This window comes from Eublepharis macularius, chromosome 10, assembly GCF_028583425.1.
Source record: "Eublepharis macularius isolate TG4126 chromosome 10, MPM_Emac_v1.0, whole genome shotgun sequence".
Taxonomy (NCBI): Eukaryota; Metazoa; Chordata; class Lepidosauria; order Squamata; family Eublepharidae; genus Eublepharis; species Eublepharis macularius.
Genome location: NC_072799.1, coordinates 18,379,892 through 18,623,684, shown reverse-complemented (window position 1 = coordinate 18,623,684; position 243,793 = coordinate 18,379,892). Strand labels below are relative to the sequence as shown.

The window sequence follows — 243,793 nt, the reverse complement described above, 5'->3', positions numbered from 1 at the left end:
GCGCGCCACGGACTGCGTGATGACGTCATTGCAGACGTCATCACGCGCCGCAGGGGGGCTGGGCGGCGTGTGGAGGACCGCCGAGCGCAGAAGCTGCGAGCTGCTGCTGGAGCGGCGCGCGGAGGCTGCTCCGTGCGCCGCCCCAGCAGCAGCTCACGGCTTCTACGCCCAGCTGGGGCGGAGGAGTGCACAGCAGAGCTGGGGTGGCGGGCTGCAGCAGTAGCTGCAGCCAGCCAGCCAGCCCCGTGCTGCCGCCGCCACATGCCCCAGCCGAGCGCAAAAGCTGCGAGCCGGGGCTGGGGCGGCGCACGGAGGCTGCTCCGTTCGCCACCCCAGCAGCAGCTCATGGCTTCTGTGCCCGGCTGGGGCGGAGGAGCACGCAGCGGAGCTAGCCAGCCCCGTGCTTCCACCGCCGCCGCCCCCACACGCCCCAGCCGGGAGCAGAAGCTGCGAGCCGCTGCTGGGGCGGTGCGTGGAGGCTGCGCCCGGCTGGGAAGTGTGGCGGTGGCAGCGGGGCTCGAGTGGCGCACAGAGGCTGCGCCCGGCTGGGGTGTGTGGCAGCGGTGGTGGCAGCAAGGGGCTGGCTGACTGGCTGCAGCAGTAGCTGCAGCCAAGTCATGCCAGCTTCGCTGCGCGCGTCTCCACCCCCCAACACCCCTTCCAGCGCCCCTCCAGTGCCCGCGTGCCCGAGGCCACCGCCTACCTGGCCTCCATGCGCGCGCCGGCCCTGATTGGGACCACAAAGCGTAGCATCCAGACAAGAATAAAAGAACATGAAAGACACTGCAGACTTGGACAACCTGAAAAATCAGCAGTGGCTGAACATAGCCTAACTCAAACAGGGCTCAGTATCTTATTCCAGGACACCAAAATACTGGACAACACTTCCAACTACTTTGTCAGACTGCACAGGGAAGCCATTGAAATTCACAAGCATAAGCAAAACTTCAACAGGAAAGAAGAAACCTTAAGAATGAACAGAGCATGGTTTCCAGTTCTGAAAAACACCAGGCTAACAAAACATTCTATCCCCGACAATAGCCCTGCAGAGAAGATTAGCACATCAAGCACCAATCCATATGCAAAAGAACCTCCTCAGGATTCAGTGAAGCCTCCCGCCATTAGCATTCCACACCCTGGGAAACTCTTACAGGATGACTCAGCTCAACCCCACCCCTCCTGAGTAGATACAAATAACCTACATCTTTTCCACACCGTGACACTGAGAGATCTCTGTCTTTTGGTGCTACACCTCTGAAGATGCCAGCCACAGCTGCTGGCGAAACGTCAGGAACTACAATGCCAACACCACGGCAATACAGTCCGGAAAACCCACAACAGCCATCGTTCTCCGGCCGTGAAAGCCTTCGACAATACAATAAAAACAATGAACGGTCAATAACAACACTGCAATTGCATCTATGATCTGTGCCATCCACCATAAATTAAATGCTATTTTACCACTCCCCTACCCTGCAAAAAAAGAGTAACAAAGATGGGTCTGTAAAGTAACTGGTTTTAATTCTGAGGAAGGAGAAAGATGCCCAAACAAAAGAGGCAACATAACAGGATAGGGCATTAGACAACATATTCCCAGACTTATTGGAGGAAAGTTTTGTCTTTTGTATGAGGTACAAGTTTCCCTGTGTGTGTGTGTCTCGGGAGGACCTAGAAGCTGACCTTTAAGATGGCCCAGAAGTTGTGAGGTCGAAAAATACCGTATAGATGGTTCTCATTCCTCATTCAATCTTTCAGTAGCAGATTTTACATAAAAAATGCAAAACGAGATCACCGGTGAAAAACTTGCTTGGGGTGAATCGATGCATTTATTGTAACAGTGGGATGCCAAGGGGTCTCCACTTGGAGTTCTTCTCTCTTATGTTTTGGGTACCCCCCTGCCACTACCATCACTCTAACCTCATGAGCTAGATTATGCTTTTTTAAAAAATGCATAATTTCCCATGATTGCGCATTTTGTGGTTGCATGGAATTAATCCTGGAAAAAAATAAACTGCTATAACTGTTATAAAACATAAAATCTCCTAAGCGCATCTCACATACCCACATCTTCCAATGATCACTCCCGAACTGCATTACCTAGTCCTGCAATGAAGATTGCTGGAGTAACCAATAGCAACAGGCATTCCATTCCATTATGCAAGCTTGTGTTGAGTTAGCGATTAAGGAATTCTAGTGGAGGTAACCTGGTGGGATAGACTGGTGTCATTCCTGACATTCTCAGTGCCAGAGCAGGCTTGAGGAGGCAGATGGGAGCATCTTAGAAAGAGGATGGCCAACAACTCCAGCAGTTCCTTGGATTTTCCAAAGGAACAAACAACTGGTGGCGGCAACCAGAAGAAAGCCACATTTATGAACAAGTTTTGTCCGTGATCTTGACGTTTATGATGGATGTGCCAATGCTTTACTTGGGTTGCACCATTGAGAAGCTGTGGGACAACATTAAGAGACCTTGGGGGATAGCTGTGGGGACGATATGCCAATTTGGGATCATGCCTTTGATGGCTTATATCTTGGCCATTAAGCTTGCCACAACCACAGCAGAAGGTATCAGCATCCTTATCCTTTGTTGTTCTCCTGGTGGAATATTTTTCGATATTATCACTTACTGGATTGATGGAGATGTAAATCTCAGGTAGGACATCCACAACATCTTATTAAACTAGCAGTGTATGTTGTAGTCCATATAAACATTTTAAAAATGAGCATGCGGCAATTTTGGTCAGGCTTGTGGCACTATATAACCCCTTCCTGTTATACACACACACTAAAAAGGTAAAGGTAGTCCCCTGTGCAAGCTCTGAGTCATTACTGACCCATGTTGGGGGGGGGGGGGGGCGTTGCTTTGGGAGCTAGGGAGATCACTGTCCAGAGGGTTTGTTAATTTCCTTTTTTGCCTCCAGAAGGCTCGCAGTCAGTTTCATCTCCCCTTCTAAGAGGCTAAGAGGAAATAAACTTTCTGAGCAGCAATCTCTCTGGCTCTGTAGAGAGGGGAAATTGACAAAGCCTTCCAATCGCTTTTAAAACTCAGCTTCCTGGCTAACATTGTGACTCCCTTCACGTGCTTCTCCTCATGTAATTCATCTCTTGTAGCTTAGCTCTGAGGGTATTCCAAGTACCTGACAAGTCTCATTACAGAGGCTGTGGGCTGTGCTTGTCTTGGTGGGTCACAGGCCTGCTTTAGATATCGATAGTTTGCTAATTCAAGTGTCTGTAGCATAAGAAATGAGGGACCCTCCTGACCTGGTATGTGCTTGTGTTGTATGCCCAGTGTATCAGATTTACAAGAAATATTTGGAGAAAAGAGAAGAAAAGAACCTGAACCCCAAGATAGCATGTTAGACATTTTGGGCAGCAAGATCAACATGAGTTTTGAAAAGGAATGGCCCTGGGCATTCCCAGATGAGAGGAATGGCCCTGGACATTCCAGGATGAAAAACCATTCCCAAGCCGGCCAGTTTCAACAGGCAGCTGTGCATGACCGGACTCATGCCCAAGGTGGAAAAGATTTAATAAACAAGAGATAGGTTGTCACTGTTATAGTCTAGCCTTCTGTGTATACTTCCAAGGATGCCACAATGGCCTTCTCTGTCTCATGGCAAGGATAACTGTGTGTTAAGGACATAGCCCAAGTTCCAGACAATCTGGATAAGCAAACCTCAAAAAAGGCCATGCATTCTGGTCGTGTATTGAGGCGCCTACAGGAAACAATACATTTCTGAACGGACTTAAACTAACAATGTCAATCACAACATTTGCTACTGATAGCCATTTTTGTCGGCACCTGATGTTCGGTTGCCTCTGTATTTGCCTATCTGGATGTGCCTAATTTTGCATTGAATACATTCACAGTTTGAATTCATGACCCACTTTACCAAGAAACAAAATGACAGAGATTCTGAAGAGGAAGCTCCTTTCCTGACTCCCATCTCCACTTTTTATGAATCACAGAAGAAACAGGAGCTCCTGTCCACAGCAGGGATGGGGGCGCCATTTCTAACATTTATGACGACCAGATGTAAAAATGGAAGCATGTGATTCCACTGCAACATCTGAGTTACGACAGAACCCAGATACAGCTGGAAACAGCTGGAGTGGTAGAAGGCAAAGCAAAAGGTCCCCAATATCAGGAACAAAACAGAATATATCAAATGGACAGAAAAACGATTCCTTTGTATTTTAAAAGTGTACTTTTATTTACACTGTGGAGGCGTCTCAGTAGTTATATGCTCAGACACCTGATAATTCAACTTTTTTTTGTAAAAGTATATAAATATATACACATCTCTATAAAGTAAACAATATAACAAGTGATACTTACAGGTCATGTTTGCTACTTCGCCCTATGCTAATATGATGTTCTGTAAAGCTTAAATACTGATTTCAAGTATTTTCTATAAAAAGCTCTACTGTATTAAAAATGGTGGGAAAAGACAGCTCTGCTATAAACAAAAATTTAAAAATAGACTAATACGAATGTCCCTGTAAGAAAGTCCACCAAGATAAAATACTGTTTGCATTTCTCCCTCTGCCCTCCCCACCCCCAGCATTGGAATATATTATAAAATAGCTGGGGAGGAAAAAAAAACCCTGTAGGAGACATTAATACTTCTTGTAAAAACAGAAAGCTGTTTTAAAATGTCAATTGTTTATCATAGTATCACACAACTGCAAAGAATGCAGCCTGTTCCAATGGAATGCAAGACACTGGACCATTCAGATAGCAAGTGGAAGTACGAGGGTACTTGATGTTTGCCAGAGACTGGGACCGTATTGGCAGAGAATACTCAAGGTACACCTGCACTACAGATTAGACATGGGCACGAATCGAAATACGAAACAATTATCATGACAAAACTAGCCCTCTTGCACTTCAAGAAACGTGTTTTGTGGGGGGCTGAGGTTTCACGAAATCCACGATCTTTTGGGCCGTTTCATGTGTTTCGTGATCGATTCATAATGCCAGACAGGCTGGCGCCAATCTATTGATTCCCTAGGCAACGGAGGACAGGAAAGTCTGCAGATCTTTCATTGCCCAATCTTAGCCCTCAAAACCCTGATAGGCAGCTATCTCTGCCAACTGGAGAGAGCTCCCATTTTGCCCTATACAGCAAGGGGCAGGGGATGGCTACTGAGGAGATCGGCCTTCTGTAGCCATGGGAACACTAATCTCTTCCCTCCAAACCCTGATGGGCAGGTCTGTCTGCCAACAAGAGGGCTGCTGTTCTGCTCTATGTGAGCATTTCTTATTTAAGGCACAGCTCTGCCTCGTGCTTTCAGTTTCAGCACAGATAGAGGAGAGGGGTGATCTGTTGTTGCTGGAATTTGGGAGTGAGGGAGTGGAATTAGGAGCTTCTGGAAAGAGAGAGTGGATATCTTTTGGGAAGCATTTGGGAGCTTTTTGGAAAGAGAGTAGATTTGGGACCTTGCTGGGAAGGTCTTTTGGGTGAGGGTGCCTTTTTCCCTCCACCTCTCCTTTCTCAGACCTTTGTCTGGCTCTGGGGCCTAGCTTGACTCTGAGGCCTCTGGCAGTACTTCCCTTCCCACTCTTCCCACTGACCTTCCCAATCAACGTATTGCAAACTGGGAGGCTGAGTGAAGGAAAGCCTGCTGAATCTCTCTGCGAGTTTGGCATCTCTGGGTATAAAGGGGGCTGCTGAAATGCCCTGTGTCCTGATGAATCATGAAACTAACGAAGTGTTTTGGCAAATGTGTCGATTTCGTGAAGTTTCGTAAATCACAATTTATGGATTGCATCAAAACACGAAACTCGCGTTTGGTTTTTTTCTCTTTCGTGTCCATGTCTACTACAGATGCATATTAGCTTTATACCAGGTTAGCTGTCATGGTTCCCCAAAGGATTCCTGGGAACTGTGGTTTGCTGAGAATTCTGTATTAGAAATCCCTTGCAGGAGACAGAATGAATGTTAAATCAGTTTGATTCTGTAGTGCAGAATGCCTGAATTATCCAGGATCCTCCTTTTTCTGTCCTACTCCGCACCCCTTTTAAAAGCACATTTGGCTTTCAAATTTAGTTGTTTCTCTGCTGTTCTTCTACTTGAAGACGTTTTAGAACATAGAGGATAACTTGATAGCAGAAAATATACTGGTCCTGAGAACAAAGGAAAGCATTCATAAGATTGCAGGTGCAAAAATTCGTAACAAAACATAAAGGCTGGGATGGAGAAATTTCAACTCAACAGTTGCCATTTAAGACATGACAAAATTGCACTGGTGCAACTCCTCCCGCCCCACTGCCTTCTGCACTCTGCTGGTTCGAATCCCACTACTGCCACGAGCTCAGTAGGTGGCCTTGGGTAAGCCACTCCTCTCAGCCCCAGCTCCCCAGCTGTATTGTGGGGATAATAATTACACTAACTTGTTCACTGCTCTGGGTAAGGCACTAATCTGTCTAGAAGAGTAGTATATAAGCGCTGTTGTTGTTGTTGTTGTCATCTGTTCCCGTAAACTCCAAGGAATGCCTGCATGGCAGTAATGGAGAGGGGCGAATGTGAATTCAGCATTCATCCAGCTCTATGGTCCGTAGGGGCTTGCAAATTCATCCCATCAGGCCTCTTCCCCTGCGCCACTGTCAAGGGGCTGACCTCAAGATCAATATGGGATGTGTACTCTGCAGGATTTATGCCTTTGGACAGAGTTGGGGAGAGGTGAACACTGGTCTTGTTTAGGTAGCCCACTGCGAGCTTTGTGCTAATGTGTTAAACCAACAGTGAATGCATGGGAAATGCTTTATGCAGAGTCAGGCCACTGGTTCCTTTAGCTGAGAGCAGCTTATTCTGACTGGCACCAGCTCTCCCTATTCTTGGGCGAGGGTTCTTCCCAGCCCTGCTATCCAAGATCCTTTGGGAGAACCCCAGGATTACGCCAGAGGCCTCGAGTGCAGTCTCCCTCTCCCATCTCTACCTCACCCCCTCATCCCAAAGTAGGGCTTGAATGGTTCAGATCAGACACTGTCCATGTGTGTCCATGTGCAGACTGTATACCACGCAGCATACAGGTTTCTTGGTTTAAAAATTTGCTCATCCTTCGGCATTTACTATTTGATTTCACTTCAGCAAACAGAAATTAAGGGTGCTGGAAGACTCCTGTTCCTAGCTTAGCTGATGGGACGTGCTGAATTCATTTATTTCATTTACACCCTGCTTTTCTCCCCAATGAGTCCTCAAAGTGGCTTACCATCATTCTCCTCTTCTCTGTCTTATCCTCACAACAACCCTGCGAGGCTGTGTGTCACTAGATCAAAGTTACCCAGCAAGCTTCTATGAGTAGGGATCTCTGAACTTGTCCAACACTAGCCACTACAACACACTGGCTCTCTCAGAAAATGAAGAAAAGCAATTCTTAAATCAGAGTTGAACTGCATGCTCCAGCGGTCTGAATACACATACCTCCGTTTGCACCATTCCATGCCTCTGCAGGCGCATGGTGCGCACTATGTCTGAGATGTCAAACTAGGAGGGGGAAAAGCACACAGAGAACATCAGTGTTAGATGCACCTGCTGAAGTATTATTGAAAAACAGAGCATTGCTCTGGTGCAGAAAGCATCAGCTTTGGCAGGCTGGAACTATGCAATTGACAACAGACTTAGGTTTTTGCCAAACAAGCAGGGCTCATTTTGGGGGAGGAACGCACAGGAACACAGTTCCGGTAGTTCCCCAAAGAAGTCACATGTCAGGTGGCCCCACCCACCTGACTCTCGGCCATTTTGGGCCCATTTCGGCCTGGATTGAGGCCAAAACGGCCCGGATCAGGCCTCTGACGGGTGGTGGATCACTCTCCCGCTCAGCAGCGGCCCGATCCTGACCATTTTGGGGCCCTTTTTGGCCATTTTCAGCCTCTTTTTGCCATTTTGGGCCCAATTTGGGCCCTGAATGGCCAGGATTGGGTCCAAAACAGCCAGGATAGGTGATGCCAGGGGGTGTGGCATATGCAAATCAGTTATGCTAATGATGACACATTTTCAGTGATGTCAAGGGGTGTGGCATATGCTAATGAGTTATGCGACCCCTGCAAACAAGCATGATGACAAGACCATTTGGACGGGTAAGAAGCGGGGTGCTTAGCCCTTTCTCATCTGCCTCTTTTCCTCTGTAAACATGCCCTACTTTTCCCCATGACACTGCAATCATGGAGGAAAAGCCATCGAGGGGAGGCTCTAGAAGAGAAAGGTAGAGGATGGGGGAGAGGTCGAGCCCCCCTCTGCTGCACAGGTCGTCAAAATCACCCCTTCATCCTGCCGCTTTCATGCTGTTCAGTGGAGTTTCTGGCCTTGGAGTCTGCTTCCCCATGTGTAGGTCTGGGCTCAAAGAAAGACTGCCTGAGAAATATTGCTAGATTACATGCAGATGTCGCTGTGTTGGACTCAGTGGATTAAAAGGAGAAAAAGAAAATAGGCTAGGCACAGGGCTTTTTTTCAGGGGGAACGCGGGGGAATGGAGTTCCGGAACCTCTTGAAAATGGTCACAGGGCTGGTGGCTCCGCCCCCTGATCTCCAGACAGAGGGGAGTTTGGATTGCCCTCTACGCCGCCACACGGAGGGCAATCTAAACTCCCCTCTGTCTGGAGATCAGGGAGCGGGGCCACCAGCCATGTGACCATTTTCTCTGAGGGCAACCCACTGAGTTCCACCACCTCTTTTCCCAGAAAAAAAAGCCCTGGCTAGGCATATATTCTCTCATAAAGGAGGGAGATGGTGGTGGCTGGGCCTGTTTCTAGATCTGGCAGACAAGAATCCCCGTCCTTTAAGAACTTGGAGGCAGAGCCAAAAATACGTTGCATAATACCCTGATTAATCTTGTCTTGTGCCTCACGAGGGAAGGGATGCTGCCTCCTTTGGTACCTTTTAGAAGTTTTTATTTATTTAGGGTATTTGTATCCCACCTCTGTAAACCCAGTCAGGATCCAAGGCAGGTAACAATAAATACAAGGCAAAAATAATAGTCATTAAAAGATATAATTAAACAAGCCAGAGCTTACAGCCATCAAGCCGTCCCATTTTACAGCCTCACAATAATATTCTGACGGTGGGTGACTGCCTCACCTATTCCCAGAAGATGGTCTATGGCAAAAAAGGCCTAGCTCATATCTACCGTAAGTATATATAAAAAAAATCTGAATAAAACAGAAACAAACATGGAGTCACACACAAGAAAGCCAACACAAATGCCCTTAAACAGAACCACCCCAGAAGTTCCTCCGTCTGATCTCACCTCGAGATCTTGACCGATGAGTCCCAAGACCACGTCGATGCAAATGAGCGTCCCCGATCGTCCAATGCCTGCGCTGCAATGAGTGATGATTGGTCCTGATTTGTGGATGTGCCTCATGTAGGATATAAAAGTGAGCAAATCGTCTGGGTGGGAGGGCGTGTCGTGATCGGGCCAGGCAGTAAAGTTCAAATGGGACACGTGCCGGAGCTCACCTGTCTAAGGTTTTAAACAGAGACACAGGAAGAGTCAGCATCAGGTCTGTTGAGAAGAGAAACAACTTCCTCAGCAGATGCAAAATGTGTCCTCTGGCACCAAGATGGACCGTACCTTTACATCCTGCTTCCCCTCTCCCACCTCCTGGCAGGGATATCAAGGCTCAGGGGTCTACACTCCTCCCTATATCTGACGAAGGGAACTTTGACCCTCGAAAGCTTCTACCCTGAAAAATCTTGTTGGTCTCTACGGCACCACTGGACTCAAATCCTGAAGCTCACTTACGTGAATGTCCTCTAGCTCCACGACTCTGACAACAAAGCCTTTGAGCTGCTGCAGCCTCACAAGGGCCAGCCGGAGTCTGTCGCTGACCATTATGGTTTTGCCAAGTTCATCAGGCCAATACCGCTGGCATTTGATCTTCTCTCCTTCTACTTCCTGGGTCATCATGGCTATGACAGTGCAGTTTTGTTCCCAGGCCATTTGCCAGAAGTCGGCTACCGTAGTAGGGAGGGGTCCTTGGCACGCAATGTAAACGTATTCTTTACTTCCCACCGGCATCCGGATGAAACTAGCATTGATGTAGCCGCCTTCGGCTCCCAGAGGCACTCTAGTGGCATCATCTGCAATCCCAAACACAGAATAGGGTTGTATTGTCGAAGGCTTTCACGGCCGGAGAACGATGGTTGTTGTGGGTTTTCCGGGCTGTATTGCCGTGGTCTTGGCATTGTAGTTCCTGACGTTTCGGCAGCAGCTGTGGCTGGCATCTTCAGAGGTGTAGCACTGGTGACACTGAGAGATCTCTGTCTTTTGGTGCTACACCTCTGGAGATGCCAGCCACAGCTGCTGGCGAAACGTCAGGAACTACAATGCCAAGACCACGGCAATACAGCCCGGAAAACCCACAACAACCACAGAATAGGGTTCTTCGATTTGTAAACTTGTGTACAAAATGGCTTCGAAGAGCTTTGTACGGAACACCAGAGCTATGCAATCAGATATGCAAGGCAGACGCATCTCCCCAACGGTGTAATGCAAAGAGAGCTCATAAATGTTGACATTGGGGCTTGGCTGAGGTGCAGGCTCTGTCTTAGGACGTTACAACAGAACCTTGACAATGAGAGTCTCTCTACACGAGACATCTGACACATGAAGAACCCGTGTCGGGAGATGCAATGTTAGCTGGGAAGGTTATTTTAAAAAGACAGAGCTGTGTGGTATACGCTGGAGCTGTGTGAAGGGGTTGGGAAATGCCAGAAGGGAAATTTCAACCCATTATAACCTCTCCAGGTCCAAGCCCGGCTCTGGATGGCAGCTCCAGCTCCTTGCTGCACTCTGGTTGCGATCCCACACAGTTTTAGACTGGAGAGGTGAAATTGACAGAGCCTTTGGAGAGGCATTTCACAGCCCCTTCCTTCGCACAGCTCCAATATATAGCAAAGCCTTTGCCCTGCTGCCGGCTCTATCTTTTTAAACTACCCTTTCCAGCTAACTAACAAAGACATAGCATTATCAGGAATCCAATACAATATAGTGGTGAACAGCGGTGTAGCGTGGGTTGGCAGCACCTGGGGCAACTCCCAGTAGGTGATGCCCCTGTTACTACATGGCTAGCATTGCATCTCCTGACATGTATTCTTCGTATGTCAGATGTCTCATCTAGAGAGACTCATGAGTTTTCTTTCTAGGGAAAGGGAGGGGGGTCTGGTTGGAGCAAAGGTTAGTACCTGTTTACTGAGCAACTAACATTCATGCCAAAAACCCTGGAAGCAGAATGCTAATCAGGGTAGGGTGCTAAACTGCTCATGCGGATCATTACGGAAGATGTGTCACAGCCTGATGCTTTCATGGGGTCTGTTTTAATATTAAAGGCCTCGTGTGGACTTTACTGAGTGGGCTAGCATGTGACCGCTCTTAGGAAATGAGTTCCACCCCACCGAAACTTAAAAAGGCTGAGCAAAGAGGTTCAGTCACGCTATGCTTCAACTGGCACTTCTGGTATCTGCTTGAATGCAATCACCATCCAAAACCAACACCAGGCAACTAATGCTTGTACCAGAGGACCAAATGGGATGTTATTCACATGGCTGCTCCTGTTGTATCTAGTTTGGGCCTCCGGAAACATGCAGTGTTAGAGCAGCTCCCCTTCTCATGGTCTTACCTCTCATGTCCATCTTAGACTTCACCACCAGTGGCGTAGCACAGGGGAGGAGCAGAGGGGAGGTCACCTCGGGTGCATAATTTTTGGGGGGCACCACGCCAAGTGGTAGAGCCTGAGCTGTGTCTGCGGGAGGCCACCTGCACCCCTTGGCTGCCTGCTGCATCAATGGGGTGGCTGGTTCGCTGGGCACTGAGTTGGCCCTCCTGCAGCGGCTGCTGGCCAAGGAGCACACCGAGCTGGTGGCAGTGGTGCAGGCGGCTGCACTGGAGGGCTGCCAGGTAAGGGGTGGGGAGGAGAGTGGGCCTGAATTGCGGGAGCGCTCCCATGGGGCAGCCGTGCCTTGAGCGATGACGTCACTTCCCGGAAATGACATCATCACACGTACCTGGAAATGCGCGTGCGCAAAGCACACACACACGTGTAGTAACAGGGGCATCACCTACTGGGAGTTACCCTGGGTGCTGCCAACCCACACTACACCGCTGTTCACCACTATGTTGTATTGGATTCCTGATAATGCTATGTCTTTGTGAACTGGTATCTATTTACCCTACTGGCATTGTTTATGGAAATGTTCTGGATATTGACTGTACTAAACTCACACTGTGTAATCCACCTTGTGTCTCAGTGAGAAAGGTAGACTATAAATGACATAAATAAATAAATGTCTTGCCTTGAAAACCCCATAAATAAATCTGATACTACACTTTTAGGATAGTGTGCTACAGACAATGCAATCCTTTTAATGGTTCGCTAGCCTTAGACCACCTCAATGGCTCGACAACACAAATGATCCAAAATGCAGCTTATACAGACAGAACTGTGGATCAAGCCTGAGAAATCAGTAGCCCCCTAAACTGAGCACAGCCTACCAGACATGGGTTACAGCTGGCTGGGCGATCGAACAACTATTCTGCTTTTCTGTCCCAAGTAACAGAAACAAACATGGGTTTATTGAACCTGTGGTAAACCAACATATGTGGCTGATAAAAAGGGATCTCCCGCTGTTCTTTCAAATCTCATCCTGAGCCCTTCCAACTGCATCGATACAGTTATCTCCTGGCACAACTGATTCAGATGACAGCAATGATAAAACAAAATTATACAAGATCCTCTGGACGGTGGGACTTACAAGGTAGTATATTCTTATATCTGTTCTTCTTTCTGTTTTCTTTTGTTTGGCCCACCAAACATTGATCCAAAGGTTTTAAGTCTTGAAGATTCTGTAAACAGGCACACAAATTACATAAAGTTTGGTGGAAGGGATAACTGGTAAACCAGCAAGACCCGGGTTCGAATCTCCACTCTGACATTATGCTCACTGGGAGACCTCTGTTAAGTCACTATCTCTAAGCCTAACCTAATTCTCTGGATAAAAATTAAATAAACAACAACAAAACCAATAAACAACACAAGAAATTTCAATTTTTGCTATGCCTCTACCAAACTTAGCACACAAAGAGAACAAGAGAATCTAAAGAGTTCTTTAACGCATTGATCATTTATATTTGAATTGATTAATTAAACTAAAATGAACGTGTGTATCACAAAATCCACATCACAGGTGCCTTTTCTGGAGATATACGAAAACGTCCATCTCTACTGTTTATAATTTGCCTTCAACTGACCGCCGCTGATTAACCCACTAAATTCTAGTTGATAAATTCACCCAGCAAAGCTCAAAGCCCTCCTTCATTTCACAAGCAATGAATTGCTGGCAACGTTCATGAAGCAAACCAGTAAGCACTTTGCTTCTCCCTACAAAATGATCCACATTTGTCTAAAATGAGAGGCAAGGGCCTCAAAAGCCAGGCTGAATATCTTGAGAGGAAGCTCTAGTTAACTGCTTCTGCCAAGAACTGGCCAGGGGTGGGTGGGGGTACAAATCTGTGCTGTAGAATGAGCTTTGGATCAGGCCGGGGGACTCCTGTGTTCACATTCTAAAGATCACTTTAAACGTTACTTCTTTTACAAGTTTGCCACGGAGACAATCCATGCTCCATGCAGTCACACAGCAGCTCTGGGGAATGGCTTCTATAAAAAAAGGAGAGTGCAAATGGGCTTGGAAAGATTTTGCCAGGGAAGGGAGAGCTCCCCAATGCAGTGGGGAGAGTTTTCCCATTTCTGCTGCTCCATGTGGAGGTACTGTGTGCACAAGTGGCAGCAGAAATGGGAGCCCCACCCTGGCACTGTTTTTGCACGGGTGGAAAAAAGCTTGAGAGAAGGGCAGGAGCTCTCCCTCCCCCTGCGGCAGCTTTCCAAGCCCAATTTGCACTCTCCTTTTTAAAAATAGAAGCCATTCCCCAGAGCTGCTGCGGGATGGCTTGGAGCACGGGTCAGCTCCACGGCAAACTTGGAAAAGAAGTAACGTGTAGAATGACCCTCGCTCAGCCATGAAGAACATTAGGAAGGCTTGAGCAAGTCTCTTTTTCTATCAGACCAGGGCTCATTTTGAGGGGGAACGCAGTTCTGGCAGTTCCCCAAAGAGGTCACATGTCAGGTGGCCCCACCCACCTGACTCTCGGCCATTTTGGGCCTGTTTCGGCCTGGATTGGGGCCAAAAGGGCCTGGATCGGGCCTCTGACGGATGGTGGATCACTCTCCCGCTCATCAGTGGCCTGATCCTGACCATTTTGGGCCCCTTTCGGCCATTTTCAGCCCCTTTTTGCCATTTTGGGCCCAATTTCGGCCCTGAATGGCTAGGATTGGGTCCAAAACAGCCGGAATAGGTGATGTCAGAGGTGTGGCATATGCTAATGAGTTATGCTAATGAGTTCCTCCAGCTCTTTTTCTACGAAATGACCCCTGTATCAGACCATCTTCTAGTAAGGATTAAGTGAGATCCCCTCTGGGCTCACTGAAGGAAGGGCTGGATACCGATAGGTAGTCCTTCCCGTTCTGGTGATGAACCGAATCCTCAGGAAGAAGAATGCTTGCTTACCTCAACCTCCTGAGAAGGGACTCCCTGTTCCAACAGGCCTTGCAGCATCTGCACCGTTGATTTCAACTTGGACCCCGTATATTTGCCAGAAGGCAGCACTTGAACCACAGGAAGGGCTGCGAGCTCTTCATTTGTTATCAACGGGCAATCTGGCACAGGAAGAAAATGGATTTATTGGCGCCTATAAAAATCCAAAGAGGGAAGACTCTTCTACTGCTCAGCCCCAAGAAACAGGGCTGAAGATCCATGCACTGCAGCATTTGGTGTTTTCAGGCTGTCAAAGGCTAATCAAAACATACGAGGGCTATAGCTTTTATAAGAGCACTTCATAAATAATCTCAAGGGTAAACCATTCCCCCTCTCCCTGTGGCCACTTCTCTATAGAGTCATATCTGCCACCTGCAGTACTTTTTTCAGGCTTTCGCAAACGTCAGTTAATAAACTAATAAATATCTACATGTATCATTAATTCTGCTGCAAGGTTTTTATGCAAAGTGGAGGAAGTGAGTCATGTTGAGTTGGAAAAGGCAGGCTGGATGGGAAAGTGAAAGGACTGAATTGTGCTTGCCAAAAAATGCTGGGCCGGAGAAAACTTATATCCCATGGAAATCAAACAGAAGTGCGAGTTGAGCTGCTAATTGCTGTATTAAAGCACGCATAACCATTTGGAGAAAATGTGCCTTTGAGGTGCCCTCAGCATTGACCTCATTTACTGTACCTTCATGTCTTATGCTATCACCACCGCCCTCAAACTGTTTAGGAATCCTGATTTTCTATTAACTATTATACTTCTTTTACAGTGGCCCAGCGTGTAAGATGGGAAGTCCTCGAGTCCAATTTGTGAAGGAAGCTGGTATAGAAACATTAATCAATGAAGCAACAATATCCTGGACCGGTTCAAATCACAATCCGGTCACCAATCCACCGAGTGGTCTTAGGCAAACCAATCTCTCCTCTGCAACCCCTCCAATGACAATATGTGGCTAATGACCTAGCTTATAAGGTTTTTGTAAAGGATACACGATAATGTCAGTGAAGTGCTTTCAATGCTCTAAATCAGTGGCCTTCAATCTTTCCAGATAAGGGCAATACATGAGCACACATGAAGCTGCTTTATACTGAATCAGACCATCAAGGTCAGTATTGTCTACTCAGACTGGAAGCAGTTCTCCAGGGTCTCAGATAGAGGTCTTTCACATCATTTACTCCGCGGTCTTTTCAACTGGACATGCCAGGGCTTGAAGATGGGACCTTTGGTATGAAAAGGAGATGCTCTACCACTCAGCCACAGCCCCTCCCCACACTGAGCTGCAAGCACGTGACATCAGAATCAAGTGTCAAGAAGAGGAGGGGCCAGAGTTATGACATCACTGACATCAAGGCCACAACTGAGAGGGCTGAACACCAGGAGGTGTACTGTAGTGAGGAGGAAGCCAAGAGACACAGAGGACTCCTCTTCTCTGCTCAGCGGCCTCATCCTCCTGCCCTCCTGCTCCTCTCAGTGTGTGCACAAAGAGGAACTGGAGTTACGGCAGCCGTGCTTTCTACGTGTGTGCACGAGCTGCAGGCCCTTCCAAAAGGCAGCAAAAAAACGGAGACAGGCTCATGCCCCAGCAGATGGGGCTTCATGGCTCTCTTGAGGATCTCAACCCACAGGTCGAAGACCACTGCTCTGAAGTGCCACATAACTACTGGCAGCCACGCATGCTCCTCTCTGCACAGCCAGCGGTGCAGGGAAGAGGGGCTGGCAAGCTGCCCCAGAGTCCCATAAGACGGAAGGTTGATAGAGTCTAAGGTTAGTGGACAAAATTGTTTGCAGCAATCTGACTTCTGAACTTCAGGGCAGTCGCATACAGAATCAAACAGGAAGCCCGATTGCTCTATTTTGTCAACTGACAGTCACGGTTCTTAAAAACGTTTATTATTATTATTATTATTATTATTATTATATATTGAACTATGTAATATATTCATTATGTCAATATTCTAATATGTGGTATCTACTGACAGCATTTGGGGGGGGGGTGCAGGAGAGGCCTGCTGAATGTCGAGTCAAGGCCCTGAGTTATTGCTCTGCAGACTAAGAGCCAAGCTACAAGTGACGCCTGACACAGGATGGACACTTGTCAGCTTCCCTCAAGTTTTGATGGGAAATGTAGGCATCCTGGTCTTGCAGCTGTAATGGAGAGCCAAGCTGTAAAACCAGGACGCCTACATTTCCCATCAAAACTTGAGGGAAGCTGACAAGTGTCCAACCTGTGTAAGGCATCACTTGTAGCTTGGCTCTTAGAGATACAGCAGCACCTCTTAGTCACACCATAGAATATGACAAGAATGTTGGTCACTATGGATTAGTCAACTGGCTGCTTACCTTCAACCGGCTGCCTCTGGTTGATTGATTCAATTGGGAGTTCCTCACTTCCCCACGTAATCTCATCATCATCTCCTGGGCCTGCCGAAGGTTGCTGAGATAATCTTTAAAGAGACAGAAACTTCCTTAGACACGATCGGACACAAAAATGTTTAAAAAGACAAGCATTTCAAACAAGGTGGTAGTTAAAAAGCAAATAGGACATAGCTTTCTGAAAAGGATAATAATAAGACTAAGGTCTTAACTAGATTTCTACATAGTAGTAGTTAGCAGTAATAACATTTACTGAATATGGCCAAAAGCTGTTACTATCTAAAGGTAAATTTTTAAAAAGTACCAGAGTTAACAAGGGAAAAACAGAATAGATAAAACTTAAAAAGGAGCAAAAAAACAGCCTTGCTCCAAAACACAAACCAGACCCCAAGCATGACTTTGGCTGAAATTTTCACCACCCAGAGCCCCTGAGGATGGGCGGTTTATAAATTGAAATAATAAATAAATAAATAAATAAATAAATAAATAAATAAATAAATAAGCAAATGATGCACCCAATGAAACCGTGTGATTGATATGTGGGTCTACGTGAGCTAGAAGACAAATTTCCTTCACTGCTGGACCGAGGTCAAGGCTTGCTAAGGCTGCTGCAAGAAATTTACATCTGGACTCCTGAGATAGCGGGCAGGACAAAACGCAGTAGGGAAGGTCCTCTCCTTCTGGGGCTCCACAGGAACACAGGCACTGGGCAACAGGTTTTCAGGCCTAACAAGCCACTAACATGGCATAATTTGGAAGATGAGGGCTGTGAAAGCCATATTTATGAAAAGCAGTATTACAAAGGCAAGAAGTCTTTTTGATCAATCTAAACCAGGGGGAAATTTGGAGCTGGTGGATATGGGATGCCTGCTGAACGCAGCGTCAAGTCTGAAAACCCAGTTATGACATGGGGTTACATCCCGGGAATCAGCTAGTAAAGAATAACAATGAAGAATTTGACTGTGGACAGCAACCCAGGCAGGCTCTCTCTCTGCAGCAGGGTAACGTATTGCCATGGCAGTTGGCCAGCTGAAATATTCCTCTGCTTATGCCAACAGTTAATCAAGGCAACACGTATGACGGCCCTGACTGAGGAGAGACCAAGTTAAGCCCACGGCAGAGCCATGGGAGGGTCTAGAGCCAGAGCCCGTACTCTCCTTAAAAAGAGATTTTGGATATTCTCCATGGTATTAAGAATTCCTACATGGCAGACGGTTGCTATTCATACTTTGATGGTCAGATTATTTCAGAGCATGCAAAAAAAAAATTTACAGCTCACAGATGGCAAATTAAACCAGATATCTACGGCACAGTGCATCAAACCAAGTGTCACAAAGCCATTACATCTGCTGTCAGTTCAACAAATGAAAGCAATAAATAACACATTTGCTTTCCAAGAATCCAAACACAGAAACTCCCCCTCATAAAAGTCAAACATAAAACCAGGGTTTTCTACAGACATAATGTCCCAATCTAACATAGGGTTAGGCCAGCTTCAGTGCTCTTAAGCACACCTAACTATAGGGTGGATTGCAACTATTAGGCAAAAACTGGAGAACTGGGGCACACTGAGAGAATCACTTGCAGTGCTGACGGTGCAAAGAGGTTCTGCAAAGTAAGTTGACCGGATGAGGAGGTGACTGGGCATGGCTGATGGAACGTGAAGAAGTTCTCCCTGCGAGTCCCTCCACTGGCTGGAAGTTGCGGCTGAACCAGCTTTGGAGAAGCCTCATTCTCAGCCTAGTGAATGACACCATTCCAATGGAGGCCTGCTATGAGGCCACGCGGCCTCTGAGTTTGCCTGGCTGTCTGCTGAAGACGGCAGAGACAGGTGCCTAGAAGGCAGGCAAGAGGATTTTCAAGTCTGAATGTTAGCTCTAGCCAGGGGTCATTTAATAGAAAAAGAGCTGGAGGAACTCATTAGCACAACTCATTAGCATATGCCCCCCGCCCCGACATCACCTATCCTGGCTGTTTTGGACCCAATCCTGGCCATTCAGGGCCGAAATTGGTACCAAAATGTCAAATAGGGGATGAAAATGGCCGAAAAGGGGCCCAAAATGGTCAGGATTGGGCCACTGCTGAGCGGGAGAGTGATCCACCACCCGTCAGAGGCCCGATCTGGGCTGTTTCGGCCCCAATCCAGGCTGAAACGGGCCCAAATGGCTGAGAGTCAGGTGGGCGGGGCCGCCTGACATGTGACCTCCGGCACGTTCCCCCTCAAAATGAGCCCTGGCTCTAGCAATTTTCAAACTGAAGCTCTGCACAGCTGCAAAGCCCACAGAGACTGTATTTAACTCTTGTACAACAGAGAGTTCTAGGGATGGGTCTGGGGCCTAACAATTCACATAGATTGGCTAGATTTCAGCACCCCTGTAAATGAACAGAGAGAATCCCTAGAATACACTGAACGTTTCCCTGCCCCCCAAAGTCGCAAAGTTTCTCTTTGCACACACACTGAGTGGAGCAGCATGGGTAGGCACTCAGCCACATTGGTTCCCCCGCAAGATCCATACAGGGATGGGACACAGCTCATAGATTTAGTATGCAGAAGGTGCAGACTTCAGTCCCAATCATCTCTAGTTAGAAGATCTCAGGTTTTGGGAAAGAACATTCTCTTGCTTTGGAGAGACAATGCTAGAGTTAACGGAAACAATGCTGAACTAAGCGGTACAATGGTCTGACTCCGTATAAGGCAGCGTCACATGTTCGAACGATCCAAGAGTAACTTGCTTACAATTTGATCACACTTTTGCATTTTATGTTATTGAAAAACTGGTCTGGTCTTGGGTGAAATCTGTGTCCTTTTCATCCCTTATGAAAGCTATAAACTCTCCCATGACACGTCTTACTTACATAAGGATAAAAGGAACATCGTTTTTAAGATATACATGCATTACAAGCAGGCTTCTGTACTCTATTTTCCTCCTTTCTTGCTGCTAGAAGGACAGGGGGTCGAGCACATCTTTGTGAAAAAGTCTCACCTTTCAGACATCCCTCTGTCATTGCAATGCTCTTCGCAGCCATTTATTTGTGGTGGCTAAAGAAGAAGAAAAACGAGTTAACATAGTTTTCTATGAATGATAAAAATGACGGGAGGGCGGAGCTTTAATGTAAGATCTAAGTTTCCCCATCTTCTTCGGTAGATTAGTTTTATCACAGAGCGGCATCTCAACAACAGTAGCTTTGGAAGACTCATTCCAACACGATTAGCCTTCTTCGGGTCTATTTACACAATCAGGGATATTCAAGGTTTATTTTGGATAACAGTGTCCACACACCCCTAATTAACAACAGTCCTGCAGCGGAACATCCTATAATTTGGTAGCAGCAGACTTTGGGGTAAGGGTAGAAATGCATTGCCATGCCATTCTTTCCCTTTAAAATAAAACCAGACAGAAAGGGCCAAAGCATAAAGCCTCCGATGAAATGCGTGGATTATATGCCACAGCATGGAACATTTCAGAAATTTGATACTAAATCTGTTGAATTTCTTTTTTAAAAGAAATTGCTTCCATCAGCATCGCATTTACTTTACCTCTGGAAAATCTTCAGGTAAAGATGACCCATCGCAGTCTGTGTCTTCTGATTTCTCCTCTGCAAGTTTCCTGTTTGCCTCTACAGGGAGAGAAATGCAATGGAAGAAAAGGGGGAAAGCAGCAAAATCACCAGGCCTGGCTCTCTGGCCAAGCTACCCAAATGACTACTTGGGTGGAACAACATGGATGGCGTTGGTGTACTGGAAGGGCTCAGCTCACAGCCGGATATCAGTAGCCTGGGAAAGGATGGGCATCGCCTCCTGGCATCACACCACTGCTGGCTTGGACCTGGCTGGCAGTGGTGTGGGCCCAAGCAGGGTTTTTTTTCTGGGAAAAGAGATGGCGGAACTCTCAAGAGGAAAATGAGGAAGAAACGCATGGGATTCTTTGAAATCATATTATTTTCAAGCACTATTGCCGAGTGTTTTCAAGAGGTGCCGGAACTCCGTTCCCCCGCATTCCCCCTGAAAAAAAGCCCTGGGCCCAAGAAGTGATGGGTGCAGCTTGCTTGGAGCAACAGATACCTTGAACAGGCACCACCAATCATCACCCCCAAAGGAATGGATTGTCTTTAATTTACCCACTCATGTAAGCTTTTAGCACTGCTTTAAACAAAGACAATGATAAACCTCATGAACAGAGTAGACTGATAATATCCTACCACATATATTGAAATAAATGTTACTCTTTAAGGTGTCACTGGACTTTTGTTTTACTCTACTAGGACAAACACAGCCAACCCTCTGCAGTCAAAAAGGAAAACATGAGGAGAAAAACTATTCAGCAGGCATGGGTGGTGTCCTGCCCAGAATGGTAGCAGAGAGCATCAAATGGTGTTGTGATGGCAGGAATATAGAAGGAAGGAAATGTAGGGGAAAAACAGTCCTCCTATCAGATTCCAGTGGGGAAGCTCTGCTGTGACCGTATAAGAAGAAAAGTATTGGGGCAATTTAAAGGCTATCAGGCTTATCATAGAAGAAGCTTTGGTGATCCAGAAGCCTGAAGGGTTACCTTCCATTGGAAAATCGAAAAGAGTCCAGCAGCACCTTTAAGACTAACCAACTTTACTGTAGCATAAGCTTTCGAGAATCACAGATCTCTTCGTCAGATGCGAGGCGATGCCCATCCATTGACGCATCTGACAAAGAGAACTGTGATTCCCGAAAGCTTGTGCTACAGTAAAGTTGGTTAGTCTTAAAGATGCTACTGGACTCTTTTCGATTTTACTACTATAGACTAACATGGCTAACTCCTCTGGATCTTCAATTGGAAAAGAGATTTAAGGCCAAAATATGCTTTGCATATTTTGCTTTGCAGCTGCAGAGCAGCTACGGTGAACAGCATTTTACAGGTTTGCAGGGGCCTTATTCAGTTTGTGATTGCAGCAAGTGGGGAGGAGGGGCTCTTGCCTCCCCCCCCCCCCGCCACAGCCCTGAGTCAAATTAGGCCCCAGTGGACTATTAAAATACTGATACCCGCAGCTGCTGTGTGGCTGTGGGGAAAGTGAGTGCCCTGGATCCAATACATTACGAAACACAGTTTTAAACAGAAGAAGATGGGTGGTATTACAAAGAGAAAACAGAAGGACCAACTTCCCAGGACGTGCCATGTCATATTATGTCACGGAGAAGGAGCGAAAACAAGATCAGGTCAAATTTTGTCATTTTGTACTATGTTTTATGTGTTTCGAACACTTCTGTGGAAAAATAGTTTAAAATAGTTTGTATAAATAGTTAAAATTACCCGTGTGCTTTAAAAAGCTTTTTCTACCATACTTTCGCTATGGTAATAAAAGCATTTCCTGTTGAATAGCTGCTTGTCAAAGAGCTAATAAAGGCACAAATGCCCTGCCAGAAAAAAAGGAGATATCCCTAACTACGGCAGTGACACAAAGCATTTGAAAATTTATGTCCTCATAAGCTTTCCTTGACAAGAACATCAGATGGTTCAAGGTTCAATAGGTAAAGCAACAGCTGCCAGCAGTAAAAATCTAAGCGCTAAAGAAAAAAAATAATAACAAAAGAAAATGGCCTGTTTCTTTAGTAAATCATACACTTGATGGCGAGACATTTGCACCCGATTTCTTAGCACCTAAGCTTTCAAAAATTAGCTCATAAAAATTCCAACGCCGGCCTGCATGTCCCATCAGCTGAAAAGCAGCTGCAGCTGTGAAGGATACTCAGGGCACATTTGATTCTCATCTAGACACCAGCTGTTAGCACTGGATGCCCTTAAATGACTTCTTCCTTTCTCAGCCAAGCCAGAAGCCAGCTGGCACCAGACTGCAGCCTGAAATGGCCCAGTGGGGCTATTAATTTGCCCCACTGAGGATGCTTACAGGACTGATGTTGGTACCCATAAGCCTGCATAGCATATCCTCAAGTTCAAAATAGAGGGGGAAGAGACAGGGAAAGAAGAGGCCTAACGCTTGCCTCGTGCCACAGTCTCAAGCCAAGCTGGGCTTGCACATGTCTATTATTAAAAAGGGGGGAGGAGGGGAGCCTGCTGGGAGCTCCGTTCATGGAATTCTCAGCGCCACATTTGGTTTTGTCCACCCTCAGTTGTCAAATTCATGATGTTTCTGGTTGGACTTTACTGAAACAGAAACTCAGCCATGCCGCCTGCAAGCCCTAAAAGATGAACAACTGTTCCTTCTAAGAACAGTGGATACATTTTAAGGGAAGAAAAATCCACCCTGAATCAAATATATCTGCATCTGCTATAAACAGTTTAAACCATACAACACACCAGCGCCCAGTGTTCAAGATATTATTAAATGGACTCTCTTGTTTGGGATCAGCAGCTATACAATTTGATAGGTACTGCTTCTGCCTGAAAGGTGGGTGCTGCCAGGAATATTATGGACTTTGGCATGCTCACTATAACGTCTTCCTTGCAGAGGGACTCATCCTGCTTTCCTCTCCAGCACTCTGTAGAGATCTGACCACTGCCACTGCTATTATAGCAACATTGAGTCCAGTACACCTTTAAAACTAACCAACTTTATTGCAGCATAAGCTTTCGAGAACCACAGCTCTCTTCGTCAGATGCATGCCTGCAAATGATGAAGAGAGCTGTGGTTCTTGAAAGCTTATGCTACAATAAAGTTGGTTAGTCTTAAAGGTGCTACTGGACTCTTTTCGATTTTGCTACTACAGACTAACATGGCTAACTCCTGCTACTGCCATTGGGCTGCAAGTCTTATGATGGTCTCCTCATAAGGAATGTACTGCAGCCCTCAAAATATATATCCTATTATATAAAAGGGTAACCACGTTCTCGACGACTCACATTTGGCACAGGCACACCCTCCCCAACTGGTCAGCTGGGAAAGGGTGGGACTGCCAAGCACACGTCTGCCCTCTCCCACTGACCAGCTGATCTGCTGGGGATGGGGCAGGAAGAACAAGCAGCCCTCGCCAGCCCACCCACCTGCCAGCCCTCCCCGGCCTGCCTTCCTGCCAGCCCTCCCCAGCCCCAATCCTGTGTGGCTAGGGGCTTGCCTGGCCCGCCTCCCAGCCCTTCCCAGCCCCAGCTTTCTAGAGCCCGTTGTATTTTTCCCCACAACGGGCTTTGTTGCTAGTATCTATATATTTTGCAAAAAAATTGTATCAATTCTGGTACAGTTTGTACTAGCTTGTTATGGGACTTCCCTGACCCGTGTGTCAGATTTTCTAATGTTAGCAGTACCTGGCAGATGATTCCCAGATGTGGCATTGCTCCGGTTTAGCAAGTTCTGAGCTTCTTCATCTACAACGTCCAAAAGGTACTGAATGACTTCGTTGTGATCATCCTCGTCGTAAGAATCATCGTCTTGATCTTCTGCTATAAAATAATTACAAAGTCCCATTATTGTTTTGAAAAAAAGAAAATACAACATTACAGCTCTCAAAACTACAGATCTAGAGGAGTTAGCTGTGTTAGTCTGTAGTAGCAAAATAGTAGAGTCCAGCAGCACCTTTAAGACTAACCAACTTTATTGTACCATAAGTTTTCGAGAGCCACAGCTCTCTTCATTAGATGCATCTGACAAAGAGAGCTGTGGCTCTTGAAAGCTGGTTAGTCAAAACAGCAGAGTTTCAAAAACCACTTTCCCAAATGATATTTCTTGATTTGGGGTTTTCTCCTTTCTTTCTTACTGCTAGGCAGTCCTTTAAAAAACCAAGCTAAACAAGATCCATTTCTCCCTTTCCTAAAAAAATAAGGAAATGATGACAATGTGAAATACACACATCGTGGGATGTTATATCTAATTTGAAATCAGCTGTGGATTGTGACTGTTTACTTGACACTCATCTAGATTCCCATCAACTCTCCTTCACCCTTTTCTCTGCTGTCATTCATAATTCATAAAATAATAGATTGCAAACTCCTCAAGCAATGGACCTATGCTATTTGTATATGTGTATGTGTGAGTGAGAGAGACAGAGGGAGACAGACAGACAGAATCGGAGGTGGGTACCCCCACTAGACCTCTGATACACTAAAGGAGGGAGCAGCCCATCAGCTAAAGGAGGCACCTGTGTCTTATTGGTGCTTGACCCTGGGGAAGGGGGAGTTTCCTGGTATTTTTACCTCTCTCCCCCAGCAAGAAGCAGCAACTTTAGAAAGATTGTAAGTACAGACCTACTTGCGCGTGTGGTCTGATTCATTAATAAGGAGCATGTGATGTGGTGAAACAAAAAATGTATGTATGGTAGTTTAACAGACAGAAAGAGAGGAAGAGGCTTCTTGAATTAGTTTCAAAACAAACCTGGAGACAGGAAAGTAAAGTAAAGTAAAGTAAAGTAAAGTAAATCTCCTCCTACTAACCGGAATGGGCCAGAATGAAGGCCCCACTGGAGCAAGGGGGCTGAGAGACACCCTCCCCACTACACATTATGTTCCTCAGTTAAGCAGCATGTACATTGCTGATGCCATATAAGAGTCATAATAATAAAACAACAGCTTAAAACAGATTAGATGGTGGAAATAATAATGGCCACAGCCGTGTTCAGTTTAACTGGTTGCCTGCTATTGTTCCCAGGCACTCAATAAAAGCTTTTGAAAGAGAGTGTATGAATTGCTAGCCTTACCAGAATTGTTATTATAGCTGGAAAATCCCAAGGCCGGGCTAGGAGCATCGCATGGAGATGTCTCTTTTGATACGGTGACATTTCGTGTACCTTTTTTCTGGTGACTGTTGTTCAGCTCACCGTTAACCTAAGTAAACCAAGAAGTCTGAATTGTCTTTCTGTTTAAGTATGTTTTGCTATGTGGATTTCGCTGTTCTGATGCTAGGCTACAAGCGACACACAAGCAAGCCCAAGAGTTTGGACAGATATTACCAAACACGCAATTGGCAAAGAATTTTTTCCCAACTTTTCAAAACCTAAACTACAACTACCAAAAGACCCCCGGACAGTATTACCTGTCCAACATCTGTCTTGGACGCTTAGATGTTGCAATATCTATCAATCAGTCCAATGAATCAAGACTTCCAAGTAACCACATAAGACTTGCAGGCCCACAACATTTTTACCAGCTATCCTACCCACACGTAGAGCGGAACTACAAGTGACAAAAGGCACAGGTTGGACACTAGTCAGCTTCCCTCAAGTTTTGATGGGAAATGTAGGCGTCCTCGTCTTGCAGCTTGGCTCTCCGACTGCTGTCTAATGGACTTTTCAACTGTCACTTGTCCAACATTCTGCCAAGCTGCCTACATTTCCCATCAAAACTTGAGGGAAGCTGACAAGTGTCCAACCTGTGCCTTTTGTCACTTGTAGTTCCGCTTGTAGTTATCTCATTTTTATATTACCTTTTCTCCAAGGAGCTCAGGACATCTTACGTTCTCCTTATTAGGAATATTTGTACGCTGCCTTTTCATTTACAATGGCCAGGGCTTTTTTTCAGTGGGAATGTGGTGGAACGGAGTTCCGGCACCTTTTGAAAATAGTCACATGGCCGGTGGCCCCACCCCCTGATCTCCAGACAGAGGGGAGTTTAGATTTCCCTCTGTGCTGCCAAGCAGCGCGGAGGGCAATCTAAACTCCCCTCTGTCTGGAGATCAGGGGACAGGGCAACTGGCCATGTGACCGTTTTCGCCGAGGGTGATTTAAAAAACTCCCCCCTTGTTCCAGCTGATCCAAAGTGATGTCATTGTGCGGTCCTGAGTCCCACCACCTCTTTCCCCAGAAAAAAAGCCCTGACAATGGCTCGTTTTCTCTTCCTGCATTTAATCCTTACAACCCTGTAAGATTTACCAGGTGTGGGCCTGGAAAGTGCCCGGATGGGAAACTTCCCTAGGTCATCCAGTGAGCCTCATGGTGGAATAGAGATTTGAACTCAGGCTTTCCCAGTCCAAGCCTGACACTCTACCCACTGTATCACACTGTCTTTGCTAGTGAGTTGCAACACACTGACTCCATGAGGAACAAAAACAGCTCTTTTCCCATTAGCAAAAGCTTCTCTGGTCATCTAGAAGTAACATTGAATCACTGGACAAATTGGTTTGGGCTCTTCAGTGCTTCAGGTTCCTTCACATTACCTACAGCCTGGTCCTTTTTAACTGGAGATGCCAGGGATTGAACTGGGACCTTCTGCTTGCCACTGAGGTGCAGCCCCCTCCCCTTTAGGCTGCTGCCTCATATCTTCGGACTCTTTAACATAAGGCACAAAGTCTCTCTTGTATTAAAGTGGCAGGCAAAATACTGTTGGCACATTTGCTTGGCAGTGACAACTACCCTGGGCCAAATGATCCATCTTGTTCACATTGTGTCCTACGCCTGACTTGCATCCATCATGCAGTGGGTGCAGGATCACAATGAGTGAATGATGAGAGCGCACACAAGCAAACTGGTTCTGAGCCAAATTATCCTTTAAAAAAAAAAAAACAGGCACATTTCAGTGTGGCGCAAGGCCTCCTACTGTGGCTGCAAGTGCAGACACAGCCTGGTTTTCCCTGGTCAGTTACCTTGGGCGCATGAGCATCCACTCCTGTTTCTGCTTTGCCGTAGGGCTCACTGAAGAGATGACCTTAAGGAAAGAGCAGGGAAAAGGACAGGTTGTTTGCTATTGCATTAATATGTATCAAATAACTCCTATTAATTTTGCATCTTCTAAGATAAAAAATGGCCCGAATGCACACTATAGTACTGGAGGGCTCAAAAAACCCGTGCGTGACAGATGGCTTGGGCAAGCAAAATCCACTTACAACTCAACACTCATTGACTTAACAGGAATTTCCAAGAAATTGCACCTCACTGGCCTGTTAAACACACTTCCTAGAGTTTAATTCCTATTGAACTCAGTATGACATACTTTTGAGAAAAATACAAGTAGCATTTGGATGTTAAATTGCTGTTTCTTGTTCTTAAGCATTAACAGTTATCTCTCACGTGTAATAAAATTACAATTCTTACCATTAGGTTTGATTGACTTTGGACTTGAGTTAGCTATGCCTTTATTCTTCAAAAACACTGGATGTCCATCCCTGAAATGAGAAAAAACTACATTTAGTTCATTCCAAAACTGGATACAGAAATATATCCACCAGTTTGGTGCAGTGGTTAAGCGTGCGGGACTCTAATCTGGAGAACCGGGTTTGATTCCCCACTCCTCCCCTTGAATCCAGCTGGGTGACCTTGGGTCAGTCACAGCTCTCTCAGAGCTCTCTCAGCCCCACCCACCTCACAGGGTGTTTTATTGTGAGGATAATAATAACATACTTTGAAAACTGCTCTGAATGGGTGTTAAGTCATCCTGAAGGGCGGTATATAAATCGAAAGTTGTTGTTATGTTGTTGTTATTATATAATTATTGCCAACAAGAACAACATGGGGGGCAGGAAGAGGGGAAAGAGAAAGACACACGATTTGAAAGTTTTTGCCACTTTCTTACTCAACTCACCCATTTTCTAGAATTCAATAAGCCCTCGGGGGGGGGACACTGATTTTCCCATCTCCCCCCCTGGATCCCTCCCCCCCCGTCCCAAGTCTCTCAACTGTTCTCTATGTTCTGTTGTCTGCTAGAGCTTGTTGAGGCCACATAAAGGTGCTTTTGGATTGCTGATGTCTAAGGGAAGCTTAGGGAGCAATCCTGAACAGGTCTGTTAGGAAATAAGTCCTATTTTATCCAATGGGGCTTGCTACCAGAAAAGCGTTCTTGGGGCTTGTATCTTTAGATGTTACTAAACAACAGAACTGCGCAGGAAGATTCATTTCAAATATTTCTGTGCCATGATTTCTGATTTTTTTAAAAAAATTATTACCAACTCCACATAATAAATACAAAATTCAAAACCAGAAAACTAATCAAATTAAAATTATAACCCCAGAAGGTAGGTTCTACTATGATTTCAGAAGGCAGGAAAGGGAATCTGTATTTGAAACCAGAGGACTAGTGATCACATTTGCCCACTGCCAGAAAGTACCTTGTTGCCTTTAGTACCACCCCTGGGAGTGACATCTCCAGCGTCCTCTTTGCTTCTTTCAAAGTCATTCCCTGAGTGCTGACCCCATTAATGTAATGGATGATATCTAACGTGCGAAGAGTTCCTTCCATGGCTGCAGCGGACTTTGGACTGATATCACTAATATAGACCACCTGATAAAGGCTATCATGACCCCCTGCAAGAGAGATACCTGGAGGGAGAAATGAAACAGAAAGAGCGGCATACATTTCCATCATTCTGTTCGTTTATGTACCGAGTATTGATTCTGCAACAACTGCCAGGCTGAAAATGGGGTTTGCCTCAAGGATTTAACAGATTATTTATCCATATATCCAAACGTTGAACAGATTATTCATCCATTTGAACAACTCTTATATGTACAATTGTGGGGAAAAGACAATTGTGTGCATCCAATCCCATGGTGCTATCTCACAGCTGCCACCTCCCTGCCAATGGGAGAAAGTTCGACATGAAATCCGAGTTTTGCCCAAATGCTAGAGCATCCCTGGTGAAAGGCTAATGTCACTTTGGGCACACCGGGAGTAATGTCAGTGCGTTGCTGGTGACATCATGATGTCCTGGGCGAGCCTCCCCTCACTAGCAATCCTAATCTTGGTACTTGTTGCAACTCACTGTTCCTGGCACACACAGCCTGTGTTGATAACTAAAAAGAACGGCAGCTGAACTGTCTCAATTGGAGATAAATTTGTGCAAAGGGGAGATCTGTGCTTGAAAAATTGGTCACTTTAATGACTTGACAGGTGGTGGTAGAGTGTCATCAAGTCATAGCTGACTTACAGCGACCCCTGCTGGGGTTTTCAAGGCAAATGACTAACAGAGGTGGTTTGCCATTGCCTGCCTTTGCAACCCTGGTCTTCGTTGGAGGTCTCCCATCCAATTACTAACCAAGCCCAACCCTGTTTAGCTTCTGAGATCTGACAAAAAACTGGGCTCCCCTGGGCTATCCAGGTCAGGGCAATGACTTGACTATGACCCTGGAAGATGTGCCGTTTTAGCCAATGACTGAGAAGGCCAGGTTCACTGACTGTACAGGTGCAGAAGCGGCTGCAAAACACAACGCAGAAGTAATTGAAAGCTATCTACAAAGGCAGAAAAATCCATGACCCTGTAGCCTCAGTGGTTACTGCGCAGCTGCAAAGGTGTCCGGCACTTGAGCTGAGCAAGGCTATCCAGTGAGGGGGCCTGACGCACAGGCAGGCAAGGAATTTGATCAGCGTCTGGCTTTGGGTGGTAAAAGCATCCGAGTTCCAAGGTTCCTTGTTTTGCATGCAAAGAAAGATGGTAATGAAATTTTAGCTTACCCAGTTCTTCTTTATGGCACGTCAAGCTAATGTCAGGCAGCAAATGTGGCAACACGGGCATCTTGGGTAGCTCCAGAACACGCCCAAGTACCAGCCTGACGGTCTTTGGGGCTGATCGAAGAAAACTGACGGCATCTGTGTGGCTCATGTTCGTCACATCTGTGTCATTAACCTGTCAAATCGAGAGAGGCTGTGAGCAAGAGATCTTAGATGAGGCTCCGATTCAGACAAGCAAACAAATGTTTCCAGACAGGAAAATAGTTACTGATCAGAAAAATGCCTAATGCTGGGATCGAAGGGAGGGGAGCAGTGCTTAGAGACGGTGGGCCTCTGTGGAACCCAGAATCCTCTGCTCCTAAGAATTAAATGCCAATTCCCAAAGAGCCAATCAGCTGATACTGCTGGGTCCAAAGCTTGCAGCTCTGCTGTACTCCCTCAGTCTTGCCACTCATGACTAGAGAACCTGGTTCTGCCTCTATGCTGGCTGATTATCCGAGCTGACTACCCTCCACCTCACTGACTGCTTCAGCTATTTGCCAGCCTTGCACTTAAGCAGCAGGAATTGCTGGGACCCCCAAATACACACACCCCTGTGTGAGCATATGGGTGTGAATATACACATGCATCTATTTAAGATATATTTATTTCTTATTTAAAACGTTTTAATGATGCCTTTCCGCCCAACTCAGGGGAGGGGGTCCCCAAGGCACTAAACAATCAAGACCATTTAAAACAAGCGTTAAAAAATAAACAGGTCCAGTAAAGGATCGCTAAACAAGACAGGTAAGTCTTCACCTGCAGGCAGAAGACAATGGTTGAGAGGAACGGGAAAATCTCCCTGGGGAGGGAATTCTATAATTGCAAACGCAAAAATATATATACACGTGTTTTAATGTGTGTATGTGAATGCAAAACAACCCTGTGCACTCTGTGTACAGAGATGCTGGCATGTCTGACAGTAGATACTACGTCATTAAGTGTTGGTTGGTGTCCAGGTTTTATCCCCACCCTGTAATATGTCCCCAGGTAAGTGTGACATTTTAAGTTAATGTTTATTGTCTTTCTCTCCAATGGGGACTCCAAGTGGCTTACATTGTTCTCATTTCTCTGTCTTATCCTAACAACCCTGTGAGGTAGGCGAGGCTGAGAGTGTGTGACTAGCCCAAGGTCACCCAGCAAGCTTCCATGGCAGAGTGTGGATTCTGAACCCAGGTCTCCAAGATTGTAGTCTGGCAATTTAACCACTAGACCATACTGACTCTCTTAAGTTCTCAAAGAGAAGCGAATGGTAACCATTCTCTTATATCCATTCACTTATATGGGATAAAGCAAAGTTGTGTGTTCTAGGACAAGTCCAATAAAACAGAAGCATCAAATTATAATGAGCCAGGAGTCTCCTGGGGATTTATCTGGGAGAGCCAGCCTGGTGTAGTGGTTAAGAGTGGCAGGACTCTAATCTGGAGAGCCAGGTTTGATTCCCCACTCCTCCACTTATAGCTAGTGGGGTGACCTTGGGCTAGTCACAGTTCTCTGGAGCTCTCTCAGCCCCACCCACCTCACAGGGCGTTTTGTTGTGGGGATAATAATGACATACTTTGTAAACCACTCTGAGTGGGCATTAAGTTGTCCTGAAGGGCGGTATATAAATCGAATGTTGTTGTTGTTGTTGTTGTTGTTATTATTATCTTGGTGGGGTTGTGTGTGTGTGTGTGCCAACTTTATGTTGATGACAGCAGAAAAACTAGATGGGTCTGTGGCACCTATGTTTGTGCACATATCTATGTTTTCATGCTCAGAGCAAGGGTAGGCCTGTCGAACTTTAACATCAAAATGGGTATGTGAGTGAGGGAAGCTGTACTGTCCCTTCTGCCTTGCCTTTCTGAGATCCATAGCCCAAGCCCCTTTTCTCTTAGTCTGGCTCACTTCCAAGAGCAGAACTAGGGAAAAACTGGGGGGAAAAAAGAGTTCAGGTGACGGACTGCAAAGAGCTAAGATGGAAAAGAGGCTTTTATACCTCTCACGTATTCTTCACTTTTAATGCTGAAAATGAGACATGCGCTTTATACACAAACGGGGACAACGTGGGACGAACATACATGGGCATCTGCTCACATGTCAGCTTTAGCCCAAATGGTTCCATAAGTGAATTCTGCCGCACCTTGATAAGGCGATCTCCAGGTCGTAATCTCCCGTCGCTTTTGGCAGGGTCCTGAAGGACGTCGTGGATGTAGCAGCCGACACTGTCGTGGCCTTTGGTCACTGTGAAACCAAGGCTGCCCTTTTCTGATTTTGTCAGGACCACTTGTAGCTCCACCTCCTGGAAGAAGAAATGGACATTTCAGTATAAAATACTTCAGGAACCGGCAAAGCACAGTCCAAGCTACCATTACACAAGGATGAAGAGTTTTGAGTCCCCCCTGCTCCAGCTGCTTTTCATGTGATTTGCACATGAATTCACACAAGCAATTCGCACAGGAATAGGCCCTGTATTAATTGGCAGCTATACCTTGCCTTTTCTCCACAATGGGGGGACCCAAAGCGGCTTACATCATTTTCCTTTCCTTCATTTTATCCTCAGAATAACCCTGCGAGATACATTAGGCTGAGAGTGTGTGACTGAAAGTCACCCGGTAAGCTTTCGCGGCACAGTGGAGATTTGAACCTGGATCTCCCAAATCCTAGTCTGGCACTCAAACCGCTACACTTATGCAGTCTATGGCTATCCACTCCCACACTTTTTAGCACAACAAAAGAAAAACATATACAAGAAAGAATTGGAATAATTACCGGTTCATATTCGTCGGCATTTTTCTCCAGTTGGTTGAACAGCGATGCCAGCCCTCCTTGTAGCTCTGTGAATTCTGAGACGGAACAAGCGTTGTTTTCATCTGCTGAGCCAGGTGTGACAGTTCTGCAGTTTGATACCAGTGGCAAATCCAGCAGCAGAGGAGATGGAGGGCAGCTAAATGGGACAATGGGAAGCAAAATGAGGTGGCATTCTGGTGTCCAACTTCTTATCAACCACAGCAGCAGGAACAAGAGATGTACTCTTCGGTATGTTCTTAAGAAACAGGGCCACCATGGCTAACCCAAACAGTAGCTCCATTCATCTTCACAAGCATTTTTATCTGCTTCCAACGAGAAACTCGTAAAAAATTGCCACTGCCCAGGTTGGAATTTCTCCATTTCTCTGTATTGCAGTTCAGCCTTTTGGAGGTGGTCAGAAAGATGTTTACCGTCTTAAGATTAAAAAAGCACTAGGAGAGGGCATGAACCGAAATACGAACCAAAGCTCGTCACGAACCGGGCCTTTTTTGGTTCGCGAACCAGTGGTTTGTCGGAGGGGATTTCTGACGAACTGCAACAATTTTTAGGGTGGTTCATTTGGTTCGTTTTTTGGTTCGTCACTGAAGACAGCCTGGCACTGATCAATCAGTTTTCTAGGCAACAGGAGGTGATGGGCTTTCTGCAGACCTTCTACTGCCCTGGAAGTGACGTGTTCATGAACCAAACGAACTGGTTCACGAACCAGGGAATTTCATTCCGGTTTGTGGTTCGTGAAACTACGAACTGCAACGAACCTCCATTTTTCTAGTTTGAGCCCATCTCTGAAAAGCACTGTTAGACTGAGGGCCAAAGTGAGACATGTACTAAGGGTTTTGCAGCTCCCAGCCATATTTAAGCTCAGTTCTCAGGTGCATGGGGGGCACCATTCCAATGTGGACTGCAGTATGAAGGATGAGAGAATTCAAGTCTCCCCCCACCATGCTGTTTTCCTAGCCTGAAACAGTCCTGAAACAGACACTGAAGCCTGAAACAGACACTGAGAGATTTCTGTCTTTTGGTGTTACACCTCTGAAGATGCCAGCCACAGCTGCTGGCGAAACGTCAGGAACTACAATGCCAAGACCACGGCAATACAGCCCGGAAAACCCACAACAACCATCGTTCTCCGGCCGTGAAAGCCTTTGACAATACATAGTCCTATTTCTGGTCACAAAACATCAGGAGGGAGGCATGAATTCGTCCTTGCTCCATGGTGTCAATCCAAGCAGGGCGCACTTGAGAACTGAATTTTTAAAAAATGCAGGTAGCTCTAGACTTAGAACTCCTAACAGACATCTGGTTTGAGCCTGAGCTCTTTAAGCATATTTGAGGATACTGATGTGATTGCTGGACAGCTCTTTTCTCTATGGCTGTTCTCGATTCCTATAGTTTTAACACAGTTTTTCGGAATGGTTGTTTTTAGCTCTTTTGTAATCTTGTTGAGTCCTGTTTTAGGATACAGGCAGAATAGATGTATATTAAATAAATGAAGGAGGCACACCCCAACAAAATATCCTATTTCTCAGACCAGCCTAGACGTTCCATGGACAGACATATCCACTTATCTGTCCTGTTCACATATGAAGCGGATGTGAGTCTAATGTTTACCTCCAAAGTGGTAGGTAGTTGAAGAGAGGTGAACCCTTTCCCTCCATAACTTCTCTGTGCTCTGAGGCTCCACAAACACAGCTGCCCTGTTGCGTTAAATCTGGCCTGAAGTCACACACTATGTTTGCTAATTAGAGTCACAAAATTAAATTAATCAAAGCAATCAATTCAAAGAGCTAATAAAATCCATCCCGCTGGCATAAACAAGCCATCCTCAACATTCTAAAAATCTTAGTCCATTGATAAAAAGGCCTTCAGAAGACAAACGATATTTGCAGCCTTCTGAAAAGTTCCTGGGTATCTGGACCTTGCAAGACGTATCTGTAGGGATTATGCTTCACATTCTTTCCCAAGGGCAATAAACCTAAAAAGTATGTCAACGCAGGTGAGATTATTATTACCCATGCATGCACAGGAAACCTACCCTTCCTCAGCTTCTAGTTTCCTGGACAACTCATGAGAGGAGTAATATATGGTGCGAATTGCCTCCTCTTTACTACAGGGAGTCTCGTAAGGGCTATGTGCCCGAGCTGCTGATTTGCTTGGCGTCTGGTAACGGGCAGAGCTCCACCTTGGGCTTGCAATCCGGGCTGCGTTTGCCACAAGCTCTTCTCCTCCACTCCCACTGCTATCGCTGTAGCTATCTCTCCTAGATGGGGACTTGATTCGCTTCTTGCCTTGGTCGGTGGCTTCATTTTCATCTGAACTGTCTTCGTGCCCTCCATTCAAGAGCTGGGAGTTACCTTTACCAATGTCTGGGAAAATCTGGGGAGGGGAATGGATTGGTGTCTGTACCAAACAAAAAAGATTCAGAGGAACAAATTATACTGAAGGTAATTTTAGGAAGCAAAGTACATCTATCTGTTCTGTTTTTATCCCATCCTTCCTCTAAGGGGCTCAGAGCAATTAAAACAGTTTTCCTCTCCTCCATTTTATCTTCAAACAACCCTGTGAAGCAGATTAGGCAGAGAGAGAGAGAGTGATTGGTCCAACCTCACCAAGCTTCACGGCTGAACTAGACTATGCACTTGGGTCTTGTCAGTCCTAGGACAATACTCTGTCTGCTATCCCCATTACTGCCTTGCTTTTGAGTCTTACACTAAAGCCGGCAGATGGCATTGATTGTTTGCAGCTGTGCCCAATTCACATCCAGCTCATGGCTATGAAGTACACAAAGCTTCCCACAGACATTCCTATAAAAAAAGGTACCTGTTGTAAACCAGCTCAAGATCTGCATAGGGATATGCAAACACCTGCTAGTTCAGCTCACATTCATCAGCTGTGAACAGGGAGCTGCTTTTCTAATGATCGGTTTGATTTGCCACCCCATTTGTATCTGTTCAGCAAGTTGCTTCACTGTATTCCCTCTTCCTAACCATGCAGTACAGCACAATTGGCTTTTTTGCGCATGTGCATCCTCACACACCCAGCCTGATTTCTACTAGTGCGTAAGTCCTCCACTCGGCGGGCAATTGTTTAAACAAACAAATTATTCACAAATCATATAAACCACAGGAAATGAAAACAATTGCTGGGCTTGGATTTGGATTGGAAGGAGGAATGATCCTTAATTTAATGACTTTAAAATGTCCAAGAAAAGAAATCCTATGAGCAAGCCCTCTACTTATAACAGTTTGGAAATGAAGATGTTTCTTAAGTCTTCCTAAACACGTACCGTTTCATTAAAGGCCTTACCAATAAAGAAGGATCAATTTCTGGTAGTATTCCAGGGAGAGGCCTACAGAGGAGAAGGGTAACTTCAGGAGATGTTCCCCTGAGGGCTGAGATGACTTCCTGCAGGCAGAAGGTAATTAAAACAAAGCACAGAGTTTATGTGCATGAATTCATCAGGGCAACTTATTCTAACACACACGTATGAAGCCAGACACAATAAGAGGTCCTACCCAAGGCCACTGCCCCCAAACCCTCCTCTCTTACCATTCTCCCTACCTATTGTGTGTTATGTGCTGCCAAGTCGCCTCTGACCTATGGCGAGCCTATGAATGAGAGACCTCCAAAATGTCCTGTCATTAACAGACCTACTCACATCCTGCAAACTGGAGGCCGTGGCTTCCTTTATTGAATCAAGCCATCTCATTTTGGGTCTTCCTCTTTTCTTACTGCCTTCCGCTTTTCCTAGCATTATTGACTTTTCCAGAGAACCTTGTCTTCTCATGATGTGACCAAAGTACAATAGTTTTAGTTTTGTCATTTTAGCTTCTAAGGAGAATTCAGGCCTGATTTGATCTAGTACCCACTTATTTGTCTTTTTGGCTGTCCATGGTATCCACAAAACTCTCCTCCAGTACCACATTTCAAATGAATCCATTTTCTTTCTGTCAGCTTTCTGCACTGTCCAACTTTCACATCCGTACATAGTAATGGGGAATGCCATAGTTTGGATTTTCTTGATCTTGGTTCCCTACCTAGGAGCCAGAGTATTTAATGTTTCACTCCCTCTGTTGTCCCAGCATGTCTCAATAACAGTGGGGCAAGCTGTGCCTGCCGAATAAATCTTCCTGAATTCTTGCATCTCGCAAGAGCTCCAGAAACTCTATTGAGCATATGTGTCTTGCTTTGCTATCTTTAAAGATGTGTGGTCCTACCCAAGGCCACTGCCCCCAAACAGGGTTACCAGCCTCCAGGTAGTGGCTGGAGATCTCCTGGAATTACAACTGGTCTCCAGGCCACAGAGATCAGTTCACCTGGAGAAAATGGCTACTTTTGGGGGAAGACTCTATGGCATTATGCCATGCCAAGGTCCTTTCCCTCCCCAAACCCCACTTTCTCCAGGTTTCACCCCCCAGATCTCCAGGAATTTGCCAACTTGGAGCTGGCAACCCTACCCCAAACCTTCCTCTCTTACCATTCTCCCTACCTATTGTGTGTTATGTGCCTCTCCTGGCAATGCTCCCTGGAGGCTGCTGCCCTTCCTAAAATTGCCAACAAAGGCCAATGCTTCATCACACCTCACTGCAGAGGTGGACCTGCAGAGGCGCACTAACCTGTTGGGACAGTCCTTTCAACGAAGCACCATTCACTTTGAGGATGACATCCCCGACCTCAATCTGCCCACTTTCTGCTGCAGGTTGCCCAGGAAAGAGTTTTTTAACCCTGACTATGCTGGAACCCGGCTGTTCCGGTGAAACACTGTCTTCGCGGCAAAAACTGAAGCCCAGGCCTGAACTGTTTTTCATTAGCTGCACCTCAAACGTGTTGTCTGCAAAAGAAATATCAGAGAATTACAAATCACACACACACACACACACACACACACACACACACACTGCTAGGGTATCAAAAGGGCTGGCACTTCCACAACAAGCCAAGACATTCTGATTACCGCCTGTCTGAAAATGGGTGTCATGATACTAGGTCTGTAGTATCTAGGTTTGGCAGCCGGGCCTACTGCAAAAAAATTCACTCTAAGGCCTCAGGCTTCAGAGTGAATTTTCCAGTAGGCCTGGATGCCAATTCTGGCAGCCTATATTTTCAGAGATCCTTATCAGTTTTAGGATTTGACTAAGAGACATTGGAGGCAAATGGAAGCCCCAGGGCTTTTTTTCAGCTGGAACGCGGTGGAACGGAGTTCTGGAACCTCTTGAAAATGGTCACATGGCTGGTGGCTCCGCCCCCTGATCTCCAGACAGAGGGGAGTTGAGATTGCCCTCCATATGGCGGTGTGGAGGGCAATCTAAACTCCCCTCTGTCTGGAGATCAGGGGGCGGGGCCACCAGCCATGTGACCACTGAGTTCCACCACCTCTTTCCCCAGAAAAAAAGCCCTGGGAAGCCCTATCGGTACCAAGAAGGCTGGGTCACGGGAGAACCAACAGAAGGGATAAAGGACCCTGAAGGGAAATATCAATAGTAGACAAGCCTCACATGACCCCTGTTACCTGCGACAATGGGATATTCTTAAGATTCTCACGAAAAACTGAGAAGTGTTCCACCTGAGAATAGCAGTCAGAATTCCAGGAAATAAGCCTTACTTGGGCAGTGAAATGTGGAAGTTGCGCAATCACACAAATAAGGTGTTGGATCCTATGGGTCTGTGCTGCCAACAGGAGTGCCTTTCCCTCGCTCTTCAAGGAGGATCCTCGTGCATCAGGGAAGGCACCAATGTTAGCTTAAAAGATCTGCAGGATCCAATGCAAAATATTCAAATGTCCAGCCAGCTTTGGATAATACGTAACATTCTTAGTGTTCAAACCACTTCATGTATGTGGGGTTGGACCCAACCAGTTTTTCCACTGGTGAAACAGGGAGGACCACCAAAAAGTCTGTGCTGGAGATGGTAAGACCTACATGGACAAAACTCACATGGAACAGCGGATGTAGTAAGGAGGAAAACTGTGAGCAAAAATACTGGAATGTATTAGATGGCATCACTGGGCATGAACACGAACTAATTATTTGTTTTAAAAGACCCCCTGATGTTAAGGACCAACTGGTACACAGTGACATTTCTGTACCTATCCGTATTCAACAAACCTTACCAGGTATGAATCCACCTATGGGCCATTTTAAATGTGGAAACTATTCATACTGTAAATTGAGAATTAATATTATTTATAAATCTTGTTGATAGAAAACAGTGTGAACTAAGAAATTTTACAACCTCTAACTCCAAGGGATTGATATATGCCATTAGGTGCCCATGTCAAAAGTTATATATAGGGGGGGTGAAATCAAAATATTTAAAATTTTGTATTTCAGAATGTAAGAGCAATATTTCCCATAGAAGAATGGAAGCATCTTTTGGTTTCTCATTTCCTTGAGTATCATTAGACTTCCACAGATATTGTCTTTTGGGCCATTCAGAAACGTCAGGTCATAATGTTAAGGTATTATTGAAAAAGTCGGTGGAGTGGATTCTGAGGTTGAGATTGTTGGCCCCTCATGTGTTAAATGGAAGTTGGACTGCCTACATCTGACCTGACTATAAATTATACCAAGCTCTAGACAATTTTTCCATTTGCTCAAGGTGAGAGTTGGAAATGTTTCTGGTTAAGGTATGATACTAGCTACGCCTCCTCATTAGGGACTTTTCCTAAATCTGTGTTCCTCTTTACTTTGTATACAAAGATCTAGTATGCATACCCAAATACTTTGCTTTTACGAACTGTTCTTGTGTTCTATATTTAATAACAACTTTCTATCACAGACTAAATCTATGGTTCCCTATACCATGCTCATGATGTTATTTGGAAGGATTTTTAATGACTTTCTAATTTGATTTTAAATATTTTTTGAATGTCATTGTTTAATTGTTTTTAATTTTATTCTATTAGATCCCCTGGTGAAGCCGTTTGTAAAACGCATTAAGCTCTAAAAAGATCAATAAACTCTTCTCCTATTTCACCTTGCTCTTCTCTTTTCTCTTACTGGATCTTACTGGTGGGGCTTTCTTTTTCTTGGCTTCCGATCAGGGAAGGGGGAGAAAGAAGTGATGAAAAAACAGAATAGTCAAGCAAGAAAGGCAGGCATTAAAAACCACAGATGGACAGCCAGTACGTTGCAGTGCTTAGTGTTGGACTAGGATCAAGGATTCCAAGGTGACATTGTGCCAGCCATTCTCTCTTAGCCTAACCTACCTCACAGGGTTGTTGTAAGAATTAGACAGACAAGAAGAAAGAACAAGGTATGCTACCCTGACTTCCTTACAGGAAGTGTGGGACAGAACTATGACAGTAAGAACGGATTCCATTCAAGGGGTCTGATATAGCACTAGAACATTATTGACCCAAAATGCTTGGCAGTCTAGAGATGAAACATGAGCATTCTTTGAAATCTTTGGAAGTTCAAGCCCACTTTGTAATTCAACCAAAAACTCACCCTCAGTAACAAAGTTATAGTCTCTGGCACTTAAAGTCTTCTTTACTGGTCTCTCCGGAGTGACACTTTGACCGGGCTGGCCTGGAGGTGTGCACTGTGATGTTGCTGGGGCATGGACTTTGGCGGCTGCTAGCTGCCCCTTTTCTAACACAAGGTGAACCTTCTGCAGAAACAAACACAGTTAGAATTAAAATCATAGGCCAATTACACCACCTAGACACAAAAATAAAAGTTTAACTCATGTGGCTTATTCAAACAGTTCTCCCTTAATGGATGAATTTTTGAGCCTGTTCTGGAAAGCCACGTAACAACAACGACGACGACAACGATGACAACAAGTGTACTGTCCCTTCTAGATAGATTATTGCCCCACTCAGAACAGTGAACCAAGTCAGTGTTATTATTATCCCCATGATACAACTGGGGAGCCGGGGCTGGGAGGACTGGCTCACCCAAGGCCACCTGCTGAGCTCAGGGCAGCAATAGGATTCGAACCAGCAGAGTGCTGATTCACAATCCAACCACTTAACCACTATGCTACAGCAGCCTCCTATCCTACCAATGGCAGCTCAAAAGCAGCTTATAAGAAGACCTTGCAGGACACTTTTGGAAGAAGAAATGTCACACACTTCCCTCTCCTCATCCGTGGCAAACAGCAACAGCACTTGCCGTCTACTTCAAAGACCCTGTGACTATAAGCCAACTTATATAAAAGGAGGCAGGACCCACTTGGGACCAAGAACAGCAGTCTTCCCTTCACCTACATGCACTCCTCTCAATGTCAGCATAGTGCATACGTATATTCAAACGGTGTGCTGTTTGCATAAACATGTGCAGTTTTTATACACAGCGTGCTCTGTGTACTTGAGGTAAACATGTGTCGTGGGAGGTGGGACCAATGCACCTGATCATGAGAAGGGCTTGGTTCTCTTTCTGCTCTACGCATGCCAACCCTGAACATACCGATATCACGTATGCTGACCGGGACAGTGTCTTGCTTACTAGGGCAGTGTTTGCCTTTGCAACTGCTGCGGGAGAAACCAAGGCTCTTCTGCCCCCGTTGAGGTTGATGAATGATGGGGGTTGAGGGTTCCTGGGACAAAAAGTGGCCACAAAGAAAGAAGGAGCAGCAGCCGTCGCCTCCTACCTGGCCAGTATTCCTTAGGATTTCCACGGCTTGTTTATGGGTAGCTCCTTCCAAAGTAACACCATTGACAGAGAGAACTCGGTCGCCTACAAGTCAACAATAGAAGATTAAGAAGGAAACGGGGATATCTATTACAGCTATATGCAGATGACCGATCAATTTCTCCTGTACAAGTTTCGTTAAGCAGCCATTCACCTCAGTACAGTTTGTGCAGAAGAAACTTTCAAGCGGGATGAGGAGACACAGACACAAATCACACTGTATCACTCCAAGGGTACCAACAGTGACCAGCCAAATGCTCCCGTAAAGCTCACAAGTCAGGCTTGATGGTTACAGCATCCCTGTTGTTTCTTGCCAGTATCTGACATGAAGATATACTGCTTCTGAATATGGAGGTTCCTTTCCCCTTCAGCATTTTATTCGTGTAAATCACCCCCCTTAGTGCATAAGAACGTTAAGTGGAGCCCTGCTGGATCAGACCAGTGGCCCATCTAGTCCGGCATCCCTTTTTCATACAGTGGCCAGCCAGTTACTCTGCAGGGCCAACAACAGGGCAATAGAGGCCAAGGCCTTCCCCCATGTTGCCTCCTGGCACTAGTATTGAGAGGTTTACTCTCTGCGAACGTGGAGCTTCCCTTTGGTCACCACGGCTAGTAGCCACTTATAGACCTATCTTCCATGAATCTATTTAATCCCCTTTTAAAACTGTCTCTTCTGCCTGTGGCCATCACTACATCCTCTGGCAGCGAATTCCATATTTTAATCACTCGTTGTGCAAAGTGGTATTTCCTTTTGTCTATCCTGAATCTACTGCCCATCGGCTTCTTTTGAGTTCCAGTATTTTGGAAGAGGGAGAAGAAGTTCTTTCTGTACCACTCTCTCCAGGGCTTTTTTTCTGGGAAAAGAGGTGGTGGAACTCAGTGGGTTGCCCTCGGAGAAAATGGTCACATGGCTGGTGGCCCCGCCCCCTGATCTCCAGACAGAGGGGAGTTGAGATTGCCCTCCACGCCGCTCGGCTGTGCGGAGGGCAATCTCAACTCCCCTCTGTCTGGAGATCAGGGGGCGGGGCCTCCAGCCATGTGACCATTTTCAAGAGGTTCCGGAACTCCGTTCCACCACGTTCCCGCTGAAAAAAAAGCCCTGACTCTCTCTATCCTGTGCATCTGACACTATTTGCCTTGGGAAAGGAACAGGTAGGTGGGCATATGGCAGCTCCAAAAGGATGGGTAGCGGTAGATTTAGACAGGACAAAAATGCTGAGGGAAGAAGCTTCTCCACCCCAACTGCTTCGAAGCGTGAAACAAAAAAGTGGGGTGATCCTGCTCAGGGATACCCCAGATCACCCCTAGATTTGACCCTAACTACATAAAACTGGTATCGCACAAAATCTCACCAAACTCTACTGTGAAAAGAAGAAGGACACATGCCTTTTTGAATCCGGCCATCAGCTTCAGCTGCTCCCTTAGGAATAACAGCTTTCACATACAGGCCCCCATGTCTCACATTGGTGTTGACACCACCCTGTGGATAAATGAATTTAGAACACAGATATAAGACAGAAACCAGACATTTACATTCAGAATACTAGCCAAGCTATATAGAACCCCTCCCCCCCCCAACCAAATATTCAAAGCAGGCCATCAGCGAATAAGAGCAGAAGCCAAAAGCAAAACCATCCAAGAACATTCTGAAAGCTGCATTCCAGAAACCCATGCAAAGAGCAGCCAATGCAGAGATGAGATCTCAGACTTCTGGGGACGGAGTGCAGATCCTCCCAGTTCCAGTTGTGAGGACAGCACTGGGAGTGTTAATGCCTACTCTTGTTGGGGACATCATGCACCTTCACCATAGAGAAAACAGAAGGCAAGAAATTAAAAGTCTTCTTATCCTCTTGGCTAGATGATGCTTTCTTTCAGGGCTTTTTTTCTGGGGAAAGAGGTGGTGGAACTCAGTGGGTTGCCCTCAGAGAAAATGGTCACATGGCTGGTGGCCCCGCCCCCTGATCTCCAGACAGAGGGGAGTTTAGATTGCCCTCTGCGCAGCCGAGCGGCACGGAGGGCAATCTCAACTCCCCTCTGTATGGAGATCAGGGGGCGGGGCTACCTGCCATGTGACCATTTTCAAGAGGTGCCGGAACTCCGTTCCACCACGTTCCCGTTGAAAAAAAGCCCTGCTTTCTTTTAACATTTGAAGCCCTGTTGACACTGCCATTTTATTTTCCTGGCAAGGTTCTGATGCCTATTAACAGTTGTGCAACAGGCAAAAATTAAGCAGGCCAATTTCCCCCCTCTAACTCAATGAGAGAAGTTCAGTTGTTGAATTTTTTTCCTGCACTGCAGCTCATAAAGGCAGAGGATCGCTGGCAGAAAAAAACCTGGTCAGTTTTGGCATGAAGTGGCTACTGGACAGGAACTTCATGCCAAAGCTAGGAGGGGTCAGGCAGGAGGCTGTGGGCTCTTAAACCAGCAGCCCGCCTGCCATCTTGAACTGTGGAAACTGAGAGTTGGAAACTGCTACTGCTGCTGTTGGTAAGAAATATATTGATTTGTTTTGCTTTCCACTTCAAATCAGAAATCGTACGTAAAGCATGCAAATCACACTAAAACTATAGCATGTGTCACCAGGAAACAGTGAAAGCATTTTCTAAATTCTCACGTTCATGATTCATTTGAAAAAGAATGAAATTCTAAATACAGTGGGGGATACAACGGCGCTGCCTTTGACAAGCCACCTTTTCTAGCTGCCAGCATTTGTACTGCCCGATGGATCAGCTTTTCAGAATTGTGAAATGTATTATATAACCTTTGGATTGCAAACCCAAAAATGCCCTTCCAGAAAATTCTGACATCCACGCAAAGAGCAATAAACACAAAGGACACTGCGTCATATATCCATGTTTGGAATTTGTCTTTAAAGTGACACTGCCAAGTAGCTCCAGCCCAGGAATACAAGTGTTCTTATTTATAAAGCCAGGTTGTATTTTCCTACAATTTAAGACACTTACAAAAACCAAAATGGACTCTCAGTTGCTGGGCTGTAACCTAGAAATCCTACATTTCACTTTAAATGAGCTGAGGATCTGGGAGCCAAAACAGACATAGCTTTCCCCCCTCCATTTGTGCTCCAAGCTCCTTTGTCTGCCCTTCTGCCTAGCTGAATGTGGAGGGAAACTAAAACAATGCTTGCAATAGCAGGCAGGGCAAGAGGAAAACTGAGGAAATAGGGCAAGAAGAGATACAGCTATTCTGTTTCCTATCTCTGCGGCACTTTAAATATGTAAAGTGCCTTTGAACTGATGTCTGGAAATCTTAAATGTTTGCTGCTCTGGGGACTTTATCTGGGTGGAAAGGTGGCTCAGAAATGTTTTAAATAAATAGATCCAGAGGAGTTAGCCGTGTTAGTCTGTAGTTGCAAAATAGTAGAATCCAGTAGCACTTTAAGACTAACCAACTTTATTATAGCATAAGCTTTTGAGAACCACAGCAAAATCTGTCGAGAACCACAGCATCTGATGAAGAGAGCTGTGATTCTTGAACGCTTATGCTACAATAAAGTTGGTTAGTCTTAAAAGGTGCTACTGGACTCTTTAAAGAAATAGATAACATACAAATAAATACTTGATGGCATTCTGCTTTGAAACCAGCAGAGGGAGCTCACATGATTAGGGAGAAAAGAAATCTAAACTGATGCTTGCCTCTTTTAGGAATTCCTCCTAAAGACATGGATTACCATATTTATCACAGAGTACAAGCAGTACAGATATGTTATGGTATAGGGGCTCAGCATCCCATTAAAATTACTGCATAGCTCCTTAGGAAACAGATTTCTCAGAGGCATACATGGCTCTTCCTTTAGAAAGTCTTTATGTTGGGCAGTCACTTGAGAAACAATTCATGCCATTGGGATTTGGGTTCTAATATCTTACTTTCAACAGATGCTGTTTTTGGGCAGACTCAATGATATTTTCCACATGGGGATGGGCTTGTGTAGTTTCCCTGTTGCTACTGCACCAGTAAATACAGTGCAGTGGTAACCGGGATTCCCCATCGCAGGTTTCCCCGGTATTTTTTAATCTGTGATTTAATAGTATCATATTTACATACTATATTATATTTACATTACTATTGCACTAAATCGTGCATCAAGTTCTCTGAGTTCCCAGCTTTCATTAAAACGATAAGTCTCTAGCCTGTTTTGTAGCAGGGATATGCTTTTCCTCATATATCTCTATAACAAAAAGGGCAACAGTCTTTTTTTTTTTAAGAAAGCTGTGAATTCGGAGAACCTGATGCATATTTTGGTATAAGGCTATTAAATCACCAATTTAAAAAGAAAAGAAAAACCCTCTGCAGAAGGGATAGGAAATGGATACTATGAGAAAAAAGTCTGCTGTGTGGATGGGCGGGACTGGGAAAATCCAAATTTTCCACCCACATGGCAGCCACCCAGGCTTTGCTGCCATTTTTCCCAAAAGCAAAGCAGGTTGGAGAAAGATTTTTTAAAAAGCCAGGGAAACCCTGGGAGGTACATGAATGCACCGCAATGCTGTGAGGAAGCAGGAAAAAAAACCACTTCCTAACAGCGTGGGGCAAATAAACCATGTGAAACTATCGAATCTGAACACACAGTTTAATTAAACTAAGGACAGTGTAAGTATGTAAACAGGGGCTGCTGTACTAATTATAGCTGCTGGTGGTGGCAGACAGTGCCCTCAAGTCATAGTTGATTTACAGTGACCTCAGTGGGGTTTTCATGGCAAGAGACTAACAGAGGTGGTTTGCCATTGCCTGCCTCTGCAACCCTGGTCTTCGCTAGAGGTCGCCCATCCAATTACTAACCAAGGCTGACCCCGCTTAGCTTCTGAGACCTGATGAGATCAGGCTAGCCAAGTCAGGGCAATTATAGCTAGTAAGTGACCGTAAAACCAGGATATAAAGCTAGTTTATTACATGTACAAACATGGACATTCTGGCTTGTTTCCAGGTGGTCTCCTTATGTGTTCCCTAACTACAGACTCATCTGACCACAGTGAAGGTGATGAAACCAGCATTTGTTGAGGAAGATCAGTATGTAAGTAATCATCTGCAACTGGATCTTGTTTTCACAAGCTAACCATTCTTAAAATAAACCAAAGTTTTTGTGTTAGGTGCGAATTAAGCCAGCAATGACCTCAATTCACTGATTTCGGAGGCCCTACCACAGGGAGGAGCCATCCAGTAAGATTCTAAATACAAACAGGGAAAAGCATCTTCTAACATTTTTAATGCAGTTATCAATGTGGGCTGCGATCCAATGCTAATTTATCTGTGATTTAGAGTGACTTTCAATTCACATTGTAACCCCCACCCCCAAAATCTGGTGATTCCTCTGGCAATCACATGGAAGTGTGTGTGTTATGTGCCGTCAAGTTGTTTCCGACCTATGGCGACCCTATGTGCCGTCAATTGTCCGATAGTTACTGCACTCCTTGGCGTCCCCTTTTTTGGGGATTGGAATGTAGACAGAGCATTTCCAGCTGGTGGGCCATTGTTTTGTTTTCCATATTTGTTGACATATTCTTGTTAAGATTCTGATGGACTCCACTTCTGTGGCTTGAAATAGCTCTATTGGTATTCCATCTCCTCCAGGTGCTTTGGAAGTATGGCTATCAAATTTATGTTTGAAGACCCAATTAATTTTACCAGATGCATGTACACAGGGGTCGAAAGCCAGGAAACACCCAGCAATTGTAATATGAGAGCTGCCCTGAGTTACACACAGATTTATGGAGGGCTTTTGGAAAGGCTGAAAGATTAACTGCAAAAGTAACTTGACAGTGTCTCTTTAAGGTCCACTGCTACCCTGTAAAGCAGACATTTTAACAGGTCATCTGGAGTGGAGAAGAAGAGAAAACAGCTAAAAACCTTGTCAAACAGTACCGTGACACTTATTCCCAAGCCGTTCTCATTTTTGACTAGTTCGACCTCAAAGATATCCCCTGGTTTAAGAGGCAGCGCAGGAAATTTTTTAGAATTCATCAAGCTGGCCGAATTCATGGAAGAAGGCTCCTTGATACGAAAAAGAAACACACAAGATAAAAAAGGAGGGAAGAAAAAAGAACAATACCCAGTTAGAGCCATAACCAGTGATTAGGATCATATTGCATATTTATGGGGATAGCCAAAGGTTTGAAAAAGACTATGAATACAGGGACACATTTTTGAAAGAGGAAGGCAGAAACCTGTATCAAAACATAAAGCAAATTTATCCCACTGCAAATAGCATTTAGAACAATGTTAACAGTGTCTTAAAATAAATCCTGGAGCCCACGTGAGTCAACATATAGGCACCAACTGCTTCCTAGAATGAAGGTATCAATATGCTAATAATTCCATGCAACAGAATGTTTGCTGCAATATCTCAGTGAGATGCAGAAGCCATGTGGGTTGATGGCCTATGGGAATCTCACATGACCCAGGCAAAATATGTGGGCATGGTCAGGATGTGGTTGGAGATGGGAATGGATATGATTTTTTTTTTAAGCAAGAGGGAGAAACTCCAGTTCTGGCTGCTAAAGTTAAAATCCACTAATGTTAAACTTGATAAAATCCTACAGATTTCAATTGGAGAGTTAAGCGTATGCTTACATCACTCCCAGTGGGTGTGAGTGTGTGTGTGTGGGGGAAATGGAACTTAAACTGTGTTTTAACTTTGGCTTGATGGTACTCAAATGCAGAACTGTTACAGTTGGGTCGATCCAGCCAACTTTTTTGCTCCACCTCTCTGAATTATCCTCTTTCCTACATCCCTGTCCCGGAATAGCTTTTGTCCATGCTGGTTCTATGATTGACAAGACAGACTTTGCAGGTGGTGAAAGGAGACCTCTGCACCTATTTTCACCAGCAGAAAAGCTGGTTGGCTCCAACCCATAATCACATTCCCCGATATTCTGATGATTTGTATCAGGCAAAGTGAACTGTTCACTTTCCTCTACATATCTGCACACAAAGGTTGATAGGTTAGATTGATTGCAACAGCTTCCTTTTTTCCTTCTCACTAGCAGCCCCTGAACTGTAGTGAACAGGCCCCTCAATGGTACAAGCAGAATCCACCATTTTGTAAATTCAGAGAGATTTTTAAAAATGCCTCGGAGACTGAAACAGGGACAATTAAGGCTACTTAATTGTATAAACAATTCTGGTGCTTGAGAACCAAATTCCTCACAAGATATAACAAGAGCATTGTCACTTCCAAGAAGGGAAAGTGATTTGTTAAGATGTTTAGCATGCTGTGCAAAACTCCTATTAGAATAATCCACATCCATGCTGAGAAAACGTGACATGAAGTGACTTGTTCAGGCAGGTGGAAAAATCTCAGACTAGTCATTAAGCAAGCTTAAATGAGTTCTCAGAAGCAAAACCTGGGCACCTGACCAGTTCTTTCCTTGGTCATATACTGATACGCTTGTAAGGAGTTTCACTCGGGGAAAATCAGGACCCAAAATGTTAGGACAAAATTGCATAAAGCAATTATGAAAACAAAAGCACCCCTGGTCTGACCCCATCCTATCCATTATCCTCCACTGTCTTAATTTCTAAACGAATAAAAACGAATGAATAAATGGCATATTTCAGAATAAAAATGCAACATAGAAATGGACTGTGCCTTTCTAGCTGGCATCTGCTCCTGGCTGCTGGAGTAAGTTGCTTCATCCATGTCAGAATCCCCTCGGTCAGAAAACTCAGCGGTCTCCGCCATCCCAGCCTGTTTTGTTTTTGCCTGGTTAGTCTCAGAGGAGGGCCTGTTTTTTTCATTGCAACTGGAAAAGACAAGCTGGGAGTCGTGGCAGTGTTGCAGCTCCTGCTGTACCCTGTTGTTGACATGGTTGCCAAAAACACCATTGGACTGACTTTGGGATAGGCTGGCGCTCTCCGTTCTGGAATCTTGAGAGCTCAAGCTTCCATCCCGTTTGCCTGAGCGAAGGCCGTCCGGACTCCCGGATGGGGGCCTCTGGTGACCGGGAGGCCTGCTGTGTTCCTCTGAAGATGACTCCGCCTCATTGTCCTGTGTCCATGAAGGCCCCTTTAAACGTTCTTTCGTACCACTGAGGAGACTCAATAATTCTAAGGACAAAGGAAAATAACCAACTTTTAAGTGCCTTCAAATGCCCGTTCAGTGCTTGAAACGATAATTATGAAAGATTAGGTGGCTGAGGGGATTTATAGGCCCAGTTGCCAAACTAAGGGCCAATCCACATATTACAAAGTCCACATGACCCCCACAAGAACTCATGTTCTAGGAGTTACCAGATGGGAACCTAATTCCCAGACAGGCTGGGATCCAATATGGATTGAGACCACAACACAGCTTCATAGGGTTAGCAGGTCCAGGTTGGGAAATTCCTGGAGATTTTGGGGGAGGAGCTTGGAAAGAGTGGAGTTTGGGAAGGGGAGGGGCATCAATGAGGTGTAATGCCATAGAGTCCACCCTCCAAAACAGCCATTTTCTCCAGGGGAACTGATCTCTGTGGCCTGGAGATCGGTTGCAATTCTGGGAGATCTCCAGCCATCACCTGGAGTCTGGCAACCCTAGCTTCATCCTCCCCCTGCCATGCCAGGCTTCTTCCTGACACGAAATAGCTCCCCACTATTTGCCCAGCAGATAAACTTACATTTAATTTCCCCAACGGTGCAAATAATGCCCCCCCCCCCCCGCCAACAGAACAGGAAACAGACCAGAATGGCAAACCTTTTTTCCTCACAGCAAATTCCCTATCTAATTTAGAGTAATTTTTGTGTTTTTATCTTTTAACTTATAAAACAATGCTAACTGAATATGAACTTATTAGTACTGCAAGCCTTCTGAGTCACTTACATACTTAGCCCAGTCCTGCTAAAACCTTCTCTCTAAAAGGGCCTTCTAAGCCAACCTAAAGGTGGGAAAATGTTTGCATCTTGGCATGCTCGACAAGGCAGCTGGTCTAGAATTTTAACAATTTCACCCTTGTTAACAATTTCACCATTATTAACAATCCCTTACAGAATGCATTATTCTTTTGTGTGTTTTGACTTGTCTGTAGAGCGTGACTGACAGAGGCTCACAACAAATGAAACTGATACTGATGTACTAGTAATTCACTGAGACTGAAATGGCCATATAAACTACTTTTATACAACAGTGCATCAAAGGGGAAAAAAGAAACCTATTCTGAACTGCAGATTATTGGCTTAGAAAAAGTTACAGACTTCACCAGTGATTTATCTAAAAGATTTTTTTTGTAACGCAAGAATGTGGGAGCACCTTTGGTAGATCTCTCTTTAGGCTGGGAAACCACAAGGGTCACATCGTTAGGAGCCCTCTCAATAATTTCGAGCACAGTGTGATGGCTGACTCCTTCCAAGCTCATGCTGTTCACCGATATCAGACGATCACCTAGGCAGAGAGATTGACGCAACGATGAGAAATCCAACATTTGTAATTCAAGCCTTTATTAAAAGGCTGTAGAGAAATTCACCAGGCAAGGCTGATGTGCTGTTTCCCACAATTCAACATGTTGCTTGTGGAAACCTCCCCAACATAAGGGCCATTTCCACATGGCTTACCTTCCCTCAGAATGACCCAGAACATTGTGCAAAAACCGTGGAAGATCGCGTTTTCTCGAGCGACCCAGAACATCGCACAAAAACCATGGAAGATCGCGTTTTCTCGCACGACATCACGCAAATCTCATGCGAGAAAACGCGATCTTCTGCCTTTTTTGCGCGATGTTCCACATCATTCCGAGGGAAGGTAAGCTGTGTGGAAACAGCTAAGCTTTGCTAATATGAATAATAGTTGCACAGTACCAATTCCTAGCAGAATGCATCCTGGATTTTTGGACAATGCCCATCTGGAATAGCAAGAGGAATGAACTGGAACTTTCTGCAAAGGGTTCCTCATGTCACTGGCAGGGAACTGTACATATGATGGCTAAGAAAGGCCCCCCTCAACTTCTCTAGGCCATCTTACAGTTTGACATTAGACCTGTACAGACAACCCATCTGTGCACTGACTAACCGTGCAGGGAGGAAGAGCAGGCATGAGAGCACTAGACAAGCCGCCTGTATCCACATGATCGCTGAGTCCTGCGCATGGCAACAACTCAGCAATCACGGGGAGGAAGACCAACACGTTCACGCACACTCTCTAACCTCATGTGGCAAGTCCACGTGTGGATAGGTCATCAATAGACGGCGACTATGCAAAGCAAAAGCCCTCAAACTTGGCATCCCTACTAAGCATACCCAGTTTGGTGTTGTGGTTAAGAGGGGCAGGACTCTAATCTGGAGAACTGAGTTTGATTCCCCACTCCTCCGCTTGAAGCCACCTGGATGACCTGGGGTCAGTCACAGCTCTCTCGGAGCTCTCTCAGCCCCACCCACCTCACAGGGTGATTGTCGTGAGGATAATCATAACACACTTTGTAAACCGCTCTGAGTGGGTGTTACATTGTCCTGAAGGGCAGTATATAAATGGAATGTTATGTTATTACAGTCCCTAGTCCTGTGAGCTTGCCACCTGTTCCTTATTTCCAGCAATTGTTCCTTACTGAGTATTAAGAGAATTACTCATGGAAAAGATGAACCACAGCTGCAAAAAAAATTAAAATCAACTTTAATTTACTAGGTTGGTACAGTCTAACATTCTGACACATGTTGTTCTCTTCCAGTCTCATAATGTGTTCCTTATTTCAGAGCTCTTCAAGTGACACGCCAGCTCTCCTTGGGACGGAATCTGGGCATGAGACCTGGCACTGGGGAAACGAGCTCTTTAAAAGCTTCTGTTACTCCTTTGCGGTCAAGCCTGGGTAATGGCAAGTTAGGATGTTTTTTTACATCTTGGACTCAAACCCATCCTTTAACGCAAACTGCAAGATGGGGCCCACTTGACTGGTTTTATTTTGTATCTCTCTGACTTATGAAACCTCTGCCGCTTTCTTTTTTTTAATTGCCTTTTTATTTTACACGCTGAAAAACATATCCAACAGAGAGTTCAATAATGGTTCAGTGTGACAAGCACACTGTAAATATAATACATTAACTCAAGATTCAGTGAGTAATTCCGCACATGTTGGATAATGCACTTCCAATCCTCTTTATAGATCATTTGTAACGGATTTTTTCGTGTGCGGAACAAAAAATCCACCACAAACGACTGATAAAGTGCATTGAAAGTGCATTACCCAACGTGTGCGGAATCAGCCAGTAAGGCAAGCAAAGTATAAATAGTTAACTTAATCACTTCCTTCAAGTATTTCATGTAAATCGAAATCAGTTATCCATCGGATTCATCATTTGCCTTCAGACGTCAATGCTTTTAAAAGGTTTTTCTTTTTAAATAAGCCATCAATTTGATCATACAAAATTTCATAATTTCTCTAACCGCTCCTTTTTACTTGGGAGGGAGTTTTTCTTCCAATGTCTGGCACTGATGATACGAGCAGTTGTTATTGCATATAGGGACCAGCTCTTGAAGTGAAAACGGGATATCTACAACATTATTTAATAACAACAATTCTGGTGTGCATGCAATCATATATCCTATGGCCAGTGAAATATTTGCTACTACTGTTTTCCAGTATTTTACCACTTGCAAGCACTCCTACCATATCCGGAAAAAGTGGCATTATCATTGTTGAAAAACCAACAGCTTTTTGTGTTATAAATTTAAGAAAGCCTATTTGGTGGAAAATACCATTGATTTGTCATTTTAATTACATCCTCTCTTAAGGAAAGATTCACTGAAAACGTTGATCCTCTTATAAACATATAATTCCATAAAGCTGGATTTACTTGATGACCTAAATCGGTCTGCCACTTTTGGGGGGGGGGGTAAGTTTTCTCCGTCTTACACTGGTTTAGACTGGAGTAACTCTCCATAGGATTGCACTTTAAGTCTATCAACATATAATAAATGAAGGAAATAAGCCTTGTTTCCCCTTGTACAGCTAGCTCTTCAAATTTTGTTCGCCCTCATAAGAGGATTCCTCTCTTTAATTGTGAGACAAGAATGCTTTTCATCTGTAAATACTGAAATAAAGAAACATCTGTGCCTCCTTTTTCCATCACAGCTTCATAGGTTACAACATTATTCAGTCTCCACTATGATACCTGGCATATCTAGAGCATTCCCAGTATTTAAAAGCATTGGGGACATGTGTCATGTCTGTCACCCATCCATGCCATTATTTTCAGCTGATGTGTTACCATGAACCATTGTTCTCTGCTGTGCCTTGATGTCATATTGCTAATGCCGTAACTTGCCTTGCATTCACAGGCCTGTTGTATCCAAAGTGTCTTATCTCTTGTGCTTTGAAGCTCAGTGTCTCCGACCTTGCAAACATGCTGGTTCTCAGGGGGAGAAGAATACTGTGTCTCATTCCTAATCTATTGCCTCTCTTGTATCCAGACAAAGCATTCAAACTATTTAGGGAGTTCTCAGGACCGCTTTGCGCCAAAAGTTATGTTTTCCTGTTGGCGGGGGGGGGGGGGGGATGAGTACTTGGGACCTATATGAACCATAGTTTTACAGATCTTGTTATTCCTGTCAATTTTTGATCAACCTGTGGACATATCTATGAACATGACTTGATTCCTGAATAAAGCCTTTTCAACCAAGACCATGGAGTGCTTGCTGTGAGGGTACAGGAGTCTATCTGCCATAGCCTGTCATCCATAGAACTGACAACATGGCCAGATATGAATTTTTTATTCCTGGCAACTGAGAATAATGAAAAAATTTTTATTGGGTTAGGATCAATTATTTTCACATTACAATCAATTCTCCCATTTCCCAATTTCTAACCCCCTCCCTTTCCCCCCCTTTTTGTTGACTTCCAACAGTTTTCCAACCCTTTGTCCCTTTTCCCTTACTCCTTTTATATTCCTCTATCTAACAAATATATATTCTCCCTTTATTCTAAGCAATAATTCTTTAACTATTTTTAATACTCTGTACCCTAACTTTGAGTCCCTTTTTCCATATTGGATAAACAATTTATCCCATTTTTCATAATTTCAAATGTTTCTATAGATCTATAAACCATATAAACTCATACATTCATATAAGTCAACCAATTTAACTTATGCTCTATGTGTTACTCATTCTACATATCTTCTTCTTTCTGCTTTAGTTATATTTAATTACATTACTTTTTTTTTGTTCCCCTTCAATTATAAATCTATATAACTATCATCATATAATATCAATCAATTTGACTCATATATATCTTCAGATAAACTTATTCAGTTTGGTACATTATACAAATTTTACCAAGAATAATATTAATTAGTCAGTCCTTATGATTAATCCTCATGGTTAATTATTTTCTATCAATATTCTATATATTATTCTACATATAATCTAATGACATAACTGCTTAGAAATTTTCATTTCCCTCTTCGCCCCCCCGGTAAAGTCACCCCCCTCTGCGTTTTATTGTATTTCAATAGTTCTCAAACTGCCACAGTTCTCCTCCCACCTCCCATTTCTTCACCAAATATTGTTTCAGCTTCTCCCAGTCTGTGTTGAACTGTCCTGGGTCAAGGTTTCTCAATTTTCTTGTCATTTTGTCCATTTCCGCCATATACAGCAATTTGTAAATCCAGTCATCGATGGTTGGCACTTCTTGTACTTTCCATTTTTGCGCATACAAAAGTCTAGCTGCTGCTGTCATGTAAAATAACAATGTCCTGTGTTGAGCTGGAATGCCCTCCATTCCCAAGTTCAGTAGCAGGAGTTCTGGGTTCTTATTAATTTGAAATTGTAAAATCTCACTTATTACTCTTATTATTTCCCCCCAGTACTGCCTAGCTACCTCACACGTCCACCACATATGATACAGGGAACCCTCATGTTTTTTACATTTCCAGCATTTGTTAGAGGTGTTCAAATTCCCTAGCGCAATCTTCTTTGGTGTCATGTACCAACGATAAATCATTTTGTAAATGTTCTCTTTGATATTAGTACACGTCGTAGTCTTCATTGTAGTCTTCCACAAGTATTCCCATGCCTCCATTGTTATTTCTTTATTGAAATTTATGGCCCACTTCACCATTTGTACTTTAACTGTTTCATCTTCAGTATACCATTTCAACAGTACTTGGTATACCTTAGAGATCTCCTTCTTATCATCTTTTAAAAAGTGTCTGCTCTAGTTCCGAATTCTCTGTTCTTATGCCTCCCTTTGCAGAGTCCGAATTGTAGAGATCTCTAATCTGTCTGTACTGAAACCAATCATAATTTGGTGATAACTCGTCCTGTGTCTTTATTTTAAGTTTAGAAGATTCTATTCGGGTTATCTCCTTGTAAGTTAAACACTGTTGCTCAGTATCGACAGCTCTCGGATCTATTACCTCATATGGAACCACCCACAGGGGGGTTCCTTCTTGTAAATAGTCTCTGTACTTCTTCCAGGTTGCATATAAGCTTCTCCGTATATAATGATGTAAAAACATCGAATTCGCTTTTACTTTGTCATACCATAAATATGCATGCATCCAAATATTTTTTTGTATCCCTCTAGGGCCAATAATTTCTTATTCTTCAGCGTCATCCAATCTTTCAACCACACTAGGCAGATTGCGTCGTAGTAAAGTCTTAGATTGGGCAGTTGCATTCCGCCTCTTTCTTTTGCATCTTGTAAAACTTTCATTTTCACTCGAGGCTTCTTGCCTGCCCAGACAAAATCTGATATTTTCCTCTGCCATTTTTCAAACTGCTTAGAGTCCCGAATAATTGGTATTGTCTGTAGCAAAAACATTACTCTTGGTAACACATTCATCTTAACTGCTGCAATCCTTCCCAACCATGACAAATTCAATCTATTCCATTTAATCAGATCTCGCTCTATCTGAGTCCATAATTTCTCATAGTTATTTTTGAATAGATCTATGTTCTTAGCCGTCAGTTCAATTCCCAAATATTTCACCTTACTTGTTACTTCGCAATCTGTTATTTCCATTAGCAATTGTTGTTTTTGCTTAGTCATATTTTTACACAACTGAGAATAATGGAGAGACAGAAGCCACTATTTTCTAGCCAATTTGTGACCAATTGTGCCTCAATGACAAAGTAACTATGACTGTAAAATTTCTGCCTTTCATTTTTATTAAACCAAACCCACACATCTAATGGAACTTTTAACATATGTTTGTTCACACTGAGCAAGTGAACCCTCTAACTCTTTCCACCACCTCTTGTCATACTGCTGGTGTGACCCCCCTCGTCCCAGAACCAACTGTGAGTTACCACTCACCGGCTGAAGATCAGAGTTTTACACATCAAAGGGAGCAGCTTTCTTCAAGTAGGGTTTAGCTTGCTTTTCCTATACTATGCACCTCCTGTAAAATTGTCATGACCATAATCACACTGGCTAACTGCCACGCAAACGATCAGCTACACCAAAGTTCAAGAGAACATCCACAACTTGAGACCAGATCAGATGTTCAAGATCTGTAATCAGTAGCAGAACTTTCTGGATGCATATTCCACTATAATGAATGTGACTGTTGTTAGGGGTAAGGACAAGCTAGTGAGAAAAAGGAAGCTTCCTGCTCAGAAGGGACCCTATTTACTTCTGCACTGAAGTGAATCGTGGAGCCCTGTGGGACTCTTGGGAATGCTCCTTTACATTTCCTGTAACATTATGCCTTTGATTAAAGTGCTTGAGCATTAGTTTTCCAAGACGAATTGTTGAGCTTTTAAAAATAAAAGATTTTTTTTTCAAAAAAAAAGACAGTCACCGATTTCACAGATGATTATCGATACTGCTTCCTTACATAAAAACTATTTGCTTGTGTTTTGAACAACAGGTATGTTTACAGCATTTCATTTCCTAAGTATATTAATCCAACTGTTTCTCAAAGGAATCACCAACAACAAATTTTTATCAACCCCAATGGTCAGATGGCATTGAATGATTAATGTGAAAACAGAATCCAGGGTTTCACTCTGGATTTACCTGGTTTCAATGACCCCTGCAGATCAGCTGGTCCTCCAGGAGTTATTGAATGAATGAAAATTCCAAGATCTAGTTTTCCAGTTTTCTCCCCACCGGTGATCTGGAACCCTATAAAAAACAGCTGTTTAGTAATTCTAAACATTCTGCTGTAGCGTAGTTGTTCAGTGGCTGGACTGTGAATCAGCCCTCTGCTGGTTTGACTCTCACTACTGCCATGAGCTCAGTAGATGGCCTTGGGTAAGCCGCTAGTCTCAACCCCAGCTCTGCAGCTGAGGATAATAACAACACTGATTTTGTTCAGTGCTCTGAGTGGGCACGAATCTGTTCAGAAGGGTGATACATAAGCACACTGCTATTATTATTATCCATGGCAAATATTCTGTAAGCCAATTTGTGAAGGTGTGTGTAGATTTTATTGCACTTGACCAAAGTGCAAAGATTGCTTTGGGGGCTTTTGGCTAAGATCAAGTGATTTTCAAAGGCTGACAGCATGGTAAACAGTGGTTTATAAATTACGGCTTGATGAAGCTCCAGTTAATGAAGACATCTCAATGCAGAAAGTCCAATAAACCCGGGTCGGGTACCAAGCTAAGATGTTGGGAGTTGCATCCAATTCATTAATCACAGTTGTGGTTGCAATTCTTGAATTCACAAACCACAGTTTGTTGATGAATACCTGATCACAAAGGCAGTAATAGGATGTCCTCCTGATGGGAGGCTGAAATGGAGGCAAGAAGCAGATAAACTGGATTTATGCATAAACAAAGATTTGTTAGTTGCGATGTTTCCACACAAGGACATGCTTGTGGTTTCCCCATTACTACTGCAGCTTCTTATACAGTGCAATAGCAATGGAACTTCTACAGGAATAGTTTCCCTGCCTTTTCCCTACTTTCATTTTGTCTCTCTTCCTTTTTGTTGTGGAGATATAGAAGAAAGGAACAAAAGGCAGTATGTTTTCTATTTTAATGAAAGCTGGGAATTCAGAGAACCTAGCATAAAGATTGTTATAATGTTATAATGAAATGTTGTGCAGATCTTTTAAGGCCTTCTGGTGGCAGGTACACCACTGTACAGGATTGGGGTAGGGAAAATGGCACCATGAATTCCATGGTCCATGACCATGATGTCCCCGCTTACGAGTTTCAGGAAAATCTTCGCAGCCATTGTAGAAGTAGAATTAGAAACTTTGCCTTGCATTTTAGAGAATGAAAAAGGAGTCAAGAGCATGGCCTCCCTCTGTTAACTAGGTCAGAGTTAATATTAGCCCATTTGGGTTACAGTCTGTTTCAGTTCTTAAGACTTCTCAAATCTTGGGTTGTTTATTCTAAAGGACAAAGGTATGTTCCTGGTAGACTCCACCTATCATATTGAGTGTTTCATCTTTATTTTGTTTGCATTTACTTAGGACTGTTAAAAATAACACAAACTTACCTAAGCCATACTTTTCATCTTTTTTCAAATTTACCAAGTTGATCTCCCTTTCTGGCAATGAAATCACATTCTGCTTTGTTTGTAGAACATCTGCTGGGAAAAAAAATTGACTCAGAGATACAACAGGGTGACTTTCTTTCCAACATGCTACAACACGACTCAAAAGGCTTTTAACTCAACTTTTGTTTAGACGCACTATGTAATTAAAAAGGACTCCTCTTCCTGTGACTCAAAAGGGCATTAATGGTAGGCCTAATCACTATTTAGATGCCCTTGTAATTTACTGAGATTGAACGCTCTTCTTTTCCCTGTGTAAAATGACTTCTTTTGGATGTACAATCAGATAAGCATTTAAGCAACATATTGACCTCAATCTGAGCAAAGCACAGCAGGTACTGAATCAAATCCATCCTGAAAATGTGCATTGATCTATCAGTCTGAAGTGTAACTGGATCAATGCTTTTGCAGAATCCTCCACAGAAGGGCATTCTTTAAGTAAGCCGTCTCGTATGTCCTCAGACAACAAAGGTGGACCGTTTTGTACCTTACAGAGAACCTTTGCGTAATGGAGGAGTGGAATGTTGCCCTGTCCACTATGTAGATGATGTACTATCCACTGTCACTAAGAAGCTGATTCCGCACACGTTGGATAATGCACTTCCAATCCTCTTTAGAGACCATTTGGAACTGAATTTTTCGAGTGTGAAACAAAAAATCCACTTCCAAACGATAGCTAAAGTGCATTGAAAGTACATTATCCAACATGCGTGGAATCAGCCAGAGTCTCTCTAGACAATACTTCCGACTCATGTTCTTCATGTGTCAGGAGACACAATATTAGCTGGGAAGCATAGTTTTAAATGATAGAGCTGGCAGAGATCACTCCAGAGGAGATGGATTCTCTCACAGCCCTCTGCTGCCTCTGGCATGCTGGACTATCTCCCCTTACCAAGCCTTTGCCCTGCCAAGGCTCGGTTAATTCAAAGTTTTAAGCAGCAAGGGTGGCAGGATAAAAGCTCTAGAAGGGTAAAGAGTCTGGCTTACCAGAGGTGGTGGAGGGCTTTGAGAGAATCTGTCTGGAGCAATTTCCACCAGCTCTGTCTTTCAAAACTATGCTTCCTGGATAACATTGCATCTTCTGACACTTGACAGACATCCGCTCCGGTGTCTCGTGTTGAGAGGCACTAAATATTCCCTCACACATGCTTCCAGAGGCAGCAATCCTGTACATACCAATGCCAGCAGGTAACATTAAGGGGAAGGCCTTGGCCTTTGTGACCTGTCTGTTATCCCTCCAGGACTGGCCTTTGTGTGAAGCAGGATTCCGAATGAGATGGTTCCAGCAGGTCTCTTTCTTATGTTACATTCTTAGGATGCAACTTATAAACTGGATCTCTGTGTGAATACCTGATCGCATACAGGCTCCATCCCTTTTCAGACAATCCGTGAGGACTGCAGAAATGCATGTGGGGGGAGGATGTGGGCTTGTGGTTGCAAACTCAACCCCCAACCTATGTTCTTAAAATAAATAAACTGCTGCAGTAAGATTTGAACTGACTACTTACCAACTTATACAGCTCATGCCCTTATTATACTGCAGGATCTCTTGTGGCAATATCTAATAAACTAGGAGCAAGCTCAGAGCTTTTTAGAAGAGCAGCACAAAGGTATACACACTGTACATGCTAATCATCAACAGCCCGTTAAATATTCATATAATATTAGGCAGGGCTTTTTTTCAGCTGGAACGGGGTGGAATGGAGTTCTGGAACCTCTTGAAAATGGTCACATGGCTGGTGGCCCCGCCCCCTGATCTCCAGACAGAGGGGAGTTGAGATTGCCCTCTGTGCCGCCAGGCGTGGAGGGCAATCTCAACTCCCCTCTGTCTGGAGATCAGGAGGTGGGGCCAACAGCCATGTGACCATTTTCTCCAAGGGCAATGCACTGAGTTCCGCCACCTCTTTTTCCAGAAAAAAGCCCTGGTATTAGGTATAAATTCTAGTTTTTAATATGTTTTTTTTAAAAGAAGAAACTGAATCAAACAATGCTGACCTATAAGATAGGCTTGGCCAGTATCTTCCGTGGAGGATGAGTCTGATTCATTTTTCTTTCTTTCTAGGCTGGCATTTAAACCTGCATGAGAGTGTAAACTGAAAGTGGTTGGAGAAAGAATGGAAGAAAAATGGATAGGAAGAGAAAACAGGAGAGGACAAAGGGGGGGAGTGGTAAAATAATGATATAAATAAATATGACACACAAATGAAAACTGATATGAAGAAGCATGCTGCTGCATACTAGAAATATACCAACAGAAATCCACGGAACGGGGAGAAGTTCATTCTACTCACGCAGAAGCAGAACGCAGGGGAATAAATGTGAAATAGGTGGTCATAAAGAGATTTTAGTATGATGGGATGAAAATGAATACTGCAGTTCTGCAAAATTACAGCACCTCCTTATACACAGTACGGGAACTGACTCCCGAAACAGCCAGGAGGGCATGCGCACTCAGCTACCGTAGAACGCTCCAGGACTGCTCACTCTTTACTAATAAAAAACTCAAAATGTAATTCTGCTTGCTTTTCGATCAACGATGCCAGCAGTTTAATATTGTCTAACTGCTCCAGAAGTCCACAGTAGCACATCAGAAAGCATTCTAAACTTAGAAAGAAGCAAAAAGACCACAAACACTTGAATCAGAGAAGGAAACTTGTGTTTTTAGGTCTGTGGCGATGCCATTCTAAAACGGTATATGTACACACTATAACCTGAGTTTTTTACCTTGTTGGCAGCAGCCGCCGCTGCCTGAACCTGTGGGGCGCTGGGGAACGCCAGAGCTGCCTCCTCTGGCCCTACCTTCCTCTCAAATGGCCAAGCCAGTGCCGCAGCAGCCATTTGAGGGGCAAGAAGGGCCGAAGGAGGCAGAGAAAGCCCCTCCTGCCCCTCAAATGGCCGCTGCTGCGCCAGCACACTGCGGCCATTTGTGGGGCAGGAAGGGCCAGAGGAGGCAGCTCCATCCTTCCCCAACACCCCGGAGGTTCAGGCGGTGGCAGCACAAGGCTTGCCGCTTCGGAATTAAGGTATTTCCAAATTTTTTTCCTCAATCAACCCCCTCCTGCACACCCCTAGTTCTAACAGAGGCTTAATGTGACGTTATTTACCATATGATATTTACTTCTGTGCCCCTAAAAACTTCAATAACTGCTCATTTCCGCACACAAAGCCTCTGTTTGTGACCAGGCCTGTTGACAACCCTAATATAGGGTGACTATTGGAGGCACTGCCTGAGTTTGAACCAGATGGGAGGTTTTAAACATTATACTTGCTGCAAGCATCCTCCACCAGGATGTGCTTTTGGTGGCTTATTCGTGGCCCCTGTAACGTGGGCGTGAGCCCAAAGCCAAGCCGTAAGGAGAGATTCTTACTTATTCAGCTTTCTTGTTCCAGACACTGATTCGTTATCAGATTTTGGCACTGGCTGGAAGATCTTTCCCATTAATTCCTCCATTCTTCTTGAAGAAGAGTCTGTGGCACCGATCACATTTTTCCGAAGAGGGCTGACCGAGATCTGGCTCTGACTCAGATCGTGGAAGGATTTGCTCATGATCTTGGGTCTTTCTTCCCACGACTGCTTCTCATTCTTGTCTCTGGAGCTACCTTGGAGCGGCTGAAACAGGGACAATTCAGAACAGGACAGTCTCTTCAGGATCTCTGCTTGAACTGACAGCGGCCGGACTGCAAGGCGGTTCAGTGTACTGCTGGCTAGGCTGCCTGTACTGATGGCCCGGCCCATGTTAAATCCTTTCACGGATTCTGTGTGGAGGTTGAGGCTCCTGAACGATGCTCTTTCTGCAATGAAAGGAGAAACCAGTTTTTGCAATTTATAAAGAAAACGGAATGCCTTCCTTGAAGACTGGGAGGCCTAGAAGAAAGAACGGTGGCGGCTACGGGCTAAACTGCCCCTAAGGCAATCCCACACTGAAGACCGCTCCATAGCCACAATCCAAGTTGTAGATGCTTAAGCCCAATGAAAATCAACGGGATTTGCAGCATGATCCTATGCATGTCTATTTGTGAGTCTCACTTAGTTCAATGGCCCTCAAATTAAGCGGGTGTAGCATTGTGCCTTAAGTATGCTTATACTTGTGTTGGATTGAGACCTGTACGTATCTCTTGAAGTAAAGAAGACAGGAAAGGTGAGTAGTCTATGGAAAGCCAAGAAGAAAATACAGGGTCTGCTTTGAAGAAAGCAACAATCAGCACTTCAAACCAAGCAAGCCAGCACTGTTGCTTAAAGCTAAGCCTTCGACATAAGGCGTTACAAGACAGCTTCCTTTCAGAGCTGTTTCACACACTGAGATGTGCACAATGACTGTATCAGACTTGAAGGATGTGGATTTTTACCTGCACATCTTTCCATCAGAAGTACATGCATGCTCAGTGACAGAGCATGCAGATGCAAGCAAAAGTTCTCAAGTTAAATCCCTGGCACTTTTTTAAAATGCTGCTGTAGCATAGCGGTTAAGTGGTTGGGTTGCGAACCAGCACTCTGCTGGTTTGGATCCCACTATTACCAGGAGTTCAGCAGGTGGCCTGGGGTGAGCCACTCCTCTCAGCTGCAGCTCCCCAGCTGTATTGTGGGGATAATAATGCCACTGACTTTGTTCACTGCTCTGTGTGGATACTAATTATGTCCAGAAGGGTGGAATAGAAGCACACTGTTGTTGTTGTTGTTATTATTATTATTTTAAAAGGATCTCAGGAGGCAGAGCTAGGGAAGACCCTATGCCTAATTTTGGGAGCATATTCTGCCACCATTCAGAATAAACTGGTACTAAGTTAGGATGGCCAATGCTTTGTTTTGGTACAGCGCGCATCATATTTCAACATGTGGCATATTTTGCTCAATGCAAAGACTCCACAGATACAGAGGGAAGATGCTATAGTTTAATGGTAGAATACAGCAAGAATCTTTAAATGCACACTTATTGAGCACACTCTCTTTATCTAGTATGAATGGGTCCAGTTCTTTGAAGTCTATGCTTAATCTTCAGCCAATCTTTGTGAGTCTTCCTTTTGCACTTGTTCAAGAACCTGAATCTCTGCCTTAAAATTTAACACACAGTGTTGGACACAAGACTCTCCTTATGAAGGTTTGACATGAAAGGAACCATTATCGCACAATCTGTAACTAAACCTCCTCCTCATGCCCTGTAAAAAGCGCACCAGCTGAGTTGTTGGCAGACACGACAGGCCGAATTTTCTCCTCTGGCCCATTGTCTCTTTGTCAGCTTTACACTTTGTGGGAACCTAGAAACCTTCTCCCTTTCATATTATTCAGGTATCATCACCACCTTTTAATCCTGCGCTTCCTCCAAGGAGCTCAGGGCAGCAGACACAGTTCTCTCTTCCTCCACTGACTCTAAGAGATAGTTTAGGTAGAGAGAAAGAGTGTCTCTCAAAGGTCATCCGGTGTGCTTTACGGCTGAAGGGGATTTGAAAATGGAACTCTCTGATTTGCTAACCATTACACCATACTGCCTCTCTCTGGCCTATATAGGTTGTGTGCACAGAATGATGAATCACAAGGCTTTTTTTCTGGGAAAAGAGGTGGTGGAACTCAGTGGTTTCCAGCACAGGGGGCAACTCTTGGCGGGAGGTAGTGCCCCTGGGTACCACATGTGCACGCGCAAAGTGCGCACACACTCCCAGGACTGCACAATGACGTCACTTTGGGTCAGCTGGAACAAGGGGAGAGCTTTTTAAAGTTTAAATTGCAGGGGGAATTTAATCTAATTGTCCTGCCCTTGCTCCACTTCATTGGCTGCCATTTGCAGGAGAGAAGGAAAACGTGATGTGTGATGAAATCATGCCACAATTTTATTTCTTTTTACTGTAACTTTTTTTCTTTTTACTGTAACTTTTTACTTTTTCTTTTTATGCAACTTTTTACTGTTTCCAGCGTGATTTTGCATTCCCTCTTAATTGCACATATGCACAATGTCAGTTAAGAAGACCATGAAGCTGCTGATGTCCGCAGAACAAGCTGAAGCTGCAACTGGCCATCGGTGCTTACCAATCTCCTGAGCATCTTGGTTACTTTGCCTTGCTCTCATCTGCAGCTGAAATTTATGCTGTGAAGAGCACAGCTGCAGCAAGTACTGGCAGGTCTTGCTTGTGTCAGTTTGGAATGCATGCTTTATACCATCCGATGTGTTCTGCAGAGTGATTTTCCTTTTCTGAAATGTGAAAACCATGAAAAGTTTAAAAATGGATCTGCCTTCCAACTTTGAAAACACCCTAATCAATATTCCTAATATGGGAAAAACCATTTAAAAAGCAATGGTTTAGATGGACTTTAAGCTATGCTGATTGCTGACTGTATTGATTACTATAAATTTAAGGGTTAGAAAGTGAAATTAGAACACATCTGGTGGCTAGGTATTACAAACCAAAACACGAACTTTGCCATTATTCACCATGTGAAGTCAGAAAGAATTTAATTACAATAGCTTGATTCAAAGATTTGTGTCCTCCTCTCCTCCTGCACACCCCATTTGGTTTTTAAATATTCACAATAGCTTCCTGGCGCACGCACTCAGGACATTTGTACATCCACACGACGTAAATGTGGAAAGGGTTCTGTGCTCAAAAACGTAGTGAATTAGGAAGCCCTTGGGCATAATCTTGCTGCAACTAGAGAGAGGATGTGGAATGGAAAGAATGTAAGTGAGAGGAAATTTTGACATATAATCCACCTGAAGTTATGCACTTTCGAAGCCTCATTGATTGCACTGAAATGACTAAGCATGTGATTAAATTGTGATTATTGAGAGAGCCAATAGGCCTTCTGAAGCTGTGCCATTTCAAAATGTAACTTGGGGATTGTTTGCTTGAAAGTTTTTTGTCTAGTAAAAAGTCTTGCAAAGTAGAAAAGTAGTTAGCCAGGGAGGTGGCTAGGATAGATGCCTGACATACTAGCTTTCCACAGGCAAGGAGTTTTTGACATGGAGAGTAGGTCGGGTTGAATCGATCATGCAATCTCTCACCTGCCTCCTGAAACACAATGGACTCAAGAAGAGGATCACACCAGTTGTCTTTTCTGGATATGTGCATCTGTTTGCCATGGATGAAATTTCCCCTCACATTCAGAAAGAAAGTTTTTGCTAGAAACTCTGGGGTTTCTCCTTGCTCTCTATTGCTAGTTCTCTTGTATCATGCAACTTGGCTCACTTCTCAAGTTACCTGGATTACTTTATTTGCTGCATACTGTAGAGTACTTTGTCCGGCCTTATCCTTAGTTTTTGGCACAGTGTAATTCAATGGATGTGGGTTACTCAACTTAGGGGAAGTGAGTATCAAGTGTGGGAACAACCTACGCAATCTTTGCCCCAAAGGGAAACTTTACCAACATACATTAAATGATATTTTCTTTGTTTCTCTCCATGGGAAACGAAGGACAGGTGTACGGATGCCATTGTGCACTTCAAAAATAAGAACTCCTTTAGGGCAGACACCCAACAGAATTCCAGTCTGAGATTTCTTCTCTGGCAACACACGATGAAAGTGAACACCATATTCCGTTAGCCTCTGGCAAATCTAGAGAGAAAGAGATGCATTTGTGAGGAACATTAAACTAACGAGGCAATGAGAACAAAATCTTAAATGAGAGTGTAGCATTTGCAAGGAAACAAAAAATTGACTATACTCAGATTTGTCCCCTATTCACAGACAAGAGTAGTCTTCCTTATAAGTCTGTTCTGACATCATAATTTTAGCACTACAACCTTGCATAAAAGGAGAGGACATTATCCCCGATCCTTCTGATACACTCAGGCACCGTTTTGTACGAACACGGCAATGCTCACATTTTTCGGCTTTAGCACACACAATCACATATCCTAAAAAAAATCTGAGTTTCCAATGATGTGTACCAAAGCCGGAAGATACATGCCTATCAAAATGGAGACCATGCACAGCAAGAGGATCTCCCCTTACGCTCCACTAGATTGCCAAAATCACAACTCAAACAGAACTATTGTGAGCTTGTGCACTTTTTATTGCTGGGATTGTTTTACTAAATTAACAATGCGGTCCTAAACCTGTATACACAGCAATAAATCCCACTCCCTAGCAAATGCACTTAGGAAACTGTGGTTTAAGTGCTCTGGTTATCTATATATAGCCATAAACCTGGGATTAAATAGTGGACAGCGACAATTCACTAGAAAGGAAGTAGGGACTTAATGGAGGGTGATGGACTCTCGCCCTCCTCCTCAGAGCATGCTGTACACATCTTCTGTAGCGTCTGAAAGGGAGGGACACATCTGCAAACCTGTGGAAGATTCTGTGTTTCCTACGTGTTGCCATACATGCGTCTCATCTTCAGAGTATAGAAAAATATATGGTCACAGAACACCGTCAATGTGGGGGATACAGATTTTCTATAACGGGCTCTTTCTCGTTTACAATCGGGATTCCTTCTACCCATTCACTTTGATGGAACATATTTGGGAAATGCACGTGAACACCACACAAAACCATCCATATTAACCTTCAGAAACTCCAACTCGGCTTCTTTTTCAGAAGCACCGACGTAAGCGCTATGCAGTTTTGGCAATTCTTCTTTGACATGAGAGAGGTCCAGGTTTTCCATCACTCTAGGCGGTAAGTAGTGCTCCAGTCTGAAATAAGACAGGCCATGCACCTACCGGAGAAGCAACAGGGTAAAATAAAGCGCATGGGCACAGTCTGTTTCAGTGCAGATGCAATGTTCATATGCAAAGATACTGTTGTATGGTTGCTTTCTCTCCCTGCTTCCATGGTAATGTCCCGTGTTAATTCTTTGGCTGATTCCGCACACGTTGGATAATGCACTTTCAATGCACTTTATCAATCGTTTGAGGTGGATTTTTTGTTCCGCACACGAAAAAATCCATTCCAAATGATCTATAAAGAGGATTGGAAGTGCATTATCCAACGTGTGCAGAATCACTATTTGTTACATGTGATACTTTTGTTAAAATGTTACCAGAGCAGTAAGTGATCCACTTCTGGGACCAATTATACTGTTCTAGTAATATAAAGAGTGAACCTCAAAGAACTCAAGCCATAGCTGTGAAATGCAACAATTCTGTAAACCATAAGCATATTATGAACGAAATGCCAGTGTGCCACAATAAATAATAATAATAAAATAATCAATAAAACAATAAATAGCTCCTGTGAATCCAAAGTAATTATCCATAAAAGAGGCTGCCTGTTGCCTCTCTGAATGCTTTGATGTCCAGATTGTACTTCTTTCCAATTGGACCTACACTGGGTATGGGAAATCTGGATACTTCTACAGAACCACAAGAGATCAGATTATTCAGTTCTTAAAAAGATACAGTAGAATCACTTGCCCTCAGCGGAGGATGCCCTTAAGTTTCTGCATGAGTTGCTGCTCTGAAGCACACTCTTTTATTTCCAGGTCTTAAAGTGCCTCCAATTTTAATTCAGAAAAAGCATCACATTATCATATGTCTGGAAAGTACTGCCATATTGGTTAGGACTGGCCTCAAGTTTGTCTCTCTACTACATCAAAGAAAAATCTACTTTCTTGGGGCTATGTTCAGATTTCTTTTTAAAAAGAGACTATTTTGGCTTCAGGACATAAATGGAGAAGAATTCCCGTTTCCTGTTTCCAGTACTGGTTCTACCACTGAAAACCCAACTCCATAGGAAGCCGTATCGGTATTCTGTCTGCTCTGCTTTAAAATGACAGACCTGTTGAACGTTCAAAATAGGAAACGTTGAAAAACAGAACTGGAGATCATCCACAGATGAAATACCAGCCTTACCTCTGTTTGGTAATCTCCATACTCCGCCTGGAGAGCCAGTGATGCTAGCAATAAGGCAGTTTCATCGTCGCAGTGCATCTTCTCCTCCAGGAGATCTTTCCTTAACTGCAGGTAATACTGATGACATGTCAGCGTATGCCTGGTGGGGGAAAAAAAGCAAAGCACAATATGAACAGATCTGCAGTGTGGAGATAGCAGCGATACATGGATTAAACACCCTGATCATTCTCTTTTCACTAAAACTGGCTTCCTGTGTGGATTAACAATAAAGAGGATTGGAAGTGCATTATCCAACGTGTGCGGAATCACTCAGTATGTATAGAGGACATTCACTGCTCTCTACGGTGCGAAAGGAGCTCCATCGACAAGTTATATCTTCTGTGCAGTCTCTAAAGCACACCCACATGGCAATTTCACCTACATTGGTACTTTTGTGCACAGCTGTGTGATGCAGACAGGAGCTTCCTAAAAGAGCACATAGTACGGGGAACACTGCACGTTGATTAGTGTGGATGGTGCAGTGCGCATTAATAATCATAAGGATCAGTTCATATATGCAAGAGAATGAGGTGGGAGAGACTTGATACTGTAGGTCGGGCTGCACCACTGGGTCACAGCTCTGAGTGTTCCTTTGTAGAAAAACTCCCTGTAAACTGAAAACTGGCAAAGAAGTAGACAGCTTCTGACTCTACTCTCTTTGCTTGCAGTTCTGGTTTTCTGTTTTCAGGAAAGCGTTCATGGAGTGGAACACCCTAAAATATGCTCTTTCCCCTTGATGTCTGAGGAAGTGCAGCCCATTTTACCACTCCAATGACACTTTGTTTTCATGCATATGCGAAAGAACCAGGCCCAAGAATGCATATAACACTAACAAATGTTCACAGCATATCACAGACATTATTTCAGAAATCCTTAATCCTTTAAGATAATGGGGAATTGAGGCTGGTGCACATCTCAGCTCTCTTAGACATCATGCTACAGTAACTTTTGCTACAAACCCTCTGGGCTAGGAGATGCCACAGGGTGTGAGCGGCTTGTGAGGAAGCAAATGCATTTATGGGATGCATCCATGTGGCTGCTTTGCTCTGCCGCAGCTCCCAAACAGGAGTCGTCTTTTTCCCAGCATCCACACAGCACCCTTGCATTTGTGCACCACTAGATTTTTTAAAAAATCAATAATCACTGTATCACCATAGCAATATGGATCCAGAGGAGTTAGCTGTGTTAGTCTGTAGTAGCAAAAATAGAAGAGTCCAGTTGCACCTTTAATAACCAACTTTACTGTAGCATAAGCTTTCGAGAATCACAGTTCTGAAGAAGAGAACTGTGATTCTCAAAAGCTTATGCTACAGTAAAGTTGGTTAGTCCTAAAGGTGCTACTGGACTCAGATGCATCTGACAAAGAGAGCTGTGATTCTCGAAAGCTTATGCTACAGTAAAGTTGGTTAGCCTTAAAGGTGCTACTGGACTCAGATGCATCTGACAAAGAGAACTGTGATTCTCGAAAGCTTATGCTACAGTAAAATTGGTTAGTCTTAAAGGTGCTACTGGACTCTTTTCTATCATAGCAATATGGCAATTACTAAGGCTGCAAAAGCTCTCCAATGGCACAGGGAGGGAATGGCAACAACAAGGGGCCGAGGCAAGGAAAGTTTGGGGGAAACGGTCACGTCTGCATTTGCAGCAGCAACGAGAGCTATACGGAGAATGGAGAAGGATCCAAGAAGTCCATCTGAGCCTGGATGATGGGAAAAGGACATGGCAGGCACTCACTGTATCAAGCTGCTGTCATCCACAAAGAATTTAATGCGGAAGAACAAGGTGAAGTTGACGGTGTTTTTGCTCTTTTTCTTTGGTTCTTCTTTCCATCCTTCAGGAGCTACTTTAGTTAGTTTTAATTCTGGATCAATGAAGAAAAATTCATTTTCTGCCATCAAGAGAGGGAGGGAGGGGGAGATCGTTAATAAAGCATTATCAGGTGATTTTTTTTCGCTGAACGATGGTTAGATTTACTCATAGAACTTCCCATTTATATCAGACCTGTGACCATTTCCTGTATATGAACGTTAATTTTTTAAAACTAAAATCTGGGAGACTCAAAGGCATAATTAATCGATTGATTAAATATTATTATTAGGATTACCGAATGGCCTAAAAGCATTACTTGTATTAGCTAAGAGTTCATATAACCATATAATCCAAACAACACATCTCTTATAGTCCAGCACTGCAAATCCTAAGCACTCTTGTTAGAGCCCCACTGAATTCACATACATACTTAGGACCAGGGCTTTTTTTCTGGGGAAAGAGGTGGTGGAACTCAGTGGGTTGCCCTCCGAGAAAATGGTCACATGGCTGGTGGCCCCGCCCCCTGATCTCCAGACAGAGGGGAGTTTAGATTGCCCTCCGCACTGCTCGGCTGCGTGGAGGGCAATCTAAACTCCCCTCTGTCTGGAGATCAGGGGGCGGGGCCACCAGCCATGTGACCATTTTCAAGAGGTTCCGGAACTCTGTTCCACCGCATTCCAGCTGAAAAAAAAGCCCTGCTTAGGACTAGAGGAGCTAGCCGTGTTAGTCTGTAGTAGACTCTTTTCTATTTTTGATACTTAGAGCTGCACTGCAAAACACTTAAATCATTTTTGCTTCAGGCAGAGTTCTAGGCACTCGCACCAGACCCAGCAATTGCCATATGCCATGCTCTGAGAACCAACTGCACAACTTCAGAAGCATCCATGCCAACACAGATTCCTTTTGGTTTACTGCAGCAGACGGATACGACTACACTTTCAGAATCTGTGCTAACACGAGGGCTCATAAGATACAACAGCTATGTCAAAAACCAACAGCTATGTTGAAAACAGCCAGACTGTTCAGAGAGGAACCAACCAACTTGGTTTAAAACATACTTATAAACAAAACTCTTTCACCGCTGGCAACTGTTTTCAGCCAACACTTTAGAGTTGATGCTAGACAAGCAGTTTCTAGCTGCTTTGATTTACTTGCAAAGAGTTTTATCCCTTGAAAAAGAATCTCTCTCAAAATACCTTGGGAATAAGAACATAAGAAGAGCCCTGCTGGATAAGAGCAGTGGTTTATCCAGTCTGGCATCCTGTTTCACACAGCAGAAAAACAGTTGCCCTGGAGGGTCAACGAAGAATACAAGATGCTTTAGACAGCTATATAATATGGTTTATTTTAAAGCTATTTGGTCTTAAACTTGTAGGATAAATTCTTATGCACTTATCATAAAGACATTAAGAGCTTTGCCTTAATCTAAAAATGGAGCCAAATTACAAGAAAATTAGCATATCTTCTTCTGATTATGTTTTATGTAATAGACATGGCAATGCTCTCATATATAAAATGAAAATTATTGATATATTTGTCTCATATTTGTATGGGTCTCGTTTTATATTTTGTAATGTATTTATTCTGAACTTTTGTATTCATCAAAATAATGAAAAATTATTCAAAAGGTCACAAGAGCAGTTTCCCATCTGCACATGCAACACTGGACTACACAGCATAGGGTGAACAGAAGAAGAATTCTCGTGAAAAGCTCTGGAAATTCTCTCTGTAAAGACTGATTCGGGCCAGTCTCATTCACAGTGATTCCTGCTACCAAGAACCAAGCCGTGACTGTCCCGGTGTGAACTGATTCACAAGCATTCTTACCTTTTAAAGTAGCCAAGCCAAACAAGTGGTGCTCTACTAAACCAACATGGGCTACCACCATATCGAAGACATCCTTGCATATGGTCTTGGTGTCACAGGTCAGCTCCAGCCTCTGCCCAGTTAGAAGCACGACGTTGACTTTCCGACGGCTGTCTTCATTCTTCCCTTTCTTGTTCTGTGTTCCATGAGACAAAACACTGGCCGTCATCACAGGAACATATGAACCTTCCTTACACCCAATGAGACCACCGGCCTGTTGAGCTCAGTATTGTCTTCACTGCCTAATGGTGTCTCTCTTGGATCACAAAGAGGAAATTTTCACATCACCTACCTTATCTCCTTTAACTGGAGCTACCAAGGGCCGTTTCCAGACGGCTTACCGGCCCCCGGAACGTCGCGCCATGGTGCGGGGAAAACGCGAAATATCGCGTTTTCTCGCGTGAGTTTCGCACGACGTCACGCAAAACTCGTGCGAGAAAACGCAATATTTCGCGTTTTCCCCACACCGTGGCGCGACGTTCCGGAGGCCAGTAAGCCGTCTGGAAACGGCCAAGGATTCTTACTAATGCTCTGTCTTTGTAAAATTGTGTTTATCTACCCTATGGCACTGTTTATGGCAATGTTCTTGAAACTGACTGTACTAATCTCACCCTGTGTAATCCGCCTTGAGTCTCAGTGAGAAAGGCGGACTATAAATGACATAAAAATAAATAAATATGAACTGCTCTAAACACAGAAGCAGAACACAGTTCACATGCAAAAGGACCCAGATTCGATCCATGGCATTCTGGTTAAAGGACAGTATTCATTCAGACAGACTTTCCTGTGTGAGACTTTGAAGAGAAAAGGCCTATCAAAGTGGAACTGGATGGCTTCACTCTTGCGGTTCCACATGTCCCTAGTTTCCTATAAGGTCACAACAGAACAAACCACATGTGAACGTGGAGCGTTAAGTGGCAACCCCACCTCCAGGACATAGGGTGATGGTGCTCCCACAGAATGAGCTTGACACTACTTCACTGATCTTTACCAAGAAGGTGTCATTCATCTGACCAGGGCTTTTTTTCAGCTGGAATGCGGTGGAACGGAGTTCCAGCACCACTTGAAAATGGTCACATGGCTGGCGGCCCCGCCCCCTGCTCTCCAGACAGAGGGGAGTTTAGATTGCCCTTCGCACCACTCCAGCGGCACGGAGGGCAATCTAAACTCCTCTCTGTCTGGAGATCAGGGGGCGGGGCCACCAGCCATGTGACCATTTTTGCAGAGGGCGATTTAAACTTTAAAAAACTCCCCCCTGTTCCAACTGACCCAAAGTGACGTCATTGTGCGGTCCTGAGCTCCACCACTGAGTTCTACCACCTCTTTTCCCAGAAAAAAAGCCCTGCATGTGCCTATATCTAAGTATAAGGTTTCATTAATAAGAGTTGCTCATGGATTTTAGAATTCAAGTTCTAAGACTTCCCTCGGTCTTCAACTGCCTGGCCCAAGGCTCTCTAGGCTCCCTGTGAAATCAAAAAGCCGAAACCCGTGGCAGCTAGAGGAATGCTGCCTGTAAATGTCATCTGTAACATCCCAAAAGGAGAGCCCATGATATTAAGAGATATGGGGCATGTAGAGAGGATGAAAGTTGAAGAAACTGCAAGAGTAAAGAAGTCAGAGGAGATTTTATAGAACAGTGCACATATAGCCCTTCAATACAAATACACTGCTAAGACTAATGGCACATTATTTAAGTCATTATCTTACCAAAATGGACTTTGGCAGGTCTAGAGAGGTGAATGGCTCAATGGTTGTTTTCATAAATTCAGGACCGAAGAAATTCTGCAAATCACAGATGTTCACGTTAGTATTCAGTGTATAAGCAATGCAAGAGATGTATTGTCGAAGGCTTTCACGGCCAGAGAACGATGGCTGTTGTGGGTTTTCCGGGCTGTATTGCCGTGGTCTTGGCATTGTAGTTCCTGACGTTTCGCCAGCAGCTGTGGCTGGCATCTTCAGAGGTGTAGCACCAAAAGACAGAGATCTCTCAGTGTCACAGTGTGGAAAAGATGTAGGTCATCATTGGAGTAGATACAAATGACCTACATCTTTTCCACACTGTGACACTGAGAGATCTCTGTCTTTTGGTGCTACACCTCTGAAGATGCCAGCCACAGCTGCTGGCGAAACGTCAGGAACTACAATGCCAAGACCACGGCAATACAGCCCGGAAAACCCACAACAGCCAATGCAAGAGATGTAGTGTATAAACTTCAACTATAATAGAAGCACGAACCAATTCAAACCTTCCCTTTTCCACTATACACATTTATTTATTTTGTAATATAATGTTGATTAATCCAGTTACTCTCAGCTATGATAAAATGTAATTAATAAAATGTTCTCATGTATATATTGGTTATGTATCTTTGATCAGTTTCCAAATATGCGATTAAAGGCAGCATTCGGTAATCCATTTCTTGTTTCTGCTTCTCCCCATTTAGATTGTATTAATTGCATTAATTTATCATATACATGTATTAATTAACTGATTATATTCAATAAAGCATATATTGGTATGTACAAATACACGTACATAAGAAGTAATGCTGTACTTCTGTGTATAGTATATACGCTGTACACAGAAGTACTGCATTACTTCTTATAATACAAAGCAAATTATTTTTAATTGATCTGACGACGTATATAATTGGTATTTTTTCCCTGTTCAGTTTACTATTGATGGGTCTGCGGACTTAATCAATAATGCAGAGATGAAAAATAACGTATCTTTTTTCTTTCCCTTTCCCTTTCCAATAGCTATCTTTCTTCATGTCACAAAAAGACAGCATGAAACAGCACAGAAAAAGAAAAATATAGAGGTGTCGTAAGGGGAGGGGTTAATATGAAATTGCTGAACCTTCTCCAACTGGACTCTAGTGCATAGTAAAAAGCCTGCAAGAGGGAAGAAAACAAAGGCATGCCCTTAACTTCTGAAATCAAGGGAGAAAATGCTGCTGATGTGACCCTTTGTGGAAATCACAGCATTGCGCTTCTCTTAAACTACCGTGTATGCCAGAGGTTTTCAAACATTGTAGCTACAGGAATGCTTTTCCACACTGACATATTCGCTGTAAAATCCCAGTGCCTTGCAAAGAGTCCTGGGGCACGGCGTCAGCTTAAGTGAAATCTTGACCTCATCTTTACCCCGTGTATATATTATGGAATTCACGCAACACTGCCCTGTGCTGAAAGGTGTACACTGAAAATCAGTGGGTAATCTACATTTCAAGGAAGTTTGTTGGTCATCACTGTTTTTCCTTACTGAAAAACCCCTGATGAACTTCAGGGCTTTTTGGAACAGAGTTTTGAAAACCACAGCTAATGGCAATCATATGTATTATGTCCTGGGAAACCGTTTACATAGAATTCCCAGCCATATTCCAGTGCCACGGTCGAGAGGATTCCCGGCAGCAACAGGCAGATGCGTGAAGACACTCTAGGAAAGCATTGCTTAAGTTGCTCTCCGTTTCTCAATATGCTGGGCTGCGTCCCAAGGGTGTTTAAACCTGGCTACAAGCTGCTTCAAAGTGCGTGAGAGTCCTCTAAACTGGCCACCGCTGGCAGACTGAGCTGAGAAGTCGTGACCCCCTCAAAAGTCACGTTGAGGCCTAAAAGAGAAATCCCGCTGTACAAGTGCTACACGAATTTCCAAGCAGCGGTTCCGATCTCTAAAGACCTGAACAGTCTGCGGCCAAGGGATCTGAAGGACCACCCTCCGCCATGCAAACCTGCCCGATTGGCAAGATCTTCCTAGAATCTGCTCTGTGTGCCTTTGGAGACAAGGTGTTCTCTGTTGCGACACCTCGCTTTTGGAACCCTTTCTGCACACCCATTCATCCAGGGCCTTCATGGCTGAATTTCACGCCAAGTGAAAGATTTAAATGTGCTTTTGGCAGGATCTAGCATTATTTTTTCTGCTCGGGATGCTGTGATTTTTGTTTTTAATGAGTCTGTTTAAATAATATAGCACTTGTGCGGCACTTCCAAGAGGTTGTAGTTCTTCACATACATGGGGCTGGACCCTATGATTCCCTTCTGCTAAGATGGTTGGGCTGTGGCTCAGTGGCAGAAGCCTTAGTCTGTGAGGGTTCTGTGGGAATCCGGCCCCCTGAGCCAGGCTCCATTACCCTGGTCTGGACCAGCAGGCCTAACAACCTCAGTTCAGGAGCGAAGGAGGTTGCTAGGGCACCCTCTTCTCCCCAGCAACCCTCTTACACAGCCTGCTGCCTCCTCATTGGCCCTTCCCCTAGCCCTTTTAAAGAAGGCATGCCATGTGCCTCCTCTTACCACTCCCAGCCTCTTGTCAGGATTTATCCTTTCACGAAAGATTGAGAGCCACTGCAGCTGCCATCACAACTCCACCCCACCACGGCTTTCTGTCGAACCACCCCGGCACGCCACCGATCAGTTGCTGCAGCCATAAAGTCTCCTGAGAGGTTATCCATCATAAGCCTCCTTGTGAATGCTATGGGAAGGGTATAATGATCTTATAAGGAAGAAAGGACAACACACCCATTTGTTCAATGCATGACGTTGACATGAGCATTTCGCACAGCCATAAGCTGCAAAGTGTACTTAAAGGAAGTCTGCAATCCACCACTGAAATGGCTGCAGCTGGCTTGCATTGAAACAGGTAGTCCCAACCTGTTTGCTTAATCATTTCTGTTGCTGTTGGGACATGCACGCCTCCTACTAAAAGTGTAAGGCATGTCAACATGAATGACATTTTAAAGAGACAAGCCCCAGAGCGGCCGATAAGGATGTCGACCATTCAGTATAGCCATTTAGAAACAAAGCACAGGGTTCTCTTAAAAACAATGCATTGGGGGTGCACACACAGTATTCCAAGCAGAAAGAGAAGGAATTTGTAGCAAAGTTAGACACAGCCATAATCAAGAACGCTCATCAATCTTCATCAAGTACAGCAGCTGTTCATACCAGCATGTGCAAATTACTACCTTGTAGATGGACACCTTAAGACAAATATTTTTCAGACAGGTGTGTTTAAGTGGGGTGGAACAGAGGAGGAGGAGGAGAAGAGATTCTAGTAATGACAGATTTGCCTGCTGTCCCTGATGGTACAGATGCCTAAATATGTCTGAACATTACCCTTAGTTTCCTTTGGGTCATGGCTGTTTCCAATGCAATTTCTCTTAGGGGATCTCTGGACATGTCCAAAATGGATGTCTTCACTAGGTCTCCGGGATAGAGGCTTAGCCGAGACTGCCGGAGGGCTATTTTAGCCTGCAGCTGCATCATTTCCTCTTCCTGCCGCTTGAGCATGACTTCTTGGCTTACTAGGCTGCCATCAAGAGATGCTTCATATTGCCTGTTGTTGAGAAGGTAAGAGTGGGGTGGGTGGGGAAGAATGAGTTTCATTGCCATGAACTAAACGGCATCAGGCACACTGCCAGTCAAACATCACAGGGTGCTTCCACACAAAAACGATTCTCCATTGTGCATGCGTTGCTACAAATGCAGAGGCATCTGCCATGGCAACAAAGCGTATGCATGGAAATAGTCTCTGAGCTGTCCCTCAATATCCCGTCACATCTTCCATTTCTCCTGCCCCTGTGCCACCAGAAGGCTTTTTGGCTGGCTTAAAAAAAGCAACAGTGGCAGCAATTTTGCTAAGGACACTATAGCAATACAGCTACTCCCAATTTAAAAACAAAAGACGGCAAAAACCCAGTGTGGGGAGGGTGGTCGGTGCAAGGAGAAATGGTGCTGATGTGAGCAGGGAAGATGGAAAATCCACACCCTCCCATCCACACAGGAGGCAAACACGCTTGGAATACAATCTTTCCAGAAAGGTTGTCCCAAAGCTGGTTTCAGGCACAACGGGGCAAAGTAGAGGGAACTAGGGAAGTGACGACGGGTGGGGTGGGGGGGACACACAACAATGTCGTGTGGATACTGATTAAAAAGGTGGATACGCTGATAAAAATGTGTCGTTTGAGACCCTAAGTGGAGCAAAACACCCATGTGGAAGCAGCCACAGAAGAAGACAATGCAAAATCCAAGATCTGGTCTTATAACTAACAGTGACTTTGGCAGCCTAAACAAGTTTCCACTTGTTTAGAAAGGAAGAACAAGTAGGTTGTGTTTTCTCCCCGTGCACACACCGCATTTTTGCATATCCAAAACTGCTCCTGGGTATCTTCCCATGCAAGAAGATGTATACATTCTGGATATGGAGGAAGCACAATGTATCTCCTGAGCAAGGCTAGAAGAGCCAAAGATATACAGGTTCAGTTTTAAATGTTCTAAAATCAAGCACAGGAAGAAATGTCTAAACATGCAACGGAAGACTGTCTTCTGCAAGTGTGGCACACATTTACATTTCGCCACGTGGTACAAGCAGTGCACATGTTTAAGGAAACAGAAGCTGATTATGGCGTTCTAGCACACGTGTCCCCACCAAAAGCAAACAAACAAACCTCAGAGTGTATAATCATCATGTCCAATAACATAAACCTCGGTTGCGTATTGATAATTACTCAGGAGCACCTTTGGCGTAGGAATTTTGTAACCTTCTGTATAATTGCAAGGAATCCTAATATACTTCCTTTTAACAACATGGTCGAAAACCCTCAAGGTCACCTCTACCCCTGGGCTTTTTGGCTTCTGTTCTTAAGTCAGGATGTAAGAATTACTTATTAACTTCATGCTGCTGGGATAACCACTCAACTGGAAAGTGGATTGGGGTGAAAGCAGAGCTACGGGCAAAGCATTGTTGGCTGTACTTACCTGAGGGATGTTGAATACCGGGGTCAAGAGAAAGAAGCCGGGGTAAAGGAATGAGTTTAAAGAGTGCAGAATAAGAAGTGAAGCAGAAGGTTCAGGAGCAGAACTGATGGGGAAAGGACCAGACACTGTGAAGGGAAGATGTGCAAATTTAACCTATCACATGTAACAGAACTGGCGTGACAGTTTTGCAAAAAGGGAAATGGAGTTTCTGCCCCTTTAAGAGCTTGGAGGAAGTTGCATAGGGGCTGATTCTCCCACCACAGTGCTACAGTAAGGGGGCAACTGACAGTCACTGAAGCTGCTCCTGCTTCGGAGCTCTCTCCCTTCTGGAATAGACACTGGGCCAAGGTACAAGTGACAAATTACACTTGCATGGCAAGTGAACAGACTCACATTCCTCCCTGTTCACGTGATCGAGTGGAGTACAAGTGGAGCACAAGTGAACAGGGAGGAATACACATGAGTCTGTTCACTTGCCATGCAAGTATAATTCTTCACTTGTAGCTTGGCCCACTGGCTCTTATTTAGGGCTACCAGACCCCAGTGGGGGCGGGAGATCCCCCGCCCCCACCCTGCCCCCACTTACCTGGCCAGCGGGGGGGCGCACACCTTCCATGCGCGCCCCCCTGCGGTGCTGCGCCCCCCTGCGCACAGCAGCCCTAGGATCAGGCCTGTTTTGGCCTGGATCGGGGCCCCTGTGGAGCACAGGAGCGTTCCTGCACCCTGCAGGGGCCTATAACGGGCCCAATCTGCGCCAAAACGGGCCCAATCTGTGCCTGTTTTGGCATGGATTGGGTCTGTTTTGGTGTGAATTGGGCCTGTTGTGGGCCCCTGCAGAGCGCAGGAACGCTCGCACGCTCCACAGGGGTACAAAATCGGCCTAATCCACGTCAAAACGGACACAATGCGTGCCAAAACGGGCACGGATTGGGCCCATTTTGGCACGGATTGGGCCCGTTGTGGGCCCCTGTGGGGCGTGGGAGCATTCCTGCGCTCCGCAGGGGCCCACAACGGGCCCAATCAGCGCCCAAACGGGGGCTGCGTGATGACGTCACTCCCAGAAGTGATGTCATCACGCTTGCAGGAGTGCGCGCATGCGCGCTTTGCACACGTGCACACAATCTCCTCCAAGGTAAGAGCCAGGCCCCAGACTCCCACTGGGAGATCGAGGGGGCCTGGCAACCCTACTCTTATTACTTAAATTTACTTTCTGCCTTGTAGATTTCTTTCCTGAAGACAACATGGCAAACTAACCAAACAGCGATACATTTTATCGGACTTTTCGTTAAACTAGATGTTTTGGACAGTCTCCAGACCGTCCATGTAAGACAGAGAGCATAATATATGCGAAAGGAGGGAGCTCCGTACAGCAGATAGGAGAAAGATCACGGATCTCCATCTTGCTATATAATTCAAACTGCAGACTAGCATATTCTCCATTTGCACTGGGGCCACATGGGGAAGAGAGGGGAGGGTTTAGCCTTTCAACTTCCCACCTGGTTTTGGAAACTAAAACCAGCTGTCCTGCGCTGCTGCTTGGAATCTAATGGAAAAAGACACGTCCCTTTCAAATGCTACTAACAACAGCAGAAAGCCCAAGTTTCAATTAATGAAACCGAAGAGTAAAAACCTCTCCTCTCTTTCCTGCATGGCTTCTATGCAAACTGAGGGTGCACAGTCTCTTATATGAACTGTGGCTCTAAATCTTTTATATGAACAATACAAGATCTATTTATTTGGCTCGCTATTTTGAGGCCAGGTATGAACCGACTCTTTTCAGGTAGAGGATTTTTAAAAAAAACTTTCAAAATTATTTGTTACATACTAAATGTTGGCATTTCCATGTTGGCCTTCCCCAAACAGACTGTTTTTTTAAAAAAAAAAATCCAAAACAAGTAAGTATAAAAAGTTGAGCGTTAACTTGGCAAATACCAAACATTGGATTCAGACTTTACCACTTGCTTGTTTGGTATTTCTTAACTTTCCTAGCAATGCCTACAAAAGTACTTGAATGAACACCGGACTGAAGATAAGGTTATTAAGCAAGACGGGTCCCTGCAGAAGACCACCAAGAGCAGGCTTTAAAAAGCGCAGGAATCTTGTGTTGGCATCTCGGGCTTATTAATCTTATCTCAGAGGTTTATGAACTGGAACAGGAAAAATGCACTGTCAGAAAATTAAAGGCTGACTAAGCCACTCGCTGTTGTCATCTTGAAGTCCAATGGTGAAAAAATGATTAAAAATTGGAGGAACGGTTGCAGCTAACAGGAGAATTTCTTGTGGGAGTATAAAAAAGGGAGAGGTTCAGTTCAAGCAGAATAGGGTGCAGCATCTTGAAAAAAATTACAGCCCTCCAGTCTGTTTTGCTCCTAGTTATTTGGACTGGCATTGAATTTTTAGTAGCTAGAAACGTATACGTATTGTATGCAGGGATTTTTTTCAGCAGGAATGCAGTGGAACGGAGTTCCGGAACCTCTTGAAAATAGTCACATGGCTGGTGGCCCCGCCCCCTGATCTCCAGACAGAAGGGAGTTTAGATCGTCCTCCGCGCCACCAAGCGGCAGCACGGAGGGCAATCTAAACTCCCCTCTGTCTGGAGATCAGGGGGCGGGGCCACCAACCATGTGACCGTTTTAGCTGAGGGCAACCCACTGAGTTCCACCACCTCTTTTCACAGAAAAAAAGCCCTGATCGTATGTATGTGTTTGCTGTCAAGTCGCAACCAACCTATTGGTGATCCCAGCAAGGCAAATAAGGAGCAGAAGTGATTTGCTGGTGACTTCCTCTGCACAGCCACCCGAGCCTTCCTTGGTGGTCTCCTATCCAAGTATTAATGGGGCCAACCCTGTTTAGCTCCTGAAATCTGCTGATATTGAGCTCTACTGTGCTACGGTCCCACCAACTTAGATACTTACTCCATTGGTAATTCTCCTATTATATGTAAAAAGACTGGTTCTTCTCTAAAAAGAAATGGTGGTATTGGAAAATAACAAGGCAGGTTCTTACGAACAAGCTTAAGCAGAAGTTCATATAAGTGGACATGAAACTGTGTGTTGCAAGTATTAACACACACTTCCTGGCTGAAGTGAGAAAATGTGCCCTTGCCACAGTAGCAAGGGCTGTGGAAGAGGGTGGAAACGGAGTCCATTCTCGTGTTGGTTGCTGCTGTGGCCACCCCTAGGCCCTCTCCCTTTTCTCATCACATCTGTGGAACCCCCCCCCACACACACCCATTGCCTCTGTGAGGATGGACACAGAGATGTCAGTTTAAGACCCCCTGCACGCTTGATTCCTGACAACTAAGCGACTAGGCAGCTCACTTGGACTTAAGTCATCCGTCTAATTTCCAGACGCTTATTTTTTCACCTGCATATGATAAGATCAAGGGTTTGTTTTAAAACAACACTTTAAATACAAGAGTTGCCTTCTGGTTTAGGCACACCCACACAAATCTTGGGGAATGAGTCAGAAATACTCCTGCCTCAGACTTTAACCTCAAACAGATGGAATCTTGAGATGTTCAAGTTCGAGCAAAGCATATTTAGGTGGGATATCAGGAAACATTTCCTAACTCTAACAAAAAAACCCTTAAGTCGTTGGGCAATGCAACACATTCCTCAATGAAACTACGGAATCCGCCCCCCCCCCCCACGCCTTCCTTGAGAGTTTTAAAAAATGGAAGCACACCCACTGGGTTTGCCTTAGACCAGAATTGAGCCTGGAATGAAAGTGCAAAGGAATCTACAAGCGGCCCCAATCCTTGGGTATTTGCGCAGGGAAAGATACAGAAGTTCTTTCCAGGGCTTTTTTTCAGCGGGAACACGGTGGAATGGAGTTCCAGCACCGCTTAAAAAATGGTCACATGGCTGGTGGCCCCGCCCCCTGAACTCGAGACAGAGGCGCGGAGGGCAATCTAAACTTCCCTCTGTCTGGAGATCAGGGGGCGGGGCCACCAGCCATGTGACCATTTTCGCCGAGGGCGATTTAAACTTTTAAAAACTCCCCTCTTGTTCCAGCTGACCCAAAGTGACGTCATTGTGCGATGCTGAGTTCCACCACTGAGTTCCACCACCTCTTTTCCCAGAAAAAAAGCCCTGGTTCTTTCACAGATTGTATGGAGAAAAAAAGCACAGGAAATGCAAGTTGGCTGTGTTTTCTGTTCCTTTCCCATACCACACTATTCATGATACATATAAATGATAAGACTTTTTTGTGAGAAACCTCAAACATTTGCCATCCAAAATATTGAACTGTAGTAGTACCACGTGTTCCTGAATGGACATGTTCAACAAGAAGCCCTGGACCTGGGGCCTTTTTTCTGGTAAAATGAAAATGGTGATGCTTGCCACGCCTATAAGAATCACTCTACACAAGATGCTGGGACGCGTGTCCGTCAAGCGTTGGGAGATGCAATGTTAGCTGGGAAGGATAGTTTTGAAAGACAGAGCTGGTGGAGATCACGCTGGAGGGGAGGGATTCTCTCACAGTTCTCCGCTGCCTCTGGCATGCTGGACTGTCTCCCCTTCCGGAGCGTTTACCCTGCTGCCCTCCCTGCTTAAAATATTGAATTAACTGAGCCTCGGTAAGGCAAAGGCTCTGGAAGGGGAGACACTAGAAGTGGTGAAGGGCTGTGAGAGAAACCGTCCCCTCTAGAGCAATCTCTGCTGGCTCTGTCATTTAAAACTACGCTTCCTGGCTAACACTGAGCCTCCCGATATGTGAAGTACATGTGTCAAAGGTATTGTGTAGAGAGACTCTAAATAGCTCAGTATAATTTGGTGGTTTGGTTATGTGAAAGAACCCCTAGATTCAATATGGTTCAAGTGTGCCACCTACAGCGTTTTGATTCTTGGACTCCTGGGGTTGACATGAGAATACTGCTTTGTCCCTCATTCCACATCAGGGCTACCTGGCCAACTTAACCCTTTTTTGACAAAGGACAACTAGATCAGACCATTAATAGTGCAGAGCCATTAATATAGCAGGATCATCCCGTGCTAATTCTCTGGCTGGTAGCAATAGTTTCTGACATCAGAGATGGTGCTTTGCTTGGGACTGGTTAGATCCGCTAATCAGTCACAGGGGCAGCTGGCTTCGGTTAGATTCCATTGTCCATAAATGTCTGGGAGTGCCAGACTTTGTCCCCACAGTGGAACAGCCTAACATCTGGAGACCCCAAGACCAATGGGCCAGAGGTTAAGGACTTTCCACTATCTTGGTATACTGCAAGGAACTCTGTACATGCTCCGAGGAACCTGCTACAACCTAGGTAGGGTGTACTTAGCTGAGTAAGACCAACTGTATTGCTTTTTACTTGGAAGACTGTGTGCTGTGTGATCATGTGCTCTTCCCTGGGTTTTGTATTTTGTCCCCTTGCCTAACACTTTTTGAATCCACCCACCATTCCCCCCTTTTAAAAAATAATAAACCACTTTTTTATAAAGACATTTTGGTGAGCTTCTTTATTATAATAGGTTTCTCTGGGATATTTCTTTGAATCTCTTCTCTATACGCCAGATGGCCTGGACACTACAGAGTTTGCTACCAAGAGAGCCAGTTTGGTGTAGTGGCTAAGAGCACGGGACTCTAATCTGGAGAACCGGGTTTGATTCCCCACTCCTCCACTTGTAGCCAGCTGGGTTGACCTTGGGTCAATCACAGCTTCTAGGAGCTCTCTCAGTCCCACCCACCTCACAGGGTGTTTGTTGTTGTTGTGGGGATAATAATGACATACTTTGTAAACTGCTCTGAGTGGGTGTTAAGTCGTCCTGAAAAGCGGCATATAAATCGAATGTTGTTGTTGTTATTATTACCAGGTATTTTCCAAAGTTACTTTGTGATTGTGCTAGAACTGAGCTGAGATCAGTCTCAACGTTCTCAGCAGGAACCTGAGTGGTGGCAGCCAATTAACAGGGAGCTGTCCAGGGAAACCTTGGTCTAAAAGAGTTCCCAGGAAGGAAAGGCACAACTCCCAAAATCGTAACAGATTATAATATATGAATATTTGTATATTCACATATGCATATAAGTACGTTTTCAGTATACAGATATAAATACCAGGGAAGGGCAGAAAGCAAATTTCTGTGTCTTAGAATCAGAATTTGTAAGAAACCAGTTAAGAGGATAATTCCTCATTTTTTACCTTGACCTTTGTCCCTGGATTTGATTCGATGGAGAAATATCATCTGAGCTTGGGCCACTGGAGTCATCTCTCTTTAAACCTTCCGTTCTCTTCACTGGAACATGAAAAAAAAGAAGAAAATGGACTTCAGGTTACATAAATGAAAACAGTGCTGGTCTATAGGACTACGTCCTGACTGTCCATAGCTAGGCAATAAGACCCATCCTCTGCTCCTATGTGGAATATATTCTCCTGGACTTCACTGGACACAGGAGGCTAGCTTTAAAAGAGTCAGCTTAAATTTGCTTAGAATGCATTCTAAGCATGAGAATGCATAAGAGCCAGTTTGGTGTAGTGGCTAAGAGTGCAGGACTCTAATCTGGAGAGCCGGGTTTGATTCCCCACTCCTCCACTTGAAGCCAGCTGCGTGAACTTGGGCCAGTCACAGCTTCTAGGAGCTCTCTCAGCCCCACCCACCTCACAGGGTGTTTGTTGTAGAGATAATAATGACATACTTTGTAAACCACTCTGAGGGGCGTTAAGTTGTCCTGAAGGGCAGTATATAAATCGAATGTTGCTGCTACTGTTATAGGTTATCTTCTAAAAGAAACACTGGATGCCCAGTTGGGCATGTCCCTCTCAGGCTGTGGCAAACCCCTCCCTTCAGAATGAGATGTGAGGAAGGAAAATTTCCATGTACACCTGAAATTTTTATCCTGCCTTGCCTTAAAGGAGCTCAGGACAGCTTACATGACTCTTCCTTCCTCCATTTTAATCCTCACAATAATCTTGTGAGGTAATTCTTACTCAGTGAAAGTGACTGATACGTAGTCACCCTGTAAGTTTCATGGCTAAGGGGGGATTTGAATTCAGATGTCTGCCTGACACTCAAACCACTACACTTCTGTACACAGAGCTTCCTCTTTCTCAGTCTGTCTTTCAATATTTTCAGTTTGACACAGAGTTGGTACAGAAATGCAGCAAATAAAGCAGCAAAAGACAATAAAAACCTTTACACATGAAAACAGACCCAACACTAATAAGTTGACAACCCACTAGCTGAGAACCAATGCTTTAGGGACCCCAGCTTTGAAATAAAAAACAAGCAGTTTGTACCTTGTCTAAAATCTGCATCAGAAGAAATGAACGATGGGCTTTCACTGTCTGTACTGTATATGTCATTGTGGTAAGATTTGTATCGGCGTCCATGTTCTGCGAGTGATCCAAAGCAAATAAAAAAAGAGCAGGGTTAATCCAAACAACACGAGCAATGATTTCAGTATCACCTCAATTACATGGTTTTGAGATGCAGAAAAAAGACTAGTTGGATTCTTCTGCGGTAAGAGGAATCTTCCATTCCTGGAAAGTATCCTTCCATACACAGAACATATCCTACTTAGTGGAAAGAAGCCTTTAAGATAGAACCATAGAATCATAGAGTTGGAAGGGGCCATACAGAACATCTAGTCCAACCCCCTGCCCAGGGCAGGACCAGCCTAAAGCATCTCTGACAAATATTCATCCAGCCTCTTCTTGAAAACTGCCAGTGAAGGGGAGCTCACCACCTCCCTAGGCAGCTCGTTCCACTTTTGAACTACTCTGACCATGAAAAAGTTCTTCCTAATCCAACCATTTATCCTGTTCTGGAATTTATTTGCTGCAGCATGTATTGATTACCACTAATATACGTGGCACTTTAAATGACTACAATTAATTTTGTAATCCTGTTTGCCACAGTGACGGAGCAGAGCTTATGGTATCACAACTTCAGTTTTGCAAGATTTTTTTAGTGCTAAGTGAAAAGACAACATTGTAAAACGTTGTTGAACCTACAGTGGGATATAATAATCAGTTAAAGAATAAAGAAATATAAAACTTTTGTTCCTTACATTTATATTTTCAAAATGGAAAAAAAATCAAACAGCAGCCATAATTCCCTTAAAAAAACTAACAAAGATGGTAATATTTTGCAAAGCTTTTCATTTTTTTTAAAAAAAATCTCAACGAACTTTTGAGGCGCAACAGAAGACATGGCACCAACAGACAACTTGGTACAAAACATTCATCGAGTTGCAGGAAAACAAAGATGCGTTCTAAGGATTTGGGTTTTCAACATTGTGGGACTAACTCGGGGAGGGGAGCCATTTCTCTGGAAGACTGCAGAGGCGTTTTCATCTGATCTGCAACAGGGTTTCACCATATGGAGTAAAATAAGGAAAAGAAACATAAACATGTTCGGCCAAGCCATCGACTGGATTAAAGCCTTTGGAAAAGTCAGATCTCCGTGCATGCGCTGCTACAGCATCATGTGTCTGCTTTGACAAAGTGCATGGGACACCAACCCTATGCTGATGACAAACCACCAAGCAAAGGAAGATCTTTCTCATCACATGCTATCCTTTATCTGGAGATGCCAGGGATAGAGACCTTAGACATGCAAAGCATGTGCTCAGAGCCATAGCTTGTCTAGCTGCCACAGAAGAATTCAGATCTCCCTAGTGAACCCACACTTCAATGAGCACAAGCATGCTATGACAGACCACTCCCTCACTGAGAGGCCGATTTCCCTGCCAAAATTCAAATTTGCCTGCTTCGGCTGAGCAGTGTGTCTTTTATTTGTGGTTTAAAAGTCTGTTTGTCCCACCCTGATAAGCAGTTATAATTTTGGCTTTTTAGCCCAGCCCAGAAATTTGATGGGGGAAATGCAGAAGCCTTTGTGTTGGAAACGGCACTGGAGACTATATAACATTAAAAAAAAGAAACAACTTTATTGAACAGGCAGGGACAGAATAAGCATAGTCAGGGAATGAAAGTGCGAGGAAAAATTTTGTTGAAAGTACACAATACTCTTTGAGCAATCAGCAAAATAATTTCTTTGAAACTTAGTTCCTTATATGCTTAGTTCTTAACAGTGAAAAGTGTTTTATTTAATACTTTTGTTACAGAAGTAACAGTTTTTCTTCACTGAGTTCCCTTTGACAACACAGGTTTCCTGGAATTAGCTTAAAACTGTTCCCCCTCAAAACCAACTTTGCACATGTTCTTTCAAAACCTCTCTTGCAACAGCGATCTGTGCTATCAAGTCTGTTCACTCAGCAAAATACAATGCTCTGAGTATTGCCGTAACCTGACAAAAAAACCACACAAACCACATTAAAACCTGACCTGGACATCACTGGATTTATAAAACTACATATTTGAAGTACAGAGATTATATCTGACAGTAAAAGCACTTGTGTATGGTGCTTATGTTTGCTCTTGCAAGAAACCATAAAAGGAGCTATGGCTTCTGTTCTAAAATGACATAGAAAAGCAGTAAATTGATAATGGAAATGAGTTTGCGATCCCCCCACCCGTGGCAGGGGAACTCTCACTCCTACGGGCCACCTCCAGCCCTGCTCACCTGGCCATTGGGGGTGGAAACAAGAACATGCGCACACTCCTGAGCTTCCCTACTGAGCTGGTGATGGAGGAGCCCCACGAGTCGTGCTGAAGGCTAGTTCAGTAAAAGTTGCCCATTGGGAGGCAATTTTTATTGAACTGGGCTTCAGTGCGCCCCCTGGCTCCTCTGTCACACTGGAAAAGGATGTCATTTTCTGGTGTGATGGAGGAGCACGGGACCATGCACCCTGCTGCCCCCATCCCCCCGTTTTGACCCCTGGTGACCCTAAATGGAAAGGAAACAGCTGGATTTACACACAAGCTAAGTAAGCTACAGTTGAAGGCCTCAGATTATGAGGGGCCTCTATGTACAAAAGAATTGCTAAAAAATATTTTTTTTGGTAATAATGCTATAGGGCTTCTTAAACTTGACATAGCTTAGTCAGAGGTCTCCAATGTGGTGTCTGTGGGCACCACAGTACCTGCCAATACCTTTCCTGGCACTCAACACGTGTTTTTAGAAAGTGGGTGGAGCCATGTGGGGTTCTTGCCCAGTAGGGTTTCTGAATGGCCACTGGAGATATGATTTATTGTGCAGGATATTGTTTCAGATGCAGCTCTACCACAGTGTAGTTTTTTATTTTCTCTCATTCTCCCTTCTGGTGTATTTTTAAATTCTATCTCTTGTCTCCTGCACTTGGGCTTCTTTTGTGGCTCCACCTCTTTCAGCAACCATTTTGTCATTGGTTCCAACCTCTGGGGCAGCCATTTTATGGTTGTGCCCACCACCCTTTGTCAGAATTCCAAAGGTGCCCACAAGCTTTAAAAGTTAGGGAACCCAGGCTTAGGGCCTCAGTGTGTCTTAATCTGGCCCTGAAAAGCAAGTAATTGCGGGGGAAATAGTGGATACATTCACAAGTTACATGAATAGCTTCAACTACTGGTGGAGGGTCACTGGTTCAGCAGCAGAGCACCTGATTTGCATTAGAATTGCCAGCCAGTGAGAGACAGGGGACGCAGTTGCGTTGACTGGGCTTCAGGGGTGAATGTGGAAGTTACATCACACCATCAACACAACGGTGATTTTTAAACTTATTTCCCCCCCATTGTCCTAACAAGCCCTGGTTTGCATGCGCAAGATATCATGTTCAATCCTAGTCATCTATCCCTAAAAGGACCTCCGTAGCAAGTACTGAAGAAAAGCTGGCTTCACTTGGGTACCTGGAAAGCTACGGCAAGTCAGAGCAGAAAATATTGGTCTAGGTAGACCAAAGGCCTAACGTAGCACAACACAGATTCAATTGTTCATATTCTTACTAAAAAGAAGGAATAGTTACAGAAATGGGCTTAACCATGTGCCACTTCTATATGAGGAAAAAGACAATCGCATGAGGCAATCAGAGATTACCCTTCAAAGCTGCAATTGGCTAAGCAGGGAGAGGCAAAGCAAGTCAGCTTCACTCGCTCACACTCTTTTTTACTCTCACACACAACTATGGAGATGCATTTTAAATAATGGGACTCGGAAGGGTTAAAAAAACCCCTCTCCCCTCCCTCATCTTCAGCGCAGCTGACTGGGGCGGGGGTCCTTCATTAAATACAGATCTTGGCTCTCCCGTCATGTTTACTTTGGTCCCAAGGAGAGATTTGCAAACTTTCGTCTTTGTCCTTGCAGCCAATCTATAAATTAGGCCATGTTGTGCGCAGGCCGTAGTGCCATTCCACAAGGACAAATATCGCTATTAAGAGCAGAATCCCACATCCTGCAAAACACATGTTTCATTTAAAACAAAACAAAAACAAGCCTCTCTAGACAGCCAAGTGGCCGAATAACTCTTGGCTAACTACCTTCCTTATCACAGCCCCGGCCCCACATAGCTTTTGTCCATGCAGATCCCATGTTTCCCAAAATATTCTTTTTCATGACCAAAGGGGAACCCATCCCTTACCTTTTCACCTGTGCGAAAGCTAGCTGGCTCCAACCCAACATATTATCCATCTATTACTGTATTATCTTTTAGCTCCACCAGTGCACATCATTGACAATCTACAGGATTTACCAGCCAAACAAAGGGGGGGGGAAGGACAGCTCCGTAGCCCAATAGAAAATCCTCAGTGAGAAAGGATAATACAGGATATTATCCCTTCAGAGAGGGTGGGACAAAAAATAACATGGGGTAGATATCAGCAAGTGCAGTTAGATGGGAGAGGCAGGATTTGAGTCCAGTGGCACCTTAGAGAGCAACAAGATTTTCAAAGTGGAAGCTTTCAAGAGCCAGAGTTCCCTTCTTCAGACACCTGAAGAAGGGAGCTCTGACTCTCAAAAGCTTACACTCTGAAAATCTTGTTGGTCTCTAAGGTGCCACTGTATTCAAATCCTGCTGTTCCACTGCAGACCAAAACGGCTACCCACCTAAACTACATCAGAATGATGATTATATATGATTATATATTTCAAAGTATATAGGGAATGTCTGTGATATGTCCAAGAGAGGGTAAAGTAGAATTGCCAGGGGTGAAGAGTTACCAGAGATGGAACCAGAGACCCCATGGATCCATGTGCTGTTGCTTTGAGTGGTGAGCCACCATGGCTACAGGTTGAAACAGAGGGTTGGATCCTGCCATCCAACAGCAGATGAGACATTTCACTGAACGAAACTCAGTTGTTCAAGATATTGAGCAAGAGCTACTGTACAATTGGTGTTGCTGTGTACAAAAAATCAAATGGCAAAAAGCTATTAACATAGATATTAAAATCCAACTTGGAGGTGCAACGTGATTGCATTGAAGAAAGGCATTATTGGGCAGTGGGGACACTTAATGCTACGTCTTGCGCAAGTGGTAACATAAGATGGGATACAGTCAAGTTTCTCTAGTGCAAAGGCTCCTTGCAATGACTTTGTCTTTTCACTTTTGTAAGAGCTCTTGTGTAAATGGAAACGTTTTGTAAGGTTCGATTCACCTCCTAGACAATAAAGGGTGTCTAAGTTTGGAGTGGCTCCACACACCCAGGTCATTAGCTCCCCCTGACCTGGAAGGGTTATAAAGGACCTGGGAAGCCATCATATTCACCATGCCTGGTTCCTTAGCTCATGATTCCAGCTTCTAGCTCTCGCTCCACAACTGCGGAGGGCTCATCTCCAACAGGGCTCCAGGTCTCTGCATAAGTATTTGCCCCATCTTTTAACTAACTGATGCAGAACCAACTGTGCAAAATAAGCACAGATCAGCAAATCTGTATGCGGTAAAGAAGACAGGGCACTCCACCTTTCTTGATGCAGCATATTGTTTGGGTTTCAGCATGGCATATACGGCTAGGTTATTTTGCAGATGAGAAATCAAGACCTGCCCCAAGTCCACACACTAAGTCAATGGCCTTGTGGGTACGATTCAATGGGCCACTCTGGCTCTCACAACGTATTCGAATGCACAGGCTCTCGCCAGCAGATCTTCACTGAACACAATCCTGTTTGCTCAAGCTCTAACTGGCCTTGACATTCAGACATAGGTGCAAACCAGTCACTCAAGTCACAGGAACAGACCACTTCCTTTAGGTAAGCCGTAGCTCTAACAATATATATCACGTCTTATCTTGGTTGGGGATAGGGACTTGCCCTCCCCAACAGGTGACTGCTCTGGGAGAGGGAAGAGATTGGGTGTCTGCCATTATGAAAGAAGCTTCTAAGGTATGTCTGCCTCATCATCTGAGAGGCAGCTGAGCAAGGAGGCTGGGAGATGATGCAACAGGAATTGGAGGGGGTAAGAGACCATCTTCTGAGCATGCATGGATTGCCATGCTCTCTTTAAAAGCGGCAGGACCTCAGCTGATGAGAAAGGTCTTCATTGGCCATTTCCACACACGTTGAATAATGCACTTTCAATGCACTTTAGCAATCCTTTGGAAGTGGATTTTTTTTGTTTCACACATGGAAAAGCAGTTCCAAATGTTCACTAAAGAGTACTGAAAGTGGATTATCCAACGTGTGTGGAAGCAGCCAATGGCTGATTCCACACACGTTGGATAATGCACTTCCAATCCTCTTTATAGATCATTTGGAATGGATTTTTTCGTGTGCGGAACAAAAAATCCATCTCAAACGATTGATAAAGTGCATTGAAAGTGCATTATCCAATGTGTGCAGAATCAGCCACTGTTTAGTCTACAAACAGCAGTTTTGGGGTGGGCAAGATCAGGTTGGAGGCAAAACCACACCTCTTTCAAGAACCTGGGGCCCACAGAGGGAAGGGCCAGTGGGGGAGGGGAACAAAACCCAAGCAAGAGGGAGTGCACAGATAACATACTCCTGATAAGTTTTCTATATATTCCAAGACTAACATCCTGTACATTTTTATCTAAAGAAGTGCGAGGTACCTCTCTTTGTATTTCCTAATACAGAGGAAGTGGGAATTCATTCATTTTAAGGAACATTTCTTGACTCCAGTACAAATTGGGAGTTTCCTCACTTACTTCTACCAAAGCAGGGGGGCGGGGAGTCTTTCTAGAGTTAACAATATTAAAACCATCAGAATATTTTTGCCTGTTGTCTCCAAATCCTTCCTGCTTTTGGCAATGTATTGTACAGCAATAGTACGCCATGATTAATTAGAGGGATTTTTGTTTTTAAGGCAGAATGTAAGTTAAGTATCTCAAGTACAGCGTTTACAGTAGAATGGAAGTCTAATTGTGGACAACGAAGAATAAATCCGTAATTACAGGCAACAGGTTTGTAACCACTGCTTCATGCTCACAGCATACTTGGCAATGGGCCCTTTTTAACAGGAAGAGCCAGCAGATCTAAACCTGCTTTCCTTTTTGCAGTTTCAGGCACTTGAAAATTTTTAGAAGGGTTTCGAGGAAAAAAGGGTGACCGTATGCTTTTGGTATTCCAAAACTTGTGTGAGTGGGAATTATCAAATTGTTGCTCATTGGTGGGTTGGGCTAAACCTGTGTGCATACAGTCACATAGATACACAAATCAATCCTTTTAAGAGTAAGATTATTCTCCCACCTCGCCCTAAATACTGGGAGTGGTTTTTCTCCTCGGTTTCACAAGCTGCATGTGCACTAAAGGATGGGGGAAAGTTATTTTACAGCTGTCCCAGATGACACCATGTTACTGGCAGAAAATAGTGAAGACTTGAAATGACTACTGATGAAGGTTGAAGGAGAAAGCACCAAAGCAGGATTTCAACTGAACGTCAAGAAAACAAAAGTAATGACCATGGAGTAATTACACTATTTTAAAGTTGACAACGAGGACACTGAAATTGTTCATGATTTTCTATTCCTTGGTTCAAACATCAACCAAAAGGGAGACTGTAATGAAGAAATCAGAAGACGATTGAGACTCGGAAGAGCACCTGTGAGGGAGCTAGAAAAGATCCTTAAAGATGTCTTTCTGGGAACCAAGATCAAGATAATCCAAACGATGGTATTCCTCATTACTATGCAGGGATGTGAAAACTGGACAGTGAAGAAAGCTGACAGGAAGAAAATTGATTCATTTGAAATGTCCTGGAGGAGAGTTTTGCAAATACCATGGACGGCCAAAACGACAAATAAATGAGTACTAGATCAAATCAAGCCTGAATTCTCCCTAGAAGCTAAAATGACAAAACTGAGGCTCTCATACTTGGGTCACATCAAGAGAAGAGAATACTCTCTGGAAAAGTCAATAATGCTAGGAAAAGTGGAAGACAGTAGGAAAAGAGGAAGACCCAAAATGAGATGGGCTTGATTCAATAAAAGAAGCCACGTCCTCCAGTTGGCAGGATCTGAGCAAGTCTGTTAATGACAGGACATTTTGGAGGTCTCTCATTCATAGGCTCGCCATAGGTCGGAGGTGACTTGATGGCACACAACACACACACACCAAGAGTTGGGCAACCCATGACAAGATGACTGCCCAATGGACCTCCTGTTTGGAGCTGTACTGCCATAGAGAGGGCAGCAAAGCGGATGGTGGTGGCAGCTCCTAGTCACACCGATTCTAGTTCAGGTGAAAGAACAGCTGCCTCAACTTGCTTGCATCTCTCTCTCTTAGAAGAATGGTTTCTGCTGCCAGTCCGACCAGCTATCACAGCTTGCTCGAGCGAGGGAACGACCAGCGGCCAGCATATTCCACCTTTGGCAGACTCCACATTTCCAGGCTGACACATCCCTTCTGGAAGGACCTAGTGCCACCAACCTAGAGAGAGGTTGTGATTACTGCTGTTTCTGCATGTTGGTTGGCCCTCCCAAGGCTGCCTAAGGATGTTACCCCACAATAGATGTGTTCATCTATTGGAGGCAAAACAAACCAGAAGCCCAGTGGCGCTTTAAAGACTAACAGTATTTAATCCAGCATGAGCTTTTGAGACAGAGCTCACTTCAGCAGATGTGATAAAAATAAGAAAACAATTTTCCTCCTATTATCGAGAAAAGTAGGGAAGGGCAGGCAAGGAAAGGAGATGAGCAAAGAAAGGCCTGGCCTCACGCATAAATCAGGTCTTGTTCTCCATGTTAGAGACTTGACCAATGCTCAGTCTTTATATACCACTTTTGTTCATTCAAAGTATTTTGCTCATTTTCTCGCCAAAATCTATAAACATCCTTTTCAGTTCAGTTAATATTATCACCTCCATACTGCAGACAGGAAGTAGAGAATGTTTTGGAGGGAGGGAGGCTAAATAGCTTTGTAGTATGAATGTAAAGCCTAAATTAGCTAGCCCAAACTAAGATCTACTTTTCAAGTCAAGCAACTACCAGCAAAACAACAGCCAGCCTAGTGTTCTTGTTAAAGCATTAGACAAGGGCTATGTGGAGATCAGGGTCCAAATCTCTCCCTGTCATCGAGTTCACTGGATGACCTTTGCCCTTCTAAGTATTTTCCCGTTTAACGGTCACGTTTGGGCGATTTCATGATAATTAAACTCTGAAATTCAGGATTTTTTAAAAACTCTCATTATGTGCTGTTTTGAAATTTTGAAAACAGGCTAATGAATTTAAGTGAATAAATAAAATAAATATAACACACAATGCGGAACTACTAGTTCGGCCTAAGAGAAGGCGACTTCTGGGTGAGGAGACTTTCAGACAGAACACAGAGGATAAGAAAATACACTCACCTTCAGCATCCATGGCTTTTCTCAGCTGATGCAGCTTTTTCTGCCTCTCTCGGATCCTGTCAAAGGCACTTGAAATGGCCGCAGATGTTGAAAACTCTGGCACATGGCGAACCTGATCTAGTTTTTGAGGGCCAAATATATCAAGGGCTATGCTCCCATCAGAATATCGTCCCTCTTTGCTTCTAGCTGCCGCTGAAGTCCGTGCTGCAACTGTCCCTGCGTGATGGTGGTGCCTGTGAGAATCCCCAACACGGTCTCTCTCAGTCACTGAGTCAGTTGTGCACAGCAAGTCTGAGGAGGAAGCCCAAACTTTCCGTTTGGGACGGGCATCGGCTCCAACATTACCTTTCCTTTCCAAGTCTGCAGCTCTGCACTGGTACGGGCAGCAAGTATTTGTGGCATCTTCATGGCCAGAGTGGTAATGGGAGGAAATGCCTTGGCAAAATTCTTCTTCACCCTGTGAGCCTCTGATGGACAAGACCCCCGTTGATTTGCTAAGCCCTTTGTTAAATGTGGCCAGTTGAGAGAATGGCGTCTTGTGACTCTCTGCAGCATCAACTGCTGAACTTCTTCCTGGAATAAGAAGAATTTATCTTAAAGATGTGTACTTCTACATAAGGCGGACACTTCAGTTTTATTAGCTGTAGGAAGTATATATATAAATATAATTTTAAAATCACAGGCAAATACAATCATAAATGATTGCACACTTATGAAAAAGCTCAAACCAGGTACATAAAATTTTTTTAAAAATTGTTAGTCTGAATTATCGCAGGATAAATGCTGGGCTTTGACTTGAGATTTTGGTTTGTGCAAACACTTAAAGCATGTGCTTGAAGATATAAGAAACTGCAGACTTAATCCAACTGTGGGTATACACAGCCCTCTGAATTATGCCATCAGTTAGGGAGGGAGGAGAGAGAGGGCCTGGCTATTATAAAATTTCTGGGGGTACAGACGCCATCTAAGATGTCAAAGGGAAGATGAAGTTTTGCCATGACTATGTTTCCAGTAACCAGTATTGTTGACCACTGTTGTGGAGTGAATTGCCTGGGCTGCATTTAGGGACACCGCTGTGGTGCAAATGAAAACAGAGCCCCCTACAATCACGACACCTGTTCTAGCTTCACTGTGTTATCGTCAGGGTTTTTTTTCAGCTGGAACGCAGTGGAACGGAGTTACGGAACCTCTTGAAAATGGTCACATGGCTGGTGGCCCCACGGCGCGGAGGGCAATCTAAACTCCCCTCTGTCTGGAGATCAGGGGGCGGGGCCACCAGCCATGTGACCATTTTCTCCAAGGGCAACCCACTGAGTTCCACCACCTCTTTTCCCAGAAAAAAAAGCCCTGGTTATCCTCCATCTGCCTATACCATCCCAGATTCTCTTCTTTGGTCGTGATACTGGGGGTGGAGGAAGAGGAAAGAATGGCAGGATTTTGTTTATTAGACCAAAGCTAGTTTCCAAGGTTCCATCCCCTCTAATCAAGAAATAAAATCCAGGAATTTATTTTTATTACACATTTATTTATTTCATTTACACCCCGATCATTCAGAGTGGGAACAGTAATGAACTGTTCCTGGGGGTGATGGATAAACGTGGGTGGTTTATTCCCCCTCTGACAGTGTGTTTGTGTACATGCACACACAAACGCAATGTGTCTCTGAGGGTACGATGCACAAAGATGCAGTAAATCCTCCTACAGATATCCCTTCCCATCACAATGATGAGCATTTTGAAACTAAGCAGATTCAGCGACATATTATGTCTGTCCTTCCTTTCCTGCAAAGAAACTCAAGGTGTCATACACAACCCTCCCTTCTTCTATTTATCCTCACAACAATTCACACATACGCTCTGGATTGGGACCTTGTAGCAATTTTAAAAGCTTCTAAAATGGCATTGGCCGCCACAGGATAAACCTGTAGCCACTGACATTTGTAGCTTGGCCCTAGTCTAAAAACAAATGACTTTCATTAAGACCAAACAAAATAACATGATACAGTTTGCAAGCGTTTGTGTTCTCCAGAACTCTACATCAGGAAGGATGCCCCCAAAAAATAAGACCGTGTGTGTGTGTGTGTGTGCGCGCACGCACGTGTGTGAGAGAGAAAAACGTTCAGGCCACAGCCATAAGGCCTCTTTGTCATCATCCTGTGTAGAATGCTTTGCTGGCTTCAATGGACACAAAATGTGGCTGGCCCTTGGTATGCTGGGAACAAGAAGCAAAAATGGGAAGGCATCCAGTTGGAAAATATAACAAACAATAGATGATCAGAGGTCTCTCTGAAGCAAAATTAAGGGCAAAAGCCTCTTCTTAAAGGGCTCAGAGCATAGGAAAAATGTAGGGGAAATGTAACAAAGGAAAAATCTCCAATACTGGATATTGCCCACTCTCATATGCTTACCATTATACATTAGCTCCGTAAGAAAAATACACTATATCGTTCTACTACACTATATAGCATATACAATATATTATATTGTCGCCTGTTTTCAGGAGCATGTCAAACAGTGCCTTCTTTTGCCTTATATTCTTTCTGAGAAACCTGTGTTTGCTTTTGAGAAATCCCAGCATTCAGTTTAAATTGCTTCTCGAAGGCACGCCAATGCAGAATCAACTCCAAACAGCAACCCATGGGCTGCCTCTGTTGTCTCTTCAGCTCTCTGGTTGTTTCCTCTCATGGGATTAAAAAAGGCTACTTCTCCATAAAATCCTGCCCACACGCCTCACAAAGTGACCCAACAGATTCATCTCTATTCATTCTGCCAAGCAAATGCTAAGAATCTACAGGCATTCCTTGAACTCTGTTCCAATGCAGAGTTCCAAATTACGGCTTACAGAGATGGAAACTTTGTGGGAAGATTATGTGTGAGCACGAAAATGTGTTTTGTTTCTACATGGCAACAAAAGATGAGGGTCAAGGGGAGCATTCAAGGGATGGAATTCAATTCATTCCCAGGGATAAATATAGCCGGTTATCCCCAAACTGTCAAAGATAAAGTATATCGACGCCACGCAGTTACATAACACCTAATCAATTGCCTTTGCTGACACCATAGCACCGTTAACAACCAGCTATGGCCTGGAAAATCAGACCAGTTTCTTCAGAGTAGTTACAAAAATGTCAATGCAATTTACATTTTAGTAAGTCATACTCATCTGATGGTTCTTTTTTCAAAAACTTCTTGAACTTAATTTTCTAATTTCCCACTTCCTTTGTTCTGCGGCTATACTTCGAGAAAACTTATTTATGGAGCTCTTCCCTCTACTTCCTTAATGCTGAATCTCTGAACAAATTTAATTATTAAGAGGCATTTACATTATTTATAATCATTTCAGCAACTGCACTATTTTAACAGGGCCACTCTCGCTACAGTTCTATAATTCAGACATGCAGGTGCCACTGCAGTGTGTGTACTATAAATAATTGGGATAAATATTTTAATATGGCTTGACTCCGGAAAGAAAGAAAAAGAGGTAAAAGTATTCTAATATTGAATATTTGTCTAAGAAACTTGTCGTAAGCCTACCAATGTTCATTATAAATCTCAAATTTTGAGCATTCCAGAATCACAACCACCAAATATATCCTGCTTTGATTGGGTATTCTGTCTTCACGTGGGGCTGTGCTCTCACAGCTTTGGTCAAAGAAGTCAGATGGCTCATAAAACCAAACTTATGGTGTTAATTCCTCCTTCCTAGTTTTAGCCAAACTGGAGCAATAGAACCAGGGCTTTTTTTCAGCTGGAACATGGTGGAATGGAGTTCCGGAACCTCTTGAAAATGGTCACATGGGCTGGTGGCCCCGCCCCCTGATCTCCAGACAGAGGGGAGTTGAGATTGCCCTCTGCACCAACTGGCGCGGAGGGCAATCTCAACTCCCCTCTGTCTGGAGATCAGGGGGCGGGACCACCAGCCCATGTGACCATTTTCTCCAAGGGCAACCCATTGAGTTCCACCACCTTTTTCCCCAGAAAAAAAGCCCTGAACAGAACATAAAAGTAAAGTTCTTCCCAGAGTCCAGACAATGGTAACCTGAAATAAGAAGGATGACGCAGGCAATGCCAATGGGATTCTTTTTTCCTTGGTTATTCGTCGAATTCTTACTATCGGACTGCCAAGCTAACTTGTGCACTGTTTTCATCCTGGCTAGCATTGAGTTTATGGGCCTGTTCAGAATCTCTTTGCCAGGAAAAAATCTCAACCAAGTAACAGCCCTGCCACACATATGCTGTTCTTTTAAGCCCTCATTGTCATTAGAAGAAAATGTCATCCATTTCACAATCAAACTATGGTTTTCGGTTCTGGTTTTTCACACAAATTATGGAGTCTGTAAATCAAAGACTTGGATCCAGCAATGCGCAAGCTGAAACATAAATGGACATAGTAAAGTTCCACTCACTCAAGGTCTTATATAACCCCTAGGCTTTTCTCCATATAAATTATAGCAACTAAAAACTGGATTCAGAAAAAAAAGGTTATAGCACTCTAAATACATTTTTTAAACTGTGGCATCTGGCAAGGAAGGAGAATAATCTGCCTTCTGAGGCAAAAACCTGTCAGGCTAGTTAGAAAGTCAAGAAGAGCTCTTGCCTCCTTTGCCATTCTTATCTGGAAGGCAGAAGATTAAAAAGCAGACTAACACGAATACTTTCACAAACACGAATACTCCCTTCATTGCCAAACAGTTACCTGTGGGAAGACCTTTTCCTCTCAGCCTCTCCCGGATGGCCTGGCTCCTATCCGTCTGCAGCTTTCTGTCCCCAATGCAGGAAAGCTGATTCACCTGTAGAAAGGGCACATCACGCACATCTGAAGTGTCCATGTACTAGCAAGTTCATGAGGGAGAGGGGAGTCAGCACATTCAAAGCGACTGTTCTTCATGCACAAATATAATGGCCAACTAACAACAACAACAACAACATTTGATTTATATACCACTCTTCAGGACAACTTAATGCCCACTCAGAGTGGTTTACAAAGTATCCCCACAGCAAAACACCCTGTGAGGTGGGTGAGGCTGAGAGCACTCCGGAGAACTGTGACTAGCCCAAGGTCACCCAGCTGGCTTCAAGTGGAGGAGTGGGGAATCAAACTAGGCAATGGGAAGTATGTTTTGTCACTCTGGTGACTGGCGAGGAGCGGTAGGAAAGGCCTGGATGTCCCCGAAGACCTGAGGGCAACGGGAGAGCCAGCAGACCCAAGAGAACTTGATCTCGACTGATTTCCCTCAGAAAGGTTGGCCACCGTGTGAAGGGAGGAGTAAAGTGGGAAGTGGCAGAAGAATCTCCATTATCAATGGGTCGTTTCAGGTAGGTAGCCATGTTGGTCTGCAGTAGAAAAAGCAGGATTTGAGTCCAGTGGCACCTTAGAGAAAATTTTCAGAGCGTAAGCTTTTGAGAATCAGAGCTCCCTGCTTCAGACAGTCTAAAGAATCTGAAGTTTCTGAAGAAGGGAGCTTTAAATCTTGAAAGGTTATACCCTGAAAAGCTTGTTGGTCTCTAAGGTGTCACTGGACTCAAATCCTGTCATGCCAATGGGTGGGGGTGATAAGGAGCAAAAACGGATGGAGGAGAGGTTTTAAAGGGGTGTGAAATGCTTCCGGCTCCCCTCATCCCTTTTTCTTAATGTGGAGGATACGAGAGGAAGTCAATGGAAATCACCCCTCCCCCCATTACACATGTAGTCATCTGGGCGGCTTCAATATATTTTCTATCATTTTCCTCCCCTCCTCCCAAATCACTGATCTTTCTGCACCATTCTTATTATGGAAGGGAGACATTTCCTAAGACTTCATCCTCCTTTCCCCATGTGCATAGTTCTGATGCCCATTCTGAGTTTGCCTCTCGCTTCCCTATTTTTATTTGCTTTCCCACTAGATCTTCACTCCCCATTCTCCTTTTTCTCAATCTGAAAGTATTTTCTGACAGCAATTTTCTTTCTTCCTCGCCTGCTTGCACCTCCTCTTGCTGTCCAGTAGGTTCGCTTCTAAACCTTTTCATTTAAAAAAAAATGGTTTTCATCGCACTGAAGAAGGGTAGCCCCTTAAGACTGCCACTTCCTCCTCTGCTTCCCATCCTCACTTTCTGGCTCTAATGTTTGCCCTACATTTTCGTATGGGTCCACGCTTGAAGATATTCTGGAAATTGGTGCAAGATGAAGCAGCACATTCACCAATGGTCGCTGTGAACATATGATGCCAATTTTGAAACTTCATTGATGACTTCATTTTTTTTACTGAACCAATTCAAAATGCGGGTTGTATTTATTTTATTTACTTCATCTATACACTGCCTTTCTCCCAATGGGGACCCAAAGCAGCTTTTATCCCTCTCCTCATCTCCACTTTATCCTCATAGTAACTCTTATGATGTAGTAGAAAAGAGCAAGCGTCCAGTAGCACCTATAACATTATCTTCAGGTAACTGTTCTCTTGCTCTTCTCTACTACCTCACAGAGTTACTAGGAGGATAAAATGGAGGTGAGGAGAAAGAAAAAAGCTGCTTGGGGTCCTCATTGGGAGAAAGGTATCATCAGGTATCTGAAGTAACCGATGAGTTATGAAAGCATGTATCCTACCACAAATTTTGTTAGTCTTATAGGTCCTACTGGACTCTTGCTCTTTGCTACAGACAGACTAACATGGCTACCCATCTTGATCTCTCTGTGAGGGAGGTTGGAATGAAAATGTGTGACTGGCCCAAGATCACCCAGCAAGGTTCCAAGGCAGAGTGGGAATTTGAACCTGGGTCTCACAGATCCTAGCCTGACACTCTAAGCACTACATGACACTAGTGCTCATGACCTATGTAGCCCTTCTTGGCCTGAGACCTATGTGTGTGGAGGACCACATCTCCACGTATTCACTCTAATATCAATTGACCTTCTGTTTTGAAGCTAGCACTGTCAGGCACTGCAATTTTAGAGGATGCCTTTCATTTTTCTGCCCACCTTGCTTATAGGTATCATCTCTACAACTGGCTGGACGTAGCCAGGGTCTTCCCAAATCTTTTACTCATTAATTCCAGAAGAGGAAATCACATCTGCACAAGCCAACAATTTGTTGTCTCCTTCCTTGTTCCCTTTCCAGCCCTTGAAAGCAGGGAAATTGTGTATCCCTAAAAATGGACCCTCATACATATGAGCCCTGTGGCGCAGAGTGGTAAGCTGCAGTACTGCAGTCCAAGCTCTGCTCACGATCTCAGTTCGATCCTGGCGGAAGCTGCGTTCAGGTAGCCGGCTCAAGGTTGACTCAGCCTTCCATCCTTCCGAGGTCGGTAAAATGAGTACCCAGTTTCCTGGGGGTAAAGTGTAGATGACTGGGGAAGGAAATGGCAAACCACCCCATAAAAAAAAAGTCTGCCAAGAAAACGTCGTGATGTGACGTCCCACCATGGGTCCGTAATGACTCAGTGCTTGCACAGGAGACTACCTTTACCATATGAAACTGAAGAAGCAGGTCATAGGAGAGTGTGTAATAAAAATAGAGAACCACCACCAAACTATACTTGACCTTTCAACTAAAGCAGTGGCAGAGGCCCCCTGCAGTATGATCCTGAGAAGACCTCCTAGCCACATCAAATAGACCTAAACAGGATTATAAGTAGGCCTGCTTAGAAGTGGTCTCCTATTCAAACCACTATACTCAGCATTTTTTTCACTTGGCTAGTATTTGGTTAACAGAACTTGTATCATGTCATTTGGAAGTCAAAATGAGCCTTAACACTGTGGAGACTGTGATAGAGCTGTGTACTATAGTGACTCATGACTTTGTCAACACAAGCATGGCACACATCTTTGTGCAGATGTCTTCCAGCTTGATGGCCTGGACATCTGACTGTACTTGGGAGTCGTTCCCTAGTTTAAACAAACAGAACAGTAAGTAGTGCAATTATTTGATCTTATCAGCAGTATGTCTCCAGTGCGTAATTTAAAAGGCAAGATGCTGCAGGCAAAATTTCAATCCAGTTTATCTTCAGTGAATTGTTGCCAATCTAAGTCTGGGGCAGTGTTATGGAATGAGAACAAGCCTCTGATGATATCAAACAAATTATCTGAATAGACTTACTGGATAGAATCAATATATAAAAAGGAGGGTATGGGCCAAAGCGTTCCTCATTATTAATCTGTTAGGAAGATCTATATCCTACAACCCTGCAGTTATGAGGTTAAGGCATTTACTGGGGCTACCTATGCCTTGGTTCAAGTTTGAAACAATAAAAAAAAACGAAAAGAAGCAGGACACCTCTTGTGTGCTTCATCTATCTTAGAGCAAGAGCTCCTCCTTTAAAGCGATTGTGACAATCCTGGCTTCAATTAATTAAAATAAGCAGTGAAAATTCTACGCATGTACACTTGAAGTACAGCTGGCAACTGGTGGGAAGGCTGGGGCCAGAAACAAAGTAGGTGTGTGATGTTGCTGACATTGCCGACATTGCTAAAACCAAACAGTTTCCAGTGATTTCTAGAGCTACCTTATGTCACTTCTGGGTTTTACGCAGAAGTGACATAGCAACATCAATGATGTCACTGTTTTTTGAATTTATTTTTCTTCTGCTGCTGCTCGGAGTGGCAGGCAACAGGGCTTAGTGGCAGGAAGCCATAGTGAGAGGCCTAGCAAGCCTAACTTGAAGCCATTCTAGAAAGTTCCAAGGCAGACAAGATGATGATGATGAGAAAGCAGTTTACTATCTAGACAGTACGGCTGTGCGCTTCGGGTTTTCCTTCGGGTAAAGTTACCCAAAGCAACCCGATTTGGAATGCTTCAGTATTCCCCGCAGCATTCCCCGCTTCAGAATACCAAAGCAAAGCTTTCCGAAGCATTCGAAAATGCTTCGGAAAGCTTCAGGGCTTGTTTAAAGGGCTCCACTGCTGCTTGCAAGCAGCGGCGGGGCCTTTTAAACATTAACCCCCCACCTCCCCCGCCACCTACCTTGTGGTGGCTCCAGGCCAGCTCCTCTGCTGCCGCTGCGCAGCCGCCCAAGCCTGTGGGGTGGTGGGGAAGGCCGGAGTCGCCTCCTCCAGGCCTTCCTGCCCCTCAAAATGGCTGTGGCATGCCAGCACCGCGGTGGCCATTTGAGGGGCAGGAAGGGCCAGAGGAGGCAGAGAAAGCCCTTCCTGCCACTCAAATGGCCGCTGCGGCACCAGCATATTGCGGCCATTTGAGGGGCAGGAAGGGCCGGAGGAGGCGGCTCCGGCCTTCCCCACCACCCTGCAGGCTCGGGTGGCGGCACGGAGGCAGGATTTGCTGAAAGGAAAGCCCTTGAAAAGTAGAACTCATCAAAACAATTGTCAGAAGAAAAGTGTTCTATAAAAAGCCCAGTCCTACCATACTGGTGACTGACTAGAAAGAGTGAAAAACAGTAACACTGACAGGACACAGCTGGTAAGCAGAAGATGGAAGAGGCAGTAAGCAGACTGACAGCCTAGGTCCCATCGCCTAAAGAAAAGGTTGAATAGGTACTGCCCTTTAGACAGGATTTGCCAGCCTGTTCAAAATAAGGGAAGTTCGCCAAGATGTTTTGAAGGAGTTTAGTGATTCACTGATACAGAAGGGGGAACACATGCTCTACATGTGGGCCTAGCACCAGAAAGGATCTTCGACAGAAGGAACTTGGAAAGACATTCCTCCCGGAGAGCCACTGCCAGTCAGAGTAGACCATGCTAAACTATATGGATAAATAGCCTAACCAGGGCTTTTTTTTCAGCAGGAACGCGGTGGAACAGAGTTCCGGAACCTCTTGAAAATGGTCACATGGCTGGTGGCCCAGCCCCCTGATCTCCAGACAGAGGGGAGTTGAGATTGCCCTCCGCACCATGGCACGGAGGGCAATCTCAACTCCCCTCTGTCTGGAGATCAGGGGGCTGGGCCACCAGCCATGTGACCATTTTCTCCAAGGGCAACCCACTGAGTTCCACCACCTCTTTTCCCAGAAAAAAAGCCCTGAGCCTAATCTATGCCTTGGTTCAAGGTTGAAACAACAAACAAAAAGAAAAGAAGCAAACGGGCACCTCTTGTGTGTTCCATCTATCTTACTGCAAGATCTCCTCCTTTAAGATGATCATGACAATCTTGGTTTCAATCAATTAAAATAAGCAGTGAAAACTTTGAACATGGATAAACTATATGGTTAAACAGCCTAACACAATATAAAGCAGCTTCAGATGTGGAAAGACAGAGGGGAAACTCAGCCAGTAACTGTATGTATTTCAACTGATCCCTGTCGCCAGCCTTCTTTGGTACTGATTGAACTCTTCCTACTAATTCTCTCTTAGGCGAGGTTGCCAGATCAATCACATAACTTGCATAATATAAAGAGAGAGTACTTGTCGCACAAGGACTGGGGAGACTCTACATGCCAGTAGATTGCTTGAGAACATAAGAAGAACCTTGCTGGATCAGAACGAAAGTCCATCCATACGAAAGTTCACCTATCCCAGTATTACATGGGCAACAGTGGCCAGACAGAAGTTTCCAAGTAGGACATGAAGGCAATACGTCCACTCCTGGCCAATTGTCTATCCTCAGCCTCTGGAATTCACAGTGGCATATTGCCTCTGATTATGGATTTCTATTCAGTTGTCATGAGTAATAGCCACTGATGGACCTATCCATCATTAAGCTGTCTAACCTTTCTTTAAAGCCAGCTGAACTAGTGGCCGTCACTATATCCTGCGGCAGGGGCTTGCATAAGCTGCTTGCAGAACACGAGAACTTGTGCCAGCAAGCCTGTCTGGTATGCTCAGGTAAACCGGGGACTGGAGTATGAAGCAACGTTGCTTTAGTGCTTTGCGCAAAATGCCACAATCCATTTATTCACAAAACAGATTTGCTGGTGGGAAGACAGCGTGACATGACTGAGCTGTGCAGTGGGATCAAAATTTTAGCACTGAAAGGAAATCTTCACCAAGTAAAGCTGAATCCAGGAAACTGTATATATTACGCAAACGTGCACAACTTGCCTAATTAGTTTTACAGGGTTAACTATTTTGCATAGCTTATTTTGGTTTGGGTAGTTATGAGGAGGCGCAAGGACATTATGAAGGGAACTGGAGCAACACGCCCAATCACTTGCAGACATTGGCCACCCACATTCTAGCATATCTTCCTAGTGATGTGAGATAATGGAAACGGTGTTAAATCTTTTAATGGCTGCCAAAATGACTCCTGCCTGCACACCGGAAGAAACCTGATCTATGAACAACTGCTTCAACTGAATACGGAGTGGCACTGCCTTATCAACAAAGCTTACATATTATGCAAATCTCACTTTACGGATAAATTGGTAGAATGCTGGGCCATTTTTTTTATGTTTTAGAATGATAAAAATAAGACAAGATCTTAGACTTGAGCTCTTTGATATGCTGTAGTGAACATTCTTGTCGTGATAGTTGGGGAAAAAAGAGAAAACTTGGAAACAGAATTCTGTACCCAATACCCTAGTCTAAACACTTTTCTCTACTTCTACAGAACTAGTAAATAACCAAAGCCTCTCTACTGGTATGCCATGACTTGGATTGCCCAGGTGAGCTCAATCTTGTTAGATCTTGGAAGCTAGGCAAGATCAGCCTTGGTTAGTAATCGGCTGGGAGACCGCCAATGAAGACCAAGGTTGCAGAGCCAGGCAATGGCAAAGCACCTCTGTTAGCCTCTTGCCATGAAAACCCCACCAGGGATTGCCATAAGCCAACTATGACGACACTCTCCACCATGCATCTACTGGCATGGAGGAAAAAATGCATTGTCTGATCAGTCCAGAATATAAATGAAAAGTATGAGGTTGCCTTCTAACAAATCAGACCATTGATCTATCCAACCGTCTATTTCAGCATTGGTTACTTTGACTAGTGGTGGCTGTCCAGGGTCTTTGGCAAAAGAAATGGCCAAGCCTGCACTCTAAAAGCTCTGTCTTCTGCTGACATATAAGGGCACTAAGGAAGCCCACTCCCCTTGCTAGGTCCCCCCATAAGAAAATTGAATAACAAATGGAGTTAGGAAAACTGCATTTTGCATATAACAGATAACCCACTCATACTCACTACACTGCTTGCAGGAAGTCATGTTCACAATAACCATCAACTGAAAGAACCACATTTACTTCCATCCCTGGCATGAGGTGGCACCTTAGAGAGGCTTACAGCTTACTTGTTCCGCTAGTGGTGGCTGTTTCAAGGTGGGTACCAACGTCCAATCACAAGCCTCACCAAGCAAGCGCCTTGCCCACTTTCCTGGAACATAGGCCAGGTGTGACATCGGGGAATAGTGCTCAGAAGAGCAACAGGAGGCATGTCAAAGAGGCACATATGGCCATTGGGAATCACTGGTCTAACCAATCACATATCCTGGGAGACAGTAAGTTCGCTACGGAAACATATATTTAATCTGCTCTGGAATAATGAATGGGAAAACCCATGCAATGGGTTAGATCCAGTGCTTCTGTAAGGAAAGAGCTTTCAGGGTCATCATTTGATGCAGCACAGGAGGCTGCAGCAAGAAGGAGAAATCAGCAGACGCCCCATCCCTGCAAGCTCTTATCCAAGTAGAATTAGTGCCACAAAAGCTCACACAAGAGAGGGTGTTGTGTGTGATTTCTTGCCAATTCCCATCACCTCCCATGATGTCCCTCTAGACTGATTTTTCAGGGGTCACAAGGGACTGCAGTGGAATAAGGGTAAAAATCCTTTTTACAGATTCAATCCATTTGCAGAAGAACTGAATCCAACACATAAGCTTGATGTGATCCTCTTTCAGCTCGTGCAAAAGGCCCACAATAATGATAACTAAGCATAAAAGGCCATAGTCCAAGTGACCATGAAAATATTCCACATATCCTCTGAGTGAAATAGCCTTTTAGGTGGCAGAAGAGACATTTCATTTTTTTTTCCTCTCCACTTTCAGAAATGCTTCCTTAGGGAAGGCAGAGAAGATAACACGATTCATCCGTGGCTTCCTAACAGCATGGCCAATTTGAATGATTGCTCAACTTGCTTTGAAACACTTACCCCAGATAAACTTCCCAGAACCAGTTTCACCAGCTGTTTCACATATGAGAAGGAAGGTGCGCAGTTACTATTCCGTATGTGAGCACTGCAAGCATCCAGCATGGTTCGGACAGACAAGCGGGCATAAACAACTTCTTCACACATGCCGAGCAGTATGCTGTTTAAATGATCTCCAAGTTTGATAGGCTAATTTTTGAAAAGAAAAGTGCAGAAAGATCCAATTAATATTTTTACCACTCTAAATAAATAACAACACAAGCAGCTTAAGAGTGTCTTCTCATACACCCAAAGAAATTAACTAATGGTTGGCAATAAGACAACTGACATGAGAAATCTTCGTTCAGAAGAGGATTAAATCATTTTTTTTTTGTTTCTGGGTCTAAAACCATCACCCTTTCTAGACATACATTTGTAGCATTTATTTATTGCCTTTCCAAATAACGTTGCTCAAGAGGGCATACCAAAATAATTCTCACTTACAATAAAAAAAGAAAAATACATTGAATCGAGAAAATCCACAAGAGAATCAACCATATTAACAGATACTGTCAGTAGTTGCTTACATTTTAAGCATTGTTACAGGCTATCTGCCCTAACCTGGATAGCCCAGGCAAGCCCAATCTCGTCAGATCCCAGAAGCTAAGCGGGGTTGGCCTTGGTTAGTAATTGGACAGGAGACCTCCAAAGAAGACTACGGTTGTGGAGGCAGGCAATGGCAAACCACCTCTGTTAATCTCTTGCCTTGAAAATCCCAGTAGGGGTCTCTATAAATCAGCTATGACTTGATAGGTCTCCCCACCTCTCCACCACCAACAGGTTATCAGAAAATAGGTGGGGTAAAAACAGGGTTTCTCACCTGTAACTGTTGATCGTCGAGTCTCTTCTGTGCAGACACACATTGGGACTGCGCAGGCGCAGGCCAGCCGCGGAAAAGATTTTTCTAGCTCTAAGAGATGTGAGGGGGACGTTCGGATCCACCGCGCATGCGCGCCGGTGTTCCCGCCAATTTTGAATGCATATATATCCGAACGTCCCCGGCATTCCCTCAGTTCACCTGAGCCGCCGGAGAAACAATGGAAGAAACCAAGCACTCACAGCGGGGCAGGCGGGAGGGAATGTGTGTCTGCACAGAAGAGACTCGACGATCAACAGTTACAGGTGAGAAACCCTGTTTATCGTCTTCGTCCTTCTGTGCAGCCCCACATTGGGAGAGTAACTAGCATCTCACCAATGGGGGCGGGTGTGAGTGTCTACTTGAACAAGGACTGCAGGACAGCTGTGCCCACAGCCGAGTCACGTCGTGCATGCACATCCACAGAATAGTGCTTGATGAAAGTGTCTGCAGTGGACCATGTCGCAGCTTGGCAGACGTCCCGGAGCGGCACTCCTCGTAGGAAGGCAGCAGAAGCAGCTTGCGCTCGAGTGGAATGAGCGGTAACCAACAAGGGACACTGGACTCCAGCATGCTGATAGCAAAGTTTAATCGTAGACACAATCCAGCGAGAGATGGACTGGGCAGAAGCAGGTGAGCCCTTGCGAGGGCCAGAGTAACACACAAACAGGGCAGGAGACTTCCTGAAACATTTGGTGCGGTGTAAATAAAACAATAAAGCACGCTTTACATCCAATGTGTGTAGTGCTCGTTCCCCTGGGGATGAAGGTGTTGGAAAAAAGGAAGGGAGGAACACCTTTTGCTGTAGGTGAAACCTTGAGACTACCTTGGGCAGAAACTCCATGCTAGTGTGGAGCATGACAGTACCAGGGAAAAACTGCAGGAAGGGAGGGTCACACCGCAGGGCAGACAGCTCCCCAACACGCCTAGAGGACGTGATTGCCACCAGGAAAGCCACCTTCTGAGTGAGCAAAGGCAGGGGACAAGAAGATAGAGGCTCAAAGGGCTGGAGCATCAGCTGGGAGAGAACCAGGGAGAGACTCCATTGTGGAATGGGATGGGCCCTAGGAGGGAAGGTCTTGAACAGGCCCTTCAGGAACTGCTTGGAAAGCCAGTGAGTAAAAACTGTCTTCCCATCAATCTGCTCATGGAAGGCAGAGATTGCAGCCATGTGGACCTTAATACTGGAAAACGCAAGGCCCTGGGAGCAGAGATCCAGGAGGTAGTCCAGGATGACAGGGAGCGGGCAACTAAAGGGAGAAACCCCCTTTGGGGCCAACCACCGGGAAAAACGTGACCACTTCCTCTGGTAGGACAACCTGGTGGACGGTTTCCGGGCATTCAAGATCACCCCAAGCACCCCAGAAGAGAGGTTCATTCCCGGTTGCCCAGAAGCCAGGCAGCCAGATTCAGTACAGCCACATCGTGATGCCACACCCCGTCCCTGGTTAAGAGGTCCGGGGCGTGAGGCAGGGGGAGGCATCGCCCCTGGGACAGGGAGAGCAAAAGGGGGAACCAATCCTGGCGAGGCCACCGAGGGGCAACGAGGATACAGCGGGTTCGGTAGGCCCTGACCCTGGAAAGAACCTTGTACAGGAGCGGAAAGGGCGGGAAGGCATAAAAGAGCCCTGGGGACCAAGGTATTTGGAAGGCATCCCCTAGGGAGTGGCGGCCAATGCCGGCCCGGGAGCAGAACAGCGGGGCCTGTTTGTTGCGGGCAGTGGCGAAGAGGTCGACCAACGGCGTGCCCCATGTGCGGAAAACCTGGTCGAGGTAAACCCTGTTTAGGGACCACTCGTGCTGAGGCAGAAACACCCTGCTCAGCGCATCCGCCGAGGTGTTGAGATCCCCGGCAATGTGCACGGCTCTGGGAAGGACGTTGTTGACCATGGCCCAATTCCATAGAGTTGTTGCCTCCTTGCAGAGCTTGAGCGAGACCGTCCCTCCCTGCTTGTTGAGGTAGTAGCAGGCCGTGGTATTGTCCGACAGGACCTGAACCCTCCTGTTCCGAATGGCATCTGCAAAAGAAGCGAGGGAGTAACGGATCGCCCTAAGCTCAAGAAGGTTGATATGCATGGATGCCTCAGATGGGGACCAGATGCCCTGAGCCGAAAGCTGTCCACAGCGCCCCCCCCATCCCAAGTTGGAGGCATCGGTATAAACCGTGACCTCGGCTAGGAAGGGGCCGAAAGGACAACCTTCAGACAGGTTCCCAGGGACAGTCCACCAGGCCAGAGAGCGCAGCACCACCCTGGGGATGGAAAACCTCTGGTGCTGACCCATGGTGAGGGGGTTGTACCTCCGGACAAACCAGTTTTGCAGAGGCCTCATACGCAGGCGCGCAAAGAAAACCACCCCTGTGGTGGAGGCCATAAGGCCCAACAGAGTCTGAACCAAAAGGGCAGTCTGATACCGGCAATGCATAAAATGCCGGGCCAAAGCGGAAAGCCTGGCCAACCGGTCAGGGGGCAGGTAGGCTCTACCCAGCAGGGAATTGAAATGGACCCCAATAAACCTAATGGCCATGCCTGGGGTCAGGATAGACTTATCCCCATTAACCACCAAGCCCAGCCTAGCCAGCACGGACAAAGTGAGGGCAATATGGGCCTGGAGAGAGTCAGGCGAGGGTCCCACCAGGAGCCAGTCATCCAAGTACGGGTAGATAAAGCAACCCTGGGACCGCAGGTATGCCACTACGGTGGCCATGCACTTTGTGAAGACTCTGGGTGCAGAGGCTAGCCCGAAGGGCAACACTGTATATTCATACACAGAATTCCCATACACAAACCGCAGGTATTTCCTGTGGCCCTCAAATATAGAAATGTGGAAGTAGGCATCCTTCAGGTCTAGAATGGCCAGCCAGACGCCCACTTCCAGGAGTTCCATGACTCGCGCCAGGGTCAGCATGCGAAACTTCTCAGCCTTCAAATAACCATTGAGACCTCGAAGGTCTAAGATGGGCCGGGAACCTCCACCCTTCTTATCCACAAGGAAGTATCTGGAATAAAATCCCCAGGGGGAAGTAGAGACATTGACCACCCGGACAGCACCTTTGGTAACCAACTCCATAACATTATTGTGTAACACAACATCACAACATGGAGAACAACGGGGAGGGAGAGAGAGAGGGGGTGCATCCGTAAACATTAACTTGTAACCATGGGCCACAATGGACAGGACCCAAGCGTCAGAAGTAACACGTTGCCAACAGGGCAAAAAAGGTCGAAGCCTGTCCAGAAACTGGGCAGCAGAGGAAGCACCCTCGGAGGCCAACGGGGGAGCGTTCAGGCGCAGTCAGAAGACCGAGGGCTTCTGCGCCGAGGTCGAAGGCTTGGGCGAAGAGGGCTGTTGCCTGCCCTTGGACCGGCCGGAGCGCCTGGAAGGGTGACGCTGCTGGGCAGAGTAGGATCGGTGACCGTAGGACTGGCCCGAGAAGAAGCGCCCTTGACGCTGCTGGTAAGGCTGGTAAGGGGTCTGGTAGGATCGGAACCGACCATAGCGATACCTCGGACCCGACGACTGGGCTGAGGGGGCGACCCCGAGGGACTTGGCCGTCTGCTGATTCTTCTTCATCAGGGAGAGGGACTCATCCGTCTTCTCCGAGAAGAGCTGGGGCCCCTCGAACGGGAAGTCCTCCACCTTCGCCTTCTTCTCTGGAGGCAGGGCCGTGGACCGGAGCCAGGCGTGCCGACGCAGGACCACCGAAGTTGCCATCGCTCGCGCTGCAGAGTCGGCGGCGTCCTTGCCAGCTGTCATTTGCTGTTTTGACAGCTTCACGGCCTCGGCTTGGAGGGCCTTAACCAGGTGGCGGCGATCCTCCGGGAGGTCGGAGAGGTAAGAAGACAGCCTCTTCCACAGGAATAGATTATAGGATCCCATTATGGCCTGGAAGTTGGCAATACGGAATCCCAGAGACGCGGATGAGTAGAGTTTCCTGCCCACGCCATCCAGCTTCCTGCCTTCCCGGTCCGCCGGGGCCGACGAGGAACCGGAACGGAACCGAGCCTGACCCTCCTCAGCCACGATCGACGAGGGTTTCGGGTGATTGAAGAGGTACGGGCAATCATCTTGCTTTAAACGGTAGTACCGTTCCACCTTCTTTGCCGTCGCGGACAGGGACGCCGGCGCCTGCCAGAGCGCGAGAGCGTTATCAACAAAATCCTCCACAGGGGGAAACGCCACCGACGCGGGGGACCCGGAATACAGCGCCTCCAGCAGCTTACTCTTGGGCTTGGAGGTCGTGGAGGAGACGTCTATCTCCAGCGCGGCGGCCATCCGCACCATTTGTTCGGAGAATAGCCTGTAATCGTCATTCGGGGACGATGAGCGGGGCCCACCCACGGTGTCATCCGGGGAAGGATCCGAGGCCGCGTCTGAAGAGCACTCCGACGGTGACGCCAGACCTTCATCATCCTCGGAATCCGAAAACTCCGGCGAGGTTTGCGTCGGAACCGAAGACCGGTGAGCGGTCGGGGCCGACGGATAAGTTGCAGGAACCGGCGGTCGCAGAGGTAAGCCCGGAGGTGGAGGAGCGGGTGCTGGGAGCCCGACTGGCTGAGCCGGAACGGAGACCATCGGAACCGACGGATGTTGCAGGAAGGGCAGCGACTGCTGGAACCACGCCACAAAATCCTGCCAGGAGGTCATGTTCCCAACCCCCGCGACCGGCTGGCAAGGGGGCAGAGGAGCAGGCACCGGGGCAGGCCAGCGAAGAGGCATCGGAACCGACGAGGTAGACGGCAGTGGAACGGAGGCCTCTGAAGGCGCCGGGGCGGACGGCAGGGAGCGCTCAAAAGATTGGAACGGATCCGGGAAAGGCGGAAACGGCACAAATTCCTCGGGAACCGACGGAGGAGGCGTGCAAGGAGGCGACGGGGTGTGGAGACTCACCACATCGTCGGGTATCAGGACTGGTTCGGTCGGAGAACCAGGTAGCACAGTCGGAGCTGGGGACAACGCACGGTCCTTGGCCCTCGACTTCGCCTTGGCCTTCTTGGACGGGGGTTCCGAAACAGCCTCCGGAACCGAAGGCTCGGAGGAGGACTTCGGCTTGGGAGCGGAACGCTTCTTGGCCTTCCGGCTCGAAGGACGATCCTCGGAACCGGAATCAGGTCGGGCCTCCGGAACGGGTTGCCCCGTCGGTTCCGAGGGGAGCGGCTCTGGCGACTTACGAGACGGCGCCGGTGACGGAGCGGCGGAGCGCGGCCTATCTCCCGAAGAGCCTGACGGCTTGGGGGGGAGAAGGTTGGCATCCCACAAGAAGGCACGGAGCCTGGCCTTCCGATCACTCCTTGCCTTCGGAGTGAAGGACATACAAATGGAGCAGCGCTCGACAACATGCCCCTCGCCCAGGCAGATGAGGCAGAGCTCATGGCCGTCCGAATGGGTCATCTTAGTGCCGCATTTATGACACTTTTTAAACAAAGATGTCTGCGACATAATGAACGGTATCTCCCGGCAGATGACAAGGGGAAAATACCGACCAGCAGAAGAAACGATCCAAAACTCCGAAGAGACGCTTGAAACGAACGCTAGACAATAGAACCTTTTCGACGGCGGCGAAAAAGGAACTGAGGGAATGCCGGGGACGTTCGGATATATATGCATTCAAAATTGGCGGGAACACCGGCGCGCATGCGCGGTGGATCCGAACGTCCCCCTCACATCTCTTAGAGCTAGAAAAATCTTTTCCGCGGCTGGCCTGCGCCTGCGCAGTCCCAATGTGGGGCTGCACAGAAGGACGAAGACGATGAAAATCTTCCCCACATTCTCCATTCCTGGGTTTGCGAGCTAAGAGCCATGTGGGTCAGGAGCCTGCACTGGAGAAGGTGGAGAGTTCCACTCCACAATCAGCCAAACTAGACGTTACTTCTTTTACGAGTTTGCTACGGAGCCAGCCCGTGCTCCATGCAGTCACACAGCAGCTCTGGGGAATGGCTGCTATAAAAAAGGTGAGCACAAATGGGCTTGGAAAGGAGAGCTCCTGCCTTTCCCCGAAGCTTTTTTCCCTATGCAAAAACAGTGCAGAGGGGAGACATTTCCCCATTTCTGCTGCTCCATGTGGAGTATCAGGTGCACATTTCCCCCCTCCTCACCCATTTTCAAGCACTGAAACAGCCACACCCTCCCCCGTGATCACTGCGGCCCTTGAAAAGGTGCAAGGGGGACAAGAGAACCTTGCCTGCCGCACTGCAGGCTCTTGTGGCATGTTTAAATTTTAGGCTTCAAAAAGGTGGCAGCGTCCCCATGGTGGACACATTATCACATCTAGTTTTATCCACAGACTCAAGAGTGGTCCAGAAGTTTCAACTCTAGCAATTCATCTGTGATGGATATATGTGTAATCATGACAGTCAACGATTAATGGACACGTCCATGTGAACTAGTCCTGTTAGGATGTGTGCTCCACAGTGAGAAACACTACTAGTAAGATGTATTGTCGAAGGCTTTCACGGCTGGAGAACGATGGTTGTTGTGGGTTTTCCGGGCTGTATTGCCGTGGTCTTGGCACGACCACGGCAATACAGCCCGGAAAACCCACAACAACCATACTACTAGTAAGCATCAGGACTAAAGAAACAAACTGACTGGACGTCAGAGCCAGCCTAGTCTTGCAAATATCTGACAACACCCAAGTGGCTGGGAACTCCCCCACCCCCCGTATTACTAGTCAATCATGTTGTATGCTCTGATTGAAAAACACACATACTCCAGGGTGCGCATCTTCAATGGCACTATTATTTCCCAGTTCCCATAGGCATTTAGATTTCAGTTTCTGTAGTTTATCATCAGTTTTCATAGTGGGTGGTTATCTTCTGATGACAAGCCCTGTCGTGCACAGTTCACTTTTTTTTAGCAGTTAAATTATTTTTTAAAAAATTTAAATTCTGTCTGCTCATCAGCAGCGGCATAAACGAAAAGCCAGAAGAAAAATAAGATAGAACCCAGTCTTTCCAGTACTGTTGATTTTCATCTTGTAGCCCTACCACTCCTCCCTTTATATACTCACTTGGCACCAAGTATCACTATATACTACATTAAAAGGTAGGGTGTATATTTCAGGCCACCGTATCTCAAAATGGATATTGTAGCATGGGAAAAGGTGCAAAAAAGGGCGACCAAAAGGCTCAAGGGAGTTGAAATGCCTACCTACAAGAGACAGCAAGGGGGAGGGGGTTGTAGTTTAAAAAAATAAAGCAGAAGTCTGCTGGCTCCTTAAGTACCTACACCATTTATTCCAATATAAGCTTTCGGACGTCAGAACTCACTGCAGTAGATATAGGCACAGCAATTATCTATACAATAGGAAGGTGTGGGGAGATGTTACAAAGAGAGGCCATTTTGAAACAACAACCAATCAGAGAGAGAGAAATCAATCCGTACAGAGTGGGTTGCTTGTACACGATGGGCAGAGTAAAATAAACAATAAAATCTAACCAAGGAAGGTGCAGTCTAAAATGTGACAAACAGAAGCTATAAAAAGGTGGGTAACACTGAGTTATTAATACCTGTTAGCAGGGCTTTTTTTCTGAGAAAAGAGGCGGTGGAACTCAGGACCGCACAATGACATCACTGGGTCAGCTGGAACAAGGGGGGAGTTTTTTTAAAGTTTAAATCGCCTTTGGTGAAAATGGTCACATGGCGAGTGGCCCCACCCCTTGATCTCCAGACAGAAGGGAGTTTAGATTGCCCTCCGTGCCAGATCAGGGGGCGGGGCCACCAGCCATGTGACCATTTTCAAGAGGTGCCGGAACTCCGTTCCACTGTGTTTGAGCTGAAAAAAAGCCCTGCTCGTTAGTTAGGAAACCCAAATCTTTGTTCAGGCCTGGGGGAAAGTAGTATTGAATCTCTTGATGAATTCTAATTCAGCGTTTTTGCACTGGATTCTCTTTTTATTTTTTTTTATTTTTATAGTAGAACAGTGAACTTTAGATCCTGGAAGATTAAAACGTTCCTCCACAGGTTTCTGAATATTTCAATTTTTGATATCAGATTTAAGGGGGGACATGAATGAGATTTATACAGTTAAACATGTTGTGCACAGAGTAGATAGAAAACATTTTTCCTCCCTCTCACATAATACTAGATCTCATGTGCACTCAATGAAGTTGATGGGCAATAGATTCAGAACAGACAAAAGGAAATATCTAGAAAGCAATCTTAAACTGGCCTTCTCAGAAACCTATGTAAAATATTCTTGGGATGGCACTGTTATTAACTTAGTAAGTAATTGTGGAAATCTCTGCCAAGGGATGTAGTGATGGTCATTAGGCTAGCTGCCTTTATTACCATTTTTGTGAGATATTTTTTTTTAATTACAGTTAAGAAAATATTTATAAAAATGCCTTAGGGGGGAAGCATTACAAAAATAGAAGGCTACCCTAGAGAGAGCATAAAAAAACAATAATTGCAATTTTAAAAGTCCATCTGTTAGACAAGCTTTAAATTTTCTTGACTTTACAATCAACACAGAAGATGTTAGATACTGTTTTATCTCCATCCGACACATAAAAAGGTACCACATAGATTCTACTTTCCTGGCATCTTCATTATGTTGGTTAGCGGTAAATCTAACAATGGAATTTAAAGGGAGATGAGATAACTTCATGGCAGTTCGTCAAGGCAGTTCATCAATCGCTATTACCCTTGACGACTAAATAGAGCCTCGATGTCCAGAGGCCGGCCATGAGGGCTTTCTGAATACTAGCACCGACGTGCAATAGAGGGAGGCTTTGGGGTCTCTACCTCGCAAGGCCTTCTGAGTTTATCTGGTTGAACAATGTGTGAAATAGAATGGACCACTGGTCTGACCTATAGTGACTACTCAAATATTATGAAAACAGGGCTGATTTTGAGGGGGAATGTGCAGGAACGCAGTTCCAGCAGTTCCCCAAAGAGGTCACATGACAGGTGGCCCCGCCCACCCGACTCAGCCATTTGGGGCCCGTTTTGGCCTGGATTGGGGCCAAAACGGCCCAGATCGTGCCTCTGACAGGTGGTGGATCACTCTCCTGCTCAGCAGAGGCCCAATCTGACCCTTTTGGACCCCTTTTCGGCCATCTTGGGCTCAATTTTGGCCCTGAATGGCGAGGATTGGATCCAAAACAGCCAGGATAGGTGATGTCAGGGGGTGTGGCATATGCAAATCAGGCATGCTAATAGCACACTTTCGGTGATGGCAAGGGGTGTGGCATATGCTAATGAGTTATGCTAATGAGTTCCTCTAGCTATTTTTCTACAAAATGACCCCTGTATGAAAGTCTCTCTCAGCATGTATAGCACATTTTGCAATTCCTATTTCTTGAACAGCAATCTCCTCTGATGTTTGCCTCTTTGAAGGCGGGGGGGGGGGCATATCTGAAATCCGACCTGTGGAGAAGCTGCTTGGGAAGGGAGTTGCTCTAACCACCACTTCTCCTTTACAATCTGGCTAACACCCAACACCACACTGCAGCAGAGAAGCAGTGATCAACACAGGGAGACGAGTAACACAGTTCTGGCCCCTGTCATGGTAACATAAGCCTGTAACAAACCTTTACTACTTACTTGGCTTTGTGGAACTTCATAGTCAGCTCCCCAATAAAGTGTCATCCCAAGAGAATAAACGTGAATCTGCAATGCAACGAGAGACATCAGTGGAGTTGATGGAATAACGAATCATCTGGCTGGAATTATGTTTATGATGGTGGGTGGGGGAGTAATACAAGATGGAAGCCTGCTGGACACACAGCAAAGATCCCAGTAAGACTTATAGCCTCCTGAGGACCTGATGATGGGAAACAGCTGCTTCAGAAAGTGATTTCTTATGTAAACATTTGCAGGAATTGGCAAGTGTTCACAAATCTCTTCAGACTGAACACACAGGATTGATCATTTGACACTTAGCTGTTCATCAAAATGTTTCCGACTCTTTTCACAAGAAGCAAGCTTATTTTGCAACTCATTGTTTGTTAAACGAGCTGAAATTGTATTTCTGGCAACATCAGAGTTAATACAGCTGCTTTAAAAAAAGAAGTTCAAATTTAGTGAGTGACCAATAAGGCACTGTTCTTGATTGTCCAGCATCTTTGCCAGAAATTTATCACTGAATACATCATTTCTTTGGGTTAGGGATGAAGTCATAAACCAGAGGCTCAATGCAACCCTGTCATTGTGTTTTAGGAGGTCATTATAAATGGGAATTTGTTTTGGTTTCAGCACTTTTGCGGGATAAGCTCAGGTTTCAGAAGCAAGAGCAGAAAATAAAAGCAGATTCCCACTCAGGAGTTCTCTTGATGCCTTAAGATAAATAAAAGTACTGAAAACCAGAAGTAGGTAGCAGGCACACAACACAGTTAACTGTGAAGTATTAAGAGATGGACTTGCTTTATAATTAAAATAACCATCTTGGCATTTTGAGGAGTATATTTATCTTAAAGTTGTCTTTGCTTTGAACTCCTCATTTGACCAGAACTCTTAACTCTGAGTAAAAAGTTAAGCAGTAACTAAAAAATGAGTGGGAAAGTCTTGGGATACTGAGACATTCTGTTCTTTCCCAGTTCTTCTGTTTTTCTTTATCAATGGTTGCGTTAACACAAAACAACCATGCACAACTGAACAGAATTTAGTTGTCAGCCTAAAGCACAAGAACAGACAGCAGCATGGAGGTGTGGTTCCACACCCTAATAGTGACCCAGGTTTGCAAGAATAGGGAGGACAGATGTTTGACTGGTGCAGGTCAGACTGCTGCCAAATAGTTTGTAATAGCTGGGAGAAAGTTAGAGTGAGCACAGACAAGATCACACATTTTCATTCTGCATTTGTTCATTAATGTGGAACACCTGTCGCTCCGTGGCTCCACATCAATTCACACTCGAAGAATGGGGGAAAAAAAATCAATATTGGCTGCTACTCTGCTATCAGTAGGAAAGGACTGTTAGTAAGGGTGCTTTCCATGGTCATAGATCCAGAGGAGTTAGCCATGTTAGTCTGTAGTAGCAAAACAGTAGAGAGTCCAGTAGCACCTCTAAGACTAACCAACTTTACAGGAGTTTTTCTTCCGTGATTCATGAGTTGCATGTATGGGATGGGATGCATGATAACACTGTAACCCCTCGACCATTGCCTTAAAGGGGGAGCACTTTTGGGTCTCCACTTTGGTTCAAACATGGGCTTAGGGCCAGAAGATGGAGTCTGCATCCTGCTGATGTTATCCTAACAGCAGTGGCTCATTAAGCAGCAACCATGCCGAGGACAAGGTGGTCAGTCATTAAGCAGCAATGGAATGCAGACCAGCTCCTCCCTAAAGCCCACCTGAGGCTGATTAAACTGGAGGGCCATTCTCCCCAAGGACTTTAGAGCCTCCTCCTTGAATAATTTGACCCAAATGAACGACCCAGGTCTCCAAGACAATGAGCAACAGACTAACCCCAGCTCGTTCCTCCCCTTATCCTTGTGACTGTACAGGAAGATTTCTGCCCTCTCCTTAATCTTGCTATTCACCCAGCCTTAGGTCTGTGTTTCTCCAAACCTCCTCCAGGAAACTTTTTAACTTTTATGCAAACCAGGAAAACTCTCTTTTTCAATATTAGCCTTTCCCCCACTTTAAACTTTGGTGATTCTCCAGAATTAGGTCTTCTGACAGCCTCAATGCAGGGCAGGATCTAGCAGGTACTCAGCATTAACGTAGTCCAGTCATCTTCCCAGAGACAGCCATCAGTCACTTCCAGTCTTTTGTTCACTCATCACTGCCTCACCTTATGACCAGTAAATTCCAAATCATGAAACATCTGGACCATTAATATAGCCCACAAATCCCCAATACTTCGCAGCAGTTTCTCCAGTTACTAGTACTACCCCTGTGTGGCACAGGTTTGAGACACCAGCTGGTCTGTGTCTCTACACCCCACTCTTCTGATATTCACATCAGGACGCTACAGGATTTCCACACTCAAAAGGAGACGTCATATGCTCCCCTCCCCTTTTTGTTTTCCCTTATATACAGGTAGCTGTTAGGGAAAGGTTTTGGGTTTGCTGCTCTGCAATCTATCTATCTTGCTCTCTCATATTTCTTGTAATTGTTGTTTAATTTGGTTTATGTTATCTCAATAAAAATCTTTTTCATTTTAAGAGTGCGTATTCCCCCCAGTTATTCTGAGTTCTTGGCTGGATTTAGACCAGCCCAGAAGATGTCGAAATATTGTTTTAAATACCCCACAATACATGTGTTTGTTCTGGGCCAGCAAGGGGACGCCTTTGCTTGTCACAGGGCCTCCACGTGTACAGCAATTCGGGGTAACAACACACCCATCTGCAGCTTTGCAAAAAAAAAATCTAATTTTTTTAAAAGAGTATTTTCCTAAGAAAGTTCTGCAGTGGAAAAGTTATTATACCTTTTCAACATCCGAGAGAGAGGATAGTGGCTGATTTTGGAGTACTTCTGGCGCAGTAAATGCTCGCAGATCTTGGTTGGAAACATTTTCATCTGTAAACGATACACTTCCAGATGGAAGCAACAGCAAAGACCACGGAGAAATGATGAAGCTCAGCGCTGCAGGGTCAGCTGTATTTGAGAGGAGGAAAATCCAAGAAGCTGTTAAAATGCCAAATCAAAAGGACATGGCATATATTCGTTCAACAAAGAAAACAGAGGGCAAAGAGTATTCAACAGGAAAAAAACCTAATTTTAAAATCCCTTTTAAACTTTAATTGACCCTCAATTCAACTAAAATGAAATGAAATATCAAACTGGACAAACAAAAAAAAGCATCTCAAGTCTGAGTGATATTTCTCTGCCTGAGACCTCGCAAAGCTCCTTCCATTCAGAGCAAACAATATTCAGCTAGATGGACCAATGGTCACTTTTGGCATAAGGCAGTTCATATTTATTGATGCAAAAGTTATATTACTTGCTTACTTAATTTATATCCTGCCTTTCTCACCGAGACTCAATGTGGATTGCAGAATCGGAAAACAATGTTTAAAAGGCCATTATAATCTATACAACGAATAATGCCATAAAAATGAATTATAAAACTACAAAACAATGAGATAAAATCCAGCTTCTTTGCTGCTGTGAAGTTAAATTACACATTCCCACCCTCCCCCAATTCCACACCACTGAGAAGGTAGTTAGTATTCCATTTATTTATTTATTTGTCTGTTTATTTATTTATTTCAAATGTGTATTCCGCCCTCCCCACGAGCGGGCTCAGGGTGGATAACAACATATTAAAAATACAATTAAAAATTCATGTTCATTAAAAACAATACATTTAAAACAGGATGGTGGACAGCCTTCACAGGGAGGGTTAAGATTTATACACCCCTTTTTTCCAGGCCGGCAGAGGCCCAGCCTCAGCCATATGCCTGGCGGAACAACTCTGTCTTGCAGGCCTGGTGAAAAGATAGTAGGTCCTGCCGGGTCCTGATTTCAGCAGACAGGGCGTTCCACCAGGTGGGAGCCAGGATGGAAAAAGCCTTGGCTCTAGTCGAGGCTAGGTGGGCCTCCTTGGGGCTAGGGACCACCAACAGCTGTTTGTCCCCTGATCTAAGTGTCCTCTGGGGAATATATATGATACAGTAGGATCCAATGCTGCCTTTCACTGACAATCTAATATTTTTTCTGTTGTTTTCGGTGCAATTACTCCAAGCAGCAATAGCAATGTTTGGAGTCACTTGAACAGACTATGCTTCCTCCACCACCACCACCCCTCAAAACCTATTTGAGCCATGCCTGTTGGGTGCTCATTCTAAATTCTAAAGTTAATTGGTGTTGTTGTGGAAATATGCAAACAGAAAACCATTTGTGTTCTACGTAAGAACCTCCATTCATGCTCTGTGAATAATATTGCCATAAAGAAAAGCAAACACTGAAATGATTCAGCCTACGTTTGACATTTTAAGACAGGAAGCCCTCTTACCCATAGAAAACGGACTCTGTAAGTATATAAAACTTTCTGGAAGCAACATAACAAAACCATTGGTCACTCTACTGTGAAGTGTTTCACAATGCTGGAGCTACCCACTGTTTCTGAGTAAAAAGATATTGCCCACTGTTGGGGTATGCCAGTAGACTCTTGATATATTCTAGTCATCTGTAGCACCTGCCCAACTGACTAGTATCCATTTATTTTCCCTATTCCCTTTCAAAAAGTCTTTGTGGTATGACATTCTTATTTCCCTTCCACCACCACTGACCCCTTGCTAATGGCTGGCAAACATGGAACCTTATAATACCATGAGACATAGGGTTGCCAGGCCCCCTCAACCTCCCAGCAGGGTGGGGGGTGCACACATGCTCCCGTAAGCATGATGACGTCACTTCTGGGAAGTGACGTCATCATGCGGCCCCTGGGAGAGCATCCATGCTCCACAGGGGCTCCTGCGCTCCACAGCGGCTCCAATCCAGGCCTGATCTGGGCCAAAACGGGCCCAATCCAGGTGGCTCCAGTGCACAGGAGTGCGCAGTGCCGCAGGGGAGCACGCAAGGAAGGTGTACTCCCCACGCTGGACAGGTAAGAGGGGGTGGGGTGTGGGGGGCGGGGGATCCCCCACTCCTGGCAGGGGTCTGGCATCCCTCATGAGACATGATAGATTCTACACTTTTGAAGAGAGGAGGGAGGAAAGTCAAATTTCTTTTGGCTGTTTTTAGCGACTGCACAATAATGGTAACATCTAGTTTGGCCCTTTAGCACATTTTGACTTTTATCCCTTTTTTATCCTCCACTGCCTTCATATTTGTCTGATGCGAGGTGGGAAGTGTGATTTCAGACAACATTTATATCCGTTTCGGAAGTCGCTATAAATCATTATTTTCTTTTTAGCCCTCAGCGCAGTCTGAGCATGAGGCCTGGAGATTTTTTCCTCGCACCATATTGCTAAAAGGTCAAGGGTTTCCCCTCAGCCCATTCAGTTTGCCATCTGAAGACATCCTTTCCTTCTGAGAGAGAGCCTGCAAGACACCCACTGTGACTGGAATTTAGTTGATGATTAGCCCATTTGTCATTGTGTAGAAACAGCCGCTTCTACAGCCAAAGGAAAAAAGGGCTATTTCAAGTCTGGAAAACAGTGCAGGATGGCTTAAGCTTGCCCTTCCCTGCATGCCATGATCCCAGTCCTAGTCGGGTCGTCTATACACCTGACAATTATGTTTCAGCTTGGAACTTCCGGAACACATCTAATTTGACAAGACCCCGGGCCAACCTGGAAACACTGTAATTTATAGTTAGATCCTAATGCAGCTACCCTACTAAAAATAATCTGTTGTGGCTTTTACTGCAGATCTCTCATCTATACAGCCACATGGTGCTGCAGGTTTTAAAATGGTTAGCAATTTTTTAAATGGGAAAACAGATATTTTTAAAAAACATTTGTGTGCGTTTTTCTTTTTCATGTTTTGATAGGCCATAGAAAATGGGTTTAATGGCTCCCTGCCTAGAAAATTAAAGATGTGTTTTGCTAACAACTGGTACAACAGTAATTTGAACTATTGTATTTTTTCAGTGAAGTTATGCAAGTTTTATGCTTAACCATTAGTCTGTTGCCTTAATATTTTGTTAGTCCCTTGTGATTTTGTCCCATCTCTTTGCTACCTTTTATTTTTTTTTTGCAGCTGGAAACTGGTTAGGATGAATTTATTGGGCTCAGGATAAAATGGTCGCAGCTCATTTGGGGCTCCAGTTGTAATGACTGTGTGAAGGCATTGTTGTACGGAAAGTGACTCATTTCTTCTTCACAGAATCACAGAGTAGGAAGGGGCCATACAGACCTTCTAGTCCAACCCCCTGCCCAATGCAGGATGAGCCTAAAGCATCCCTGACAAATATTCATCCAGCCTCTTCTTGAAAACTGCCAGTGAAGGGGAACTCATCACCTCCCTAGGCAGCTGATTCCACTTTTGAACTACTCTGACCGTGAAATAGTTTTTCCTAATATCCAGCCGGTACCTTTCTGCATGTAATTTAAGCCCATTGTTTCAGGTCCTATCCTCTGCTGCCAACTGGAACAGCTCCCTGCCCTCCTCCAAATAACAGCCTTTCAAATATTTAAAGAGGGCAATCATGTCCCCCCTCAATCTCCTTTTCTCCAAACTAAACATTCCCAAGGCCCTCAGCCTTTCCTCATAGGGTTCAGTCTCCAGACCCCTGATCATTCTCATCGCTCTCTTCTGCATCCTCTCGATTTTGTCCACATCCTTTTTGAAGTGAGGCCTCCAGAACTGCACATAGAACTCCAGGTGCAGCCTGACCAAGGTAGTATAGAGAGGAACGATGACCTCCTGTGATTTCGATGCAATGGCCCTTTTGATACAACCCAAGATTGAGTTTGCCTTTTTTGCCACCACATCACACTGACTGCTCATATTTAGTTTACAGTCGGCTCTTACTCCCTATCTACTCTTACTCTTCCTACCTAAGCAGCCTTATACAAAGTATTGATTTTTTTAAAAACCTCATACATGGGTAGCACCTTGGGAAGGGAGCTTGACAGAGTTCAGGAGGGAGCAATGCCAGCAATAAAAGCTTTCTGTTTACTGTCGCTGGGTGCTAATAAAGCCAGTAGGCCACACAGAGAAGCATTGAGTAGAGAAAGGATTAAACACCCTCTTTCCTCATCATTATTTTCTGCCACTTCTCCCTCTAGTGAAACTGATGATTTTCTTCTAAAATCCAAACAAAAAAGACCAAAGGGATTCTGTCATTTGCAGCCCAATATGTCTTGCTGCAGCTTTGCCCCCAGTCTACTGGGCCATGGAGTACATGAAAGGCAGGCAGTAGAGTAGGCCAGGATCTATCCATGACTAAGACTGCAGGGCCCACCTGCTCCTGTCCAGAAATGATACTGACTTTGCCACAAGTTGGTTATTGCCATCTTCATATATTATCTCTGTGCACAAGAAAAGGCACAAAGCTACTCCACAGAAAATACATAGGAATATGTCATTTTGAAATCCAACAAGAATGCAGGGATAAGACTTTTATCTAAATTAAATATCAAAGAGGAAAAAAGTAGGTATCTTTTTTTTCTGGGCCAGAAAAGCATTAAAAGTTGTACTGTAAAAGTTTTTTTAATACTGCAAATTGAAACCAAGTAAACAGACAAAACTATATGCCAAATGTCTTTGAGAAACGAACAGAGAGAGAGAGTCATAACAACAATGCGTAGGAGTGGAAGCAGAGAAGCAAATTATAAAAATCCCTTCTCATTCACTCACAAATTCTGAAGGAGAGGGATAAATGACTCATAGGGATAAAACGCTAAAGCTGGCGATGAAGAACCAGTCCCAACCTACAAATATATCTCCATATCTCTGTGTGGTATAGTCCTCCCTACGCATAGTTATCATACCAGAGAGAAAGATTAGGTCAAAGCTTCGACTTAGATGTATTGTGAATTGTACAAACCCGGGAAGGCTATACCACGCACCTTTTCTTAACATCTCTTTGGCTCTGAGGCTGCTGCTGTTGACGAGGATTTCATTTTGTCTCATTTTACAGCAATCCCCCCAGGTGCTTTTTGCGCAATCCAGGATCACTCCTCAACATGGATCCAACAGAACTAGACCAACCTGCATCGTCCACTGTAGTCTAGCTGCACCTTTGCCTATCCCACAACTTTTATGAAAGGAATCTGGAAAAGAATACAGGTCAGCCGGAGGACAAGTCTTCCTTGGTGCTACTGACCTGAACTTGTACTGATAGTTTGTCCTTTTAACTGAGCATGCTAAGCAGTTTACCTACTCATCAAAAATGAAATGAGTGTGGTGAGCAGGGCTTTTTTTCAGCTGGAACGCAGTGGAACGGAGTTCCGGAACCTCTTGAAAATGGTCACATGGCTGGTGGCCCCGCCCCCTGATCTCCAGACAGAAGGGGGGGTTTAGATTGTCCTCCGTACAGCCGTAGAGATTGGAAAGTCTGGCCTTTGGGAAAGGAAGAGCTTCCAGTCTCACAAAACAAAAGGGAACGCATCCCACCTGCCTGACTGCTGAAGTGGCTGTGATCAGTGCTCAGAATTAGGAGGAGACGTGTCGCCTCCTGTGTACCTCCTACTTTCTTGCCCTGGGCTGAAACCTACTTTTAACTTAGGTGACAAGCCAATGACTGGACTATATAACTTCAGACTGCAGACAGGTGCTCCCATGTTCATATGCTCCTTCATTTAAAAAAAAAAATATTATAAAAACTTTGCACATTGGGAAGAGACTAGGGTCGCTTCCATACGTCCTTAATGGGATGGCCTACCAACGGAACTCTGGCAGGTTATCTCACTCATTACACACGTCATCATTTCCCATGCACGAATGGGTCATAATGATCCCTGTTTTTAAGCGTTTTTTGTGAGACCTGCTTTGGTCTGTGTTTATTTTTCATGCAGGTTTTTCTGCACGATTATCCTACCGTTTCAATGCATGCAGAGGCTTTTTTGCGCTTCAGAAGAGCTGTCCCACAAATCTCCAACCCCTCCTCTTGCCATTACCCGTCCTTTAAACATCACACGTGCATCTGGCTCGCATGTGCGATAGTATGATCTCCCCCCCCCCTTTTTACTTTTTTTAACGGTCCTTGTGTTATCATGATATCTACATATACAAAGGGAATCATACTGCACTGCTTGCTACATTGGATCACTCAGCAATTGGACCTATCAGTCGAGGAACAACACTGAGAACGGAATGCCATTTCTGATTTTATTTTAAATATGGAATCGCGTGATTGCGCTACTCTACTCTTTGCATATTTATTAAACACTTTTGCATTTAAAACTTTGAGTGGGAAATCAACGGTAGAGTACTACTCATGCACAGTTTCTACAGAAGCTGAAAGACAGGACAATGATATAGCGTAATCCTGCATGCGCTTTAAAAAAAAAAAGGAAAGTTGGGCAGGAATGCACCCATGTATTCTTCACCTCTCAAAGGCAGGGAAGAAAACGTTTGGAACGAACCTGGAGAACTTCATCAGGAGAGCTTTAAACTGATGCCGCAAGGGGCAGGGGACGATCGACATGGCGACTTCAATGATGAAGCGAACACAGTGGGGACCCACCTGGGTAGGAAAGGTCAAACAAAGGTACAAGGCTACAAGTGTCTATATACCAATGTCCAAAGTATGGGCAATAAGAAAGAAGAGCTTGAGCTTCTATTGCAAACAGAAGGCTATGATATAGTAGGAATTACTGAGACTTGGTGGGATGATTCCCATGACTGGAATGTGCTAGTGGATGGGTATGAGTTGTTCAAGAAAAAACGGAAGCGTAGAAGAGGAGGTGGAGTGGCGTTGTATGTGAGGAGAGGGCTTGACTGTCAAGAAGTTATGGAGAATGGGTCGGAACAGCCCGGTGGAAAGTATATTCCACCGGGTATTGAGAGCCAGTTTGGTGTAGTGGTTAAGAGCACGGGACTCTAATCTGGAGAGCCGGGTTTGATTCCCCACTCCTCCACAAAGCCAGCTGGGTGACCTTGGGCAAGTCACAGTTCTCTTGAGCTCTCTTAGCCCCACCCACCTCACAGGGTGATTGTTGTGGGGTAATAATAACACTTTGTAAACTGCTCTGAGTGGGCATTAAGTTGTCCTGAAGGGCGGTATATAAATCAAATGTTATTATTATTATGTTATTATATGGGTAGAAATAAGGGGAGGAAGGACAAAGGGTATTATTGTTGGAGTCTGCTACAGACCACCTGACCAGCGAGAAGAAATGAATGCTGCCCTCTTTGAACAGATTGGCAGAGCATCCAGACATCAGAAGCTTGTAATTATGGGTGACTTCAACTTCCCCGATGTGTGCTGGGAGACAGGCTCAGCAAAGCATCATGAATCACGCAATTTCCTGACCTGCCTGGCCGATAACTTGCTTTTTCAAAAGGTGGAGGAAGCTACAAGGGGTTCGGCCATATTAACCAACAGGGAAGAATTGGTAGATGAGATGAAGGTGGTGGGGACCTTAGGGGGAAGTGACCATGTCCTTCTTGAATTCCAGTTGCTGTGGGGAGCCAAGGAAGTTCATAGCCAGACTCATAGGTTAGATTTTCGTAGGGCCAACTTCGATGAACTCAGAGGCTTGATGAGAGTCATTCCGTGGGGGAGTGTGCTGGAACGGAAAGGAGCGAGTGAAGGGTGGGTAAGAGTGGACTGTAAACTGAATATGAGCAGTCAGTGTGATGTGGTGGCAAAAAAGGCCAATTCAATCCTGGGTTGTATCAAAGGGGCCATAGCATCGAAATCGCAGGAGGTCATAGCCCCTCTCTATTCTGCCTTGGTCAGGCCACACCTGGAGTATTACGTGCAGTTCTGGAGGCCTCACTTCAAAAAGGATGTGGACAAAATCGAGAGGGTGCAGAGGAGAGCGACAAGAATGATCAGGGGTCTGGAGACTGAGCCCTACGAGGAAAGGCTGAGGGCCTTGGGAATGTTTAGTTTGGAGAAGAGGAGATTGAGGGGGGACATGATTGCTCTCTTTAAATATTTGAAAGGCTGTCATTTGGAGGAGGGCAAAGAGCTGTTCCAGTTGGCAGCAGAGGGTAGGACGCGAAGCAATGGGCTAAAACTACATGCAGAAAGGTACCGGCTGGATATTAGGAAAAACTATTTCACGGTCAGAGTAGTTCAAAAGTGGAATCAGCTGCCTAGGGAGGTGGTGAGCTCCCCTTCACTGGCAGTTTTCAAGAAGAGGCTGGATGAATATTTGTCAGAGATGCTTGAGGCTGATCCTGCACTGGACAGGGGGTTGGACTAGAAGGTCTGTATGGCCCCTTCCAACTCTATGATTCTATGATTCTATGTAATTTGTGACGAGGCGCAGGTAAATAATGTGTTTTCCGTTTTGGGTCCCCCTTTTTTTTTGCAACAAACACTCACAAAACACGAATGAGGACAATGCATGTGAAAGGTGAGCTCTTGAAGCGGAGCAGGAGGATGCGGCTTTGGGACAGGGACAACCTGAAAAAACTGGAACATGTGGAAGCGGCCTGGGTTAGAATTTTTATGGCATGCCACTTTTCTACATGAAAAGATTTGTTTTGTACGGAGGAGCATTCATTCATGTCTGAAAGCGTACAGCCCAGGCACTGGTTCATCACCTCAGGGAAAACCGGACCTGCCTACGTGCTTGTCAAAACTATCCACTGCTGTTCTTTGTTAAGGCGGTGAACAGACTGTACTCTGTAACACAGCTGGACGCAACAACATAACATACCCAAAGACACTTCTGAGTTTCTTTTTATACTTTGCATCCTTAAAAGCAACAGAGGAAAAATAAAACTGGTTTAGGCATTTGGAACCGCCCACTCGAAGCAGCCTTTTGATGCCCCCAACTCACAGTGCCAATCTATAAAGCAAGTAGCCGGTGGATCCTTCTTGGGAACAATAATGATCTGCACATTTTGCTTTTCAGCACCACCTCCTCTTTTATTTCTCTCCTACAGAGTAAATCTTGCCATTGCTAAACCGAAGAGCAAAAATTTCCCCCGGGCTGTATCGAAAATGGTATGTGAGTGGGGAGAGGAGGGGTGGTTTCCATAAAAACAGAAATCTAATCCCCTTTCCAGGACCACTGGAAATTTTGGTATGGCTCCTGGTCAGCTGTGTGTAATTTTTAGCAATTAGCTACCAGAATGGTGAGCTAACTGCAGAACTATGAAGCCTGGTTAAAGACGCTTGGGAGTTTCATAAGCATCGCCAGAAAACAGCTAAGTAGTGTGGTTCATTTCGTTTCTGCACAACACATTCTTATAAAGGCAGTACAGCCACATTGTTCTGGCAAACAGAGTGCAATATAAAGGAAAGCACAAGACTGTGAGTGCGCGCGCACGTTTTATCACTTTTGTAATGCAAATAACACCAAAAAACCCCATAATTACTTTGAGCATTTAAAGATCCAAATGCTATTGCGAATGTCTCTAACCTTCAACAGTGTAACCATCTCCTTGCTGGTCTTTAATCCTGCAGCCGTTTTCCATTTCAACCACATGAGAATGATACAACAGCCATCTGTCTGTCCCTTTGCAACAGTTCTGTTGCCCCTCTCTACAAATTCTGGGTGTATTCCTAAACCTAGTGCCTTCACCTAAGCGCGTTTTCTTCAGAGAACGTTGCACGCTGATGCCAGGAATTAAGACCTGCCGTTTGTACAATCTGTATGGTGCTACAATTGACCCACTCCACACTACGGATGGGAGGAAATTAACACATTTTATTTCTATTTAAAGAATTCATCCCAATCTGAACGTTAAAGGAGGAGGTTAACAATCAAAGTACCATCATCATAAAATTGCAACCAATGAAAACAAAGCTACATCTCAAGTCCATTTCCATCAATCCACAAATCGCTAAACAGAACTGCAACTTGGAGTTCTTTATGGGAATGCTCTCCGGATTAAATCTCCCTACGGCAGAATGGACCGTTCCTGCTTGATTCCCCCCTTCCACTGCACCTCAGTGAACTCCACCAAGTGCTGCTCCTAGTGGATAGGAGACCCTGGGGAATGACATGAAGGGAGTCTGCACCGGCAAAGAAAGATAGTAAGAAATTGCCAGTTTAATCTGGATTCAACCCTTACTCCGAAAGCTCTTTCTGCAATAGATGATGCTTCCAATCTTTCAGAGGGAGTAGAGGACAAAGATGAGAGAAGCTGCTCCATGGACCTTAGCAAGCATGTAGGTTTAAATAGGGAGAGATGGTCCTTCCAATACAGGCCTTGGTTGTGAAGGACTTATAGGCAAGCACTTGCACCATAAACACAGACCTGAAACCAGGGCCGGATGGAAGGGGGGCAGGGGGGTAGTCTGCCCACGGCACCATCAAGGAGGGGGCACCGGACGCAGCTGCCAGCCGCCAGGAGCACATGGGCGGCCTCCCAGCCCCACGAGCTGCCTTTTGCCTGCCCCTCAGGACAGAGGGTGGCCTGCTTGCCCCGCACCCCGTCCTGTAGGGCAGGCAAAAGGCAGTGTGGGGGGCTGGTGCCACCCATGCCATTTGCCTGCCCACAGGACAGGGGGCAGCCGCCCACCCCCTGTCCTGTGGGGCAGGCGAATGGCATGGGTGGCTTCCGAGCCCAGCCCCACCCTGCCACCACCAACTCGTGGTACGCCGGGGCACCCAGCTTGCCACACGGGGCAGCACGCTCTGCCCTATGTGATGATGTCACGGAAGGTGCTGGCAACCCTAGATCCGGCCCTGCCTGAAACCAAATTATTTAAAAATAGCCAAAGGGTTGGATCTAGACTAACGTTTCCACAGGTGCAAGGATTTCTGCTCACTGCAGTGCAAGCCAAAGCACAGTTACACCCTTCTAAGTCCACAGAAGTCAACTTTCTTTAGAACTGCATTGTAAATCTTACATTCCTAGATATGACCTGAAGGGCAACGCTCATATTGCAAAGGTTGAGTCAAGTTGTCTTGTATTTCTTTTACTATTACATTTCCATAACTAGGACTCTGTGGTTTGCATAAAACCCTCTGTTCCATCAGATGAGCATCAGACTTCCACAGAATAATCATCAAACCTCTCGTACGGCTGTCAAAATAAGATTGACACCTAATCACACCCTAATGAAATTCTAATTGGATATGCACTCTTACATATTGTTAAGTATAGTTGTATGGGGCTGGTTGCACATGCATGTGCAATATGATTGGCTATGTAATTGCAACCATGACGAACACTAAGCAAATGAATAAAAGAAGCTTTATCACCTAGAAAAAGAGTTGTTGCCTATGAATTATTTCATCTTGTTACCCAAATCCCCTGGTGATGCAGTAGCGTTTCTGCTTAACGGCTGTTGTCAATTGGCTGAAAGCAATAAATTGAAACTGAGTCCAGACAAGACGGAAGTGATGCCAGTTGGAAAAGCAGAGATTCTGAAGGACGTTGTGCTTCCAACCTTTGATGAGATTCAGTGGACTGGTTAACTCAGTTAAGAACCTAGTGGTTATACTAGATCCAGCACTGCTGCAAGAGAAGCAAATAAATGCATCTGCTAAAAAAAAACTTCTCACAATTCAGACTAGCCTAGAATATGTCCCCTTGTCTTGACACAGCCGATCTGGCCACCTAAATTCATGGCACAGCAACATCAAAACTAGACTACTATATTGCACGCTACATAGGTCTCCCCTCAAAGTCAACTCAGGAGACATCAGTTGGTGCAGAACACGACATCTTGTTTACTCTCAGGAACTAGATAGAGCATGCAAATCACTCCCATTCTGGCTTCCCATCCGTTAATCAGGCTCAATTCAATTCACATTCAAAGGCTGTCATGGCCTTGGCTCCTCATATCTTTGCAACCACCTCTCTGCCCTATGTTCCGCCACAGCAGCTTTGCTCATCTGGTCAGGGCTTTCTGCAGGTACCACTCTGCAGCTGGGCAAAATAGTAACTGCCCACCCATGTGCTCTCTCTGTGGTAGCCCCCACCTTATGGAATGGCCTGCCTGAGGAAGACAGGAAAGCTCCCACTCTCCTGGCTTTCTGCAAACTATGCAAAACTGAATTATTCAGGAAGGCTTTCTACCGGATTACAGGACTGTCTCATCATAAATAGCTCAAAGAAATGCCTTGGTAGCGAGGGAGACAAAATGCTATGCAATTGGGTACTGTCTGCTGATGTAGAATATGCACCCACAAACGAGTTTCCACACTGTTAAACATGCCATAGAAATTAATTAATCACGCTTTGTTTCTGATAGATTTCATCTCTCTGCTCAGCTTTATGCTTGTTTAAAAGTTTCCTGCTACCGTTCCCTATTGCATATGTCTCCCTGAATGTTGTAACTGTTGTTCATGATTGTACTTTGCTCAGTGAATGTCCTAGCTGTCGATTATATTGTATTTTCACTCGCACTGTTTTAATCCACCTTGGATATCAGTAAGAAACAGGGAGGATATCATCATCATCATCATCATCACCACCACCATCATCTTTCTCGTCTTTTTCCCATGCGGAAGGTGTCATAACAGGATTAGCCAATATCTACAGGATCTCCCATTCTGGCCTCTCCTGCTTTACCCACCTTCGTTTTATGGTACTGCTTTGTTTGCTTTCTGCCTCTATTTTATGAACAAGAGTGACACATTGTATTGTGCTCATAACAGCCGACAATACATCACGAAGACAAGCTGCATGGCATTTAGAGAAGTCTTCTATTTTTAACTTCTGTCAGTTCTGTAAGCTCTCCGGTTGAAATCGGCAACACCAGATTTATTTTTTCTGGAGAATGAAAAGCAAAGCCTTGCTTTTCTACATGCACATATATCCACTGGAAAGACTTGTTGCTTCTGACCTCACGTAGTCCAATAATACAAGACAGAGCATGCCTGAACAGCTGATACACCCTCTGCATGACAAGTGCCAACGTGAGTAATTAAAACAGGTGGAATAATCAGACTAGCCTGGAATAAGCATTTTCAGGGCTACATTATCTTTGCAGAGAAGATTAACCAAGAACACAATCCTCCTTTTAGATGCTGAAATTTTCCCTTCTCTTCCCTTTATTAACACAGGCAATACGTATTCTTCCTCTCGTGAATTAGAAATGAAAAACCTATGGCCTAGGTATTGCACAAAACCGAACTGCTTTGCAGTCCAGAAAATACATAAAAATGTAGAGCCTTTGTGTGCAGAGGCTGTATTCCTCTGTTGACTAAGTGATGGGATACATAACGGGAGAAAAGTTCTGGGGAAAGATGGCTGCCTATTAATGAAAATGCCATGCTGCAATACATGAACATTTAGTCTTACCTAGCAGAGCAAGCTTTAGATCCGTATGAAATATGGAGCCTTACAGACTACCCATTCATTTACCAACTACTCTGATTGACAGTGGGTCTCCAAGGTCTCAGGTAGCTTTCCTAACCAAGCTAGCTAAGATCTAACTGAAGACGCAGGAACTGAACTTTGAACACTGGTTAGAATGTGCTCACATGCTGAGCCAGGGTTCCCCAACATGGCGCCCTTGGGTGCCATGGATACTTCCTATATCAAGCTTTTTAGAAAGTGGGCGAGGCCACTGCAGGCAGGGCTTGTTATTGGCTGCTCTCATTTTTCCATGGCTTCAACAGCAGCCACAGCTACTCGAGGGTTGGGAGGTCTGGTAAGCACCTAGGCTTTCCTAAGCCAGTGTGTGGTTCTGTGTCCCTTCAGGCCTCACAAATGGTTGCTGGCAGCTTTGTGGCCAGGAGGCGTCGCAACTCACCTCTTCCCAACCAGGAAACAGAAAGGAAGAGCTGGAAGAAGGGGAGGATCTGACTGGGGAAGGGCCTGATGACAACCCACCGGACTGAGCTGAAGAGCCGGTGCAGCAGAGAAAGGCTGTGGGTTGGGTGTGGCTGGATACTCAAGCTGTCAGGACAGGCTGGTGGGCCACTACTATTGAGAGACGCCATTCCCTTAGGGCAGAAGAAAGCCTGAGATCGCCAGGGAAACAGTAAGGTTCAGCCAAGGGGATGGGTCCACATGCTGGGAAGGGCCCTAACACAGTGGCGTAGAGGAGTCTGGGATGGATGGAGTAGGAGGAAAGAAGGGAAGTTGTAGATGTGGAGTGAAGTCACTCCCTGGGGGAAGCACCTTAGCCAATGCAGAACCTGTAGCCAGACAGTGAATAAAAAGCTTTTCATCCAAATCTAGTTCTCTATGCCATTTGTGGGAGTTAGCATGGACTAACAACTTTCCCCTAGCCTACTACATGCCCCCATCCTGCATATGGCCCAAGGCTCATCCACCCCACCTACAAGCTTATTTTGCAAAGCAGAAAGAAAGAGAGCTTTGTTTTAGTCTTAAGAGTCCAGGGAGCTGGGCTGTTGGAAGAAAGGAGATAAGTGTTCAAGAGTATAAGACCACCTCTCCTCCTTTTCCAAGCTTGCTCTCCTCCCAGTGGCTGCGGCATGCTTCCAACCAAAGTACAGATAATATACTAACCTTGATAGACCAATATCTAGACTAGACACGGGCACAAATCGAAATACAAACCAAATTTCATGATAAATTGGGCTGATTCATGTTTCGCAAAATGCATTTCGTGGGGCCGCGGTTTTCACGAAATTCACAATTTTGGGGCAGCTTTGTTCGATTCATGAATGATTCGTGATGCCTGACAGGCTGGTGCCAATCCATTGATTCCCTAGGCAACATAGGCCCGGAATGTCTGCAGACCTTTTGTTGCCATTGGAAACTCCAATCTTAGCCTACATAATAACCTTGATAGGCAGCTCTCCCTGCCAACTGGAGAGATTCCATTTTGCCCGATACAACAAGGAGCAGGGGGTTAATCCCCATGGCAACTGAGGAGATGGGTTTTCTATAGCCATGGGAACACCAATCTCATCCCTCCAAACCTGTTAAGCAGGTCTGTCTGCCAACCAGAGACCTCCTGTTCTGCTCTATGTGAGCATTTCTTATATAAGGCACAACTCTCTGCCTCATGCTTTTCAGTTCCAGTAGACAGAGGGAGAGGGAAGACCTGTTGCTGGGATTTGGAGTGAGAGAGTGGAATTGGGAGCTTTTGGCTGGATTTGCTGCTGCTTTAAAAGAGACTGAAAAGCCTCTTTCTTATTTTCAGATCTTGGCCATGCTGGGAAAGTCATTGGGTGAGGGTGCCTTCTTTCTTCCACCCCATCCAACCCCAGTCTCAGGCACTGCCTTGCTCTGGGGCCTGAGAGAAACAATTGCTTCTCCCGTAACAAAGCCACCAATACTAATAGAGTCAAAACTCAGGGAGAAAATAAACACACATTTTTACAAAGTATCAAAATTATTTCCAAAGTGCAACGTGCTACAATCATATGACAACTTCATATCCTACTTAAACATGTATACACTTATCCACTCATTTATACATGTGTATAGAAATTACCAAACCGGGAAAAACAAAAAGGTCCAGAGACAAACTCTTTCTCACAGACGCTTAAACGGTGTTGTGTCATCTTTTTGTCTTCTCTCTTTTTTTCTTTCAAGCGGTAGAAAGCAGAACAGATGGAATTACAGTTCCACGCCCTATCTGGGGCCGGCTCATAAGCTCAGATTTCGTCCCTTCACTTCCTCAGGGGCGTGATTCTCCGCTGTAATCCTAGTGAAAACATTCATGATATACAAGACCCGGAACTTGGTAGCTGTGCATTCTCTCTTGTGCAAAACGAGACAATTTTGTGAAAATTCGTGATTTGTGAAATGTGACGAAACATGAAATGCTTGTTTGTTTTTTCCCATTTCGTGCCCACCTCTAGTCTGAACAAGACTGGTTCATATGTTCAGTGTGATTGCTGTGTGATTGTTTTGCATAGCAAGTAGGCAGGTACTGCATTTGGATCTGCCTCCATTTTGGGTTTGGCTTTGCCTCCCAAAGCAGCCATTTTGGTGTGGTGTTCACCATCACCTCTCAAAATTCCAAACATGCCTGAACCCTCAAATACACCGGCTCTGACAACAACGTTTGGTTTTGATACCACCCTTCAGGACAACTTAATGCCACACTCAGAGTGGTTTAAACAGTGTGTTATTATTATCCTCACGACAATCACCCTGTGAGGTGGGTGGGGCTGAGGGAGCTCTGAGAGAGCTGTGACTGACCCAAGGTCACCCAGCTAGTTTCAAGCAGAGTGGGGAATCAAACCCGGTTCTCCAGATTAGAGTCCAGCCACTCTTAATTACTATACCAAACTGAGCAATACCTGCACCTATACTGCTTCCCCCCTACCAATTTCATTATGTTGGGAAGCAAGTTCTATTGGCTCACTTACAGCAGGCTGTGAAGTTACATAGAATGCTAAGATTCTGGTTCTGTCTCATGAAGAGTTCTGTATCGCTAAACTGTCTTTTGAGGCAGGCCATTAACAGTTCTACTTTAGAGATGAAAGAACAGATGCTGAAAGAACATACAAAAAATTTGAGAGGCGTCTACATCTCCAGCAGCCTGAACGCTAGCTCTCAAACCATTTTTTAATAAAAATCATTCAAATAAGGACGTAACTTTTGAAATGTAGTTCTCAGAATTTATTTCAATCTAACATGGACTAGAGTAGTGTCGAAGGCTTTCACGGCCGGAGAACGATGGTTGTTGGGGGTTTTCCGGGCTGTATTGCCGTGGTCTTGGCATTGTAGTTCCTGACGTTTCGCCAGCAGCTGTGGCTGGCATCTTCCACGCCCCAGATAGGGCGTGGAACTGTAATTCCATCTGTTCTGCTTTCTACCTCTGAAGATGCCAGCCACAGCTGCTGGCGAAACGTCAGGAACTACAATGCCAAGACCACGGCAATACAGCCCGGAAAACCCCCAACAACCATGGACTAGAGTAGCTTTACCAATTACCATCGTAGTCAGCAACAGGAGATTTAGTATATTCTATTGCCAGAAAAATGAGACTATGACTTGAAAAACAAAAAGATTAATACAAAATTCAATATTGGGACAGAAACCATGTTGTAAATGTGAACACTGGATACAAATATGACGCTATTGTTCAGAGGTGTTGCCTGGGAACCCTAGCAGGAGCAATAAGCGTCTTTGTTCTTATCTCCCAGATCCCAGAAGCTAGAATTAAGCAAGTACTTGACTAGCTTAAGGGCACTCTCACATAAAGTTCTGAAAAATTAGCATCACCCTCTTCTCTATATTGCTCTACTCGAAACTTGCTAGAGAGCTAAGCGTAGCGGTTTTCAGGCTGCGAGAGGAGGGGGTGAAAATCTATTATTTATTTATTTCTTTTAAAAAAGCAGATTTTTAATTTTCTTTTAACATGTCCACCATACTAAGTTTCTCTATCTGTGTTTAAGATGGAATCTGAACTTAGACAGAAAACATCTTAAAAAGGAATTTATTTACGAACAAACTAAAAAATGCTTTTCTTTTATAGAAAATTAGGAGAAACTGACAAAGTCATCATGCAACACAACAGGTCATGTACGTATGTTATGGTTTGAAACAGAGGGTGAGGAACGGGCAAGCCACCCCAGGTACTGCCCACCGATGTATCTGGGTCACTTTTTACTTCTGCTCCACTTAAAATGTATCCACCATGGGGATTCATCTGTGCCTAATGCTACAAAATTTCAGGTCCATCCTATATGAAGACACTACTGTAATGTATTATTAATAATCACAGTTAAATGTTTGATGAAATGTTCTGATGAAAGGATATAGATAAGTAGAATTCTAACTCAAGCAGACTCTATGATATATGTTGGATATTCCCTTCCTACCTTTCCCCCTGCCCCTCTCTAATCCTATATGAGAAAACTAATAAAAAACTATTTTTAAAAAAATTTCGGGTCCATATACTGATGAGCATAGTTCAAGAAGATGCTTAAAATATCATACAAAACAAAATTCATCATATGGTGGAAGGGAAGGGAAGTGGATGGACAGCAATATTTCCTCATCCCACGTTGTTAATAAAGATACATAGCCGTAGGCTCGAGCTTGATGTGGTAAAAACTCTCCAGAGTGACGAATCAATATCAACAACATTCCCAAAGATCTGTAACTCTTTTCTTGTAACACACATGTTGGGAGCAGGCAGAGAAGCCACTATATGTTATACTTTAAGATCATTTGGTTTGATAGTATTATTTAATAATAAAAATCCTGTTTCTGGAAGATGAAAGCACCAGTGAACTTTTCCCACATTATCAGTGAAACTCTATCAAGGAACTCCAGCGATGTCTGAATTAACAAAGCTGTGAAAAAAAGTAACCAAGCTGTTTCGGAGATAATTGTAGACTTTTACTGTAGACTTCTAGTATGACGATACATGTGACTCCCTGGTGACTCAAGACAATTTATGAACAGGCTGCACTCTGTTTGTGCATATTCACTTCGAACCAGTGAGCAAAGTGGTAGTTTGGAGTAAGCAGGTTTGGATCAAGTTTCCTTTAGAGGGTCAGTTCAGGGTTATAAAAACATGACGGGATTAAACGACCCATAGAGAAGAACTACAAATGACAAAAGGCACAGGTTGGACACTTGTCAGCTTCCCTCAAGTTTTGATGGGAAATGTAGGCAGCTTGGCGGAATGTTGGACAAGTGACAGTTGAAAAGTCCATTGGACAGCAGTCAGAGAGTCAAGCTGCAAGACCAGGATGCCTACATTTCCCATCAAAACTTGAGGGAAGCTGACTAGTGTCCAACCTGTGTCAGGCGTCACTTGTAGTTCCGCTCAGAGTTAATAGATCAATCTGAACCTGTACTATCAGCTGGCTCGCATTATGGTTAGTTTGGGTACCTTCAGCCAAAATCTGAAGGCAGTTTATTAAACATCATTAGTCTTAACCAGGGGTGGCCAAATGGCGGCTCATGAGCCGCATGCGGCTCTTCAAGCCTTATTTGGTGGCTCCTGGAGGCCTCCAAGTTCACTCCTCCCCCAGGCTCCTTTAAGGGGCAGAGCAGACCAGCCGTGCTTTCCCTTTCTTTTCCAACGCTGGAGCAACGAAGGGGCGGGCCAGGGCTGAGGACAGCCCACACTCTCTTGCCGTGCCAGGTGCTCCTCTGCAGGCACCAAGATTTGCCAGCCCCGCGCTTGCAGCACGCGCCCGGGAACGGCACTTGGGGGGAAGGGGAAAGGGAGGAGCGAAGAAGCGGCGAGGAAGCACCAAGGTAGAGGTGGCCCAGGACTTCCTGCTTGCCGGCTTACTCCCGAGTAGGCAAGTACGCAGCTGTCGAGAGCCGCTCATGGCATGAAGCGCAGCCTGCGCTGGGGTGCTTTTGCATGGGTGGAAGCCCCATTCGTTGCACGGAGGACTGGCTCACCCATAAGTGTGTGCAAGACAGCTGAGATGGAGGAGCAGGGAGTGCGTTTGCTTCAGAGGACATGTGCTTGCTTTAAGATTGTGTGGCTCTGCTTTTGTGATCCTTCCTTCATTTCTTTTTCTTTCTTTCTTCCCTCCTTCCTTCCTTCCTTTCTCTTTCCTTCTCTCCATTTCTTTTTTTCCTTCTTTCCATCTTTTTCTTTCTTTCATCCTTCCTTCTTTCCACTTCTTTCCATTTCTTCCCTTCTTTCCATCTTCCTTCCTTCCTTTTCTTCTTTCCATATATTTCCATACCTTTCCATATCTTCCTTCCTTCCATATCTTTCCGTATCTTCCTCCCTTCCTTCCATTTCTCCCTCCCTCCCTCCCTTCTTCCTTTCTTCCTTCCATGTCTCTCCATGTCTTCCTTCCTTCCTTCCTTCCTCTTTACTTCTTTCCATCTTTCCATGTCTTCCTTCCTTCCTTTCATGTATTTCTTTCCTTCTTTCCCTTCCTTTCTTCCTTCCTCTTTACTTTCTTCCATATCTTTCCATGCCTTACTTCCTTGTTTTTCTTTCTTTCCTTTTTTCCTTCCTTCTTTCCATATCTTTCCATGCCTTCCTTACTTATCTTTCTTTCTTTCCTTTTTTATCCTTCCTTCTTTTCATGTCTTTTCTTTTTTGTCTTTTCCTTCCTTCTTTCCATGTCTTTGTCTCTTTCTTCTTTTCTATCTTTCCATGTCTTTCTCTCCCTCTCTTTCCTTTTTTCCTTCCTTCTTTCTTTCCATGTATTTCCTATTTTCAATAAAACATTGGGGTTGCCAAGTCCAACTAAAAAAATACCTGGGGTCTTTGGGGGTGGAGCCAGAATACTTTGGAGGTGGTGCCTTGCAAGGATGACATCACTTTTGTGATGTCACTTCCAGGTCAAAGGTCAGGTGGTAGTCCTTCCCAAGCTCCACCCCTTCAGATGATGTCACTTCCAGCATACTGTGCCAAACCCCACCCCTTCCTGTGATGTCATTTCAGGGCACTCCCCCAAACCTGCCTCTTCCTCTGAAGTCACTTCAATGCATCATGTCTTGTGGTTCTCAAACATCTCAGGTTTATTCTATGTGGCTCTTACATTAAGCATGTGTAGCCACCCCTGGTCTTAACTATGATTTTGCATTATGGATGAACTATGATTTTGCATTTTGGTTTATCTTCCCACCAACACTCTGTGCCTCTCCTGTCCCGAGTCACCTGGGGTCTTCGGCTGGTTCTCACTAGTGGCCAATTCTCCCTTCCCTGGGTTCCAAGTCTTCCTTGCAACAGTCTCCACCCCCATCTCTGCTCTCTTCAAGACCCAGCAGAGGAACACTCTCCTCCTGGGCATCCCAGATGAAAAAGTAATGCCAATGGAACGCTGGCTGTCTTGATTGCCTGTGTTTCAGCAGCAAAGTCGTCTTCACAAGCCCCCTATTCGCATTTATTAGGCAATGGACTGATGAGGAGGAGACTAGATGGAAGGAATGCAAATTATTTGCAAATTTGGAACAATGGATCCTTCAGGATTGAATTGAGACACTGGATTTTTCTCACACTACAGATTCTAATTTTCCACACTTCATACCCATGCTCTATCAAGCCAGTTTCAACATGTATTATAGCTAGCTTCCTGACACTCTAATTTGCAATACCCTTCCCACCTCTGCCTAGATTATAAAGACTCCGTCTTTTCCCACGACTTGTATTTGACAAAGGGAGCTTTGATTCTTGAAAGCTCATATGCTGGAAATCTAGTTGGTCTTTTAAGGTGCTACTAGACACAGATCTTGTTCTTTTACTATAGGCCTGCATGGCTACCCAGTTGAAACCCTACCACAGCATTCCCCATAGCAGAGAGATCCCTTCCCCTTTCTATTGAATCTATTTAAGTTAGCAGGCTGGGACAGCAGCCGAGTCTATTGTGAGAAGGCAGGGGGGAAAGCGACAACACTGAAGCAAGGATTTGTGGGGATGTGCCAGGATTAAATGATCCGTTGTGAGCTGAACCCCGACTGCATTAATTAATCACAGCAAAAATAAGCCATGTTTTTGCATTACATCAGAACTGACAGTGTGAAAAGCAACATAGTAATTGCTACAGCATTTAGCACAGAACTGCTTACCTAGCTTTTGCTGGGCAGGTTATTTTAAGAACCTAAGATTTCATTTATTTCCCTGCAAAGATTATACCCTGTGTTTCAAAATATGTTCAAATGCTGCCTAATTCATAACATCACGTAACATTTTTAAAAATAGTAGCTAGATGGAGCATACATACCACAGGGCTGGATCTATGGTTGCCAGTACCCAGGGCAACCGAAGTCCGGCCACTCATGTGCACGCACAGCACGCACGCACTCCTGGCGCTGCGTGATGACATCACTCCATGATGTCACCACGCAGGCGACGTGTGCCACCCCGCAGCACGCCGGCTGTCCCGGCATGCTGCAGAGCTGGCGGCAGCAGTGCGAGTGGCAGGGAGGCTGCCTGCGCCATTCGCCTGCCCCGCAGGACAAGGGGCGGCCGGCCTCGCAGGACAAGGGGTGCGTGGCAAGCCAGCCATCCCTTGTCCTGTGGGGCAGGCGAATGGCATGGGTGGCCTCCCAGCCACCCGCACTTCCTGTTTGGTGGTGCTGGGGGCAGACTACCCCCCCTGCCCCCCCCGTCGATCCGGCCCTCACATATCAGTCCCATTCTGCAGTCATTCCATTGGTTTCCCATCAGTTACTGGGTTCAATTCAAGGTCATGACTATCACATTCAAAAACCTTCATGGCCTTGGCCTCTTATATCTGTGCAAACGCCTCTCCCCTAAGTTCCCCCACAGCAACTTCACTCATCTGATTGGAGCCTTGTGCAGATACCACCTTGCTGGGCAAAATAAGAGCTGCCTGCACACGTGCTTTCTCTGTGGTGGCCCCCACCTTATGGAATGGCCTGCCTGAGGTGGTCAGGAAAGCCCCCACTCTCCTGGTTTTCCACAAACTATGCAAAATGGAATTATTCAGGAGCACTTTCTAGCCAGATTACAGGACTGTGTCATAAGGAAGCTCAGAGGGATGCTTTGGGAGGGACGGGGACTAAATGCTGTGCTTTTGGTTACTGTCTACTGACGTATGTATGTGCCTGCTAGTGAGTTTCCATGCTCTAAACATGCCATGGAAATGAGTTACGGTTCTTCAAAATGTTTCTGCTACCATTCCCTATAGTATCTGTTTCCCTTAATGTTGTTCATGATTGTACTTTGCTCAGTGAATATCCTAGCTGTCAATTATATTGCATTTTCATGCGCACTGTTGTAATCCACCTTGGATCTCAGTGAGAAATATGGACAACAACAACAACAATTACTACTACTACTACTACTACTACTACTACTACTAATAATAATAATAATAATAATAATAAGTACAAGCCATTAAAATCCAGAACAAAGCAGAGAAGCAGTGTTATAACTCAGCATCAGATATCCACACCTAGTTATACACACCGCCGGCGCCAGGGTTTCCGGCGCCTGCGGCCACCCCCCCCATGCGCACGCACACAGTGTGCACGCGTGCCCCCCAGCCTGCATGATGTCACCGCATGATGACATAATCATGCAGCAAAGTTGGGCCCATTGGCTTGCGGGTGGCTGGGGTGGCGTGCGGACGGTGCCCGCGCTCCACATGCCACCCCGGCTGCCTGCCGTGCCTGGTGTGCGGCTGCTGCGCCCGGCCATTGGTGTGTGGCGGTGGCAGCGGCAGCGGTGCGGGGCTGGCTGGCTGCAGCAGCTGCAGGCCAGCCACGCCAGCTCTGTGGCGTGCACCTCCGCCCCAGCACTGCCTCCAGCCGGGCGCAGCAGCCACACACCAGGCTACCCAGCTGCCTCACCGCCTCAATGGTGGCGCCGGCTTTGTCTATACATATATAGAGAATGAATGCCACAAACTGTGCTTTATTGCTGCTTTTATGTTTCAAATGCTTCAAGAGTGATTCATTACAAACATGGTCTGTAATGTTTTAAAATAAATAGATATGGCACAGAAGGGAGCTTTGTCTCTTGAAAGCTCATACGCTAGAAAGCTAGTTGGTCTCTAAAGTGCTATTCGACCCAACTCTTCCTCTTCTACCACAGACCAACACCTGAAACACTCCCTCCACAAAAACCTGAGGCTAACTGCCGATAATTAACTGGGCCCCCCTCAAAAGCTCTCCCTTTCCTGCGAGACATTTGCAGAGAGGGAAACATTAAGAATCAATCTGTGGCAAGTTACTCCAGTCCTCTGGAGCAGCAACTCAGAAGGCCCTGTTTCTTATAGAGGCCAGTGGCCCGTTTAGTATATTGACTGAAGTGGGGATTCTATGATGGGTTTTTTATGAAATCAAGACTTGCCTTGCTGGATTATTACAAAGTTTTCCCTGCCGGTCATTGTGTGGGCTGCCTTCTGCCCCGAGGAGAGCCTCTGCGACCCTTATCTCTGATTCGAGACTGATGGTTCAATCCAATTAAGCTGCCATGCTGCAGCTATTGTTTACAGAAGGAGACTCCCAGCACTAGCAAAAGAGAGAGTTTTTTTTTTTTTAAATGGCACTGCTTTCCAATTCCCTGGCTTAGTAAAGCTGCGCAATGTGCAAAGCATTTCATTTTCCCTATCCAAAGGATGGGTGGAGATGCAGGGAAAGAACGTTCAGAAGTCTTGCCAATAAAGTATGGTTCAGATCTGGGCATCGTTCCACCGCACCCCACAGAGCTACTGTAACATGCAGTGCAATCCTATGTGGAGTTATTTCCGTCTAAGCCTGTGGAAGTCACTCATAGTGACTTACATTACAATCCTGAACAGAGTTGTACTTTTCTAACACCCCTGAAGTCAATGGGCTTAGAAGGGTATAACTTTGCTTAACATTGCACTGTAAGAGACTGAGCTGTGAAATAGCAAATCCTTGGCTTAAATCTTGCCTCTGTCATGACCTTGGTACATATCCCTAAACAAACCACTATGCTTCAAGATTCTATACACAATATGGGGATGATTCTACTACCTTATGGATTGTTATGATAATTACTAAGATAAAGTGTTTTAAATAAAAATGAGCAGAATCCACTGGTTCCATTGTGCTATTATTCCACGGTTTCCGCGGTACTTTGGGCTCCTTTCTGGTTTTCATCCAGCAAGAAAAGGAGAATGTCAAAAAACTGATAAATGAATTGACACAGGAGAAAAAGTTTATTCTTATATCTATCTCAGTCACCCCCCAAAAACCCGATTTATTTTTTGTTTTCTTTCCATAGAAGAGAATAACGCTTCGTGCAACAGAAAGAAGATAAAAAGCCCTTCAAACAAACTGTATGTAAGCTAAATAAGCCCCTCTTTTTGCTTTTTGGCAACATAAAACAAAAAGCATAACCTTCAAGCAGTATTCAGACCCACCCGAAAAATACAACAGATGCTACGATCAGCAAAAGACAGTAGAGACCCCCTCACCTCTGCAGGAGTATACCGTATACCCTGCAGCTGTGGACAAGTTTACATCGGGACCACAAAGCGTAGCATCCAGACAAGAATAAAAGAACATGAAAGACACTGCAGACTTGGACAGCCTGAAAAATCAGCAGTGGCTGAACATAGCCTAACTCAAACAGGGCACAGTATCTTATTCCAGGACACCAAAATACTGGACAACACTTCCAACTACTTTGTCAGACTGCACAGGGAAGCCATTGAAATTCACAAGCATAAGCAAAACTTCAACAGGAAAGAAGAAACCTTAAGAATGAACAGAGCATGGTTGCCAGTTCTGAAAAACACCAGGCTAACAAAACACTCTACACCCGACAATAGCCCTGCAGAGAAGATTAGCACATCAAGTACCAATCCATATGCAAAAGAACCTCCTCAGGATACAGTGAAGCCTCCCGCCATTAGCATTCCACACCCTGGGAAACTCTTACAGGATGACTCAGCTCAACCCCACCCCTCCTGAGTAGATACAAATGACCTACATCTTTTCCACACTGTGACACTGAGAGATCTCTGTCTTTTGGTGCTACACCTCTGAAGATGCCAGCCACAGCTGCTGGCGAAACGTCAGGAACTACAATGCCAAGACCACGGCAATACAGCCCGGAAAACCCACAACAACCATCATAAAACAAAAGCTAATTAATGATTTAATTTTAGAACAACTGCTGTGGTGGGCATCTTTTAAAGATTATTTTTACTGTTTGCATATGTGTTCTAAAAATACAACTTTGGAAGAACCACAAGATTCCAACATTCTGCTCTGGTAGATGCTTCCAAGAATACAAAACCCTAAAATTTGGGGAAAGATTCAGCTGATGATTTTGTAAGCATTGTTACTTTTGAATACTCAACAGTGTAATGTAAACACTAAGTAATATTAACACTAATAAACGCTAAGTAGTATCAAGTATTAGTATTATCAGCCAAAACAGCGATAGCCTTAAGGAGAAAATCACCAAAAGCTCCCACACTGACAAACTGGTATTCAAAGGTTTGGGATCATTATATTATTGGAAAAATTCACAGATGGTTTTCAACAAGGTGATCTATTTCCCAGAACTACAGGATTTAATGAAAAGTGGCTCCAATGTACAACCAATTAATCAATCTTATCAGTCACTCTTAATCTTATAACTCTTGGCCCCGGAATTCATTCTACTCATATTCTTGAAAACTCTACAATTCAATTAAAATCATCAATCCACAAGGCTTATCTGTAAACGGAGAGAACATTATAGTAAAACAGACAACTTAGGAGATATGAAACAATACTAACAATATCACTGTGCTTTAATATGATTGATCTTATTGTTGTATCTGTTATTGTAAAACTGATAAAGTATTTTTTAAAAGTATTAGTATTATTCTCTACAAGCAATGCTGCTAGAGAAGCAAGTTATATAGCAGCAAAAAAGGCCTTCTACCAATTCAGTGTGGCCCGCAAGATGGCACCCGTACTTTGACGTGGCTGATCGGGCCACCTGGATCCATGCTATGGTAACATCAAGATTGGACTACTGTAATGCCCTCTACTTAGGTCTCCCCTCAAAGTCTACTCAGATACTTCAGTTGGGCCAGAACGCTGCAGCTTGGTTATTATCGAGAGCTAGATGAAGCATGTATATTACTCTCATTCTGCAGTCATTCCATTGACTACCCATCAGTTACCAGACTCAATTGGCTATCATATTCAAAGCCCTTCGAGGCATCGGTCCCTCATATCTATAGGATTGCCTCTCTTTCTGCTACGTCAGTTTTGCTCATCTGAACGGGGCCTTCTGCAGGTGCCACGCTTCATATCAGCAAAATCTACAACTGCCTGTACATGTGCATTCTCAATTTATGGAATGGGCCACCTAATGAAGTGAGGAGGGCTTCCACCCTCCTGGCTTCCCACAAACTATGTAAGACTGAATTATTCAGGAGGGCTTTTTTACACAGATCGGGCAACTATACTGGAAGGAAGCAGTTTCAAAGAAATGCAATGGTAAAGCAATAGGGCTTGTAGACTATACCCAGTATGTACTGTCTGTGGCTGTAAGTATGATACAGCTGGATACTTTCTGTGTTGTTTAATATGTCAAGTTTAGAATTGTTTATGCTCTGTTTCAGCTCTATCAGACTTCTGCTTGCTTTCAAATCTCTGCAAATTCACCTTTGCATACCCTATTACCTGGTTTATTGAATGTCCCTGCTGTTGATCGTATTGACTTGCACCTGCCTTGAGTCTCAGTGAGAAAGGCAAGCTATAAACAATGTAAATAAATAAAGAGATGACCAAATAAATAAAATAATACTATTGCAATGAAGGACAATATAGAGTAACATCCTGCTTTCTCTCCTCCTTATAACCATTTGCAAAGTGCATAAGCAGAAAAGTTATCCTAAAAGCAGGCAGAGCCCAGAGAACGTCCCTCTGCCTCTTAGAGTGCAATACTGAGTGTCAGACGGCATGGAATTGACTTCAGTGAGAAGACAAACGTCACAAAGAGACAAAGCAGGAAAGGAAAAAGAGGAAACAGAAGATCTTTGTTTCTCAAAGCAAAATGGAAAACATATATGCACAATTGTGTTTATTCAGATAAACTGCAGATCCCCCTCCCCCAGTCCCTCCTAGTCTATGCGTTCATGCAAGGAATGGTTTGGGGACTGTAATAAAGTTTGACCTTTGAAACTACTTTTTGTTTCAAGAAGTTGGGAGTAGGAGGAGAGAATCCCCCAGGCTCTACTCCTTGATTCAGTGCCAAATATGTCATCACAAAGCCAGAGTTTCAAATGCACTGGATAGGAACTTCTAGTATGGCCCTTTATTCAGTTCAACTTTTGAGAATGCTGATAAATCAGACTCATTGATGCAAATGTCAACTCTTACTAATACCACACAGTTTCATAGCTTGGGTGGGGGTGTGGAGGAGACTGTAGGAACCAGACCCCTCTACCATTATTCCAGATCCTTAAATGCACAGTTTGCTTTTTTAAAAAGCCTTTTACTTGTGGAGGTAGAAAGATGATGTGCAGGTAGCACTGTTGAGCCTGTCACTCACCCAGTCCACCTCACAGAATTGTTGTGAAGATAAAATATAGAAGATGATGAAGTATCCTGAGCTTGCTGGAAGAGTGGGATACAAACGTGAAAGGCAATATTCTATCTAACTTCCCAGTAAGAAGCAGTCTTGTTCACATTACCCAGGATTCTGGTTAATAAGTCCTGAGATTATCTAAAACTGGTAATTGTTTTTCAGCTGCATTAAAATGAAATCTTAATTTTAATGGCCTGGATCCAATGAACGACTCCCTTCCACAGAAAAGAAAAGTCTTCGTTGAAATAAGACTGAGCCGAAAAGGAATCAATGGATCCAACCCATTTAATACCGAACCTCTTTCAATATATCAGAACTACTGCATTAAAATGTTTGTTCTTTTGTACTTAACCTGTGATAGCAGTCTCTTCCCTCCACAGGTAAACTTTGAGGCCTACCTCACCTCGACATTTCTGGCTACCAGCCCAACTATTTGGCCCGACTCTTACCTTTACGAAACAACTCTTGAAGGCTTTCGGCACTTTGATTCAACACAGCCCATATTTCTTCTTCATGCAGTGGTCCTCCTCGAACCTCGAGGGCTTCAGCTAGCGATACGTGCATGTTACCTAAGGAAGCAAGAGATAACTTGTTTTAAGAATGTGCACGCATACTTTGTTCAGTTTCTTTCTTAGGTGCAGTATTACCATAGAATACGAATGAAATTTTATTCTCTAGGCAAAGGATTGTTTTGTTGGACACTGCTACAAATCCAACGTGCCTTCAAAATTCACATTCCTGAAAACATCACAGCCACACATGGCTTACAGGAACTTACTGCTAGTCAGAACAGACAAACTATAGCTAGAGGGACCAAAGGCGTGATTCAGTATAATACTGACATTCGGCGCTATCACATACTAAATAAAATTACACAGATTTTTTTTGCTTTATTTTTGTACTTATAAGATTCCCAAGACCATTTCCTTTACTTAAGGCATCTGGGACATATAGTAGCAAGAGGCAATCAATGAACAGTTGGCTACACACGAGAGACTGATGAGAAATCGGGCAGACAAAATAGTCAGACCAGAAACATTTAACTGTATAGGAATAGATGGCGTTCTACTGGCTCTTCCAAGTCACCTGATCCAGGGTCAAAGCGACAGTAGTACTTTCTGTCCATGTTCAGTGGCGGTCCCGCAGTATGGTGCTGCAGCATTGCTGAGAAATTGTTCCTGGGCTGTTTTGCCAATGTTCCAAAAGGATAATAGGAGTAGCCCATTGCATAAATCTTACTACAAAACACGACTATTTTATTGACAAATGGTTTTATGCAGGGTTTTTTTTCAGTGGGAATGTGGTGGAACGGAGTTCTGGCACCTCTTGAAAATGGTCACATGGCCGGTGGCCCCACCCCCTAATCTCCAGACAGAGGGGAGTTTAGATTGCCCTCCGTGCCGTGTGGCATGGAGGGCAATCTACACTCCCCTCTGTCTGGAGACCAGGGGGCAGGGCCACCAGCCATGTGACCATTTTCACCAAGGGCAATTTAAACTTTAAAAAACTCCCCCCTTGTTCCAGCTGACCCAAAGTGATGTCATTGTGTGGTCCTGAGTTCCACCACCTCTTTTCCCAGAAAAAAAGCCCTGATTTTATGGACAAGACCTTCTTAGCAAATTGTTAAAAAATAATTTGAACCTGGATGTTTCAACAGCTTCTTCGTAGCACGCTATAAAAGTTCAGCACTATAACAACAGAAACACCACCACAACAAAATTCTATGCCCAAAATAAATCATGCCAGTGAAGCATATTTGCAGGATGTCATTTCATTGCATAATTTATTCCACTTATGCTCGCTACAGAGAGGTTAAAGGTGCCATGCAAGGCACAAAAGCTTTGCTGCCCCAGATTATTGGAGATGTGATTCATGCACCACTCTTGCTTCTGAGATTTCACCAGATTTGTCCACACACTTTCAAGCATATCTTCTCAATCATAAAAGTCGGGAGGGTGTTTTTACAAAATTAAAAAACTGACCACCAACATTCTTTTGCAACATCCATTCCAACTAGTGCAGAAGACATTTTCTCGAGGAAATATTGGATAGAAATACACGAAGAAAGGCAAAAGATGCAAACGTTTCACTTTGTGTTGAACGCTAAAAATACGTTTTAAAATATCTTACCAAGTAATACTATAAAAGTATACAGCGAATTATTTAAACATATGGTGACAGCAGCGAGAGTAGCATATGCAGCAAAATGGAAGGCAGAAAGCTGTCCAGATGTGACAGAATGAATGAATAAAATATACGAGTATGCATCAATGGCAAAATTAACATCTTACATACGTAACAGGCCAATTCTAGCTTTTTTTGATTATGTAGCTAAAAATTAAGAAAAACTAAGAATTATTAGTAAAATGGATCAGTTATCAAATTTGTAATTTCAAATGTTGAATATAAAATATTGAATATAAATGTATTTTAATATAAGTAAGTAAGGAGATGGTGGGGAGAAATATTTTGTGGTTTATATATTCTGTTATATACAGCTATCTCTGATTTATGCAATTATATTTGATCATCCCTTTTTTCTTTCTGTATCCCCTTTTATTATTATTTTATTTTTCAAAATAAAAATATATTTTATCAAAAAAAAAGAGAGAGAAGACGTTTTTCTATTAGCCTGCCTTGGACGATGGCTGCTTCCAAGTGGCACAGGAGAATACGGGAACGATGGCCACACACTCTCTACTCAGGGCTGCCACCTCCCATCAACATGCTTGAGCAAAAGCGGCAATCATGTTGGGACCTTCCATGGCCTTTAAACGACCCCTTTGCTGCCACTTCCCCTTTAAATGGCCATGGAGTGGGGGAGAGGCTTGTACAGCAACAAGCTGCCCTGGGCCATTTTTTAGGCTCTGTCCCATCAGTGACCACAGAGAAAATATTCACATGGTCACTGACCCCCCACTCACTCTGAGGATTCTCCTTTAAACCGGAGGTTTCGGGGGGTTTGCTGATTAAGACTGAGAACACCGGAGTCCCGAATCAAATAAAAGGACATCATGCAGATGTTTCCCTTTAATCTGGGGGTTTCTTGCTATTCACATACAGAAAAATCCCTGCATGAAAACAGCTTAGATTTACTGTGACTAGATTCTGAGACAATCCCAACGGTACCTACTGATGAGACAATCCGAAATTTATTCTAACGGTATATTTCATCCTCTGCGCCGAAATGGCCAGGATCAGTGTCACCTATTCCAGTTTTTTTTGTTTTTAATTAGAGTATTACTGTGTATCTTTGAGCTGGGACATCAGTTTGGTGTGGTGGTTAAGAGTGGCAGGACTCTAATTTGGAGAGCCAGGTTTGATTCCTCATTCCTCCACTTGAAGCCAGCTAAGTGACCTTGGGTCAGTCACAGCTTCTCAGAGCTCTCTCAGCCCCATCCACCTCACTGGGTGATTGTCTTGAAGATAATAATAACACACTCTGTAAACTGCTCCGAGTGGGCATTAAGTTGTCCTGAAGGGCAGTATATAAATAGAATGTTGTTGCTATTGTTATAGATTATCTTCTAAAAGAAACATAAGAAAAATACTCTCCTTCCTTGACTTAAAACAGCAGCAACAAAGCCAGGTTCTTTTCACACTGGGACTTTAAAGCATTTCAGCACCTTTTCTGCTTCCCATGTTTGCAGGACTTTCACACTTGCAAGGTAGTTATGGGACACAGAACCAATGTTTGTCCGCCGCATCCCCAATTTCCCCCCCTGCAGACATACTGCGAGTTTATTTTGAAGCCGCTGCCAAGTCGCGGCTGGCACAATTAATGTCAGTGTGAACTCTATACTCCCCTTCTGTATCTCTTCTCCCCCCTCTCCTTTTCCCCAGGAGCTGATTGGTTTGTGCAGAATTAACCACTCCCACCCTCCTCAGTGCTCTGAACTCCTTATCTGCCATGTTTTTTCAGTAAAGTGAGGTAAGGGTCATAAAGCTGCTTCGCTTCCTTGCTCCCAGGTATGCAGGCACTCTCTTATTTTTTTCCCCCAAAGCCAGGAATGATTCCTAAGTTTGCTGCTAATTCCCCGCTGGCTTTAAAAGCCAGGAAAGGGTTAAATGGCTGCTTTCCCTTTCCTCCCTCAGTGGTATGAGCACACACTTTTTCTTCTTCCCCCAAAGCTAGCCATGTGTTGTAACATTACTCCTAATTTCTCCTGGATTTAAAAGGCAGGTAAGGGTTAAATAGCTGCTTTTCCCTGCCTTCCCGTGTATTCTGCCAATGTAAAAAAAAAGCGCGTTTTGCACAGCCGTTTTGCACAGCGACACAGTGGGAAAGAAGCAGCACCATTTTAACCCTTTCCTGGCTTGGCTTTTTTTTTTAAAAAAAATGAGAGCGGTACATGTTTCCCCCCATAACTCTGCCACCAATTGCCTCTCCAGTGGGCTGAGGACAGCCCAATCAGCAAAAGCAGGAGGGGATGGGTTCCAACATCACAACGTTACTACACATACTCAAAGTTTTAAAAAAAGGCGTCAAAGCGGGTCTGAAATGAAGCACAGATGCAAAATCGAAACTACAGCAGACAGTGTGAAATGAATGGGTGCAATGCCAAAGCCACTGCAACTGGGGTGAATGCTCATAAATGGTGGTTTAAACCATAATGCGAAAAGGGCCCCAGTGAGACGGGGTGGGGGGGGGGGGAGAGGCTGGAATGGTGATTTCCCCAACATTACAAAGTCTCCCTCCGTTCCCATTCTTCCGCACATGAAGGAAAGGTTAAGATGTGGGGGGAAATCCAAAATGTGAACTATTCTATGGAAAAGACTGGTGGGTGGATGATTAAATATGTACTTCAGGTGGAAGGAATCTGTTCACGAGTGTCACAGAGTTCAGGCAAGCTGAAATGTGATTGTAAATCCACATTCCTCCAAGACCAACAACTCTTTTAAAATCTGATGCAAACCTGATTTCTGTTTGGCTACAGATGTGTAGCAACAGTGCGAGAGAGAGTGCGGTGTGTAGCACAGGAGATTTCTGTCCAAATCTGGGTTTTCTCCTCCTATGCTGGTATTGCCAAGTTTTCAATCATTGTTAAAACAGAGAAGCAAATGCTCTAGCTTAATGGCTTGAGTTCACTTAAATGCCTGGAGCCACTTCATAGTTGCTTGTAATCCCATCAGTTCGTGCTGCCAAGAACCATGTGCAACAGATGTGTTCTTGGAGGAAGAATTGTGTCATTGCCTAGATGTGCTAGAAGACACGAAAATCACCCATTTGACAATAAAAGGCCGCTTATTTCAGATACAAAGCTACTCTGATAATACTTGTTTTCTTAGATGTAAGAAAATGTATGAGAAAATGATGCATTAGGATGATGCATGAGAAAATGAAACAATGCTACACATGTTCTAATTCTGTTCTAAATGATCCAGATGTTTTTTGAAGTTGCCTTTATAAAAATGGAAGGCAAAACAAAGGCCACCCAAGAAATCTTCGGGTTGCCTGCTAAAACTTGTTAGTCTTAAAAATTCAAGTTTTCATTTTAAAAAGTAAAGAAGTTTCTAGTTGGCATCTCTGGGGTCTTCTGCATGAGTTCTTGTTCTGTAGGTTCTGGCCTCATACTGCTGCAACATATCCTCAGAGAATCTCTCTACATGAGACGCCTGGGTGCGTGTCCGTCAAGTATTGGGAGATGCAATGTAAGCTGGGAAGGGTAGTTTTGAAAGACAGAGCCAGAGGAGATTGCTCTGGAGGGGATGGATTTTCTCACAGCCCTCCACCGCCTCTGCTGTGCCAGACTGTCTCCTCTTCCAGAACTTTTTTCCTGCTGCCCTCGCTGCTTAAAACTTCGAATTAACTGAGACTTGGCAGGGCAAAGGTTCCAGAAGGGGAGACATCAGAGCTGGCAGAGGGCTGTGAGAGAATCTATCCCCTCTGGAGCTATCTCCGCCAGCTCTGTCATTTAAAACTACGCTTCTTGGCTAAAACTGCATCTCCCAACACCTGAAGAACACGTGTCAAAAGTATTGTGTAGTGAGACTCTGAGTTTCACATACATTTTCCAGTTTTGGTTTAGAGTTTTTTGGTTTCCCCCCTTTCCCCCCAGTTCTTCTGAGACCACTTTTACCCCTATCTTTTTCGGGAAGCCAATTCTGAATTGATTTTTTCTTCATGTGTAATGTTTCTTTCGGTTTTGTTCATCCCGCCCATTCCCACCCACCTCCAGCCCACTTTTTGGTGACTGGACATTTGTCGTCATAGAACCGCCCCTCCGCCTGCCTTCCTGGTTTTGTTTTGATCTTTTAATTGTCAATTTCATTTCAACAGATCAACCTACCATTGTAATAACAGGTGCAGCAGTTTCTCTGATTTCACAACTTTTATTTAAAAAAAAGTCTCTAATCTTTTCCCTTGTGGAGATATAAAGAAAAGGGGATAATAAATGCAGCAGTTTCTCAGATTTCACAGCTTTCATTTTTTAAAAGAAAATCTCTAGCCCCTATAAAGAAAAAGGGATATTTCCACAAGGGAAGGGGCTAGAGACTTGCTTTTTTAAATCATCAATTTCACATTGATAGATAAGCCTAGCATTGTAACGAAAGGTGCAGCAGGATCTCTGAAAAAGTAACTGAAATTGTAATTCAAAAAATAATATGAAACTGATGGTTTAAAAAAAATGGCAAAAAACCCCTGGTGGAGAGAGACACTGCTCTTTGGCACCAGAAAAAGCAGCGCGATTTGAAAAGCACATAGTCGCTGCTGCTCTGGGTCCCCTCCCAGCAGAGGCTAGTTTTCCCAACTACTGCTGGCTCTGGCTCCAGTTTGGGGAGGGGCCCTCAGGTATGGGTGGTGGAGCTGCTTCCTTTTTAGGTTTCCCCATGCAAAGGAGTAACATGACAGTGTGTTCAGCAGGGCTTTTTTTCTGGGAAAAGAGGTGGTGGAACTCAGAGGGTTGCCCTCGGAGAACATGGTCACATGACTGGTGGCCCCGCCCCCTGATCTCCAGACAGAGGGGAGTTTAGATCTAAACTCCCCTCTGTCTGGAGATCAGGGGGTGGAGCCACCAGCCATGTGACCATTTTCAAGAGGTTCCGGAACTCCGTTCCACCGCGTTCCGGCTGAAAAAAAGCCCTGGTGTTCGGTAAAAGGTAGCGTCAGGTGTTCATGTTTATGAGTTTCTCAAACAGGGGAGTTTGTCATTTAATGCAGAACTGAAGTCACAACAAGAGATGACACGTATCCTCTTGACCTCCAAAGTCACTCAGGAACCACACAAACCTGTTTCTTGGACATGTCGTGTAAAGTCAAAAGGTACGTTTCAATTCAAACCTCATTTTGTTCTCACAATAGTCTTTTAATTTTTTTTTAAAGGTGACCATGGAAAAGTTGTTTTAAACAAGCCTCAGCTAAGCCAAAAAAAATCATGCCTTGTTCTCCAGAGCTATTCAGCCAGGGGCACAGTTACAACTCAAGAATGAATGTCATCCCGGCAAATGTAAATGACCCTTAAAAATAATCCCATAATTCTGGTATCTAGTCCTTAGGGCAATCTTCTGCATGAAAAACCTGAGGCAAGACCCACGTTTTGCAGGTCATCTTACTCCATTACTGGGACGGCCATATTTGAAACGCCACATCGTGCTAGGTGTGAGCCTTCTCACAACTTTCATTTTTATTTTGCACGTGCAAGCAACTGCCACTGAGGCTAATCCAATAAAAGAAAGTGACTAACAGCATTTCAGAGAGCTGGTTAGCTCTGGTAACCCTATTTAAATAGGCAGTTGAGCTCATTAGATCCAATAATTGACTTCCATTAATAACTGAGCTGTTACTTTGCTGAGCACGTGTGACACAACAGAATGATTAATTTTTAAAAAATGTGTCATTTATTGTTAATGTATGTTTTCCCTCTGAAGTGTGGCATACAGTCCTTATTTTCCTCATCTCCACAATACCTCTGCTGAGGCAGGAGAGTCACAAAGGCCCGTTAGAATCGTCCAGCTATAAACTTTGTTTTGGAACTGTGGTTAAAACAGGAATCGCGGCCTGTCTGAACTTCAGCTAAGGCTGGCCGCAGGAATTCACATTCCAAAATGGACACTGGAGGTAGACGCAAGGATGAGATTCCGCAGCTCAGTCCCAAATAGCTTAATTATACCAAATATACTGGCAATATTACATATGAACCATCCCTAAAATGGCTGTTCTGTAGCACGGTATTTAGCCTTAAAGATGGAACAAATAATCAATCTGGGCTCCTGAAGGTATCTCTCAAGGCCTTTTCAGTCATTGTATTTTTGGCGGTCCTATCTCACGTACTGGGAGAGTGCGTTCCATGCACTCCTCTTGATATATACAATCACCATTTTGCATTAATAGGGCAATATGTTTAACCAGGGGTCATTTCATAGAAAAAGAGCTGGAGGAACTCATTAGCATAACTCATTAGCATATGCCACGCCTCTTGCCATCACCAGAAGTGTATCATTAGTATAACTGATTTGCGTATGCCACACCCCCTGACATCACCTATTCTGGCTGTTTTGGACCCAATCCTGGCCATTCAGGGCCGAAATTGGGCCCAAAATGGCAAAAAGGGGGCGGAAAATGGCCGAAACGGGGCCCAAAATGGTCAGGATCGGGCCACTGATGAGCGGGAGAGTGATCCACCATCTATCAGAGGCCCGATTTGGGCAGTTTCAGCCCTAATCCAGGCTGAAACAGGCCCAAAATGGCCGAGAGTCTGGTGGGCGGGGCCACCTGACATGTGACCCCTTTGGGGAACTGCCAGAACTGCGTTTCTGTGCGTTTCCCCTCAAAATGAGCCCTGTGTTTAACCAAAAGTGAGACTGCAACCAGGAAATCAGAAGACTGAGACTTGGAAGAGCAACTGTGAGGGATTTAGAAAAGATCTTTGGTGGTAGAAAGTGCTCTCAAGTCATAAGTTGACTTATGGTGACCCCTGGTGGGGTTTTCATGGCGAGAGACTAACAGAGGGGGGGGGTTGCCATTGCCTGCCTCTGCAAACCTGGTCTTTTTTTGGAGGTCTCCCATCCAATTATTAACCCAAGCTGACCCTGCTAAGCTTCTGAGATCTGATGAGATCAGGCTTACCTGGGCCATCCAGGTCTGGGCAGAAAAGATCCTTAAGGATAAGTATGTCTCCAAACTATGGTATTCCCTATTACTAAGTATGGATATGAAAGTTGGACAATGAAGAAAGCTTACAGGAAGAAAATTGGTTCATTTGAAATGTAGTACTGAAGGAGAGTTTTGTGGATACCATGGCAGGCAGGCCAAGAAGACGAACAAGTGGGTTCTAGATCACAACAAGCTTGAATTCTCCCTAGAAGCTAAAATGACAAAACTGAAGCTATTGTACTTTGGTTGCATCATCAGAAGACAAGACTCAATGGAAAAGGCAATAATGCTAGGAAAAGTTGAAGGCAGTAGGAAAAGAGGAAGAAGACCTAGAACGAGATGGCTTGACTCAATAAAAGAAGCCGTACTCTCCAGTTTGCAAGATCTGACCAAGTCTGTTAATGATAGGACATTTTGGAGATCTTTCATCCATAGGGTTGCCATAGGTTGGAGGCAACTTGATGGCACATAACACACACACAAGGCGATATGTGCATTTTCCAGCTTAGGCACATACAATCAGATACCAGGGGGTTTTGTGGGTATCCATCTGTGTGCAATGAAGCTAGAAAATCTGTGATGGCAATCATACATACTGGGAGGCTTATGGGCAGTGGGCTTTCCTGGTATGTGAGGTAGGATTGCCAAGAACATAACAACTGAAAACTGCTTCAGACTTTTATTTATAATCTTTATGCACTACCACCCTCTCAGTAAAAACATGCTTTCAGCTACTTACAGTCTTCTAAGCAGAAAAACAATAAATAAAAAAGCTACATACAGAATAATGTATGTAGCAGTCGATGAAAAAATCAGTACGACCAAAACCAGAAAAGGCATTGACTACTCTACAAAAATTATGCCAAAGCACAAAAGTTTATCCGTGTATTTTTGTCTACATAACTATTCGTTGTGATCACCTGTATTAGTTTGCTAATACTTCATCCTGAATAGTTAAGTAATCGTTCCATACTTCTGCAAATTATATATATATATAGGTAAAGGTAAAGGTAGTCCCATGTGCAAGCACCGTGTCATGGGGGACGTCAAATCACAACGTTTTCTTGGCAGACTTTTTACAGGATGGTTTGCCATTGCCTTCCCCAGTCACCTACACTTTACTCCCAGGAAACTGGGTACTCATTTTACTGACCTTGGAAGGATGGAAGGCTGAGTCAACCTTGAGCTGGCTACCTGAACCCGGCTTCCGCCGGGATTAAACTCAAGTCGCGAGCAGAGCTTGGGCTGCAGTACTGCAGCTTACCACTCTGCGCCACGGGGCTCATATATATATAAAATTTAAAATAATTTCTGGAAATTAAGAAGGGAGAAACAGAAAATCAGAACTGCAGAAACAATTACCGTTAACTTTCTGACCTATGACGTTTCATATTCAAAGCCTTAATGTGGGTAAACAGAGTCTAAATGCAGAGTAAAAATTCCAGCACAAGCACACAGTGGCCTATAGTTACTAAATAATATATTTCATTGAATTTCTCAAATACTGAGTGCCTCAATGCTTTTTTAAGATCTGATCCTGACAGTACTATGGGATACTAGGAAAGGCAAAAAGAGCCCAGGATCAAGTTCAAGGGTGCCAGCACCAGATTCTTCTGACCAGGTGGACACAAAGTGTTGGACGGCACAGGGAGTTAGCCATTATTTGTGATCACTGAGATCTCTTCCCTCCCTCAAGGCTTCCATCATGTGCACAGGACTCGGGCTAAAATATCTCTCGTGCTATGTCTGAATGGCCCCAAAGCATGGGGCAAGGCGAGTTAACGGCTTTGGCCTTTTCAATGTATTCTAGCAGAAGCCTTAGGCAGGGAAGAGGTCATTCTTCTCCCTTCCTGCTGAGCTGTGGGAGCTTCACAAGCAGCAAGATTTGTGTCCAGGTGCACCTTAGAGACCAAGAGGTATAAGCTTTTGAGAGTCAAAGGTCCCTTCATAACAGCAACAGTCTCTCATTGCCCCCCAAATTTCAGCATGAAGGGGTGGGGGCGGTGAGAAGCAACTTGGGTGTTGCTGTTCCTGACCGTCTTCAAAGACTAACTCGAAGTGAGAGCGTAATGCCTCCTTCTCGTGGGGTGCTGGAGACTGCAGCAACAAGGAGGGACAATGGAAACACTCCATGCAGACATATATACATTTCTTATGCAAGGGAAAGAGCGTACAAAAAACAAGAGGTGATTTATGCCGATTTCCCTTTGAGCTGCAGTCTTACCACAGTGCTTCCCACTCTGTACCCAAGCAACCTTTTACCCACAGAAACAGCTTTGGGGGTGAAGTGGGTGCAACCTCTTCCACTTACAGTTCATAAGATGCAATCCGATGACATACACAGGAGGTAGCTGATTGCTAAAAAATGTATTAATTGCAGTGATCAAGTTTTTCACAACTGCTGGATTGTGGGGAGGAAACCAGTTTCTACTGGGTAAGGCTTGTATCTGATTCCCTTTCTCTTGGAATGTAAGATTGGCCAGACTTATTTGAGCCAACATTATTTGTTTTATTTAAATCGATTTTGAAGATATACACCTACCTTTAATCAACTCATCTCTATTTTATTAAGTATGTTCCTTATAGGGACAACAGGAATCTGTTAGGCAAATTCTGGAAGTGTTAACTTTCTGGGAAACAATCTCCAAATTTCTCACTTTTCATTGTAAGATGATTCCACAGCTCTACCCAAATAAGCCACTGCCATTCTTTTGAACTGTGCAAAGAACCTTCCATCTAAATCTAAGATGGTATAGTCCAAAGTAAGCCCATGATTGTAATCTTGGCACAGTTATTTTTCATGCTTCTGGATGTGTATATAATAAAACTTAGCTGCCATATAAATACAGAGGAATCCAAGATATACAATTCTGTTCCCGGAAAAGAGAACACATACCTATTTCAAATAATCAGCACCTATTGTGTTGGCCAACTTGTTCTTGTGTTTCTCCCGGTTCCCCTTCTCATGCGTGTGTTCTCCTACTGGACCCGTAATGGTCTCCTTGTATCACCTGACAATTAATAAACTAGACGCTCTTATAGTATCACCCTTTGAACTAGGGATCCCAGACCCCCGGTGGGGGCGGGGGATCTCCCGCCCCCACTCCCCACACCCCGACCCATTTACCTGAGCAGCAGGGGGCACGCACCTTCCTGCGCTCTGCTGCGCTCAAAACCGGGCCCGATCCATGGCAAATCGGGCCTGTTTTCAGTGGCTGCGGAGCACAGGAGCGCTCCTGCGCTTTGCAGCGCCCCAAATGGGCCCATTCTGCTGCAGATCAGGCCCGTTTTGAGGCGCCGCAGAGAGCAGGAACACTCCTGCGCTCCGCAGCGCCTCAAAACCGGGCCTGATCCACAGCAGAACGGCCTGTTTCGGGCGCATTCTGCAGCACCCCGCCGTGCAATGACGTCACCCCCAAGTGATGTCATTGTGCCCGTGGGGGTGCACGCACACACACCCTCTCCCAAAAGCTAAGTGCCAGGCCCCTGTCCCCCCACCGGAAGATTGAGGGGGCCTGGCGACCTTACTTTGAACATGGGTATTCGTGGGGCAGAGAACAAGAGAGCGAGTTGCCAGAGAGCAAGTTATACCTCATACAAGGAAAATTCTTTTTTTCCTGAAGAGTCTGAATTTCTCTTGTGGGTGATCTGTGATATATCAATAGGCCTGTCAGAAACCTTCGCGCTTTCAAGGAAGATAAAGCACTCAGGCAAGCATTGACTGGATTTTTCTTGCCTCTTTAACAAAAAACAGGAACTATAATAGACAAAATGCTGATTCTTACAAATTACCTCACTAACCCATTCTCCATCATCTTATTAAAACAAACGATAGTCATCACAGGTCTAAGACCACTCTCTCTACCAACTGTTTCCACCTGGTTAAGACAGGCTTTTCTTTCTTCGGCTGAATAAAAATAGAGATTTCCTGAAGGACAGGTGGAATTTTAATCTGTCGGGATTGTGCAACTATTTTAGGGCCCGTCAAGGAACGGTTGCCACTGTCAATAAAGGGGATCCTAGAAATCTTATTAAGGTTTTGGAACAAAGACAGATTTACAGCAGGAAACTGCTTTTTAAAGTGACTTGGAGGTGACACCAGATGGAATAAGGAAGTGGGATCAGCTTTCCTTTCACTGCAAAGAATGAAGCGCCCATCTGCCTCTTTTCTACATTGTAATTACAATATTCTTTTATAGAGAACTTGGCTTTGCAAGTCAGAATGAAGTTATCAGTCACTTCTGTACAATTCATCATAATGAATGTCCTAGGGAAGCTTTCTAAGGAAAATATGATATAGGTGAACAGTCACAGGGTTCACCAATGTCTGACCTAGAAGACTAGTTTTGGAACCTATCACGTTGGAAACAAGAGGAGACACCAATTTTCTCCCCTTCCTTTCGAGACAGCGTTTGGATAGATTTGGATACAATACATCATATCTGTGGAGAAAGAAAGAGGGGAAATCACACACAAGGGCAGTGTAAAGGGAGAACAAGCATACCGCCTTTCCTCTAAGCAGCTTAGGGTGGTACGTGGTTTGCCCCTTCTCTGTTGCTCTGTGAGATAGATTAAGATGACAGAGACTACCTGTCCCAAGATCACCCAGTAAGACTGCATCTCTACTTTGTTGGATATTGTCTACATTAAACATCCACAGCTTGATTTTCCTGTGTGGACAAGCCAACTCAGTGTCATAGCACTGATAGCTAAACACCTAACAATGTGTGGATGCAGCCTAAGGTACTTTTCACACTAGGATTTTAAAGCATGTCTGTACCTGTTCCACATCCCATGTTTGCAGGGGTTTCACACTTGCAAGCTAGTCATGGGACGCGGTTCAATTCTTTTCCCCCATTACCCCGATTTTTCTCCCTGTTGACATATCGTGATGTTAATTTTTAATCAGCTGCCCAGTTGGGGCTGACCCGATTAATGCCAATGTAAACGTTTTGCAGCACTTCCCCCCCTCTTTTTCCTGGGAGCTGATTGGTTTGTGTGGAATTAACCACACCCACCAAACTCAGCTCTCTTAACTCCTTTTCCGCCATTTTTTTGGCCACTCTGCAGCCCTCCTGATAATGACGCACTCCCACTCCACTTTTCCCAGAGGTAAGGCAGGACTTCATTTTGCACGGCACTTTTTTTTTTAACTTTGAGCATATGTTCCTGCATTACTACATCTTCTGACAGACAAGCCTTCCCCCATGCCGCCCCCTTCAACCACCCACTCCCACTCCACTCTTCCCAGGGTAAGGCAGGATTTGCCTCCCCAGGGGTAAGGCGGTGGGGGAGCAGACTCATACCTACCCATGGCTCAGCTGAGATGTGCTGAGCCAGGGCTTGGCTGGGGTGCCAGCTCTCATGCTGAGCAGCCTGGCTGCATGAGAGCCACCTCGTGCAAGCCCCAGCTTGCTCCGTGTTCAGCTGAGCGTGCAGCGAGCCGGGGCTTGGCTGGGGCGCCCGCTCTCATGCTCCGCAGCCAGGCTGCACAGCACAAGACCACCTAATCCAAGCTCTGGCTCACTGCACGTTCAGCTGAGCGTGCAGCAAGCTGGGGCTCGGCTGGGGCACCCATTCTCATGCTCCGCAGCCAGGGCTTGGACGAGGTGGCTTTCATCCAAGCCCTGGGATTAAGCAACATAGCCATTGTGGGGTGCCCTGCCCAGGCGCCCTCCCTAAATTTCCAGGAATTTCCCAAGCTGGAGTTGACAGCCCTATAGATGAATTATCTTCATGTTTCCAGATCTCATCCCTTTCCCTCTTCCCCATCTTACTCAACATCTCTGGAGTTTCAAAAAGCCCCAAAGGAAAACTGTAAGGCAACATTTGGTTAACTGTTGGTTAAATGTTAACTTCTTGGTGGGTAGCTGCCACATATGTCCAAAATCTCAAGAGTTTATTTTTTCCTCGTTTGACCAAATATTCTACATGGGGTGTTCCTTAAACCTTCCTTGTAAGCTTTGAGGAAGTTACTGTCCTGATCCATGAACTGGAAAGAACATGCTCACAAAGTCAGTGTTTAGAAGGTCGAAGCAGGAATGGCCAAAATGCCAATCACAATTCTGAGGCAGGACAGCAAGGAAGAAATGGAGAGAGTTGGTGTACCCAGCGTGGACTCTTTCCAGTCCAAGGCCCAGACAATGAATTGTATTTTATTTATGAAATACTTCCACCTCACCATTCCCTTGTGGTTTAAAGCGCCTTACAATTACAAGTTAAAACACTTGAATTCTCTTAGCCTTAAAAGGACCAGGTTAGTGGTCACAAAGTTGTTCATGCCCAGGGCTTTTTTTCAGCTGGAACACAGTGGAACGGAGTTCTGGAACCTCTTGAAAATGGTCACATGGCTGGTGGCCCTGCCCCCTGATCTCCAGACAGGGGGGCGTATAGAGGGGAGTATAGAGGGGAGTATAGATTGGCTGGGGGCGGGGCCACTAGCCATGTGACCATTTTCTCCGAGGGCAACCCACTGAGTTCCACCACCTCTTTTCCCAGAAAAAAGCCCTGTTAATGCCCCTTACAAAACCTGAACTGTTAAAGGTGGGGAAAACAAGGGGTATAAAAACTGAGAGTTTTGAACAAAAGAGTGTTACCAATAAAATGTATTGAGTAGTCCCAAAGTCAGTGTGAAAGAAGTAATCCTAGCTCCAATTTATGAACTCCAGGAAGGGTGCTTGGGTGAGCATGCACTCTCTCTCTCTTTCTCCCCCCCCCCTCCAAAATTATATGAAACAATTTTTACTGCGTTGCGTCAGAGTTCTGGGGTGAAAGGTGTTAGTGATCTGTTGGTAGTGCTGCAAGTGCAGCACTACCATGAACATGCAGCCTTGCAATGGGTCAAAAAGCACTCTCTGGGGCTGCTTCAACTCAGGAAAGCAGCAGGGGGTAAGGCAGAAGTCCCTCCTCCCCCTATGCCACATTCCCAATCCAAATCAGGCCCTCTGGTGCTTGGTGAATTCTCTTCCCTACAGCTGCCATCTAGCTGCATAATGAGCAAGTCAGGTTGGGGAACCTAGAATCAGAATCATAGGGTTGGAAAGGACCTCTAGTGTCGTCTAGTCCAACCCCCTGCACAATGCAGGAAATTCACAACTACCCCCCTGACTGCCCCAGTGACCCCCACCCCACCCCAACCCATGCCCAGAAGATGGCAAAACACCTCCAGGATCCTTACTTAAACTGGCCTGCGGAAAATTGCTACTTGACCCCAAGGTGGCAATCGGCATTACCCTGGGCATGCAAGGCCACGAGAACTCAACCCATCTCATTTTTTAAAAGTAATGTGTAGTTTGGCTCTTCTTTACCAGAAACCTTTAACCATAGAAGCACGAAAAGTTCTCTAAACATTCTGGAATAAAAGACTTGCACTCAAATATGGCCATTTTTCTGCCAACTGTCCTTCTCACTGTTCCACATGCTAACTTCTCTGGAACTCCTTCAAAGGATACATTAATGCATCATGCAGAAAAACAAACTCCTTTATACCAACATTAAAGGGATAGTAAAACATCACTCCAGAGAGAACACTGCATCATTAAGAATATCTGCTGCTGGGCCGCCATATTTGGCTTCCGTAATATCTAATTTCAGTAATATCTCCTACAGACACAACTGCCTTTACGAGAAGCTTATGCTGTCTAGCTTAAATCTTGCAATTAGGAGGGTTTAACTGCAGATTAGTTGAGACAGCTACTCAGGGGCTCTGCACAACTATGGTAAGGAAGCTGCAGAAACAGAAATAGGTTTTTTAAAGGAAAAGCATAAGTCTTTTTAAAAAGTATGGTTATATTAAATGCCACTTTTTATAAATAACCTGGTTTAAAAATAAAACTGAGAGCCAAGCTACAAGTCACATCTTACACAGGCTGGACACTTGTCAGCTTCCCTCAAGTTTTGATGGGAAATGTAGGCATCCTGGTTTTATAGCTTCGCTTTCCATTACAGCTGCAAGACCAGGATGCCTACATTTCCCATCAAAACTTGAGGGAAGCTGACAAGTGTCCAACCTGTGTCAGGCGTCACTTGTAGCTTGGCTCTGAATTCATGAGACCCTCCAGATAACACAGTGAATTAAAGCCTACTTTTCATTATAAAAGAAAAAAAATCCCTGACTATAAAGATTAAGTATTACAAATATGACAAGCGAGAGACCAGCAAGGATCTGCGGGAGGCATATCATCTTAGACTTCCTCACTGTTTCTTCTTTGCCTTTCCTGAAAGCCCCCATAACCACTCCCTCTTTTCTGCTTCTTTCTCTCCTTTCCACTCACTAGCCAACATACCTTTATTTTCTACAGCTCCCGATAGGCCCGTTCCCACCCTCCACTCCTTGCCAGTCCCCTGTTCCCACCCTCCACTCCTTGCCCCCGCTTACCTGGCCAGCGGGATACGCACGGGCCTCATGGGTGTGCTCCTTGGTGGCGCGGCACACTCCCATGGGCCCAAAATGGCCTGGATCAGGCTGCTGTGGCACAGGAAAGTGCTCTCCCATGCGGCAGTGGCCTGGTTTGGGCTGCTGCCAGGCAGGTGAGTATTCCCTCGTGCCACAGAGGCCCATTGGGCCCATTCCATTCAGGCCCAAATCAGCCCCCCCCCCCCCGTGAAGCGCTAGAGCACTCCCGGGACAGCTACGGCCTGAGAGATGATGTCACTTCCCGGAAGTGTCATCATTACATAGGCCCGGGGGCGCACATGTGTAAAGAGACACCCAAAAGGTAGGTGCCAGGGCCCCCACCTCCCACCAGGAGTACAGGGGAACCTGGCAACCCTAGCTCCCGCCTTCAGCTTTTCACCTTTCCTCCACCTTCAGGCTCTGCCTAGGAAAACTCTGGCCAAACTGCGTGGTGCTGGCTGCTGAACCAGGCCCACTTGCTCAATAGAGGCACCCTGTATTCCCCCTTCCCCCTATGTCCTCTTTCCCTCCTCCTGGCAGCCCCTATAGTCTCATCTTTCCCTGCTTCCTTCTTTCCTTCCCATCCACCAACCTACCTACCTTTTATTTGCCCCTAACTTCAGCGACATTTATTTATTTAATTGACATCCCACCTTTTTGCAATGGGAACCCAAAGCAGCTAATAACAGTATCCTCCATTTTACAACAACCTTGTGATGTAGGTTAGGCTAAGAATGTGTGACTGGCCTGAAGTCACCCAGTGAGCTTTCATGGCAGAATACTGGCTTCCTCAAGGTGGCTGTTGTTGAACAATAGCAAGAAGCAATGCCTGGGTGAGTCGTGCAAGTTGCATGGTATCAAGTTGCTCAGTGGATGCTGCCAGACCAGACCCTGATAAATCCTCCCTCCCTCAAAACAGCCCTCAAAAGGGTCTGTCCTCTCCCTTTTACTGACAGAAACCAAGACTTGAAGGCTGGCAATATTGTTGTGGTTGCTTAGCAACGACCACTAATGACATTCATTTCTTAAAGCTAGAGGTGCTGCTTCTGTAAGCATCCACAGATCAGGCCGTGTTGAGAACTGGATATACTGACACCACAAGTCAAATTATTTATTGTAATTTAAATTAGGAATATTTATGATTGCCATCCAAACATTACAGACATTTTAGTCTCTGAGAAATGTTGCATCTGCATTTATCCCACCATCCTCTAAACCTAACTGTATACTGGATGGGGCTCTTGTATGATAGGAAATGATCTTGATTAGTGTGCTTGTATATGTACAGACAGCCAAACAGAAATCAATTCATGCCACAATTGCCTGCCTTATCACTAAGTGAAAATATAGTTGTATAGTGCCACAGGCACAGAGGTTGTATTACCACAGGTTGTGAATTAATTTCCTAGATACTTATCAAGGCTATATTAAGTTGCTTCCCAATACATTTTAATCGTTATAGAAATCAATTAACATAAAAACTTGTTCAGCAAAAACGTGATATACAAAGAGCGAATTTTGATTTAAATCAGTTATTTATATTAGCCTTTTCCCCCCTGGCAATTTAAATTGCCTTGATTTACTTCAAGCAATGCTGCTGTACAGTCATGATCTTGCATTAAAAAACTAGTTCAGTGATACTCACTCAGTGGCTCGGAAGCCACATGTGGTTTCTTGACATGATACCTATGGGTCACACAAGCACAGTCTCCCAGTGTGGCAACTGCCCTATATTCTGAGAAAATAGATACGGCCACTTTTATAAAGTAGGAATAACGGTTCCCGATCTTATACCGCTTCTGTGAAGACAAAAAGCTAGAAAATGTAAATAGATCCAGAGGAGTTAGCTGTGTTAGTCTGTAGTAGCAAAATAGAAAACAGTCCAGTAGCACCTTTAAGACTAACCAACTTTACTGTAGCATGAGCTTTCGAGAACCACAGTTCTCTTTGTTAGATGCATCTGACGAAGAGAACTGTGGTTCTTAAAAGCTTATGGTTAGTCTTAAAGGTGCTACTGTTTTCTAAAAAATGTAAGGCTCTCTGATCATCTTATTGGTCTCCAATGCTTAGACTCTCAGAGCCCCTCCTGAGCTACTATGTTTTTTTGTTTTCTGAAAGAATCTGCTGCTAATGCGCATACATAGAAAGCAAGGGTAAGAGAAGCAGTAAGACGGACATGCAAGGTAATGATGGTAGAATAGTTCTGACCCTTGGCTTGTTCTTCACTATGGTACTCCCCCTGAGGTTTGCTTGGCCCACTGCCCAGAGCTTGGGCCTGGACACCAGTGAAATCCTAACTCTGATCCCCCCTCTTCCTGTCATGTGAGTTTGATGTTACATGACTTCCTGGTCATGTGTATGTAGCGCAGTGGGTCCCTAGTCTGGAAAGGTTGAAGGCCAGAGCTATAGATATTACTGTTATCTCTGGATTCTTATGAATGTCTTGGTTTATAGCAAAACAAGCTGATATTTCAGTCTTCTTCCCAGAAGTTCATGATAGAGTATACTGGGTTATCCCACTGTATCTTCACAATCACCCACTAACTGAAGATTAAAGCATCACAGCACACTCACTCTTACTTCAGATGTATGACACTGTCCAACATTTTATCCAAAGCTGAAGCAAGGAGCAACCCTCAATAGATCAGAAACACAAAGCAAAAATGCAGAGGCAACCTACAATAAAGAAACTATGCAAATGTCTTACAAAAAGTGTATTAAGAAACAATTCTAAAAGTACAAAGTGCTACACAACTTTATAAGAACCTCATGTACAATATGTATATGAAAATACAACCGCATGTACAATATGTATATGAAAATGTTAATAGTAGAAACATTCCAAAATAGATCATTCAACAGTTAATGAACAACTGTTGACTGATTTATTTCGTTAATGAACAATGTAACACCAAGTATTCCTTAAGTTAACAACAATTATTCATTAAGTTTACACCAAGCTTAGACCTCTGAATACCTTAGACCTTAGAATACCTGCTGTTACATTGTTCATTAACTGTTGACCGATTTATTTTGGAATGTTTCTACTAATAGCATTTTGATATACATATTGTACATGAGGTTGTTCTTATAAAGTTGTGTAGCACTTTGCACTTTTAGAATTGTTTCTTAATACACTTTTTGTAAGACATAGTTTCTTTATTGTAGGTTCCCTCTGCTTTTTTGCTTTGTGTTTCTGAAACATTTTATCCAAGCACTTAGGCATGAGAGCCATTTGCAAAGGTTAACCTATATGAAAAAACTATAATTCTGTGTTGACATTTTACTAGGATTTAGATTATTTCAATGATAAAAATAGCTAAATCAAACATCTGGGAAAACAGAAGTGTCCTTTTCTACTACTTGCATGGATTTGAGATATTTTTATACTTCAAAAGCCCAGAATAACAGAATGCCCTTCAAACACTGTATAGCTGGCAAAAAAGAAAGTGAATTGCCAAAGACTGAGAGGAATAATAAGACATCAAGACCTCCTCTTATGATGGAAAGCCAAGTGTGCTGCAGCCAGAAACCAGAGTTCATGGAACTTTCACAATGTGCAGATGACAAACTCTTTCATATTATTAGAATTACTGGACAAAGGGACACATTATACCCTTGGCTGCACAGCGGGTACATAAAATAGCATAATCTTGTTTCTAAATGAACTTCCAAATCCTTAGAGGAAAAATGAACAATGGATCATCTTCCTCTTTTCTAGCCAACTATCTAAGAGTCACAAAATTGGTATTTAAGTTGAAGGAAAAGTGCTGTGGTACAGCCAATATGTGGCTACAGTGGTCATGGAAAAGACGAGTTTGTGGTAAGTTTGCTAGCCAGTGCTACTGTGGGAACTGAAAAAGAGCCGTATACAATCCAGAGAAAGTCCACCAAAAATTATGTCACATGAAAGAGTCCCAATCATTATTAACTGTTTCAGAGCTAACATTACAGTAGCTGCTGCACAACACACAAACACTGTTGATGTTTTTGTGGGGAGATACGTTTTATCTACATAGGAATCTAAATAGCCTTTTCTCCTCCAACTTTCCTTGACAAAGCCGATCTCTCCAAACGGTCACGGGCAAGAATCTCAGATTCCCACCTATCCAGTTCATTTTACTCCTACCCTTCTTCCAAGGAAATGAGAGGGGCGTTCATGGATCTCCACTTTCCCAGTTTTATCTCCTGCGGAGGTAAATCAAACTAAGAGAGAAAGATTGGTCCACGGACATCCCAGTGAACTTCATAACAGAAAGCCCAACAGCCATACTGACAACTTTCTCTGATGTGCTCCCATAATTCTTGCTTCTTTCCGCCAGTATCTTCTGTTTATCTAAAACACAAGCACACTATAAAACTCTGCCACACATAGGTTTCTTATTTTGATCACGACAACAGATGAACTCCGTTGTGGACCCAGTACCTCCAAGACTCCCACTTCCTCTTCTTTTCTTTTGGCACCCACTGGGAACTCCCATTCGTTAAGAGGCACCCAGCCAAACAAAACAGAACTTCACTCTGAAGTAGGTCAGCAAAAAAAAGGGATGCAAGAGAGGCTGCCTGACATGCTGTTAAAAGAATCCAGTTTATTTAAACATACTTAAGAAAACAAAAGCTGCTGAGGGCAGGACAGCTGAAAGCAAAGCAGGCCCCATGGCCAGAGATTTTGGGACGGTAATGGGAGAGTAAGCATTCTGATTCAGAATTTCTGAGGAGGCAAAAACAGTATGTTTACTACTAACTTCACTGGTTTTCATCATTACATCTCTTATGTTAAACTCTCCAGATTAATTTTACTGCACAGGCCATGCGACAGGCCAGCTCCAAAGCTAGTGCCAAACTGGGACATTCTTGGAGATTTGAAGGGTGGAGCTAGGAGAGGGCAGGACCTCAGTGGGGTATAAAGCCACACAGTCCACCCTACGGAATAGTCATTTCCTCCAGAGGAACTGATCTCCAAGGGACTCCAAGGGACTGATCTCTGTGGCCTGAAGATCAGTTGTAATTCAGGGAGATCGGAAGTTGTAATTCAGGAAGACCGCGCACTATCTGGAGGTGGACAACCCTACCCAAAGCTGCTCAAATAGTAATAATGAATCTCTGTAGTGATGAACTTTTCCCCCTCTGCCTATTAGCACCTATTCAAAAAAAGATAATATTTAAAGTCATCGTAAAAGATTTCAGTAGCCGTGCTCCAGCAGGAGAAACCAGCATTTGTAATGGATTACACTCAGGGCTTTTTTTCTGGGAAAAGAGGTGGTGGAACTCAGTGGGTTGCCCTCAGAGAAAATGGTCACATGGCTAGTGGCCCTGCTCCCTGATCTCCAGACAGAGGGGAGTTTAGATTGCCCTCTGCGCCGTTGGAGCGGCACGGAGGGCAATCTAAACTCCCCTCTGTCTGGAGATCAGGGGGCGGGGCCACCAGCCATGTGACCATTTTCAAGAGGTTCCGGAACTCCGTTCCCCCACATTCCCCCTGGAAAAAAGCCCTGATTACACTGTTTACTGAATCACAAATCATAGTGCCTCGCTACTCTCAGTAAGTATCATTTCGAAGGGTTCAATTTCTAGGAATTTCCAGGCTGCATGTTTTCAACTACTTAAAATAGTTAAGGGCATAAAAGCATAGGAACATATAAAATGTGCTTGTCTGCCACCACCAGCAAAATGAAAGAAAGCCTGTCTTGGGGCAGAAATATCTGGTGCCTCCTCTCCTGAATTGCTACGGAGTATATTTGCAAAGAGGAGGCTATTTGCCTCAAGACTCTGGCAGAGCTTTTAAAGAGCAGCAGCTGAAATAAAAAGACCAGGGAGAGAAATTTCTCATTATGGGACTTCCTAATGACAGAACAGTCATCCGCATCTTGGTTACAAAAAACGAACCTTATTACATTTATTGTAACTCATGCCTTTTTCACACTCCGTTTGTAAATCATTTTGGCTGCTGGTTGCAAGTGGACTTTTTGTTTTGACTGTTGGTTTGGCTGTCAGTTGCAAACAGATTTTTTTTAAAACATTTTCAGACAACTGCTTGTGTTTCATTTGCAATGTGGGATTGAGCCATTTTTTAAAAAAGCAGTTTTCCCCATTCTCGAATTTTCAATGCACTTCCCATTCGCTGCGGAGTACAGTTTGAAAACGTCTGTAGTGCTTCTGAGAGTGCCGCCTTTTTAATTTTCCCACCCACTTCCTGCACATTCTCGGGCACTATAGTTCCATAGCGTTGTAACAATAGGTGCAGCAGGTTCTTTGAATCCCCAACTTTCATTTAAAATCCAAATTAAATCTCTAGACCTTTCCATTGTGAAGATTTTTTTAAAAAATGCAAAAGCTCTGGTGGCCCAGAGGAGAGGGGATAACCACTTCCCATGCCAGAAGGAGTGCAGCTGTTTGAAACTGCCCCCTGCCCCCACTCCCATCTCTTATCATGAAGTCAGGGTAGCAACAGGTAACAACCAGGTTAAAATGGAAACATGAAAGAGCTACTTGTCTTCTCATATGGTGAAGAGGCAGGGAAGTCTCATCACAATAGGTCCAAAATGCTAGGTCTGTTTGGTAGGTCTATTGACATACTAGGTGAGAACAACAGTGGCTTTATTGTGAATGTATTAAACTGTGTTCAAATCATACACTTTTTTTGGAACTCTAAAATTAGTGCTTCCTATTTTCTAATTGTAATTTTTCTTACCTTGCAGATGGTAAAAACGAAGACATGTGCTAAAGAATCATAGGATGTAACAGTTAACATCGCTCTAATACTGGGCATATTCATAAGGCACTTATACTTTTAAATTTCATAAATATGTCAAGTAGTACAATTTTATATGCTAACTAAGTTACAAATGAATATGCCAAGTAGTAAAATTTCACATGCCAACTATGTTATAAATGATGCATTTAATTAGCATTGCATGTAGTTCCCACCCAAGTTTGAGGTTTTTTTCTGGAAAGGGGAGGGGACCTTTTTCCCCCTGTGGTTTCAACATTTCTGGAAAGTTTACATTTCAACACAAGCAAGACTGCAAATGTGGAAAAAAATATCCTGGGCATTAAGAGATGGCACTAAGTTTTTACACACCAAGCCCTTCACCTGTTGGATGTTCTTAGGCAAGCCATCCCCTCTTGGCTTCACACCGAGAGACAGTGTTGTGTAGTGGTTAATGTATTGGGCTAGGATCTGGGAAACCCAGGTTTGAATCCCCACTTTGTCTTGGAAGAGTGACCTTGGGCCAGTAACACACACTCAGCCTAAGCTATCTCACAGGATTGTTGTGAGCATAAAACGGAGGAAAGGAAAATATAAGCCACTTTGTGCCCACACTGTGGAGAAACGCAAGGTATAAATGAAGTAAAATAAAATTAGTATGTAAAACACTTTAAACATTGCAAGAGCTATATAAATACTAAGTAATTAATAACAACTATTCCTCATTTTTAGGAGCTGGCATCAAATCATTATGTATCTATGTGTTATCATCAGGAATAACTGGAATGATCTTCACACATGTACAGTAGGAAGCAACATATGTTCAACAAAAGTGGATGAAGTGCATCTAAAGACTGCTGGAACTTTACCATGGCTCTATAGTTTTTTATTCAATTTAATAATTGTAACTGTACAATATAGGGGTGTGCACCAGAAAAAAAATTCGGATTTCCCGCTTCAGGTTTACATGAAGGAGGGAAAAGCTTCATAAACACACGAAACCCGAGGGGAAGCCCCTCACTTCAGTAGCCCCTGTCCCTGCTGCTTTGCAGCAGCATAGAAAGGGGCATTTAAACCAGGGCTGGATCTAGGGTTCCCAGCACCCGGGACAACCCAAGTCTGGCGTCACTTCGTGACATCATCACGCAGGGCAGGCGTGCCGCCAGCAGAGCGGCGGCAGCGCCAGCAGCTGGGAGGCCGCCTGCACCTCTCTCTCGCCTGCACTGCTGAAGGGGTGGCCGGCTTGCCGTGTGCTCCCTGTCCTGCTGGGCAGGCGAATGGCACGGGCAGCCTCCCAGCCCTCTGTGCCTCTCGCTTGCCCAGCAGGACAGAGAGCGTGCGGCAAGCCGGCCACCCCCTCAGCAGGGTAGGAGAGTGGCGCGGGCAGCCTCCCAGCCCTCCGTGCCATTCGCCTGCCTGCCTGAGGGGGAGGCCAGCTTGCCACGTGCTCCCTGTCCTGCTGGGCAGGCGAACAGCACGGGCAGCCACTCAACCACTCGCTCTGCTGCCGCTGTGCTCCCGGCAGCTGGCAGCTCTGCCCGGCGCCCCCTCTTTGGCAGTGCCAGAGGCAGACTACCCCCCCGCCCCCCTTGATCCGGCCCTGATTTAAACCCCTTGAAGCTTCCTGAAATGATACAAATCACTTCGGGAAGCTTTGATTTGAGGTTTCCGAATTGGGCCCAGCGTGCTCCTCTAGTACCGCACACCTCTAGTACAATGCAATAATACACCAGCACTCGCCTATGGAAACAACATGTGCTCATGGAAAGACTATGTAGTAAGTGTTTATAATTCCAACTGCATACCACATCTTGCTGAATTCACTTCCAAAAGTGGCATACAATGGGACACAGCCCGTAAAAAGGTAAATATGTACCCACTTCATCACACAGTTTCTAGTCACCCTGCCTTTAATTAAAAGTAGTGCAGTGTATGTATGGCATGAATCAGGTTGCCAGCTTCCATTATTTCCCCAACAGCGCTCTTAACCAAACAACATGAATATACAAAAAATGTACTGTATTGCGAACAGCAAATCAGACCAGAGTCCCTGGATTTTTGGGGGGCTATATTCATTAACTTACTCTCCATCTGTATCAAAGTGCTGGGAATCACACGATATTAGTTAATTTTTCTACTCATCTATCACTGCTGTCAATGCTTGCCTGAATAAACTGCGAGTGAGACAGACCTGCGTTTATCCTTCTGCCCAGGCAAGAAATTCCCTAATAACATTTTAAAATGAGGGAGGGAAAATCTCAGAATTTAACGGCTGGAACAGGTTCTACCGCAAAAACAAGAAATTTCAAATTAGAGTATCTTATCATCTTGATGATCATGAGATAAATCACATTTTGTCTGCTCGAGGTAAGCCTCATATTCAAATGCAGGTGAATCTTTTTTTCTTAGGCAATGCTAAGAGAGTTACCCAATTCTGAAGCATAACTATATATCAATATATATCACATCACTGAAAATAATAGGTATAAAGTTCAATAGGGATTCACAGATTAGAATAAAAGCATCATACGGTTGTACATGTTTGGTGTAGTGGTTTGGTAGCCAATTCGGTGTAGTGGTTAAGATTGACAGGACTCTAATCTGGGGAACTGAATTTGATTCCCCACTGAGCCCGTTCAGAGAGGGCAGAATATAAATTGAATAAAACAAACATTCTCCACTTGAAGCCAGCTGGGTAACCTTAAGTCAATCACAGCTCTCTCAGAGCGCTCTCAACCCTACCCATCTCACAGGGTGGTTGTTGTGGGTATAATAATGACACTGACTTGTTAACCGCTCTGAGTGTGGCACTAATCTGTCCAGAAGAGCAGTATATACACACAAGGTTATTATTATTGTACATATACATAATAAAATCTTGTACATACATAAAGTAAAATCAGAGAGTACCAACTTGGTACCCAAGAGAGCCTTCACCTTAATGTCTGCATCAGTATGCATCTCAAATACTCTCATCCACTTGAGCTAAGATATAAGATTCCTAATCCCACTTCCTAAGGGTGGGAAATAGAAGTTTGGCCCCAGTGTTCCCCATATTATGCATCATGCATCGCTATCCTCAGCAGAGTTGAAATCAATCAACTTAGAAGGGTGCAACTCATACCGTGACGGCACTGTTAGCTGCTTACTCCAAGCAATGTGCAGAAAACTTGTATCAGTAAGTCCGGATCCAACAGCAAAGGAGAATGAAGTACTAAGATGCATACAGGAACATTCTGCCAGAGCCTCTGGTCCGAGTAACACTACATCAGAATTGATTAAAAAGTTCATTGCCTGCTTTGTGAAGTTAACAGCTCAAGTTTTGACAGTGTCGAATTTCGGAGATAAACTCCCTCAAGGTCAGGAATTGCAGAGTCATACACTCTGTTGTTGTTGTTGTTGTTATACTAGTATTTATATCCCGCCCTCCCCACAAGCAGGCTCAGGGCGTGTCTGAGGACCAAGCTACAAGTGACGCCTGACACAGGTTGGACACTAGTCAGCTTCCCTCAAGTTTTGATGGGAAATGTAGGTATCCTGGTCTTGCAGCTTGGCTCTCCGACTGCTGTCCAATGGACTTTTCAACTGTCACTTGTCCAACATTCCGCCAAGCTGCCTACATTTCCCATCAAAACTTGAGGGAAGCTGACAAGTGTCCAACCTGTCATTCGTCACTTGTAGCTTGGCCCTGAGTTTTGGCTTGGATCATAATAAGTCTGTAGCATCAGCCCTTCGCCAATGTCAGCCTTCTGTGCTGTTGGCATCCCTCTCTCCTTCTTTCTGAAATTTAACAAGTGGCAGAAGGAAGAGATCGGCCAAAGCTGATGGCTCTTGCTAATTTTTCAGAACTCATGTCAGTAATACAGATTCTAAGTGTGCTAAGAGGCACTTCACTGTAGAAAGAAACCATAGGAACATAGGATAGCTTTGCAGGCTGAAAGTCCAAGTTTCACTATCTAAAATGCCCAGTAGCAGGTGTTGAAATGACCTTTCTCAGTCTTGTCCTCAGGGTGTGGAGAGAGACCAGGGCTTTTTTTCTGGGAAAAGAGGTGGTGGAACTCAGTGGGTTGCCCTCGGAGAAAATGGTCACATGGCTGGTGGCCCCGCCCCCTGATCTCCAGACAGAGGGGAGTTTAGATTGCCCTCCGTGCCACCTGTTTTCTCCCTGAAGAACTCAAGCCATCTATAGATTGTAGAAGACATGACAGGACACCTGGGGGGGCATTTCAGACAGAAGCCACATGGCACGGAGGGCAATCTAAACTCCCCTCTGTCTGGAGATCAGGGGGCGGGGCCACCAGCCATGTGACCATTTTCAAGAGGTTCCGGAACTCCGTTCCACTGCGTTCCAGCTGGAAAAAAGCCCTGAGAGAGACTGACAGAACAGCCAATACTGAGCAAGATGGAGTAACAGTCTTCTGACTCAATATACAGCAGCTTCATATGTTTATACAAGTTTTAGCTTTCACCAGCTTTCTCTACCAATGTTTTCTCTTCCCACAATTTAAACCAAAGGTCCCCAGCCTTTTAGGTCCTGTGGGCACCTTAGGAATTCTGACAAATAGCGGTGGGCACAACCACAAAATGGATACTACGGGAGGTGGAGCCAACCACAAAATGTCAAGGAGTTGAGACCGTGCATAATTCTAATAGTAATGCTTCGGCATTTCAGACAGAAGCTCTCCGTAAGAGGAGGCCTTTTAAAATGAACATTTTGTTTAAAATTACTTTTGTTGCTCACACACAGCTTACCTTCAGTCACATACTGATAGACAGTGTTTTCATATAAACTCCAGACACTTTGGTGGTAGATAAAATTGCATAAATGCACCTCACTGTATGCTGCACCCAACCCAGCTTTTTAATAGAGCTGGGAAAAAGAATTAACAAGGAGAGAAACAGGTGTGTATTCTATTAAAACTCCGGCATCCCATTTTCAGTTTATAGAGTATCATCAATTCACCCGTAATTGTACATAAGTTACCTAGCTACCCAGAATGTCTTCAACGGAGGGCATTCTTATACAAACACCAGACACGTTCAGACACGCTCCCATCTCTCTCATTTTTCCTCTCCCGGAAGAAGGTGTGATGCACCTATAATGATTCAATTTTCAAAGACCATGTCAGTAATGACTCAAGGCCCGATTCAGGTTACCACCGCAAACTCATAATTCTGAGTAAGATCAGTTTTCCCCATTCCCCAAAAGAAACACTTTTTTTGTTTGTCTTTCATTTGCTCATCAGAAAGCCGCACTTCCTAATTTTTAAGGGCAAAATATAAGCTGCATTTGGGTTGGAGATGGTTTCTAGTTGGTCAAGTTTGGCTTTTGCCTTTCACAAGATTGGGTTTATAAAAATATTACTTCCCTCTTGGATTCTGCCAGGGTGACTAGAAATCTCCAGGATTCTTCAACCATGGCTTCTAGCAACACAGGCCAGGTGGCAGCATGGAGGCAGAGCAAAAAGCTGGTGTGATCTCTGCTGGATGGCGACACCACCAAGGCAGATGGCTAAAAGGTGGTACTCCAGCTCCCAGCTGAACACAAGAAGACTGCATTCGACCCTCCTAAAGCTGCTGGCCCTGGCCTGGCCTCTTAGTTGGAACAACTCATTGCTTAAAGATTGGTGGTGATCCTAATCAGACAGCACGTCCACCTGTCGCAGAATTGTCCGCCTGCAGAATTGTCCGCTCAGAGCGGGACCACAAGTGACGCCTGACACAGGTTGGACACTAGTCAGCTTCCCTCAAGTTTTGATGGGAAATGTAGGCATCCTGGTCTTGCAGCTTGGCTCTCCAACTGCTGTCCAATGGCCTTTTCAACTGTCACTTGTCCAACATTCCACCAAGCTGCCTACATTTCCCATCAAAACTTGAGGGAAGCTGACAAGTGTCCAACCTGTGTCAGGCGTCACTTGTGGTCCCGCTCTCAGATCCAAACATAACCCCACCAGAGGGATTAAGCCCGAGATACCATACAGGCATGACAACACCAGTGCACTGCCGTGTGTTCACCAACAGTCGAACTACAACATGTCACCACCACCCTTTTGCTGCTGAAACGGTGTAGCGGTGAACTCAGTGATGTCTACCCTGATGTCTGAGAATTTTGTCATAAACAGGTCTCATCTTTGGTGTTTTCTAAGAAGACCTCTTATTTGGGTTTCCTTCTCTATAGATAAAATGTTTCTGCTGACCTTATTATAATATTTTTTTTGCTTGCAGTTAGACAAATTTCCCTAGAAATAATTATACTTTCAATGGTTATTCAAGTGTAGGACCTTTCGTTTATTTTTATTAATTTTTCATCCACATTAAAATTAACATACTTATCGTATATTTAGAGGGTTGCCCCCCCTCCCAAAAAAGCAGCTCAGGCAGAGATCAGTGGATTATGCAAGCTGGAATACCAGAGAGTACTGGCCGCTCTAGTATTTCTGTCTCTGTGTTTACTGCACTGATCTGCATCCAATCCCACCTTGAACCTCAAAGCCATCGCAAACGGGTAGGAACGATTAAGCATGGACAGCAGCACCCTCCTCTTAAAGGATAACACATGCCAGTTTTCTTTGAACCCCAAAGCAGAAAGCTTTCAGGTACACTAACTTACGCAATCATCCTGAGCCTATGAGCCTTGGGCTTTATTTCCCTTAATCTCCTCTCAGCATGCAAATGAGGATAACTTGAAAAGCAATGGAACATTACTTATGCACATGGCTTTTTTCCCCCCAGGTGGAATGGAGTTCCGGCACCTCTTGAAAATGGTCACATGGCCGGTGGCCCCGCTGCCTGATCTCCAGACAGAGGGGAGGTGAGATTGCCCTCCGCAACGCCACTGGCGCGGAGGGCAATCTAAACTCCCCTCTGTCTGGAGATCAGGGGGCAGGGCCACCAGCCATGTGACCATTTTCGCCGAAGGTGATTTAAACTTTAAAAAACTCCCCCCTTGTTCCAGCTGACCCAAAGTGACATCATTGTGAGGTCCTGGGAGTGTGCGCACACTTTGCGCGCGCACATGTAGTACCAGGGGCACCACCTCCCACCAAGAGTTGCCCCCTGTGCTGGCAACCCACTGAGTTCCACCACCTCTTTTCCCAGAAAAAAAGCCCTGCTCATGCACACATAGAATATCAGCAATGAGGGAGTATTCATGCAAGCCAGAGACATCCCCCAAATTCTCATTCTAGGCTCTTTCTTATCTTGCCCTGGGTTCAATGCTGTTGGGAAGCAGGGTTTGCCCCCTGCTTCCTCACAGCATCATGGTACATTTTGTACCCCTCCAGGGGTTTCCTTGGCTGTTCTCCCATCTGTCTCAAACCTGCTTTGCTCTGAAGTTTTAGAAAAAAAATTGCACTAAAGCCTGGATGGCAGCAGTGTGCGTGGGAAAATTTGGATTTTCTCACCCACATGGCATTCATTTTCTCTGGTCCTGAGCTCACAGCAGCCATTACCTTTCCCTGCCACAAGGAGGAACTTTATTTCTTTTTAAATTCACATTAGAATATTATTATAGGAATATACCATAACAATAGGTGTCAGAAGTTTTCTAAATTCCCAGATTTCCGTTTTTTTAAAAAGGAAGTCTCTAGTCTCTTTCCTTGCGGAGATATAAGTGAAAAGGCATATCTTTGCAACAGAAAGGGTTAGAGACTTACCTTTTTAAAAATGAAAGCTGGCAATTCACAGAACTTGTTATAACTATTGTTACAATGGTGTATCGATATATTGATATTCTAGTGCCAAAATTTTTTACAAAAGTCCCAGTGGCATGAGTGAGATGGCCACTCTTAGGGTGCCAGGGCAAGGAAACTGCAGGGAAACATGCCATGTGGAATCCCTGCTGCCGTGTTTCCTTTATCTGCAGCCGTACCAGTAACAGGGAAACCGCATAAGCCCTCCCAATGTCGAAACCACTCTAGCGTTAAAGTAAAATTTGAACAGGGCTGTCAGATGTAACTTAAGTTTTTCAGGAGAGGTATGCAACATGATTTCACAGATGAGAAATCATGCATCAGGACCTACCCTGGCCTAGCCTCAACTTGTGAGGAAAATTCCTCACAGTGCTACCAACGCTTTGGGGTACCAAAGCATCAAACGCAGGTGAACTTGCATCTCCATCGATGTGATGGAGAAAAACCAGATGAGCAACTTTAAAAAAAAAATCACATTCTATCATCTTTGAACTGTGGAAGAACACCACACACTTTAGACAAGTTCTAACTTTTTAGATAAACTGGATAGTTGTGTTAATTATTAGCTCGCTTGCTCTCTTTCACACACACACACACACACACACACACACACACACACACACACAGCCATTACCTTTCCCTGCCACAAGGAGGAACTTTATTTCTTTTTAAATTCACATTAGAATATTATTATAGGAATATACCATAACAATAGGTGTCAGAAGTTTTCTAAATTCCCAGATTTCCGTTTTTTTAAAAAGGAAGTCTCTAGTCTCTTTCCTTGCGGAGATATAAGTGCAACTTTAAAAAAAAAATCACATTCTATCATCTTTGAACTGTGGAAGAACACCGCACACTTTAGACAAGTTCTAACTTTTTAGATAAACTGGATAGTTGTGTTAATTATTAGCTCGCTTGCTCTCTTTCACACACACACACACACACAAACAAATACACCCCATTAAATGAGGAATACCTACAAAGAATGCTGGTCTTTGCTTACATGGTGGGAAAAGACAGCGTGATTTTTTTGGCCATTTTAAAAAAATTCTACCTTTTGTTTCTTTGACTGTCTGTGGGATTTTGGAGTTGCCAGTCCAGCCCTGGTCTTCCCCCAACCTGGCAAATGAGAAATGGGATTACTCCTTAGACCCTTGTTCTAGGAGGGGGCGGTCTCAGCTACCCAGGTCGCCCATGGTTTGCTCCTGCATATCCCCCTCCACAGGGGCGTGGCTCTGCCACTCAGCTCTTCAGAGAGCCAGTCTGGCGCAGCGGTTAAGAGTGGCATGACTCTAATCAGGAGAACTGGGTTTGATTCCCCACTCCACTTGAAGCCAGCTGTGTGACCTTGGGTCAGTCCCAGCTTCTAGGAGCTCTTTTAGCCCTACCCACCTCACAGGGTGATTGTTGTGGGGATAACAACTACAAACTTTGTAAATCACTCTGAGTGGGCGTTAAGTTGTCCTGAAGGGTGGTATATAAATCGAATGTTGTTATTATTGTTATTGTTATTCAGTGGGGCCATCTGCAGCCACCTTGGAGTCAGCAGCAACATGTGGAGCTGCCGTGGACATGATTTCAGACAAACAATCACGTAAGAGTCAAATGGGCTGCTTCTACACAGGGACCCCTCCTCACCGTGCAGTCACTGATGCTGTCCGCGTTTCTCCATGCATTCCTCGGCCGCCCCCTTGTGCTTGCCATTCCCCCCTCCCTCACCACTCAAGGGCTTTTTGAATCACAATTCAGCAGAAATCTGCTGCTGAACTTAAGCCAACTTACACAATCATTCTGTATCTATGAGCCTTTTTCTAGCCCTCAAGGCTGCAAACACAGACTGGAGCAATGGTGGAAGAGTTGTCAGATGGTTATATGCAGGGAAGGGGGAAGAGAGAAAGTTAGCAGGGTTTTCAGGGCTTGGTTGGAGTGCTGAACTACACTGCCTTGCACAGGAGTGTTCTCCTCTCCTCGTGACCAGCAGTAGCAAAAATTTATGCAACCTTAATCATATGCAAATTAACTTCATGTAAGTGGGAATATAAATGTGAGAGTTGGAGATAGGCAAGTTGAAATTACAGCTGTCTTTCCCGTAGAACCACAAAACTGGCCAAAAGCTTTTATGTCAGCAGAGATGGAAGGTTTGGGATCAGAGCTGATCCTGGTTTGGTGGTTTAAATGGTGCGATCGTGGGTTCACACCTCTCAGGACAGAAGAGGGTGGATAAATAATGAGGACTCATGATATAGCACTTGGCAGAAAAATCTGACTCTCCTTGAACCTGGTTATAATCTACTACAAAGTACAAACAGCTGTAGGCATACTGGAAAACATGCAGTGGTTGTCAACCCAGGGTGTCAGAACCATTAGGTAGGCTGTGGAATCCTACCTTTTGGGTCACAAGCCATACAGAGCTGCCATGTTTTAAGAAAGAACCTGCTCCCAGTATGCACGCACAGAGCGCAATGGCATCATGCCTCCTGCCTCTCTTTGTATACATGCAGAGACAAGTAGCAGGCAATGTCAGTCGGAGGACTCTTCCATGACTCTTACCTTTGGCTTGTTCCTCACTATGGTACATGTGCTTGGCTGGTGTCTCCTGTCCCTGGCTCTCTTGGACCGAGGTAATACCTCTGCCACCATCTTCCTGTCATGTGACTCCCTATCACATGCTTGCAATTCAGCAGGTCCTATGTCAAGAAAAGCTGAAGACCAGTGACCTATAGGCATGAAACATGTTTCCGGCAACACATGCTGATTAAGAAGGAGTTCCTATAGCCATGCTTATTTCTTTTGGATGTTGCAATTTTCACAGTTTCAGATTGCCTCATTTTCATTGCTTTTGTCAATTAGTTTTTGTTTCTTTTATGCTCTTTCTTTTTGTTGAAGTTCTTTCCAAGATGTGGGTATAGGCAGAAACAGTTTTTTCTTTAACTTGTATACCATTCTTTTTATATTAGTTGATGCTGTAAACCACCCTGAAACCCTCAGGGCTGAAGGGTAAGGTACAAGTTCATCAAATAAATTTACGGAAAACGAATGCAAAAACCACACTGAAAATATGTTGTTTGTAACAGAAAGAACTCCGCTCAAGGAAGCAGAAAATGTTATTCTGCAATCAAAAAGCTGAAGACTGCAAAAGCTCCAGGTTCTGGTGGATTCACGGCCATCTATGATAAATCTTTTGAAGATACATTGGCTATACCTTTGCAAAAAGTGATAAATGAGATACAAACCAAGAAGATCTTACCCAGACCTGGCAAGAAGCTAATATAACTTTAATACATAAAGAGGGAAACGATCCATTAATACCACAATCATATAGGCCTATCTCTTTATTGAATGTTGATTACAAGATATTTACAACAATAATGGCTGAAAGCTTAAGAAGATGCATTTCACAGGTAATTCATGAAGATAAGTCACAGGGTGAATTCACAGGGTGAGTAATTCACAGGGTGTTTGTGGTGGGGATAATAATAACATACTTTGTAAACCACTCTGACTGGGCATGATGTTGTCCTGAAGGGTGGTATATAAATTGAATGTTGTTGTTGTAATTGTTGTTGTTATTAAGATCAAACAGGCTTAGTCCCAAAGAGATATATGCAGGACTTTTTTTCTGGGAAAAGAGGTGGTGGAACTCAGTGGGTTGCCCTCGGAGAAAATGGTCACATGGCTGGTGGCCCCGCCCCCTGATCTCCAGACAGAGGGGAGTTTAAATTGCCCTCCGCGCCGCTCCAGCAGCCCTCCAGCAGCGCGGAGGGCAATCTCATCTCCCCTCTGTCTGGAGATCAGGGGGCAGGGCCACCGGCCATGTGACCATTTTCAAGACGTTCCGGAACTCCGTTCCACCGCATTCCTGCTGAAAAAAAGCCCTGGATATATGAAAGATAACATTAGATATTTCCTCAGTGCAATCGAATATTCAAGAAGAAAAGACAAAAAAACTGCATTTATGTTTCTGGATGCTGAAAAAGCGTTTGATAATGTTTCTTGGAAGTTTCTTCTGCAAAGAATGCATTGCAAAGAATGAATTGTGGGAACGAGTTTCTGAATTGGATCCAAAGTATTTACAGTAATCAGCAAGCTGCAATTTTAGTGAACGGTTCGTTTACAAAGAAAATTGAAATAACAAAAAGAACACATCAGGGATGCCCAATACCACCACTATTGTTTATTATTGCGCTGGAAATTTTGGCAGTGAGAATCAGACAAGACAGTAGAACTGCTGGAATAAAGGAGGGGAAAGAGATATATAAGATGAAAAGCTATGCAGATGATGTGGTCATATCAGTGATGAACCCACACATTTCCCTGGTTTATGTAATGGAACAAATATTAAGATTTGGACAGTACTCTGGATACAAACTGAATAAGAAGAAAACAAAGATAATGTTACTCAGCAACGACAAAGGAATGTGAAAAGATTGGAAAGATAATGGATTGTGCCATTGCTACAAAGCTGATAAAATATTTAGGGATAAATGTATTATCACAAAATAAGAATCTTTATAAAGACAATTACCAAAAAGTCTGGACAAGCATTATTGAAGGTTTGCAGAGATGGGAAAAATTAAATATTTCATGGCTAGGAAGAATCTCAGCTGTCAAAATGAATATTTTACCTAAAGTGAACTTTTTTTATTTTAAATGATTCCAAATTACATAGAACAAAAAATTCTCAACAAATGGCAGAAAGTAATAGATGACTTTATATGGAAGGGAAAGAAATCAAAGCAGTTGTACTGGATCAGTCCAACGGTCCATCTAAATCCAATACCCCATTTTGCCCTTGAGTCTCAGCACAAAAGGAGGGCTATAAATAAAATAAATTTTAAAAAATACATAGAAAAGCAATGTCCAGATGTCCCTAGAGGGCCTACAAGCAAGACATAGAGGCCAAAGCCTCCCCCATTTTGTTACCCCTTCCCAGTACTGGTATTCAGAAGGTTACTACCATTGATAATAGCCACTGACGAACCTGTTCTCCCTGAAAGTCTCTGAGCTCCACTGAAATCCAACTAGAGGCCATCAATACATCCTGAAGGCAGTAAATTCCACTAGTTAATTACTCTTTCAGTGAAAAACTACTTCCTTTTGTCTCTCCTTAATCTACTGCTCATCACTGGGGGTGCACACACAAGTCCTATGATTATTTCAGAGGGAGGAAGAGTCATTTTACTGAGTAGAGTGAAAGGCTAGGATCTGAAAGAACCAGGTTCGAATCCCAAACTGCCATGGAAGCTTGCTGAATGACTTTGGGCTAGTTAACCTAACCTACCTCACAGGGTTGTTTTGAGGATACAATGGAAAAGGAGAAAATGTTGTTGTAAACTTTGGGTCCCCACTGGGGAAAAAGTGGGGAATAAATTCAGTAAATAAATAAATTTCTCTGCCCCCAGGCAAAGTTCTTTCACGTCCCCCCTCCCCGCCAGTTGTCTTTCCTTTAAACTAAAAATCCTAAACTCCTTAGTTCAGTGATACTCACTCACTGGCTCAAGAGCCATATGTGGCTCTTTGATGAGCCATCTCTGGTTGTTCTGAGCACTGTTCTCCAATGTGACGCTTGCCCCATGTCTCAGGAAAGCAGGCAAGGCCCGTGCCTGATGCGGCTAGTGGTTGGTGGGTGTTTCCCACCTTGAAACAGCTGCCACCAGAGGAATGGGTAAGCTGCAAGCTTCCCTGAGGTGCAGGCCTTATGCCAAGGATGGAAATGACTGTTTTGATTGAGGGTAGGTACAACCAGGGCTCATTTTGCAGGGGAATGCGCAGGAACGCAGTTCTGGCAGTTCCCCAAAGAGGTCACATGTCAGGTGGCCCCACCCACCTGACTCTTGGCCATTTTGAGCTCATTTCAGCCTGGACTGGGGCTGAAACGGCCCGGATCGGGCCTCTTGATGGGTGGTAGATCACTCTCCCACTCAGCAACAGCCCAATCCTGACCATTTTGGGCCCCTTTTCGGCCATTTTCAGCCCCTTTTGCCATTTTGGGCCCAATTTCGGCCCTGAATGGTCAGGATTGGGTCCAAAACAGCCAGGATAGGTGATGTCAGGGGGTGTGGCATATGCAAATCAGTTATGCTAATGAGCCACTTCCTGAGATGGCAAGGGGTGTGGTATATGCTAATGAGTTATGCTAATGAATTATGCTGATGAGTTCCTCCAGCTCTTTTTCTATGGACTGACCCCTGGGTACAACTGTGGCTTTCCATGAGAGTGCCTGTGGCTCTCCTTTGCCCGTTCTTCAGTTGCCTGATCATTTCACAGTTGCCCTTTTCTGAACCTTTTCCAGTTCTACAACATCCTCAAAAACTCTGCATACGTGAACACAACTTGAAAACTACCTTAGCAAATAATTAACATACAGGGAACACAAAGTATAAAAGCAAGTTAAACATAAAGGATGAAATCTGCAGAGATCCAATCAGTATTCACCGGCGCATGGCACTTAAGTAGGAGAAGAAGATTAGAGTCCAAAGCTTAATATGCAAACTCTTGGGGTCAGAGATTTTTGAATGTTGTTTTAAAAATATTTTAAAATGACCATGATGATGCTCAATCAACAAACAAACAGTAAAGCAAATTCTAACACCATTTCTTAACCAGCAATGAATTCCTTTGTCCACTCAGGGTGGGAATTTAATCATGTAATTTTAAAACACACTACTTTTTGGAAAAGGCTTATTTTTCAATAGATACCACATAATTTAAAGCATTTCTCACACATGACCTCAGTAACCCTTACAACAACTCTGAAAAGTATAACAGATTTTTTAAAAAAAATTCACAGAACAGTATTTATTTATTAATTTTAAACAGTTCTGTGTTGCCTTCCTACCCAACTCAGGTTCCTCAGGGTGGTGAACATTGAAACATTCCAAACTTTAATACAGCAACACAATTAAATAAAACATATATTCATAAACATCATCCCCATTATCCATATTGGGGGGTTCTGCCTGTCTTGCCCAAGACCATCGAATAAGTTCATGGAAAAAGTGAATTTAAACTTCTTCCCACATGAAAATACCTTTGAACAGATGTAGTGTCATCATTTAAGTGCCACAGGATTTTTGTCCAGTAGCACCTTAGAGACTAAGATTTTCAGAGTATGAGCTTTTGAGAGTCAGAGCGCCTTTCTTCTGACTCTTGAAAGCTTATACCCTGAAAATCTTGTTGGTCTCTAAGGTGCCCCTGGATTCAAATCCTGCTGTTTTACAGCAGACCAACATGGCTACCTACTTGAAACTAACTTAATGATTTAAATGTTAGATGGGGACGGAAGAGAACTAGGTTCAAGTCTCCATTTGGACCATGAAACTCCCTGGGTGATAGGGTTGCCAACTCTGGATTGGGAATTCCCAGAGATCTGGGGACATAGCCTGAGGAAGGATTTGAACAGAAATGTGACACCATAGAGTCCACCCTCTGAAGCTGCCATTTCCCTTGGGTGAAGTGACCTCTATATACTCTGGAGATCAGTTGTAGTTTCTAGAGAACTCTGGGCCCTGCCTGGAGGTTGGCAACCCTACTAGGTGACTTTGGATCAGACATTCTCTCTCAACTATTTCACAAGGAATAAAAAATGGGATTCTCCCCATCCACATATGCCAGCCTGTTACTTAGGGCCAAACTACAAGTGACGAATGACACAGGTTGGACACTTGTCAGCTTCCCTCAAGTTTTGATGGGAAATGTAGGCAGCTTGGCGGAATGTTGGACAAGTGACAGTTGAAAAGTCCATTGGACAGCAGTTGGAGAGCCAAGCTGCAGGACCAGGATGCCTACATTTCCCATCAAAACTTGAGGGAAGCTGACAAGTGTCCAACCTGTGTCATTTGTCACTTGTAGCTTGGCCCTTAGAAGAAGGAAGGAATAAAGGAACGAATGAAAGAATAACATGCAACTCTCCTAATGCAAAGCATCTGTAAAGCACTTATTAAGGGCACAGTCTTATGGGTCAGTTCATTATGTGGCCCCACTGTTCATTCACTATGCACCAGAACTTCTTCACATGAATGGGTTGTACACTAAGTACACTTCCTATGGCAAACACAGGTTTGCTTCCATATAATGTGCAAAAACAGCTAAAGTAGACATGTGGGTGAGAACAGATTTATACCTGTTTCACAACAAGCGAGTGCCTTACTTTAACTTCTTACTTAAGGCTTTATCTTAAAGTACATCTTATTTGTAAAAGCAACAGACTGCTGTCTGGGGGTGGGGAGGGGGGAGAATTCCTCGTGGAATGCAATTCACTCTAGATAAATTGATGCATTTTCTTGCATGAAAGATAACTTGGATTGCTCAACAGAATACAAGCAACTGTAATATTTCCTTATCAGTTTTTCTTAAATAAGGCAGACTGGTTCTGGAAACACAATGGAAGTTGAAAAACTTGCATTAAAAGTAAAATAGGAGGCCAGCTCCCATATAAATTTTGCTTCCACGCAGGAGTTTCTGGATGTGTTCCCAAGGTGGCAAAGAGATGAAAAGCACCATCCGTACATTTCGGCACTCTCTCATGAGGAGCTGTCCAAAATCCCTAGAACATTCCTGGAATACCAAGCAAGTATTTGGAACAGATCTATGCCCCTAGCAAGACTTACTCTGAAAGCAATTCAGGAGGGCAACCTCAGTTAGAAGTTAGCAAAACAGCCCTCTGGGCCTTAGAAACTTTTGCTCCTTGATCATCTTTTCTGAAAATGTGTATCTCCCCCCAACTTTCCAGCCCCCCAACCTTAAACGACTTCTCACTTACAATCATGGATCGGCCAGCAGAGTCACCAGCACAGGTACCAGGCCCTGCAACAGACCCAGATGCCAGCTCTGCCCCTATATCTACCCAGGGAATACAATTACAGGACCCAATGGCATCAACTACACTGTCTCTGGCTCTTACAGCTGCTCATCCTCCAATCTGATATATGCCCTCATGTGCCAACAATGTCCTTCTGCTCTGTACATTGGACAAACCAGCCAACCTCTACGCAAAAGAATAAATGGACACAAATCTGACATTAGAAATGGAAACGTCCAAAAACCAGTGGGAGAACACTTCAATCTACCAGGACATTCCACCAAAGACTTAAAGGTCGCTGTGGTTCAACAGAAACTTTTCAAAAACAAAATCCAACGGGAGGCTGCTGAATTGGAATTCATATGCAAATTTGACTCTGTCAAGCTGGGACTGAATAGAGACTTCTGAAATGCAGGCCCGTACTATTGGGGAAAACATAAAAATTACCCCAACGGCAGTTGCAGGGGCCATTTGAGTCCAGTAAAAGCCAGCGTAACATACTGGTTAAAGTGCTGGAGTAGGGTCTGGGAGACCTGGGTTCAAATCTCTGCTCTGCCACAGTGTCTCCCTCAGTCTAACCTACCCCACAGGGTCTTTGTGAGAATCAATTAAGGAAGGGACAGCCATGTGTGCTCCTTAGGGAAAGGAGAGCAGAAAAGTGCACTAGATAGACAGAAAGAGGCAAAAGAGAAGATGCGAAAGAGCTGCCTGTGCTGTCGACCATGCTGTCTTAAAAGATCCCCCCTCTCCACCTGCTATTCAGCAATAAAACACACTGAAAAGTAGGTAAAGGTAAAGATAGTCCCCTGTGTGAGCACCAAGTCATTACTGACCAATGGGGGGACGTCGCATCACGATGTTTTCTTGGCAGATTTTTTACGGGGTGGTTTGCCATTGCCTTCCCTGGTCATCTACACTTTACCCCCAGGAAACCGGGTACTCATTTTACCAACCTTGGAAGGATGGAAGGCTGAGTCAACCTTAAGCCGGCTACCTGAACCCGGCCTCCACCAGGATCGAACTCAGGTTGGGAGTGGAGTGGGGCTGCAGTACTGCAGCTTACCACTCTGCGCCACGGGGGCTCCTGACAATGGAAAGTAAATCACAAATATTCCAGCATTCCTTCTCAGTGATATATTTTTTTTCTGGTTGCCATATTGATCCTTGCTAAAAATTCCATTTTGGGCAACAAAAGAATTGTTGAGTCAAGTGTACAAACAGAGAAAGACCACTCAAGAAAAAAGTAGCTTGTATCTCAAGTGTCACACCACCATGGCACCTAGAAATTTCATTGTGGCACTTAAGATTTTCAGCCATCATTTGCTGCAAGTGTTTCTTGGTGATTCTCAGCAGAAGTACAAAACTTACTTAGGCAAAGGATAGAGGTTAGCTTTTAGTTGGAATGACGACCAAGGTTACCTCATATTTATTTATATACTACATTGTTTTTGTTATAGCTTTAAAAAAAATGACAAGCAACTGTGAAGAGTTTAGAATCAGATTCTGTGGTGGCAATAATGAGAAAGTATTGTCATTAAAATATAAAACCCTGAGAGCTGAAAAATAAATCTGGCTCCTAAAATTTTGGGGTGGGACCTATAGCCAAAGAAAATTTGTCAAGTCCTGTTGTCCCTTAAACTATACCTGAGGGACCACGGACTCCCCCAGGAGCAAAATTTCAGGGTGGGGGGTCCTGTGGACTATAGTGGAGGGGAAGATGAAAACTTCCACTCTACATATGGATCTTATTGGATACAAGCCAGTAAGGTTTGCAGTGTTTCTTGAGTCCCGACATTTTTTCCCAGAGTACAGAACAGAGATCACAACAGGAACACAGACATGTATAATGTCTTAGTAAAGGTTTGCTTATCTACTTGTTAACGGAAGAGATGATCATGATTATTTTGGTTTATTTTTGTGTGGGGGAGTCCTCATGTTATCTCTGTAACTGTGAAGTGTTATGGCTCAACTGCCTCTTTTTGTCTTGTGTGGGGTGAGAACTATTTCATGAAAAGAAACCACCAACTTTGGCAATATGAGTACATTTGTGGTTCAGTAACACTTGGTATCAAACAACATACCATTAAGCCACAAGTCAAAGCATAACATGCAAAAGGGCCAAAGTTTCGAGACCTTTAAATGTCGTACTTCTCGCCAGCTGGCTCATTTTCCAGTTCTAATACTGGGGTCTTGAATTCTGGAAGCTTTTGTTCTTTTCTAATCCAAACCTTTGCACTGAATGGGAAGACAAGTAAAATCCCATCTATCCACACTACTTAAGAAGATGAACCACTAAAAGGAGGATTGAAATGTTTTACAATTTTTGCTATGTGCCAATTCCATATCAAGAGGCCAACGGGAAGACTGAGGAAGTAACATGAGGCAGGAAAAGATATTGGCTCAGTTCAGATATGAAAATGAAAACCATGGTTTATTTTAATTATGATTTATTTGCACAGCATCCACATGTGGTTGGATACCGGGTTATCACGGTGCCACAGCCATCATTCATTACTGGACAGTCTTGTCCACAAGTGAGTTGAGACAAATTGCATCAACAGCACATCATCCAACAATGTGTGTGTGCTGGCCAGGAATCAACCCACAGACAATCACTGAAATCCTAGTGCGATTCTGGTTTCAATGCCTTTGTTCTGGCCAGGGGTCTCACAGGAGTATGTGCAGATGAAGTTGGGGAACAAGACAGAATGAAGCCAGGTTTGCCTGTACATCACACATGGCCATAGTTCAGATTAACTGTGGATAATAAACCAAACTTCAAACCATGGCTTGAGATCCTGATATGATGGACCATAACTAGAGGTGGGCATGAACCAAAATATGAAGCAAATTTCATCACGAACCAGGCCGTTTTTTGTTTTGCACACTAGTGGTTCATCGAAGGGCATGTCTGATGAACCGCGACGATTCTTAGGTCAGTTCATTTTGGGGTTCATAACTGCAGACAGTCTAGTGCCGATCAATCAGTTTCCTAGGCAATGGTGGGGATGGGCTTTCTGCATACCTTCTGCTGCCCCGGAAGTGATGTATTCACGAACCCATTCGCAAACCAGGCAATTTCATGCCGGTTCATGAATCACGATGAACCACGAACCGCAATGAACCGCCATTTTCCTGGTTCATGCCAATCTCTAACCATAACCAATCATAATTAGCAAAGCAACCTTCATACAGTTAAAATAAGCAAACTGTAGATTCACATTATGTCTGAACTGAACCAGTATCACACAGCTAATGTTTGGCCACAATATGGAATTTATCAAATTAATGAAAAGGGTGTGTGTGTGATATAGTGGTTAGAGTGTCAGACTAGGACCTGGGACACTCCAGATTCAAATCGCTGCTCTGCCATGGAAGTTTGCTGGGGGATCTTGGGCCAGTCACATGCTCTCAGCATAACCTACCGCAAAGGGATGTTGTGAGGATAATACGGAGGGGGGGGTGGTATAAGCCACTTTGGGCCACCACTGGGAAGAAATACTGGGTATAAATTAAGTAAATAAATGAATTGTGCCCTGTTAATAACCCCCACTGCCCCACTGCACCAAGCTGGATACAAAGGATACTTGGGACCGCTCTGGCCCTCCCAGTATTCCGTTTAGATCCACTATTCACCCCTCTTCTGCAAGACCTTCCTGCACAACCAGGTTCTTTCTCAGGAAAAAAATCCATCCCACACTATCCACACTTTTTCACACCCTTTTGATGTGGGAAATAATCACCAGCAATTATAGGGTAGAGAAAAAATGCTTCTTCCCTCAATCGTTGTGGTTACTGCATAAAACGCAAGTACCATGAACATCTACGAAACATTGCTTGGAAAAGAATTCCTAGTGACCAACCCAAATCAAGCACCACCACCCTGCCTCTCTCTCTGTCTCTCTCTTTCATACACACACGTTTTGTTTCAATTTACTTTCCTCTAAATATCTGGAGAATACAAACTTCTCCACCGCACAAGTGTGCAAGCTCAGCAAGATTTCTTATTTTGAGGAGAGGAAATTACCACTGGATGAACTCTTTGTTTTCATTTTGCTTTATTTGTTTTTTCCAAATTCTTCAGAGACTACATTCTCCCCTGTGGTTCAATCACTGCACGACAACACACATTTAGCCATTTGTTTAAGGGATAAACAACCTCGTCCCTAGTTGCAGGGGCAAAATCTCTCCCTCCCCCACCATTTTAATGAAAAGTTGGTTGCAAGAGTATCACGCAACAGCTAAAATGTGCTTGCATACTTACAGAGATTCCAAGAAAAGTCCTAGTTTGGGCCAATAGAAGGCCAAACGGAAGGCCAATTCACACATCATAATTCCTGGTGGCCACCACTGATAGCCACCCTTAAATTTCCGTAATGATGCAAGCTGCAGGTCCCTGAAGTAATCTCAGGTCAGAAAAGTAGTGTAGTGGGAAATAGGCCTTAGCCCCTTCTCCCGCAGTCCTGATCTGAACTGGTCCCTCACACACCTAGGAATCAAGTTCTTGGAAGGAAACGTTCAGTACATGTTCGGTCAAATGCATCCGGCAGCCACTAGGCCTTTATAACGTGCGCATTCGCTTGATTCATTTCAAGGGAAACACAAGGATCCTAACTTTGTGTTTCTCCTCCTAATACAAGAGTAAGGAATCTGCAGAGACAATTAGTAAGTGCTTAACCTTTTGCCCACAGGGCAATTGTACCCTGTCTACGCCCCACCCCAGTTCTTTTAGATTCTTTCCTTCAGCTCACTCCAAAAAAATAATTGAACCTGGTTCAAAAGAAACAGCCAGGGATGGGGAGAGAACTGGAGAAAATGCAGAAAAGAATCAGCAGGTAGGGAAGGAAAATGTTTCTCCTGCTTGCCACACCTTCCTGCCAATCCCTCATACTTCTGTTCTCTGCAAAGAGGGGACTGGTGCCCCCACATCTGGAAACATGTTTATGTTCCACAGCAACAGGGACTAATGCCCTCTTTCCCCATCACAGCATGCTTTTGAGACAGTGGGAGTGCGCTCAGGGGCTAACTCCACATATAAAGCTGACTTGCCCAGAATCCCTTTAGTATTGTCTATTCTGACTGGCAGTGGCTGGTAAAGATCTGAAGGAGAGAAAGGTCTTACCAACACCAGTTGGCAATGCCAAGGAGTGCACTTGGTTCCTTCTGAATGAAAGACACCTGCTCTGCCATTGAGCCCCCTCTCTGAGGGCCAAGCTACATGTGACAAAAGGCACAGGTTGGACACTTGTCAGCTTCCCTCAAGTTTTGGCGGGAAATGTAGGCAGCTTGGCGGAATGTTGGACAAGTGACAGTTGAAAAGTCCATTGGACAGCAGTCAGAGAGCCAAGCTGCAGGACCAGGATGCCTACATTTCCCATCAAAACTTGAGGGAAGCTGACAAGTATCCAACCTGTGTCATTCGTCACTTGTAGCTTGGCCCTTAGACGTACAAAAGCACCGAAAACCAACCCAGACAACTTTCTTGAAGGAGAAAAACAGCAAGCGGAAGGCACTCTTAATCATTTCCAACCCTGAAGCTGCTGTTTCAAAGCTCAAAACCTCTCTCTTGTGAGGACAAACACACATTTTGAACCCTGACAGGGGAAGGTGGGGGAAAGAAACACCTTGGGGAAGAAGGGAAGGAAGGGGAAACCTGTAAGTGGAGAATAAATTAAGCATTTCCTCTCTCTGTTTTGCTTCTTTACTTCCAGTTTCTTCCTCTGGAAGCAGTTTTGTCTTTGGAAAGTGTCAGGATTATTGTGCTTTATGTCAGACCCCCCTCAGAGACTGGCTAGAAAGGGCCTGCAGATAAAAGGCAAATATAGGCCATGCAAGATGGACTCTGGTAGCAAAAGCAGAGGGTATCTGAGGAGTCCAGTAGCACTGCACACCAAAGCTTATTTTGAAAGCTACGGCATGTCCAGCAATGTCTGAAGAAACAGCAGAGTCTTGCTGAGCATGGGCTGAATACTTCTATTACGCAACTGATTATTGACTGCCACAAAAAATACCTGGGGACAGGTCTTCCACTATTGATTTCTAAGAAGCCAGAATATCATTCTCCCCCTGCCCTGCCACACATTTCTTGTTAAAACAGTAAACATCTAGAGGTGCAGTTTGGTAGCCATGTCCACCCCAATATAGGGGACCACAGAAATTATTGTAATAACCCACAGCTGTATCTGAAGAAAGGAGCTGTGACTCACAAACGCTCATACCCTACTACAAATTTTGTGACTCTTATAGGTGCTACTGGACTCTTGCTCTTTTCTACTGCTACAGACAAACACGGCTACCCGTTTTGACCCATCCACAGACCCAAAAATGCTCTGTTTAATGGAAGAAAGTTATCTAGTACTGATCTCAAGGACTATACAGAGCAAGAGTAGTGCAGCGGTCAGAGTGTCAGATGAGGACCTGAGAGACCTGCGTTCAAATCCCCACACAGTTAAGAACCTCAGCCCTCATAGGGTTGTTGTAAGAATAAAATGGGAGAAGGGAGAACTACGTACATTGCCCTCAGCCACCTGGAGAATGGGCAAGATAACTAATTGATCGATCAATCTGAAGACTGCCAGAAACGAAAAATACTCCTGCCTCCCTTGTCAATTAGTCTGCCAATCCTAACAAGAGGTGGTGGCTGTTTTCCTTTGTAAAATATGTCGTGAATTTTTCCAGATGCAAACAATCAAAACAGCAGCAGAAAGTCTGGCACAAATCCGGTGTCTCTGATTAATCCAGTCACACTGCAACCACAACCCCATAACATGCCATGTTTCAAAAGCTGGGTAAACACATCAACTTCACTCCATAAAGAGGCTTTAAACACACCAATAGCTGCCAACCAGCTCCAGCCCTGCAGTTTTGGATGCCCTACATTTAATTCTGGATCCACCCATCACACAAAACCGGTTGCCCCGTTTTAAATTCCCAACAAACCGGCGGTGCACAGAGCTGCTCCTGGCGGTTCTCTATGAAGCCACTGCCTTTGTTGTTTCAAACATGCAATTTAGGGAAGATGACACACTTGCCAATATGAGAGAGAGATTATGCCGTGGTTTTGCGGAGGTGTTGATCACAGGCAGATAAATATCAAAATGAAACCCATATAATTTCTCATCACTCCCCAGTAGATTTCTCCTTCGATTTCCCCCTTTCTCCCACAATAGTCCCTTGTCTCCAGTTCTCTACTAACTTCACCAGCACAACTCCAGACATAGATAATTTACAGTGCAATCCTATGCAGAGTTACTCTAACTGGAGTGCATTGGATTGCACTATTTAAAGAGTCAAGGGCTGGCACATTGATGTCTTCAGAAAAAGCCTGGTAGAAATTATTGGGAATTCATCTCATAAAGTCTGGGCGTTTTAACTTACACATTTCAATATTATTATAAAAAATCCTCTACATTTACTGCTTTGTCAGCCTCAAAACTTCAACGATGAGGTTTTTGGACAGGAAATAGTGGGACACCATAATCATAATGAGAGAAAAACTGCTTGCTTCCCAGTGCAGTCCTTCTCCCTTTTCCTTCTTCTTAAGAGACACCAAATTTTCCACAATCATTAAAAACAAGAGACACAAACACACAGGCCAGCTGCTTGAAAGAAACAGAGATACAAAATGGACCATGAAAGAAAAGAAATGTGCCCAATTCTCCCCACCACCTCTCCAACAGGCACATGTGCCTCGAAGTATCATGAGAGTCTGCAAACCTCTCATTTACGAGTTAATCAAAACGCTGATCCCAACTCGAAGGAAAGCCACACACACTTATCTCCACTCTCCTCCCAAACCTTCACAAACCAGAGGTGTAATTACTACATGCCAAGATCCCTGTAGGGCACATCAATAAGGAAATTGATTTTGCAGAACCCAAAAATCACAGCCTGGGCACCTTTCCCATGTGCACCTTCCAAATACAGCACTCCTGGCGGTTTGCCTCACAGGTCACCCACCCCCTTCCCTCAGCCCTCCTTCTGAAGTCGACCACAGAAGATGCCCCAACATCTCCCTCCAATTAACTGATACCGCTTCAGAAATTTGTTCCTCTGTAGGGTTGCCAACTTCAGGTTGGGAAATTCCTGGAGATTTTGGGGTGGAGCCTCAAGAGGGAAGGATTTGGGGAGGGGAGAAACCCAGTGGTCTATAATTCCAGAGTCCACCTTCCAAAACAGCTTTTTTTCTCCAGGAAGATAAGTTTGGGGTAGGTAGCAGTGTTGGTCTGCAGTAGAACAGCAAGATTTGGGTCCAGTGGCACTTTAGAGACCAGCAAGCTTTTCAGGATAGTTGCTTTCCAGAGTCAGAACCACATCTGAAAAAGGGAGCTCTGTCCCTTGAAAGCTCTTATCTTGAAAAACTTGTTGGTCTCTAATTTGCCACGGGATCCAAATCCTGCCACTTTCTCCGTGGGAGCGGATCTCTACGGCCGGTTCTAATTCCGGGAGATCTCCAGCCACCACCTGGAGGTCGGCAAGCCCAGCACTTCCCCAGCTCTTCATTTCCTCCCCCTCCAGAAATCCCCCCTCTGGATTTCTCCAGATCTCAGGAGAAAACCCCATACAGAAGAACACAAACCCCCTCCAAGTTTCACTGCATCGCATCCGTCAATATAGCAGCCAAGCAACCAACTTACTCTCTTTGGAGGTGGCCCCACACATTCAAGGGGAGAGGAAAGGATGCGGGGAGTGGACCGAGCTGCCCCCCTTTCCCCTAGGCGAGAGCTACAAAGCCAGGCGGAGGGCAGCCCAGCCCCTTCCTCCCGCCCCTCCGGGCAGACTTACTCACCGGTTAGAGAGGCGGTCCCGGCGCGCTGGGGAACGGGGGTCTCGCCCTCTCCCCTCTCCCCCGCAACTGGAATCTGCAGCAGAGCCGGCCGGGGGGGCCCGCATCTCCTCCCCGCTGCTACTCCGCCGGCTCCGAATCCCCCCTCGCCCGCCTTGCGCCGCCCGCCGCTTTTTGTTTGGCAAGGAGGAGAGGGGAGCCGCTCCACACGCGCGCTCTTCTCCGGCTTCCCAAGAATAAGCAGGCAGGCAGGGAGGGGAAGGCGAGCCGGGGGCTCGGCCGGCTCAGTCCCCCCCTTGCCTTGCTTTCCTTCCGTCCCTCCCCGCCTCAGCTCCCGGGAGTGCGTGCGCGTCTCTACCGCTGCCTCTCCGCGGCTGTAACCATTGTAACCAGCGGCGCAGCCGCCCCCGCCTCGCCACTCCGCCGCGCACGCCCCTCTGGCCGCGGGGAAGCTGCTGACACAGGCGGGTTGGGAGCTCTCCGCGTCCGTCCCGCCCCGTTCTGGGGCCCTGGCAGGGCTCTGGTTACTAAGCCAACCCGCCAGGCCTGCTCGCTGTTGCCGCGGAGAGCAGCCTCCGCCTGCGAGCCTCTAGCCAAAGCCCCGGCTGCCGGGCTGCTTTGGCTGCGCTTTGCGCGGCTCCTGTGCTAAGACTCTCGCGACCAGGCCGGGCCTTGGCTTTTCTCAGCTGGAAGGCCCTCTGGATTTAGGAGTGGGGACTCTCCATGTGTTTTTTTTTAAAAAAGGCAACAAAAGGCCTAGGGTTAAAGTTGCCAGCTCCAGGTTGGGAAATTCCAGGAGATTTTTGGGCAGGGGGACCTGAAGAGGATGGGGTTTGGGATGGGGAAGGACCTCAGAGTGGTATAATGCCATGTAGAGAGTACCCCTTCCAAAGCAGCCGTTTTTTCCTCCCAGGAGAAAAGAGTCCAGTGGCATCTATAAGACTAGCAACATTTGTGGTAGGGTAGGAGCTTTCGTGAGTTACAGCTCACTTCTTCAGATATCTGAGGTATCTGTGACTCAGGAAAGCTCACATCCTGCCACAAATATTGTTAGTTTTATAGATGCTACTGGACTCTTGCTTTTTTCTACTGCTACAGACAGACTAACATGGCTACCCATCTTGATCAGTTTTTTCCAGGGGAGCTGATCTCTGTGGCCTGGATATCTGCTTCGGGTGCAGTAGCTCTGTAGGGACCAACTAGATTTTCAGGGTATGAGCTTTCAAGAGTCAAAGCTCCCCCTGGAAATCTAGTGGGTCTCTAAGGTGCTACTGAGCCCAAATCTTGTTCTTCTGCTACTAGGGTTGCCAGGCCCAGGTTGGGAAATTCCTGGAGATTTTAAGGGTGGTGCCTGGAGAGGGTGCAGTTTGGGGAGGGGAGGGGCCCTCAGAATGCTATAATGCCATAGAGTCCACCCTCCAAAGCTGCTATTTTCTCCAGGGGAATTGATCTCTGTCACCTGGAGATCAGTTATAATTCTGGGACATCTCCAGCCACCACCTGGAGGCTGCCAACCCTATCTACTGCAGACCAACATGGCTATCCACCTGAAACTATCTTCATGGAGATCAACTGTAATCTCGAGATCTGCAGCCATCATTTGTTTCTTTCAGCTGCTGACTGCCAGCAGCCCTTGCAGGCCCAAAATGACTCTATATGGGACTGTGCAATGTGCACTGCTGAGGGTGGATTTGTGAATTGCATCTGCTCTTGTATGCTACCTGTTTTATCTGTTTTATGTCTTTTAAACTGATATGATCTACTCAGCCTGCTTGCAGGGAGAGCAGATTATAAATTCAATAAATAAAATAAAATAGACATGAGCAACCCTGGTCCAGCCTAACATTTTTTATTTTAATTCTAGCCATAACCCTTGTGGACTGGAACCCACTTCATTATTTGCATGTAGAGGGTCTTCGTGATCGGACATTACATGTGAAGTTCTAGAACTACTCCCAGACGAATGCGTCTAGCACATGTAGTCCTGACACTTAGCACGTTTTTTATGATTCTTAGTAAAATATGGGTGAAAGTAGGCTGGTAAGAAAGAGACCAAAGTTGTACCTCCTGTCTTTTGCTTTGAGCCCCTGCGAGAGTCAGTGCCAGTAAGAGGTGTAAATTACTTTCACCCCTGCCTGTAACATAGGCTAGCATTTGTTATTATTTTGAGAGGGGAGTTGTTACTATTACTTACTTACTTATTTTCTTTAGATTTCTATTCCTCCCTCCCCACGAAGGGCTCAGGGCGGATTACAACATTTTAAAAACATTAAAATTAATGTATACAATTAAAACCATAAATAGATTTTTTTTAAAAACTTCACCCTAAAAGTATACACTCAGATGGCGGCAATCAATAGCAGCAGACACAGCTCGACAAGATAAGGTGGTGGACAACCCTGGTAGGGAGTGATTCAGATTTTATTCTTCATTTTTTTGGCTGGTAGAGGCCAAGCACGACCTCAGCCATATGCCTGGTGGAACATCTCTGCCTTACAGGCCCAGCGAAATGATAACATATCCTGCCGGGCCCTGGTCTCAGTGGGCAGAGAGTTCCACCAGGCTGGAGCCAGGACCAAGAATGCCCTGGCTCTGGTTGAGGTCAGACAGGCCTCCTTGGGGCCAGGGACCACCAATAGATGTTTCTCTCCTGATTGGAGCATCCTTTGGGGCACGTATGCGGAGAGGCGATCTCGCAGATACGCTGGTCCCAGTCTGCAGAAGGCTTTGTAGGTTAATACCAAAACCTTGAACCTGGTACGGTACTCCACTGGCAGCCAATGCAGCTGGCGCAATATAGGTGTTATATGCGCTCTGGTCGGCGCTCCTACAATAACACGCTGTTGCATTTTGAACCAACTGCAGTTTCCGGGTCAGGAAACTTGCGTAGAGCGAGTTACAGTAGTCCAGCCTAGAGATGACCGTTGCCTGGATCACTGTAGTTAAGTCACTGACTGAGAGGTACGAAACAAGCTGCCTGGTCGTAGATAAAAAAAGAGGACTTGGCAACCGCTGTGACCTGAGCCTCCATTTTCAAGGAACCAACGAGTATAGAGCAACACGGTAATAGCCAGCGTCAAGAAAAGAAATTTCCCGTGTACTAACAATGTCTCCACAATTTAATTTACAATTTTTAACAATCAACAATACATTTACTAATTAGTTCCGTATTTCAACTTATTTCTCATTACATAACCAAGAGCTATACCACATATTGCAATCCAGATTAACCTCAATTATACAGGCATCATATATATTCTAAAAAACAATCAAAGTGTCCCGTGCTCAAAGTGCTATAGTTATTATTATTAAAGTGCAATTGCTTTCTGGCATCATATGACACTAATTTTCTGACAACTGTGCTCTTTGAAAAAGATCTTTGGAAACGGACCTTATGAGGATCTGGACCGTCCGTTAGAGAAATATGGTCACAGAACTACCAATGTACACCAAAGGAACAAAGGTCTACTTGTGATCTGTGACTTTCACAGTGTCTGGAACCACCTTTGGACTATACCCATATTGAACTTGAATACAAGGCGAATTGGATTCTATGTATGAAAATTAGTGTCATATGATGCCAGAAAGCAATTGCACTTTAATAATAATAACTATAGCACTTTGAGCACGGGACACTTTAATTGATTGTTTTTTAGAATATATATGACGCCTGTATAATTGAGGTTAATCTGGATTGCAATATGTGGTATAGCTCTTGGTTATGTAATGAGAAATAAGTTGAAATACGGAACTAATTAGTAAATGTATTGTTGATTGTTAAAAATTGTAAATTAAATTGTGAAGACATTGTTAGTACACGGGAAATTTCTTTTCTTGACGCTCCATTTTCAAGGAGGCATCCAGAATCACCCCCAGACTCCTAACCGATGCACTGGCATAAGCGGTGCCCCATCGAGGGATGAGGGTCAGATTCCGGCACCTAAACCTCCGCAACTCAAATACAGAACCTCCACCTTTGTAGGATTTAATTTCATTATTATCTCTATTTTCCACAATCTACCAGATATTTGGGCTGAAATTTTTGGTGCCTTGCTGACTCGAATTTTATCCAAGAATCTAGGAGTCAGTGAGGTATTGTCTTAGTATGTGGCATGTTCCAAATATTGCAGCTGTTTTCAACTGGCCAGTTGTTATATCAATATCACCTAGGTTTTTGTTAGTCCTTTTGGAATGGCACCTAGTGCTATCATCGTCATCTCTATTTTTCATAATCCACCAGATGTTTGGACTGGAATTTTTGGTCCCTCACCAACTCAGATTTTATCCGAGCATCTATGAGTCAGTAGAAGTAGTAAAAACGGACCCTTTGTTGGTGGTTGGGCTTAATGGTGAGGCCTGTATTTGAAAACAATAAAGACATGGGTTTGAGGCCTAACTGCGATTTTTTCAAGTGGCCATTAAGATAAGAAGTAAAGAAGTGAATCCCTACATCAGAGAAAAAATAGTGAAAATTACCAATGCTCTTTAGAATTACCAATATAAATTACATTGGTAATATAAAAGTTAATATAAATTAACTTTGCTATTCTTGAGCAAGGTATTTTCTCATATCCCTAGTTCGTAATCTGTAATATGATAATCTCAGACCATTTTAAGGTGAGGAACAATGCAGTATGAAAATATAGTTTCCTGCCATAAGCATTATGGATATGATTGACTGGAAATATTACCTGTTTATCTGCAAAGAAGACAGGTCTTTTTCCTATGTATGGTGTTATGAAAAAAGGGGGGGTATCGTAGATTTGCAGTTTTGTTCACTAATAAAAATTCATGTTTTTTGTATGATCTTTTTAGGGAAAATTATCTTACGCTGAGGGTTATCTTCCTTTTGAATCAATACAAAAATCAATATTTTTGAAATATGCCTACCTATTCCAGCAAAAAGGCTTCAGTTGGGGTAAGGTCTTTATTTGCAATTCTTTGGTTACACTTTACATTTTGTTCTGCAAGCAACTTTCTCACCTTGAATTGTCATTGGGTCACAATTTAAACATTATATATGAAACATTCTTTTTTTAACTAGGAGGATACCTGTATAAGCTATTTTACTGTAAACATAATGCAGGGTTTTACTGTGTTTTATAACAGCAGAGCACAGCAATAGAACAGATTATTATGGGCTTCAGTGCCTTCACTTGGAAAGTTGCTGTGATGTGATTATTACAGAACTTTCCCTGTGGAAGATCCCCAGGCTTACATGCTTGAGTTAACATCTCTCAAACTTCCCCTCAAGCACTCCAATGAAAAATGAACTGCCAGAATCCTCTCAGAGCTGCATTTTCAAGCATTTGTCACAATATCCTTTCTGATTCTGTGGGCAAAAATAGGCTTCCAAATGTGGATTGCCTCCTGGATTGGGTCCAACTTGCACAAAAGGGTACCATGTGTGGAGCATCAAATTCTGCTGTTGGCACGTCAGCCTGCATATGGTAATCCAAAGGGCTTTGTATGCAGCTTTTTAACAGTTGCCAGTTCAGCTGCTTGGAAGGTAGAGATAGTAAATCTGGACCCCTTCCCTAACAGGTAGCTGGTGCTGTCAAAATGGCCCGTGTCCGTCTTTGAAATGAGACCATATTCTGCAGGCAAAAGAGTATTCAACAGATTAGCCACAGTAGATGAGATTACATCTCTGAGGTCCCTGGAATTTTAAAAAGATGGATGGAAGCTGTCTAAATGTGGGACAGCCAGGAACAAAACACCTTGAAATTAGGGGGTCAAGAGGAAACATCAAACTTCCTGTAGGAAATAGGAAAAAATTAGGCTTTATGGAGATCTTTGGGATTCAAAGTGTGTGTGTGTGGGGGGGTCATATTGGGAAAGATGGGGAGTTTAGATGTGGCTTTTCCTTAAGGCTATGGGGCTAGGAATGTATGGTACAAGATTGTTCTAAAATGATATACATTGACTCACAATTGTGGACTTTTCTGTGGATAGGCTAGAAGATGTTTGGCAACAGTACAATAATCAGTGGCTGACTTTTGCAGAACAGTTGAAAGAAAAAAATCAGGAACTTTGCACAAACACCCCAGAATTTTGTCACATGCTAGCATCATGTCTAAAAGTGGAACCAAAGGTGAGGATATACACTAAGGTATCTTATACCAAGTCCATCTAACTAAGGGCCATATTAGACATTCCAACTGGAGATCCATGAATGGATTCTCCTGCTGTTTTTTTAAAAAATGCAAATTAAATTGAAAATCCCAGTTGGGGAGCGGGGATCACATGAATGGGTGGGGATTAACTATTCCCCCCCATCTCTTTTTGCAAATTCCATTCTTCTTCCTTTCCAGAGCTTCTGTTTCATGAGTTGTATGACATACAGACTCCATACAGGTAGGTTTAAAAACTGTATGGGGGGGGGATTAAGCCCTTTCCCGTATGCCACAGAGCACCAATCCAAACCAATGGATGCTATTTAAACACTGAGAGATCTCTGTCTTTTGGTGCTACGCCTCTGAAGATGCCAGCCACAGCTGCTGGCGAAACATCAGGAACTACAATGCCAAGACCACGGCAATACAGCCCAGAAAACCCACAACAACCATCGATGCTATTTAAACTTTAGAATATAACAGAGGGAGATTGATTGTTGCAACCGGAGTCAGCACATTTATTTGGGTTCCAAGTGTCTGCTTTGACTGACAATGGTTCTCCAGGGCGTCAGAGAAGGGTCTCTTTCTCAGTACCTTCTAATTTTTAGCTGGAGTTGCCAGACCTTGATGCTGAGGCCTTTGGCTTGTAAAGCATGGACCCTGGACCTGATTTTTTACTTGCCTGTGAAAGCAGCCCACTGGGGGTAAAACCACCTAAAGGGATACTACTACAAGGTATGCACTGGTTCTGTGGCCTGCTTTAATGACACACGGTTTGTGATCATTCATCACATTACTCTAAGGACGTTAACAAGACACAATAAACAGCATGGTTTTCTGATACAATCATGAGAGGAACCATTGTCAGTGAATGGTGCAGTGAAACTGAAAGTGAAAAGATATAGACAGAAGGGAACCTTCTTCCCCAGTGAGTACTTGGAAAAGGTAACCTCGGGGTTATGAGGGTGAGGAGTCATAAGAGCAGCTCCAGTATAAGCTGTGTTGCAGGATAGGCTCGCACACCAACAATGCACTGATTGTGTACAAGAGCAAAGAAGGGTCTAGACAAACACAAAAGGACGTATACAGAGGAGAACATTTGGACAGCATGTGACGCCTCCCATCAGGTAGGAATCTGAAGTTACTCGGTTTTGAAAGGGAGGCAGCAGCCTGGTGTCCCAGCCTTCCAATTCAAAACTTTCAATGCTCAAAAGGGGAACACATTCGATGCATCTTCTGTCACTAGCAGGATGTAGGCTTCTAGAATCTCTTGCTGGTTACAATTAAAAACACAGAATCCTGCATGTGTTGCTTAGCACCTGTTTATGCTCCCATCACATGTTGCAAATAACATTTCTGCCCCTTCGTTCTAGGGTAGTAATTTGGTCCTTAGAGCAGCTACATATTGTAACTATTGGGCAAGCATTCTCATTTTGCAGTTTTTTCCCAGTGTTCTCATTTTTCGCATGTTGCACAGAAGCAGGATTGCCACTGAACCTAGAGCTGATAAAGAGCTACACCTAATCATGTATCTGTACTAGTGTACTTCTTTAATCACATGCTTGCGAACGTACAGGGCTCATTTTAAGGGGAATGCACAGGAACACAGTTCTGGTAGTTCTCAAAAGAGGTCACATGTCAGGTGGCCCTGCCCTCCTGATTCTTGGCCATTTTGGGCCCGTTTTGGCCTGGATTGGGCCCCAAATGGCCAAGATTGGGCCTAAAACAGCTAGGATTGGTCCCAAAACGGCCGGGATCAGGCATCTGTTGGGTGGTGGATCACTCTCCTGCTCAGCAGCGGCCCAATTCTGACCATTTTGGGCTCCTTTTCAGCCATTTTCTGCCCCTTTTTGCCATTTTGGGTCCAATTTCGGCCCTGAATGGCCAGGATTGAGTCCAAAACAGGCAGGATAGGTGAGGTCAGGGGGTGTGGCATATGCAAATCAGTTATGCTAATGACACATTTCTGGTGATGTCAAGGGACGTGGCATATGCTAATGAGTTGTGCTAATGAATTATGCTAATGAGTTCCTGCAGCTCTTTTTCTACGAAATGACCCCTGCGAACGTATATTTATTGCATTCATGTTACACTTTAGATATACATCTAAAGTATATTTCCAAAAGCTGTAATAATGCGTGTAGTCATGTGCATTCTGCATTTCACTACCAATTTCACTACCTGTCTTTTACAGCTGTGCTCTTGGCTTATACATCCTATATCTAATTCTGAGTTTGGCCCACATGTGAACAGAAAAACCCAGAGAGTAGGGCCAGGTTCAGATAGAAACTGTTCTTCTGCAGACCTGAGTGAGAGCTAATTCTCTGCAGTGATTTAAAATCATACAAATGTGTTGCCTAATTCCCCTTCCACAGCTGTGACTTTTCCGTTTGGCTCACTTTCTGAGGGGCAAAAATTTCTGTGTGTACTTGTGAAAAATGTTCTGTTTATCACAGATCAAATGTTTTTAAAGGGAAAATAAATCTCCAGCTCTTCACACTGACGCTGTTAACTCATCCCCAAATTGCTGCTGATAGCTTTGAAAAGCCGTAATTGCTCAGACAAATGTAAGTACAATGAACTGATTTTGGTTGGCAAATAATACTGTTGTCAACTCTGAGAGTTTAGGCCAAGTCACACAACTCAGTCAGCATGAGGCTCCCTCTAGAAAACAGCCTGTGCCGAGTTCCAGCTCCAGCAACACACTGAGGACAGCATGTGACTGCTGTCTGTATGCCCTGAGCTCTGCACGCATTGACTTTCTGTGCATCACCACCACCACCCAGTTACATCTGCTTGTGGTAACATCACGCTGGAAGCTAATCTACCAACCACTGGTGCATATTTCTTGCTGTCAGAGGTGCGGCCTGAGCTTTTTCTGCTGGCCAAGTCGATTTTGTGTTGCATGACTTGGCCATACATCACAGATAATACAGATAAAATAGGGAATGGACAAGAGAGATGTATTTGAGTTTCTTGGAGAGACTGCGGCACTGACTAAATAACTACAGGATTTAAATGTTCCAGCTGGAATTGAGGAGGTGAGGCACCTCAGCAGAGCACCTGTTTTGCATGCAAAAGGTCCCAGGTTCAATCCCAGTCATTTCCACTTTAAAAATCTCATGTAGCAGGGCTGAAGAAGAACCCTGTCTACCTAAGACTCCAGAAAACTGTTACTAATCAGAGTAAACAGTACTCAACTGGATGGACCAATGGTCCATAAGGCAGTTTCACACGTTCATTGGAGGCAACTGTTCTTTTTAAGTCCCTGTTTTGCATGTAGAATGTCTCAAGTTCAGTTCCTGACATCTTCCAAGAAAGGAACTCAGGTATCAGTGCTGAAGAAGACATCTTCTCAAGACTGCAGTCAGCCAGAACAGACAATATGGGATGAACCAATTCCTTATGAGGTAGCTCCTTATATGATTTATCTCTATGGTAAGCGAGATGAGGAAGAAATCTAAATGCAAATAGGTGTGGCGTGCTGGAGAGAGAAAACAATATTTCTTGCTGTAGGATGTGTCAGGCACCAAACATTGTGTAACTTGCTATCTTGCTTCTATATCTCAATGGTCTTTACGGCTTGGGACAATCTTTTTTATTTACTCTTTTTTTAATTTACTCTTACTTACCTGAAAGGAAGATTAGTTTTTTCCTCAGGAGTACTGTCAAGAAAAATAGGTGCTGATCTTAAATACACAGTAATTAAAAATACGTTTTGCGTATAACCTTTTCTTTGGCAGTTGTCTTACACTCAGGGTCACAAGCATCAAATGCCCTCTCTGACACAGAAGCTTACTCAGTGACTTGGGGATAATCATATGCTCTTAGCATAACCTACCTCACAGGGTTGTTGTGAGGATAAAATGGAGAGATAAGCTGCTTTGGGTCCTCCTTGGGGAGAAAGGTGGGGTATTGATGAAGTAAACTAAACTAGTATGCTGTGAAAGGAGCCAAATAACAGTTAAACCACCATCTTGGATCCACCCACTACTCTGTGCCTCTTGAAGCAGGGAGGCCTTATGTATCAATGACTCCCCCTCCCTTTCTCTCTGCTGATATACAGTTTGTGGTACCAAGGAGGAAAGATACCCAGAACTCCCTAATACAGCACTCGCTACAACTAACGGAATCCTAGAAGCAGGGCTTTTTCCCAGCAGGAACGCAGTGGAACGGAGTTCCGGAACCTCTTGAAAATGGTCACAGGGCTGGTGGCCCCGCCCCCTGATCTCCAGACAGAGGGGAGTTGAGATTGCTCTCCGTGGAGGGCAATCTAAACTCCCCTCTGTCTGGAGATCAGGGGGCGGGGCCACCAGCCCTGTGATCTTTTCCTCTGAGGGCAACCTACTGAGTTCCACCACCTCTTTCCCCAGAAAAAAAGCCCTGCCTAGAAGGATTGCCATTATCACAAAACACAGTCCAGTCCCCTGGGCAAAGGGGAAAACAGGATTCAGGAAAGTGTTTTTATGTGGGCTATCCCACATTTCCTGCCTGTTGTTCCAGAACCTGATAGAGAATATATTTTTTTCATGGAAGAGTGAAATGGGCTTCCAGTTTTAATCCAGGAAAAACTTGTGCCCAAGGTAACAAACATCTGTGATAGTTTCAGGTAGGTTGCAGTGTTGGTCTGTAGTAGAAGAGCAAGATTCAGGTCCAGTAGCACATTGGAGACCAACTAGATTTCCAAGGTATGAACTTTCAAGTGTCACAGCTGCCTTCATCAGATACATGGAGTGGAAAAAAGCAGGAGTCTTTGTAATCCAGGCAGAGGGTGGGAGGGATGTTGCAACTCAGAGAGTCGGGAAGCTAGCAACTCCGGACCAAATGGACATGACAGGGTATCTGCGATATATGTGTCCTTGTATTTACAGCTAAAGTAAACAGTAAAATTGGAGAATGTGGGTAAGGCGAACCAGATCCTATTACTTTCCCCACCCTACCCCATTGTGTCCCCATGCTTTCACCATTTTGCTTCTAACGTGACTCTAATTCCAGAACTGAAGTACAGTAGGAAGGATTAGGAGGAACATCTTACCAGCTGTTTACCATCCTTGCCGAGGGCTGTTTTTTCCCTTCCTGTTTCAGGTACTCTGTAAAGCACTGGTGGCTCACATCCTGGGTCTTCAACCAAGCCAGCAAATGAGTCCAGCAACTAAATCTTGGGCAGGTCCTCTTTGTTTTCTTGTGCACAGGTTGATTTATATAGTTTCATTCTATTGTAAGCCATTTTGAGCCCCTCTAGAGAGATAAGCGGGGTATAAATACATAAATAAATAAGTGTAAATAAAGCAGGGTTTTTTTCAGTGGGAACGCAGTGGAATGGAGTTCCGGCACCTCTTGAAAATGGTCACATGGCCAGTGGCCCTGCCCCCGATCTCCAGACAGAGGGGAGTTCAGATTGCCGGCGCGGAGGGCAATCCCAACTCCCCCCTGTCTGGAGATCAGGGGGCAGGTCCACCGGCCATGTGACCATTTTCGCTGAGGGCAATTTAAACTTTAAAAAACTCTCCCCTTGTTCCAGCTGACCCAAAGTGACGTCATTGTGCGGTCCTGAGTTCCACCACTGAGTTCCACCACCTCTTTTCCCAGAAAAAAAGCACTGAAATAAAGTGAATTGGATCAAAAGTCCTGAAGTAACGGAGCATAGCATGGTTTACCCTTCACGCACACTCCATTTAAACAATAGACCTCCTTACCTTTTCCTTTAGTCACAAATGGTTAGAGACATACAGAAATGCATGAGGAACTTTGCCCCCATCACGCCTAATTTGATCAACATTAAAATCTCTACTTAGAATGGCTAGAGATTGGTCCAGAGACAGCTTAATAGATTGGCTAACCCCCCTAGATATATTATTTAACCATTCCACATGATCACAGAGCTTTTTTATTTGCAAGATTAAATATTGTACCTTCTGTGGTTTTAGAAAGATTTTTGAATACGCCTTATTCTGATAGAATCTGCCCTTGCAGTCTCCATAGGATTGATACATCCTTACATGTCCTTCTTGAGTGCCATTTGTATGAGAATATCAGAGGTTACTATATTAAGCCACTTATTACTGAGCAATCACGCCCCCCCACCTCAGAAACACTGCTTTATTTGTTGAGAGATAATGATCCTAAGACTGCTTTGGCGGCAGCAAAATTTGCCTCAGGGCCAAACTACAACTGATGCCTGACACAGATTGGACACTTGCCAGCTTCCCTCAAGTTTTAATGGGAAATGTAGGCAGCTTGGCGGAATGTTGGACCAGTGACAGTTGAAAAGTCCATTGGACAGCAGTCGGAGAGCCAAGCTGCAAGACCAGGACGCCTACGTTTCCCATCAAAACTTGAGGGAAGCTGACAAGTGTCCAACCTGTGTCAGGCATCACTTGTAGCTTGGCCCTCCATCCTTCTGTCCCTTGCATCCAAAAAATGATGAAAAGGAACTTTCTGGTGTTTAAGATTTGTTTATCAATGAGCTTCTAATGAAATAAAAGGGGAGAAAGGGAAAGAATAGATTGGCTTTTTAAAAAACCTGGAGAGTCACAATTTGGTCAGTTGGTATCTACTACCATCAGGATGGCCTCATTTTACTAACAAGATGAGGTATCGTCTGTCTGAAGATAGGCACAGATAATATTTTACCAACCCCTAATGTATTACAGTGGGCATGCAACCCTTTGGAAGGCTGGGTAATCTTAAGCACCTGCCCAAATTATAAAGACAATTTTACCACACCCCTAGTTCCTTGGATTTCTCATTCGATATGGGCGCATGGAAAAATTCTCATTACAGTATGGGCAGGCTCTACTGGTGTGTCAGTACTCGTGATAAAAATAATTCGGTGGTAAGTAGTCACTGTGAGACACACATTGGATTCAGACTCTCTCATGTCACTTTCTTATTTATTTCCTATCCACAGAGCTGGGAGCTCTGAGTGTCTCTCTACATGAGACATCTGACACATGAAGAACACGTGTCGGGAGATGTAGTAATAATAACAACAACAACATTCGATTTATATACCGCCCTTCAGGACAACTTATTGCCCACTCAGAGCAGTTTATAAAGTATGTCTTTATTATCCCCACAACAAAACACCCTGTGAGGTGGGTGGGGCTGAGAGAGCTCCAGAGAACTGTGACTAGTCCGAGGACACCCAGCTGTCTTCAAGTGGAGGAGTGAGGAATCAATCCTGGCTCTCCAGATTAGAGTCCCGCGCTCTTAACCACTACACCAAACTGGCTCTCATGTAATGTTAGCTGGGAAGGTTAGTTTAAAAAGACAGAGCTAGCATCAGGGCAAAGGCTTTGCTCCACACTGGAGCTGTGTGAAGGGGTTGTGAAATGCCAGAAGGGAAACTTTAGCCCATTATAACCTCTCCAGGTCCTAGCCCAGCTCTGGAAGGCAGCTCCAGCCCATTTCCATTCCTCACTGTGCTCTGGTTGTGATCCGCACATTTTTAGACAGGAGAGGTGAAATTGACAGCCTTTGGGGGAAAGTGAAGATGAAATTAACAAACCCTCTGAGTGATCTCCACCAGCTCTGTCTTTTAAAACTACGCTTGCTGGCTTACATTGCGTCTCCTTACACCTGACAAACATGTGCTGAGGCACCTCGTGCAGAGAGACTCTGACTCTCGAAAGCTTACACACTGAAAATCTTGTTGGTCTTTAAGGTGCCACTGGACTCAAATCCTGTTGTTCTGCTGCAGACCAGCATGGCTTCCCGCCTAAACTGTCCATTATCAATTAAGATAGCAGTTGGACAAAACTGTGTTCCAGTAACAATGAAAGGAGCATGTCGGCGGAAACTGAAAATTGACTAACGTAAGCAAGTTACTGGTTTTTATGGTTTGTATACATTTATATAAATATTGACATCTGGTTAACATAATAATAGGCTGGTTTTAATACACTGCACCTGGAAATAGAATAAACACTCTTGATAAATTTGACACAGTCTGGATCCCAGATGAGAAGCCTGTGTAGACTAGTAGTAAAAACTATATGCGATAAATACTGGTCATTATATGAACTCTACTCCATGTTTATCCCTTTTCTTCTTTTTTTCTTCATTGTTTATCATGAATGGAAGTGATATAGTTGTTTGTGTTTATAATTTTGGGTTCCTGCCATCTCTCTGGCAGGAATCCATAATTATAAATATGATTGTATGAAAAGTGCCGTCAAGTTGCAGCCAATATATGGCAACCCCATAAGATTGTCAAGGCACAAGATGTTCAGTGGTGGTTTGCCATTGCCTGCCTCTGCGTAGTGACCCTGGCTTTCCTTAGTAGTTTCCCATTCATGTACTAACCAGGGCCAACCCTGCTTAGCTTCTGAGATGTGGTGAGATCAGGCTACTCTGGGCTATCTAGGTCATAATGTTACACATAATAATGCCTGTTGTGTGAAGGAGAAGGATATCTGCACACGTTGGATTTGATCTTTGTCTGTCTTCCGCTGTATTGGATTCTATGACTTCCTTCAACCCAGAAAGACTTCTCCGTGAGAGGAAGCCTTTCTGCATCAGATAAAAAGGCATTCTCCATGGGAGGAAGTCTTTCTTCCTGGAAGGAAGTGTTAGCAGAAGACAGTCATAGGATTCCACTTAATCTAAGGAAGTCATTGGGTCCAACCCTTTATAAAATAAAGTATGCAAATTTGATAAAAGTGTGGGACTTCCAGAAGACGGGTGTTGCCAGCCTTCCAAACGAGGAGGAGCGTCGATAGGGAGAGTTGCCCTGGAATCTAAAAGCACATTATAGCCTACAAAGTCCTCTGATCGGCAGCCTTGGTGACTCACAACACAGGTGACGCTACAAAGATGAGTGTGTCCTGGTTATAGTTTCTGCAGCTGCTGACAGGCAGCGTTGCCCTCTGGCCTGGAGAAAAATTCTCTGTTTCTTTAATAGAGGATGAATGGGACATTATTTACCTCCATGCCATGAAAAACATTTTCACGCATTAAGCCCATGCCATGAAAAAGCTTTTTCACGCATAAAGCCTCTGTGAAATGGACAGGATATTTTTCTCCAAGCCAGTTGGCAATTCCTACCTAACAATAGGTTGAGATTTTAATGTTTCTGATTTTTAATGTTTCTGATTACTTTCAGTTGTAAGTTGTGACTAGAGATGGGCATGAACAGAAAAAAAAACCCCGAACATGATGTTTGTTGTTCATTGCCATCCACGAACAGGGACTCTCAAACAACCATGAACATGGCCTTGTTCATGAACATGTTCGTGGTTGGCTGTTTGTGGGGGCCAGCAGGCTCTCCTCCAGCCATCATCCAAGTCAAGATCCCTACTGCGCCACTCCCAGAAACCAGACCTGAGCATACACCAGGAAAGGTACCAATAATAAATAATAGCTTGGTCTCAGAGCCTGGCAGCAGCCCTGGAACTTGAAGGGGTAGATCCTAACCGCACCACTCCCAGAAACCTTACCTGAGCAGGCAGCAGGAAAGGTACCAATAATAAATAATAGCTTGGTCCCAGAGCCTGGCAGCAGCCCTAGAACTTGAAGGGGTAGATCCCTATTCCACCACACACAAAGAAAATTCAAGCTCCAATGCATTCTATCAAAATGTCAACAGCAGCTGTCTCTCCCTCTCCAAAGCCAGTGCTGGGAGCCCCCCTCCCCCCTGCTCTTTGTTCCCTTGTAACAAATTTGGAGCTCCACACTTGAAAAGAAGACCTGCCTATCAAGCTAAATTGGGCATAGATTGGGGTTTCCAGGGCAACAACAGGAGTTCAGACAGAGTTCAGACAATCCCTGCCTAAGTTACCAAGGGAATTGATTGCAGGTGCTAGACTATCTGGCTTGACGAACAGCAACAAACAGCAATGAATGAGGCTTGCAACAACCACCTGTTCATTTAGAATGGGGCCTCACGAACAGCTTGTTCACGAACAGCAGATTGGGCTGTTTGTAGGTTTTTTTAGTTTGTATTGCTGTTCGTGCCCATCTCTAGTTATGACTAGCATAACACAAACATACACTGATGTTCTAAGATACTGCCTATAGCTCTTTTTTGGCTAACAACTTTCTGACAGTCTTCGATATGATCCAGTCAATATGAAGCTTATCTACTGATTACAACTCAGTAGGATTTAGAAATATTTAACTTCAGCTGAGTAATGCCCACTTTTCCCCCAGAAAGCAAACAAAAAGTGTTTCAAATACAGCTTCTCTGTGGTTGATATTTATTATTAAGAAATTGTTTACTAAGTGAAACATGGCAAAAGTTTTATTTACAAAGACAGAGGCTTCATTTCCCTAACAGTAAACTCTTATTTTAAACTAGAACCAGGTCATTTGTTAAACTCTTTGGTCATCAGAGGAAGCAATACAGACCCAACAACTTCCTTTGCAGTAGTTAAATGCATTTATTGTCTCAGTGCTTTAGTAGGGAGAGGAAGCAGGAAAGCAAATGCTATTGAAGCCACAGAAATGTTTGATTTGATCTCTCATTCAGTCTTTCTCATTTAGCAGTAAAAAAATATTGCTTACCCAAGGAATATGCTAAATGCTACTCTTTATTATATTAGCGTATCAAGGTTTCATTTTGAATATTTTCTAGATTTTTTTTTACTGGATTCAGAAGGATCCTATCCAGGGCTTTTTTTCAGGGGGAACGTGGGGGAACAGAGTTCCGGAACCTCTTGAAAGTGGTCACATGGCTGGTGGCCCCGCCCCTGATCTCCAGACAGAGGAGAGTTTAGATTGACCTCCGCACCGCATGGCACGGAGGGCAATCTAAACTCCCCTCTGTCTGGAGATCAGGGGGCGGGGCCACCAGCCATGTGACCGTTTTCTCCAAGGGCAACTGTCATGGACCAACCTGGCCCAGCGGAGCAGAGAGACTCAGAGGACTCTTCTGAGGAAGAGGCAGCTGGTGAACCTGACCCAGATCCACAGCCAGTGGCAGAGGCACTGCAGGAGGAGGCAGGCCCTGAAGGCTCAGATATTGATCCACCGCCAGGTCCCAGCACATCGGTTCCTCAGCTTCCCAGCCCTGGGCCAGCAGCAGAGAGCCAGGTGCAGGCCAGCTCTCCCCCATCATCAACAGAGCCTCGGGAGCGCTGCCAGAGGAGGGCTAGAAGAGCCCTCCAAGCCAGAAGGCGCAGTGCCAGGCTAGCAGCACAGCACCGGCCCAGCATCATTAGTGATGATGAGGGCTCGCAGGAGCAGGACTGACACAGCCAGCAGGTGCTTGCTGTAGCACAGGCAGCTGAGCACTGTGAGGGTTAAAAGCAGCCAAAGAGGGAGTGGCTGCGTGGAAGCAATGAGTCCGCTTACTACTGACCTTGCTGCTGTGTTTGGAACTGATTCTCTTGTCCCTGACCTTGGCCTGTTCCTGTGGATGTGTTTCTGGAATCCTCCTTTGGACTTGAAGCCGTGAGTGTGCCCAATTGGTGCCTGAACCTTGGAACTGGGTGCTGCCCTGCTTGGACAACTTGGGAGTTTTCCCTTGCCTGCTGCCAGTGTGAGTCTGCATCGGGACAGCAACCCACTGAGTTCCACCACCTCTTTTCCTAGAAAAAAAGCCCTGATCCTATCTTTGTTTTCAAAGGTTTGCTGTGGCACAGGAAGCGCCAGCTCTCTCGGCAAGAGGGCGAGTTCCACAGGTTTCCGGTATGAATTAAAATGGTATAATGTCCTCGTGGTGAATTTTCTAGCTGCTCAAGTAAGGACTGAAGAAAAATGGGATAGGCACTCTTGCATAAATAGCAGATTGATTCAAATAACAAAAGAGTATGTAATAATACATCTTGCATCTGACAAAGAGCTGTGTTTCTTGAAAGCTTATTCTACAATAAAGTTGGTTAGTCTTAAAGGTGCTACTGGACTCTTTACTATTTTGCTACTACAAACTAACGCGGCTAACTCCTCTGTAATAATACAAAAACTCTCTGCTGTCATATGCACAAACCACAGGAAACCCAAAACCTGTGCTGTATTCCTCTAAAGTTTCCTAATTAATCTTTCTGAGACCGTAGCATGCTGTTAAAAGATTTGCATCTACTGGATATCATTGGAGTTCTGTACAGATAGGGGGCATTCACTGAGTTTCCATGACAGAGGGGGTTTTCAAACCTGGGCCTCCCAAATCATAGCCCAATATTCTAACCACTACACCACGCTGGCTCTCTTTTTCATACCACTACACCACGCTGGCTCTCTTTTTCAAACTGGCTCACGCTGAGAGCTAGTTTGGTGTAGTGGTTAAGAGTGCGAGACTCTAATCTGGAGAACCAGGTTTGATTCCCCACTCCTCCTCTTGAAGCCAACTGGGTGACCTTGGGCTAGTCAGAGCTCTCTGGAGCTCTCTCAGCCCCACCCACCTCACAGGGTGATTGTTGAGAGGATAATAACGGCATACTTTGTAAACCACTCTGAGTGGGCATCAAGTTGTCCGGAAGGGCGTTATATAAATCGAATGTTATTATTTTTCCACACAAGTTAGAATACAATCAATGATGTTGACCATGATCCTCCTAGGTAGAACACGGCTATTCAAACCAAACAACTAAAGGGGACAATATATGCTATCGCCATTTGCTGGAAGCAAATGAGTATTCAGAGTTTCCCATCTCCCCCATGTGTCAAGGCCATGTAAAGGGTGTTGCTACAGTGTAAGTCTTAGCACAGCAAATTAAGGCCCTTCTGTACCTTCTACCAGGCTGGATCTCCATTGGCCTGGCACCTGTTTATGCAGTAATGACATTTATTTGTGTTTACGTTTTTTATAGTCCACCTTTAATCCCCACTCTACCATGAAGCTTCTGAGGTGACCTTGGGTCAGCGACTGTCTCTCAGCCTCACCTACCTCACAGGTTGTTGTTGTTGTAAGGTTAAAATGGAAGAGTGGAGGACAACATATACCACCCTGAGCTCCTTCTTAGTAAGGGTGGGATAAAAATATACTTTATAAATAAATAAAATTGCTATTAGCGTGCAATCCAAGGGATCAGACAACAGCAAGACATCTATTGGTTGCTAGAAGTGTTTACATTTCTCATTCATGCCTGCAACCCATTCCCTGACATGGGATCATGCTGTCATGGTCTTTTCTCTTTTTCTGCACTATGTCCTAGGCTATTATAGGTATATTTTTAGGGAACATAGCTTACCAATTTTGGAAGTGCAACACTGTCTTCTGGTTTGCGTCTGGGCCTGAGACTAGACACCTGAAGGAGCAGTTTCTCTTATATGTAGCTGATTTTGTTGACTGAGGTCATCTTCAGATGTCTTGTTTTGCGAGCCCTCCCGTGGTGAAGCTAGGTGGGTGTACAAGGCCTTCTGAGTGGTGGCACTTACTGTCAGGTCTGTTGCCCACTGTTCCTCCATATTATTATTCCGTGTATGATATGTTGCAATAGCCTCCTGCACCTGCTCCCTGTTGCTTTCCAGATTCCGAGATGAGCAAGCCCCTTATCTTGGATGGCTCGCCGCAACGGCCTTGGGAAAGCTCCTTCCATCCCGCTACTGATGGTATGCGGCCAGGACAGCCAGAGGGGTGGGGGGAACATGTGAAAGGGTTAATATAATGTAACCTGTGCCCATTGCGTCATTCTTAACAAGAGACCTGTGTACAGCCAGACGCCTTTAATTGCTTCTGGGTAACCTATGGACATATGTACCAAGAATCCTGTGATATCTCAATAAAGACCTATTTACTCAAGAGAACTTGGATTTCTTGCTGCAAGGGTCGGGAATCACCTTCAACGTATCCTGTCTTCCATAGACTGACACTTTACGTTGTAGAACTTGATCCTTACAGAAGCTTGCCTGGCATCCAATTTCCATTCTTAGAGGACTCAAATGAAAATATTTTTATTTTTCCAGATACCCTACAATTGAATTTAACTACTGTCCCTGTTTTATTATTCCCTTGTCGTTTGTAGATGTTTAATGCTGCCATTTTTTTTAGCCTGATATATTTTATTCTTGGGTGGCTCCTCTTTTTAATTTATTCATGACACAAATAAAATTTGAGGGAACCAGATAGGTACAGTTATAAATATATACACATACTTTACATAATCTGTACTTATCATAACCATGCATAACAATGTATCTCATATAAGATCTTTGTCATGTTTGACCTAGTTCCAAAATAAGATAAATGGCTCCCCATTCTGTAAAAGATATATTTTTACAATAATATTTTCTTTCACAAAGACACATATACATATATTGTTAGGTTACCCATGAGCCTATTAACCCAACATTTTTACTGAAAGCAATGATTTGTATGTCCTTTTTTGGCCAATAATAATCTTGCGACTCTAGTCAAATTCTTTAAGAGATATTTTTGTTTCTTTTTTCACATTACCATATGCAGGACCCTAAAAAGACCAACATTGGGGCATAATAGAAAGAGTCCGGTAGCACCTTTAAGACTAACCAACTTTACTGTAGCATAAGCTTTTGAGAATCACAGTTCTCTTCGTCAGACTAACACGGCTAACTCCTCTAGCTTGGGGCATAAGATGCTTTAGCCCTTTACTCCTCCTGACCCCCAACTCTATGCAGTTGTGGCGCATGGTTACCTATGGCACCTCTTTTCATTTGATCGTATAGACTAACCTTTTTATTTGTACATTCACCAAGATTTAAAGTAATATAATTTAGCTAGCCCTATGTTTTAATGGTTGTATTAATTGCTGGAACTTATTAAAAACTTCCATAACTTGTTGCCTAGATAGTATGAAACTTTTGATCTGAAGATACTGAAAAAAGGATACAAACCCTGATCCCACTTTCTGACTAAGCTCTGTGAATGATACTTTAGATTGATCTTTTTAGCCATTTTTAACATATTGGGTTGGGATAGGGTTGTTTTTAGGGAGGGATATTTTAAAGATTTAATTGGCTGTTATAATTTTAGTTGATGGTGGTAAGAAAAGAGGAAGACCCAACATGAAATGGATTGACTCGATAAAGAAAGCCATGGCCTTCAGTTTGCAAGACCTGAGGAAGGCTGTTAATGATGGGATGTTTTAGAGGTCATTAATTCATAGGGTGGTAGGGCTGTCAGGGTGAGCCTAGCAACTGGTAGGAGGGCTGGGAGTAGGGATAGCATTCGCAGGTGCCTGCTGATGGGGGGCAAACTCCTGGCGGTTTGTCCCTGTGCCCACTGATCACCAGCAATCTGTGGGATGTGGCAAGCAGGCAATGTGGGCAAGTCTGCGGTACACACACTTCTGCTGGGCACCACAACATCACTTACGGAAGTCATTGTGCTGTTGTTGTGCTGGCCACAAGATTGCTCCTGCACTTTGCATGGGGCCAGTTTTAACCCCGAACAGATCAATCTTCAAAGAATCAGCCCTACACAAAGCATGGGAGCACTCCGGCCAGTGCAGTGTCTTCACTTCCAGAAGTGACATCGTTGCTCAAAGGCCAAGAGCGAATGTATGCAAAGGAAAGAGCATTGGTAAATATTAGAAACCCTCCCACTCGCTGGTTGCTAGATGGGGACATGGAGGTGTGATGTCACTACCTCATTTCTGAGTAAACCATAAAGTTTCCAGTGATTCCTAAAGTTACTCTTCATCACTTCCATGCTTTTCCAGGAAGTGACGTAGTGAGTAATGTCACTGTTTTGGTTTTTCCACCTGCCTCAGCTCAGAGTGGTGGTGGGCAATGGAGCTTGCCAGCAGGGCTATTTCCACACGACTTACCTTATTCTGCAAAATAACGAAATCTCGCACGAAATCTTGCAAGAAGACGCTGTTATCGCACGAGAAAACGCGATAACAGTGTCTTCTCGCGAGATTTCACGCGAGATTTCGCTATTTTGCAGAATAAGGTAAGCCGTGTGGAAACGGCCCAGGAGACCTCTCACTGTAGTGGGTGGTCTGGCAGACTGCTACAAGAAGGAAGTAACTTGATGGCACATAACACAGACAGTTTTAGTATGTTGTAAGCCATCTTGGTTAAAATTTGTACAGACTAGGTGTCTAAACATTTTAAAGAAACAAACAAGATCTGTATACTTGGCTCCCTAGTCCCCACCAATGCTGTCAGCCTTCCAAATGGAGGGGCCTCTTTAGGGTTGCCAGGTCCCTCTCCCCTCCCAACAGGAGGGAAGGGAACCTGGCATTTACCTTGTGTCAGGCATGCAGTTGTTCTTCACGCATACACGCCCTGGGGCTGACAAGATGACGTCACCGAGTCAGCCACATGAGCGCTCCTGCACTCCACATGGGGCCGATTTGGCCAAATTGGGACCCAAATTTGGGCACAAATCAATGAACCAAGCATGGGAATGTTTCTGCAGCTGGTGCAATGACATCACTTCCAGAAGTGATGTTGCCACATCCCCCAGGGAGTGCGTGCACAACACGTGTTCCTTGGGTGCCTGCCAGTGGCAGGCAACCTCCGGAAGGTTTGTTACCACCTGCTAATTGCTGGGCGATCACCGGGAAAGGGGGCAAATCCCTGGCGCTACTGGGAACCCTAGGCCTGCTTCACCTCTTGTTATAGTAAGGAAAGAGATGGACAAAATAAAATCAATAAAGGAGAATGTGCTGAAATTACAGTCTAAAGAGGCATAGATTTGATGAAATTTCCTGCTCTTTGGAATTTGTCAGCAATTTATGGTAATTTTAATTAACTGACTCGCTTCTTTGGTAATAATTTATGTAAATTGTGTTTGAACACCCCTAGCAAGTAATTGTCAGGTTATCTGATAATCCAAACCTGGCTTTTGAGCCACGACAGCTAAATTACATGGCATTGTAAACATTTGTAACTGAAATTGGGCTCTGGTTAGCATGATAGAAAACATTATTTGTATTCATTTCAGAAGGGTACCTGTGTTAGTCTGTGGCAGCAAAATAAAACAGGCATCCAATGGCTCATTAAAGACTAACAACCATTTATTTCAGCATAAGCTTTTTTGAGTCAGGGTTCACTTCATCAGGTGGCTAGGAGTGTACATTCATTAGGTTGATACATGTATATTCACTATTCCACCTTTTGGTTGTGAATGTCAAAGCATTGGCATAATGGTCATGCATTGGTACACATCCGATGAAGAAGTGAGCTCTGAGTCACAAAAGCTGATGCTGGAATAAATTTTGTTAGCCATCAAGGTGCCACAGGACTCCTGTTTTATTATTCTGTGAATTAGTCATGGCAATGTTCTTGCTGCATCCTCTCTGCAAAAGTAAATCTAGTTAGCTGACAAAATGATCACTGCAGTTCTTGGTCCTTGAGTCTGAAACCTGTTTTATAGGGAAATGAATAGGAACATTCATAATAATCACATACATCTTGAACTTCCTGTAAACAGTTTGCACAGCATTCAATGTGCTGTTCTCCATAGCATATAATATTCTCTGACATTTCAAGCAGTTTTCTTCTAGAGAGCCAGTTTGGTGTAGTGGTTAAGAGTGTGGGACTCTAATCTGGAGAACCAGGTTTGATTCCCCACTCCTCCACTTGAAGCCAGCTGGGTGACCTTGGGTTAGTCACAGCTCTCTCAGAGCTCTCTCAGCTCCACCCACCTCACAGGGTGATTGTTGTGGGGATAATAATAACATACTTTGTAAACTGCTGAGTGAGCATTAAGTTGTCTTGAAGGATAGTATATAAATCAAATGTTGTTGTTGTTAGGACTACCTGGAAGCAGGGGAGGGGTGAAATCAGGAATTGGGTACACATGAGTGAGGGTATTATGTCGGCGCTGGGATATTATTGGTAACCAGGGGTGCATAATATAGCAACTATGCTAAAGCTAAGCAAGTATGAATCTAGTTAGTACCTGAATGAAACAGCCCCTGGAAATCTGTCATCAGCCACTTGGAGTCCCAGAATGGAAGAAAAGTAGAATAAAAATATAATAAATAATCATTTATTATTGAATCACCTAATGTTCTTGAGGGTTTGTACAAGCTCTTTGCTGTTTAGGAAAATCTGTTGAGCAGTTTAGCTGTTCATGAGCAGCTCAGGCCTGGTTGGCAGGTTGCTTTTTGGTTATTCAAATAGTAGAATCAATAGCATTGACAGGAGTCCTAGTTCACCCCAGCCACAGACTGCTACATGCTGCTTAGGGGCAGCCAGCCAGTGATTATAAGAGAACATTGTCTTTTTAAAGTTCCTGCAATCTGATGCTCTTTTAAGTTCACGCCGTTGACATCATTTCACACATCAACATGTTTTTGCACTGCCTTGTGGAAGTCATCATTTCTCCCAGCATCATGTCATGGCCTGACCTGAACCTCTGTGAACCTGGGGGAGAATCCAGTTCTCCTCCTGAGCAGATGTAAAAGCAATTGCATGGCAGAAGAAAAAACCTCCACCATCATAGCTTCTGCTCAACCACAGAGAGATAAGGGGATCGGAGATTCAGCTCATGGACCTGAGTGAGTGTAGCTATTGAATGTTCACTGCCAAACATGTTTGCTGTGAAGTTTCTGGCACCTTCAGTACTGTTAACTGCTTTGTATAGCCATTCAGCCCTAGAACTGGCCAGAGATTGCTTGACCTCACATCTAGAAGAACTGGCCCTGACTTGTTTGAGACATTATACTGGTAACGTAGCTAATGGAGCTTGTCCAATAGAGAGGGACAGCCCATCAATTAGGTACACCAAGGCAATAGCCTAGGATGCAGAAAGTGAAAGTGTGTCAACACCACCCCTGTCACCACCTACAGCATTGGGATCTGTCAGGTCAAGCATCAATCCTAGGCCACGCCCTGCCCACAGTGGGTGGCCGGCAGTGAGCCTTCTCTTTCCCTCCCTTCAGCTGGTGTGGGGGCAGGTCTCCTTCCATCCGTTCTCAGTCATAAGGTGGGGATGTGGGTGGACCAGGTGGCAGGACCTCTTTCCTGAGTTGTTTTTGCCTCCCAATTCACCGCTATTGGGAGGCGTGGCATTGCATCAGTTGACAGCCCTGACCCCAGTGAAGGTGGCATGAGTGGGGGCAACTTCATTGTGGTACAAGGAGGGAGGAGGAAGAGGGTGGCAGGGGAGGGGGCAGCATTATCCTAGATGCCAAAAATCTATGATCTGGTTCTATCAATAGATAAAAATAAGCTTAAATAAAAACTATAATTAGAATTATGTTTTCCCTGCCCTGATGAGTGAATTCCCAAATCCATCTCCCTGTTTGAATGTTACTAGTTCTGGTATTACTGCTCCCCTTCCCCTTTAGTTGTTTGTTTCACTTGTGGGCTTCAGATTTCTTAGTGGAACATGGTTTTGTAGTCTTTTTGTTGCTCGTTGCCCTTGCACGTGTATTTTGCTTGTAAGAGTGAAGGTGGTTTGCCATGAAAGGAATAAAATATTTGAGAATACATGTTTTATCACAAATAATGTATGTATTGCAAGAAGGTAGATCACTTGATGGAGAAATATTGACATATAATGAGAATTTATAATGTTGGTTTATGTAAATGTGACTTGTAACTGGATTGAAAATCATTCAAAAGAATTGTAGATTGTAGATTTCAGAGCAGATGCTTGACATTTGTGCTGAAACTGTTTTTTCCTTCCCAAGTATCACTGTCAAATCTAGTAAAAATATTCTGTATCCGTTCTGGCTCTGTGAAAACAGGTTGTTGCTTTTCTTTGCTGCAAACCTTACCTCCATTTCTGTTGCATGCCTTGTTGCAAAACTGCAATTGTCACCATCTGTTGCAATAAAGTGAGACTTCCACAACCCTCCTCCTTAAATTCTTCAAAATTTTGCAAAATTGTATACAGAACCCTGAGCTGTACTGACTACTTTTGGACTGGAAACATTTTACGGGTCAGTAATATTTTTTGCTGTCTTAATAGCAGATGATCTACCTATTTTCTGTCTTAATACATCTCTGCCGTCTGAAACTTTCTAAACTTCTGTTTCAATTATTATAATTTCTGAGATTGAACCAATGTTGTCTTCCAAAAAACATATGGAGGCTGCCCCCTTGCTTGGCTGATGTTTTTTTGGAATGTCTAGTCCAGACTTTAAATCATTCCCGTTTTTTTTTTTCTACAACCCTCTGTGGATATGACCCCACCCCCTCCTGCATAACATTTCGGACAACCTCACCCACTCAGTCTGCTTATCCAATCTCCGCTTCCTTTCAGTACAGTTCTTGGGACTAAATTTTATCCGCTCTGACCCACCCACCTCTTTTTGGACTCTGCCTACCCCACCTCTCATAATGTTAGAAAACTTTTCCATGTTTGTTGGCTTTAGCACATAGTTTTACCTAACCCCTCCTGTGTAGAGCACTTAATTTTAAAAAAGGCTCAGAGAACTGCACAAATATACGTAGGAACAGAAGAAGAGCTGTGCTGGATCAGACCAGTGGTCCATCTAGGCCAGTGTCCTGTCTCACATGGTGGCCAGCTAGTTACCAGGGGGTGCCAATAACAGGGCATAGAGGCCAAAACCTTCCTCATGTTTCCTCTTGGCACTGGTATTCAGAAGTTTAGTGCCTCTGGGGATTCGTTTTCGTTTTCGCAGCCATGTCGGATGCTTCTCTCGGCAGGTCAGAGAGGAAGCGGCCGAGCCGCCTGGCGGGGCGGCTGATCTGCAAAGGTTAGCCCCCAGACTCTCAGGCAGGGAGTCTGAGTCCGGGACGTGGCGGGAAGAGCCCTCTGACAGATCGAGGCAGGGGGTAAATCGCCCGTTTGTCCCTATGGAGGCCGGCAGACGAGCGCGGCACCCAGTGTGCTGCCGGGCTATGGAAAACGGCAAGGAGCAGGATTAGGCGAAAGCCTGCAAGTAAGCGAATCCCTTCTGTTACTACAAGTGCATGTGAGGAGTGGTGGGGTCTGAAGTAGGGTTGTGCAAGCCAAAAATTTTCGGCTATAGCTGAAAGTAGAAAGCCGAAAGAAGATTCTCTATCGTTAAAGCCGAAAGCCGAAACAAGAATCTCTTGAACAGCTTTAGGCTACACAGCAGGGGGGAAACACCAAAGGGCATGGAAGCAGTATCTTACACAAAAATAACACAACTCACTTCACATTAAAGAATCACCCCAAAAAATTGCTGTCAAAAGCACTTTATTTCTGTAACTGCTTTAGGTTACACAGTAGGAAGGCACCACAGAGCAGGAAAGCAGTGTACTACACAAAAATAACACAACTCACTTCACATCAGAGAATCACACAAACACAATTGCTGTCAAAAACGGTGAAGAGGGTTGTATTATTTTTTGTAGTACATTGCTATCATGCCCTGTTGTGCCCTCCTACTGTGTAACCTAAAGCTGTTCAAGAAATAAAGTGTTTTTGCCAGGAATTGTGTTTTTGTGATTCTCTGATGTTAAGTGAGTTGTGTTATTTTTGTGTAAGATAGTGCTGCCATGCCCTTTGGTGTTCCCCCCTGCTGTGTAACCTAAAGCTGTTCAAGAAATAAAGTGTTTTTGACAGGAATCGTGCTTTGTGATTCTCTGATGTTAAGTGAGTTGTGTTATTTTTGTGTAAGATAGTGCTGCCATGCCCTTTGGTGTTCCCCCCTGCTGTGTAACCTAAAGCTGTTCAAGAAATAAAGTGTTTTTGACAGGAATCATGCTTTGTGATTCTCTGATGTTAAGTGAGTTGTGTTATTTTTCTGTGTGGGGGACTGCTGGTGTAATGTGTCATAATGCTTTGCCTACTTGTACTTTGGAAGGGAGAAAAAAAATTTAAAACTTTATTTTGTGTTGTTCTTGTTTTATTCTTTGTTGTGCAGTTGGTTCCCATCATAGGGAACAATGGGGCTGGCTGGCCAGCCATCTCTGTAGGTGGTGGGGGAATTTGAGGGAGGGTGTCTGTGGTTCAGGTGCTCTTTCACAGGGACCAGCTGGCACTCAGAAGTGTGCCCACCATTGTGGCACCCCTGGGCTGTGCAGAATTGCCCAGGGAAAGAGAGTTTAGAAGTTCCCAGCATAGGGAACAAAGGGAGAGGGCTGGCCTTTGCCAGCCTGTTCCTGGGGTTATGGGTGTGGGGCAGGTGGGGGTGGATTTGGGTCTGTGAGGGGCTAATGTGGGGATTTGGGTCTGTGTGTGGCAGCTGGGGGGAATTGGGTTTGTGTGGGGCTGTAAGGGGTGGACTTTAGGGGCTGAGAGGACCTACTTGGGGAGGCCATGAAATGCCCCCCCAAGTGGGAGCAGTCTGAGCCTTGGTGGGGGGTGGAAGGGTGGGAGAAGGGCCCCAGAGGGCTGGGGGGCATTTTGCATACAAAATGCCACCCCTGGCAAGACAAGCCTTCCCCAGCTGTCAGTGGTAGAGAAAAGAGCACCTACTTGGGGAGGCCATGAAATGGCCCCCCCAAGTGGGAGCAGGCTGAGCCTTGGTGGGGGGTGGGAGGAGGGGTGGGAGAAGGGCCCCTGAGGGTGAGGGGGCATTTTGCATGCAAAATGCCACCCCTGGCAAAGGAAGCCTGCTTCTTCATTTTTTCCCCATAGGAAATAATGAAGAAGATGAGTAGCAGCATGCTAACAATATGCTGCTCCTTCGCTTTCTTATGGGAGGATGGGGGACCTGCTTTGGGGGGCCATAACATGGCCCCCCAAAGTCCAATCTGTCTGAAACTTGGGTGGTTGTTAGAGAAGGGTTAGAGGAAGGTCCCCACCAATGTTGGGCTTATTCGGTGGGGAAATGCCTCCCCCAGACGTCCGGGAAGACGGAGGCATTTTCCCATTGAAAAGCCGAAAGAAAGCCGAAAGAATCCCGAAACGTTTCGGCTTTTTTCTTTCGGCTACCCGAAACATTTCGGCATTCCCCGAAACGTTTCGGCATTCCCCGAAAGAAGCCGAAACACTTTTGTTTCGGCATTCTTTCGGCATTCTGAATGCCGAAACGCACATCCCTAGTCTGAAGGTTAGAAGACTCGGATTTTTCCCCCCTCATAGAGTCTCGGAAGATTGGTGGTTTCCCCCCCCCCTAAAATGGCAGCGAAAAAGCAGAGTCCTTCTCTTGGCAAGTCAGTTACGGCGGCCTTGCAGAGGGGCGAGACGCTTGAGGAACTGGTTAAAAGAGCGGTTATGGAAGCCATAAAACCCTTTGTTGACAAGCTGAATGAAACAGATCAAAGGGTGGGCTTAATTGAAAGTGATGTGAAAGCCATTAAAGAAGCAGCGGGGGGGGGCAGAGAAGTCTGCCCGGGAAAGTGCGTCACTTACGAGAGCAGCGAACAGGGAATTAAAGTTGGTGGAAAATCAGCTGATCGGATTGCAAGTGGAGCGAACACAAACCATTTTGCGTCTCCAGAATGTTAAAGAGGAGGAAAAAGAGGATTTATGGGATCTCGCCTCGGAACTTTTAGCGACACCCGCGAGGGCAACTAAAGAAGAAGTGAAAAGCGCCATTTTGGGAGTCCGTCGGGCATCTTCAAAATATGCAATGAAGCGGCAGCTGCCTCGCGAGATTGTTATCGAGTTTTCATCTAGGAGGGTCCGGGACAGTATCCTATATAATTCATACAATGCGGAATTGGACTTTCTGGGAAATAAAGTCAAGATATTGAAGGACGTTCCATTTTTAGTGCGGAAGAAAAGATTTAAGTACAAGATGTTGGCAGCTCTTTTGAGGGAACGGGATATAAAGTACAAATGGCTACTCCTGGAAGGAATCGGGTTTAGTTATAAAGCTAAAGCTTACAAGATTAATTCGGAAGATCAGCTAAGGGATTTTGTGGATAAAAATTCAGAATTTGGACCAGACACCAAGCAAAGAGAAGAGGATTCGAAGCCTGAAGGGAGGGGGGAGGCAATGAGCGCTCCGGCGGTAGCTGCGCAGAGGGAATTGCGCCCGAGGCCCAGGGGAGGGAAAAAGTTAATTTGAACTGTAATTTGTAATTTGTATGATCAACCACTCCGTCACTATTTTATTAAGCTATTTTTTACTATGGCAGTATGAAGGGAAAGCATTGAAATGTAGTGTTTAGTGTTTGTAGGTCACCTTCCCCTTTTTTCCACCCCTCCTTCCCTTTCTCTTTCTTCTCCCTTCTTTCCCATCCCTTGTGCTATTGTAGTCTTTTGTAGTTACTGTCTTGTAGGTTATGTATGTATGTAGTAGTTTTGTATGTTAGTTTTAAAATAAAAAAAAAAAAGTTTAGTGCCTCTGAATGTGGAGATTTCCTTCAATCACCAGACCCCTGATGGACCTATCCTCCATACATTTGTCCATCGATTCTGGTGGCCATTACTACATCCTCTGACAGCGAATTCTACCTTCTCCTCTGACAGCGAATTCTACCTTCTTTACCTTGGGTAAAGAAGTACTTCCTTTTATCCATCTTGAATCAAATGCCCATCAAGTTCATTGGGATGCTCTCAAGTTCTCGTTTCTAGTACTGCCTGCTTGCTTTTGCAATTAGATTTCTGGCCTGCTGGGATGGGTCATAAATCAAGAACCAAGCAGCGTAATTTCAGTTCCTCTCTGGAATCTCCCACCTGCTGCCTCGTGTCAGGCAGTCCATTCCATCACCTCAGAGCACCTCATTCCCAGAACACCCTCCTAGTTGTGTAGGGCAGGCCAAAGGGTCTTGTTTTTCCTCAGAGGGGAGGAGGAAGTGGTGTGGCTTCCAGCAGGGCCAGGGACTCGGCATCCAAGACAGGATTTGGTGAGGTTTGGATGAAACATGGCCAGAAGGGGAGAAGGATGGATTGATAAAGAAGGTGAAACCTTCCCCCATGAAGAATAGCTAGATGAGAGAGATATATTGAGCCAAAGACTCTAGAGCTGTTACCAAAATAGTCTACACGCATCTGCTCCTTGACTATTGGCGTGTCCCCCTTTTCAGTATGTTGTGTACAGACACATGTTCACTAGGAGACTCCATTCAGCATTTCTTCAACTCTGTATTGTATTTTTTCTAATGTTCCGGAACCTCTTGAAAATGGTCACATGGCTGGTGGCCCCGCCCCCTGCTCTCCAGACAGAGGGGAGTTTAGATTGCCCTCCGCGCCATGGATTGCCCCTTATTTTTAAGGGTCATTTATATTTGCCAGGATGACATTTACTCTGAGTTGTAACTGTGCCCCTGGCTGAATAGCTCTGGAGAACAAGGCATGATTTTTTTTGGCTTAGCTGAGGCTTGTTTAAAACAACTTTTCCATGGTCACCTTTTAAAAAAATTAAAAGACTATTGTGAGAACAAAATGAGGTTTGAATTGAAACATACCTTTTGACTTTACACGACATGTCCAAGAAACAGGTTTGTGTGGTTCCTGAGTGTCTTTGGAGGTCAAGAGGATACGTGTCATCTCTTGTTGTGACTTCAGTTCTGCATTAAATGACAAACTCCCCTGTTTGAGAAACTCATACACATGAACACCTGACGCTACCTTTTACCGAACACCAGGGCTTTTTTTCAGCCAGAACGTGGTGGAACGGAGTTCTGGAACCTCTTGAAAATGGTCACATGGCTGGTGGCTCCACCCCCTGATCTCCAGACAGAGGGGAGTTTAGATCTCAACTCCCCTCTGTCTGGAGATCAGGGGGCGGGGCCACCAGTCATGTGACCATGTTCTCCGAGGGCAACCCACTGAGTTCCACCACCTCTTTTCCCAGAAAAAAAGCCCTGGGTATAACAATATGTTGTTATCCGCCCTGAGCCCGCTCGCAGGGAGGGCAGAATAGAAATTTGAAATAAATAAATAAATAAATAGGCTGTGGCATCTTTGGCTGATACACCTGCTGTAAGCCTTTCTTGTGTTGTGTGATGTGGCCATAGTTATCCATGCTATGATCATTTCAAGGACAGTTCTCCCAGAGCCTGCAAAAAAGGCACAAAGAAGACGGCTCTCTGATCCAGCCTGCCCACCCTTTCTTGGCTGCATTTCTGGAAATTCTCCTTTTCTTTGCTTAGTGCTATTTTTGCCAAGTGGGATCATATGTTATGAATTTTCAAGTTCTGTTTTTCCTGAAATTCTGGGGAATGGCTGTATCTTTTTTTTTTTTTAATCTCAAACCAATTACGCATTTTGCTAATTGGAAATGTGTCTTTTCCTAGCAGGGTTATAGCTTAGGGATATGACTAACACTTTGAATGAATTCAGAAGACTAAAAGCTGGTGTGCAGAACTGGCCTGCTTGAGACAGCTTTGTGGCTGTTGGTGTGCAAAACTGTAGCTTCTATTTATATGTGCCATGAGTAGGAAACTATCACAGACAAAGAGATCTGGAAAATGGCCAGTGTGATGAACAAAGCGGACTACTGCAAGGGCCTTAGTGTTGTGCAGTCACTATTCATATCTAGACATTTCTCAGTGGATTGGATTGTAGTTTTATAGTGCAGTCTTAAGCAGAGTTACGCTATTCTATGCCTGTTTAGGTTAATGAGCATAGAAGGGTTTAACTCTGTTTAGAACTGCACTGTTAGATAGATTAAATTATTAGGGACGTCTGCTCTTTATCTTGAATAGCAGCACGGCAGGCAGAAATCCAACAGCAGAGAGATCAAGGGAGTGGGAAAAGCTATACCAGGTATCCAAGGAACTGAAAAGTCGGTCCTTTAAAGAGGTGGCGACCCTAGTTTTGGAGGACTTAATGTCCAATAGCTGGGAATTTATGTACATTTTGCTTTGGGTTAAAGATAATTCCACCACAGCCTTCTGAGGTCTTGGGCCAGATAATTGACTAAAATTGTGCTACAGCAAACAACTTTCAATTGAAAATAGTGGGACATGCTTACTGAGTTCATCTATTCATAGTGCTTGTTAGGGCTGGCCACGTAGAGGCCAGCAATGTATGAACAGCTCAAACGGAGGGTGCAAGTTGTAGCCAGTGGTTGTGTAAGTGCCTCAGGTCACCTGATCCTCTTAGAAGGGAACTTGCTGTATACCTTCCAGACCTCTGTCTTGCTGGCAGTGCTAAGTCCCCTTTGCTTGTAGGTTGCTCTAGTTGTACAGGGTATAAGGCATTCCTGAGCACTATTACCAGAGGTGACTGTTCGAGATCCCTAGCACCTTATGATACCAATAACTCAACTGAAATAAAAAAGAATATTTGATTCCCTATGCCAAAGGCAGGTAATATATGCCTTGCAGGCCCTATCAAACGCAGCAGGGCTTTCACACATGGCTCACAGATGTGATCTGTGGTCCATTTGCTCTATTTACCTGCCACATTCTAAAATGAAGTACAGTGTGCAGGCTTGCTTGCTTATGGCTTGAATCCAGAGGATAGAAACATGCACACAGAAGAGTGCTGGCGTTGCTTCTTAAAGTCCTTGTATTCGGTGGGGAGGTGGTTGGCCTAGGACGTCATATCAGAGATAAGATGGGAGTTTTGTCGTTCCATATGCACACCAGCCCCTTTTTGTTTGAGACTGTGGTGCATGGAGAGATGCAACTTTAGCCTTACCATTTTCATGTCCTCAAACCATGCTGATGAGCTACATAGGCCATTTAAGGAGGCAAAAATGGTGTGGGAGAAGCCTGAAGCTGCTTTTCCCCATGGGCCATGGTCTCAAGCAGGAAGGGGTCTGTGAGCATCTGGGAGGCAAAAAACTCCCATCATATGTCTGATACAAAATCTTGTTGTCATCCCTCAACAAACACGGACACTTTGTAATGCGTAGACGGGGTCTCAATTTTTCCACAACAGTTCTTAATGTAGAAGAGACAAGCAGCTATTGAGGATTTTTAAAAGGCCTTTTTCTTCAGCAGTGAGAACTTCTGTGGTGAAAAGAGCAAGCACAGTTACATAAGCATATGCCCCTGCTTTGTACTCTGGCCAGTAGTTTGTTCTGAGATTGACTGATGTAACTACTGTAATAAGGAAGGGCCAAAAGGAAATTTCATTCTACTAGAAAGTAACTGCTGAGGGGAAAGCCTGTTTATAGCTGGGCCTGATGAATATCACCCCTCACTCCTACTTTCCCGTGTTCCTGAGAACCTCTGCCTTGGTCTCTATTGCTGCTGCCCAGGGCTTTTTTTCTGGGAAAAGAGGTGGTGGAACTCAGTGGGTTGCCCTAGGAGAAAATGGTCATGCGGCTGGTGACCCCGCCCCTTGATCTCCAGACAGAGGGGAGTTGAGATTGCCCTCTGTGCCACAGCATGGAAGGCAATCTAAACTCCCCACACTAGCCATGTGACCATTTTCAAGAGGTTCCGGAACTCCGTTCTACCGCGTTCCAGCTGAAAAAAAGCCCTGCTGCTGCCAGAAGAGAGGCTGTAGCTAGGTTGCCAACTCAAACCTGGGGGTAAATTGCTGGAGATTTGTGGGCAGGGCCTGGGGGAGGCCGAGTGGGTAGTGGAGGGAGCTCAGTTGGATGTGATACTATAGAATCCACTTTCCAAAGGTGCAATTTCCTCCAGGGGAACTCTGTAGCCTGGAAATTAGTTGTAACTCCAGGAGAACTCCAGGCCACAGCTGGAAGTTGGTAACACTAGATGTAACTCAGTGATAGCGCATCTGCTTTGCATGCAACAGGTGCCAGGTTCAATGCCCCACACACCTCCAGTTAGTAGGATCAGATACTAGAAGATGGGAGAGACCTCCACCCGAGACCCTGGAGAGCCACTGCCAGTCAGAGTAGACAATACTGACCTTGACAGACCAAGGGTCTGACTCAGTATTAAACAGTTTCATCAGAGTGTGTTTCAACCTGGGGAAAAGGACTGATATTTCTTGTACAAGAGAAATTGTTAGTGTAGTGTCACAGCTGCTCGATGTGATCTACTCTCAGTCACCCTGGGGCCCACTTGGTGGGAGAAATGTGAGGTAAAAGTGATTTTAAAATATTATTTCTAGGGAATAGTACCCTGGCAAAATAGCCATTCATACAGCCTCTGTTTTAATTTGACCTTTCTAGTAACGGTTCCCAGAGGCTGAGCACTGAAAATGAAAACAGATGAGATGAAGATCACACTTTTCCCTCCAACTGTAAAATGCAACTTCCAGGTGGTTGCAGCCTCAGCTTTCTTCAGGGACATGCAGGGAAGGGAGTGGGAGTTTAAACTTCTACTCTGTTTCCCTAATCAAAACTTGGTGGCACTCTGCTTTGTTGTTAGTTAACAGGCAAAATTCATGTTTTTAAAAGACATTTTTGCTCTCGCTCTCTCAAAGGCTAATACCTAAGTAGGGGGATCAGTTTCAGTTAGTGAAACTGGGTGGCCGTCAAGTGTTAAGCCTCATGTAACTTCTTTACACGGCTTCAAGGTAAATTGAGGCTGTACAAGCCTGCAGTTTGCATTTTCTAGATAGATTTTGATTTGAGCCTATGGGCCAAGCTACAAGTGACGAATGACACCTGAACGGCAAGTGGATTGAGTGGAGCGCAAGTGAACAGGGAGAAATACACTTGCTGTTCAAGTGTCATTCGTCACTTGTAGCTTCGCCCTATGTTTCTTATCCAGTGTGGATATTTTTTAGCCACAATGCTAGAGTGGCTAGAGTGGCGGACTACAATCTGGGTGACCTGAGTTCAAATCCCCACTCTGAGCCAAGCTACCAGTGACGAATGACACTTGCCTGGCAAGTGAACAGACTCGCGTGTATTCCTCCCTGTTCATTTGCCATTCACTTGCACTCCACTTGAACAAGTGGAGCGCAAGTGAATGGCAAGTGAACAGGGAGCAATACGCTTGAGTCTGTTCACTTGCCAGGCAAGTGTCATTCGTCACTTGTAACTTGGCTGTCTGCCATAGATGCTCACTGGGTGACCCTGGGCCTGTCACACACTCAGCCTAAACATTTAGGGCTTGTTGTGAGGAAAAAATAGAGGAAAGGAGAATGATATAAGCTGCTTTGGTTCTCCATTGGGGACAAAGGTGGGGTATAAATGAATAAAAATAAAATAAAACTATTTTGAAGGGACTGCTGCCTTTCTCTTTCTCTTTGTATGGTGGTAACAGTGGTACATTTTGCAGCTCGAGAGTGCTAGTTACACAAGGAAGGCAAATGTGAAATCCAGGATGGTTTTTCTAATGCAATCTTGTCTGTGCCGCAAGTCCAAACTGCGTTCATTACACATGAAAGATTGTCTTCGAACACACATCTGTTCTGCTCTGAAAAATAAACAAAGGAAACCCCTTTTTCACCCTTGGCTCTCTTCCTTCCAGTGTTAAACCAAAGAATGAACAAAGTCTACAACTGAAAAATAAAACCGCACACGTACAAAGTATTTTCTCATTCTTTTTGGCGCTTTTCTAGGCTTTTGCCAGCTGCATAGCTAGTAGACTGTGCCAGAGATATGGGAGATGGATTTCTTCGTTTTATAAACATGCTTGTGTACTGATGGGGTGGGACTAATACGCTCAGTACTGCTTTGACCTAGCTCTTCAGTTAATGAACATATTTTATCTTCCTTTCCTTGCTCATCAGAAGTCAATGTAGGGTAAGGTACATGATGCAAATTTGGACTAAGCAAGTTTGTATAAATAAATCCTGCTTTTCTGATCATGAGAAATTACGGAGCTCTGCAAGGGACTTTGCCCCGTAATACTAGAAATCCTGAATCCTGATATGTTTCCCTTTTGGCTTTCTGAGATACACCAGGCTTTGACTACACATTTGGAAGCTACTAGTCTCTGTCTTTTGGTGCTACACCTCTGAAGATGCCAGTCACAGCTGCTGGCGAAACGTCAGGAACTACAATGCCAAGACCACGGCTATACAGCCCGGAAAACCCACAACAACCATCGTTCTCCGGCCATGAAAGCCTTCGACAATACATCCTTGTGGATTGTTTGTGTTTATACTGTATTTTATTATTGTTTTGTGGATTGTTATATTTATTGATATTTATGATACTGTGATCTGCCATGAGCCCACTAAATAAATAAATAAACGAACTGTGGCATAATGAGTCAGAATCCATTCCGTCAGATACTTTCATTCGGTAGACACGCATACTTGTGCATGGACACACACACAAGGATGCAAAAGAAATCGGGAGGGCAGAAGACTTCTGAATTTACAACAGGCCTTATTCCAAGTGCCTTCTCTGGTAGCTACCTGGGAGCTCGGCCTTGTCTGCTGTTGCACCTATAGGGTTCCCAGCCTCCAGGTGGGGTCTGAAGATCTCCCAGAACTAAGGGGATGTGATAGAGGTTTATAAAATTATGCATGAGGTATTAAAAATAGAACTTTTTAATCTTTCTAACAAGCTCCTAAAATTCAGGGACTCCATCAGACAGTAGATTCGGAAGAAAGTATTTCTTTCTGCAACATATAATTAACTTGTGGAACTCACTGCTGTGGGGTATAGTGATAGCCACTATCTTAGATGGTTTCAGCTGGGAATAAGGAGAGTTCATGCAGATGAATCCAGCCATCATGGTGGCAGCAACGAGCAGATCTGGTCTTCCTGGCCATCGGGTTGGCCTTTGTAGAAGCAAGGATGCTATACCAGATGGCTTATTGGTCTGAGCCAGCCGGACTTTTCTGATGTTCTAATTTGTAAAAAATAAAATTAAAATAGAAGTAAGCAAGCAAGCTTTCTTGACTGTCTGTTGAAGCACATACCCCTCGTGCAATATCTAGTCTGCTGTGCTTCCTGAACTGTGGCATGTACAGTGAGATCTTAAGTTGAGTTACTCCAATCTAAGCCCAACTCTCTACTTAGGATGGTACTGACAGTGTCCATGATTCCGGAGAGACAGCTTTATTAGTCTGCTGCAGTAAAAGCAGACAGGAGCCCGGTGGTACCTTGGACATTAATAAAAAATTATTCCAGCATAAGCTTTCATGAACCAGAACTCACTTCATCAGATGTGTGGAGTGTACATCCATAGGAGACATATGTATACTTAAAGTACAAGTGTACAAGTTTCTCTGGTTTGGTCCCAAGGTTTCTACAGGGTTTTCTTTAAAAAGCACATGTGTTCAATGACTGGGCTGTGTATACATGCTGAAAATCCCTGGCTGTAAGCATAACTCCTTCACATATATGCCTTCTTGTGCCACCTGCAAAGCAGGAAGCGTTGCCAGGTTGCAATGTAGAGCTTTGCTCTGTCATTTAGCTTAAACTAACAAGCAGGGGATGGAACAGCCGTGGCTCCTCCTGCCAATTCTTTCCTCCCTTTCTTTCCTCTGTTCTCTGCCTCGTTTCTGCTTGGTACACCTTGAGTTGCTGCAGCAGCTGAGATGGGGCAGAGAGAAGGAAGGAATGCAGAGGGGAAGCCGCAGCTGTTTCATCGCTTTTAAAGAAAAAGAATAACTCTTGGGGTCATCACCTGGCTAACTAAAACAACACCTTAACGACAACAAAGTAGACGGCATTTGTAAAAGGCTATAAAAAAGTGTAAAAGTTTGATGCCCTCATTTTTTAAAAAGCTGGAAATCACCATCAAACAGCAACTGTCATTCCAGTTCTGTACCTCTACAATTATCTAGTTGGTCTTTAAGGTGCTATTGGTCCAAATCTTACTCTTCTACTACAGACCAACACAGCTACCCACCTGAAACTATCTACAATTATTATTAGTACAGGGTTGACAATTTTGCATGGCTGGATCAAGGGGGAGCATGGGGGGTAGTCTGCCCCCAGCGCCGCCAGGGAGGGGGCGCCGGGAGCAGCTGCTGGGAGGCCGTCGGCAGCAGCATGGGCAGCCTTGCAGCCCCCCGCGCTGCCTTTTGCCTACCCCACAGGACAGGGGGTGGCCAGCTTGCTGTGTGCCCCCTGTCCTGCAGGGCAGGCAAAAGGCAGCACAGGGGGGCTGCGAGACCACCCGCGCCATTCGCCTGCGGGGAGGCTTCCCAGCCCTGCATGCTGCCTCTGCCGCTCCGCCCTGTGTGATGACATCACCGAAATGACATCATCACATAGCATCAGGAGCGCGCGCAAGCACTGTGCGCACACGTGAGAGCTTGGACTAGGGTTGCCCTGGGCACCGGCAACCCTAGATCCGGCCCTGCAATTTTGACCTTATTGGCATTTTTTTTCCATTTTAAAACTCATCCTTTCTGTAAAATGTTGCATTTTTACAGGGTACTTTCCAGAAATAATTCATACTAGATGTTATTCCTGTCAGAGAATTCTCCCCTACCCCCAAGTTTATGCAAATCCAGGCACCCTGAGCTACAGACACTTTAAAAAACCCTGGGCCACTCCTGAGTTACCAAAGAGGCACAAAGCAGGTTTCATTCAAAACGGTGCATTCTAATGCATGGAGGGGTGGTGGCAGCAACTCTTCCTACTTTTTCATAGTCTCTCTACACAAGACATCTTACCCAGGGATGCTCAAGTGACTTACTTTCTGTGAGGTCTTATAGTCAAGTGTATTCTGTCTCCGTTGCATGTGTATCCACAATGAATAATAACATTCGATTTATATACCACCCTTCAGGACAACTTGATGCCCACTTAGAGTGGTTTACAAAGTATGCTATTATTATCCCCACAAGAAAACACCCTGTGAGGTGGGTGGGGCTGAGAGAGCTCCAGAGAGCCGTGACTAGCCCAAGGTCACCCAGCTGGCTTCAAGTGAAGGGGTGGGAATCAAACCCGGTTCTCCAGATTAGAGTCCCGCGCTCTTAACCACTACACCAAACTGGTATAGGGAGAACAAGTGCAAGATTTTTCACTCGATCCTACTTGTATAAGATGTCTTGTATAGACTCATATAGTAACCAACAGTTACTACCAGTAACTGGTGGAGAGCCAGTTTGGTGTAGTGGTTAAGAGCGTGGGAGTCTAATCTAGAGAGCTGGGTTTGATTCCCCACTCCTCTGCTTGAAGCCAGCTGGGTGACCTTGGGTCAGTCACAGCTTCTAGCTCTCTCAGCCCCACCCACCTCACAGGGTGTTTTGCTGTGGGGATAATAATGACATACTTTTTAACCCGCTCTGAGTGGGCATTAAGTTGCCCTGAAGGGCGGTATATAAATCGGTTGTTGTTGTTGTTGTTGTTGTTGTTGTTGTTGTTGTTGTTGTTGTTGTTACCTAGAGTTAGGACTGGCTGCTAAATTCTGCATTTGTTTGCACAGGACCTTGCAAATGTACAGTGGGAGTGTTTGTTTCCTAAGAGCACTAATGTTCTGTTGCTCAGCTGCCCAAAAGACATGTCCGGTTCTTATGGGGATAAACTTCTGTTCAAGGAAACAAGAGACTTCAGAGTGGAAACCCATCCGTCAGCAGGAAATTTTCAGATGTATCTTTACTTCCCTCTGGTGGAACTTAGGTGAATGACATATTCCAAAATCTCCACACACACACACCCCCATGTCTAATAAATATCCCAATTTAAAATCATTCTTGGAGGTTCATCTACCTCTTAGTCTGCACTCCTAAGAACACTTTCCTGGGGCTATGCAGCATTGGATAAAACAGTATTTACTTACAAGCAATCTTGCTTAGGAGTATTCTCTTAGTCATGCAAGGTTTCCTTCCTGTATAGGGAACCCTCCAGTCCATTGGAGGGTGCACACACAGAAAAGACCTCACACAAACCATTTCCACAAATTACAGCGAACACATATACATCTTGCATGTACATGCACACATCTGTTTGTAAGAAAGAACCAACATACTTTCAGTTTACAAATGAAATCCAAAGACTAGTACCTGGATAAATGTGTAGTTTCAATCACACGTTCAGCTGTCCATGCATTGGAAGTAACATGAGAATTATTCAGGACCTGGATAATGAAAAATCACGTGTACATTTTACACAGTAACCCTGTTCACAAGTTACAGTGAATATTTGCACAACTTATATGTTGTACAACATGTCACGAATGTGGTTCATGCCAGGAAAATATGATCCCCAGAAAGCTGTGCCCCGAATGTTGTGCACCAGTCTAGCTGTTGCATTTGGAAGCAACTGAAGCTTCCAAACAGTCTTCAAAGGCAGCTCCACATAGAGAACATTGCAGCAGCCCATTCTGGATGTGATCAGAGCATGCCCAGATCCTGCCAATTGAGAAATGGCTGCAGCTGTGTATCCTAGAGGATACCAGTGCTTCTATCTGTGGGCATAGATCTAATAGCATAGAATGACTGAAGAAGAAAGACTCCCTTCCTGACCTGTGCAGCCTGCCAGTTAAGAGCTGTCTCCTAAGATCTGCTCTCCAAGCCCCTGCCTGCATGGACAAAGTGGTAGTGACCAGAGACAGGGCTTTTTCAATGGTGGTGCCTCTTTTTAAAAAATGCTCCCGTTACAGCTTGCTTGATGCCTACCCTCCTATCCTTTAGGCACTTGGCCAAACCATTTCATTTAAACCAGGCTATTGATGAGTTCCATCTTTTTAAAGTTGTTTTATGGCTTGAGAACTGTTTTATGAATCTGATAAGAGCCAGTTTGGTATAGTAGTTAAGAGTGGAAGGACTCTAATCTGGACAACCGAGTTTGATTTCCTATTCTACTGCTTGAAGCCAGCTGGGTGACCTTGGGTCAGCCACAGCTCTCTCAGAGCTCTCTCAGACCCATCCACCTCAAAGGGTGATTGTTGTGAGGCTAATAAGAACACACTTTGTAAACTGCTCTGAGTGGATGTTAAGTCATCCCAAAGGGTGGTATATAAATAAAATGTTGTGGTGGTTGTTAATAATAATATTATTTTGGGCTGTTCAGTCATTGTTTTATGGTATTTTTTATACCCTGGCTTGTTTGTAATGTCTTGTTGGGTTTTGTTGTATTGCTGATAATTGTGAGAAAGACCCAGAGAAGGAGAAAGGAGAAAAATGATCAAGGAGAAAGATGACGATGTCACATGATTAAAAACAAACAAAACAAGAATTGGTATCTGTGTTATTACCTGGACTTCAAGGTTTTGTTCTGGGGCTGAACATATTGACGGTCAATGTATCGAAAGTTGGTGGAACACTTGAGAGGACTAACTTCTCAGTCATTAGTTTGACATCCTTGTTGTCTTCAAAATGACCAAATAGAACAACAGCCGATGAATTTTCATTTCTGGGCAGCGCTGAAGACAATGTTGAAGCCAGAATTTGGAGTTCCAAGCAGTCATCTTGCTTGGCAGGTGTGTGCTGACTGCATACACTGGCTGGGGATACTGTAGCTGAAGGGAAGTGAACTTTTAAGAACTGCCATTTCACAAGACGGTTTGAGAAGAGGAAAGACAGAAGGTTGATAAAATACTGTGACCCATTCATGTCAAATTAAATCCAGCAATTTCAATGTGTGCCAAAATTTGATTTGACGTTTAAAAAGGTTACCTCTTAATAATTGCAGCAGGGAAAACAAACAAATCATTTGTAGTTACCAAGGTGGGAAAATACATAATGATTAATGTAATACACAAACACCATTCAATAATACAAATGTCTGACTATATTTTGATATGTAAATAATATGCCATTCAGCACCCCCGTGCCTTAATATTATTATGATTGCTTCAGAAATTCAGAAATGCTGACATATTGTTCTTAGAACTTCTGTTAAGTTATTGCCAAGATAAATTCTGTATTCTCCAGGCTAAGATATAGAACAGTTAGGTCCTTTCCACATGTCTTTAAAGGGACGGCCCACTCACCAAATGCTGCTGGCTTTTCCCCTTGACTCCAGATGTCTCTGTTTTCAAAATGGTAGCAGGCAGTTTGGCTTCCATTTTTTTGGCACCTTTTCTGAGAATGCACTTTCTCACGGTCCCAGAAAAGGTGCCGAAAAATGGAGACAAGGAAAAGCCGACAGTATTCAGTGAGTGGGCAGTCCCTTTAAAGATGTGTGGAAAGGGCCTTAGTTAGAGGCCACAAGAGGCCACAACGTGGCTAACTATTCTTTGGGGAATAGCAAGCAACCTCCTTAACTTTCCAGCATTTGACCAAAATCATCTTTGCTGCTACAAACACTTTAATTAAAAATTGCCTGATTCTTTACTTCCAACAATTTTTCTTCTTAAGGATCATATTTATCTTTGCACAAAGATAGAAGGCCTGATTCTATTAAATCAAAGTGCTTTGAAACCCTGTGGATGAGAGTGGAAGAGTGCTGAATGCATGTCAGTTATAATTAATCCCTTGTTTAGACGTTTTGTTATTAACATTTTCTGTATTAACAATGCATTATAATCAGATTATAGTAAATGCCCATTTTTGTGAAAAGTATTAATTTTTCTTCCTTTGTTTGCCCATATGCAGTCTTACATGCATTAATATTAATTTGAACATCATAGCCATGTCCTATCACCTTGAAGGTTTGGGATCAGGAAAGGCATTCTCCCCAGTATCTTCCTCGCCTGAGATCTTCCAATTAACAATTATCATATTGAAAATAAGTTCTTCAACCTAACCTATGAGTTTGTGATATTTGTGCACAATCCCCAGTGGTACGGGATTACCCAGTGAGAAAGTAGAACTCACACCACGTGTGTGTGTGTGTGGGAGATCCTAGAAGTGCTGGATTACATCAAATCTAATAACTGGCTTAATTTGAAAAATCTGATTATCAGACTCAGACATTTGGGGGCACAGTGCATGAACAACTCTCCTTAAGCTGTGAGGTCTCTGCGGGCTTCAGATGTATATAGGCAGCCTCATTCTCTTACTGTTTACATTCTGCTGACTGATCAGCAGTTTGCAGCAATCGGAATTTGTTCTTGGCTGTTTTCACACGGCCACGTGCCCGGAAGATCGCACGAAACTCATGGCATAAAAGCGTCTTCCTAGCGCAATTTCCCGGCACAATCCCGTTTAACGGCCCTTTTTCTGACATCATCGGAGCTTGTGCAACCTCCCGGAGCGCGTGCGAAAACGGCCCTTATTACACATCACAAGGGTACTGGAGGAAAAGCTCAATGTCTGGAATGACATGTTTCACTCTCCCTTTGCCATTTGTTCCTTTGCAGAGTTCCACTGTTTTCCACAGTGGGTGTTCTCTCTACAATCCTTCCTTGCACAAGATTTCCGACCACATTTCTTCTGACTACTTCAAGAAGCAGTTACCTTTCTGATCTTTTCCTCTGAGGCTTTTTATGTAAATAATAATAATAATAACCAAGTGCCATCAAGTCACATCCGACTCATGGCCACCCTTCATGGAGTTTTTAAGGCAGGAGAGGAGCGCAGGGGGTTTGCCATTGCCTTCCTCTGCAGAACAGCCCCAGTCTTCCCTGCTGGTCTTTATGTAAACCTGCCTCCAAATCT

At 44.6% G+C, this 243,793-nt stretch overlaps 1 protein-coding gene across 1 annotated transcript; it reads right to left on the bottom strand.

Annotated features, from left to right (window-relative positions):
• Window positions 1–4,135: 4,135 nt before the first annotated feature.
• Window positions 4,136–200,033, bottom strand: PTPN13 (protein tyrosine phosphatase non-receptor type 13). Its single transcript, XM_054989766.1, has 47 exons — window positions 199,697–200,033; window positions 150,669–150,788; window positions 122,281–122,450; window positions 119,456–119,521; window positions 109,018–109,203; window positions 100,708–100,801; window positions 96,013–96,585; window positions 86,641–86,736; window positions 85,546–85,639; window positions 77,763–77,982; window positions 74,358–74,432; window positions 72,612–72,786; window positions 70,710–70,863; window positions 68,937–69,075; window positions 67,649–67,801; window positions 66,511–66,693; window positions 65,171–65,333; window positions 62,520–62,943; window positions 61,147–61,244; window positions 59,095–59,184; window positions 57,661–57,768; window positions 50,961–51,092; window positions 49,326–49,783; window positions 47,600–47,728; window positions 43,109–43,202; window positions 41,682–41,767; window positions 40,535–40,697; window positions 37,703–37,917; window positions 36,393–36,491; window positions 35,122–35,486; window positions 33,051–33,225; window positions 32,422–32,580; window positions 30,264–30,435; window positions 28,921–29,131; window positions 27,911–27,981; window positions 27,463–27,524; window positions 25,583–25,709; window positions 24,198–24,332; window positions 20,507–20,586; window positions 19,953–20,008; window positions 16,936–17,039; window positions 14,565–14,713; window positions 12,756–12,846; window positions 9,748–10,085; window positions 9,250–9,465; window positions 7,428–7,490; window positions 4,136–6,130 (listed from the first exon to the last, which is right to left on the bottom strand). The coding sequence occupies exons 2-47, from the start codon at window positions 150,781–150,783 to the stop codon at window positions 6,050–6,052; spliced, it is 7,407 nt and encodes a 2,468-aa protein (XP_054845741.1). The 5' UTR covers window positions 150,784–150,788; window positions 199,697–200,033; the 3' UTR covers window positions 4,136–6,049.
• Between the last annotated feature and the right edge of the window lie 43,760 nt (window positions 200,034–243,793).

What these genes read in the sequence shown, in the direction of transcription:
- PTPN13 (XM_054989766.1), bottom strand. Translation starts at nt 150,783, where the DNA reads ATGCACGTATCGCTAGCTGAAGCCCTCGAGGTTCGAGGAGGACCACTG. An exon ending in AAATTGATCCTTCTTTATTG is followed by an intron (nt 35,487 to 36,392) that starts GTAAGGCCTTTA and finishes TGTTTGGTACAG; the next exon opens with ACACCAATCCATTCCCCTCC. An exon ending in TACCTGAAGATTTTCCAGAG is followed by an intron (nt 20,009 to 20,506) that starts GTAAAGTAAATG and finishes CTTCTTCTTTAG; the next exon opens with CCACCACAAATAAATGGCTG.